This window comes from Bos grunniens, chromosome 24, assembly GCF_055505025.1.
Source record: "Bos grunniens cultivar Pamir isolate PY7600 chromosome 24, Bosgru_T2T1.0, whole genome shotgun sequence".
In the NCBI taxonomy this organism is placed as follows: Eukaryota; Metazoa; Chordata; class Mammalia; order Artiodactyla; family Bovidae; genus Bos; species Bos grunniens.
In genome coordinates this window covers 3,795,408-4,066,205 of record NC_141188.1, presented here as the reverse complement: position 1 = coordinate 4,066,205, position 270,798 = coordinate 3,795,408, and the positions used below count along the sequence as shown (strand labels likewise).

At 49.5% G+C, this 270,798-nt stretch overlaps 2 protein-coding genes, 4 long non-coding RNA genes and 1 other non-coding gene across 30 annotated transcripts; 3 read left to right on the top strand and 4 right to left on the bottom strand.

The window, feature by feature from the left end:
- Positions 1–20,320: 20,320 nt before the first annotated feature.
- LOC147345841 (small nucleolar RNA SNORA70) lies at positions 20,321–20,455 on the bottom strand. The gene has a single exon (XR_015154190.1). It is a non-coding gene; the product is annotated as a small nucleolar RNA SNORA70 (small nucleolar RNA).
- An 11,490-nt stretch (positions 20,456–31,945) lies between these two features.
- Positions 31,946–32,984, bottom strand: LOC147345840 (uncharacterized). The gene is made up of 2 exons (XR_015153683.1): positions 32,758–32,984; positions 31,946–32,437 (listed from the first exon to the last, which is right to left on the bottom strand). It is a non-coding gene; the product is annotated as an uncharacterized LOC147345840 (long non-coding RNA).
- Positions 32,985–62,973: 29,989 nt separating this feature from the next.
- LOC147345839 (uncharacterized) lies at positions 62,974–64,273 on the top strand. Of its 2 annotated transcripts, none has more exons than XR_015153681.1 (2): positions 62,974–63,736; positions 64,049–64,273. It is a non-coding gene; the product is annotated as an uncharacterized LOC147345839 (long non-coding RNA). The 2 variants fall into 2 exon arrangements; XR_015153682.1 differs by having other exon boundaries at positions 63,160–63,503.
- A 13,984-nt stretch (positions 64,274–78,257) lies between these two features.
- Positions 78,258–83,188, bottom strand: LOC147345838 (uncharacterized). 6 transcript variants are annotated; one of them, XR_015153672.1, is made up of 6 exons: positions 83,061–83,188; positions 82,778–82,925; positions 82,534–82,696; positions 80,018–80,124; positions 79,463–79,516; positions 78,258–78,470 (listed from the first exon to the last, which is right to left on the bottom strand). It is a non-coding gene; the product is annotated as an uncharacterized LOC147345838 (long non-coding RNA). The 6 variants fall into 6 exon arrangements; XR_015153669.1 differs by having other exon boundaries at positions 82,807–82,925; XR_015153675.1 differs by having other exon boundaries at positions 82,810–82,925.
- Positions 83,189–83,351: 163 nt separating this feature from the next.
- Positions 83,352–152,289, top strand: ZNF236 (zinc finger protein 236). 11 transcript variants are annotated; one of them, XR_015153667.1, is made up of 34 exons: positions 83,352–83,574; positions 93,060–93,202; positions 94,368–94,532; positions 99,515–99,693; positions 100,373–100,497; positions 100,797–100,969; positions 103,094–103,237; positions 104,827–105,030; positions 105,977–106,205; positions 112,008–112,280; positions 112,950–113,153; positions 115,892–116,033; positions 118,758–119,018; positions 120,210–120,463; positions 121,127–121,228; positions 121,887–122,038; positions 123,432–123,535; positions 125,676–125,827; positions 126,588–126,800; positions 128,414–128,696; positions 130,105–130,208; positions 130,780–131,145; positions 132,113–132,258; positions 132,348–132,588; positions 132,977–133,156; positions 133,545–133,586; positions 136,210–136,365; positions 140,433–140,499; positions 141,395–141,582; positions 143,337–143,465; positions 145,295–145,492; positions 146,808–146,937; positions 148,899–149,075; positions 149,812–150,153. XR_015153667.1 is itself a non-coding variant. In XM_086372537.1 (34 exons), exons 1-34 carry the CDS (start codon positions 83,520–83,522, stop codon positions 150,567–150,569), a joined length of 5,817 nt encoding a protein of 1,938 aa, XP_086228663.1. In that variant the 5' UTR covers positions 83,352–83,519; the 3' UTR covers positions 150,570–152,289. The 11 variants fall into 11 exon arrangements, 9 of the variants coding, with proteins under 9 accessions (XP_086228663.1, XP_086228665.1, XP_086228662.1 ...); XM_086372537.1 differs by lacking the exon at positions 140,433–140,499 and adding an exon at positions 150,442–152,289 and having other exon boundaries at positions 123,450–123,535; positions 149,812–149,904; XM_086372539.1 differs by lacking the exon at positions 140,433–140,499 and adding an exon at positions 150,442–152,289 and having other exon boundaries at positions 132,435–132,588; positions 149,812–149,904.
- A 5,582-nt stretch (positions 152,290–157,871) lies between these two features.
- Positions 157,872–263,883, bottom strand: MBP (myelin basic protein). 4 transcript variants are annotated; one of them, XM_086372545.1, is made up of 10 exons: positions 261,699–263,883; positions 238,130–238,203; positions 218,466–218,553; positions 190,104–190,534; positions 183,648–183,725; positions 168,965–169,072; positions 167,986–168,021; positions 167,579–167,611; positions 163,774–163,893; positions 157,872–159,229 (listed from the first exon to the last, which is right to left on the bottom strand). In XM_086372545.1, the coding sequence occupies exons 1-10, from the start codon at positions 262,177–262,179 to the stop codon at positions 159,185–159,187; spliced, it is 1,494 nt and encodes a 497-aa protein (XP_086228671.1). In that variant the 5' UTR covers positions 262,180–263,883; the 3' UTR covers positions 157,872–159,184. The 4 variants fall into 4 exon arrangements, with proteins under 4 accessions (XP_086228671.1, XP_086228673.1, XP_086228672.1 ...); XM_086372547.1 differs by lacking the exon at positions 183,648–183,725; XM_086372546.1 differs by lacking the exons at positions 167,579–167,611; positions 218,466–218,553; positions 238,130–238,203; positions 261,699–263,883 and having other exon boundaries at positions 190,104–190,321.
- Positions 227,511–240,254, top strand: LOC147345836 (uncharacterized). 5 transcript variants are annotated; one of them, XR_015153676.1, is made up of 5 exons: positions 227,511–227,920; positions 228,332–228,599; positions 231,512–231,686; positions 235,187–235,325; positions 239,149–239,612. It is a non-coding gene; the product is annotated as an uncharacterized LOC147345836 (long non-coding RNA). The 5 variants fall into 5 exon arrangements; XR_015153679.1 differs by lacking the exons at positions 227,511–227,920; positions 231,512–231,686 and having other exon boundaries at positions 228,387–228,599; XR_015153677.1 differs by lacking the exons at positions 227,511–227,920; positions 228,332–228,599; positions 231,512–231,686 and adding an exon at positions 240,030–240,254 and having other exon boundaries at positions 234,929–235,325; positions 239,149–239,319.
- Positions 263,884–270,798: the final 6,915 nt, after the last annotated feature.

Here is a 270,798-nt window from a genome sequence, read left to right as displayed (position 1 = left end):
ATTAAAAACAAGCAGAAGTAGGAAGTGGTATGTGGGCTTGGGTTGGTAGGGGTGGGACTCAAGACTTTTGCCTTTTAAGATCCTTTTATACTGCTTGGTTTAAAAAAACACACACAGATACTGCTTTCATAAAAAGTAAACTGTTTTTTAAAATGCACCTTCCTGGACCCTGCTGAACAGTTCTAACTTAGGAAATCTAAAGAGTATCCCAGGAATGTGCACTTTGACAAATGCCCCGGTTGTTTTCTTTTTTTTTTTTTCCCCCTCTTTGCATGTGTAAAAAGGTCGTGCTTTGAGAGCTATTGCTAAATACATTGATACTGCTTTTGTTGATGCTGTTCAGTCGCTAACTCGTGTCTGACTCTTTGTGATCCCATCGATGGTAGCCCACCAGTTTCCTCAGTCCATGGGATTTTCCAGGCAAGAATACTAGAGTGGGTTGCCATTTCCGTCTCCAGGGAATCTTCCTGACCCAGGGATTGAACCCGCATTTCTTGCATATCCTGCATTCCCAGGCGGGTTCTTTACCACTAAGCCACCAGGGAAGCCTTTAACACCACTTACTTAATTCTATCTTCAATGGAAATTTCCTTTCCATCTGCAGAGTACCACTGATCCATCAAGTCTGGGTTTTATTCCTCTTCTAACCTGTTCCTGTGCATCCATCCATCCATCCACATTTTAAACATTCAGTTCAATTCAGTTGCTCAGTTGTGTCCAACTCTTTGTGACCCCATGGACTGCAGCACGCCAGCTTCCCTGTCCATCACCAACTCCCAGAGCTTGCTCAAACTCATGTCCATCTAGTCGGTGATACCAACCAATGATCTCATCCTCTATCATCCCCTTCTCCTCCCGCCTTCAATCTTTCCCAGCATCAGGGTCTTTTCCAATGAGTCAGTTCTTTGCATGAGGTGGCCAGAGTATTGGAGTTTCAGCTTCAGCATCAGTCCTTCCAATGAATATTCAGGACTGATTTCCTTTAGCATTGACTGGTTTGATCTCCTGGCAGGTCAAAGGACTCTCAAGAATCTTCCCCAACACCACAGTTCAAAAGTATCAGTTCTTTGGCATTCAACTTTCTTTATGGTCCCTCTCACATCCATACATGACTACTGGAGAAACCATAGCTTTGACTATATGGACCTTTGTCAGCAAAGTAATGTCTCTGCTTTTTAATATGCTGTCTAGGTTGGTCATAGCTTTTCTTCCAAGGAGCAAGCGTCTTTTAATGTCACAGCTGCAGTCGCCGTCTGCAGTGATTTTGAAGCCAAGAAAATAAAGTCTGTCATTCTTTCCATTGTTTCCCCGTCTATCTGCCTTGAAGAGATGGGACCGGATGCCATGATCTTAGTTTTTTGAATGTTGAGTTTTAAGCCAGATTTTTCACTCTGTTCTTTCGCTTTCATCAAGAGACTCTCCGGTTCCTCTTCACTTTCTGCCATAAGGGGTTATTCTGTGTATCTGAGGTTATTGAGATTTCTCCAGGGCAATCATGATTCCAGCCTGTGCTTCATCCAGCCCAGCATTTCGCATGATGTACTCTGCATATTAGTTAAATAAGCAAGGTGACAATATACAGCCTTGACGTACTCCTTTCCCAAGTTGGAACCAGTCCATCCAAACATTTAAACATTGGTGAAGGGTTAATATGAATCTTAAGATTTAGTATAAAGGAAAGCCACAAGACTTGTCTTGAAGGGGCTCATGGACTTAAAAATAATTCATAGTTACCCATCTAGTTTTCTCTTTTGATCTGTTACTAAACTGTAAATCACGCTCTGGTTTAAACAAACAACAAAAAAGCAAAGCAAAACTGTCTTCAACTTTATTTTCATTATTTACTATTACTTCTGCCCAGGGTGGCATTAGTGATTACAGTTAAGGAGTTACATTGAATCGTAATGAATCTAAGGCCTTATGGAAAAAGTAGCCAAGTCTGCCCTCTCTCTCTCTCACACATACACACACGCACACACACGCACACAGAGGTATAGTGAAGTGAAGTCGTTCAGTCGTGTCCAACTCTTTGTGACCCCATGGACAGTAGCCAACCAAGCTCCTCCGTCCATGGGATTTTCCAGGCAAGAATATTGGAGTGGGTTGCCATTTCCTTCTCCAGGGGATCTTCCCGACCCAGGGATTGAACCCGGGTCTCCCACATCATTGTAAGCAGACGCTTTACCATCTGAGCCACCAGGGAAGGACAAATCCAGTCTAGTGGAAATCACCAGATTTGGAATCAAAAGGTTAGTGTTTTGAGGGATCCTAAGGACCCGATCCGTCCTTTCATTAAGACGGTTGAGAGGCTTGTGCAAACCACTTTCTCAGTCCAGTGACTGCTCTGATAACCACAACTTCTCACCTCAATCACCTTCTTTGCTTTCTCATCCTGGGATAGATAATTTAGTTTGTGCAAGAAATTTGTACAAAATAGCTTACATAGTGTATCAATTTTAATGTTAAATTCAAGTATATGCATCCTTTTTTTTGCATGTGAATTAACAAGAATATATCTTTTAATTAGAAAAGACAAAGCCTAAAATCTATTTTTAACAAGAATAATAAGCCTATCCATTAACACTTTGAAAAGCTTCTACATGAGGATTCATCTGTGTCTAATAGAATTTTACTTCTATCATTTACATAACGACCTTTGTCTTCAAAGTAAGGTCTCATATATTAAATTGCTATAAATGTATCTGAAGTCTTAAGATATATTCAGTTATATAGGTAATTTCTAAAGAGACCTAAAATCTGCTGCTGCTGCTAAGTCACTTCAGTTGTGTCTGACTCTGTGTGACCCCATAGATGGCAGCCCACCAGGCTCCTCCGTCCCTGGGATTCTCCAGGCAAGAACACTGGAATGGGTTGCCATTTCCTTCTCCAATGCAGGAAAGTGAAAAGTGAAAGTGAAGTTGCTCAGTCGTGTCCGACCCTCAGTGACCCCATGGACTGCAGCCCACCAGGCTCCTCCGTCCATGGGATTTTCCAGGCAAGAGTACTGGAGTGGGATGCCATTGCCTTCACATTTCCCCCCAAATCAGGAATTTAAGTGAAGTTGACCACAAAAGTAGACTTTAGTTGTAATTTTGGAAAAGATTTCTACTTTCTTAAAACATTGCTTTTTAGCAAGTTCTCCCAGCTCACAAAATGCAGCAGGAAATGTGTGGTCTGAATGCCTCTCCACTGGCTCCAATGTGGTATATATGTATTTTTTTTCCATTGTTATTAATACTGATTAAATTGTTATGAACTTTTTAAAAGAAGAAAAGATGGCCTGTTTTGAAAACTACAAGTGAAATTCATTATGTCTGTGAAAAAAACTCAATATCTAATCTACCAAGCTTTCCCAGTGCATCCATCCATCCATCCATCTGTATTTTCAGCATTTGTAACAATTCATAATAACAAGACAAATGGCCATACACCATGAAACACACTGTCCTGATCTAGGTTCGTGTCAGCGTTGAGTTGCCATTTGAAAGCCAAAGGCTGGTCTTACTTTTTTAACCATCAAGTGAAATTGCTACACTCATTGGGCCGTGTGCAGCCTCATACAGCAAGGCGTTACATGGGTGGATCTTGTTCTCCAAGCAAATTCTATGGTTTTAAAAATCCTCACACTCAATGGAAAGAAGAATTGGTCACCCTTCAGCCTTTTCAGTAATGTCCACACACACAAACAGTCACATTCACAAGGGGCATCTTTAAGATAAACTCATAGAAAGAGCCTCTGTGAACACCCAGGAACGTGAAGGGGAGAATTATAATCAGCACAATCTCTCTTCTGTTGGGATGTTCATCTTCACTGTCTTTACTAGTGATGGACGCTGTGCCAGTCTCCATGGAGAGTGTCATGGTATCTAGTTGAACATTCAAATTATGTCAGCTTGACCATCTAACCACACATAGCAAATGCTTTCTCTGCTTCTTTTTGGAAGAGAGACGGTGGAAAGAGTGAAAGTAGATCTCTGATACTCCACCCAGATGTCAGAGAGACACCAGCCTAGGTACAAACCACGTGTCGGATTTCCCCGGACTCGTGGACAGCAAGGCTGCCCCGTATGCCCACCTCCCCCTTCTGCCTCTTAGGATCCTCTAAGAGTACGGACCAGGTTCAGGTGAAGCTGGCCTCCACTAAGGGCAGCTCTGGGTACCTTGGATGGCATCCTTCAGAGACGACTGCATTAGACGCCCAGGTGATGGGGCAACTGGACCAAACACCTGATACCTTACCCATCCCCGCCCCCGGGCCCCTCGGTGATACAGCCTCCCAGACCTTAAACCACACCAGAAAGAGAAACTCGTGGGGCAAACACTGCCTTCTGTTGTTTGTTTCCAACCAGGGCGCTCAAAGGGTAACTTGGGTTTGTTTGTTTAAGTAAATTGATTCATTTTATTCTTAATAATTGTTTAGGGGAAAAAAGTGGTCACTGTCACCTGTATTTAAGAAAATACGTGATAACTAACAATGCAATCCTGTTTTTCTTTTCTGTTTCTATTTTTTAATGAAAACACATACATATATGATGTGTAGATGTGTGTGTGTATGTTAGATTTCTGGGTAGCCACTTAAATTTATTTTCCTGTGGTGGCAAGACACATAAATGTAAAAGGTGCCGTTTTTCCGTTTTTAAATGCACAGTCAGTGACATTACATTCACAGTGTCAGGCAGCCGTCACCACTACTCTTTTCTAAACATTTCCATCACTTCAAAGGGAAAATTTGAACTCCATAAATACATAGTCCTGGACTCAATCAAGCAGATAGAAGAGTAAGAAGCAAGCTGTAAGGGGTGATCAAGGCAATACATTTATTATAAACATAAAACTCTGGGGGTTTTGAACAAAGTGATGACGCTTGCAGCTCAAAGCAAAACCCAGAACTGGACCTTGGGGTCCACATTCACCTGGACCACCAGCTTCTGAACTTACCCGTTCTTCTGAATTTGCCCCTGTTCTTTGGAAAGCTTCCTGTTCATTTGACCACACCTTCTTGGAGGCCTTTGCTCTTCCCTGCGTATGTAACTCCAGTGGCTCTTAACTTGTGTTTGGTGTTTTGTTTTGCTCTGAAATGCCTTTTTATCTCAGAGAATATGATACATAGAACACAGAACAAGATTCAGTCCAGTGTTACAGCCACAGTGATGCATCATCTCAGGTCTTAAAATCCACGGCTGTCTCTGCTTTTGGAGGGGAGCAGCAGGCTTCTGCCGGGTAAGTGAGGGCTTGCGGGTTTGGGGGAGCCAAGAGTGGGGGGGCACCCTAGTTTGAGTTGGGGCCAGTTCCTCTGAGCCTGTCGCTTTTGCCAACCTTGTATGAGTCCACATTTGTGAGTCCCCTGACATCCAGCTGTCACTCACTGGCAACAGAGAAGCTAGAGTGGGGGTTTCACTGTAGCCCCTGAATTTCCTGCTTCCACACACCCTCCGGTCGACCTGGGGCTGGTGGCGTGGACGGATCTCTGAGAAGGACTCTGCCGCCCTCCGTGGCTCTGTATCTATGGTAACAGGAGGACGTTATGGTGAATAACTGGGGAAAAGAAAGGTGTTCATATCTCCCTTCGTAAACTGTCAATGCATCAGGCTTCAAAACCTTATTTTAAATGACGACATACTTTAACCGTGTAAGCAGTAGCGCATCTCTCTTTAGGAGCTGTGTGCTCCCAGGGTGTGCAATGGGAGGCATCTGGTTTCAGTTACACACTAGGGAAAAATGCTGTGAGTCAGAGGAAAGGGTATGTGTGCGTGTACATGTGTGTCTGTGTGTGTGTGCATGTGTCTGTGTGTCTGTGCGTGTGTGTGTCTGTCCGTGTGTGCATGTGTGTGCATGTGTCTGTGCATGTGTGTGCACTTGTGTGTGGGTGTGTGCGTGTGTGTGCATGTGTGTGCACAAGTGTCTGTGCAGGTGTGCGTGTGTGTGTGCGTGTGTGCCTGTGTGCACGTGTGTGCATGTGTATGAACGTGTGTGCCTGTGCATGTGTGCCTGCGTGTGTGCACGTGTGTGCATGTGTGTGTCTGTGTGGGTGTGTGCGTGTCTGTGTGTGCACTGTGTGTGCAAGTGTGTGTTCATGTATGTGTTTGCACGTGTGCGCGCCCTCTTTGGGTGGGTGGCGGGCACTCTTGTGCAGTTACCGCTGTCAGGGTTTGTGTTTTACCGCACGAGGGCACGTCTGACCCATGCTGGTGCTTAGGGCCAGCATGTCTTAATCTCACCCATCGGGTCGTGGCCGGTGCTCCCTGAAGCCGCGGTCCTTGCGTCCTCCCCGCTCCCAGGCTGGTTACCCCATTCTTTCCACCCTCTAGGATGGGAGGCCTCCCAGTGTCTGTGTGTTTGGACTGGGGTCTGAGACCACTGGCATTTACTTGGGTGGAGCAGAGAGGACGCTGGCAGAGAAGAGGAAGATGGAGGCATCAGGGGACCCCGGCCGTGCACCCCGGGCATGCGGTGAGACCTCTGGGCTTCGCCCGGCCCCCTTCCCTCCCATTCTGGCTGCCTGAACAGCTCTCCCACCTGGGGACCAAGAGACCCAATCCCTTTGAATGAGGCAGGGTCTAAACACAGACATTTTCTTTCACGCGTAGATACATACCTGATAGAGAAGCGGGACTTTTGGCCTCAGGGTGAAAGGTGAGTTACATGGAGAGGAAGGGGTGCCACCCAGTCCTGCCCAAATCTGCACAGACTCCTGGGTGCACTGCTCAGCCCATCCCAGGAGAGCCCCAGAGCCCAGGGTCACCACAGAAGGAAGGTCAGCCAGGCTGGGGGATCCAGAAGCCTTCCCCTCTCCATGCAAAAGCAATTTTGAGGACTTCCATTCCTACATCACCTCAACTCCTGTTTCTTCGTTTTTAATTTAGAAAAAAAGATATAATAAGCAATTCACCACCACTGAGTTGGCTCACATTTTTCTGAGCAGAGAGAGCCTGCATGCTTTTAGGTTAAAGAAAAGGTATCACCTAAATTCTCAGTGATGGGCAAACGCAATCTTGAAAAGGAGGGTGTGGAAAACCAGCAACCCACTCTGATAGGGTTCAGGGACCCAAATATTCCCTTGAATGTTTTCTCTTGATTTCCCTTAACTGTGAAGATAAAGAAGTAAGATAACCAAAGCAAACTGAAATAAATTTGATAATACTTAAACTTCAGTTATATATTCTGGTTTCTCTTCTGTCTGCATTAAAACAATAGGGAAAATTCTATGCCTCTTAGAAACGAATTTGTCTGAGGTGATCGCTACCCTTGAATTGATACAAAACTTCTGAAAACATACAAGATCGGTTAGCCCTTCTGGGATCTTTCTGGTTGGAAGACAAATAAGCAAAAACATTTTGTTTCACTGACTTTACATTTTGCTCGGAGTCCGTTTTTCTCTGTTTCCTTGAGTACATTTTCTGCTGAGATTCTGCAAACAGGCATCAGGATGATTCAGAATCCACTGAAGTGTATGAGCCTCACAGTTTCTGAGATTTAATTACGTGCCGCGTGGCGTTCATAAAGGGCACACGGCCTGTCCGCGCATCAGATAGCCCCAAGCAGTGGTCGCTTCCTCTCTCGGGTTGTTCAGTGAGACATCAGGCCAGCTCCTGGGCACGACAGGATTACGAATGCAAGCACCTTTATATACTTGGTGTGTGTGTGCTCAGTCACTTCAGTCGTGTCCGACTCTCTGTGACCCCGTGGACTGTAGCCTGCCAGGCTCCTCTGTCCATGAGATTCTCCAGGCAAGAACACTGGAGTGCGTTGCCATGCCCTCCTCCAGGGGATCTTCCTGACTCAGGGATCGAACCTGAAGCTCCTGCAGCTCCTGCATCTCAGGCGGATTCTTTACTGTTGAGTCACCAGGCAAGCCCCATGTACTTGGTGTAGGAATGTGGAACTAAGGTTGGAATTTGGTGATTCCAGGGAGTGTCTTAGTGCTCCAGTAGTTCCTACACTAAGGGCTCAGTGAACGATGGGAAAGTGTAATGGGGGATGCCCACTACCCACAGGTCCGAGCCTTGGTCCAGGGCTTTTGCTGGAGCCGGGTCCAGGGATGGGACCCAGAGATGTGCATGCAGTTGGTCCTTGGCCGAACCCAAGATGTGGGCTGGTGGGAAGTGTTGAGCCCTGAACTGGAGAGCTCAGGCCTGGGGGTTTGTGGCTGCCATCAGGAAGAACCCAGACTCCAGAGGCAGACTCAGCCAAGATGGAAAAGGCCACTCACCACACGCCTCACGGTCTGACCAAGGATACCCTGGGCTCCCGACAGCCCTCCATCCTGAAGACTGGATTGTTGTCAGCGGGTTTAGGACTAAACTTGCAAAGGAAGATGACAACCTCAAAGATCCGAGGGGCCTGCGGAGTGAGACAGAAGAAGGGGGTCCTCCTGACCGCTCTCACACGGTAACAGAGAAGCGCTAGGCTCTGGGCTGAGTTGGGGAATTCCTCCCCCGCCTGCTGCTCTGAGTCTATGGACCATTCCTTGCTTCCCTGCGCTCAGTGCTTAGAGAACCCGAGGTGCGGCCACTAGGAGGATCAGAGATGTCCATGGACACACGGCGTCTAAGGATGTCAGCGGTGGCCTCAGTAACAATCACTGATGTGACCGCCGGTAATGAAAGGGATGATGGCAGTTGGTGGAGAGAAATCCCGAGTCAGTCAAGTGCCTGGCAAACAAAATGCACGATGTGAGCCCCTGTGGATGGAAATGGGAGGCAGTCTCCAGGGGTTTTCAAAGTCTGAAAGATGGGGAGAGGTCCAAGGGGTGGGAGGGATGACCACTGCCCCTCCACAGGCTGTCCCTTTAGGTGACCTGCCCGTCAAAGCCAGTGTGGACACTGGGAACTAGCAGTTGAGGTCTTTCTCGTTCTACCTAACAACACTGATTGTCCAGGTGACCCATCTCATTCTGGAATTAGATAGCAGAGACAGGAGTGTACCCTTGCAAGTGAACTAAAAACCATTGAATTGAACACTTTAAGATGAAGAATGTCATGGTATATGAACTGTACTTCACTAAAAGAAGGTGAATCATCACAGGGCGGTTGAAAGTGATCTTAAAAAATACTAAATGGTATGAAGTTAGAAATGGAAGTCTTTTGAGAACTCCGTGGCAGTCCATCGATAGGACTTCAATGCCACTGCAGGGGGCACGGGTTGGATCTCTGAGTCAGGGAACTAAGATCCCACATGCCCCAAGGTGCAACCAGAAAACAAAACAGAAATCTCTAGATTCTCCCGCTGACCTACATGCTACTTGTTCTCTCCCCACAAAGGGAGACCATAGTACCATCTTCCAAAAAGTCTCCCTGATCATGGAGTCTACATGTGTACATATAAAGGGTCAAACTATGCATAGTATCCTGCAGCTTCTTTTTTTTTTAATGTAACAATAGATCTCTCCAGGTCAGTATATATAAAAGTTCCTAATTTTTTAATAGGCACATAGCATTCTGCTGTACTATCATTTATGCAAGCGGCCCACTATAAGTGGGCATTTAAGTGTTTCTAAAATTTTGTCTTGTACCTACATGTCTACGCACCTATGAAAGTTGCAAGTGCACGCGGATGAAAGTAGAAGTAATGGGCAGAGGACAGGTGCCCTTAAATTTTAATGACTGTGCCACACTGCTTTCCAAAAGCTGTTCCCACTGCCCAGAGCCCCATCCCTCACGCTCTCTAGGTAGGATTCTTTGTCCTCCAGAGAAGCTTCAAGGACCACTTGACTGGGGGGCAGGGGAAGATGATGAAGGGCTTGGGAGGGAAACCAGCAACTCCTGTGGCTTGAACTAGGGCAGCCCTATTTTTATTTGTACATAAACTGTGATTCTGATATAAGCATTTAAAAAATTTATTAAAATTACAGCTGATTTACAATTTGCGTTGGCTTTAATTTTTATTGAAATACAGTTGTGATATATGGGGGTTTTGATAAAAGGGTTTCACTTAAAAAAGATGAGATAAAGAAAGGTTTGAAAATAGGTAGTCCTACAGAGTCATGTTCCCTCCCAGTTCCAGAGTTATTTCACCCGCTGGGGCCCCTAGGCCTCCATGCCCCCGGTGATCCGCCCCACTGACTAACCAGCATCACGATGCAGACACTGTGCTGGGAGATGTCCCAGGTGTATCTGAAGACACTGAGGCTTCTGTCTTTACCCCTCTGATCACTCATTCTGGAAGGAGGTGTCAGTCTTGTGGCTGGATGCACAATCCTGTGAAGGCCTCCCACCAGGAGGGACCAGCTTGCCCACCGTGTGAGCCAGCGACCTGGACGTGGCCTCCAGATGACCGCAGTCCCAGCCAACACCTGAGGCAGTCTCTGGAGCGGCTTTGAACCAGAACCACTGGCTTAGCCGGGCCTGAATTCTAATCCATAGAACCCATGTGAGATAATAAATGTTTGTGTGAAAGCGAAAGTGTGAGTTGCTCAGTCATGTCCGACTCTTTGCGACTCCATGGACTGCAGCCCTCCAGGCTCCTCTGTCCATGGGGTTCTCCAGGCAAGAATACTGGAGTGGGTAGCCATTCCCTTCTCCAGGGGATCCTTCCCAACCAGGGATCAAAACCAGGTCTCCCACATTGCAGGCAGATTCTTTACCGTTTGAGCCACTGGGGAAGCCCAATAAATGTTTATTGTTACTCAAAGCCTCTGAGTTTGGGGACATGTTATTACACAGCAGTAGATAACTAATGTACCTGGGATTGTGAGCTTTGGTGTCTCAGAGTCCATACTTTTGGTTTGATGGCTGGATTTAAACCTCACCTCTGCTCCTGTCCCCTTGGAAACTCTTGGTATTTCCTGCTAATTCAGGACACACCATCCCTTCCACAAGGAGGCTGCAGTCAGATGAGTGTCCTGGAGATGACGAGTATCCATCCTGGTTAAGGACAGACACAGTGACTTGGCCACTGAACACTAAATCCAAATTAAAACTAAGCATAGGCTATTCATTCAGTCACTGTGATCTTTGAGACAAGCAATTTTTTGTTTGTTTGTTTTGGTTGTGCCCTGTGGCTACAGGGATCTTAGTTCACTGACCAAGGATTGAACTCGGGCCTTCAGCAGTGAAAACGAAGAATTCTAACCATGGGATGACCAAGGAATTCCCCGAGACACCAATTTTTGTACAAGGACAGAAGGACTCAGTTAGAAGCCAGATTCAATGGGTCTAAGTCAGCAGGGCTGGAGCAGATTGAAGACTGTTCCCTTCAGGATGTTGGGAAGAAAAAGGTTCTTCTTTGTTCAAGGCTTGGAGATGGTAGTCCCTTTGTAAGAGAAAGAGGAACGAGGGCCTGGGATGAAATGAAAACCGTGATCTCTGGCAGATAACTGTTGGAGAGAGGGGTGAAACAGAGCAGGAAGTCCAAGCCAGGCTTTAATCATTTTCTGGAACCAATAGGCAGAAAACTCTGCCTCCTTCGCCCAGGACTGGAGATTCCAGAAACCTGAAAATATGGGGGTTCAGGAGCCCCCACCCCCAGTCACGTGGCTCTGGAACTCGAGCTGAGGATGAACTAGAAAAACGGTGATGCCTCCAAGACGGCAGTGAGCCTGGTGCTGAGCTGCACGTGGAGCTCAGTCCATACGTGGGGATGGAACAAACGCTCCAGTGGGGTCCCTTCAAGGTGGCAACAGCCAAAGTAAGAATGGAGGAAGGTCAAGGCTGGGGTTTTACAGGTGCCCGCAAGAATCTCCCGGGAATCCAGGAGGTAAACCCAGTCCTGCAGGGCTTTGTGGCAGTGCTGCAATGCTTGCACCTGGACAAAGGTGTCCTCAAGCAACAAGATATAAAGGGACTAAAATTAACTGTATGTGTGTACAGTTGGGGCAAGTTACCAACAATAAGATACAAGTCAAGATAGAAAAAACCCAACTGCCACTTCTGAAGACCCGGGAGCAAAAGCAGGGTCCTGCCTGTGCCTCCTGCATTCCACACCAGCAAAGGATGGACAAACCATCTAAGCCACCCCTCCAGCCAGCCCCCTGGACACACCCCTGCCCTCACCCCATGTAAGGAACCAGCTCGCCCCCCTCGGGAACGAGCAAGGGGACTGTTACCTACTTTTGCTCCCTCTGGCTGCAGCGGTGGCCCCAATAAAGCCTGGCCTGAATTTCTTGTCTGGCCTCTAATCAATTTCTATTGATTAAAGAGGACAAGAGCCCTGGTGGGGATGACGAATGGGGGCAGGAGTGGGCTGAGGCCTGGGGGTGACTTAGCAAAGGTAAGGGGGCTGACAGAGAAAGGCCAGGTCTGCCCCACAAGGAGCTCTGCAGTGGGAGGCCAGGGTCCGGAGGTGGGGGAGGACGGCGGCCCAGAGGCTGGGCCCACCAGTGACTTTCCTTAATCAAGAGCCAACGCCTTTTGTTCCCATCTGGAAGGTCCTCCAGCCCCCAGGAGGCCCCGGCTTGTTCACGACAGTGGCGGCTTTGTGCTTGTTTCTGAAATAAAACTTTTATCTTAAAAAAGAAAATGTGTCCAATGCAGTCTGTTATAATCACAGTATTCAGATCTTCCCCACTCTGGCGGGGAGGGCGAGATGGGAGGGCGAGGGGGCCATGGGTTCACTGGGGCACAGGAGAAAAGTTCGTTCCCAATGCCTTTTCCCTTCTGAATTTCTGTTCTAATGTATTGAAGATACACAGGAAATTTAATCTCAAAACTTGGCTTTGATTCCTCTCCCCCCCCCCCCACCCCCCCGCCCAGCTAACGCCTTCAGTGTCGGGAAAGACCTGGCCATGTAGCCAGGGAAACTAAAGTTTTGGATTGGGTTCCCAAGGGTTTGGGCAGCGTGACAAAGGGCGCAGGAATCCCGAGCCCCCAGGTGTGGCCCGCGTGGGTGAAGAAGCTTCCGTGTGTCCCCCACTCATTGGGGAGGAGCCTATGCGCCGGCGGGGAGGAGCCTGACTCACAGGCCCTTTGTGTTCTCCCAGGGCCCCGCGCAGACTCTCCCGAGGCCCCGGCCTCGCTCGGCAGGTCCTGTCAGGCCGCCTTGACCCGACTTGCACTAGAGCCTGGCAGCAGCCCGAGCCTCGCAGGTCCCGGTTGGGATGGCCGTGCAGACGGTGTGCGCCCAGCTCCGCGCTCACCTGGTGCGGAGCGGGAAGCCGGCCCCGAGGCCCACGTGACGCCGTGCCAAAGTGACTCTGCTCGGTGGCGGGGGGGAGGGGGGGCGGGAAGCGGGGGTGACCGGTACCAGAAATAAAGGCGGCGACTCCTCTAAGGACGAGGCCGCCCGCGCCGCGTGTGCAAACGCAAAAGCCTGCAAGGTCCCGGGCGCGGAAGGCAGGCTGCTCGGCGCGACCCCGGAATGAGGTCACCGCAGGGAGTGGCCGGGGGGCGGGCGGCGCGGGCGGGAGGACCTGCCCCCCGGGATGGCGCAGGCCTCGGCTGCTGTGCCCACGCGGGCCTGGGGTCCCCGCCTCGCAGCACCCCCGGGCGGCCACGCTGCGCCGCGGGGAAGCCCGTCGGTGACCCGGGGACAGATGCCCGCGACCGCGCGGCCCGTGGGAACCATCTTGGGAAAGACACCAGGTCACCCCCGCCCGTCCCCTCCCAGGGGGCCGGGCTGCCCTGGGTCAGCCCCCGGGCCGCGGGCGGGCTTGGGCTGCGGAGGGCGGGGGGTGGAGACCCCCCCCCCGCCCCACCGGCCCCCGGTGCCGCCCCCCACTTCCCGGCTCCCGGCCGCGAGCCTTTGTTTCGACAGGGCCCGCGGCGTCCCCTGCTGGCGGGTCTGGGCCGCGCCTCCTTGACCTGCTCCGGTTTCTTGGGAGGCCGCGGCCACGCGGACGGAGGTGGTTCCGCTTCCATCCGGATGCTACAAGCGAGTGTCCACCGCCCCGCAGCACCCGCAGGCCTGGAGAACCGAACGTAGGGCGCACAGACGGGGCGGGGTGGGCGGGCTGGGAGAACCCTGCTTAAACCCCCGCGCCTTTTCTGCAGGACAGAGGCCTGTGCTTGGGTCCACAAAGGCATTCTAGAAAACGGACTCATGTAACCTTTGCAAAGATGGGATCCAAGCTGTGCAGTCTTGGCCACTTGAAAACCTTTTAAGTCACTATACCAAAGAGCTTTAGCCTGGATTAAATGCAAAATGCCACTGCCTCACTTTTAAAAGCAAGCACAAGAGCTAAGAGCAATCCCAGACGGTTTGTAAACCGTGCGAAACAGGCACTCCGAGAGCCCTCCCTCCCCCTCCCCCTCCCCCATCCTCCCCTCCCCTCCCCCATCCTCCCCCCCCCCTCCCCCATCCTCCCTCCCCCTTCACGCCCCCATTTTGTGCAAACGCGGTTTGCCCGGAGCTTCTGGAACCTTTGGGAGCTCGCTTGTTCTGGGCGGCCAAGGGGAAGGCTGGGCTCACAGAAGGGATTTTTAAATCTCTGAAGATTGGTCAGTGCATGTCGTGGAAAAGCCGACTCCCTCCTAGCTCAGGGCGGCCCAAAGAGGTGGGCCGGGGACTCGACCGCGGGTCCCCAGGCGGCGTCCCCTCTTCCCCGCAGCCCTCCTCTGCAGCCCCTGCCCACAGCCTGCACGCTGTGGGTGCCCCACCATGAAACAGGGTTCCCCCGGAGAGATGGACTGCCATGCACCTGGCTTTCTAGAGGCAACAAATGAAAGTGTCTTAGGAAAAAAAAAAAAAGGTAAAGTCGTGAGGGAGAGGCAGAGAGCAGAGTCCGCGTCTCCTGGAGACTTCTTCAAAAACTAACCTTCTGGGACTTGCTGCAGTAGCCAGCAAGTGGAGATTTCCACACTGAAGAAAACGTCCTTCCAAATGTAGCTCGTCCACCAAGAGAGAGGCATCGCAAGGTCCCCGGTTTTAGTGGCAAAGGGCATTATGATTTATTTGTTCCAGTTTGAAAATGGTGTGCCCTTCCATTAGGACTCGTGGATGTAAACACCGATTCCCACGTGAATTGAATTAGTCCACACCCCCCCCACCAACCCCGCATGCTTCAGGGAACAATGGAGGGAGCTTGCTGACAAATTATGCCTGCATTTAATGCTCTGATTATTTGGTGAGTTAAACACAGTGGTATCAAAAGCCTGGACCTGCCTCATATTTAATCTGCACTTGTTACTCTGCTTTCTCCTCCTTTTCTGTTTCTTCCCCAAAGATTAAAAGAAAAAAAAAAATTCTGACTTGTGTTGCTTGTGCCCTGAGACTGAAACCAGCTCATGGCCAGGTGGAACGTGGAATGTGTGGGTGGCAGAAGCTTGTCACTGGATATCATCATTGGTGATTTTTTCCCCTTTAATAAAAGTATTCTGAGGAGTGACTATGAGTTAGTTGGGGCTTCCTCCTGCCTTGGCCCAGGCCGGAAAAGCCCCTAGGCAGCTGGGCAGCTCAGGGAACTTCCCTGCTCTCAGCCGGGCTTCCGTTGACTGGAATGAAAAGGATTTATGCCAGGCGTGGACGAGTCATGTTTAATTCAAGCGAAATTCATTCACTCATTTGTTCTATAAATACTTATTGAGGGCCTGTTTTGCGGCCCCTCCTGAGGAGCCAGGGTTCCTTGGGTGGTGGAGACCCCCACGTGGCTGCCCTGTGTGCTCAGCCTGGCTCCAGGGTGTTTGCTCCCAGAGTTCTAGGGTGCTATGTTGGTTTTGGTTTTTGGTTTTGAAAATCAGACTCTGCTTGTTTAATCTAAATTCTAACACTAAACCTAATCTATCTAAAATATGTTGGTGGCATTTAACAATAATGATCAATACAGCATATTGGTTGGATGGAAGGACTAGAAGATATGAGTGGCCGCTTTCCTTTCGGGGGCCCACAGTTTCCAAGTAACCCCTGTCCCCGGCTCATTAGTGAGCAAGGTTCCCTCCCCTCCCCCCTTTGTGCCCTCATTCCTATAATGTAAACAGCTGCTAATAGCTCCTATTTCTCTTTGTTCAAACAAACAATAGCCTTTATAACTAAGAAGAAAATTAGTATTAGGTGGAAGCCTCATTTTCGGGTTCTTAAAGCGCTCCCCTTTTTTTCCCAGAAGAATGAAATCCAGCAGTTAGAAGAAAAATTCACATTTAAAGTTTTGAAAGTGACAAGAAAAAGGTCCATCCTTAATGATGCACAGACACACTTATGATTGCATTTTAAATATTTTTCTTTTCTTTAATTTCCTAACTGAAAAGTTGTAATTTGGGGAACGAGGGTGGGCAAAGGTTTGGGGAGTCACGGCCCCTCCTGGATCTGGGGCAGTCTTGCCCTCTTTGTTCAAGCCCAGGCAAAGGCCTGATATCGAGGGGGCTGGGTTTCTTTGCCAAATTAGGGGATTACACTTATTAATGTCTAAGGAGTGCTTGGAAATGAAAGATGAGCTAAAATATGCCCAAACCCCTTGATTCCTTTCCAACATAAAAGAAATCTCTTCCTGCTTGACCTCAGGGCTTAAAAACAGCATGGTGTGAGTTGAAATTTAAGTCCCTGGGAGATGTAGGAGGACTTTGTAAACATTTTATGTTTTTCTATGAAATAGATTCAGTGGGGGGCTAAGTTTCCAGAGTAATCCACTTAGTACATGTCGGTGGGGAAAACCTTAACCTGTGTGTTGTTGCATTTTTATATACATTTTACTCTTTGTGTTTTTAACTATTATTATTCTGGAAGGCCTTGGAACAAGACCAACAACCTGATCCTTTGTGAATAAGTGCTTTCAGAATGGAAAAATCTTTACCCTTTATTATCACACATTATCTTTGATATAACCTTTCTTCAGGTTTGTGGTAGAATTCGATGTCCTCATTTTGCATTCTAATATACCCGTAGAAGGAGCTTCCCGCAGGGCTCAGTGGTAAAAAAATCTGCCTGCAGTGCAGGAGACCCAGGAGACTTGGGTTCATTCCCTGGGTCAGGAGGATGCCCTGAGAAGGAAATGGCGACCTGCTGCAGTATTCTTGCCTGGAGAATCCCATGGACAGAGGAGTCATGGGTTACAATCCACCGGGTTGCAAGAGCCGTACAGGACTTAGCAACTAAACAATAATAACAACAACAAAGCCACAGAGAAAAATTACACTTTCCTTTTAGTTGATTTGAAGATGGGAAGGCGTCATTAAGTTCAATATTTAAGGAGATAAGAGAAAAAGTGTTCAAGAGTCTCAGGATTGTTTCTGAATCCACATTTGGTGATAAATGTTAATAGGTAAAGGCAGTGTGCTGGGCCCTAGCTGGTCGGGCCAGCTAGGGCCCCCTTTCTTCCTGTCCAAGCTGAATCACAAGTGCCCTGAGGTTGCAGCTTCCCCTCCTAGTGAATGAGCAGAGAATCACCAGGGATGCTGTTTCAAAGTGAGGGTCCTCTGTGCTCCACCCTGAATGCTTGTCTTCAGTAGGTCTGGGTAAGGGTCTTGGAAACTACTTCTGGCAAACGTGGGGCTGATTCTGATGCAGAAAAAGTTCAAGACACTTGCCGTGCGAACTAGCGGAAGAATCAAATTGGGTCACTTTACAAATAAGAAACGAAAGGGATTTAGACTCTGTCTCGAAAAGCTGGAATTACCCCCACTTGAGTGTCATGAACTTCGATTTGGGAAATGTCTTCACAATACATTCAGGAATTGAGCAGACTTTGGAAGCTGCGCTGTTTGCCTGACTGTGCCAAGCCAGAGAAGTGGGGACGAGCTTCAGCCGTCCCTCCCGCCACCCGCCCCACCCCCCGCCCTTTTAACTGTCGACTTAAATACACCCACGAGTCTGGGTCCACAGGGAGAGTTCTGCACACTCCAACCAGCACGTGATTTATCCTCCTTTCCACACTCCTCACACAAATGGTTCTTTCTGGTTTGTAGCTGAAGCTGTTAACTGTGGGCTCAGCCTTCACCTCCTGGTGACAGAAAGCCTTTACCAAACCTGTGGTCCCGTCCCTGAATGCCACCTCTTCTGATATTAGACAGTGCTACTTGTTTAGAGCCTCCTGTGAGTTAGACTTTCACACATGTGGAGTGACTGCGTAATTTATTGTTCAAACGGGACAATGTTAAAGGGATGTCAGGGCAGCGGGGACCGTCTGGGGCAAACCAGGATGTACTGTCCCCTGAGCCAGACATCACAACTGCCATGGGAGTGAGGATTGTGAGGTCACAAAGCCAGGGAGGGGCCAAGACCCTTAGTCCAGATCTGGGAGACTCTGAACTGGGTTGAATAGTGTCCCCACAAATTCCTGTCCATCCAGAACTTCAAAATGTAATCTAACTCAGAAATAAGGTCTTTGAAGATGCACTAGGTAAGATCAGGTCATCCTGGTTTTGCATGGGCCCTGTTTACAGTGACCAGTATCCTTATAAGAATGTCCAATACTTTGGCCACCTGATACTATGAGCCAACTCACTGGAACAGACCCTGATGCTGGGAAGGAGTGAAGGCAGGAGGAGAAGGGGGCAGCAGAGGATGAGATGGTTGGATGGCATCACCGACTCGATGGATATGAGTTTGAGCAAACTCTGGGAGATAGTGGAGGACAGAGGAGCCTGGTGTGCTGCAGTCCATGGGGTCGCAAAGGGTCGGACACGTCTTAGTGACTGAACAATGAACAACAACATCCTATGAGAAGAGAGGAGGGGAACTGGAGGCCAAGGAGGGGCCCGTGTGATGATGACAGGGGCTCAGATGGGGGCGTGGGTCCACAAGCCAAGGAGCTCCAAGGATCTGCCTGGCACAGGTTCTCCCCCGGGGCGAAGCGGAGCTGGCTCTGCCGACACCTGCGTCCTGGCCTCCTGGCCTCCAGGCCTGTGAGAGCATACATCTTGGTGTACTGACGCCGCCAGCGTGGTATCGCCCAGGCTGTGAACCAGCTCCAGGAAACTGGTCCAGACCCTAAAGGCCAGTGACCAGGTCCACCACAATCAGTGCTCAGGACTTCCTGGAAACCTGCGTTTACGCCCGATTATTCACTTACTTTTTATGTGAACTTTAGTAAATGACTTACTCTTGAAGACTCACTTTTCCCGTTTGTACTGTGGGAATGAGGATAATTGTACCTGCCTTATAGGCTATAGTATTGTTATTCTCTTTTTCCTTCGACACATTTATTTTATGTGGGACTTTCCCAGAAATAAAAGACACAGTCTCTTATGGAAAACCGCACCTTACAAACAACCACAGGTTAAGTGTTGAACAAAGCACGATCTGTGCTTTTAGGGAGATTTCAGACAAGGAAACAACTATCCCAATTTGGCTGTGGGTTTCCCGGTGGCTCAGTGGGTAAAGAATCCTCCTGCCAACGTAGGAGACATGGGAGACTCGGGTTTTGTTCCTGGGTCGGGAAGATCCCCTGGAGGAGGGCATGGCAACCCACTCCAGTATGCTTGCCTGGAGAATCCCATGGACAGAGGAGCCTGGAGGCCTGTAGTCTATGAGGTTTTAGTGAAAACCCATCACCTGATACGGAGTCCTAGTTCCTGATACCAAAGTCGAAAGGAAAAGTGACCTTGTTTTCCTTCTCCCAAATGGCAAGAGCTCAGGCCGAACCCCCGGCAGGACCTGCTGGACGCTCCCACGCAGGATCCCATTGACTCATTGACGGGAAGTGGTGCTTAGGATCTGTTCACAGTTGTTGTATTGTTATCCGCTGTATTGTTGGCCAGACTTTTCATGCAAAGAGAGAGCCTGCTGCTTCCTGTGCCTTGACCCCCTAGAATTCCGGATTCTTGGCAGCTTCTGAGTCCTCAGACAGGCCTGTGGCCCTCCCTGTATTTGATCCCCCACTAGTGAACTTCTTGTACTTTAGATAGCTGCAAAGAATTGTCCCAGTTGTGATCAGAATACTGACTAGCAGATGGGTTTGCACTGGAGGCTGGGCCCCAGGAGGAAAGCACCAGGAGAACAGGATCTGATCATGAGAGAAGGCTGCCCAGCAAAGGTAGGCTTGCTTCCTGGAAGTGATCGGGCTACTCTGCTTCTTAGTGTTGCTGACAAAGATGGGGCTTGAGATGTTTCCCAGCCTTCTTTTTTTGGACAGGAAAGTAGGGTTTATTGCTGGGCTTGAGTAAGGAAGGGACAGCGACCAGGCTTTCTTGAGGGCAGGCCCCATTTGTCCAGAAGGCACAGTTAGGGACCTATTTTGATTCCACAGCTACCGGGATGGCTTCTCTTCCACCGTGTTTTCACATTCATCCGCATGAAACTTAGTAGATCCCCACTTGGAGATGAGATCTTCTGGCGGCCAGGGAACTTGAACTTGGCCCCGTAGAGGCCAAGAACACATGCTGCTTGTTCTGTAGCTTGGTGCGGATGGACATTATGACTTGGCTGATGTGCCCCTGGGCTTTCCAAAGGCACCACACACACCTGTCTGGAGCCTAGACTGGGGCCAGCATGCCAGTCATGAAGGCCCACTGGAAAGAGTTGTCTCCAAGGTCCCTTAGGGCAACCTGTATGGGTAACAAGCTGCATACGCTACCAAGAAGGCTGTTGTTTGCAGCCACTGCACACTGGGTCCCCATGGGGAAAAGAGCACAATCAGCTTAATTGGCTGCCAACAGCCTTCTTCTTTTTAAAGATTCGGGGTCACCATAACCCTTACCATCTTGGTTTTTTCTTTACTGTCTACTGCTGCCCCAGGCACCTACTGAAAGCCCCTCACAGGCAAAAGCCACAAGGCGTTCACAGGAGGATTAGCACCCTGTGTGGCTCACAGCAAACTGGAAAATTCTTCAAGAGATGGGCATACCAGACCACCCGACCTGCCTCTTGAGAAACCTATATGCAGGTCAGGAAGCAACAGTTGGAACTGGACATGGAACAACAGACTGGTTCCAAATAGGACAAGGAGTACATCAAGGCTGTATATTGTCACCCTGTTTATTTAACTTATATGCAGAGTACATCATGAGAAACGCTGGGCTGGAAGAAGCACAAGCTGGAATCAAGATTGCCGGGAGAAATATCAATCACCTCAGATATACAGATGACACCACCCTTATGGCAGAAAGTGAAGAGGAACTCAAAAGCCTCTTGATGAAAGTGAAAGTGGAGAGCGAAAAAGTTGGCTTAAAGCTCAACATTCAGAAAACGAAGATCATGGCATCTGGTCCCATCACTTCATGGGAAATAGATGGGGAAACAGTGGAAACAGTGTCAGACTTTATTTTTCTGGGCTCCAAAATCACTGCAGATGGTGACTGCAGCCATGAAATTAAAAGACGCTTATTCCTTGGAAGAAAAGTATGACCAACCTAGATAGCATATTGAAAAGCAGAGACATTACTTTGCCAACAAAGGTCCGTCTAGTCAAGGCTATGGTTTTTTCAGTGGTCATGTATGGATGTGAGAGTTGGACTACAAAGAAAGCTGAGCGCTAAAGAATTGATGCTTTTGAACTGTGGTGTTGGAGAAGACTCTTGAGAGTCCCTTGGACTGCACGGAGATCCAACCAGTCCATTCTAAAGGAGATCAGCCCTGGGTGTTCTTTGGAAGGAATGATGCTAAAGCTGAAACTCCAGTACTTTGGCCACCACATGTGAAGAGTTGACTCATTGGAAAAGATTCTGATGCTGAGAGAGATTGGGGTAAGGAGGAAAAGGGGACGACAGAGGATGAGATGGCTGGATGGCATCGCCGACTCAATGGATGTGCGTTTGAGTGAACTCCGGGAGATGGTGATGGACAGGGAGGCCTGGCGTGCTGCAATTCGTGGGGTTGCAAAGAGTCGGACATGACTGAGAGACTGAACTGAACTGAGCACTTAATGGGTGCCTGCCCCCAAATGCTGGAAGAACTAAAAGATTGTGGTATTGAAAGGGGCACCTTTGGAGAAAAAGCCAAGCAAGCAACTGCCATTGCTGATTGGGCTACAATTAGATCACCTCAGATTCTGCACGTAAACCTTTGTGGATGAATCTAGTTGGGAATTCCGCCTGCTCACCAAGGTATTAAAATATACCATCCCACAAAGAGAGATGGTTCTTCCATAGCAGGTGGCTGAGATTGTAGATTATAAATTCAACGCTTAAACCCAGATCAATCGCCTCCCAAGTCAGTGCTCTTTGTGCTAGAACCATTGCCAGACTCCACCTGGTTCTCCCTCTCATAGTGATGTATCAGAGGGGAGAGCAGAGGCTGGGGATGGGTTGGGCTGGCCCATTATTTGGAGACTGAGTCCCTGGGTACACTCAGTGTTTTATGACCTTAAATAAGTTTCTTTATGTACCTCTGCCTCTTAAAGAGATGGGAATACCAGACTACCTTACCTGCCTCCTGAGAAATCTGCATTCAGGTCAAGAAGCAACAGTTAGAACCGGACATGGAGCAATGGACTGGTTCCAAATCGGGAAATGAGTACGTCAAGGCTGTGTATTGTCACCTTGCTTATTTAACTTATACTCAGAGTACACCATATGAAATGTGAGGCTGGATGAAGCACGAGCTGGAATCAAGATTGCCAGGAGAAATAGCAATAATCTCAAATACACAGATGACACCACCCTTATGGCAGAAAGCGAAGAGGAACTGAAGAGCCTCTTGATGAAAGTGAAAGAGGAGAGTGAAAAAGCTGGCTTAAAGCTCAACATTCAAAAAACGAAGGTCGTGGCATCCGGTCCCATCACTTCATGACAAATAGATGGGGAGACAGTGGAAACAGTGACAGACTGTATTTTCTTGGGCTCCAAAATCACTGCAGATAGTGACGGCAGCCATAACTTTAAAAGACACTTGCTCCTTGGAAGAAAAGCTATGACCAACCTAGATAGCATACTTAAAAGCAAAGATATTACTTTGCTGAAAAAGCTCTGTCTAGTCAAAGCTATTTTTCCAGTGGTCGTGTATGGATGTGAGAGCTGGACCATAAAGAAAGCTGAGCGCTGAAGAATTGATGCTTTTGAACTGTGGTGTTGGAGAAGACTCTTGAGAGTCCCTTGGACTTTAAGGAGATCAAACCAGTCCATCCTAAAGGAAATTAGTCCTGAATATTCACTGGAAGGACGGATGCTTAAGCTGAAACTCCAATATTTTGGCCACCTGATTCAAAGAACTGACTCATTGGAAAAGACCCTGAAGCTGGGAAAGACTGAAGGCAGGAGGAGAAGGGGACAACAGAGGATGAGATGGTTGGATGACATCACCAACTTGATGGACATGAGTTTGAGCAAGCTCCCAGAGATGGTGAAGGACAGGGAAGCCTGGCGTGTTGCAGTCTGTGGGGTCGCAAAGAGTCAGACACGACTGAGTGACTGAACTTAACTGAACTGAACCGCCTCAGTTCCACATCAGACAGGAAGGAAACCTGTACAGTAACTCTCTAATATGATCTTGTCGTATTCCAGAAAAATCATATAAAGGAAGACAGTCAGTAAAGATCCTCTAATTTGTATGACTTTGCCAATATCTTCTGTTGAAAAATTTATAAATCATTATCATTCTGGTTCACGGTTGCATTTTTTTTTAAGACAGAAACTCATATATTTGTGAATTCAGCCACTTAGTTACTCTCATTATTACTGAATGGTAATCATGGGTGTTGGGAATCATTTATAATTCTCTTGTGCAGAGCATATCCTCTGAGCCAAGGGAGTCATCTTCTGTGAAGATGGGAGGCAAGTGCTGGGACAGCCCAGGCTGGACAAGGGGAAAATCAAGGATTGCAGGTAGAGAAAGAAAGCAAGTCGATGGCCAATACTGTGGTTCACAAACCCAAAGGAGGTATCAAAAGCAGACGAGATACAAAGAATAATCTTACGAGCATCTCAGTCCAACCACTTAGCTTAAGTGTTAGAATTGGACCAATATTGTTGAAGGTCATAGTTGATTTGTTCATATATGTGTGTGTGTTTGTTCCTTATTCACTTAATTTTGTGATTCTTATTCACTTAGTTTTCTTTGTAATTCTTATACATAGCAATGCGCCCTCAAACCTTATACTGCTTAGTCTTGCATAGTTTTGAAGTCTCCATAAGTAGTGCAATATTGTAAGCGCTTTGTTCTTTCTTTCCTGTTTGATTGGGATGCTGTCTGCGGGTGTTGATGCACATAACTCTTACTCATTTCCACTGTGATATAGAATTCGATGGGCTTCCCAGGTAGCACTAGTGGTAAAGGATATGCCTGTCAATGCAGAAGACACAAGAGACACAGGTTTGATCCCTGGGTTGGGAACATATCTTGGAGGAGGCCATGGCAACCCACTCCAGTATTCTTGCCTGGAGAATCCCATGGGCAGAGGAGCCTGGTGGGCTACCATCCATGGAGTTGCCAAGAGTCAGACACGACTGAAGCAACGTAGTACACACAGGCATGTAGAATCCTGTTGCATGAATACACAGTAATTTGTTTACCAATAGGAAGTTTCATTTTTTTCCCTTTTTTATTGCTCACACTATTATGGTATTTTAATACTATTTATACATACATAATTATTCCTAACTTGTAAACATTCTCTGAACATAGGCTCTGGTACATAAAAGACTGCACTGTGAATCGGTTCGTTTTCTCCACAGTTTCTTTGGAGACCAGAGGCCTAAGAGCCGAGGTTGTTGGCAATGTCCTACTTTAGCCTCACTGTGCCTCCATTTAAAATAAGTCACCTGTTCTTCAAACAATGTTTCCTCTCAACTGTGCCCCCAACGAGATGTCAAAACCTCAATGCTATCAAATGGTGTCTTTTGACATCAAAACATCAATTTATGTCAACTGTAATTTAACCTAAAGCTGAGTTTCCATTATTAGAATGATAATGGCCTTTGTCATATGTCTTTTCTTTCACTTTCCCTGATTTTCGTTATTGAAACAACACCTGCTTCCTGCGCGTTGAGAGATGGTGCTGATGCTAATGGGGGTCTGTTACCAGAGCACCCTGTGAAGACAGGGTCAGAGCCCACGGTGATGAGCAGAGAGTTCTGTAAATGAGTGTTGAGAATAATCAAGACATCCATGGAGCCAAACCGGCCACAGAAATACCATAGCAACAGATGAACCACAATTGTGGCATTTCGGGCTACTTCCTCAGCTACACTCTCACAGAACCGATGTTTACACCGCATCCTCGGGAGAAGCCCAGGTCAGGTCTGGCTACCCCTGTCCGTGAGGGCTCGGCTCCTGGGCCAGGAAAAAAGCGGGGTGTGCTCCCCTTCCCAGCCCCTCTGCTTCCTGCCCACTTATGCCTAAAGTGTTCACGGCAGCAACAGAGATGTGGAGGTTCTGGGCACCCCACACCCCAAGTCAGTCAGCCCAAGTCACCTAATAAGATTTTGCTCTCAAGAAACAGAACTACTGAGACTTCCCAGGTGGTCCAGTGGTTAAGAATCTGCCTTCAGTGCAGGTTTGATTCCTGGCCTGGGAAAATCCCACACGCCATGGGGCAACCAAGAGCCTGTGCACTCTGCCACAGAGACCCAGAGCAGCCAAAAATAATTTTTTAAAACATGGTACTGAGCCTTTAACAAAATCAAATTTAAATAAACAAACCAAATATCATAAGGTAAATAAGTGTTTTTCAAGTTCTATTCCCGTAGTGATGTACAAGCTTCTACAGGACCAACGCTCTTGGATGAAACATATATACTAAAAAAAGAAAACTCCCCGTCAGCTGGGGGTTCTTATCTTGGTGGACAAGCAAGAAAACCAGAGCAGCATGTGGGGTTGTGAAGTGACAACACGGTCCATCTCTCTCAAGAGCGCGGGGTCAGGGCTGGGCTCCCTCGGCCTTGGGGGGTCTGTAGACTCTAAACAGCTGTTTCTGCAAATGGACCCTGGTAGCTCGTGGTAAAGAATCCGTCTGCAATGTAGGAGGCGTACAGACACAGGATCGATCCCTGGGTTGTCCAGATTCCCTGGAGGAGGAAATGGAAACCCATTCCAGAATTCTTGCCTGGAGAATCCCATGGACGAGGAGCCTGGTGGGCTACAGTCCATAGTGTCACATGAGTCAGACATGACTGAAGCTCCTAAGCCCAGGACAGCACAGCAGATGTGGCCCCTGCTTCTCTAAGGCACGGAGACTGGACAGGACCCTTGGGACCCATCGGATCTGACCATGACCCTCAATCCTAATCCTGAGAACACCCAGGAAGGGGCCATTGGAAGAAAGGATTGCCTCTCGAGGGACGTCCCTTGGCCTGATGCATCTTGCCGAGGTGTCTACTGAGAGAGGCGGGCAGGTTGGTGGGGACAGTTTTCTCGTGGTGAGGTCTGTGGGGGACTGAGCTGCTGGAGAGGGCAGAGTCTTTCCCATGGAGTTCCTGAATGGCGCACCTTTCTGGAAAGACAGACAGAGTGAGCCCAAGACCCTTGATATGAAGTCAGAGGATGGGAGAAGGCTTCCTGGCTGATCTTGCCTCCCTTTAAGGCTGCAGGCTCACTTATCAGACACTTCTGCAGATCATGTCTCTCCCTGTTTCTCAAGACAGCCAGAATAATTGATTTCATTAAACTCTAGATATTCTAGAACTAGTTCCTGTATGTTAAGTGGTGTAGAGCTTTCCCCCTCTCTGCCATCTTTAAAGGGTAATCTGAATTCTGGAGGTTTGCTTTCAGCCTTCTCAAACTCATTTTGTTTCCATGGTTACGAAACACTGCTCTCCCTGACCCACAATGCATCAGGAGGGGCACACTGGCTGCCTAGTAATGGCTATATTGTTTTCCAGATTTGCAGACCTCCTCAACACTATCCAGATATTAGAAAGGTGGCTGCCCTCCTGTTGTGTGCGCCAGCTGGCAGTCCTCATTTAAGTGTTTTGCACAGAGCAAGGTAAAGGATATTTGCACTATAAATTACAAATATTGAAGCATTCCCCCAATAAATAGAATATCAAGGACAAAGGTTGGAATGCAAGAAAGCATCAGCAATTGCCACGGCATCCCAGGGGAGTTTCCTCTGGCCTAGGCTAAGTCCATCAGTCTAGCTCTGCACTTGGAGGCAGGAAGCCCTGTCCGGGAGGCCGATGCTGTGATGGGCAAGGGCCGGCAGCTGATCTGAAAGATCCGAACGTGAATCTGTTTCTTGCTAGCTGTGGGTAATTCATTCTCTCCTAACTGCAGTTCCCTAATCTTTGAAAGAAGCAACTCTCGCAGGCTTGTTGAGAGGATTAAATGAGATAAGTAAAGGCTTTTGTATGGTACATATTACGCACTCAGTAAATGCTAATAGCTAGTTTTGGCGCTATGACTTCAAAAGTCATCAATTCCTGTGATATAAAATAGTGCACAGTATGTTAGCGCAAAGTGTATAGAAAGTGTTTGGTGGGGATTTGGGATTATGATCACCATCACCATGATGATGGTGATAATGGTGGTTATGGTGCTGACAATGATCAAGTTATTGAGGTATAGAAATTACAGAGACTTCAGCGTAACTGGTTGCATTTGCTCCACTAAATGAAAGATGTAGTATACATAATGATTAACAGTGTGTGTTAGTCACTCAGTCATGTCTGACTCTTTGTGACTGCATGGACTGTAGCCCGCCAGGCTCCTCTGTCCATGGGATTCTCCAGACAAGAATACTGGAGCTGCCTTTCCCTTCTCTAGGGGATCTTCCTGACCCAGGGATCCAACCCCGGTCTCCTGCACTGCCGGCAAACTCCTTACCATCTGAGTCACCAAGGAAGCCCATAATGTTTAATGCATGATTTACATTTTGACCTTGCCTAGAGTGAAAAAGTTGGCTTAAAGCTCAACATTCAGAAAACCAAGATCATGACATCTGGTCCCATCACTTCATGGCAGATAGATGGGGAAACAGTGGAAACAGTGTCAGACTTTATTTTTCTGGGCTCCAAAATCACTGCAGATGGTGATTGTAGCCATGAAATTAAAAGACGCTTACTCCTTGGAAAGAAAGTTATGACCAACCTAGATAGCATATTCAAAAGCAGAGACATTACTTTGCCAACAAAGGTCCATCTAGTCAAGGCTATGGTTTTTCCAGTGGTCATGTGAGAGTTGGACTGTGAAGAAAGCTGAGCACTGAAGAATTGATGCTTTTGAACTGTGGTGTTGGAGAAAACTCTTGAGAGTCCTTTGGACTGCAAGGAGATCCAACCAGTCCATCCTAAAGGAGATCAGTCCTGGGTGTTCATTGAAAGGACTGATGTTGAAGCTGAAACTCCAATACTTTGGCCACCTGGTGCAAAGAGCTGACTCATTTGAAAAGACCCTCATGCTGGGAAAGATTGAAGGCAGGAGGAGAAGGGGACGACAGAGGATGAGATGGTTGGATGGCATCACTAACTCGATGGACATGGGTTTGGGTAGACTCCGGGAGTTGGTGATGGACGGGGAGGCCTGGCATGCTGCAGTTCATGGGGTCGCAAAGAGTCGGACACGACTGAGCGACTGAACTGAACATGTGTAGATGTGACTTACTCGAAGTTAATGTGTCTGAGTTTCCTTCTCAGGAAAGTGGAGAGGACGATAATATCCCCATGTACCTCACTGAATGCACTGATAGTTTTGGGGGCCTCGGACAGAACGCAGGGCTGAGATCTTGGGAACATGCATCAAGGCATGGAAGAGGAGGACACCCATGAGGCAAGCAGGAAGCAACCATGCTCTTCTCATCCCTCACATGCCTCTTAATCTGCTTTGCCAGCTACTTCTTTCCTGCGTGAAATCTCAGGCTGGTCCTCAGAACTTTTCCGACCATTGGAATTATATAGTCTTCTCATCACTTCTCAAAATAATAACAGTCTTATTTGAGAAATTACAGTGCCCAGTCCTACATGGTAAAGTGCCAAACTTCATTTAGAAGGACAGTGTCTCTCTTTCCCCACTTTATCCTGGCTTCAAAGTGAATTTGTAACTTCTGCTAAGAAGGTTGATGAGGGGCAAGAATCGTGAAACTGACTTTCACCACCTCCTTTGAAGGACACACTGTCCTCACCGGGGCCACTGTGACTGTGTGACATTAAGCAGGCTGTCCCCTCCCGGGCCTCGTGCTTCTCATCAGTGGACCGAAGGAGGATGACTGCACATGGGAGAGTGAGGTGTGAGAGACATCCCTGCGGGCCCCGGCGTAGACAGAGCGCCCAGTGAATCACCATTGCTGTTTCCCCGTTACTTTTTTTTTTAGACTGACAGTCTTGTTGCAATTGTGTAAGAACAGGCTGCAATGCATTTGGCAGATTGAGAGTCACCTGTAGCCAAAGCTCGGGTTGTGCAGGCCGCCGAGGGCTCAGGGCCCTGCCCTGCATGGTGAAGAGAAAACTGAGAGGTCAAGTTCTAACCCAGGTGGGAAGGCTGGTCCCTCGGGCAGTCTGACTCCCTTGCCTTGCTCTCAGGAAGGCAAAGGGCATCATTTCCCCGTGTTGCCGCAGTCTCCTTGGTGAGAGGCTGGGGAAGGTTTACGAAATTCCCAGGGAAGGACAGGACCTCCCTGATGAGCACCCCCTACCTCCCACCCCGCTGATTGTTGTTCTCTTTCAGCCACTTCCCAGCCCTGGCCACCCTGACCGCCTACGAATCAGGCTGTGTGTTCCCATAACCTGCCAGCAGTACATCAAAATTACACGCTGTAACTGTTACCCTATACATATAATGTGATTATGCATATTAACTATGTTTAATATGAACTGGAAAAGACCCTGATGCTGGGGAAGATTGAGGGCAGGAGAAGAAGGGGACCACAGAGGACGAGATGGTTGGATGGCATCATCGACTCAATGGACATGGGTTTGAGCAAACTCCAGGAGATGGTGAAGGACAGGGAAGCCTGGCATGCTGCAGTCCATGGGGTCACAGAGAGTCAGACACGATTGAGCGAATGAACAACAATCTGAGTCGTCTAAAGAAAAGTGAAGATTTGGAGTCTGGCTGGATACCCTTTCCATGGGCTCTTCCCGTGGACAACTCTGTCTCATGAATCATATTCCATCCAGAACCTATCTCCTCCCCTGTATCCTCTCTCAAGTTGTTGTCTGCAAGGAGGCATGGATCTTAGCTATTTGAAACTACCCAATTAATGAAGAATGTTGGACTCTACTCAACACTAAATCTACTTTATAACTTTTTGATGTTTTTTATCTGGTGTCTCAAACTTCTTTAAAAGGAAAAGAATTTCAACCTTGAAAATGGCATCAGTAACTACTGAGGACTTTTCTTGAGAACACAAAGCCACCTCTTATTCATAATTAGTTTTTCCCAGACCCCTGCCCATACCACCTATGCAAAATCACTTGAAGACAAATGGTATTATTCATTATCTGCTTGTCAGATAATGAAGTAGATGTTCAGACACTGCTATGCCTGCTTGAGTCCCAAATTATAGAATAAATGTCTTTACTTTTGGAAGCAGAAAGGAGTTTCAACTGTCTGGCCATTTCCAACAGGAAAGACTCAACCATCATTTTTATCTGGGCAAGTCCATGTTTTCCTTTATGTAGGAATTCCAACCAATTTCTGTGCTAAGAGACTGTGCACACACTCGATGCACACAACAACCCCCTGGGGAGGACTAAGTGTATCTCTATTTCACACTAAGCTTTGAGATTAGAGTCTATACAACCAGGAGATGGCAGGCCATGGCTTGAAGTTTGACATCTGCCATTCTGCCTCCTACTCAAATAAAGACCCTGGGTTCCTTCCCATACTGGCTCAGAAAAGTCTCAATACAAAATGTGTGGGATCATCTTGAGTGAAGTTTGGAATAATTTTAATATTCATATACCTTAAACTTATACAGTACTGTATGTCTATTATGTCTCCATAGAAAAACTGGAAGAAAAAATATTAAATATTCCCTTATCTACACCCAGAAAAAATGGATGATCTCATTCAAAAAGGTATATGCACCCCAGTGTTTATAGCAGCACTATTTACAGTAGTCAAGACATGGAAGCAACCTGTGTCCATCGACAGAGGAAATGGATAAAGAAGATGTGGTACATACGCACAAGGGAATGTTACTCAGCCATGAAAATGAATGATATCATGCCATTGGTAGCAACCTGGATAGACCTAGAGATTGTCATAATGAGTGAAGAGTCAGAGAAAGACACTTACACATGGTATCACTTAGCATGTGGAATCTAAAAAACAGAACAAATGAACTTATTTACAAAACACAAACAGATTCACAGCCATAGAAATAAACTTATGGTTGCCAAAGGGACAGGGGGAAGGATAAACTGGGAGTATGATTAACAGATGCACACTACCATATATAAAATAGATAAACAACAACGATTTACTGTATGGCACAGAGAACTATACTCAACAAACTGTAATATAATGAAAAAGAATCGGAAAAAAGTGTGTGTGTATATATATATATATATATACATGTATGTATGTATAACTGAAATATTTTGCTGTACACCCCAAACTAACACAATATTGTAAATCAACTATACTTCAATAAAAAAAACTCCAATGGCTCAGTTTAAAAAATATTCCCTTATCAGAAAAATACTTATTTTCAATGAATTTGCCAATACAAAAAATTCAAAAAAAGACACCAAGAAAGACACTACTTTATTTACCAAGAAAGACACACTATATTTCTCTTTCTAAATACAACTGGTCCTTTAACATCCCATTTAGGAAAATACACTTTCTCCCTTTGAAGCACCTGATGATACATGGGGCATAAAAGTGAAATATTTACTAAAAATGTGACTGTGAACCACTCCGAAAACATCTCTCCAGGGGACATCTGTTGGTGATTGAATTGTTTTGAGACTGCAGTTTAATGAGCATGTCGAACTTCAATTGTATGTCCTGCAGTCAGGAAACGCAAAAAAGCAGAAGCCTGTAACTCCCCGGGTTCGCTCCGGCCCCACCACCGGAGGAACAGAGCCCACGCCAGGCCCGCAGTGACATGGGAGAGCAGCGTACGGGCCCGCCGACTCTTCTCACCTCTTTTCACTTCTCCCCTCACTTGTTTGAAAAACACTGCATTCTTACTCTTCAGATTACGCAAGTGATCTTCTAACAATGTTATGACCAAACAGAGCACAAAATAAATATAACACGATGATACAGATCAACGAATGTGTCTAAATCGGACAATTGCTTTCTCAGACGTGTTCCAAATATATTAGTGGAAGGAATATTTAAATTTTTTTTTATTTTGAAAGATTAAAAGTCTTTCTCTTACTGCACCTTTCTTTCAACATCTCTAGGTTTCTTTTCTTTTTTTTTTTTTTGGCCAGTGATTAGCCCCAGTGTCAGGCAGAACGCTCTGTTCTGGCCAGGCACTTATCTGGGTCTGCACTGTGGGCTTTATTGGTGCTTGAAGGGTGAGGCTGGGCCCTCCCGGCTCCAAGAAAACACAGAGAGTGAAGTACAGTTGCCAGAGAGGATGAGGAGCCTGGCTCAAACAGGAAGTGATAATAATCTCTGCTTCAGCTTTTGAGAGTTTAAAGTACTTGAAGAAAGTTTGAATCGAGGCCTGGGATATTTAACCCTTTCAGTGCCAGGACAGAAAAGATGATGACAGTGAGGGCAGAAGGGGTGCTGAAGTCCAGGAGAAGCCGGGGCAGGGCAGCTACTGACATTCAAAGTGCTGTGGGCTTTATCAGTGTCCTCCCTGAAAAAAAGAAGTTGCTTTAAAAACCTGCACAAAAGACACCACTTTTTTTTTTTTTTCAATTTTATTATTATTTTTTTAATTTTATTTTATTTTTAAACTTTACATAATTGTATTAGTTTTGCCAAATATCAAAATGAATCCATCACAGGTATACATGTGCTCCCCATCCTGAACCCTCCTCCCTCCTCCCTCCCCATACCATCCCTCTGGGTCGTCCCAGTGCACTAGCCCCAAGCACCACTTTTAAGTAGAGAAATCGTCATTTCTTTCCTTCCTCCCCATCTCCTGTCTCTGGTAGCTTTCTGAAAAGACCAGACCTGAACAATTTGACCATCATAAACATTTCTTCAAGTGAATGAGAAATTCAGTTGTTTCGCTGCTGGGGAGAAAACCCTGCACATTCTCACAGTCTGCCATCATGGCAGGAAGGCTCTGCGTCGGTGGGGGTAAACGCCGTGATCCACTCCGTAAATTCTCTCAGGAAACCCGAGGCCATGAACCAGACAGTGCTAAGGCCAAAGAGATTAAGATTGAGGACCACAGCTCGGTGGAATCTATTTATAGGCATCCACACGGAGAAGAGGTTGAGGAAACCTTTTTTGGTCAACTCGCTGAAGCGTTCAGTTACGTCTAGTTATGATGGGATGTTTAATTCCATTACATTCTGGAAAAACAATTCAGCTGACCACAGACCACCAAATAGCTTTTTGGACAGCACTGGAGAGAATTTTCTCTTTCAGGATGCTAGAGGAATCGGACAGGACAGAGGCTGTAACCGATCCTTAACAGGGGAGAAGTGGTGGGAGACTTAAAGATAAAGCAGGTAGATGGTTTAGAGGAATCAGTCACAAACAACAGAGCAATATTTCGGGAGAAGGAAAAAAGTGAAATCAGAAATTAAGAAGAACTTTAGGAAGCAAACAAATGTTCTGTTTAACATGGTGGATTGCACAGGGGGATTATCATCTCTGTACCCAACCCCCTGCAAAAGTGTGTTAAAGGTTTTATTCACCGTGACAGAGAACAGCAGCAGAAGAGGTGTTTGAACAGGAGAATGGAACTTGGGGAGCAGCAGGGAGACAGTAAAGGCTTTGGGGAGAAGAGGATGTGTCTGTAGATGGAGACACTGATGGAGAAGGGATTGTTTATCTCAAAGGATCCACCGGAGGGTCCCCTCCAGCATTCTGAGTGGCAGGTGAGGACCACTACCCCTTGCTTCTCTGTATTGTAGGGAACTGAAGGTTATTCAGTGGGGAAAGTGAATAGCAAATGCTCTGAATTTGGGGATACAGGCCCTGCCAAAGGTCAGCATGTGGTGTCCAGGTAGAAGATACTAGAAATACCCCTTTGCTATGAACCTCCTCCCCACCTACTCCCAGACATTCAGAAGCCAGGTGAGGGCAACCCTTACCCATCCACAAGCCCCACCATGCACTTGACCAACCTGGGTTTTAGTACCTTAGTCATCAGGCAACACCGGTTCGATTCCTGGGTGGGGAAGATCCCCTGGAGAAGGGAAAGGCTACCCACTCCAGTAGTCTGGCCTGGAGAATTCCATGGATTCCAGTTCATGGGGTTGCAAAGAGTCGGACATGACTGAGTCACTTTCACTTTTCATCAATATGAGAGGATAGTCAAGCATTACTAGAAATTTGATAGGGAAAAGAATAAAACAGAACAAATAAACCTAGAGGAGTCAGTCAATGAAAATGAAGGGAACATAAATAAACTTAAAAAAAAATCAATGTCAGATAGATATTAGATCAGCAAATACATTCATGAAAAAAAATGAATAAAAGCATCCATACACCCACACACATATGTGTGGACAAGGAATAAATAAAAGGCCTTGGAGTTCATATGTATGGTAGCTAAAATAAAAAACAATTTCTATGAACAGTTTGAAGAATAGAGTGGAGGAAAATTTCTCAGCACTGAAAGACATACAATGTAAAAATCCTACTGGGTGCCAGCAAAATGGGGAAAAAAGGACCACATTTGGGTCCAGCATGAAATGTGGGGACACCATCACCAAATAGAAGATCTTAAGGGCTTCATTATTTTTGTTGAAGAACGTTTCTGTGAACAGTCTTGCACCATCCCTGCACAGATGGATGGATAGGAAAGAAGGTCAGCAGAGGAAGAGGGACAATGGACCATGGCTCATCAAAGGACAGTCCCTTCTGGGGACTCTGGGCCACTTTAGGTGTTGGCAGGGTCACTGAAGGACATAAACTGTCATAGGAGGGGCCCCAGAGGACAGAGAAGATCCCCTGAGTTTCTTCTTATGGAATGATGTCACCACCTTTTAGAAGAGATAGCCTGGGACCTAGTTACGGACTGTTAATCTTGAAATCAACATCTGGGAAGATATTGGAACAAGTCATTGAGTAATCCACTGACCGCCCAGGAGGGCAGAAGACACTGGGAAGAACCAACAAATGCTTCTGGAAGAGCAAATGTAATCGGCAAAATTCAAGGTCCTCCCCCAAGTCTTCAGGGTGCAAAGGGGCCCCAGGAGATGGGCCTAGGGGTCCAGCACGGGGATTACCCAGTAATCTGCTAACATAAAAAACATCGCAGAGTATTGTGATACACACACGCTAGAGTCAGCACAAACAGTGCATTTGGACACCATGCCAGCTTCAGCAAATCCCTCCAAATATGAAAGATAAATGAATATGTACATAATAGGGTATGAAATTTTAAGAGTAAAACCCGGGCAAGGGTGCCGGTGGACAGTGGGGTCTGAGAGGCATTAGGGACAAGTTGGGGGCTCCAGTCTCCAGTTGTAAAGCTACTTGTTTTCTACCCAAGTCCAGACACGCCTGCGAATCAAAATTCAACCATAGCAACCAAGACTGGGAAGGCAAGTGAGTGCTGGGGAAGAATGGCCTGGGGCACTTTGTTCTCCTAGATCACAGTGGGAACCGGCTGGAGTTCTCTGCCAGATACTGTTCCAAGGACCTTCGTCTTCCACCCTGTGTAATCCAGACAGCACGCCTCTGATCGTGGGACTCTTACTATCTGCATTTTACAAACGGGGAAACTGAGGCTTTGAGAAGTAAAGCAACACGTCCTAGCTTATACAGTTAAAAGCTGCCAGCAGGAAGACTGTTAGAAAACTCAAAAACACAGTGGAAGTTTCTGTTTCCTAATGTTTCTCAGAGTTGTTCATGGGATCTATGAACCTACCCAACGAAATCCCGTTAAATGTAACTTTCTGTGCTAGATCAAATAGTACAAATGCTTTTACTCAACAGGTATCAGAAAAGTAAAAGGCATGTGTGTTGGAGAAAGACACAAAAATGAAGACATTCAAACCATGACCTTTGTGTTCTACACGTGGGGATGTCCACCAGCTCCAATTTCAGTGGGAGGGCAGAGTCTGGCTTTGTACTGTGGAAGCAGAGCCCGAAAGCCAGCCTTTGACCATCCGAGGACAGAGATGACCACGGCTCTGGGACTCACACGCTCTCGTGGTGAAGAAGTCATGGGTCCGTGCGGCCGCTGGTCAGCAGGACCCGCAGAGGCAGATGCAAGAAGCACAGGGAGAGAGGCCAGGCCAGCCCAGGGTCCCCCGCGTCCCCCAAGTCACCAACCTGGCCATCCGGCCAGGGCTCCCAGGTCGTGGCCAGTGCTGTCCAGTCTCTAGGTCAGAGCCCCTGGACGTGTCCCTCTGGCCAGGAAGGGCGGGGACGTCACACCCGCAGGCGATGTTCTGAGGTCCATGGCGGAGACCACGGTGGGACAAGATGTGGGATCCTTTGGTTTGCCACATTTTACAAGAAAACTGGACATGAAACATACAAGATGGTCACTGTGGTCAGGGTCACGCTTCCACGGGGCTCTGGTCGCAGAGGGAAGCTTCTGGGACACGCGGAGCAGTTAGTGCTAGATGGAGGCGATGCCCGCCAGCAGCCATGCTAAAATCCCCGCTCCGCCTGCCTTCTACGCTGGGACCGGAGGCAGCGCATGAGCGGGCCCACTGGTACGGGGCGCGGGGGTGGGGGGGGGGGGCGCTGCTGAACTCTACTACAGACGCCTGATCACAAGCACTGGTCCTTGGAACGTAATATTTTGCTTTCTTTTTGCAGACCTGATGTTAACCTGTGAGATCTGACGTCCACACGGGGGAAAGCGTTGGTTTGTTCGCCGCAATCCTGAGGAGCGCGGATTCCAGGCGCAGTGCATTGTGGGAGCGCCGCTCACCTCACGAGCCAGGAGCATCGTAAGCGGTCACACGGGAAGCAGGCCAGCAGAAGGCCGGCGGTTTACCAGGATCTCCCAAGTCACAGGGCTGGGGTGGAACGTGAATCTGACTCCAAAAAGCACGTGTCTTCTGGTCCACTCTGCTGTAGAAGGTCTCAAACAGAATTTGCTAACCTCTGGAAAATGGGCATAAACAGAGGAACGTGGATCAAAAGTTCCCAAATGTAGCAAAAGACATAAACCTACAAATCCAAGAAGCAGAGTGAACCCCCAACAGGATAAACCCTAAAATTTCATGCCAGGGACATCATACTCCAACTCCAGCCTCCTTGTACGGCTTCCTGTTGCTAATGGTAAAAACATTTTATTTTTTATATCAAAGAATTTAGTGAAGATATAACCAGCTTCCTAATTTTCTACTGTATATCTAAAAGCATATTAACTAAATGCATGTGACAGTAGACATACACAAATATAAATATCACAGAAACAAATCAATTGCTCTTAAATAACAAAATGCAAGAATTCCAAACAGACCATGACTATGCTTCTTGTCTGTTTTTGATATTATGACATGAAGGTAAATGACCATCTACATTTTAGTATATGTAATGAGCCAAAACCAAACAGGGTATAATATCTCATTTGAAAATGCATTTGTCAACAAATCATGCATTTACCATGTAATTATCTTAAAATAAATTATGTAGAGGAGCATCACTATTTCCCCGTGGACAGTTGAAATGTGTCTTTATGTATAATCAAAATGATCAACGTTTGTGTTAAAATGAATGTTTTAATGAAATCTGCAGTGACATACCAATCAAAAACAACACTGCTTCTTCATTATGTATCATGCAAAAATAATCATGTGATTAAAAAAAGAAAACTCTCCCAGGTCTCTTGAGATTACGTATTACCATATAAGAAGCTGGCAAGACCAGAAGATGTTAAGAAAGTGTGCACATCTGTTTAATCGTGGGCGCCTTCATTTTTCCCAACCACAAATGTGCCTTCATTTCTTTATCTCCTCAATGCGAGGTGTTGCTCAATTGACCAGGAGCCCTAATTAAATTAAGATGTTTACCTGAGGTTTCAAGCCAGCTTCCCCGACAGCCCATTTGTCTTACCAACCTGAGAACAGGGTACTGTGACCCGGCCCTGCCCACATTGCAAGACTGGGAAAGAGCAAGTGAGGAACTGGGGCCTCTGACGGGACCAGCTCTGTCTGAAGACATCAAAGTTGGTTCAGTTCAGAGAAATGTGAACTCATCAAGGTAGATAATACAGCATCCCCACAAGCATTGGGGCTTCCCAGGTGGCGCGTAGTACTGAACCAGAACCCGCCTGCCAGTGCAGGTAGATGAAAGAGATGCAGGTTCAATCCCTGGGTCGAGAAGATCCCTTGGAGGAGGGCATGGCAACCCACTCCAGTATTCTTGCCTGGAGAATCCCAGGGACAGAGGAGCCTGGTGGGCTGTAGTCCATGGGGTCGCAAAGAGTCAGACACGACTGAAGCAACTTAGCATGCATGCACGCACCACAAGCAATGCTGGGGTTTGATTTAGGCTCAGTTGGGAAGAATTCACAGCACGTCCTTGTTTACTGCACAGATGTACAAGACCACTCATACCCAGGCAGGGGGTTCGTTTTCTTACATTTATGCAGACAGATCTAATGACACTTTATACAACAGCAGCAGAGCGGGTCGGTTGGCCATCCATCTTTCCTGCCTCTCAGCTGTGCAGTCCGGGTGAGCCACTTTTCCAGGCTGAACCCCATTTGTTCATCTGCAAAGTAGGGTTGGTAATGGCACCCGCCTTTATCAAAAGAGCAGAAAATAAGCAAATATCTACAAAGCCCTGAGGATGGTCCTCTCACATGATGAACATTGCAGAGAGTCTATTTTATCAACTAAAAATAACTGACACAGAAGCAGGCATCTACGGAAACGCTGAAAACAAGAGGGTGTCAGGGATCTGAGTGAGGTCGTCCAGTGAGGTCGTCCAAAGGGTTTTCTGTAGATTTAGGTCTTCCCTGGAGTCTCATCTTTGATGTTCTATTCTCCTATTTTTTCCTATTTCCTGTCGTGTTCCGCAGACTGAAGTAGCAGCGTGAGTTGAGCATGTCACAGTGAAGACAGAAAGGCCTGGAGGAGACGCAGCGCCCAAACAGAGGATGAACCTCGGGGCACCGTCTTGGTTCCAGGTGCCCGTGGAGCACCGGGTGACCTCCTCTGTCCAGGAGGGAGCTGCCCTGAGGGGGAGCCGCCTTCCCCCCAGTGGGCACTCCCGGAGGATTCTGCAGACAGACGAGATGAGGAGGTCCTGAGGACCAGGGGTGCAGAACCCCCCCAATTCACTGCTCTCCACGGGGCCCAGTATGATCACCTCTTCATGTTCTGGAAAGGAGCTGTCATCTCCACCTCTCTCCTCTCCAGACAAAACAACCTTCTTGGATGTTTTCTCAGCTGCCCTCTTCTTGAAACATTAAGCACAGTTAGGAACACGGTGGGCATTATTATTTACCAGCACAAGACTTTAAGATTTCAACTTCTTTAGCCTTTGAACGTCGCGATGGACTTTGTTCCCTGTCAGAGTTTCCGATTATGAAAAGGTGAAAGCTAAAAGCAGGGTTGGGTGGGAACAGGGCGGGGACCGCCTCTGCAGGAACGCTGTGTCTTCAAAGGATCGTTTCCCACTGGTTTTGCCAAAATTCCCTCGGATGTGGTGGCCTCTCCCTGTTACTTGGGTGGTTCTGGAACCAAAACGGGGTTTCCACAGTTCCCTACTCACTCCCTCTCCTGGGAAGGAACAAGGGCATCTCCCTGAGCTTCCAGGGAGCTGAAACTGAACTTCCTATTGCTGGACTCTCAACTGCAATGTAAAAATCTTTTTATTAACTTTAAAAAACATATGCCACTTAAGTTTTTTGAAAAATACCCAAGGAGTTCAATTTGAAAGAAAAGACTTCATCCTGCTATTGGCTGCATTCAGACCAGGTCTACTAGAGGGCTGATTCTTTCGAAAAGGAAACCCCATCTTCAAGTTCTTGATTTATATTTCAATTTACAATTTAGTGCTGGCCCCAGGGAAGATGCAACCATGTATAGGATATACCCATGCTTGGAGAGTCTGTAGGTTTTAAACAGAACAGACTCATTTAGGATCAAAGAACATAGTAAAGATGTGTTGATTTGCTTGCTCATGGAAAATGAATTCTTAAAAGCACTCTTTTGTTTTTACTGCTTTAAAATAAGTGTCAGTCCATGTGAGAGTTGGACTATAAAGAAGACTGAGCACTGAAGAATTTGATGCTTTCAAACTGGGGTGTTGAATACTCTTGAGAGTCCCTTGGACAGCAAGGAGATCAAACCAGTCAATCCTAAAGGAAATCAACCCTAAATATTCACTGGAAGGACTGATGCTGATGCTGAAGCTCCAATACTTTGGCCACCTGATGCGAAGAGTCAACTCATTAGAAAAGACCCTACTCATTGGAAAAGACCCTCATGCTAGGGAAGATTGAGGCCAGGAGGAGAAGAGGACGACAGAGGATGAGATGGTTGGATGGCATCACCGACTCAATGAAACAGAGTTTGAGCAAACTTCGGAAGATAGTGAAGGGCAAGGAAGCCTGGTGTGCTACAGTCCATGGGGTCACAAAGAGTTGGACACGACTTAGTGACTGAACAACGACCCTGCTATTACTGACATGTGAATTTTGAGTTGTCTCCTCAAGTCTCCAAAGACCCTCCCCATTCCCTTTCATGTCCCCATCCTGACGCTCCTGGGAGGATGGAGAGCAGCCATCCATCTTCCAACCGCCCAGACGAAGACCCTGCTGCCCAGGTCCATGTGTGAGGGCCCAGAGCCCAGGCCTCCTGCGAGCGAGCTCTCTAGAGTGCTCCGCCTGGGTCCAAATTCTCATATGGCGGCTCTTTTCCTATTAAGCAACTTACCAGGTCAGATTCTGTGCCACTTTATCCAGAGATGTAGCCTGCTCATCCAGAAGTGGGGCCACTTCCCACCTGGGGGCAGGCCCACCTCAAGGATAGACATAAACCCAAGCAATCCAGGGACGGTCAGGAACTCAGGTCCAGGACCCTTATAAGAACTATTTGGTGAACGAGTATAATAAGTAATACTAACAGTAATAACAATAACTAACAGTATTAAGTGCTTTTTGTATCCTAGACACTGTCCTGAGCAGCTCATGTAAAGTAGCTCGTTTAATTCTGGTTGGCCCCACGAGGCCAGCCAGTGTTTCCCTGGGATGCTGGTGCTGATGCTGATGGATGCAAGAGGGTTGCTTTGAAGCAGGCCTGATATTTCCGTACCCTGTAGTTTCGTGGTTGGAACTGGGGCTTCTCCAATTTGTCTATCTCAGAGTCAAATGCCATGAAATGTTCTTTCTACCATATGTAGTTCAAAGGAGCAATTGCTGTGATATGTTCATGTGACTTTCAACATAATATAGATACTTCCCTCCCACGCTTTTTACACATAATGTCCAAATTGTTCAGTTAAGGCAGATTTTGCAGTCATGAAGCTTAAAAGCAACTGATCCTGCGACCTGACTTCTGAAAGGGTCACAATTACTGCATCCACCTCCCCATCAATATTGACTTACCAATGTCAACATCACACCCCCAGTATCACAAATGATGTTTCCTAATTTAGGAGAATTTTCTAAAGACTTGTCAGTATAGTAGCAGGATTTTTATCACTGTGGGTATGGATGAGATGAAGGAAATAAAAGTGGAAACAGCTGTCAGTTAAGGTTCTTGTCTCAGGAAGACTCTTATTGAAAAGCGAAATACTTTTTCATTTTAACTCTAGCAGAAGCTGTCTGAATTTGTAAAAAAAAAAAAGAGAGAGAGAGAGAGAAAGCATTCTCAATTGTCAAGAGTCCCAGACCTCATTGTTTGGATAATTATTGGGGAAAAAATGGAAATATCTTAAAGGAAAAGATGCTTGAATGCAAGAATTCTGAGCTGTTGGTGCTTAACTTCATGGAGATACCTCAAGGCATTCACACACCATTGAGTTCACCCACTTGAAGTTTTTTTCAATTTTTAAAAAATATATTCACAGGGTCATATCACCATCAGCACTCTCCAAGTTTAGAACATTCTGTCCCTCCTATAAGAAATTCTGGGCCTTTAGCAGGAACACTGCCTTCTCTCACCCCAAACCCAGTTCGCACCAATGTGCCTTCTGTCTCCATGGGTTTGTCTGAGTACCCCCAGGTCTGTTGTCCTTCTCTCTCATCCATCCTTCCCCCAGGAGAGAGGTATGCGGACCCCACCTCCAAATCTCTCAAGTGGGCTTTCCAGGAATGCTGTTCATTCCCTTGGGTTGGTGGATTCCAATGGTCTTGAATTTCTGGAACCCACTGTTGAAATGAAACCTGAGGACGGAGCATCAGCGGCGAGGGGAGAGTCTGGGATGCAGGCCCCAGAGGCACTGGCTGAGGACAGGACGATGCTGCCCAAGGTTGGCTCCGGCGGTGCCCGAGGACCCTGGAGCTCAGCCCAGACTCTGCGAGACGCCGGCCAGGTGGCAAAGCGTGTCCTCTAAGGTGCTTCATGCCACTGCCCAGGTGATTTTTCTCTTGACCCTGGGTCTCTGCACACCTGTAATAAATTAGTTTTTCAAGGAGATTCCAAAGCCCAAATCAATAGACAATAGCTCTGGTGCGTGGGGGTTTTTTTGTCATAAAACACACAACACAATGTTCACATTCGGCTCATCATTTCCCACATGTTTTCATCTTGTAAAACTGAAACTGCACCCATCAGACACTTAACTCCCCACTCCCTGCCCCAGGCCCTGACACCCAGCAGGCTACTTTCTGTCTCCATGCATCTGACGACTCTGGGTACCTCTTATAAGTGGATTACACAATATTTGCCTGGCTTATTTCATGAGCATAATGACCTCAAGATCCATCCAGGTTGTAGCCTGTGTCAGAGTTTCCTTCTTTCCAAAGAAGGACAATATTCTGTTGTCCAGTGATTCTCGGACACCTGCGCCTGCAAACCGCTAGTGCAAGGGGGGTGCAATCCACGCAGCTCTGAGAGGCTAGACGGGCCGTGCCCTCGCCCACTGCGCCCGCCCCTGCCAAGCCCTCCTCCTCGCTTGGAAGGCTCCCAGTACTGCCTGCAGGGAAGGACACCCAGCAGTTTTGTCCCTATAGACAAAGCAGGAGGCACATTGGAAAGTTCCCAAAGTGGAAGGCGGCACGGGGTGGGGGTGGGGGTGGGGCCAGTGTCTTTCTGAGGGCCTGGTGTACAGTGAGAGCCTGGATGGCAGTCACAGCTCTCTGTCCTGGCCCTAGTCCAAGCTCTGGGCCCCACCCTCAGCCGGGCACCTGGGGAGATTGCCCAGGAGTATGAAGGTGGAACATGGGCTTTGGGGCCACTCAGATCGGGGTGGGATCCTTCTCATTAGGGTCACCTGCCCTGGCATCTATATTAGGACCAACAGCCCCTGTTGGATCCTGGTTTCTTCATCCTGAATAGTGGAAAAACAGCCATATTCACACCATGCACTGATCTGAGAATTAAGAGCAGATAATCCAGAGACCCAGAATCAGTGTGGCTCAGACGGTGAAGAAGCTGCCTGCAAGGCAGGAGGCCCAGGTTCCATCCATGGATCCGGAAGATCCTCCAGAGAAGGGAAAGGCTACCCACTCCTGTATTTTTGCCTGGGAAATCCCATGGACAGAGGGGTTTGGCAGGCTACAGTCCACGGGATTGCAAAGAGTCGGACATGACTGAGTGGCTAATGCTTTCACTTTCAATCTATAGATGGACCTGAAGGGTGTCTACAAATAGTGAGGGCTCAGTGAGTGGGAGGCAAGATTAATGTGATTAAAACCATAATTTAAGAGGGAAGAACATTTAAAGTGTGGCCCATCCATGTATTTCAGCTTTATGCAACCGTTAAAAATTTTGTTTACATTTTGTGTTTACAAAATTGTTTAATGCATGAGGAAACTTTTATGCCGTGTTAAATTTTTTAAAGTTTCCAGAATTATAGATATGGGACGATTTCAATTATGCTTAAAAAAAAAACAAACAGTAATAAAGACTCCAGAGGAGAAATGGCAAAATATGAACAGTGGGTATATCTGGGTAATGAGATTGTGCATAACTATTTTTCCTTTTTTTTCTACTTTAGTATACTTCCCATAAAGCAGATTTCTATAATTATACATCATTATACATGGGGGCTTCCTCGATGGCTCAGATGGTAAAGAATCTGCCTGTAATGCAGGAGACCCAGGTTCGATCCCTGGGTCTGGAAGATCCCATGGAGAAGGAAATGGCAACCCACTCCAGTATTCTTACCTGGAGAATCCCAAGGACAGAGGAGCCTGGTGGACTATAGTCCGTAGGGTCATAAAGAGTCAGACATGACTGAGCAACTAACATTTTCACTTTTCATAATTATATATACAGTAAACCAAAAATTCAAGGAAATGCAAATATACGCTCCTTAAGCTTTAGTTTTCCATCTCACAGGGGTCCCGGCCTGGTCCTGGGAGCTTATCATAGCAGAGGTCCAGGCCACATGCTGACCACCAGCATCAGAGCTGGGGAACCCAGAGCACGGGCTCTGTTCCGACGATAAATACAACTGGCAAATTTTTTTTATCAGGATCTTAAAGTGGCTCACTCATGTTATCTGCAGACAAATACTGTCCTTCCCACGTTAGAGTCCCAGAAAGAGATTAAGCCCAGCTCCAGCATTAGAGCTGACTGGTTACACATTTTGCGGATATGAATCACCGCTGGTCAGTGACCCCCATAACCCAGGGTTACTGTTTCACTCCGTCTCTTCTCTGCCATGTCCCGGCTCTTCCTAAGAAGCAGGGAAGGAAAAGGAGAGCCTGGAGAGCCTTGTGGAGGCTGCCAGGCCTCGTCTGCCGCGGAGACAGCCGCGGAGGACGGCCTCGGGTCCTAAGCGGCAGGACAGCCGAGCCGGGAGCCTCTGCCCCACCGGCCAGGGAGAGAGCCACCGGGTTTCAGACTCTCTTGCTCCCGACCTGTGTGGCCCTGCCTTGTCTGCGCCTGCTGTCCACGGCCACCCTCGGGATTCCTCTTGCGCCCACTGCCAGCCGGCAGCTGTGCCTCCCAGAGTGCCAGGCACCCAGCCACCCCCGCCACCGCCTGCCAGTGTTCACCTCTGAGATCTGGTTGTCAACTTCTGTTTTGTTCTTGTGGTGGCAAAAAAAAAAAAAAGGGTTAAAGGTTATTTTTAGTGCCTGAGGGATCCCCAGGATGGTTTAAAAAGGATATGCTGATCCCTGCTCCAATGTGAGGCCACTGTTTAAAGTCACACAAGCTTACAAGTCAGCTACACTCCAATGTAAAATAAACCATAACCAACAAGGACCTGCTGTGCAGCACAGGGAACTCTGCTCAGGGTGTGTGGCAGCCTGGACGGGAGGGGGGTTTGAGGGAGAATGCATTCATGTTTATGTGCGGCTGAGTCCCTTCACTGGGCACCCGAAACCATCTCAGCATTGTTAATCAGCTACCCCATGGACTGTAGCCCGACAGCCTTTTCTGTCCATGGGATTCTCTAGACAAGAATACTGGAGTGGCTTGCCATTTCCTTCTCCAGGGGATCTTCCTGACCCAGGGATCGAACCTGGGTCTCCTGCACTGCAGGCAGATTCTTTACTGTCTGAACCACCAAGGAAGTACCCAATATAAAATAAAAAGTTTAAATACATAAAATCTGAAAAAAAAGAAAATAAAATCACGCACTGTGTTCCAGCTGAACCTTATACTGTGTTACAAGACAAGCCTGTCTCCTTAGGATGACTGTCATTCCTGCCCTGGGGGTGGGTGGGTGGGGGGCTGGGGGTCAGCCTGTCTTTAGGACAAGAGCGAGTTTAACCAAAGCACTTCAAACTTCCTACTTTCCAGAGGAGATATCCAGAGTCTGCCTGTTGTCCCTTCCATGTGCCTTGTGGGAGGGAAACAGGAATGTCTTAAAGATTATTGTCCAAAAAGCAGACACCATCTCTGGAGCCTGGAGACTGTGGACCAGGAGCCAAGCAGGCCCTTAATACTGGTGTGTTCCATTCCTTCCTCTTTAGAGTTACAGGTAATTCCAGGGCAACCTATCAACCTGTAGGTCAGACTGACCCAGATCCCACACTTGGAAAACAATAGCACAGAGTATGTCTCTCCTTGTGCCAACAAGTAAGTTATAAAAGGAATTGATGTCAGCAGATCTTCGCCATGATAAGTTTTCCTATTGCCAGGGAGCAAGCTTCACGGGCTACAGATTGTGTCAAAGTTGCTTATAAACTCAAAATTTGGGGTTGCATCTGTGGTCACCTTGTGCTAGAAACATGGAAACACCAAGAAATCCAGGGAAAGATCCTTCTGGAAACTTAATGTAGGTCAAATCCATTAGCATCCAGCTTTTTTTGTGTGTGTGTGCAGGTCCCTGTGTGCGTGGGGGCTCGAGGTACCAGATGCTTGGTTCTCTCATTAACCCCTGATCCCTTCTTCTTCCAAATACCGTTGAGCTTGTGCTGGAAAGGGAGACACAGCAAGTAGGAGTGATTCATTTATCATTTGACTAGACCCTTCATAAACATGAGTCATTTTCCCAAGAATAAGTCCTTGAGATGAAATTGTACAATCCATTGTCTTTCTAAATCTCTCAGGCTTCAAGGTAACAAGAAGACCTCCATGTGGGGCTTGGAACAGGTGACCAGAAAGAGCAAAGTGGGGAGGGGACCATGGACTCACTCTGGAGCTCCAGAGAATGAAACGCGGTGTTTAATAAGTCATTTTTAATTAGCTTTCATCTGCTATGGAGCCTCACTGGTGGTTATTTGTGCTGCTCTCCTGGGTTTTCCACAAGAGGTTCTGTTTTATGGCCACTGGTACCACGTCTGCTCAGAGCTATTATCAGAAAATATGGTAACTCACACACACACACAGAGACACACACAGTAAGCGACAGCAATGGCACCACAAGAGCAGCCCCTTGGGGTGACACCGGGGCAGCCCGCTTCGGATCACAGCCCCTGTGATTCATCAAAAGCAGGGCCGGTCACGTCCAAGGGCAGCACGCGTCCTTTTCTGGGGGCCAAGCTCCAGGGACTGTTTGGTTCCGACTTTCTGATTGTTAGAAAGATGCCAGGAGCAAACTTCCTGAAAAGGGTTCTCTGGGAAACATCCACTCTCAGGAGGAGGGTTCTGAGTGGCTCTACCTGGAACTGGGGTTGGCAGGCGAGCAGGGAAGGTCCCAGTGGGAACCAGGGGTGACAGCTGGACTCTGGTTCTGGAGTGCTTTCTCAGACTAAAGGAGCTCCACACAGGCCGAGCCATCAAGGGTCCAAGAGGATGGCCAAGGGGTGTTGCTCAGTCGCTTGGTCATGTTTGACTCTGCAGCCCCGTGGACTGCAGCACGCCAGGCTTCCCTGTCCTTCACCATCTCCAGAGCTTGCTCAAACTCATATCTACCGAGTTGATGATGCCATCCAACCATGTCATCCTCTGTCAGACCCTTCTCCTCCTGCCCTCAATCTTTCCCAGCATCAGGGTCTTTTCCAATGAGTCAGCTCTTTGCATCAGGTGGCCAAAGTATCGGAGCTTCAGCTTTAGCATCAGTCCTTCCAATGAATATTCAGGGTTGATTTCCTTTAGGATTGACGGGTTTGATCTCCTTGCAGTCCAAGGGACTCTCAGGAGTCTTCTCCAGCACTACAATTCGAAGGCATCTATTCTTCAGTACTCAGCCTTCTTAATCAGAAGGCTAAAGTGGATGGAAACACAGGTGGGAGGAAGTTAAAGATGAAGGGAAGATGCTGGAGCTCTGTTTCTGGGCCAGCGTGAACGCCTTCAGGAGTACTCAGACATCCGCAGTTAGGCAGCGCTCACCACGCCGTGACTCCGCAGGGAGGCCTCAGTGGGTGCCTCTGTCTACAAATGCATGCCTGTGCAGAGCAAGTCAACCCAGCCTGGAGGAGTCTGCTCTCCGCGCCAGTCATGACGTCCATACAGCCTGGCGACACATGAAAACCGCAAATGGGACATCTCATCCCTCATTTCTGTCTTTAATCATTAGCTGCCTGCTCTTGAGGTATACTTGGGCAGGTACTCTGGCATACAGGTGTTACTCCACAGGAAACTGTTCGATGACAGCCATCAAACAGGCCCCATGTCAACCAGGAAGGATGTGCAGACTGAACACAGTTGAGTGGGCGAAGGGTTCCCCACTGGCATGTCGAGTCTTGGCTCACGTGTCACTGACAGGGGGCCTCCCGGCGACCCTGCCCCCGTGGGACTCAGGCCCACCTCTCACACTCTTTCACAGCATCCTTTGCTTCTTCTCGGCGTCCAGCACAAGTTCCAGTGAGCCTGGTTTTTGCGGCCCTCTGCGTGGGGAGATGCCTGCCTCCTCCACCAGTTGCCAAAGTCCTGAGCTGGGGACTTTCTGTCCTTTCTTCACCGCCATCTACACAACACTCGAGCACGTGGAGGGCCTGCAGGGACAGTTTCCAGACGAAGGGCCCAGGGATGCCTTGCACCAACCATACAATCAGGAAACACTGTCTTGCCAGTCCAGCTGCTCGCCCTGAGTGACGGGATTCTGTTTTTCAAATTGAAACATTTGGTCAGCAAGTTCCTTTCAGTAGTTTATCCTCAAAATAGACTCTGTGTCATTCGCGTCTCCCCTGACCCTGGGCTCTGTGTGTCTGACTCATACCTGGGTCAACCACAGCCGCTCAGGCAGCTGCACTCAATCAGTTGTCACAGCCTCTGGGCACAGAGGTTCCAGTGAGTGATGTCGACAGCAATCCTGTCATTTACACTCAGAGTTTGACTTCTTAAAAAGTGTGATTTACTCATGTTGCTAATATCAAAACACACACAGCCTGTTTCATAGGGGTGATTTTAAATCCGATACCTGCTCTATACAGGCTCTAACCCTGAAGGCTCCCAGACCTGCCCGTTCTCAGACTCGCCTGCTGGCAGGAAGATGCGCCTTCTAACAATAGACGTCCTCTCCCGATGAAATCCAGGACCAACTTTTCCACTGACCCAGATCTTTCACATGCAGAGAAAGGGAGCGTTCACAGTCGCCGGACTGTGAGTACAGACTTGACGTTGAATAAAGGCCACACTTCTCAGCCCTGGGATTGTTTTCATTGTTTTCGAAATGTAATTTCTGGGGAAAAAAATTCTAATCCTGGCTGCAAACCATCTCCCAAACAATAACTGCTTTTAAGTACAGTTTTAAAGACTGATTTCTGAGGCTTTGTTCTCATGACAGCAATTCATTCCTATGGCAATAGTCATGGTGCCCGACCGCTCACGTTGATAAAATATGTGTATAAAATATTAAAACGAGGCAACCAGGATTGAGGCTTGAATGAGCAACAGCGATGTGATTGAAGGGCAAGTTTCAATGTTAGGGGGAAAGAAAAAGCAACCTTAGACGTCTGCCTTTTACTCCAAGGAAATTACACACTGGTGACTCTTGAGGAAGGAATACATACGAGAATGCACACCCACAGACACAGTGACAGACCCGGCTACCACTCAGCCATCCAGAGAGTGAGGGAGGAAACGAGCATCCAGACTTGACCCAATGGCTTCATGCCCTAAAATGACAAGTTTTGGTTTTTTTTCTAACTCTGTATTTTATATCGGAGTATAGCCTGGCGTGGTGTAGTCCATGGGGTCGCAAAGATTCAGACATGACTGAGTGACTGAACTGAACTGAAAGAAAGTGTTAGTTGCTTAGTTGTGCCCGACTCTTTGCGACCCCATGGACTGCAGCCCACCAGACTCCTCTGCCCATGGGATTTTCCAGGCAAGGATACTGGAATGGGTAGCCATTCTGTTTTCCAGGGGATCTTCCTGACCCAGAGATCGAACCTGGGTCTCCTATTGTGTAGTTTCAGGCAGACAGCAAAGGAACCCAGCCACACATATACATGTATCCATTCACCCTCAAACTCCCCTCCCATCCAGGCTGCCACATAACATTCAGCAGAGTTCCCTGTGCTATACAATAGGTCCTTGTTGGTTATCCATTTTAAATATAGCCGTATGTACCTGTCTATCCCAAATTCTGTAACTATCCTTTCTCCCCCTCTTTCCCCACAGCAACAATAAGTTTGAAATGACGACTTTGTAGTTGGAATGTTTTCAATGTGTTAAGACTTGCAATTGGGCTTCCCAGGTGGCTCAGTGGTAAACAATTCACCTACCAATGCAGGAGACTCAGGTTTGATCCCTGGGTTAGGAAGATCCCCTGGAGAAGTGAATGGCAACCCAGTATTCTTGCCTGGGAAATCCCATAGACAGAGGAGCCTGGAGGTCTACAGTTTGTGGGGTCGCAAAAGAGTCGGACATGACTGAGCGACTGAGCATGCACACACACAAGACTTGCAATGAGTCTAAGTAGAAGAAAAAATTATTCTCCCCCCACCAAGAGTAAAACAAAACTGATAGTAATGTACTAAGTTGGACTGTAGGATGATTATGGTTCATGCACAAGCCTTTATAGCATTTGGGAAAGACTAAGGAACAGGACTGGCAACTTCAGTAATAAAATAGCCACTTATCTTTCTCAGTTAAAGTGAGTTTCTTTGGGAATAGCCAGAGGAATTGCAATTCAGGATATGGCAGACCACAGGAAAATTCAGGAAACAAGGAAGGGAAACTTGCTTTTATAGGGAAAGGGGGGGCCCTTGGGAAGAGCTGGGATGACCAAAGAGTTCACTGGAGGACCTGGGAGTCCAAAGCACAGAGCTTCCCATTGGCTGGGCTGCCGCAACGTCTGATTGACTGGGCCGTAGTCCAGTGGAGAGATGGTGTCTTCTTCCTGCTGGATGGAAAGTGGAGGCGCCTTCCTGTCGGAGATACAGGCCTGTTTCTTCCTGTTTGGAGTAATTGATGGTGATGACAGGCCTGAGAGCTCCCCCTACAGGCCTGTTCTGATCCAGCTTTTTAGCGGAGGTTCCCTTGTTAATTCCAAGGCCAGATGCAGAAAGGGAATGGTGCCTTTCAGCAGAGGGCCAGGCACTCCCAGAAATGTTCCCTTTCATTATGACTTGTCCTGTGGTTGTTGTAGCTGGAATATCAGGGAGTTTCCTGTCCGGGTACTTAATCTCCAGGCTCTGGGGAGAGTTACCTGGTGGCCAGCTCATAGACACAAGAGGGCTGAAGCTGCAGAAGCAGCTCAGTCTCCTTCAGTGCTCACCCTGCACACCTGATCTGCATTACCTTCACTCTCAATCTGTGCTACATCATTCTCTTAATTATAAACTCCTCTTGCCTGGTGGCTCAGCTGGTAAAGAATCTGCCTGAGATGCAGGGGACCCAGGTTCGATCCCTGGGTCTGGAAGATACCCAGGAGAAGGGAATGGCAACCCACTCCAGTAGTCTTGCCTGGAGAATGCCATGGACAGAGGAGCCTGGCAGGTACAGTCCACGGGTCGCAAAGAGTCAGTACGACTGAGGAACTAACCCACACGTTGTGTTCTGGGTCTTTTATACTTGGCTGAAAAAGAGTTAATCAAGGCTGATATTTTCATGAAAAGCATCTATTCAAACACAGGTGTACTCTCAGAAGGTAAAAACAGTCTCTTGTTTTCATTTACAAAATCTAGAGTAAGAAGAAATATCTTTCTCAGATCCAGGTTTTCTTGCCTGGGAAAAAAACAAAGACCATACTTACTAACTAGGAAATAATCAGATGATCTTAAAGGGTGGGATCAGAAAGTGTTTGTGTGTGCCCATCTGAGTTGAGAAGGATGGTATTATCATACAGCAGCATTTCCTGCAGGATGTTAAGGCACTTTATAAATATTAATTATCTCATTTGTCCTCATCACTGTGTATGAGCCAGAGATATTATAGACGTCCGGTCACCCAACTCACTAAATATCTGAAGCCGCTATTTCCAATTCAAAATAGTGTCACCTCCCTATTATTCAGAGATGTCATTGAGCTTATGAAAGATCCCGTCCCCTCTGGTTCTTTCCATCTGTTTTACTCAACTCTATTGAATCACTAAACATCTCTATTCTGGCCTATTTCTTCCCCCTTTAACTTATATTAGTTTAGCAAAACTAGAAAATATAGATGCATAAAAATAAGGGTAAGCCACTCATAAGCTCATGATCATTAAAAAGTTCACTATCGCTAAGTTGCTTCAGTCGTGTCCGACTCTGTACGACCCCATAGACGGCAGCCCACCAGGCTCCCCTGTCCCTGGGATTCTCCAGGCAAGAACACTGGAGTGGGTTGCCATTTCCTTCTCCAATGCATGAAAGTGAAAAGTGAAAGTGAAGTAGCTCAGTCGTGCCCGACACTTAGCGACCCCATGGACTGCAGCCTACCAGGATCCTCCGTGCATGGGATTTTCCAGGCAAGAGTACTGGAGTGGGGTGCCATTGCCTTCTCCGACAGTGTTACTTGTGGCTAATTGGTTATATCAGTTCTGAAGAGATATGTGTGAGATCATGAATTTGTATTCCCTTTAATACTGCTTCCTGTTTATTAATATCATTATTTTTACTATATTGTATATACTTATTTTCACGTGTTATGTACCATGAACAGCTGAATATTATTTCACTACAGGCAGACCTTGTTTTATTGCGCTTTCATGAGTATGCTTTACAGACACTGTGTTTTTATGAAATTGGAGGTTTGGGGTAACCCTGCCCTGCACAAGTCCACCGGCGCCGTGTTCCAACTGTGTTTTCTCACTCCCCATCTCTGTGTCATGCTTTACTAGTTCTCATGCTGTTGCAAACATTTCCATTACTATCATATTTGTTATGGGAATTTGGGGTGAACGAGGGAACTTTGATGCTACTGTTGTGAAAGGATTGCAGTTCACTGAAGGCTGAGATGATGTTCAGAATTTTTTAGCAAATCTTTAGTAACAAAGTATTTTTAAATTAAGGTTTCTAGACATAATGTGATCCCACACCTCATGGACTACAGTGTAATGTAAACTTGAGTTTTATAGGCACTGGGAAACCAGAAAATCTGTGTGGCCCGCTCCATTGTGATATTTGGTTTATTGGGGTGTCGAGAACTTACCCGCAGCATCTGCCAGGTCTGCCTCTGTATGAACCTGCCATAATTAAACTAAACTCTTAAATCTAAGCGCTGAGGTTGTTTCAGCATTTTTGCTGATATAAACTGCTGCCTCCAAACCAGGCAATCAGCTTGGTCTGTATACTTCTGAACCATTCTTCATGGCCAAACAGGTATATAAAAACTGCAACCTCATATAAAGGTTTTTTTTGGTTTTGTTTCTTGTATGCAAATGGCATTATACCATGAAATTCACTTTGCTCACTTAAAAAAAATACATCATGAAAGTTCTTATAGAGAATTCTTGAAATAGCTGCAGAAAATGTTATATATGAATATACCACTATTTGTCCAACCATTTTCCTTGATGGGCATTCAGATTATTTCCTGATTTTTGCCATACAAATCCTCCTGCACTAGACACCCTTGAACGTAAACACTAGTATATTCATGTGTTTAGTTCCATAGCACAAGAGCAAAAAGATGGGATTTCTGAGTCAAGTGGGGGATTTGTCATATGACTAGATTTGTTAGACGTGCCTCCTAAAGGCATTCACACCAATATGTGTAAGAATTTAAGCTGCTTTGTCAGTTTCTTTTGTAAAGATGCTCCAGTTAGAAGCATCTTGTATGTTGTCATGTAGACAAGGAAACTGATACTCAGAAAAGTAATATCTGAGTGTCAGGACTAAGATCTGGGTCTCTGGTTTCTTTGACCAGGACTTTTTGCAAAGCATCAAGCCTTTACTGGGGGATGGGAGAGCTATTAAATGAGACAGAAGAGGTGTACCAGATAGTTACTGCTGTGTAACAAAGAGGCCCGACTTAGTAGCTTAAAATGAGAGCCAAGTACACAGTTATGCTTCCGTGGGTCAGCCCGAGGCTGGACTCTGCTAGGACTCTCTTCTGAGTTAGGGTTCCTCACGTCTCTGTGGTCAGCTGCGGGTCAGCTGGGATGCCTTGATCTCCTGAGCTCCCTCTCACCCTGCAGTCACCGTCCCAGGTGTGTCTTCACAGCAGGAGCTCTACGAGAGTAAAATCGTGTGCGTCTTTGTGAGGCTTTAGGCTGGGAGCCAGCAGATCATCACTTGTGCCATATTTGGAGGCCCAAGAGAGTCCCAAGGCTGGCCCAGATTTGAAAAGCGATGAAACTGCCTCTGCCCCTTAGTGGGAGGAGCTGCAGAGCCCCGCTGCAAAGGGCCAGGACAAGGGCAGATGTGGAGAAGGGGGCCATGTTTGCAAACACGCACCATGTTTTCAGGTTACTTTTTTCCCACTTTCCAAACAATCGCTCTGGTATCAACTTGATGTGGTTGTTTGGATATCATGGCTCTGTTAGAGATTACAAACATTACAAAGAAAGCAATGTTTGAAGTGAAACCACAAGAAGTTCTCCCAGGATACCAAGGCCATGTAGGTCAGAACTTTTCCCATGGGGGGAAAAAAAATTGTCAGATAAGAAAAGTGAATCACTGTGACCACTTTGCTCTCATTATTCATAATACATTACACAGAGGGCTGGTGATTTATCTCATTTCTTTATTGCCCTCTTGGAGAGCACTGTTTGGGGTGTGTATCTTTTATGTCTTTTTAAAAAAAAAAAAAAACATTTCTATACGTGTGTCTCCCACCCCCCCACTTTTATTATGTAATTTTCCATCTCACACAATAAACAAGTGAAGAGGAGGGATTTACAGGTCATAAAACTAACAGGCCATCAATAAAGTTAAACAGGGTGTACTTCCTTCTGATACCTCAGCAAGAGTGTGTCCTTGGGGGCGCGGGGCGGGATACGGTTCCGGCCAACGAGCCGGGCTCTGCCGGTGTCCCGGCTCGGCGTGCGTGGCGTGCGCCTGCACGATAGCCCCGCAGGGGCCCTCGTTACTGCGGAGAGGGAACAGCGTCTATATTTAGAAACTTCTGGCTTCAGCCAAATGTAAAATGGATTTAGGATGTGGGCTGAGGACAAGGAAAGGAACACACACATGTTAATAGTTCGTTTGTTCTTCCCTGAATCAGCAGCTTAGTGTGGAAAATGACCTTCTGTGACATTCCTGTTTGTCTGTAATTAAACATCTGCGTGGCAAGAAAAGACACTCAAGGGGAGCTCTGCTGACTTACTGCACCCGGCATCTCCTGACGTCTGCACCCCTGCATCAGTAGGTCTCCGCCTCTGAGCCAGGCCCAGGGAGCCCCCGCCCAGAGCCCCCAGGATTCTGAAGGAGGGAGCTGAGCGTCCTGGGCGCCTTGCATGGCAGAAATCCACAAAGAGGCTGAGAATAACAGCCTAATAACGACTAAAATGAGCATGGGGGGAAAAACTATAGGTTTCAACAAAAAGTGCTTTAGGGACATTCTGTACCAGAAATTCCGTCCAAAGGGAACAGGAGACACAGGAAAGTGGAGACCCTATTGTTTACTTGGAGGTTTGAAAAGAAATAGGTCAGTGATTTGTTTCCATAGTGACTATTACTGAAATAAGATGCACGGACACCAATATGGATTTATCCTCCTATTCAAGCCCTTTTACAAGATCACTTTAATCGGCGTGGGTTCTTGAATATAAACAAGAGACCAAGTTATCTTTCACAATAATTATCTGTTTGTCACCTGCAAATGAGACTTTCTAAAAAGTAATAAAGTAATCCAAATTCATGCCATTCCAGCTTATGGGTTTAGATAAAGCATGGGTTTTACATATACGAATCGTGTCCTGAGGATTTGTAATTAAATTTTAGGTCTTAAAGTGTCAATATAATATGATTTCTGTGTTACTCCCAAACTGCAGGATGTTTATTTGCCGTTGGCAACCCCACATGACAGGAGGCTGGGCTGTAAACATGGGCACTCATGCTGGCTCCTATGACCAGTTTGAATCTGACCTTTAATCCAAGAGCAGGGTCAGGCCGGCAGTGTGGAATGCAGCCTGACCAGGAGAGCCATCGTTTTGGCCATTTTAGCCACCAGGTTGAACCGTGCCTGATGATGCCTTCTGAAGTGATCAATATCAATTTGCAAGGCAGCCAAGATGTCCTGACCAGCCCCATCCGGGTGAGATGGAGAAAGAAACCCGTGCTCGGCCCACACCCTCCATGGAGGCGCTGTCAGGAATCTGGGTCGGGAGGATCTTGTTCCCTATGGTCGGTTTTCTACGTCTGGATCATTTCCTTGGCTTAGCTCATAACCTTTGTAAACACAGCTGAAGTGGGTCAGTTCTCAACCCACTGTGGAAATCAAGTTCACCATTTTTTCCAGACTCATGGGGGACTGTGTGTACAAGTGTGACAGCCTGCTTACTTGTGTAAGGGTGAGGGTGCACGAGTGTGTACTTGCATGTGAGTGCATGTGAGCATGAGGCTGCATATATGAATGTGAGTGTGTGAACGTGGGACTGTGTGCGTGGGTGTGTCTGCGCGTGTATGAGTGTGTGAGTGTGCCCGGGAAGGAGTGCTGTGTGGAAGTGGGCCTTCAGCAGGCAGGGCACCCCGCTCATTCTGGGGGTGATCCTTCACCCACCTGCACCCACCTCCAGGTAGCAGATGACTGGGGTCATGCTTCCTTGTCTCCATTTGCCTTTCAGCAAGTTTCTTCTGTTTGATCCCTTCACAGCTATGTCGAGAGGAGAAATGATTTGTTGAGTAAGATGGGGTGGCTGGAGCGGAGGCTGAGCCTTTTGGCTAAAATTAGGTGAGAAGATTATCAGTGGATGGACATAAGTGTAAGGAGCTTAAGTGCTGTGCTTCACTCCTGCACCGGGTCAGGCTCCCATCTTCCCTGTTTCCCTGGCACCAGTGTTTGTCAAATAAATGTGTTTTCTGTGCTTCAGTTGTGTCCTACTCTTTGTGACCCCATGGACTGTAGCCCACCAGGCTCCTCTGTCCATGGGATTCTCTAGGCCAGAATACTGGAGTGGGCTGCTGTTTCCTCCTCTAGGGGATCTTCTTGACTCAGGGATCAAACCAACATCCCTTATGTCGCCTGCATTGCCAGGCAGGTTTTTTTTTTATCAGTCCACCTGGGAAGCCCTTCTCTGTACTTAAGCAATTGTTACTTTCTCCTAACACAGGAGACGTTAGACCTGCACGAGCTGAGGTGACAGGCTTCATGGGAAGGCGCTTGGCAAAGAGAATGGACACCGCTGGGTCCCCTGCAAGCAGCCCCTCCTTCAGCTGATGCTGCAGGGGGAGGCCCGCCCCATGCTCCCGGGAGAGTTCCCAGGGTGGCGCCACCCACCGAGGATGTCCCCTGCCCTCCTAATGGGAGGGACCAGCAGACCCTGTTCAGGGTGGTAGGAAGTCATAAGCAGTTCATCTGCATGTGTATGTTATGTGTTTCAAATATTTATAGAATTCATTTTATATATTGACTTTATTTTATAAATGGTATATATTGTCACCTCAACCCTGTCCTACACACTCTATCCATGTGAATATGTGTGTCTCCCTTTCATTCACGTCTCTGTTGAATGTGGTCCACTGCGTAGAAATATCACAATCTACTACCGGCTCTCCTGATCAGGATTCTCTTTGGACAAGTATTTTAAATGTTATTTTATTGAAATCTCTTGTTTTTAAACCTAGTTTTGTTTTCTTATTCCTCACAGGTACTTTTTCCAGTAACTCAGCCCTAAATTTTCTAAGTCAGCTTAAAAAGAAAACAAAAAACCTATTTTTTCCTGACTATAAAATGAATTCATGCCCATTTTAAAGTAAACACACAAAAGTTTAGTTCTCCACTCCAGGAAAAACCACTGTGGACATTTTGATGTATTTCTTTCCAGCAATTTTCTTGTATCTTTATATTACTTTTGATTTGTACAAACCTACTGCCATCAAAAGAAGCAATTTCCCTCGCCCTCTTTGAAAATAAACTTTTAATGATTTAAATGCACTCCTTCCTGTGCTCCAATTGTTAGGCATTTAGGTGCTACCAGTATTTCACTCTATCCCATGTAACAAATGTTCAGGAGCACCTGCTCTGTGCTCATATTAGGTGTAGAAAGTTCCCAAAAAGGAAAATGCTGCAGTAACAAAGACGAGATTGTATCCTTCACGGACCATTAATCAAAAAACAAAGACTATACAAATAGCCATATGATATCATTGTGATTTGTACTATAAAGAATAAGCCAAAAATAAAACAGCTATCACAGGGAGGCAGAAAAGCAGTCACATGGCGTAGCTAGGACTCCACCAGGAAAAGAGAGATTCCAGCTGGAGTTGTGGATGCACAGAGGTGGCTGATTGAAGGTGTGTGTGTGTGTGCGTGAGAGAGGGGGAGAGACCTGTGGGAGGACACATCTGTGCTGGCATCAGGCGTGTCCACTGGCATCGAGAACATGACCTCAGCTGGGCAGGAGAGAATACAGATCATCACCCCTCTATGAAAACCTACACACTTAACTCTGCGTTCACATTTCTGGTTCTCTCCTAAAGTGTTCATCCTGAACACTGAATGACTAGACCACAGTGCTTTGAAGGAATCACGCCTGCAAGATTTTGATATATTAAAAATAAAGTATTGCCCAAGGTTCTGTATTTTGGATGCCAGTACCAATTATTCATTCTTTGCAACTGGTGCCAGTGACCTTGAGCATTGTTCTGACAAGGTGGTGGCCAGGAAACAAAGTCAGCCTCAGCTGCATTATCACCATTGTTTACTGTACATCGGCTAAGATGGGTGGCTATGAAACAAAAAAGTAGAGGAAACAAAGTTATTCTTAATGATTAAGAGCACTTCAAGAAACATATTATTAAAATAGCAAAGGTGTATATATGTGTATGTGTGCATATGTATGTATGTACGTGTATGTATGTATCTTTGCTATTTGAATAATGCACACACACAATACTTAGGGTTACACTGAAAAAGAATTATCAGAGAGGATCTGGATGAGATAGGGGGATTCCACAGGTTCACCAATGGGCAGGAAAGGTTTTAGTATATGGGAAGACTCTCAGGAAAGAAAGCATCAGTATTATAAATAAGTGATCTCAAATTTAATTTATTAAGTTTCAACAAAATTTTTTATGGAATTTTTAAAGGAATTTTTTGGTCAAAATAATTCCAAAGTTTATCTAGAGAAATAATAAGAACAGCCAAGAAAATTTTAGCAGGAAAAAAAAATCCAGTAAAATCATTTAAAATATTTCTTCTGACAGATAAGAACAAGGTAGGTTAAGGGTGAAATGGAGGCTGCTATTTTTCATATAAGCCTCAAACTTTTATTTAACTCTATGCCTGCACTCCTATGATTAAAAACATAAAAAGATGTATTAATACTTTAAGATATAGAAAAGAATGTTTGCTTCATTGAGTAGTACAGCAATAGGCAGGGGTATTAGTGGACAGAGGAGAACCCCAGAGTTTTTATAAGAATTAAAGATAAAAATAACTTTTTAAAACAGTGGCACAATTGTTAATACTTTGTAAATAAAGTCAAATTTAGAGTGCTTTCATAAAAGAAGCTCAAGAATACTTAGAGATGAAAGAATGAAAAAAAGGAAGAGTGGTAAAAGACAAGGAAGTAAATATATAGGTGAATAAATATCTTTGGTATAATAGTAAAATAAAAATATACAGTAAAAGGTAAAGATACTTGACTCCTAAAAATTTTAAACTTCTATATGCCAGAAAAATAAGTAAAACATAAAAGCCAATGACCAAATAGGATAACTATGTACTACAATTATGTCAATATTAGATTTAGAAATTTTTCTTAGTTGGAGTATAGCTCCCTTACACTGACTGCTGTGTCAGTTTCTACTGTACAGCTAAGTGAATCAGCCAGATGTATACATATATCCCCGGATTTTTGGATTTCCCTCCCATTTAGGTGCCCACAGAGCACCGAGTAGAGTTCCCTGTGCTGTACAGCAGGTGCTCACTAGTTATCTATTTTATACATGGCGTGTACATATGTCAATGCCAACCTCCCAATTCACCCACCCCCAACGTTAAATTTTAAGGATTCCTTACAAATCAGGAGTGATACACATCCTCATAGAAAAACATACGAATAACATAAGAAAGAATAGGTAGAGGAAGAAGGAAAGAAAGTCGATAAATAAATGAGCAACTTTGAATTCTCTGGTCAAGAAAGTGTATATTAAAATAATAACCAGACTCTGGTAACAATGAATGAGCACACCCAGTGTCCATGTCTCAGTGTCCAAGGCCAGTCTCCAATGAAGGGAACCAATGAAAGACATGACATATTTTAGTGGGAAAAAAAAATCTACATGGTCTCAAATAAGGGGAAAAAAAAAGAAGTGTAATGTATGTTTAAAAATAATATCTGGCAGAATACATACCCGAATGTAACATGAATGAGATTTATCTGTACTGCTAAAGTTAAGTTAGATTACCAGATTCCAAAAAAGAAAGTCACACTTAAGTACATACAACACTGTTGGAACAGACGACTGGGACTTGAGCCATATTTTAAAGCTGTAAGTGTTTGTTTCAAAAGAAGATGAGTCAGCTCTGGAGGGTGGAAAGGCGGAGGGGCCTTGAGCACCAGCCAGATGTGGAGGTGAGATTCTACTGCTGGGTTCAGCAAGTCCCTAGGGCAGCTGGCGTTCTCTACAAGCAGCAACTTCTCATTCCTCTTCTTTCATTCTTCCCAGCTTTCATTTTCGGTGGTGCCTGACTGCTAGCAGACAAGGAAGTGACTGGAATCTTTCATACTAAGATGTGAATGGTCCATTGCTGACTCAGCTTGTGATCCGTCTCCCAGGCAACTCTGCATTCTAAGAGTGGCTGGTGAATCCAAGTGGACTCTAAGGGTCACAGTTACACTCATTATTTAAGCACATCTATGGATACTTTTTCTGCCCTAGTTCTGTTTCTTCTGCATGGAGATGGTATTGTTGGTACAATCGTTTAAATCTATAATTTCTAAACTTAAAAAAAAAAATTATGGTGATGCATGTACAAGTCTAGGAATATACTAAAAGCCCTCAAGTTGTACACTTTATTTCTGGCCACTATGTTGTTGTCAGGATATAGTTCCTAACCAGGGAAACTGTGCCCCTGCAGTGGAAACATGGAGTCTTAACCACTGCATTGCCAGGCAAGTCCCTTCCAAACTTTTGATGATGCATCTCTGTCATATTTTTAAAAATAAACACCTGCCCAAATAACTCATTGATTTAACATAAATGTGTACAACAACTGCACTAATATGCTTTATTTACCATAAACATACACACAATTAAGGGCTTCCCTGGTGGCTTAGACAGTAAGGAATCTGCCTGCAATATGGGAGACCCGGGTTCGATCATTGTCAGGAAGATTCCCTGGAGAAGGAAATGTCTATCCACTCCAGTACTCTTGCCTGGGAAACCCCATGGACAGAGGAGCCTGGCAGGCTACAGTCCACCAGATAGAAAAGATTCGGACCCAACTGAGTGGCTAACACTACACTACTACGTATGTTAAAGGGTCAGATAAACAATATTTTAAAACTATTTTATCTTAGCCTTAAAAACGTAGTTTTGTTCTCATTCCAATGTGTTTTGACTGCAAGTAGTGAGAATGAATATGCTTCTCACATGTAAACTACGTGTATACTCCAAATGTTGAGAGAAAACAGCCAGTGAGAGCCTCCTGCTCCACCCTTCCCTCTGGGTGTTTACTCTATCTTCAGTGGTGATTATGCCTGCCAGACCTGCACGTGTGTGTGCAGGGGGAGAGGAAGGGATCAGTTTGACCAGTGTTAGTAAAGTTTGATCTTATTTGATTAAAATAAGAGAAAGATAAAGAAGGTATAATGGTTTCTTCCTGTTTCCCAGTTACTTATCCTGGGGGTGCATCCACTGATCCATATGTATTATCTAAAACAAGAACAAGCTCAGACCCAGATTTTGTGGAACTTGGAAGTGTTACAATTTGTGCTAAGAAGAAACTCTAATGTAAAAGAACACACAAAACAAAATCGAACACAAATCTTACTTTTCCAACTTTTACAAACTCTGTGACCTTAGGAGCACATGGCAAGGGCTCTGGCAGGGTGGTGGGTGAGGACTCCGCCTGGGACCCAGCACCTCCAGCAAGGATGTGGGGGACAAGCAGGCTGGGGGAGGTTGCTCCTGGAAACGAGCTGGCTTGGGAAAGAGGGCTTCTTTGCAAAACGTTGCTTAGCGGACTGGAATTTAAATTTCCTTCCCTGCTTGGGTCCTTTTCAATGGGCGTTCACTTTTTAAAATTCCAGATTTCTGTGCTAAAGTATTTAAAGAGCAATCTCAGCAGCACAGTGAGCTTGGAGGTCTGGAGCTGATAAGGACCGGGGCTGAAATATTTAGATAACATCATAGCCATTCACCCTGGCTGCCTTCTTTCCTCTTCCCTCACGCTGTGGTCTCAGAATAGCTGTGCTCTGGCCATGAGGAGGAGGATGTACAGCTTTTCAGTAAAGAACAGCCTGGACTAAAGTCACACTGTCAGCTTCTGCCTGAGAAGCGGGGTGGGGGTGGGGGGTGTGTGTGGCTCATATGCCCTGTTCCTTGCCAGTGAGAAATCTGATATGAAACTGGTCTTATAGAAATCACAGCTGTCTCCCTTTTACGGCACTGTTTTCACTGGTCTAACAGAGTACATTTAGGGGGGGTGTGTGTGTGTGTATTTAGTCGCTCAGTCGTGTCCGACTCTTTGCGACCCCAGGGGCCTGGTCTAACAGAGGACATTTATGGGGGGGGGGTGTGTGTGTGTGTGTGTATTTAGTCGCTCAGTCGTGTCCGACTCTTTGCGACTCCATAGGCTGTAGTCCATCAGGCCCCTCTGTCCATGGGATTCTCCAGGCAAGAATACTGGAGTGGGTATCCATGCCCTCCTCCAGGGGCTCTTCCTGATCCCAGAGATCAATCCTGGGTCTCCAGCACCTCAGGCTGATTCTTTACCCCCTGGGTCAACAGGGAAGCCCCGAGAACACTGAAATACCCAAAGTGAGTGGTGGGGGACGGACTTGAAGAGTTAAAAGGTTGCATGTCGATCTTAAGTTCAAAGCGGGAATTCCCAAAAGTGATTTTTATTCTTTAAAAGTGACAAGTCCACTCCTTATTGCCATCGCCTCCCTCCACCTGTGCATCGGCCAGGAGGGCCAGCCTCCACGTCCTTCTCTTCTTATGTGTCCGTCTGCCGGTCCTGCCACTTCTCTCTCCTGCAGTGACGTGCTTTATCCATCATACTACATTGATACACTCCTCCGTTCACCCGAACACTCTGGGCAGCATCCCCCTGTTCACCCCGACTCCATTCAGGACCGCCTGGGGGGTGAAACTGGCGGCGAAATGCTTTGAAACAAAACCAAACAGAAAACTCACAACACAGCGTGGCAGGGTGTATGAGATACGCGCCATGTTTACCAATAGTGCTCAGGGCAGCCACGTGACTGACTGACGCTGACGTACAGCCACGTGACTGGCTGGCATGGGTCACGTGAGAGTTCATATCCTCCAATCAGCAGGCTGCGCGGGAGTTCACGGCGGAGGCGCGAGGCCACGGGCTCGCTCCACTGCGTCCAGGAACACAGAAACGATAATGTGGGAACAATCTGCCGCTGTGGTTGCTGCGGAGGCTGCAGCCCTGGTCTCACGAGAGGCTGTGTGCTCACCATTGCCCCATCCCAGAAGTGTAGGGGCGCACCTGGGTGTACAGGAGTAACGCGGTTATTTCTAGTAGGATTGCTCCGCTTGGACCCAGGTGCCCGGTGGAGCGGGAGCGGCTGGGAGGAAGCCTCTGCTGGACTGTGTGTGTGCCATGAGCTCTGGTAACATTAGTAACTAGTGTCTCTAGTACGAGTGTAACGCTAACGCTTCGTTTGGATAATAGGAGAGAGTGCCCCTCCACCTCCGCCCTTTCTCGTCACTGCAGTCACCGGCTGTCTGCTGACTGAACTGGAAGGGCAGGACGCCCGCTCCTGGGGACAGTTTCGAGGTGCCCTAGGCATGTGGCGACCCAGCCCAACCCAGCCTAGGCGCCAGGTGAGAACCTGGCGTCTGGGGCCGCGGTCATGCGGGAAAGGGATAGGTTGGACTTCGGCGGCCTGGGCCTCCGCAGGCGCGGCCGCAGCCCGACCAGCGGGACTCAGCACCAATGGCTCACAGCCCAGGGTCTCAGCTTCCTCGGAAATGTACCGTCAAGTCTGTGCATAGAGGTGTAAACTCCAGGCAGGGCCTTGCCCACTGTCTGGTTTAGCCAAGGGGCCGAAGCCGGTGAATTAGGCGCCGCTGCCACCTGGTGGAGACACACCCGTGTTCTAACTTATTTTTCTGGTTCTTTTTTTTTTTTTGAAGGATGAAGGAAATGCCTTCTGAAGTTGAAGATGGGAGCCTTCAGGTCAGACGCATCAGAGCCCCAAGGCAGTGGGCGGAAGCTGTGAGTGTCATGTCAGGACGCTGGACCGTCTCCAGGGCTTCCTGAGGGTGGGCTTCAGAGGCTGGCAGTCACTTCTGTGAAGTGTTTGGACTTCCCACAGTATCAGATGTACTCACAATGAAAGAACCACAGGATACGCCAAAGTCAAGCTGTAAATTACTTGTATTTTATACATTTGGGGTTGTCTGTTTTACTCTTTCTCTCCATTCAGATGTCAGGTTTGCTGTCAGTGAGCCCATTTATTCAGTCTGAAGCGTGGATTAGGGACTTCCTGTGTGGTCAGTCCAGTCGTTAAGACTGCATTCCCAATGCAGGGGGCATAGGTTCAGTCCCTGGTCAGAGAACTAAGATCCTGCAAGCCATACCATGTGGTCAAAATAAAAAAATAAAGTGCAGATGACAATGACCTGATTCCACATGGCCACCCGTGAACACAGAAAAAGTCTGGAGGGAGCCCGACTGAGGAGAAATAACCTAGCAAAGAATGTTATATTTCCTCTGACTCCAGAAAATAACAGTTGTCCACATCAGTGTCATCTGTGCTTCAGAAAATCAGGTTAGACAATGATTAATGAAGCTGAATAGCCAATGGTGTCTAAATAGATGTCCTTTTGCTCTTCAGAGCCTTGTACTCCCCCGTTTGTACTTTATTGCTTCAGATTTTCTAAGGCCTTTGGCCTTACCCTTTGCTAAGCCATGTTAGGGGACGATAAGGACAAATGGTGAAAAAAGAAAGAACTGCATCCACTGCAGCTTGGGCCTCATGCTCTTTGATTTACAAAAGTTCCTCCATCAGATGCTCTGAAGTAAAAAACCAAGATGGAGAGAATTCAGTACATGGCCTGAGTTAGCCAGCCAGTACATGGCAAGGGCAGAGCGTGAGCCTAGAGCTCTCTGAATTAAGAGAGCGGGCTCTTGCAAAGCATGGACATGGCCTGCTGAGGTGCTGGGCTGCCGTCCAGACACCTGACTTCTCCCCTGTGGCCCAGCTCCCCTCTCGTGGCTTCCTGATGGACTTCCTGGGAAACTGGAAGAGCCTACTTCAGCTCAGGAACTAAGTGTGAGGAAGGTTTCCAGATAGGATTGTGTTAAAGTCATCCTGATCTTTTTTCCCTGTGTCGTGTAAGAATAAGTGTGGTGCAGGAGGAGGAGAGCTAAGCCAGACGGCCGGATTTGAGGATTTTCAGCCCGGAGATTCAGGAAGCAGAGATCTTAATTTTTAGAGCCGTTCTGTCAGGCACTTTACAGCTTCCTCTCCTGACTACTCAGTGCTGTAAATTTCCAGGCTGCTGGTCTCCAAACTGACAAGTAAACGGTCCTGCCCACCAGTGGCGAGTTGGTGCCAGAACAAAGCCAGGGAGCAGGTGACCCTTAAATAAGGTGCCTGTTTAAACCTCAGCTGTTCAGGTTCTCCATCCATCCAGAGGCAGGAACGGCTTGGGTGTGTGAGGCAGAGGGCTGCATGTGCTGGTCATGGAGACCTTGGTGGAGAGGGATGCTTGGGGGGTACAGAACTGCCTGGCGCTGGGGTCCTGCTCTTGGTCTCAATGCTTCTGCAGTGCAGGTGGCCAGGACAGCAGGTCCTCTGAGCGTGGCTGTGATGAGGCTGCGGTCGCTGGTGGCGACCTTGGAAAGTGGACAGTGGCCACGTGTGGGCACTTGTACATTAGTGATGGTGACCAAACATGGGAAGAAGGACTGTTTCTGCCAACTCTGGGGCTGCAAGAGCCTCTGTCTTAGCACACATGGCAGGTGTTTCTAGGCTTCCTGTGGGATGAGCACGGCGCGGGGCGGATGGAGGAGAAGCTCAGACGTAAGAGTAGGTCTCACTGTGGAGGGTACAGGCCTGCAATTTTTTTTTCTCCTGAAAGGGGCCAGAGAGTAAATGTCTCAGGCTTTGGGGGCTACACAGTCTGTTTCAACTGCTCAGCTGGCCCGTGTTACGGACGCCTCACACACATGACTTGATGAGTAGGCCTGCTAATGTTCCAGTAAAACCTTAATTACAGAAAGCAATGGGGGGAGGCCAGGCTTGCACTTCAGTCCTTCCTTGTTTGCTGGCCCCTGGGGTAGGGGAAGGAGGAGAGATGTTTCCCTAAGACCCCAAACCTAATCCCTGTTCTCCCATGCTCAGGCCCATGACCCTAGACAAACTATATCTGAGCCTGTTTCCTTATTAGTAAGAAGGTTTGTATTCAGTTGCTAAGGCGTGCCCAACTCTACAACCCCATGGACTGCAGCATGCCAGACTTCCCTGGTCTTCACTGTCTCCCGGAGTTTGCTCAAACTCATGTCCATTGAGTCGGTGATGCCATCCAACCATCTCATCCTCTGTCGTCTCCTTCTCCTGCCCTCAATCTTTCCCAGCATCAGGCTCTTTTCCAGTGAGTCAGCTCTTTGCATCAGGTGGCCAAAGCATTGGAGCTTCAGTTTCAGCATCAGTTCTTCTGTAAGGTTTACCTTACCTTATCTCCCTCCTAGAGTTGTGATAATGTGTGCAGAGCTCCCAGCACACCACGTGGCACAGAGTGGGCGTTCCATAACCATAAGGCTTCCCATTGTAATACTGACAGTTCTTGGGGTGGACCAGCTGCAAGTGTGCTAATGTTCTGGTGTCCTCGGTCTTTGATGGTCATCTTTTGCCTCATTTGTTGGACTCGACTCAGGGTGAATGAAGTGTCCTTCACTCCATCTGTATTCTAAAAGTAGGTCTTTCTGAACTCACTGACATGTTATTTCAAATGGTCTGGCAGCCTTCAGGGCTGTGTGGAGTCCCCTGGCAATTTCACTGCATCAGAACATTGCCTACTCTAACATTTTAAAATTATAATGGAATCCAAAACAGATGTACCAAATCTGGGGAGGGCTAGAGCAACATTAATTTGTTCCTTGGGAATGCCCTTCATAAGCACGTTTTGGGCAGACTTTTGTGATAAGAGCCAGGCAATAAAAGATCCCAGTGTGTTCTAAACACTGCAATTTTGGCAATTTGTGTCAAAGAAAATTTGGAAGGCATGGATAATTGAAACAGAACTGACTAAATTTATGGCTCAACTTTTCATTAAAATATCTGTGTTTGTAAGATGTCACTGATCTGAAAAATGAGAACTTGGATGGAAGATAATTAGATAGAATTCACATGGGTGGAACTCTTAGCTATGACACTGATCAGTACTTAGTTATTTAGAATATGAACTGGGGCCAACTAGCTGCCTTGTCTCTGTTGGGGTAAGCCCATAAATGCAATGAGCAGGAGCCATATGAGCAATGCTCAGGAAATAGAGATGGGACAATTATGAACATTGTTGATAAACATTTATAAAATGGAATAAGAAGAAGACAGTGCTATTTTAAAATCAAAACCTGTGTCCTTGATGATTAAAGCTGTGTGGATCTGGTTTCAAAGCTCTCATGAATCCTGTACATAATTGGGAAAAATGAAATTGTTTTTTTTTTTAATAGCTAAAAAGACTGAAAGCTTTGTCCCTAAGATAAGGAACAAGTCAAGGATGCCAGCTTTCACCTCTGCTATTCAGCATTGTATTGCAAGTTCTAGCCAGAGCAATTAGACAAGAGAAAAAAAAAAGATACCCAAATCGGAAAGAAAGGAGTAAAACTATCTCTACTTCAGATTACATGATCCTATACATAAAATCCTAAAGAACACACACACACATCCTACTACAGATAATAAATTCAGCAAAGTTTCAAAGTACGAGACCACACACAGAAACCAGTTGTTTCTATATACACGACCAATGAGTAATTCAAAAAGGAACTTGAGAAAACAATTCCTTTTACATTTGCATCAAAAAGAATACAAGACAGCAATGAATTTAATCAAGTAGGTGACAGACTTGTACACTGAAAACTGTAAAACTTTGCTGAAAGAAATTTAGGAAGACCTAAATAAAATGAAATAGGTTTCATATCATGAGTTGAAAGACTCAGTGTTGTTAAGATGACAAAGCTATCTACAAATTCAAGTGCAGTCCCTAATAAAATTCAAATAGCATTGCAGGAGACCCTGAGGAGCCAAAGCAATCTTAAAAAAGAAGAACAAAGTTGGAGGACTCACATTTTATGATTTCAAAACCTGCTACAAAGCTGCAGTAATCAAAACAGTGTGGTACTGGCATGAGGATAGGCACAGGGATCAACAGAATGGGCTTTGGGGTCCAGAAATAAGCACGTATCTGTGACCAGGTGCTTTTTGACAAGAGGACCGAGATTATTCAACAGAGAAAGAATGGTCTCTTCAACAAATGGATATCCACATGCAAAGGAGTGAATTTGGACCCTACTTTCCACTATATTCAAAAATTAAACCACAGTGAATCGGTGACCTGAATGTGAACCTCTTAGAAGAAAATACAGGATGAATATTCACAGCCTTATTTTGTGGTTGATTCTTAGATGTGGCACAAAAACATGAGCAATAAAAGAAAAACTAGATAAATTAGATGATTAGAATTAAAAACTTGTACAACAAAAGGACATTATTAAGAAAGTGAAATGAAAACCTAAAGAATGAGAGAAAAAATATTTGCAAATCATATACCTGATAAGGAATTAATATCCAGAATACATTAAAAAAAATTTCTGCCTCTAAAACACAGGGATCTTAGAAAGGGAGGAAGAAACAGGCATGTGCCCCGGCCCCTTCGGGAGACGTGCAGACCAGCGAGTGGATAGCTGATATGGGATCCTCTCTGCTCTTGTTTACTCTTGCTTGGGAAGTAAGAGAAAATGTTCAAATATACAAATGCATCCAGAGTCAGGAAGATGCTGAAGCACATGGGTGCCAGCCCGACTTGACTTCTGCAGTGACCTAAGAGAGCTGAGCACTCCTCGAGGTGGAGGGTCAGCAGTCTCTGTATGTCTGTGGGAGGGGGTGGGTCACTTAGAATCTTGGGTCCCCCTTGGCTGTATGCCTGGGTGAGCACAGGCATGTGCTCACTCATCATCATGCCCTTGCCAGTTACGCCTTTGTGCTCCAGTCATGACAGGGCACTGGGAGCTCTGGGTGGGGTGGGGGGAGAATGCTGCCCTGCCACCCCCCGCCCCCCAGGTCCTGCACCCACACCTGGAGCTCCCCCCACCACCACACCAATGTCTCCTTCCACAGCATCCTCAGTCCCACCCACCCCTCAGGTGTCTTCTCTGGAGACCCTTTCACCCAAGGCTGGATTAGTGTAACTGGAGAAAACTATGTTCTTTCCTGTTTGGCTCAGTGAAGTGGTCAAAACAAGAAGGAGTAAAATGCCAAGGACGCTTTGACACGGGAGAAGGAACCACCTGCAGAAGGGGGTACACCCCTGAGCAGACACGTGTCCACGTGAAGAGTGTTCTAAGGATGCAGCCATATCCTTAAGACCTTGAAAGATAACAAGTGTTTCTGCCAAATAGCTCTTCATCAAGATGTGATAAAAATGACTTGGGTGGAAATGAACATTTATGGCTTTGTCTTTTGAGGGGGTCCTATATCGGCCTCCGGGGGGTGGGGGTGCGGCATGTTCTCGGGCCTCCACCCTTCCCTTTCTCTTCCTGCTTGGCTCCGCACTCTGTCTGCCCACCAGTGCTCTCACATGGGTGGGGAAAGACGCCTTTGAGGAATCTTTCTTCAGGCTCTAAAGAGGATGTAGGAGGTTAGTGATTCAGTGAGTTGATTCCTGGGCATACATTGCTCTTTTCTGGGCGTATAACTGGAACATTGTCCTCAAACTCCCAGAGGACAGCGCTTGTCCTGTCAGGATGGAGAAGCAGGCGTCTAACTAGGACCCCATGAGGGTCATGGCGCATGTGAGTCCGGACACAATGAGGGCCTTTCACACTTCAGGGCAGTCAAAATGTCAAATAATTCTGGAAGCATAATGTGTGGCTTGTTAACCCTGAAGACGTCTTCGTGCTCTTTGTGTGCTGGGGAAGATGAGTGGGAGCTGGGGGCAGTGAGGGGCGTCTGTCTGGAGCGCCCCCAGCCTCGTGTTGGCCCTGCAGCCCCCGGAGCTCGCAGGTACATGGGCCCCGCACAGTGGCTCCCAGAGCGAGGGTGCCGGGCCGAGCATCCTCCAGGGGCTAGACGTGTCCTACCAAGTGCGCAGGCACAGACCATGGAGTGTGTGGAAGAAGTTACTGATTAACCACCCTAGCAGTGTTCTCAGGATAAATATATAAAATACCCTTCAGATCAACTAGAAGAAGGAAGCCCTGTGACTCCGCCCCCACAGAAAATGGCCAGAGATCCAAGCAAGTGTTCACAAGAGACAAACTGGAAAGGACAGTGAGTAAATAGAAGTCCAGCCTCTGCTGCTGCTGCTGCTAAGTCTCTTCAGTCCGACTCTGTACGACCCCATAGATGGCAGCTCACCAGGCTCCCCCGTCCCTGGGATTCTCCAGGCAAGAACACTGGAGTGGGTTGCCATTTCCTTCTCCAATGCAGGAAAGTGAAAAGTGAAAGTGAAGTCGCTCAGTCATACTAGTTGCCAAAGAAATGTGGAATGAAAACATGGTGACCTGCGCCTCGTGGGCTGTACCGGTGGTGAGGACAGCTCTCCCCGAGGTGGTGGTGCGGCTATTCCTGAAGCTTCGGGAAGCACGCTTGCAGCTGCACTGGGGTGGGAGTGCAAGTGGGCCACACTTTGTGGGGTGTGATTTGCGCTCTGGAGGCTGTGCTCCCAGATCACCCTTGGGTTGTTGCTGTTACTGATCTGAAGTGATGGCACTTGTCTCACTCTAGACTGAAGTTTTCCTTGATGTTTTTCATCGTGTTTTACTCATTCACTTCTTATTAAATGTGTTCAGCCAGACACCAGCACACATGTTCCTTACCCGGTTGTCACAATCTCCTTGGGTGGGTTTATGATTTTCTACCTACAACTTTGCTGTTTCAGATCTTAGCTGAGAATAAAGCGAAAGCTTCAATTTCCTTCCTTTTGTGGCAAAATGTCAGATATATCCTGTGACTTTTGCAGACTTTTTAATGTAGCAATTTCCTGTGACCTAAAGGTAAGCCTCTGGGAAATAGATGGGGAAACAGTGGAAGCAGTGTCAGACTTTATTTTTTGGGGCTCCAAAATCACTGCAGATGGTGACTGCAGCCATGAAGTTAAAAGACGCTTACTCCTTGGAAGGAAAGTTATGACCGACCTAGATAGCATATTCAAAAGCAGAGACATTACTTTGCCAACAAAGGTCTGTCTAGTCAAGGCTATGGTTTTTCCAGTAGTCATGTATGGATGTGAGAGTTGGACTATGAAGAAGGCTGAGCACCAAAGAATTGATGCTTTTGAACTGTGGTGTTGGAGAAGACTCTTGAGAGTCCCTTGGACTGCAAGGAGGTCCAATCAGTCCATTCTAAAGGGGATCAGCCCTGGGTGTTCTTTGGAAGGAATGATGCTAAAGCTGAAACTCCAATACTTTCGCCACCTCATGCAAAGAGTTGACTCTGATGCTGGGAGGGATTGGGGGCAGGAGGAGAAAGGGATGACAGAGGATGAGATGGCTGGATGGCATCAGTGACTCGATGAACGTGAGTTTGAGTGAACTCCAGGAGTTGGTGATGGGCAGGGAGGCCTGGTGTGCTGCGATTCATGGGGTCACAAAGAGTCGGACACGACTGAGCGGCTGAATTGAACTGAAAGGTAAGCCTCAAGAATTTTGAATCATAAGTGTTAAAACTAGAGAGAACACTAGCGATCACTTGCTTTATATTAAAATAAGATGTAGTAAATATATATGCAATGGAATATTAGTCATAAAAAAGAGTGAAAATGCCATTTGCAGCAACATGGGTGGGCCTGGTGGCTCAGTGGTAAAGAATCCATCTGCCAATGTGGGAAACGTGAGATTCGGGTTTGATCCCCGGGTCGGGAAGATCCCCTGGAGGAAGAAATGGCAACCTACTTCAGTATTCTTGCCTGGACAGAGGATACAACCCATGGGGTCGCAAATAGTCAGACACGACTAAAGTGACTTAGTACATGGGCTGAACAGGTGTGTCCCTCCCCCACGTTCATGTGATGGTGTTAGGAGGTGAGGCTTTTTGGAGGTGATTCGGTCATGAAGGTGGAGCCCTTGTGGTGGGATTAGTGCCCTTGTTAACGTGGCCCTACAGTACTCCTCTGCCCTTTCTCTTGCGTGAGGACTCAGCAGGAAGGCGGCCATCTACAACTCAGACGAGAGCCTCCCCAGAGCCCAGCCACGCTAGCACCTGACTTCAGGCTGCCAGCCTCGAGCCATGAGAGACAGATGTCTGCTGTTCATGAGACATGCAGCCTGTGGTACTCTGTTATAGCAGCCTGAATGGACTAAGGTATTTAAAAACTAAGAAATCAATATAATTTAAACCTGCACGTGAGTGGGTTTCCAGGCAGACAGTGCTAAACAAATGTTAGTGTGTGTTAAGTCCCCTGCACCATGGGTCGCAATCGCCTATCTCTTTGAAAGGAGATGCCTAACTGAGGCTGCAGTCTATGAGAAGTGAACTTCCATGGATGCTGTGAGGGTTGTTTTAATCATATGTCCACAGAAATGATTCTATGTTACTATTTATTTATCTTTGAGAGATTTAAATAATATAAACGAAAATGTTGTATAGATACAACAGTTAGTATAGCAAATTATTTTAAGTGACACAGCAAGTGTTTTATTTAAATGTCTCTAATTAAATATCAGTCAGTAAGTTGTATCTGACTCTTTGTGACCCCATGGACTGTAGCTTGCCAGGCTTCTCTGTCCGTAGGATTTTCCAGACAAGAATACTGGAGTGGGTTGCCATTTCCTTCTCTGAGGGGTCTTCCCAACCCAGGGATCAAACTGGTGTCTCCTTCATTGCAAGCAGATTCTTTACCATCTGAGCCACTAGGGAAGCCCATATATATTAAAATACATTGCAAAACACATATTGGTTAAAAAACTGGTACCCAAAACAAAGTTAAAACTCAACAAGAAGACAAGCAACCCAATTTAAAAATTGGGCAGAGAAGATATGCAGATGACAAATAAGTATAGGAAAAGATGCTCTGAATCATACGTTGCTGGAGAATTGCAAATCACAACAACAGCGAGGAACCAGGACACACCTATTAGTGACCAGCATCCAGACGCTGGGAGGAAGCAAGGCAACAGGAGCTCCGTTCATCACTGGTGGGGATGCACAATGGTGCAGCACTTTGGAAGCCGGTTTGGCGGCTTCTCACCAAACTAAATATAGCCTTATCATGTGATCCAGCAAGCAGGCCCCTTGGTATTTACCCAAGGGGATGAAAACGTATGTCCCCAAAGAAATGTGCATGGATGTTTAAAAGCAGCTTTATTCACAGTCGTGAAAACTTGGAAACAAACAAGATGCACTTCAGTAGGTGAATGGATAAATAAACTGTGGTTCATCCAGACTTTGGAATGTTTTTCAGCTCAGCAATAAAAAGAAATGAGGTAGCAAGAAAAAAGACATGGAGAAATCTTAAATGCACATTGCTAACAGAAGCCAGAGACCTAACTAGAGACCTCTTCAAGAAAATTAGAGATACCAAGGGAACATTTCATGCAAAGATGGGCTCGATAAAGGACAGAAATGGTATGGACCTAACAGAAGCAGAAGATATTAAGAGATGGCAAGAATACACAGAAGAACTGTACATAAAAGATCTTCACGACCCAGATAATCACGATGGTGTGATCACTGACCTAGGGCCAGACATCCTGGAATGTGAAGTCAAGTGGGCCTTAGAAAGCATCACTATGAACAAAGCTAGTGGAGGTGATGGAATTCCACTTGAGCTACTTCAAATCCTGAAAGATGATGCTGTGAAAGTGCTGCACTCAATATGCCAACAAATTTGGAAAACTCAGCAGTGGCCACAGGACTGGAAAAGGTCAGTTTTCATTCCAATCCCAAAGAAAGGCAATGCCAAAGAATGCTCAAACTACCTCACAATTGCACTCATCTCACACGCTAGCAAAGTACTGCTCAAAATTCTCCAAGCCAGGCTTCAGCAATACGTGAACCGTGAATGTCCTGATGTTCAAGCTGGTTTTAGAAAAGGCAGAGGAACCAGAGATCAAATTGCCAACATCCACTGGATCATGGAAAAAGCAAGCGAGTTCCAGAAAAACATCTATTTCTGCTTTATTGACTATGCCAAAGCCTTTGTGTGGATCGCAGTAAACTGGAAAATTCTGAAAGAGATCGGAATACCAGACCACCTGACCTGCCTCTTGAGAAACCTAAATGCAGGTCAGGAGGCAACAGTTAGAACTGAACATGGAACAACAGACTGGTTCCAAATAGGAAAAGGAGTATATCAAGGCTGTATGTTGTCACCCTGCTTATTTAACTTCTATGCAGAGTACATCATGAGAAATGCTGGGCTGGAAGAAGCACAAGCTGGAATCAAGATTGCTGGGAGAAATATCCATAACCTCAGATATGCAGATGACACCGCCCTTATGGCAGAAAGTGAAGAGGAACTCAAAAGCCTCTTGATGAAAGTGAAAGTGGAGAGCGAAAAAGTTGGCTTAAAGCTCAACATTCAGAAAATGAAGATCATGGCATCCGGTCCCACCACTTCATGGGAAATAGATGGGGAAACAGTGGAAACAGTGTCAGACTTTATTTTTCTGGGCTCCAAAATCACTGCAGATGGTGACTGCAGCCATGAAATTAAAAGGCGCTTACTCCTTGGAAGGAAGGTTATGACCAACCTAGATAGCATATTGAAAAGCAGAGACATTACTTGGCCAACAAAGGTCCATCTAGTCAGGGCTATGGTATTTCCAGTGGTCATGTATGGATGTGAGAGTTGGACTGTGAAGAAGGCTGAGTGCTGAAGAATTGATGCTTTTGAACTGTGGTGTTAGAGAAGACTCTTGAGAGTCCCTTGGACTGCATGGAGATCCAACCAGTCCATCCTAAAGGAGATCAGCCCTGGGTGTTCATTGGAAGGACTGATGCTGAAGCTGAAACTCCAGTACTTTGGCCACCTCATGCGAAGAGCTGACTCATTGGAAAAGACCCTGATGCTGGGAGGGATTGGGGGCAGGAGGAGAAGGGGACGACAGAGGATGAGATGGCTGGATGGCATCACCGACTCGATGGACATGAGTTTGGGCAAACTCCGGGAGTTGGTGATGGACGGGGAGGCCTGGCGTGCTGCGATTCATGGGGTTGCAGAGTCGGACATGACTGAGTGACTGAACTGAACAGAAGCCAATCCGAAACAGGACACATACTGTATGGTTCTATGTGACATTTTGGAAAAGGTGACAGACAGTAAAAGATCAGTGACTGCCAGAGATTCGGGGGTAGGGAGAGAAGGGTGATCATGGAGAACACCAAGAGATTCAAAAGCAGTGAAACTGTCCTCTGATATTATAATGGTGGATTCATTACAAGCATTTGTCAAAACCCACAGAACTGTACAAAAATGGGCCTTAAAGTATGAAATTTGGCTAATAGTACTGTGTCAGTATCAGTTCATTAATTCCAACAGGTAACACTAATGGAAAGTGTTAATAGGAAAAACTGTGTATATTGGGGCAAGGGCACGGGAGCTCCCTGTATCAGCTGCTCTATTTTTCTGAAAATGAAAAACTGTAAAAAAAAAAAAAACCTACTAATTAAAAGAAACCCTCAGACTCGTTGCTTAATGAGTACTGGTATCGTCAAGCGGCCTGTATGTGCCAATGTGCTCCACGCTGGAGGTCGGGCCTGGATCCTAGATGGCCGGGTTGTCGCGGCTCCGCGTGCAGTGCAGGCAGCCTGATAGGCCACCAGGTGGCGCGCCTCCTCCTCAACTCTGTCTCCTGCATTTTCTCCATTTGGTTCTCTTCCTTCTCTCCTCTCCAAGTGCACACAGTTCTCCTGGATGTACTGACCTGGGGACAGAGCCGGGCACGGGAGCTCAGGCGCCCGGGGCAGCGCTTGGCAGCCTTGGGATGCTGAAGGTGACCCGCCCCTCCCTCCCTGCAGCTCCTGTGTGATCAGTCTCTAGACCCTGCAGGTCACCGCTGAGACCCTGCCTCGCCACAGCCCTGCAGCCCGAGTGGTGCGCTCACACCCGGCCCACCCCGGTGCTGGTCCCGTCTCAGAGGCCCTGCCTCCCCTTCAAATCTCCCACCTGGATGGAGAACGGATTCAAACATCTAAAATCTAGTGGGGGAGAAGCCCAGACAGTATTGAGGTGATCGGTGCAGGCAGGGCTGGGGGACAGGCTGAATCCGGCAGAGGGAAGGCAACTGGAGGGCCCAGAACACGGATGGACGCCCAGGTCCCCTCACCACGAGGTGTGGATCCAGGCTTGGGCTGGGGGAGGTCTTTAAGAGAATTAGAATCGCGATGGACAGCGTGCATTCTCCTTGGGAAAGAGGAAAAGGCTGGTCCACATAATTATGTTAAAATGAACACTTGAATTTCTCAAAAGACAAACCAAATAGGCCACAGAATGAACATTTATCCATATAATATTAGTGTTCAGGATACAGTTACTATAGATTTCATAGTAAAAAATATAAACCTAATGTTTAAAATTGGCAAAAATATGAATAGGCAAATCAGTGAAGAGGAAAAACAAATGAAAAGTTCAACCTCACTAGAAATTAAAAAACTCAAATAAGACCCCACAGGTTGACAAAAATTAAGAAGTCTGGTGATAAGGGTATTTTCACCCACTGCTGGTAAGAATGTAAATTAATGCCATCACGTTGGAAAATCATTTTAAATCTCAGTAACTCCACTCCTACAACCCAGCATATTAATATATACACATGTATAAGGGTGTTCAGAGCCATATTATTTGTAATAACAACAAAAATATATGCAGAGATAGCCTACATTTTACCAACTGCAGAAGAGATAAGAAAATTGTAATATGGTCACATAGCAGAACTGTTTACAGCGTGAAAATGAACAAGGTATGTATCTTGCCACAATACAGAAGAGAAAAAAGCTGTGGAAAGATCACACACACAGAGGCACAGGCCGGGGGCTGGCTGTCTAGGCCTCGGCAAATGGGGTAGGGTGCTCCTGGTCTCCCCAGAGAGGGGCGGGTCACTGAATGTGCTAGTGAATCACCAGCCCATTTTCATTTTGCTTACAGCCCAGAGTAACGCTCACACCTGTGGTCACTGGCCACCCTGCCCCCTGGCCCCTGGAGGTGTTTTCTGCAATCATGCTCAGGCACCTCTCCCTGAAAAAACAGTCTGATGGTTTATGGCTGAAGCACAGTGCAGTCACAGAGTTAATACTGCTCGGGACCTCAGACAGTTCGGCCTTCTCCTTGTTTGGTCTGAGCGCCAGAAAGGCAAGGCAATCTTCCTGGGCTCACGTGGCCTGATACTTCTTGTTTCCGTCAGCACTCTGAGGACTCGGAGGAAAGCGCCGGAAGTTCTTAGGCAATTATTTGGCCTTCTGCAGTGACGCCACTCCACTCCATCCCAGCTGCCGCTCACCCACCCACGTCCCCAGCGAGCCACGCTTCCCGTATTATCCAAGACACCAGCCCGCCACGCACCACTTGCTTCCCTACTTGAGCGGTGCTTGAATACTGTCACTCCTTCACATCAGCTGCTTGTGTTTTCTGCAATCATGCTCTTGGCAGCAGTTTGGTTTACCAAACCCCCATCCCCTCACCTCACAAGCTGCAGCACGCCAGTCCTGAAAGTGACCCTGGGAGTTGGTGAAGGACAGGGAAGCCTGGCGTGCTGCAGTTCACAGGGTCACAAAGAGGTGGACATGACTTAGCGACTGAACAACAACATCCACTCACCCCAGTCAGCTTCCTGCTTGTCCTCACACTGTCTCATCTGTGTGGGCCTGTGCTCATTTTCTTGGGTTATTGAGTGTTTCTTGAGAAATTCATGAGATGAGGCGGATAGGTGTTACTGCAGTTCTAGCTTATAGCTAGTAACCATTTATTTACTTATTATAAGCTATTATATGGGCTTCCCCAGTGGCTCAGCAGTGAAAAATTTGCCTGCAATGCAGGGGAAGCAGGAGATGCAGCTTTGATCCCTGGGTCAGGAAAATCTCCTAGAAGATATGCAACCCACTCCAGTAATCTTGCCTGGAGAATCCCATGGACACGTCTGGTGGGCTACTGGTCTGTGCGGTTGCAAAGAGTCGAACACAACTTAGCAACTGAACAAATTATTATTTCTGTTATCATATTATTTCAATTTTCTTAGATGCCAAACCATGTACCCAGTAACCATTTATCTACTTATCATGTTATTATTACTACTTCAAATTTCTTAGGTGCCAAACTAAGTCCATTTGCTTCTCAAAGTACTCCAGGCAGTTTGTTTCAGGTGGATTTCAGAGTCAAGTTCAATTTGTTGGGTAGTCTGAAAGAAAGAAAAAAAAAATGGATAAAACAAATACGGCACGATATTGACTCTTAAATCTAGGTGTCAGTGTATGTGCTCATTTGGCTATTCTTTCAGCTTTTTTGGTATTCCCTAGAATTATTCCGGAGAAGGCGATGGCACCCACTCCAGTACTCTTGCCTGGAAAATCCCATGGACGGAGGAGCCTGGTGGGCTGCAGTCCATGGGGTCGAGAAGAGTCGTACACGACTGCGCGACTTCACTTCCACTTTTCACTTTCATGCATTGGAGAAGGAAATGGCAACCCACTCCAGTGTTCTTGCCTGGAGAATCCCAGGGACGGGGGAGCCTGGTGGGCTGCCGTCTATGGGGTCGAACAGAGTCGGACACAACTGAAGCGACTTAGCAGCAGTAGCAGCAGAATTGTTTAATTGCTAAGTCATGTCTTATTCTTTTGTGACCTCATGGACTGTAGTCCGCCAGGCTCCTCTGTCCTTGGGATTTCCCAGGCAAGAATACTAAGGTGGGTTGCATTTCCTTTTCCAGGGGATCTTCCTGACCCAGGGATCAAAGCCACATCTCCTGCATTGACAGGTGGATTCTTTATCACTGAGCCACCTGGGAAACCCCAGGTGTCTGTTGGGGGAGGCCATTCTCAGGATCTTCCATGGTGCTGGTCTTGTTTTCTAGCTGTGCCTGTGTGGTGATTCTGGGGAGCTTATGTTTTACACTCTTGTTTTAATACTTGATACAGTTATCGACTTAAAAATGAAAAGACCAGTTCTCCATTGAACTGAGACATCCAAGTGGATGAGTCTATAAAACCAATCTATATACAGCCTACCAAGGCTGAATCATGAATAAACAGGAAATTTGGAGAAAATGACAAGTAACAAAATTCAAACAGTAATCAAAAATCTTCCATCAAAAAAAGGCCAGCACTAGATGGTTTCACTGGTGAATTCTACCAAACATTTAAAGAAGAATTAACGCCAATCCTTCAAACTTACTGAAAAAACTGAAGAGCCGAACACTCCAGTTCATTTTACGAGGCCAGGATTATCCTGAAAGTGAAGCCAGATAAGAACATTAAAGAAAACTATCAGCCAATACCCCTGATGAACACAGATACAAGCATTTTCAACAAAATACTAGCAAACTGGGACTTCCCTGGTGGTCTGGTGGCTAAGACTCTGTGCTCCCAATGCAGGGGGCTGGGTTTACTCCCTGGTGAGGGAACTAGATCCCACAGGCTGCAACTAAGAATCTTGAGTGCCACAACTAAGGCCCAGCACAGCCACATAAATGTTTAAAAAAAAAACTAGCAAACTGATTCCAACAGCACAGTAAAAGGATCACGTAACCATGATCATGCAGAATTTATCCCTGGAAAGCAATGAAAAGCAAGAAATGGGATCTACCACGTTAACAGAATGAAAGGCAGAAATTGTATGTTCAGTAGATGTAGAAAAAGCATTTGACAAAATTCAACATCTTTCATGATAAAAGTTCTCAACAAATTGAGTACAGAAAGAATGTGACAAAAAGAAAGTTAAACATCATACTTATGGTGAGATGTTCAAAGCTTTCCCACTGCGACCAGGAATAAGACAGGGTGCCCACTCTCACTGCTTCCATTCAGCACTGTGCTAGAAAGACCTGGCCAGTGCAACTAGACAAGAAAAAGAAATAACAGGCATCTGAATGAGAAGGGAAGAAGTAAAGATTGTCTCTGCAGATGATAAGATCTCAAATATGGTATGTACAGATATGCATGTGTGGTGAGAGCAGCATCAACAAGGGGCACAGTGACAGGGACACTGCTCTTTTATGAATAAGTAACTATTTGTAAGTAATCATCTCTACTTGTCTATGTAGGCTAAGAATCTGGTTTGATTTTCTATTTACCTTTTATAACTACACAAGATTTTATTAGTTCAGGTGTTTTACTTTGATTTTCTAATTTTTTTTTCCATTATCCTAATTTCCTCATCTATTTGTCTTGGTATAAATATAAAGTGCTTCAAATCCTTTTTGGAACAAGAGAGTATACATTCACAAACACATCATTACCCAAATTGATTTACAAAAGACCAAGGATTCTTATCACCTACCTCCAACCTATTTTCTCACCCTTCCATCGAACTCCAGTCATAATATTCATATGGAAGAACTGTTATATTTTGGCTAACCTTGTGTACATTTTTGCTTGGATGCAGCTAGGAGCACAGGATTAACAGATAAGCAGATTTGGTTTGGGTCTTGGATTTGCCTAAGACTAAATGGCAACCCACTCCAGTGTTCTTGCCTGGAAAATCCCAAGGACAGCAGAGCCTGGTGCGCTGCTGTCTGTGGGGTCACACAGAGTCGGACACGACCGCAGCTACTTAGCAGCAGCAGCATGTGGCCCCATAGATGGGGAAACAGTGGAAACAGTGTCAGGCTTTATTTTTTGGGGCTCCAAAATCACTGCAGATGGTGACTGCAGCCATGAAGTTAAAAGACGCTTACTCCTTGGAAGAAAAGTTATGACCAACCTAGGCAGCATATTAAAAAGCAGAGACATTACTTTGCCAACAAAGGTGTCTAGTGAAGGCTATGGTTTTTCTAGTGGTCATGTATGGATGTGAGAGTTGGACTGTTAAGAAAGCTGAGTGCCGAAGAATTGATGCTTTTGAACTGTGGTGTTGGAGAAGACTCTTGAGAGTGCCTTGGACTGCAAGGAGATCCAACCAGTCCATTCTGAAGATTAGCCCTGGGATTTCTTTGGAAGGAATGATGCTAAAGCTGAAACTTCAGTACTTTGGCCACCTCATGCAAAGAGTTGACTCATTGGAAAGAGTCTGATGCTGGGAGGGATTGGGGGCAGGAGGAGAAGGGGACGACAGAGGACGAAATGGCTGGATGGCATCACTGACTCGATGGACGTGAGTCTGAGGGAACTCCGGGAGTTGGTGATGGACAGGGAGGCCTGGCATGCTGCGATTCATGGGGTCGCAAAGAGTTGGACACGACTGAGCGACTGAACTGAATGGTAAAGAATCTGCCTGCCAATGCAGGAGACACAAGAGATGCTGGTTTGATCCTTGGGTTGGGAAGATCCCCTGGAGGAGGAAATGGCAATCCATTCTAGTATTCTTGCCTGAAAAATTCCATAGACAGAGGCGACTAGAGTCCATGGGGTTACAAAGAGTTGGACATGACTGAATACACACACACAAGTTAGCTAAAAAAGTTTATGTGGCCTTAGGCAAATTACTTAACTCCTCTGAATCTCATCTGTAAAATACCTTGAAGGCATGTTACAAAGATTAGAAGTATTTTACTTACGGCAGTAAAACATACTTTTGTTTAGTTGCTAAGTCTTCTCTTTCTTGACCCTATGGACTGTAGCCCACCAGGCTCCTCTGTTCTTGGGATTTCAAAAGAAAGACTACTGGAGCAGGTTGCCATTTCCTCCTCCAGAAGATATTACTGACCCAGGGATAGACCGTACAAAGAAGTTGAAAAACAGGAAATGTTAATAATTGCTAAATTCCATTTGGTGTTCACTTGCTAGCTGATGTTGGGAGGTTGAATAGCCTGAGCTTTTTTCAGGAGTGGGATGTATAACAAAGCACCTAACAGATACAATTCATTTGTTTGTTCTTTACCCTGTTGACTCCACATAGAAAACCCTTTTTTATCCTTTAGTACCCAACCATTTACTGTTTTAATTAAGAGGGTCTTTCCTATTTTTGAAATTAATTGTTCTGTCCTTTTGAAGGTACTATGGATTTTTTTTTTTTTTACTAGGCCTGTGTCCTTCTTGTCTTAAGGTTCCAAGTATTCTGGGAGACAGACTGTTTTTGGAAGTGTGGTATTCCCTCAAAAGGCCCTGCATGTAGTTGGTGGTCATTAGTTATGGCTTTGAATTAATTTTTCTGAGGATACTAAGATAATGTTAAGACTACTTTCTTTCGGCTTACTTGGCCTCACGTAACACTTAGCTGTCACCTTCCTGATAGGGTTTTGTGAAAATGTGGGCAACAACAAAAATAAAAGATCGACATATTTGGAACTGTACATTTTAGTGGCTTACACCAAAGGAATATCAATGACTTCTGGGTATGTCTTCCTGGACCCAAGATGGATGTTTTGGGTAAATTCAGGCTCCCAGGCTTTTTGCCCCTGTGGTTTGCATGTGGATGCTTTCAAGAGCCTTCCTGAAACAACCTGGGAGATGAAGCGCTGCTTTCCTGGAACTAGAAAATGCAAATAAACACACAGGTCGGAGATCAAGCAAGAGGCACAGGCAGAAACCATGGCTGGCTGATTTCTTCTACCTGCCTCCCCCTGAAAAGCTCCTTCTCACCACCTCTGCCCTTTAGAAGGCCACCTTTCCTACTTTGGCTTTCCGTGGTGGCTCAGACGATAAAGAATCCGCCAGCGATGCGGGAGACCTGGGTTCGATCCCTGGATCAGGAAGATCCCCTGGAGGAGAGCATGACAACTCTAGTATCCTTGCCTGGAGAATCCCATGGACAGAGAAGCCTGCCGGGCTACAGTCCAGGGAGCCGCAGAGAGTCGGACGCGACAAAGCGACCAACACACATTTTCCCCACTTACTTTACCGACGGCCGTACCAGCCAGGTGAACACGGCTGCCCAGAACCTCGGGAGACCCGCCCGTCAGGCCCTCGGTCCGCCCGCGCCGACGCCTGGGGCCCGCTGCCCTCCGTCCTCCCAGGCCCGAGCGGCGGAGCGCGCATGCGCAGGGCGCCGCTCCCCGCCCCCACCGCGCGCCCGCGCCCAACGCCCCTAGCGCGGCCCACCGAGCCATGGAACCCGCCGAAGTTGGCGCGGGTCGAACTCTCCCGTCCGCTCGCTCGGGCGTCTTTCCGCCGTGAGGCCCGCGGGCGCTCGCCCGGGGCTCGGCGGCCGCCCGGGCCGCCCCACCCGCCGCCCTCGCCCGGCCGGGCGCGCGCCGCGCCTCCGCGGCCGGTCCCCGCGCGTGCGCGCTCCGCCGGGTGTATGTGTGTGAGTGTGTGTGCGGCCGAGGGGTGGGCCGCCGCCGCCGCCGCCGACGATGCCGCGGGGCCGCCCCCCGAAGCCCAAGGAGAGCAAGGCGCGCGGCGACACCGGTAAGCGGCCCCGGCCCGGCCGGCCGCGCTGTGCCGCTCCGCGCGAATATAGTCCCCGGATGCGGCGCGGGGGGCGCCGGGAGCGGACCGGGCCGGGGGCGGTGGGGCGGGCCGGGGTCGGGGCCCAGGGCCTGGGGGGGACGCCCCTCGGCGTCAGGCTCCAGCCGCCGCCACCGCCGCCGCCGCCCGACTGCCGGGCCGAAGGGCGCGGGCGGAATGATACCGGCGCGGCGCGGCCGGCCCCTCCGCCGGGCTGGGCCTACTTTCCTGGGCCGCGCGGGCGGGCGGCGGGGCCGGGGGCGAGGCGCGCGCCGCCGCCCTCCCCTCCCCCTCCCCCGTCCTCCTCGCGCGCCCCCGCCCGCCCGGCCGGGCTCCCGCGGGTCGTGGGAGGCCTTTCTGAGGAGAAGGCGCCGGCCCCGGGGCGCCAGGCGGCCCCGGCGGCAGGGGGCCCGGTGCGGGGGCCCCCGCTGACACGTGGGGCCGAGGTGGCGGGGCCGGCGCCCGGGGGTGCCGCCTTCCGGGCCCGCGCTGCCCGGGGACCCGGGCTTGAGGAGGGGGAGGACGGGGTTTTGGAAGCGCGGCCGAGCCGTGGGTCCCGCTGTGACCGCCGCAGCCTCAGAGGCTGAGGGCAGGCCGGGCGCACCCTCGGCCGGCGGCGGGCGCTCCCCCGGGCCGAGACCCGCGGGGCCGGCCCCCGCACAGGTGCGGGGCGGGTCCTGACCGGCCGGAGCTCGCGCGCGTGCCGGATGCAGTCAGGAAGGAGGTCTTCAGGACTTATTCTGTGCAGTTTATTGATTCTTGTTGTTGATAACGACTAATGCAGAAAATAAAGTGCAGTGTCTTTGAACTACATGGAAGGTTTAGGGTGGAGAAAAAAGACACAGAGTGCCTTGGGATAAGGCTGGGACCTCCTGTTCAACAGTCCTTTCCGTCAAACTAGTGACATCACGCCCTGTTCACCTGGTATTTCAAGTCCCAAACGAAAAAAAGTAATTATCCTATTCTCCGAGACAGCCCGTGGTTTTGTAGCTTCTCCTCAGAAACGCGCTTTCAGTTGGCCTTCCTCTTCCCCCCCTCCAGGGTGACTCCTTGGCCCACTAGTTATCGCCTTGGCTTCTGTGGGAGCCTTGACTGGTCTCTGCTTGTCCTATCCTGTCCTGTAAATCCATCCCCTGTCAGCCTGAGGCAGCTCTTGAAAACGTAAATGAGATGGCCACATCCGGATTCAAACTATCCGAAGGGTCTCTCAACCCTTTAACTTAAGATCCCCGCTGGGCAGGACCCTCATTGACTCGGCCTTTGTCCGACTCTTCTTTCTCTGTCCTTGCACTCAGCCCTTTGTTCGTTGACGGTGCTGGTGTGTCTCCGCACCCCTATTCTGAGCACCCAACCCTGGCTCAGTCTTCGGGTCCTATGCTGAAATTCAGCTTCCTAGGAGTAGCCTTCTCAGACCTTTCTGAAAGTTAATGGCGCCCCCGTCAGCCATTCTGTACCACAGTGGTTCTGGGACTGTGGTTCACCGACCCCTGGGAGTTCCTGGAGACACTTTTAGGGGTCTGCAAGGTAGATGTTTTCTTAGTAGTACTAAGACTGTTGGGCTTCTTCACTCGGTTATTATTTGCACTAATCATACACAGGCTGTTAGGGGCAAAACTGCTGACTCAGCAGTAGTCAGGGTGGCAGAGGCCTCATATTCTGAATTTCACTCAGAAACAACAGAGAATGCGGAGGCAGATGTGAGGAGCCTCCTGTCTTCTATTAAACCAGACATTGAAAAGCATTTACAAAAGTGAAAATTCTTTCCTATTGTTTTTGAAGAGTATGTTTTTCATAAAAATATTTTTGTTAACGTAATTATTTTTCAGTGAATAAGTGTTTTAAAAGTTGTTGGTTTTAATTTCTAGTAGGGCAGCTGTCGATAGGTATAGCCCATATAAAGTTAGGATTTGATATTTAAGAATGTCCTGAAACGAAAAGATCTGGGGACCGTTGCACTAACAATTTACGATTTTAATGTTTTTCATGATCTGAAATTATTTTGTTTGTTTTGGTGTCACACATTATGAATTTTATTCTAAGAAAAACCTGGAAGGTAGGTGGGGATTTTTACAGATAGAAGAAATGAGGCTCAGAGAGGTTAAGTGATGTGGAAGGTGCACCCAGCTGGTAAGTGTCAGAGTTGAGTTTGAATGTACATTTGAGTCCAAAGTGTGCAGTACATTGTTCTGCCGTGATCAGTATAAAGCCCTGAATGTGCGTTAACTCATTTCTTCAATAAGTATTTTAAAAGCACTTCTTGTCATAGGTGGGCACTGTGCTGAGGACTAGGGGTGCAAGGGTTAACAACAGAGACAAGGTCTCTGCCTTGGCTCCCAGGACAGAGTGTATTCTCCGATGGCAGGAACACTTCATGGCAGCAGATGACAGCCACTGGAAGTCAGGCTTCCCAGGGAAAGCGATGTCAGAGCTGAAACCTCCAAAAATGACCAGGAGGAGGCCTGCTCAAAAATGTTTTCTTTTTGTTAAAATGCAATTTGATAAGCTTTTAAATATTGAACTATAGCTAATTTATGATGATGTGTTAGGTTCGTGTGTACAGCAAAGTGATTATCATACACATTATTTTTCAAATTCCTTTCCATTGTAGTTTATTACAGGATACTGGGTAGAGTTCTTTGTGTTATACTGTAGGTCTTTGTGGTTTACTTTATATATAGTAGTGTGTATATGTTAATCCCAGATTCCTAGTTTGTTTTCTATATGAGTCTATTTCTGTTTTATAAATGAGTTCATTTATATCTTTTTTTTAGATTCCACATATAAGTGATATGTGATATTTGTCTTTTTCCAACTTACTTCACTTAGTATAATAATCTCTTGGTCCATCCATGTTGCTGCAGATGGCATTCTTTCATTCTTTTTTATGACTCAGTAATATTCCATTATATATGTATGTGTGTGTATATATATATGTATATGTACCACATTTTCTTTATCCATTCCCCTGTTGATGGCCATCTGGCTATTGTAAATAGTGCTGCAGTGAAAACTGGGGTGCATAAATCTTTTCAAATGGAGTTTTCTCTGGATAAACATCCAGGAGTGGGATTGCAAGATCATATTGCAGCTCTGTTTTTAGTTATACTTTCTCCATAGTTTATATTCCCACCAAGTGTAAGAGGGTTCCCTTTTCTCTACACCCTCTCCAGCAATTGTAGAATTTTTGACGATGGTCATTCTGACTGGTATGAGGTGATAGCTCATTGTAGTTTTGATTTTCATTTCTCTGATCATTAACAATATTGAACATCTCTACATGTGCCTGTTGGCCATCTGTATGTCTTTGGAGAAATTTCTGTTTATGTCTTCTGCCCATTTTTTGATTGAGTTTTTTGGGTTTTTTGTTTTGTGTTTTTCCTGTGTTAAACTGTATGAGCTGTTTGCATGCTTTGGAGATTAATTCCTTCTTGGTAGCATAAAAATGTTTCTTAAAGTAATAATTAGCTTTAGGCCATAAGTGGGCTTCCCTGGTGGCTCAGACAGTAAAGAATCGGCCTGCAGTGTGGGAGACCTGGGTTTGATCCCTGGGTTGGGATGATCCCCTGGAGGAGGACATGGCAACCCACTACAGTATTCTTGCCTGGGGAATCCCATGGACAGAATCCCATGGACAGAGGAGCCTGGCTGGCTACAGTCCATGGGGTCACAGAGAGTTGGACTCAGCTGAGCGACTAAACACTGCATAGGCCATAAGTAAAGAAGTAAGCCTCATCATCACTACATAGTCATTAAATTTTTCCCTCTTATCTCCTCCTGAGAGTTTTATAGCTTTAGTTCCTTAAATTGAAGTCTCTGATCTATGTTAAGTTATTTTGTGTGTGGTGTGGAGTGAGGGTCCACATACATTCTTTTACATGTGGATGTCCATTTGTCCCCATAACATTTGTTGAAGAGACTGTTCTTTCAGTGAATGGTCTTGGCTCCCATTTTGAAAATCAGTTGGTGATGGGTGGTGTGGGTTTATTTCTGGACTTTTTAATTCTGTTCCATTGGTCCTTATGTCTGTCTATGTGCTAGTACTTCATCTAAATTTCAAGTATACTATAAGACTTTGTAAAGTAAATACCTAGCCAGGAAGATTGTGAGTTCTTGTTATGCTGCCTCAAATCGCCTTACAAACTGCTGGTGGTATGCTTGTCATACGAAAACAGTATCTCTGCACACTTTTAGGAAATATGTGATTGCTAATCATTATTATTTCCTAATGCTCATTGTTGCCTTGATTGAAAATGCTTGGCAGAGAACATTTAGGAGGTGGGGTAAAAAGGCATGAAGTACATACGTAGGTATCAGGTAGAATGGTGAAATGCAGAGATAACTGCTTTTAATTGTGATAATTTTCTGAAAATTATTCTTTAGGGGAACATCAAGTCTTTCTATGCAGTGACTAAGATAGAGGTCTTAGTTTTAAAGAGATTATGCCTAAGTAAATATGAAGGCTACTTATTGTAGAAGGTAAGGGGTAGTGTATACCAGCCCTGAATGCCTTTATCACTCTGGAACATCACTGTGGTACTTCAGAGCTCAGAAGGTCACAGCCATTCCAGGGATTGCAATAGTAATGGCTGGCGGGTGTGGAGTCCTGGTTTTCTGGCCAGGGCAAGGGCTGGCAGACCTTTTCTGTAGGGCCATATGGTAAATGTTTTAGGCCTTGTGGGCGTTAAGGTCTCTATTGTAACTCAGAATTGCTGTTGCAGCCGGAAAGCTGCCACGGTCATACGTAAACCCACGAGTGTGGCTGTGTTCTGTGAAGCTGAGTTTACCCGAAAGGCTAGATGCTGGTTAGTTGACCCCAGTCTGGAAGGAAAGACAGGAACGCAAAGGAAAGTTGCATATTCTATCACTTTTCTTTGAGTAAACTTCATGTTGGTATATAACATACAGAGAAGAATGAAAATTATGTTCAACAAATTTTCACAACATGAGCTTTCTCATATAATCAGCACCCAGATTATATAGGTTATAATAATAATTCATATGATTATACATGTAATTTCTTAGATTAAGAAATGGGACTTTACAGCACTCTAGAAATCTGCATCTGATCAGTATCCCTGTAAGACTGACCACTGTCCTGGTATCGCACAACCTAGATTAATCTTGCCCATTTGTCGAACTTTATTAGGTGAAGTCATTGGTAATATCTTCTCAGGTCTGACTTCTTTTGGTCAGTTTTCCAATGTCAGTCTTTGTCGCAGTATACGAAACTTTGAGCTGCTCCATATCCTCATCAGTCCTTGGTTTTGTCTGACTTTAATTTTAACCATCCTTTTGGACATGCATTTCACCTTTTTGAAAGCTGTTCTTTGTTTCTCATGTTTTGTAACTTGGATCTTACAGCAGCCCTGGGAGTGGGCCGCATGCAACCACGTGGTAGTTTGCAGAGACCCTCACTGGTGGTCAGCTGCCTCGAGACCGCTCTCATGACCCCCAGTCCGGCATTCTTTGCTGTTCCTGGCCCATGCCCTGTGACCCATGCCTTCTGTGGATGCCTCTGTTGTCAGATCCTTACAGTAAAGAAGGTGTGCCCCGGGCAGGCACCACTCACTGGAAATCGGGACTCGTCCCGGGCTGAGCTCTCGCAGTCCTGCACAGCGCTCTGTGGCCCTGCTTAGCGCTGCTGCAGCGCTGCCATCAGCTGTCCATTTGCGGAGATGAAAAACAGAACAGCTGTGTATGTCCAGAAACTAACTTTTTCCATTGTCATAGGGGCCGTTACACTCAGCAGGGCTGAATCCTCAGAAAAGCTCACTTGTGTTCAGACCCTGAGCCTAGAATTCGGTGTGTTAGCCGGAAGGTGAGGCCATAGATAACTAGAGCTTTATTTTGCTATCATTTTAATGTTCTGTGGTTTTGTTAAATTTGGATAATGTACATGTATATCTAAATGTACATCTACATGAATTTAAATCCTTTCTTTAGAAACAAAGTTTACAGGTGGGTCTGAGCTCCTGGGTCCACTTATACATGGATTGTTTTCAGTAGTAAATACTCCAGTATCATATATTCGTGGTTAGTGAATCCATGGATTCAGAGGAACCGTGGATATAGACGGCCACCTGTAAGTTACCTGGGTTTTCGCCTGTTGGAGGATCTGCACCCCTGACCCCTGAGGTATTCAAGGGTCAACAGTATACATACAGAAGAAGAGCAGTTGGTGGATACCTGATAAGGTGGAAGGGTGTTAAAGCTAAGTTAGGTACGAGTGGAGGGCGTGAATCAATGAGGCTAAAAGTGGAAATAGACATACTGGTACTGGAAGCCTCAAACTAATGTGAAGAGACCAAAAAGTCATTAGCTTTGGTCTCATCTCCACGTGTTTAGCAAGTATTTATAAGGCACACATTATACAGCAGGGCCCGTGCAAAGATTTGGAGAGGCAGTGATGAAGCAGAAAGGGTCTGTGGGTGCACACTTCAGAGTTTTACCTGAAAAAGCCCAAAGGAATGGTGACATAGATTGGCGGAGCCATAGAAAATTGGAGAAAAGAAAGTAGAATTTTTTGTTTTTTTAAAGGAAACAAGAGGGAAAGAATGGTAGAGAGTAGCCAAGGTGGTAGCGGTTTGAAGTAGGGGTGATGACTGTCAGACTTCCCAGAGGCCTGTTGATGACTTCACAGAGCATTGTGGTGTCAGAGGCTGACACGGTGAGGGCGGCAGTTGATGGCTAGAGGGCTAGTTCTTAGAGGAATGTGGAGAAAGATGGAAAAAGGGAAGTAGGGCAGGTGCCTGTTGAGAGCAGAAGATAGGGAGCTCAGCTCTATTTTGGGAAAATTCTTATTCAAAACAAAATAAAATCAGGTTAAAAGTTTGGGGTGAAGTTACTTTAGAAACTGAAAATGCCTCATCAGAATTTATGGGTAGCTGAGATCTTAAATGCACAGTACCCAATAGTTTTAGTCAGGGGATGCAAATTTGAGTTAGATCCCGGGAACGCTATGAATGCAGTAGGCCTTGCTGGAACCTGGTGTCCCATCATAGGCATTTTGTGTAGAAGAGATGGACCTTGGTCCTTCAGATTGGGGATGTGGACCACCTTTGCCGGAAAGGTGAGCGGACCAGCCTCATGTACGGGCCTGTTCCAGGGAAGAGCAGCGTGTAAGCCAGCTCTCTGTCCCCTTTGTCACAAGCCAGGCCTGACTCTGGATAGTTATGGCATGATTATGGGGTGACGGGTAGGGTGTTGAGGAGCACAGATGCGTGTTAGACGGCCATGCTTCTGGATGGTTTTACGCGTCTGTTGCTGCAGCCGCAGGAAGCAGCGTCTTGTTTAATGTGCAGGACTCTGTGACCCTCTGTTATTTGGGGTGGTGGAGGACAGCTCTTTTCATGTGCTCTTTATGGTCCCTGTTTACATAGAGTTACACTGATCTTCAAACTCGTCTCCAGGTTTTTCTCAAGGAAGTGAAGTGCTCAGTTTCTGATCTTCCTTGATCAGTTTTTGTTTCCTTTTGCTAGCGCCTTGGAGGAGGCAGGTGAGCAGTTGAAGAGTGGTGGGCGCGTCTGTGTGAGGGGAGCATCTGGGTACACTGCTTGGAGTTTTAGAAAAGTCTTAATCCGTAAGCAAAGTGACACCATGTTTCAGTTTTAAGTACACCTTTTTTTTCTTTTGGTCCCTTAGGGTTTTATCTGTCAATCGCAACCAATTTGATTCTCAATTTTAGATAGCATCTTAAGTATAGTTTGAACATAGAGGCTATGAAAACTGTTTTATTTTGTGTCCTGAAAGAGCATTTTAATTTTGCATTTTATAAATTAAGTTGAGGGGCTTTTTTAATACCGTTTTCAGCCTTTAGGTTAAAAGACTTGGCTCCTGAGTTCTTACGACACGTTTGTCAACACGTATTTCACTCATGCCTTCAGTGTTTCTTCCCATAACAGACTTGTCCAAAGGAAGCAGCGTATTAATTAATGTGGTCCCAGCAATCATTTTATTTGGACCTGAGGAGTCATAGAACATTTTGCTATTAGTTTAGTGTAGAGATTTTGAGTGTATGGGCTTTGGATAGGATGAGGATAGAGTTAAGAATAAATAGAAGTTATGAATATCTTTCCCTTACTCAATCCATTTTGCTTATGAATGAAGATACAGTCTCTCGAATTAACGTTAGTATTTCTCGAAGCTAGAATTTGCTTTACTTGAGGATCTGCCAGAATTTTTGAAGCTGTTGTCCACCTTCTCCATCCCCTTCTGCTCTGCCTCCAGCATTGATTCACCCCACCTCCCGCCTGTGGGAGTTTCACGGTTCTTGCTTTCAGGCAGATTTTGCTGTTTCCCTGGGGGACTCACGGTGGGAGCTCCAGGCTGTCTGCCCAGGAGAGGGACGCAAAAGTCTAGAGAAAATACTCGAGTGCTGTGTTCACCACATAGGAGACTTTCCTGAGCTTCGTTGAGTCTTAAAATTAACCCGTTACCCTACCTCCAAATTTCTAAATTCTACTGTTGGGGTCAAGTTGGATATAGAGAGTTATATATAACATATTTCTGTCTCTGTATAGTTAATATGTATTATGTATTTGTACCCAAATTATAAGACTTAGAGTACTTACTCTCAAGATTTGAAGAGCTTTAGGACATCTTTATTTCATGACATTCTTGGTAAATTTTTGTGATTGTTGCATGTTTATTCTTATTTGGCCTGCAATGCAGGAGACCCGGGTTTGATCCCTTGGTTGGAAAGTTCCCCTGGAGAAGGGCATGGCTACCCATTCCATTATTCTTGCCTGGGAAATTGCATGGACAGAGGAGCCTAACGGACTATAATCCACAGGGTCGCAAAGGGTTGGACACGACTAAGGGACTAAACACTTGAAATGTATAGCTAGTAACCTGAATGAGTTTATAGAAAGCATACAGTGGAGCCTGAGGGTTGTCCGTTGCACTGCAATCCTTTACAACCTCGTGAACAGCTGTGAGAGAAAACAGAAGTTCTTGCCTCTTGACTTCATCTTGCTTTGTAGCAGCTTTCAGAGATAGATTGAATTAGTGAGTTAGCTTTTATATTTCTACTAGCATTTTGTTTACTGAGTGATTTAAGAAACTGGATTATTGATGAACTCTCCCAGTGACTAAGAGAAGTGCCTTCTGATTTGTTGTGACTTAGAAACAGTATTGAGCTGGCAGGCAAAGTTAAGAAATAGGATGGCTTTCGTGTGTTGCTGAGTGGGCATCGAACCTCAGGAGTTGAGTTTCAGGTTTCTAAAAACCCTGGGCATAGTCAGCTCTGTCTCAGTCATCACAGTGTGTCTCATTTCTAACGTAAAAACACGTCCTTTTAAGAAATTTAAGGTATCATTAATTTCATCCGAAATTTCTCATAAATCTGACATAATGTGGTTTTGAAACAGTAACAGGATAATTTAGTTTCATTTATGTGCTGAGAATAACAACTGGTATTTATTGTTTATACTTATGCAATTTTGTAGATGGAGTTTTAACATTGAATGCGGAGAACACTAATTATGACTATCAAGTTCCAAACTTCCATAAATGTGAAATCTGTCTGCTATCTTTTCCAAAAGAGTCCCAGTTTCAACGCCACATGCGGGATCACGAGCGAAATGACAAGGTATGTATTTATAAAAAGGATGTCGGAAATGTGAGCGTTGAAACTGGAGGAACTGTCAAATCAGCATTCTTTCTTATTTCTACATTTTGTATTGTGTAAATGAAGATTTTGATGTTTTGTTTTTAAGCCGTATTTCTAGCCATGGTTAGGTGATGAGAGAAAGTGAGAGCTTGTCTAGTGAATCTAATGAAATTATCTGTGAGTGGACAGAGAAATGATCTTAAAATATGACTTTCCTCAGTAGTTTCAATTTCCCACGTCTCGATGTGTTTTTCTCTGGCAGGCAGTGTTACCCTCAAGTGGTCTTGCATCTTAAAGAATCTGATGTTTTAGATCGTATTTCCGCAGGCAGCAACCCTCTGGTACACAGGGGTTGAACTCAAGTGCCTCTGGTGGGATGTGTCAGGGTGGTTGGAACGTGGCAGCTGAGCCCCCGTGAAGAGAGTGAGCGCCGAGCCCTCTGGGCTAGCGCCGCCTAAGCCCGTGAGTCTTCTGAGATGGGACTGGCGCCAGGGCGCTCTTTTCTGGAGGGCGGGGTGTGAGCAGCTCCAGCCTCCCTCTGGGCACGAGTGATGATGTTGTAGCTGTGACCATTGTTGCTAACACCAGAACCCACTGGGTGTTAACCTCCCAGGTGGAAAATCTGAAAATCCCGACCCATTAGGGTCTGTTTATTTCCAAGAGAAATACCAGTGATTTTCTTTCTACAAGTAAGTGGTAGAACACCTTCCATTTGGGGGAAATTTTAAGTGGGGCTAAGCAGCCATGTGACAATCCAGTGAGAGTTTTTATGATTACTTACTTTGTTTGAAGTGATTTTGTTTACAGCAATGGAGTTGTCATAAAATGAAGGGGGAAAGTCCCACCCAATAAGTTGAAGTCTCACTTTTGCTTTCATAGAGGTTACTTTCTGGTACATTTATATGCAGCATTTCTCATTAGAAATAATTTTCTACGCAAATGTGATGTTTCTGTATACTGCTTTGAGAAATTCTGTAAGGAGCTTTCCCGTGTCCATTTTGGGTTTATTGACTTCAGGTCCAGAAGGACTTCAGAAATTGCTTCTAAAGCTTATCTGTGGATTATGGTGCTTGCTAATGTTTGAATGACATTTATTGTGGAAAGATTGTGTTTCAGTAGCTTTTCGACTTTTCTCTCCACCTAGCCACATCGATGCGACCAGTGCCCCCAAACCTTTAATGTTGAGTTCAACCTGACCCTTCACAAATGTACCCACAATGGGGAGGATCCTACTTGTCCCGTGTGTAACAAGAAATTCTCCAGAGTGGCTAGTCTCAAAGCACATGTTATGCTGCATGAAAAGGAAGAGGTAATTATTTCGGCCTATACTTTGTTCACTGATTTTTAAAATGCATCTCATCTCGGGTCAGGAGGTTTTTAGGTTTAAACTAGTTTGAAGAAGTCTTGTGTGTAGGTGTCACGGCGTCCATTATCAAGAAACTCACCTTGGCCAGTCTCCAGGTCCCTGGTAAAGCGTTTGTTTTCCGGTCATGTCAGAAGCTTAGGGCAAGACTTTTTAATGTGTGGTATACTTGGAGGATCAAAGTTCATCCACAGTGACTGGCAGAGGAGACCCTCGTTTTCTCCTTAACAGAAGTTAACTTCTGTAGGATTTTGGGTGGCCAAAGGTAAACTTTCTGCCTCTGAAGATGGTAGAGTCTCCTTGCCTGGCTCCTGCATCCCCTGACACGTGGGCATTTGGGAGACGAGAGGAAACTCATGAAGATCCAAGGCAGTTTATGCCCCCAGTAGTAGTCCGAAAGCGGACGGTCTTGAGATGGAGTGAAGAATGGTGGGGGTGCGCGGCCCAGGTGCACAGAGAGGCCCGCCTGCTGCTGGCGTGGGTGGGCTCACGTGAAGTGTAAAACATCAGCCCCGCATTGTTACCACAGACAGTCAGGAACATGTGAATGTAGAAAAGAGAAGATAGCAGTCACCTCTAGTTCAGCCACCCAGGGCTAATTACAGGTAACTATTTGGTATGGTTTTCTCCTGAGACAGAAAAACATAAAATATTTATTTACACGTGTAAAATCTGCATCCTGAAAACTGAGTTTGTACATCATGTATAGGTTTGCGTCCTCTTTTTACGTCTTTAATTTTTTATATGAAATAATTTCTTTTTATCTTTTAAAATCTTATTGTATAAGTAATACATGTTCATTTTGGAAAAAGTTGGAAACTGAAGATTAACAAAAGTAAAGGAACCGGTAGTCACACTAGTGGGAGAGATGCGTGTGCAGTTGGCCCTTGAAGCAGCGCGGGTCTGAACTGTGCAGGTCCGCGTGCGCGTGGGCTTTTCAGTAAACACGTCCGACAGGACTGGGTGGTCCCGAGACCGAGGGCGGGGAACCGTGGACGTGGAGGGCCTGCTGTAAAGTTATGCTCGGATTTTCACCTGTGGGGTCGATGCCCCAGACTTCCATGCTTTTCAAGGCTCAGTTGTGTGTTTCTGGCTTTTTGGGGGGTGTGCATACACTTCCATGATGGTTTGGTTAGAAACAGTGTTTTTAGTGCAGTTATATCCTATTATGTCATCTGCTCTGTCCCTTTCATATCTGTGAATGCATCTTTCCCTCACTCGCTTCGTGATTCATGAGTGTTTCCCCCACATTGCTATTCTAAATTGCTTTATTAAAGTATTTAGCATCTGGATAGAGTGTCATGATATTTCTACCATTTCCTTTATTTTTAACATTTAAGTTCATCCTTTTTCAGAACTATAAATAATGCAAATAATGTGTGTATCTTTGTTTCATTAAGATAGATTCATGCAATTGGATTTACTGAATTAACAAGGCTTTTTCAGGCTCTTTGTAGAATGCCACCGTGTATTCTAGAAAGCGTGTGCCCTTCTGCACCTTCTGCAGACTGTAGGCCCGCCTGTCTCACTCAGCTGTAGCACTGTCCAGAAATGGCCAATGTGTTCCTTTCAAAAGGCAGAAAGTGTTTAATATGGTATTTTAAAATACCTGGGAGTCAGTTCAAATAGTAAGACTCATACAGTAGAGAAAACGGTAGAGAGTTAAGTCCCCTTCAGCCCCTGATCTCAGTTCTCCCAGGAGCAGCTTGTCTGGGGGCGGTCAGTGCACGCACAGACCTCTGCGTCCCACGAACGCAACCGAGTGCTGGGGTTCTGTGCTGTCCTCTTCAGGCGACTTGAGTCTCGGGTGTTGTTTCGGCCCCCGCGGTGCTACGTGGCATCCGCTGTCCTGGCCCGTGGGGTCGCCCTTGGGCTGGGCGTGGGTGGTGTGGCCTCGTGTTGCTCTGTGAGGGGCTGGGGGGCTGCGGGCGCGGGAAGCCTGCCCTCGGGACCCGGAGCTGAGCTGACCCGGGGCGCGAGCACAGACACATACGAGGATCGTGTGCATGGAATGCTGGGATCACTGCTGCGAACTGGTGTGCATGTGCTGGGTGGGAGGGGAGTGTGGGCTGTGCCCACAGCACCCGTCAGCTGGGTGGCCGTGGGCATCGACGTTCAGATGGGACCCGTGTGTGATGGTGGGGGGGAGTCGGGTGTTGGCAGAGAGCTGCAGTGCTGTGACGTGCTCGAGGCTGGCCAGCCGTGCGGGAAGCCTGGCCGCGGAGGCCCTGTGAGGTGGGTCTCCCTTCCCCTGGTTCTATGTGCATCCGCAAGGGGCGCCTGCTGGCCCTGCCGTGAGCCCGGGGAACCATGCCGGGGGGTGCCTGCTGCTGGGGTCAGGAGGGGTCTGTGGGGTGGCCAGGGTGTCTGCCGAGCACTGAGCAGCACCTTGAGGCAGATTCCTGTGGGCAGGGCAGAGGGCTCCTGAGAGCCTGGGAGGGTCGAGGGTAGTGCTGGGCACCGGTGCCCGGGGGCGCGAGAGAAGGGCCAGGGTGGCTCCTGGGAGGGGGCAGAAAGGGCGCGTGTTACAGATGAGGAGCCTGAAGGTGGTTGCTGTTTATTGTGTCTACTCTGACTTAAAAAATTTCATCTTTAGCCAGATGGGGGCTGATAAGAACACCACAGCACCCTGACGGTCTGCTGGCCACTCGGGGTCACTGACATCACCCAGGACCGCCTGCCTCTGCAGGAGGCACGAGCAGGAGCTCTGACCACAGGAAATGCAGTGCAGTGGACAGGCTGCCTGCTGCCCTCCAGGCCTCACGCTCCCACTGGGACAAGCCCGGGAGCCAGGCTGCTCGGACCCAGAGGGATGGGAGGCCCATCCAGGCCCCTTGGGGTTGGGTGTGACGTGGCGGCAGCTACAGAACCTCCCGTCCATAGCCCATGTCAGTTGTGATTCAGCATGTACTCAATCCTGCTTTCACCACATGAACTAATTGTACACAAGCCAGGGTTTACTCAGAAAGTTCGGAAAAGTTTCAGAGGAATATCCATGTAGATAACTCCTGAAATGTACTCACCTGCTCATTTGGTTAAAAAAAAAAGTACATTAAAAAAGAGGGTTGATCTGAGACAGAGCAAATAAAGAACAGGGCTGGGAATGGGGGATAAAAAGTCATGGTTTGCATTGTGACTTAGTCGTCCGTGCAGGGCAGATGTTTTGCCTGCAGATTCAGGGTACACGTGGCCCCACTGCTGCATTCGAGGTGGGCAAAACAAGTTTTGTTGTTAGATGGTTTTTAAAAATTTTTGACTATTCACAAGAAAGAAATTTCTTTATTATCAGCAAGATACTAACAAAATAGCAGTTCGTTATTTCCTTACATTATTAAATATTCAGTTCAGTTCAGTTCAGTTGCTCAGTCATGTCCGACTCTGCGACCCCATGAATTGCAGCACGCCAGGCCCCCCTGTCCATCACCAGCTCCCCAAGTTCACTCAGACTCGTGTCCATTGAGTCAGTGATGCCATCCAGCCATTTCGTCCTCTGTAGTCCCCTTCTCCTCCTGCCGCCAATCCCTCCCAGCATCAGGGTCTTTTCCAATGAGTCAACTCTTCACATGAGGTGGCCAAAGTACTGAAGTTTCAGCTTTAGCATCATTCCTTCCAAAGAAATCCCAGGGCTGATCTTCAGAATGGACTGGTTGGATCTCCTTGCAGTCCAAGGGACTCTCAAGAGTCTTCTCCAACACCACAGTTCAAAAGCATCAGTTCTTCGGTGCTCAGCCTTCTTCACAGTCCAACTCTCACTTCCATACATGACCACAGGAAAAACCATAGCCTTGACTAGACGGACCTTTGTTAGCAAAGTAATCTCTCTGCATTTGAATATGCTATCTAGGTTGGTCATAACTTTCCTATTAACACTAACTTAAAGTCATTTAAGTTGAAGTCATTGGATTGCTCCAAGTATCCCATTCAGCTTCATTCCTTCCGCAAAGGACGCACTGAGTAGCGTCAGTGAACAGCCTCATTCAGTGAGGTTTCTGTGCATTCACGAGGCCATCAGGTGCAGTAATTAGAAGAAAGTCTGGTGGGAAGAGAGAGCTTTGTATTCTGTTGTGTAGAAACAGCAGTTTATGCACACTGACAGGTTACATGCGTCTTTTCCCGTGAGGGCAGGTGTTGCTGTCACCACTGTTTCATACCCCTTGGGCGGTCAGCACACTCAGGTGCACGTGGCTGGTGATTAGGAGCCTTAACATGAACCGAGGCCCAGCTTCGGAACACCTGGACCTGCGCTGTTCTAACTGAGACACGAGTAATTTAAAATTTACCCTGGCTGTATTTTCAGAAGTCAAAACAAAACAATGAAATAAATTTTAATGTATTTACGAAAATACATCCAAAGTATTGTAAGTCGCACATTAAAAGTTACTGTGCTGTTTTACACCTCACCTTCTTTTCAGTAAGCCTTTGAAATCCTGTGTGTTTCTTATGCTAGCTCCACAGGTGCTCAGCCGGGCACGTCTACATGGAGTCCCTGACTGTTCTGTGATCAACCTTCTATATAAACCAGACGGAAAGAATGATAGGTGTTTCCATTTAAGAACTTACCAGCTGTCAGCTTGTTTTAAGGAAGTCTATTAAACTATCATCTTAATTTAAATTCCTTCCTGACCTTTTTGTGGTGTCCAAGTCCTACTTCAGAGTTTTCACAGTGTAGGTGAACAAAGCGCCATTACCCAGCAGTCAGTTTGAAGCAGCTCACTTTGCTCAAAAGCTGTAGTGGTCTCTCATCCTTTCGCCTGTGTTTCTGTCAACAAAGAAGTGATTTCTTGTATCCTCGTACTTGGACCCCGCGGTGTATCTTTTGAGAGGCAAGGCGGTGTTTGTTTGCCAGGAGGGTGCACTCCGTGTGTCAGTGGTTTAAGCAGCAAGGCTCCGGCGCGTCCGCGTGCTTATAGGTGGCCTCTCCCCATTAGAACCTCATCTGCTCCGAGTGCGGGGATGAGTTCACCCTGCAGAGCCAGCTGGCCATCCACATGGAGGAGCACCGCCAAGAGCTGGCCGGGAGCCGCACTCACACCTGCAAGGCCTGCAGGAAGGAGTTCGAGACGTCCTCACAGCTCAAGGAGCACATGAAGACACACTACAAGATCAGGTGGGAAGCCTTTCCCGGCTAAAGAAAATTACACCTTGTATGAAAAATTGGCACGCTGCTTTAGGAGCAGGAGCAGGGCGACTTGGGAGTGTGGTGCTGGGATGGCTTTCATAACCTGTGGTCCGTGTCATGTCTGCCGTAGGACAGATAAGGTCAAAAATGAAACATCAGACTGAGGGTAGAAGTTTTTAGCTGTATTACAATGAGAACAGCTGTAGAATGAGGCATCGGCAGTACACTTTTAATGGGCAGGTAAGGAGGTGTGTAGAGTGGACTCACAGGGCCAGGTTAGCACCCTTTTTAGTGAGTTGGCTTATTTGTACTACCTGGAGCTTGCACATGTCCAACATGTGCTTCATGTGTCTGCAAACAGACAAGTAAAACTTCATTTAATCGTTAACATACCGCCCTTCAGGCCAGGATACTGCCATGGTCCCCGTTTTGCAGATTAGAAAGCCTAGGCTGGAGGTTTCTGCCCAGCCTTCAGAATGCCGCAAGGCTGCTTATGGGGGCTGGAGCAGGGAGAGCCAGGGCGCAGGGCGGCGGCTGCGGGCCGGGGACGCGGGAGCCTTCTCGCTCCCGAGTGTGCGGTTGATCTCTCCTTAAAGCTCGCTCTGGTTCTGAAGCGGTGGAGTCACAGGGACCCCACTTACCGCATGCTTTCCCTCCGGGATCCCAGGGTGGCCGGCACCAGGTCGTACAACAGGAACATCGACAGGAGCAGCTTCACATACTCCTGCCCGCACTGCGGGAAGACGTTCCAGAAACCGAGCCAGCTGACGCGGCATGTCCGGATACACACAGGTGTGAGGCGCGCTGGCTTCTGGAGGACCCCGACGGGGGCTGGGGGCCAGACTGTGGCCTGGAGCCGGCCCGGCCTGGACTGGGGCCTCGGCTTTCCCCTGCTTGCAGAGGCCCGCGGTGCTCCTTTGCGATGCTGGGGAGGCGGCGGGAGTGTGGGTCTGCGGCCTCAGGGAGACGTTCTGCCTGGAGGGGGCAGGTGTGCGGTCTTGAATTTGGGTAACTTAAGAAGTATTTCTCTTAACCCATCACATGCTCATACAGTGCGGAATCACATTGTGATCATCTTTCTCCCTCTCCAGGTGAAAGGCCATTTAAGTGTAGCGAATGTGGAAAAGCTTTTAACCAGAAGGGTGCGCTGCAGACTCACATGATCAAGCATACGGGTGAGAAGCCCCACGCCTGTGCCTTCTGTCCCGCCGCCTTCTCTCAGAAAGGGAACCTCCAGTCCCATGTGCAGAGGGTTCACTCCGAGGTGAGCGTGCCCCTGGGGTGTAGGCATGTGGTGGGCGGGCTGGGGTGGAGCGGGGAGGTCCTTACAAGAGTGCAGACGTCACAGGCTGCACAGGTGCCCCCAGAGTGAAGAGTGAGCCCGAGGAACTCTACTTGTTAAATGTAGATAAAGGGTTTGTCGGGAGCAAACCCTGTTTAAAAAAGTACGTGCGTGCGGGCTCAGTCATGTCTGACTCTTTGCGACCCCATGGACTGTGGCCCGCCAGGCTCCTCACATGGGATTCTCCAGGCCAGAGTACGGAGTGGGTTGCCATGCCCTCCTCCAGGGGATCTTCCCTATCCAAGGATTGAACCCACTTCTCCTGCATTGCAGGTGGATTCTTTACCACTGAGCCACCTAAGCAGCTCCCCAAAATACATATATATGTATACACACAAGTACATACATACACATGAATATATATATATATATATATATAAAAACATGTGAACCTTTTTGGCTTATATGGAAATATACTGTTTTTTGTCGTTTTACCGACAATATTATAGCTTTGATGAATAAACGTTTGAAAATAATCCTAATACCATTGTTAGTCACAGTTTATCAATCTGAATGTGAACGTTATGTGATGCCTTTAGTGAACCCGAAACACAGACGCTTCCAAGTGTGAGGAACTGAAAGACGCGGTGAACTTGAGGAGGAAGTGTTTTTCTGTGCTGGTGCAGCTGACCTGTGTACAGCCCCACTCACATTTTCTGTCAGCATAGTCCTGCCCAGTGTATTTCCCTCCATGCTGCACATTAACTGATCATTTCAGCCAAACTGATGCTCCTCAGTTGTCTCCAGATAATACTGATTTGTCAGCCTCTGGAAGTAGCTCTCTTCATCCGGTTCGTTTTTGCTCTTAACTGTCGTGATTTGGTGTCTTATTTAGTCTAGTTGGAGATAATGAAGATGTATTTAAGCAACACAAACACTCTTATTATGGATCATTTATTTTATGTAATTACTTTGGAGGATGAAAAATATCACAGTCCTAAAAGCAAGTGTATATCTTTTAATTTTTCCTTTGGTAAATCCTTAGGTAACAGTAAATCCTTAAGTAACAGTAAAATGAAGAAAAGCTTACGTAGTTCTGATAGTTTACAAGCAGACTGAGGACTCATATGCAGTGAAGCTACTTTTAAAGACTGTTTACTGTCGAAGGCCCAGGCCCTGGGAAGAGTATATGCGGACTCGCGAGGGTGCCTTTTGGTCTGCGTTAGTGCCTCTTGGAGCTGCCTCCGTGTGAAGGGGGTTGCCGAGGAGTAACCGTGTATCTGCACACACAGCACCAGGAAGAGGAGGCTGAGAACCGCCCGGCTTAGGAGAGCCTTGCGGGGATGCCAGGGTCGCCTGCCTCCGGCCGGAGACCGCCGGGGCCTGTAGTGGGACCGACTCTGGTGTTCTGGGAACAACCCCTAAAGATTGCTTGGAGTGCTATGTAATCCTGTGGTGAGGCTAAAGCTGTGGGTTTGCTCTTCTCGAGGTGTCGGGAAGATGGAGTCTCCCCCTAGCTCAGAGCCGGCCGGCACAGCTGGCAGGACCAGCGCTGGCCCTGAGGGTGGGGCGAGGACTGCTGGGCGCTGCCTCCATGCCGGCGGCCCTGCTCCCTCACTGCTCTGTGCGCCACTTTCTGCTCCGCCAGAGGCTTAGAAGGTGGCCACTGATGTGACGTGACTATTGGAACTGGCGGCCGCCCTCCTGACTCGTATGTTTAAGACTCAGAGTAAAAGTCTTAACTGTCTGGCCTTGGTTGTTGAACACTTAAACCATTTTATTGAACACTTAGCCATTTAAGAAATCGAGAACAGGTCAGACCTTTTTTTTTTTAACTAGAGCACAGTAACTGAAAACTGTGGGTTTTCACTCCCGCACCAGTTCTGATTTATAGAAAAGACTGAAATTTCAATTAATCTCAGACTGAAAATATTGATTACAGAGTCAGGTCATTGATTCTAGACCTCTCTAACTTAAAAGGTATAATAAAGGGTTACATTATATCTGTCATTTTAATTGAATGGTTAGTTATAATTTGCCATCATTTAAATATTTTAATCTAACAATTAATTGTAAAACATTGTTTTTTCTTTTTTGTTCTTTAAGGTCAAGAATGGCCCTACCTATAATTGTACAGAATGTAGTTGTGTATTTAAAAGTTTAGGTAGCTTGAACACTCACATCAGCAAGATGCATATGGGTGGACCACAGAATTCAGCAGGCGCTACAGAGACTGCTCACGTCTTAACGGTAAGCTTGGCCAGCTGGTTGACAGAAGGTATTCTGTTACCAAAATCTGTCATCTGAAGTATGACCTTTTTTTAAAATGGAATGGAATCGTCAGTAGTACCATAAAGGTGCTATGAAAGTTTCCTCTATGGAAGTACGGGTCCTACTTTTATTTGTTCGCTTAATTAATGAAAGAAAATCAAATTTTTGGAAACTTTAAAATAATTTTACGTGATTCTGATTTATAGAGTGTCATCTGAACCAGTTAGAAATAAGGCCAAACGTCATCATTGTTATGAAGTTGTAATTCCTACAGTCAGTGTTAACTGATGATGATTATTGAATATTCTTTATGCTTGTGTTCTCATTGAAGAATCACCTTTCTTTTTAAAGTGATATTTCCCCACATCTGATGTGATGGTGATTCTTTTTCCTGAAACCTTGCACCTTTGGGAAACTAAGTTGTATTTTCCAGTACACGCAGTAAGGGTTGTGACTCAGAGCATGCCCACTTGACTCCTTCCTGTAGACTGGTAGCTCAGCCTCCGTCTGCGGCTCTCCTGTCGTCTCAGCTGAGCTGCCTGGCAACATCTAAGTGTCGAGCGTGGTGTCCTGACCACCGCAGACAAGTCTCCCGAGTGCAGAGGTGCCTCGTGAGTGCAGCCAGCCAGTAGCTGGTGTCAAGTCGGCAGCTGCCTCTTACCACGGAGAGGACAGGCCCAGTTTGTATTTTGTCCCCAAGCATGGGGCTCACGTTTAGTGTTGGCTTTTTCCTTTCTCACAATATTTGTGGCTTGGGATGAGTCCTCAGCTTACTCTTGATCCAGAGAGTGTTGTAAAGATGTTCTAAAGCTGGAGAGTAATCAGTCTTGTAATTAGGTCTTAAATTTTATTTTGGACTGAGTAGTTTTAAATAAAATTTTCAATATATAAATCAAGCAAATGTTGAGTTTTTTTTTCCTTTTCCTTTGGCAGTATGCAAATCAAGCATGTAGGTGGAGTGAATTACCTAGAATGATAATCCAAGTCATTTAAAAAATCTACATTCTCCATAAAACACTGAGAGTGTCGTGCAGGGGTTTGTCCTGATACCCGCCATGATGAGGTCTTGCGGGTTCTCTGACCCCACTGTCTTACGTGTGTGTTTTTCAGATTTCTGGGTTTCTGAGGAATCAGATCAGCTCTCCCCTTACATACTCTTGGCTGTGGCTTTACAGAGCTATTATTCCTCCAATGCCCCTATTTTTCAGCAATCAGAAAAAATTTTAGACCACAGTGATTTCTTTCTTATTTTGTCTATTTGGTAACTTTTTTACTCCTTTGTTTTAGTGACCAGCGGGAATGAGGTTTGTGTGCTTAATCCCTCATCTTGAAGTGATAATCTCTACTACCACGTAAAAGACTTTAAAAGAGTTACAGAAAAATTCATTGAATACGTTTTTTTTAATAGCCAGTTTTGGTCTAACTTAAAAAGTCAGTGAGGCATATTTGCGATATTGTTAGATTTTCATGCTCAGAACAAAGATAATGCTGGTTTCTTTTTTTTTAAAAATTGCTGTACGAATTAGCATACTTGTTTACCATTTTTAATGAACGTCGGTGTGTTTCAGGCCACGCTGTTTCAGACTTTACCTCTCCAGCAGACGGACACCCAGGTCCCGTCGGCTCCCGGTCAGCAAAGCTCGCAGGTGGTGACCGACGTCATCCAGCAGTTGCTGGAGCTGTCGGAGCCGGGGCCGGTGGAGGCCAGCCAGCCGCCCCAGGCCGCCCAGCAGCTGAGCATCACCGTGGGCATCAACCAGGACATCCTGCAGGTGAGCCGCGCTGCCCCCGCCGTTGTGTCCGTCAGGGCCGGGGCCACCGCTGGGAAGTCAGTATTCAGGGCTTGTTGGAGTAAAGGCATCTTCACGAAAATTGTGTCCTAACTGAAACGATTATATTGAAACAAAGCATGCTTATTTGATTACTTATGGACAGTGCAGATTTCGAAATGATTTATTAATCTATAAACAAAAAGTTTTAAAAACCTAACTTTTTTCTCTGTAAGTGAGTTTTCTGGAAAAGAACAGGGTTTTCAGGGCTTTCTTATATCTGTCCCTGGTGACGGAGGGTGAGGACTATTTAATTCTTGGCCGAGCTCCTTGGAGACAGCACCGCGTGTCCTGACTGTGTGTGAGCATCTCTGCTCTCACGGGGCTGGCGAACGGGGGCGCACAGATGCCTGTCTCATTCTCCCCCCAGGCCTGCTCCATGGCCGCGGCCTTTACCCTCCCCGCTCCCTGTGTTTACTTGCTGATGGTAAACGCTGACCTCTGTGCTCCACCTTTGTGGTGACAAGTTGGCTGGGGAGTGAAGAGTCAGGCTGTCAGGACCCTGTGACAGCTGGTGTCCTGAGGGCGAAGCCCCTCTCATCTCTAACCGTGATTCCCCAATGTGCTGTAGACAACCAGGGTTGTCTGATACAACAGTTCTACCAGGCCGTGTAATTAATTTTAATTCCCTTTAATTTTGAAACGCAAATGCTTGCCATGCCAGATTTTGGGTAGAGCTGAGATGTCAGATTTCCAAAGGGACATTTCCACCTCCAGAGCTGGACGTTTCGCTTATGTTAATAGAGGACTGCTTGGCGATGGAGGCTTTCCTCCTGGTGGGGTCGAGTCAGAATTCCGCAGGTCAGGCTTGCTAGTGTCTTTGTGATTAACTTTGGTGGGCAGGTGCGGGCGTCACCCCTCCTAACCTCCTAGTTCTGTTCTGTCTCAGCAAGCCTTAGAAAACAGTGGGCTGTCTTCAATTCCAGTTGCAGCGCATCCGAGCGACCCCAGCCACACCAAGGCCGCAGCAGCTCAGGGCCAGACCCCAGACGCTACGAGCGTTTCAAGTGAGCCAGCTGACCCTACAGACACAGAGCAAGAGAAAGAGCAGGAAAGCCCAGAGAAGCTGGATAAAAAGGAGAAAAAGATCATAAAGAAGAAATCACCGTTTCTACCAGGTAATTTTAGCACGCGTTAAGGTTCCGACATTGGGGTGGTCAGTTGCTATTTGAGTCGTGCCCTCCTTTTTCCTTCTGAAGGGGATGTGTTGTTGAAGGCTCCAATCGTCTCTACCCAATAGCGTTTGTTTGTGGTGAGCCCTGTTGAACTTGCCCCTTTGCCGCGGGCTGCTGACGTCCCGTGATTGAGCCCTCCTTCCTGCCAGCCCTTCCCACCAGTCTCTGCTCCATCGTCCCCCAGAGCCCCCACCTGATGCTCCTGAAGCCCCCCTGCCCCACCCTTGGCCCTTTCCCAGCGGCGCCGTCTGCTCCCCGGCTCCCAGCCTTTGGAAGCCCGCCCCACCTGCGTCTCTGCCTCCCCTCTGGGCGTCTGGATGCAAGCTCATGCTGTGGTGAAGCTGGGTTCCTGCTGTCCCCTCAGCATCCTCGCGTCTGCTGAGCGGTGTGCGTTCCCACAGACGGGGCTGCGTCACGCATGTCTCCTTCCTCGCCCTCCTCTCTCATTCTCTGGGGGACTCGGGTGGTTGTTGGAGGCCAGCTCGCGTCACCGCCTCATAGGAGCAGGGGGTCTTCCTCCCTCAGTCCCGAAGACAAGCAGGACCCCTGGTCCCCTGGGTCAGTCGTGTGCAGCTGGAATGCGTTCTGTGCGTTTCCGCAATCCCTCAGGGCTCGGTTTGGCTCACCAGGCAGGAGCAGGCCTTATTGTGTCTCTCATGGATAAGATAGATCCCTGCCTTTTGGGAGAAGTGTTGCTGTAAAAATGTTTGCTTAATGCATTAACTGTTCTTGGGAGGCGTGGACTAACCCTGTCATCTGTGTTAACACTTCTTTCTGAGAACGCATTTTCTCATTGCCAACGTGTGGTTGTGAAATCTTTGATTCTCAGCCTACAAAACATCTTGGCCCTACTCTCATTCTTCTCCCTCTTCTTTTGATCTGACCCTTCCTCCCCAAGTGAAAACCAGGATGATGGAACCCAAGCAGTTTATTGTCTGGGTTTTCCTGGGATCTGGAGAGGCAAGAAGGAAATAAGGGCCATTTCCACACATTTTTGTCAGTTGTGTGGTGGCCTTGGAGGTCCCACGTTAGCCGTGCGTTCTTGAACATCTCCTTCTCGTACACCTGATAAACTGATGAATACCCACAGTCCCTGTGAAACGTTCATACCAGTTACAGCATTTGCCGTGTTGAACATACGGAGGTGCTCGGACGTGGCTGAGGGCAGGCCAGACTGGCCTCCGGAAGGTGCTGAAGGGGAAACTTCATCCCGTGTTGTCCTCCGTCTTTAGGGTTAGAAACAGCTTTCTCTTCTGCACTGAGCATCAGATGGAGATTTCAAAATGGAACTGCAGTTAACCCTATTGTACATTATTTTAACACAGGGTGTTGTACTTATAGAGTTTATAAAGATATGGAGATTCCAGAATGGAACTGCAATTAACCGTATTGTACATTATTTTAATATGCAGTGTTGTACTTACAGAGTCTATAAAGATTATGCAAATTTTAATTTTTGAAATACTTGAATAAATTAAATATTTAGAGTACTGAGCAAGTTTATGTAGTTCTAGTAAATTTTAGATTAAACGTGATCCTTAGTATAGGTTGGAGCAAGCTTTTTTTGTTTTAATCACCTCTGATGTGTGATGAGAATATTACTGGGGGCATGTTTCTATATAAAGACGCTCCTTAAAAAGAGTCCTTCCTTTTATAGGAACCAGTATACTTTTAATGTAATGATCATTTCCGAAAACAAAAACACTTCTTCAGGGGTAGTTGATACCATCTGGTGTACCCTAAGAAGACCCTAAGCAAACTATTCTTGTCTCATAAGTCATAACATTTTCTTAACGGCTAATAATTAACCTTAATTACATTTCCAAGTTGAACATATACAGGCATCTAAAGCCATCACTCTGATTTACTCAGTTTTGCAAGAATGAATATTTTTAGTAGAATTTGCTTTGTTGTTTAAGAAGTATTTTATGTATGAGTTAAATATTTAACAAATACTTTTATATTTATCATAAAACTTGTGATGTGTAAATCATCGCTTCTCGTTGTTCAGACACTAAGTTGTGTTCGACTCTTTGCGACCCCATGGCCTGCAGCCCGCCAGGCTTGCTTGTCCTTCATCATCTCCCACAGTTCGCTCAATTGCTCGTGTCCATTGAGTCGGTGATGCCATCCAACCATCTTCATTATGAAGTTTTAATAAAGTCAGTTAACTTTTCAACTTTCTCATCTGTAAAAGGGACAGTGATGGGATAAATAAAAGAGAATCGACTAGTGCCTGACACATAGTAAGTGTGTAATAAATACACGTGTTTTTAAGTCTTTCTGAGAGTAGGCAGAACTGGTCGTCGCGCACGGCTCAGAAGGCACACTGGTGGGCGGTGGGCGGTGGGCGCACCTTCTGCTCCTGCTGGGCCCCCGGCCGCTGCCTCACGGGGTCTTGTGTCTCCCAGCAAGCACAGGCATAGTAGTATGTATTCTGTGTTACTGTTTTTAGTGAGATGTGTGCCATGCTGCGTGTGTGGTTTTTACTCTCTTGCCACCTGGTGTCTTATGTGCAAGATGCCTCAACAGTGTTCTCTGTAGCATGTGTTCTTCTCTGATTTGCTTGACTTTTGAGTTAAAAGGGAGAAGTATTTTTTGTTTTCATATAGCAGAAGGGAGAGATAGGTTTTATTTTTATATAGCCAAATTTGTCAGTGTTTTATGACCCTTGGACTTGTGTTAACACTTAGACTTCAACACTGACATTATGGAAAAAGTGCCTTTTACCTAACACTTTTACTCTTTGATTTTCTTCTTTTTTTTACATTATAAAATGATCACCACCATATGTCCATTTACCATCTGTATACTTCTGTATTTTAAACCAAATCTTTGACTCAGTTTTATTTTTTGTTGCCGATGGGCACCCAGCTACCCAAACACCATTTATTAAGTCGTGTTTTCCCTGCTGAAATTCAGTGCCACCATCATTATATATTACACTCTCAAACCCGTGTGAGTCTTTTCTGGACTTTATTCTAGTAATCTGTCTTTTTATTCATGTGTTGTAATACCAAATGGTTTTAGCTTTATTGTGTGTTTTATAACTAGGACATCTGGTCCTTTCTCACTTCACTTGTTTTAAAGTTGTTGTTGTTTTTTTTTTTTTTTTTTTTACTATTTTCCCATATTTATTTTTTCATATGCACTTTAAAAACATCTACTAAACTTCCAAAACTAGTTCTGAAAAACTCCTGTTGGTATTTGTATGTGCTGTGCTAAGTCGTGTTAGTTGTGTCTGACTCTTTGGGACCCTGTGGACCATAGCCCACCAGGCCCCTCTGTCCCTGGGATTCTCCAAGCAGGAACACTGGAGTGTGGGTCGCATGCCCTCCTCTGGGCGGGCTTCCCAACCCAGGGATGGAGCCCACTTCTCTTGCGTCTCCTCATCAGCAGGCAGGTTCTTTACCTCTAGCACCACCTGGGAAGCCCCGGTATTTGTATGTAAGTGACTTAATTAGAGAGAACTGATGCCTTTGTAACTTTTTGTCTTTATACCAAAGAATAGGGTTAGTATGGGATTATATGAAATCATGTATGTGAAACTTCTGAAAATTGTAAAGCACTATATAATTTAAAGAATCATTCAGTACTGAATAGGGTATGCATTTCCACTTACTTAGATCTTTTCTTTTCTTCCGTATTTTAGTAGTAGTTTAAAATTTTCTTCTGGATTTTGACTGTAGATAGGAAGAATGTTGATTTCCATAGATTAAAATGTGGGCCTTTTTATGAGTCTTAGTTTTTAGGTGTATGGCCACGTCATTTGTAAACAGGAATCTCACCTTTTCCTGTACACTGTGTGCTTTTGTATCTTAGCTAGTTACATCGGCTAGCGTCTGTCCAACACGAGAAATTAATGGCAGTGTGGTAGTGAACTCTTTCCTGACCTTAATAGTAGGGCTGCTTTTAGTATTTTCCCAGTAAGTCAAACAGTTTATTGATAGATTTTATTCACCTCCTCCTGTTTTTTTAGGCAGTTTTTTAAAAACTTAAAACTAGATGTTGAGTTTTAGTAAATCCCTTTTCATCTTGAGGATGACTATATGTTTTTTTCTTTTAAAATTTATTGATGTGTTTGAAGAGAAAAGCTATTGCCCAACTCCAGGAAGGATTGCCATGTGGAAATGAAGAACTGGTTTTCCGGATCTTACATTTTGTCACAGGGTCAGAAATCTGGATTCAGTTTTCTCTTCTAACACTGCCTGGGCCAAGGAAATACTTGCGGGGCGCATGTGGAGAGTGTCAGGCTCCAGCTCCAGCTGCCAGTCTGTGTCTCTGTTCCACTTTATTCCCAGAAATAACTAGAACCTGGTGACAGTTGTGTGTCACCTTATGTGATTAAAGATGTATTTTCATTTTTGCTTGAAAAAAAATCTGGTTGAGGGAGGTGATTTCCAGACTTTAGCTAACAGAGACTTTCTTTTTCTTCCTTGCTTTTCTGATTTGTCATGGTAAGACATTTAGGTAATTATTGCACTTTTCTAAATTAGTTTTTGTCTATTAGTTTAAGCAGTCTTAAGTTTTAGACTTTCTCAATATGAGAAATATCACCATAAAATAAATATCTTTCTCTCATTAAAAAAAAAACATTTCCCTTGTTTCCTGCTCTTCCCCCTCCCCCCCCCAACCCCCATGGTTTGTGTATGTTGTTCTTTGTTCTTGTTTTCAGAAAAAATATTATTTTGGATTCTTTTACTTAACCTCCTTTCCTATGTTACTTATTCCTGCAAAGAGCATTATCTTCAGGAATATACATTTTCTCTCCTTGCAAATTCCCTTGCGCATAAAGAAAATTCCTTGTATTTACTGTTATCAAAGAGAAGGAAACAACTTTTTCTCTTCCCCTAATAAAATAATGTCTGTACAGACACAGTTCAATAAACAGTGAAAATTTTCTGATGAATTTCCTCAACATGGCCCAAACCTTTTTGATTTCAAGTGGATTCTTATCGTAGGCATCTGTTTAATTTCTGATGAATAAATCTAATTAAAATTTTAAAAGGTGATTCTGTCAAATTAGAAGTTTGCCAGTTTAGATATTATTTTACGTATTATATTTCCACAAATTCTACTTTGATTTTTCTTCTGATGGAAATAGTTTTAAGCCTGGTTCAAGGTTGAATAAAACTTTTTAGAGTTTTTTTATATTTGAAGAATTTTCTATATTTGTTCATGAATCATGAACTCATTTAAATATAGTATTTCTTTGTTTTAACTGTCTAGTTCCTTTCTATCGCATGAGAACTTACCATTTCCTAATCATTTTATTTGTATTTTTATTAGTATTTTTATTTTTTTATTTGTATTTTTTATTAGTGATAACAGATTGGCTCAGACAAGAGTTACTATAACTTTGCTCCTTCTCTTCTTGTTCCTTGAGTTAATTTCGTAGTAGTTGGATGAGATCTGCTGTTCTTTGCATTTCCAGCAGATGAGTCTATACTGCTTATTCTTGATTTATGCCCTCGTACCTGTCTTGTTAGAATTCTTCTCTCTCAGCCAATGATTTGTGTCTTCCTGAAGCTCTTAGGATTGTCTGCAGGATTCAGTCATAGTCGTCTTTCATTTCAGTTATTACGGAGGTTTCAGCCATCCCCACAGTTGATGACACACGCCCTCTGCCGTGGCAGAAAGCACACAGGTGTGGCGTGTGGTCTGAGTGCCCCAGGCCCCGCAGGGTGTCTGCGCCTGCCTCCGCTCGCTGCTGAGCCGGGCTGGGCCCATCTGCTGCCCCCCCAGGGTCGATTCGCGAGGAGAATGGCGTGCGCTGGCACGTGTGCCCCTGCTGTGCCAAGGAGTTCCGCAAGCCCAGCGATCTGGTGCGCCACATCCGCATCCACACCCACGAGAAGCCCTTCAAGTGCCCCCAGTGCTTCCGGGCCTTCGCCGTGAAGAGCACGCTGACCGCCCACATCAAGACACACACGGGCATCAAGGCCTTCAAGTGCCAGTACTGCATGAAGAGCTTCTCCACCTCGGGGAGCCTCAAGGTGCACATTCGCCTGCACACAGGTGCGCAGGGATGGCAGGCCATGGGGGACTCGTGCTCGTGAGTGTCACGAGGCCGCGTGACCTTCCGTAGGCTGAACCGCACCCGTACGAGCGGGTCCTCGTGGAGCCCACGGCCCAAAGAGGGAGTACTTCATGCCCTCTTAGGAGTGAGGGCACCAGCACGGGGTGGTGAGGAGGGAGCTGCCGCGGGCAGCAGGTTCAGACGCAGACCAGGAGCACGATCCTCTAACACCAGCATTTGCTGCCGGTTTACTCAGCGCTGGCCTGGCTGAGTGCTGTTGAGACCCAAGCATGTGGATGCTGGCCACAGGCCTGGGGCCATGCTCTTCCTCCAGTTACAGGTTGTGGACGGCGTGAGAGGAGCCCTTAACGCAGCCTAGTGTCTCAAGGGCGCCTGGTTGCTGGAGCACCCACTTTACCATTTTAGGCTTTCTCCTGAAAATAGTAAATGCTCTTTTTTACGTAAAATGCTCTTTTTATGTGCCTTCACATCTATAAAGTGCACTGTATGCAGACAAGGGAAATAACTGATAATATCCATGAAATAATACATACATATAACATGAAACGGCAGATTGAGTATTCCAATCAATATTGCAATACTAGAATTTTATGCTGACCTTAACTGAAATGTATGTCTCTGGAATAATTCCATTGTCATTTGTTTAGGAGTCAGACCTTTTGCTTGTCCTCACTGTGACAAGAAGTTCCGAACCTCAGGCCACAGGAAGACTCATGTCGCCTCTCACTTTAAACACACGGAGTTGAGAAAGATGAGGCACCAGCGTAAACCTGCCAAGGTTCGCGTGGGCAAGGCAAATGTCCCAGTCCCCGACATTCCTTTGCAGGAACCGATTCTCATAACAGACGTAGGTAAGAGTCCCCTCCTTGGGTACCTTGCAAGGTGGGGGAGTGTTGTGGTCTGCACAGTTAGATAGCTGTACGCGTGGAGCAGGGGGAGTTATTCTAAAGTGTTTTGCTTTGTGGGCCAGTATGTCCCACAGAGAAATTAAAATCCTAGTTCTGTCTGTACCTTAATCTGCTGCTCAGATTATGTTCCTGGCGAGAAGAAGTGTGTGAGTGAGGGTGTTGGCATCCGAGTCCTCGCCGAGGAGACTGTTCCTCGGGGACCTGTCGTGTGCGGCACCCAGAGTGCCGTATCGTCTGCATCACAGATCATCCTCTGGGCGGCTCTCACCTTCTGATTAAAACAAAAGTCTGCCAGTTTTTAAATTCTTTTTAGGCTTGATGTTATAATGAAGGGAAATTATGATTTTGTTAACTAAAAAGAAAACACTGCTTATGAGAATGTTTGGGAAAATGTAGGTCTTAGAGCAAAATTAAATTTATTAAATTCTGTGTAAGAATTTACATTTTTATGCAGTTCCTGTATTTCATCGTCTTAGGCAAGATAATCTAGTCTGTGAACAAAATTAGTATCAAACAAAATATGATTTGGTATAAATAAAGCTTAAATGATATAAAGAGAGATACTGTGGATTAATGTCAGTGGTAGTCCACTGATAAGATGATCAACAGTCATGAGCTTTTACGTATTTAGGTGCATAACATCAAAATATATAAACCAAAAACAGAAGAAAGGAGAAATATTCAAATTCTACACCATAGTGAGAGGTCTTCAATTAGATCAGTTTAGACACAGTGAGACTGAAGAGGATTTGAAGCACACATATAAAAAGGGTGATTTAATACCTTTAAAACTGTTTACTCCAAAGTACGTGCTCTTTTAAATATGCATGAAGTAGAAGTTGATCACATTCTGGGGTATAAAGAAATTTCAGGTTTTCAAAAATAGAAACTGTAAAAGAAACAATCCTTTATTATAGTTCAGTGAAAACATAATAGAAAATAGCTATCTAAATTTTCGTTATATGGAAAAGAAAGACTCAAAACTGCAATTACAGACAAGAAATGGCACATTTTATAAGCAGGTTGAATGGGCCAAAGCTGCTATCAGAGAAATTAAGACTTTTAAGAACTGTTTATTATTAAAGAAGAATGAAAATAAATATATAACTCAAAAAAGTAGAAAAATGAAAAACAAGTAACAAAAAGGAATTAATAAGTATAAAAATTTAAGACAAGATGAAATTCTAGTGAACATAATTTTACAACTTGTAGAAAATAAACAGATAACTTGACATGTCTCTGGTAAACTGAAGACTGAGAAAATGCCTATAGTATTAGGAGTGAGACTCAGTCTATAAGCACAGGTACAGATGAGTTAAACACTGCAGATACTCTGCAACTTTTTGCTAATACATTTGAAAATATAGATGAAATGTATTTTTTCTAGAGTGGTATACTTATCAGAATTGACTCTAGAAGAAATGGAAAGCCCCGAAAGACAAGTTTAAGAGCATTCACCCCCAGATATCAGTCTACAGTGACTTTATGTATGATTTCTACCAAGCTTCCTAGGGACTGTCATTCCTGGGGTGTTTAGTTGTTTAGCGTACAGACACTAATCTGTGGTAGGTTAGAATACTTTGATGCTGTTACGCAGTTTTGGCAGCTCATAAAACCAAACAGCACAACAGAACAGTTTCACATAGTATTATTTAATCTTCACAAACGTGATCTCCAGGACTGGCAAATGGCAAAACCTAACACGCGGCTCAGAGATGCTCAACTCCTGGCCCCTGCGTGACTAGGAGGATGGGCTACGCACACTAGGAGAGCCGCGAGGAAGGAGGAGGTTTTAGGGCACAGGGCTGCTCTGTAGCCTGCACCGTCAGGGGCCGTCCAGAGAGCAGTGTGCTGGAGGAGCCTGCTGGGGACCCTGGCGTGGAAGTGCACGGCAGCTGAGGGGCAGGGAGTGTGGTGGGGCCTGTTCTTGGACGGAGGAGGCACAGCCCAGCTAGTGCTGGCTATGTGTGTCTTCCTCTTGTCGTTTCAGGTAGATATTAAATAATTCAGAGGGTTCAGTGAATTATTGAATTCGTCCTGAATTGCATAAATTATTGCTTATGCTGAACTGCATAAATTATCGCTTGATGAAGACATACTTATCACACGGTCAGCCTAAGGGAATTCTTTATTCCTTGAAAGTATGTAAAACCTGAAATATTTAAGATTGTCATTTTGCTGTTTGCAGATATTCCTTTAATAGAATTCCTATGAAAACCCTGACTCTTTTAGAACACAAAAATGATGGTGAAATTATTTCTGTCTTGAGTTTGTTGTAGTACCTAGGGTACAGTCTTCATACTGAACAAACAAGAGTCCAAGAACTCGGACTGTCCTACATGTTGATGTAGTTTTAGAAATTTGACTCCAGCAGATGCTTACATAGAAAGTAAAAGTAGAAATCCGTGAAAAACTGGCTCTAGAACAAAGAGAAATAACTGTGATAATATAAATATTCCTTTATGTTGGAAAAAAAAATCTGTCTTACATTAACTTTGTGTTTCCTGATAGGTGTTCTTTCAATATCCAGTTCCTAACACAATGAAAATAGCATTTAGTTGTTACATTGGAATCTAGCTTCTCAGGATTCTTATCTTCTGGGTAAAGCAGGCACCTTTTGACATTTAACTTTTTTTGGTACATTGACAGTGAATTATTCCTGATTTTCCTTTGCTTTGTAGGTCTTATCCAGCCCATTCCAAGGAACCAGTTATTTCAAAGTTATTTTAATAACAATTTTGTAAATGAAGCAGATAGACCATACAAGTGTTTTTACTGTCATCGTGCCTATAAAAAGTCTTGTCATCTTAAACAACACATCAGGTAAGGTGACAGATTCAGAGATAGAAAGTGATTTAGTTACCTGGTGACTTGTATAAATACTAAGAGTGGTAGTGTTCAGTTCAGTTCAGTCAGTTCAGTCGCTCAGTCGTGTCCGACTCTTTGCGACCCCATGAATCGCAGCCCGCCAGGCCTCCCTGTCCGTCACCAACTCCCGGAGTTCATTCAGACTCACGTCCATCGAGTCAGTGATGTCATCCAGCCATCTCATCCTCTGTCGTCCCTTTCTCCTCCTGCCCCTAATCCCTCCCAGCATCAGAGTCTTTTCCAATGAGTCAACCCTTCACATGAGGTGGCCAAAGTACTGGAGTTTCAGCTTTAGCATCATTCCTTCCAAAGAAATCCCAGGGCTGATCTCCTTCAGAATGGACTGGTTGGATCTCCTTGCAGTCCAAGGGACTCTCAAGAGTCTTCTCCAACACCACAGTTCAGAAGCATCAATTCTTTGGTGCTCAGCTTTCTTCACAGTCCAACTCTCACTTCCATACATGACCACAGGAAAAACCATAGCCTTGACGAGACAAACTTTTGTTGGCAAAGTAATGTCTCTGCTTTTGAATATGCTATCTAGGTTGGTCATAACTTTCCTTCCAAGGAGTAAGCGTCTTTGAATTTCATGGCTGCAGTCACCATCTGCAGTGATTTTGGAGCCCCAAAAAATAAAGCCTGACACTGTTTCCACTGTTTCCCCACCTATTTCCCATGAAGTGGTGGGACCGGATGCCATGATCTTTGTTTTCTGAATGTTGAGCTTTAAGCCAACTTTTTCACTCTCCTCTTTCACTTTCATCAAGAGGCTTTTGAGTTCCTCTTCACTTTCTGCCATAAGGGTGGTATCATCTGCATATCTGAGGGTATTGATATTTCTCCTGGCAATCTTGATTCCAGCTTGTGTTTCTTCCAGTCCAGTGTTTCTCATGATGCACTCTGCATAGAATAAATAAGCAGGGTGACAGTATACAGCCTTGACATACTCCTTTTCCTATTTGGAACCAGTCTGTTGTTCCATGTCCAGTTCTAACTGTTGCTTCCTGACCTGCATTTAGGTTTCTCAAGAGGCAGGTCAGGTGGTCTGGTATTCCGATCTCTTTCAGAATTTTCCACAGTTTATTGTGATCCACACAGTCAAAGGCTTTGGCATAGTCGATAAAGCAGAAATAGATGTTTTTCTGGAACTCTCTTTGCTTTTTCCATGATCCAGCGGATGTTGGCAATTTGATCTCTGGTTCCTCTGCCTTTTCTAAAACCAGCTTGAACATCAGGAAGTTCACGGTTCACATATTGTTGAAGCCTGGCTTGGAGAATTTTGAGCATTACTTTACTAGCGTGTGAGATGAGTGCAATTGTGAGGTAGTTTGAGCATTCTTTGGCATTGCCTTTCTTTGGGATTGGAATGAAAACTGACCTTTTCCAGTCCTGTGGCCACTGCTGAGTTTTCCAAATTTGCTGGCATATTGAGTGCAGCACTTTCATAGCATCATCCTTCAGGATTTGAAATAGCTCAACTGGAATTCCATCACCTCCACTAGCTTTGTTCGTAGTGATGCTTTCTAAGGCCCACTTGACTTCACATTCCAGGATGTCTGGCTCTAGGTCAGTGATCACACCATCATGATTATCTGGGTCGTGAAGATCTTTTTTGTACAGTTCTTCTGTGTATTCTTGCCATCTCTTCTTAATATCTTCTGCTTCTGTTAGGTGCATGCCATTTTTGTCCTTTATCGAGCCCATCTTTGCATGAAATGTTCCCTTGGTATCGCTGATTTTCTTGAAGAGATCTCTAGTCTTTCCCATTCTGTTGTTTTTCTCTATTTCTTTGCATTGATCGCTGAAGAAGGCTTTCTTATCTCTTCTTGCTGTTCTTTGGAACTCTGCATTCAGATGATTATATATCTTTCCTTTTCTCCTTTGCTTTTCGCTTCTCTTCTTTTCACAGCTATTTCTAAGGCCTCCCCAGACAGCCATTTTGCTTTTTTGCATTTCTTTTCCATGGGGATGGTCTTGATCCCTGTCTCCTGTACAATGTCACAAACCTCATTCCATAGTTCATCAGGCACTCTATCAGATCTAGGCTCTTGTTATTTAAAATGTCACTTTTGACCCCCAAATGTTTATTGATCATTGGTATTCTACCCACTCCAGTACTCTTGCCTGGAGAATTGCATGGACAGAGGAGCCTGGTGGGCTACATACAGTCCATAGAGTTGCAAAGAGTTGGATGTGACTGTGCAACTAAGACACACACACACATTTTCATCCTTTAGTGTCTTGACCAAAATATTTTACCCACAAATTGCTCCTGATTTTTATTTACACTGTTATTTTTAAGTTTTTGCAATTTCTAGGACTTGTCAGGGAAGTATTGGTTTGTTTCATTAGGGTTAATGTTCTTTCACAGTTTTTCAGATGTGTTCATCAGAGTTTAGATTAATTATTGTCACTAGCAACAGTGAGAAGGAAGTAGAAACCTGGTCACAGGAGAGACAGTGAGGGGTCACGAGGAGAGGATGGAACGTGGACGAGGACGTGGGGTCTGGTTTTGTGTCAGGACTTTAGATGGGTCACCTGGGCGTAGAGTCTCAGGGGTGCCATTGGAAGCAGGAAAGTGGGGGCGGTCAAGTGCGATAGTTATGAGAGTGCGTTCTAAAGTATAAGGCGCTGTGAAATCGTAAGGTGCTCCTTCATTGCTGTTTTTTTTCTTCTCAGGTCCCATACAGGTGAAAAGCCCTTTAAGTGTTCTCAGTGTGGAAGAGGCTTTGTTTCCGCAGGAGTGCTCAAAGCGCACGTGCGAACGCACACAGGCCTAAAGTCTTTCAAGTGTCTGATCTGTAACGGCGCTTTCACGACCGGGGGCAGCCTGCGGCGACACATGGGCATCCACAACGACCTCCGCCCCTACATGTGCCCCTACTGCCAGAAGACGTTTAAGACCTCGCTCAACTGCAAGAAGCACATGAAAACCCACAGGTAGGTGCGGCCCTGCAGGGCACCTTCTAATCATCTGCGTAGTTACACGACTTTGGTGAGAGTGTTTTTAGGAAATAGTTGTCTTTGTTTTACTGTATTATTACTTCTAGCTTGATCTAAGGAAGCTTCTATATCCGCGTTTAAGGATCTATTAAGAACCATAGACTAAAGCATAACATTTTTATTTTTAATATGATATTGAAGTAGTCTGTGTTGCACTAAATGCTTTGTAAACTGTCTTAAAACTGACCATCAGTAGTAGATAAAATGCCTGATAGACCATGCCTACTGTAATTATGAAGTGAAGATTGCAAAGAAGAAAGTCTTGGTTGACTCCGTGGCTTCCAGGCATATCATCAGTGTTACCTGCACGGTAATTATTCTAGGTTGTCGATGAAGTGAACATATATTTCAGCTATCACACCTCAGTCATTGCTGCTGACTTGGATTTTTGCTTGAGCCGAGGACTGTCTCGTCTCTAGATGGAGCCCTTGCAGAAATGCATTTCTGATCACATCAGATCTGTATTTGAGCTGGGTTTTGATTTGGCTTTTTTTTTTTCCTTCAGTTTTTTGATTCACTCACTGAATTCATTGTTCATTTTTCTCTTTGAAAGAAAAGTTGTTGGCCTTGCTGAAAATACGCTGGGTATATTTTGTACATGGAAAAGTGATATTAACAGGAATAAGGCTCCTACAGAAAATGAACTTGGCCACATGCCTCGCCGACCAGATGCTGTAGCCTGTGGACCTGGTCACTGGGCCGAGCATGGCCTGGCAGGTCCCAGGACTTCCCATGTCTCCCACGTGTGTGTATAGTGCTGAACGCAGTCTGACAGGGCTCCGCCTCATTTCATGCGGGTCTTCTTCCCAGCACTTGGGCTCATTGCACCATTTGGGTTGGGAGGGTTTTACTTTGAAACATGTGGCCTCTCTTGAATTTTTTTAAGCTTTAAAAAATTTCTTGTTTCCTTCAAGTCCATATAATCTGTGAAAGTGTTTAAGAATAAGGGGACCTGATTTTTCTTTCAGAATTATTAATAGTATTTAACTTTCAACTGGATTGCCATCATGACTTCAAAACGAGATAAAGTAAATTTACTGAGTAAATTATAGCTTGGGCAGTAGTAGCCCATGCCCCTGGTTTTTGACCGCACCTGACACCGTGGACTGTTGTTGGTTCCTTTTGAAGATACGAGCTCGCCCAGCAGCTCCAGCAGCATCAGCAGGCCTCCTCCATGGATGACAGCACTGTGGACCAGCAGGGCATGCACGTGTCTACCCCGATGCAGGTGGAGATCGAGAGCGAGGCGCTGCAGCCCAGCACCGAGGCCGTGGCCGCCAACCCTGGGGCCATGCTGGAGCTGGGGCCGCCGCACGGCGTGAGCGCCGAAGAGGCGGGGCTGGGCCCGCAGATGGCAGGGCAGCCTTTGGAGGCAGAGGAAGGTGAGCTTTACCTCCTAAGGGTTTGCAGCCTGCATCCCCCAGTCCTTCTTGGTGCTCTCATCTCTGACTGTTGCAGTCACGGCCTGTGCTGTGTGGTACGTGTGAGCGTTTGCGAGGCATTTGGAGCTGTAGACATAGGACCTTCCAATATGTACTCTTTGTAGCCCACTGTTAACCGAGGACACCAAGAAGCCTTTGGTTTTCATGCGTGTTCATCTGTGTGATTGTGTGTGCTCTGTTCCAGCGACTCCCAGACTCCACAGGGTGAGGCTGCCAGCCTTCTGTCCCTGGAGCCTCGGCTCCTTGTCCAGTGCACTGCCTCTTGCAGGACGGTCTCACTCAGAAAGACACCTGCTTCCCTGGGAACACCAAGCTTAGTGACAGAGTCCGGCCCAGGGTCTCCTACAGGTCTAACAGACGATTGGCCGGCCGGCTGACTGTTTTGTTATGGTCCCAAAATGTATTTGGTCTATGATCAAGACTTTGTAGTTTTTACCCCCAAATATATAAATTTATATACACTATGTTTGCATTGTCTTCCTACTGTCTTTTCAAAATAAGGAAGCTAAGTTGTGGGAAAAAAAAGAAACCTATCCTTTTGGACAGACTGGTAGGCCTGCGGTAACTTCCAGGTCTGTGAGCCCCTCTTACTTCTGTCTTCAGACAGGTTCGTGGCCCCACAGCAGGCCCTGCAGGGGCACGTGGACCAGCTTCACGAGCAGGCACCCCCTCAGCAGTCCTTCGAACCGGCTGGCTTGTCTCAGGGTCAGTGGTGGGTTTCACCTGGGGCTTAATAATGAGCGGTGCCTGGCTGGGCTTAACTTTACAGTAACCTCGAGAGCTTCCTTTAATGCTCTTCTGGAATGTATGATTTCAATCCACAAGCTTTCTTGCATGGATTGTGTGTATGGATGTCTGTGTGTGTGTGTCAATGCTCTTCTGGAATGTATGATTTCAAACCGCATGCTTTCTTGCATGGATATGTGTGTGTGTGTGTGTGTGTGTGAATGTTCTTCTGGAATGTATGATTTCAAACTGCATGCTTTCTTACATGGATATTGTGTGTGTGTGTACATGTGTATGCACACATTATTTTGTAGTCTGTTCAGGTTTTCCAGTAAGTGATTTTAATAACCACGCTACATGTGGTTTCTAGCCAAGGAAAGGAAATTGAGTAGCAATTGGGACTTAGAGGTAAGTGTGTCCTTGTGGCTGGTCTGTCTGCTGGCCCTGCGAGGATGCAAGCCTGTGCACAGGTCACTTCAGAGCCTGCTGATAAGACTGACGACCCTGGTTCTAGCTCAGAAAGCACACATGTGACTTGAATTAGCTTTATTTGTAAAACCAGCTTTTTTTGTTTTTCTTGTGTGTGTGTGTAGCTTTAGTATTTTTGGTGAAACTCACATTTTCTCACTTGTTTCAGGTTTTACAGTGACTGATACATACAGTCAGCAGACCCCGTTCCCCCCTGTCCAGCAGTTACAAGATTCTAGCACACTGGAGTCCCAGGCCCTCTCCACGAGCTTCCACCAGCAGAACCTCCTTCCCGTGCCTGGCACCGACACCATTAATGTAGTGAGTGTTACAGAAGTGTCCTCGTGAGCAGATTCTAGCTTATTCTTCACTGTAATTTTTTAGGTGCCTGGCACCGACACCATTAATGTAGTTAAACAAGAATAAGTTAATTCTAGCTTATTCTTCACTGTAATTTTTTCACTGTAAAATTCACTTACTTAAGAGCATATGCATGCTTGTTACAACTTTAACACTGTTGCATCACCTGTAAAAACTGGAATGTTTGTCATATAGGGCTTTTTTTCCCTTAAAACATTTTTGTATAACTTTAAGATTTCATTCCCATCACGTGGCTTGACATTTTCGGTTAAAAGTCAGGGAAGTCAGGATAGTGGAACAGACTTTGGTAACATCTGAAGGATGTCATGGTGCTTTAGCAATCAAACCTGAACATTTTAATCTGTGGGATCTTGAAAGAAACATGTTAGAATGCATGCTAACGGACCAAATATAAATATTGAGACGCATCATTTGAGGTTTTATTTCTTAGTCAAATCGGGCTTCCCTGATAGCTCAGTTGGTAAAGAATCCACCTGTAATGCAGGAGACCCTGGTTTGATTCTTAAGCCAGGAAGATCTGGAGAAGGGATAGGCTACCCATTCCAGTATTCTTGGGCTTCCCTGTGGCTCAGCTGGTAAAGAATCCACCTGCAATGCAGGAGACCTGGATTTGATCCCTGGGTTGGGAAGATCCCCTGGAGAAGGGAAAGGCTGCCCACTCCAGTATTCTGGCCTGGAGAATTCCATGGACTGTATAGTCCATGGGGTTGCAAAGAGTTGGACACGACTGAGTGACTTTCACCACTCACCAAGTTGGAGGCGTGTAAATTTTTGTTCTGGTGTTGATTTTGCCGTTCTGGGAAATCTTTCAGTAGTAGTGGTGGGATGATGGGCCCATCAGGTGTTACCCTCTTTAAAAGCCCTGTGGGAAGCTTTTGCCAAGTGGAAGACCTGGATCCTCCAGTGAAACTTTCAGGGCCTATTTTCCTAGCTGCTACTCCTGGACTGGGAATGTGCTTCCCCCAACCCTGTGATTTTGTAGCAAGCGAGGAGACTGAATATTTTAAGAAAGTGGGGCTTTTTGTTCACTCTCAGTAAGAGCAGAGCAAGTGCAAGTGTGATCTCTTAATATACATGGAAAATATGGTAAGATCAGTTTCATGCTTGGATAAACTTTGTATTAAACAAGTTAATGGAAGATAAATATTTCTTTAATAAAATTGGTGTAGATGATTTTTGTTGTTTTATTTGGCCCAAATGATTGCAGTGGCCTAATTGGGCTTTCTCCATCATTAAATCCACATTTATGATTACGCTTATCCTTGGTTGTTAGGTGTTTATGTTCATTCATAGATATTCAAGTAGTCCACTCTGTGCTTCCGTTACATTTTAGACAACTCGTTTGATTCAGGAGTCCCCCCAGGAGGAGATGGACCTGCCACCTCCACGCCCCCCGTTCCTGGAGGAGACCGAAGAGCAGAGCCGGCGCTCCTACAGGTACGTGGGCCTCTCGAGGCTCCTGCTGCTGCGCTTGCGGCCCTCCCACTGTGCCTCATGCCCACTGCACCATGCCTGCAGCGTCACAAAGCTCTGCGAAGAGACCGGCTTGCCAAAGCTTGTGCAGCTAATCAGCGATGTGGCTGGAGTCAGGACGCAGCAGGCTGTCCCTGTAAAGCGTCTGCTGCGGCTTCCTGTCCCCACTGCGGGCGGCTGCTGCCTTGTTTTCAGAAATGGCTTAAATTTCTAACGTGCCTTTTTGTCCGAGGCTCTTTGTGTACTTTATATAGAACATTTTATTCACACTCTGATTTATCTATTAACAAGTATTTGTTAATGTTTAATTTGGGATTTTGCATTGACATCTTTAGGTGAGACTAGGAAGTGGTTTCTTGTGATTCCTCTGTGACATCTCCCTAGGCTTTCCTGACATTCAACACTTTCCAAGAACTTGCTGTGTGCCAAGCTGTGTGCTTTGTGTTCCTTTCTATTATAGATGAAAGCCTGGAAATAGAAAAAACACGGAAATAAAATAATTTTTCTGAAATTTTGTTTTTAATAATATATGAATGGAAATGTTGAAATTTATAATTATTTCATCCATAATATGTTTCATAACACCCAAGAGGAGAGTAACAGTGGATATTTATATATTATTCAGAATAGCTCTGTTTTGTGAAAATATTTTACCAACCAACATGTATTAATTGACATTTCCAGGTGTCTAGACTCAGGTGATTCTGATCCTAACGCAGCAGAAGGGTTTGCAGTGTTTTATGACTTCATAAAGAAAACAGCACATAATAAGTTTCCTGTTACGTTTAAAGGAATAGTTTCTAATTAATCAACTATTTTGCTGAAGGATTGCTATAGGTTTTACTGACTTTGAAATAAAATCATTGCGGGTATAAGCAGAATCTGATCTAACACATTTTTATTGCTACCATCTTACAGTTTTGTTTAAACTTTGGTGCACACACTTCCTTTCTGTGACAGCTCTGCCTGACTGTGTATAACTGTAGGTGCGCACACCTCTCTGTGACAGCTCTGCCTGACTGTGTGTAACTGTTGGTGTGCACACCTCTCTGTGACAGCTCTGCCTGACTGTGTATAATTGTAGGTGCGCACACCTCCTCTCTGTGACAGCTCTACCTGTGTATAACTGTAGGTGCGCACACCTCCTCTCTGTGACAGCTCTGCCTGACTGTGTGTAACTGTTGGTGTGCACACCTCTCTGTGACAGCTCTGCCTGACTGTGTATAATTGTAGGTGCGCACACCTCCTCTCTGTGACAGCTCTACCTGTGTATAACTGTAGGTGCGCACACCTCCTCTCTGTGACAGCTCTGCCTGACTGTGTATAATTGTAGGTGTGCACACCTCTCTGTGACAGCTCTGCGTGACTGTAACTGTTGGTGTGTACACCTCCTCTCTGTGACAGCTCTGCCTGACTGTATAACTGTAGGTGCGCACACCTCCTCTCTGTGACAGCTCTGCCTGACTGTGTATAACTGTAGGTGCGCACACCTCCTCTCTTTGACAGCTCTACCTGTGTATAACTGTAGCTGTGCACATCTCTCTGACAGCTCTGCCTGACTGTGTATAACTAGGTGTGCACACCTCCTCTCTCTGACAGCTCTGCCTGACTGTGTGTAACTGTTGGTGTACACACCTCCTCTCTGACAGCTCTGCCTGACAGTGTATAACTGTAGGTGCGCACACCTCTCTGTGACAGCTCTACCTGTGTATAACTGTAGGTGCGCACACCTCCTGACAGTTCTGCCTGACTATGTATAACTGTTGGTGCGCACACCTCCTCTCTGTGACAGTTCTGCTTGACTGTATAACTGTTGGTGTGCCTACCTCCTCTCTGTGACAGTTCTGCCTGACTGTATAACTATTGGTGTGCACAACTCCTCTCTATGACAGTTCTGCCTGACTATATTACTGTTGGTATGCACACCTCCTCTCTGTTACAGATCTGCCTGGCTGTATATAATTGTTGGTGTGCATACCTCCTCTCTGTGACCGTTCTGCCTGACTGTGTATAACTGTTGGTGGAGAATGCTTGCTCTTCCTCCAGCCTGGGGTGTCTCACTGGTGATCCCGCTGTGCACTGACATTGTCTGCCTTGTGCCCAGGTGTGACTACTGCAGCAAAGGCTTTAAGAAGTCCAGCCACCTGAAGCAGCACGTGCGCTCACACACAGGGGAGAAGCCCTACAAGTGCAAGCTCTGCGGACGTGGCTTCGTCTCCTCTGGGGTCCTCAAGTCCCATGAGAAGACGCACACCGGTCAGTCTGCCTCGCACTGAACGCAGTGAGGTTCCGTGTGTTCACAGGTTGTGTTGCCATCTCACAGCCCTATTCTAGAGCATTCTCATCACGCCCTAAAGGAACCCCCCACTTGCCTCCGTGCCCAGCCCCCAGCAGCCACCGCCAATGTCCTGCCTGTGGACTCGCCTCCTCTGGGTGTTTCCTGTCAGAGGAGTCAGGTGACCTGCTGCCTCTTGTTGCTGGCTTCCCCTTCTCAGCAGGCGCTCAGGGCTTGTGTGTTGTAACTTGTGTCCCCCTCCAGTCACTTTATGGCCAAGTCCGAGTTCAGTGTGTGGGCAGAGCACATCGTGCTCGTCCACTCATCAATGTTGGACAGCCGAGCTGTTGCCATTGTTTGGCTATCAGACTTGTAGACACAAGTTTTCACTTCTCTTTGTTTCAGCTTTAAACAAAGCTCAGGCTTTGTTTAAAGCCTGGGCTTGATCAAAACCACTTTCTAGAGGGACTGGGCCATTTTCCTTGTCCACCAGCACTGATTTCACATCTTGTCAGTGCGTCCTGTAGTCTGTCTGCTTCATCATGACCATCCTTACAACACCTGACGTCAGCTTCCATCTTCTTAAAGTAACCTCCTCCTAAGACACCCTCGGTTCCTAAGAGATAGGAGGCCACAGCAAGCAAACGGTCTTTAGTTTTGTGCTGACTGAGTGCATTCTCGTTTGCTCTGACGTGTGGCTTCAGGTGGTGAGGTGTGTCTGCACGTCATTTGTCGCCACAGGAGTCAAGGCCTTCAGCTGCAGCGTGTGCAGCACCGCCTTCACCACCAACGGCAGCCTCACCAGGCACATGGCCACGCACGTGAGCGCGAAGCCCTACAGGTGTCCGTTCTGCGAGCAGGGCTTCCGGACCACAATGCACTGTAAGAAGCACATGAAGACGCACCAGACAGCCGCCTCGGGCGGGTCAGCACCAGGAGACGCGGATGGAGGAGGTGAGGCCCCTTGGCTGATTCAGGTTTATTAACTGGTGCTTTAGTGGCTCATTCACTTCAAAGGTGATTGGTACATCAGCATTTCCCTTTCCGATTATGGAAGCGGTACATGCTCTTTGAAAGAAGGTTCAGGAAGGCACGAACAGGAAATTGTTCATCTCACTAGTCACCTCGCACCAAAATGCCAGCATCCTGCACGGCACAGTCTCCCGCCTATGCACGCACACACATGTAGGTGGGTCTCAATTCCTTAACCCAGAGGGAATCACATCTCATGCAATGTTGTAGTCCACTTCATCTTTCCTCCACGGATGTTCACTGCAGACACAGTGGTCATTGGTGAGCACAGGTCTGCAACAGTTCACACAACTGCACGGATTCCATTTGGTTCATGACATGAGCACCTGTTACGGACACGCATCAGGTGCCCAGGGTTTCCGTGTGGCAGGGAGCGCACTCCCCCATGACACTGTGCCCACCACGTGTGTGCTCTCAACCTGAGAGGCACCAGATGCCGTGTGGAGCTCACTCAGTGTTAGGCGAGGATTTACCCCATTCCCATGCCGAGTGTAGTAATCCTGAGGGTGTTATTTCATTTTACACTTTTTGTTCTTACCAGATGATTTCTTTTGAGCAAGTTCCATGAGTAAAATTACAGTGAGAAGAATGTGTATGTTGCACAGTGTGCAGCGTGCATGCATTTTGACACGTTGACCTGTGACGCCGGTACAGTGTTCTGACTTTTGTAACTGGCGTCCCACACGCACTGTGAGCTGTGCTGTTTCACACGGTGTCCTGGGCCTGGGCTCTGGTCTGTGCTGTGCGTTCACACCTCTGGCGCCTGATGTCTCTGGGGTGGACGTGCTGCATAGGGGGCACGGCAGGGAGGACCATGAGCGGGTTGGTAGCTCACTCCTCTGGCTCTGCCCACTGTCCACTTTGCTATTTAGTGTTTCTCTTGTTTTTTTTAAACATTTTTTAGCCATCTGTGCAGTAATGATGTCCCTTCTCTCCCCCAGCCAAAGCTTTTTTCCTTCTCAGTGACATTTTAACAGCAGCTTATTCCTGTTTTTAATGAATGTAAATATATCCTTACATTTCCCTGAGAGAATACTTAAACACATATTTTAAAGTGTGTGTGTTTTTTTTTTCCTTTCAGTAAGTCTCTTTAATTGAGAGCTGTTGGCTGATTATCAGTTCGGTCTCTCCGTTTGGGCTGCATGTTTTCTCAGGCAAACTCCCTTTGTGCTATACTGGTGAACGCATATCTGTGAGTGTGAACGTGTGGACTCGTGTGGATGCTGAGCGTCTCAGAGCTCACTGCTGGCCTGGCTGCAGTGGCCGCAGGGGTGGGGGGACCGTGGCCGCAGTGTCCTCCCCATCAGCAATCCCTGCGCTGGTGTGCCGGCTTCCCCCTGCCGCTCCTTTACCGGGGACCGCGGCCCCCTTCTCCATAGGCAGTGGTGGGAAGAAACCCTTTTCCATTCCCACAGATAGCTTCACTCAGCTGCAGACTCTAACCTTCTACATTTAAGGTACATGTTCATTTTTGGTGGTTCTGCCGTGACTCAGTGTCCCTTAGGAGCTGGTCCTTTGTCCCGTGTGTCGTTTAGAGATGGGTCTGGAGGAGGAGGAGGACGGCTCCGAAAGAAGCACATCCCGGAAGGCGCGTCCCGAGGTCATCACCTTCACTGAGGAGGAGACGGCGCAGCTGGCCAAGATCCCGCCGCAGGAGAGCGCCACGGTCTCGGAGCAGGTGCTGGTGCAGTCGGCCGCCGAGAAGGACCGCATCAGTGAGATGAAGGACCGGCAGGCCGAGCTGGAGGCCGAGCCCAAGCATGCCAATTGCTGCTCCTACTGCCCCAAGAGCTTCAAGAAGCCCAGTGACCTGGTCAGGTGCGGCGGGCAGTGGCTCTGGGGGGTGGGGGGCTGTGCCGGGCCTCCTTGCTCCCCGGGCTGTGCCGTCTGAACCCAGTGCCCCGAGGGGCGCCCTGCTTTCTCCGTCTGCGTTCCGGGCTGGGGCATGTTAGAGGCTCCCCTCAAGCTTCTCCAGTGCATTAGTCCGAAGTCTGCTTGCTCTGTAGGTTCTTCCCTACGATTTTTTCTGTGTGACTGTGGTGGCAGTGAAATAAGAGTTACCGAGGACATCAGGCCCTGAGTTGGCGGCCCCAGGTGCTACCTGCCCACAGGCCAGGGGAGGGCCCCGTGGTGGGGCGGTGACTGAGGTCTGGTGGCTCAGGGGAGATGGCTGGGGCGGGGGCTCCCAGAAGGAAGGCCACTGTGTAGCGCTCCCAACCTTGGAAAGCGCCTCACAGACAGCATGGTGGACACTCGCCTCTGCTTAAGGAGGTGGAGCTAACAGGGAGGGCAGAGGGTGATGGGAGGGAGCGCCATCGGGGTTGAACGTGGGGGAGATGGAGCTGGCTGCTCCGGGAGCCCCAGTAGGTGTCCTGTCCTTTTCACACAGGACCTTGTGCGGGGCGGGAGGGCTGGGGGTCCTGAGGCGCTGCTGGGTTGGCAGTGCCCTCTGAGCGCGGCCAGCAACCGCCAGAGCCCGGCTGGTGAACGTCTAGTTCTCGGCGCTGAGCCCCACTGCCCTCTTCTCTGCGGGCACCTGTGTGGGTGCGGGGTCAGGGCTGATGCCCGCCGTCACAGGCCTGAGGCCAGTGCTGTTTCAGGCCCCCAGTCCCTGAATGCCTGCCCCCCGGCCACCTGCCAACAGTGGGTTATCAGGCAGGCGGGACAGCGGTATCTTGTCTTCGTAACTGGCTCCCTTTGACTCTTAGTCTGGGGAAATACCTTTTCATGTGGCCTTTGGATGCATCTGTTTCTTTTCTAAGCTGCCTATCCATTGCCTGCGTTTCTCCTGTGATATTTGTTGTCTTACTGCTGATCTGTAAGAGCTCTTTGGTTTTTAAGAAAATCAGGCCTGTTATCATTGGTCTCGCAGTTACTTTTTTGTTGGTGGTATTTTTTGTATAGAGTAAAGCTGAAAATTTTTGTTTCGCTGAATTTATTTAGTACACTGTTGGTGTTGATCAGTTGTGTCCCACTCTTTGCGACCCACTCTTTGGACTGTAGCCCGCCAGGCTCCTCTGTCCATGGAATTCTTCAGGCAAGAATACTGGACTGGGTTGCCATTCCCTTCTCCAGGGTATCCTCCCAACCCAGGGATTGAACCCTCGTCTCTTGCATTGCCAGCAGATTCTTTATCACTGAGCCACCAGGGAAGCCATATTGATAGCTATAAATTTAAAAGCATTAGGTTATTTGTAACATCTAATTGCAAATGCTTCCCGGCTAGGCATGTTCGAATCCACACTGGAGAAAAGCCATATAGATGTGAGGAATGTGGGAAGAGCTTCACAGTGAAGTCCACCCTAGACTGCCACGTGAAGACTCACACAGGTAGGAGCAGACACCTGCACGGTACTGCGTGCCTGCCAACAGCATCTTACACTTGTTCCTGTGCATTTTGAACACAGCCTTGTCAAGATTATAGAAAGCTTAAAAATCAGGAATGAATGAATGAAGAAATGAATGTAAAAGAATTGAGATTCCTGATCTAACACTGAAGGAAAGATCTGGGTCTCCAGTGTGGAGTTAGGGGCCATCACTCAGACTTAAATACCTGTGTTAGTTAGAAAGATTACCTCGTGGTCTGGTTCAGGCTGAGAAGACCATGGTGATAGGCAAACTCACCCTTCCTAAAATCGGGGAGCAGAGACCCTAATGCACGGTGCAGTGTGCCTCTGTATTGTGAAAGATGGAACTCCAAACTCAGGTCCTAAACAGTGACCTTGACTCGCTTTTAAGTTTTCCAGCCACATGTCCTGGGGTCCTGTTAGCACGGGGGTGAGGGGGTGGGGAAGGTGGACGCAGCACATGGGTCCAAGGCTGGAGGGGGAGGGGGGGCAGGGGACGGGGGAGGAGGCCGGGGCGAGTCCTCTGCCCGGCTGACTCTGGGCTCCTCCCCCAGGCCAGAAGCTCTTCAGCTGCCACGTGTGCAGCAACGCCTTCTCCACCAAGGGCAGCCTGAAGGTGCACATGCGCCTGCACACCGGCGCGAAGCCCTTCAAGTGCCCGCATTGCGAGCTGCGCTTCCGCACGTCAGGGCGGAGGAAGACACACATGCAGTTCCATTACAAGCCAGACCCCAAGAAGGCCCGGAAGCCCGCGCCCCGGGCGGCGGCCGAGGGCCCACAGCCCGTGAGCGCAGCCCCCGCACCCTCCGCCGACCCCGGCGTGTTCATCATGAACAGCCCGGTGCTGACCGGGCAGCTGGACCAGAGTCTGCTGCAGCCGGGCCTGCTGGGCCAGGCCGTCCTGCCGGCTTCCGTGTCAGGTGGGCCGCGTGTGCTGGGGGCGCGGGGAGAGGCTGCAGGGCGACTGATGCGCTGTGTCCACCCAGCCAGCTCCGTCGCTGCCCTCCCTGAGGTTTTCCCAGGAGGCAGTGGGAAGATGGAATTCCATCCTTCAGACATGCTGTCTTTCCGTGTCCCATTCTCTCTACCATCCTTTCTGCATTTTACCCTTCAGCTCTTTGGTCTGTTGGGCTTAAACCTGTTTGTTTCTTAGTATTCTTCAAACTTAACAGACATAATTTATTACTCCCCTTAAGCCTTATTTTTAATACACTGCAAATGTTGAATTGCTCTTGGGTCACAATAGTGTTTGAAAAGCATTACATTTTAGTCAGGTAATATTTACTAATAATATGAAATAAACATTATCTTTTGTGTACTTACAAAGAGTGAAGCAAATGTTCATATTTATTAGACGTCTTAAGTGGCTGTTTTTCTGTCTAATGACCCATGGCACAATTAAAGCCCAGTAAAATAATAGCATTGTTTTCTATCCTGGGCTTAATCAGGGTGATCTCTCTGAGCCTAGTTTCCTGATGTGTTAAAAATGGATGTTACCTATTTCACAGGGTTTGTTTTGTTACAATTAAGTCGGACACATGGTGGTGGTGGTGTTCAGTCGTTCAGTCGTGTCTGACTCTTTGGGACCCCACGTACTGCAGTACTCCAGGCTTCCCCGTCCTTCGCTATCTCCCAGAGTTTACTCAAACTCATGTCCATTGAGTGATGCTATCCAACCATCTCATCCTCTGTCACCCCCTTCTCCTCCTGCCCTCCATCTTTGCCATCATGTATTTATATATGTATGATATAAAGTAAACACTAGTATTTGTTAACTGGATCATACTGATACGTGTGTAAAACATATTTGGAAATCCTTGTATAGCATTGAGTTTTTTCTCTTTAGGAAGGTTTCTGGCACCCAGTCATCCCTGTTGTCTCTTGCAGCTGGTGGTGACTGGACAGTGTCTTTGACGGACGGGAGCTTGGCCACCCTGGAAGGCATACAACTACAGCTGGCAGCTAACTTGGTGGGGTCCAATGTCCAGATCTCCGGGATCGATGCCTCCACTGTCAATAACATCACTCTGCAGGTAAGACGCCTGCTTGGCGTCTCTGCACTTCCAGAGTATGAGTCACACTCCACGTGACTTTTCCATTACAAGGCCTTCTGTGCTTTCAGATTGACCCGAGTGTCCTGCAGCAGACCCTACAGCAGGGCAACCTGCTTGCTCAGCAGCTGACAGCGGAGCCTGGCCTGGCCCCGCAGGGCAGCTCCCTGCAGACGCCGGAGAGCACGGTCCCGGCCAGTGTGGTCATCCAGCCCATCCCAGGCCTGTCCCTGCAGCCCACGGTGACATCTGCCAACCTGACCATAGGCCCACTTTCGGAGCAGGACTCGGTGCTGGCCACCAGCAGCAGCGGTGAGAGCTGATGCACAGCGGTCATGGCAGCTGGGCTCCAGCTTGCTGCTCACAGTCATGCACTTGATCCTAAGATGTTGTTTTCTTCTCTGTGTGAAGCTTAACAAATGCATCACGTGTCCTAAGAATGCAGTAAGCTTTTTTTTTTTAAGGATAAATGATGTTTAACCAATACACGCACAGAGATTGCATTCATAGAACTGGCTACCTGTTTCAACATAAGAGTTTTCTCTCTTTTTTTTTTTATCATTTTAGATGAAGGACCTAGAGATGACTGATACTGTGTTTTGAATCTTAAAGTCTTAGTTTTCCTAAAGTTTTAATAGGAGAAAGGAGAGGATTATTATTTTTTAAGCCCAGCTTTGTTCTGTTTTATAACGGTGACCAGGGACGCAAGACCTCTCTCAGGTGATGACCTCACAAGGCCTGGTCTCCACCTCCGGCGGCCCCCACGAGATCACCCTGACCATCAACAACTCGAGCCTGAGCCAGGTGTTGGCCCAGGCTGCCGGGCCTGCTGCTGCCACATCCTCGGGGCCGCCACAGGAGATCACCCTGACCATCTCTGGTGAGTCTTCAGGTTTTTAAAATCCGTTCATCTGCAGTTTAAGTAAATCTTATCTGTTTTTTTTTGTTTTTGTTTTTTTCCTGTGAGACTGAGCTTTGCATAAATCCAGTGCTTCAGGAAGTGTTTGTAATTTATCTGGGAAACTCCATTTAGTGAAAATGTTCTTGCAGTTCATATCTGATGGCAGGAATTAAACGTGGTGGTTCCCCACGACACTTCTAGTTTGAGCCAGTTAGTTTGGTCACGTATTTTTTGTTTAGTCAAGAGCAGAAAACCGTACTTCAGAAATGCTTATCATGCTCCTTTGAGCTGAAGGAGTGTAATTGGTTTAAGTGTATACTTTTGGTACCCCAGAGCATTACAGATACCCACTCTCCTTACCTTTCAGAATTCTTCTCGGATCATGTAGAAAATAACGATAGAAAAATAGGTAAGTGGGTAGAAAACACCCTTTGGCAGCGCAGGCCCCTGGGCCGGCCCACTGAGCCTCCGTGTCGGTCACCAGGCCTGTGATGCTCGCCGTCAGACCGCCCCCTCGTCTCGTCTGAGTTAGCTTGGAGCGCAGTTTACAGGTGTGCTTTGTCCACGTACTTCTTAGCCATGATTCTGTGTTAACTGAGCAGGTCTTAAGTTTAGCAACAACTTTTTGGACCCTTACTGTGCACCAGGTCCTATTATAGTAACTTCCACAAATATTAACTCATTTAAGTCTCATAGAAACAACCTTGTGACCTTTTAAAAAAAGTATTAAAAAAAAAAAAAAAATCTTGCTGGGACTCATAATAGCCTCCCTGGAGATCCAGTGTGATGGCAGGAAGCACCGTGTTTTCCCTGACAGTGCTGGGGGTGTGGCGGCCGGACCCTGGGCACAGCCCCAAGAGAGGTCTGCAGAGTGTCCCCTCTGTTCCACGAGGCTTCTGCAGAAACCATTATTGGCATAGCGCAGTTACTGAGAAGGAAACCAAAAGCTTTCTCTTTTAAGAGGTGTCTATTCCTTTCAATTTGTGAGAGAAATTGGAGGAACTGTTCCTAGATGGGGCTCTTTAGTGACAAGCACTGATTTTTAGGTTCTAACATGCAGCAAAAATTAACTTTGAATTTTATCTAATCCAGCAACCTTCTGTGTGTATATATATATATGTGTGTGTGTGTGTGTGTGTTTGTGTGTGTATATGTATATTTGAATTTTACTGTTGGAAACAGAAGAGTTACTTTAAGAAAGCTATTTTGTTGATCAGATAAACTTTTTTGAGTAATCTCAGTTTTAGAGGTGTTTTGCTAGTCCTATACAAAAAGCACAAAATGTGGGATTCTTGCTTATGGTTCAGAAAATGTGTTTTTTTTGTTTGTGGATTGTGCATCTGTTTCTCCTGTGTTTTCCTATATTGATCATTCAGTTATTTAATTGCTTTTTAATGTATTAGATGAATATAATTGTAATTTTTTCTTAATTAGCTTAAAAGGTTTATTATAGGAGAAATCTTTATTAGTTGATGAAACTGGTAAAGTTTGCCCAAACTTTAAAGGCCTAAGATTTATTTCCTGTCTCCTCATTATTGTATGTGTTGAGCACGGGCTCTGAGGGCTCCCAAGCCAGCAGTTTCTTAGCCCATTCTGAGAAATCTGGAAGAGCTTTTAATTTGTGGCCACTTACAGAGATTTTCAGTTATTTTGTAGAATGTTCTTTTTTTCCATGAGTACATGGAATTATACATGCTTGTGAATGCTAGAATACAAATATTACTTCAGTTAAGTTGTGTAGACCTTTCAGCAATTCATAAGAAGAGAAGTAGACACTGGGTGAAGGTGAGGACTGTGGTCGGTCTCCCCAACTGTGTTACGCAGTAAGAGCGCTCCTACCTGGCGGCTCTAGTCCCGATATTCACAGAGAGCCTTGCCGAGCGGAGAGAAGAGCGGTGCCACGTGGTTTGAGCCTTTCCCCACAGTCTCTGAGCTCGGTGTGCTCTGCTGGTGGAGCTGCGTTTTCCGCCTCGCCCCCAGCTCCACCGTTGCTCAGCCGCACCTGCAGGCGTGCGCCCCAGGGTGGCACGGGGCTGCGGGCGCTGCTAGAGCCAGGTGCGGCACCCGTTTGTCTTTTTGTCCTCCGGTTTCGTATATTTGGAGAAGGCGATGGCACCCACTCCAGTGCTCTTGCCTGGAAAATCCCATGGACGGAGGAGCCTGGTGGGCTGTAGTCCATGGGGTTGCTAAGTGTCGGGCACGACTGAGCGACTTCACTTTCACTTTTCACTGTCATGCATTGGAGAAGGAAATGTCAACCCACTCCAGTGTTCTTGCCTGGAGAATCCCAGGGACAGGGGAGCCTGGTGGGCTGCCGTCTACGGGGTCGCACAGAGTCGGACACTACTGAAGCGACTTAGCAGCAGCAGTAGCAGCAATTCGTATATTTGTCTTGCTTCCCCCTGGCTCGACAATAGCTTTTTTTAAAGCAGCTTCTCTTTGCCAAGTCTTTGCAAAGCATTCAGCCTGGTTTTCACTGAGAAGGCAACAGGTTTTGATGTTCCTGTTTCTCTGTTTGCACACTGCTTGATCATGTTATGAGATTGTGAAACTAAGGAGGCTGGTGGAAGCCGGAGTCTCCTGGTGGGAGGATGTCATGGTGTGTGCGAGCCGCCGTACATGTCCAGGGCGCTGCAGGGCAGAGAGCCTCCCACAGCAGAGCCGCCGTGGCCACGCTGCCCTCCTATCCCTCCATCAGGCCCCCGAGGCTGCAGCTGGTCGTCTGGCATGGTGGGAAATAGTTCCAATTCGGTTTAAGTTGTGTTCAACAAAGCATGTAGCCAAAAGTGGCTAAACATGGAGGAGTTAAAGTAGAGCTCTTAAGAGTTACTTAGAAACTTCACAGATTAAAGCATGTGGAGAGATACTTGCATTTAGGGCAATGCCTTTCACAGTCTTGTTTTCATTTTTTTGTATAAATGTTAAAAATGAGATAGCTTACGTTTTTAGAGGGGTGTTGTATGTTTAGCACACTTAGCAGTGTGTAAGTTAACATGTTACTTTCAGATATCACAATGTTAATTTCTGTTTAGGTCAAGATCTTATTCAACACAGTTCTAATGGAAGTAGTGAACTAAACGGAAGCATAAGACTGTCAGCACCTACAATCAATAATCAATCCACAGGTGCCACCCTGACAATAAGCAATGATCAGCTGCTCTCGCAGAGCGCAACGTTAAACTCTTCAGGTATGCAGTGAACGACCGAAAGGCTTCCTAATGTGTCAGTTGAAGGGCTGTGTGTGTCGTCAGTGGAAAGGGCCACCTGTCTTTCCAGGTGACAGCTGTGTCAGCTGCCTGTTCTCATGCGTTTGGTGTAATTCCTGACGATTAGAGGCTCCTGTGTAGTTCTGGGACCCAGAACTCTCTCGAGTATTACTGACCTTTCAGGATTGTTCTGCCTTCTGCAGAGTAAAGGTAAATGGTCCTGGGCAAGCGTGCAAGGCGTTGTGTGTGTGCAAGCTGGCCCTGATGGCCCCATCACACCCAGGCTCTGAAAGGCTCTCGGGCTCCCTGCTCTGTGCTCTGCAGGGTGAGCCCTGTGCCACATTTTCCTGAGTGTAGGATGGAGCGTAGAATTATTCATAAAAGGAAGCATCTTTCTGAGGTTTTGAAGTGTCGACTTTAATAAAAAGTAAAGGTAAATGAGCGCCATCAAAATAAAAGTGCCAGAGCTTCAGTGCCCCCAGGCCCCGCCTCACAGGTGACGCCCCGTTTTCTGGACCTGACAGAGCTTCCATTCCTGCCTCAGCCCTCTTGTTTGACAACCCTGTATTTTTTATTTCTTTTTGAGGGTAAGGCTTCATCTTTAGATATGTGTGGCTCTTCTCAGTACCCAGAGCCAGACTTGTTTACCTGCTCGCTTGGAGTGCCTTTTTACCCAGTGGCGGTCCGTCCCCACAGAGCGCGATGTGTGCCACGTGCTGAAGGCCCCTCTGAGTGGGGACGCCGGGCGAGGTGGCCACGGGCCCCTGCGTTTTGGATCCTAGAAACTGGCAGAGCACCGGTATTTACCACAGAGTCCACGTGGTGGTGCAGGGTGACAGCCGTAGTGCCACGCGGGAGAGAAGGCCGCCCTGAGCGCAGGTCACGGGGTCACTGGGCCAACCCGATCTGGGTGGCGTCCCGAGGGGAGGCGCGTCCCAGGCCAGGGAGGTTGTGGGAGCCGTGTGTGCTGCTGGCTGGCCTTGTGTGCTGGGGCGGGCGGTGAGCCGAGGGCTGCGTGTGGTCAGGGTCCACTCAGGACCCCAGGGGGCCTCCCACCCGTGCTCCCCTCAGCTGAAGAGGTGCCTGACAGCCTCATCAGCATCTCATGTCGCTGGACTGGGGTGGGTCCACAACCCGGGCTTCTGACGGTCGTTTCCACCTCTGCCCTCTGTTTTCCTGTCTCGACTCTGTCCCTCCTTCATCAGTTTGTTGTTTAATTTTGGGGAGCTAAGAGAGTTGTGTCATAGAACTGCATTCTTTCACCTATTAATTTTGAAATAAGAAACTTTTTTGTTTTCAGTTAAGGGGAGTTTTCAGTTCTGATTTTGTCTGTGATGGGTAAGATGTCTGCAGTATGTCACGTGCTGCTTAAGGTACATGGCGTGCTTGTTTCTGTGGATGCTCCCTGACGGTCGTGATTTGTGTCTGGCTGTGAAGGACCAGCTCTCACCACCTCCTGGGCTCTGACATCTGTCCCACCCCGTGGAGCGCGGCACATGAAGCGACAGGCGGCTCTCTATCTCCTGTTCGCCCGAGTGCCTGCTGTCACGTCCTGGCGGTGGTCTCTGTCCCAGAACATTCAGGGTCGGGCCGTCTCCGCCTCTTGCTTCCCTGAGAAGTAGCCTGCTGTAGCTGGTGGGGCTGTTCGTCCCCTTGGGGGCTCTGGTGGGACCGTCCTTCTCCTTGGGGGCTCTGCTTGGTGTCTTTAATGAGTCTTGGGCCAGTCAGTGGAAAGACAAGGAGAGTCTTGGATGCTTCCATTTAAAGGGAGTGGCGTCTTGCTTGGCTTGGTGATCCCAGCATTCGCTGAGAGAGTAGTTCCTTCAAGCTGGTGATGTTCCGATCAGCATGGAGCAGGGGGTCGGGGAAGCCTTTGCTGAGGGCTCTGCCCTGGCACCGGCGCCTCTTCAGGCCTCTGTGCTGTTGGTCAGCCCTCAGGCGTCTCGAATTGAGCGCAGCCTGTGTGGGACTGGGCGAAGCTCTGCATGCCAGGACAGCGGCCTGCGGTGTGCGGGCCCAGGACGCACACTCGGATGTTTCTGTAGAAACGGCGAGCATGCCCCTTTCTTCTGATTTAGTTTTTCTTTTGTTTAGACTAACTGTTGTGGAGCCACCTCAGAGGTTTTCTCTCTCCTTCTTTTCGATGCCCCTTTAGCTTAATTTGGTACCTTATTTAAAGAAAAATTTTTTCCAGGAGTCTAATGATATTATAAAATAAAAGATGTGTTCATAATTAAACATTTGTATCAGTTATTATAATACAGGATTAATTTCACATAAGCACTCAATTGCACTATTAACTTAAACACTTTTGGCATCTTTGAAGAATCCTGACTGTAGGCAGAGATTCCTCAGACGTTGAACCATTCAATCCGTGGTGCCAAGCAGATGTTTTTAGCGAGATTTGCACATTCCAGTAGAGCTTGTTAAGTAAGCCGATCTTGTCTGTACCTTATTGTCAAGAGACTGTGTTCTAATGGGCAACATTTACCTTCAGTTGTTCACGCCCAGACCAAGCTTCAGGCCACACGAATAAGAGCTGAAATGGAAATGACTTGGAGATTAAACATGCCTCTTGCAGGATGAGCACCAGAATGCAGACCCTCAGTGTGACCCTGTGACAGTTACGCTGCAGGCCCGTCGTCACCGCAGGAGGAAGGTGATGCGGCAGGCGTTGGTCTTCACCCTCCGTGTGAACGGGACATGGTCAGGGCTGGTCGGCTTCCGGAGCAGTGTGGGCTCTTTGCGTCTCAGTGGGGAGATGGCTGCCACTGCCATTTAATGGTTTACACATGGTCTGAAGTGCGACCGTGAGTCAGTTTCACATCCAGAGTGAAGCTCGTGTGCTGGTTCCGCTGTGTGCCAGGCTTTGGAGGCTGTTTGTGAGTCAGTTCCAGGTTACACCCCTGGCGAATGGTTTTCCTACAGAACAGTCAGAGTATGTTGTCAGCACCCTTTGGGAGGCAGGAAGTCGTTCCTGACAGGGGCCTGAATGTAGCGCGGCGTTTTGAGGGGTTATCTTAAGCGGGTGTTACCTTTTTGTTCCTCCATCAGTCCACTTTGAAGACAATTTTGGTAAAGAAATTGAGTTCTTCTTTCAGTGATAGAAGAGATCGGCTTTTGTTTACTAGTTGTTTGTGAGATTATTTTAGTTTTAGCCCCTGTTTCTGCTAGACTTAAGTACAGTCTGACTTAAGTACATGTCTGACTCTTTGTGACCCCATGGACCGTAGCCCACCAGGCTCGTCTGTCCATGGAATTTTCCAGGCCAGCGTACTGGAGTGGGTTGCCATTTCCTCCTCCAGGGGATCTTCCCCACCCAGGGATGGACCCCGGGTCTCCTGCATTGCAGGTGGATTCTTTACCCCTGAGCCGGGCTCTCTTCAGCCATATGGAGGCTCGCTGTGCTTGAGCCAGGATCATGCTTCTTGTGGGAAATCTCTCGAGTGTTACTCAGGGTTCACTCGCCGCACTGTCTGGTTGACGTGTGGACTCCAGCCCTCCTTGCAGTTGTTCGGTGTCCTCTCTGGGCCCGGGGTCAGGGTGCCCTGAGGTTAGTGACGCTGCTTCCGCTGTCTGTGCTCTCCTGGGCTGCACGTCCTGGGTCCTTCGCCTGCTCTGACAGTCAGCAGAAGGGCGGGCGTATCTTGTGGTTTTGGCTTCGTCTCGGGAGTCATGGTGATGTTCGGTATCCCGGCCGTCTGCCCCGGGGTGAGCCCTGCTGTGAGCGGTTTGCTCTTGCTTCTCTCACCCGGGGGTCTCTCCTGAGTGATGCCAATGGAGCCCCCGCTCCGCTGGCTGGGCCTGGCCAGGGGCTGCGGTCCCTGTCCACCTCGCCCTCCCATTAGACTCGCCTCTGCACGCCGTGTGTGAGCATCCAGGCATGTGGAGGGCACCGCGGCTGCAGGGTGCCGCCCCTCCGCAGATCCACACTCGCATCCGTCCTGGCGGGGGCTGCGCGCGGGGGGGGGAAGGTGAGGTTTTCGGGAGCCGCGTGGTGCTTCAGAGCGGACGCACGCAGCCTCCTAATGGTTGTACTGCTTTTGAAGGTTCCAGGTCTGCGCGGCACAGTGTGCGAGTCCGGGAGTGTGGATCTGTGGAGGACGCCGGCCACAAGTAAGTAGCCTGGCCCCTGCTGTGCCTCGGAGCAGGCCCGGGGTCAGCCAGGCCCCACGGCCACATGGTGTCCGTGCTCAGGCATTCCCAGGCAGCGGCGTGTGGCGCTCTGTGGGAGGGCCAGTCCAGGGCCCTGGCACCGTGGCTGCAGCCAGTGGGCGCCGAGTCACTGTCAGACCAGTGGAAGGATGGCCTGTGTGTGTGTACACGCGCATGTGCATGTGTGTCATGCTCACACGTGTCTTGATTGGAGCCCCCAGGATCTGGGCGCTGACCCTACGCCGAGCCGTCTCGTTTGCCAGCAGGTGCATGAGTCTCTGTTGTGTGGAGAGAAGGCCCGTCTCTGCCCCGCCTGTCCCAGTGTCCTCCTTTCTCGTTTCGTTGGCTGCAGAGGGAGCTGGAGTGCCGCACAGGATGACAGTGCTCAGGGGGTGCTGCGAGGGCTGTTTGGAGCGTCCGTGTCTCAGGCTAGGCAGGCGTGCAGGACGGTGGGGTTGTGAACGTGAGCAGAGTCGCCAGACGTCTGCTCCGGAGCAGGTCATCGCTCAGGGTCCTGGTGAGGATGGAGCCCTGGAAGTTCTTGTCTGAGTTCCCTTCTGCGTTGGCCACAGGGGTGGGACCGTGGGGTCACCTTTCCGCTCTTCTTTTCCCTGCTTGTTCCTTTGTGTGACGCTGGAGGGGCAGAGTCTGTTCAGAGATACCTAGGTATTCACGAAGGCCTTGCGGTAGCATCGGAATCTGAGAGGTGGTGGTCTTGGTGGTGCAATCTCGCGAGCCTAGGGCTGTAGATGCTGACCGTGACCGACTCCTTCCTGCGTGAGAGCTGTCTTCCCGCGCCGACACCCGTGCACTCACCGGCTTCTCCACTCATCTGCTCGCTTTGCCTCTCTTGTAGAACTTAACGCCACAGCTGGAAGCCTGCCTCCCACGACGCCGCTGTCGCCGTCTGCTGTCTCTGCGCAGAGCCTGGTCATGTCTTCGTCCGCGGTGGGGGCTGAGGCCAGCGTCACGCTGACCCTGGCAGACACCCAGGGCTTGCTGTCTGGGGGGCTGGACACCGTCACGCTCAACATCGCCTCTCAGGTGGGTGCCGCACCCCGCTGGCGGGGTCCTCCCAGGAGACGCCTTCTTTCCGAGGGAATCTGTGCAAAACGTAGCCAGTGGTTTTGCGATTAAATTTAAAAAGTAATTTTTTGATGCCAAATGGGAAATATAAGACAATCCAGACAGTGCAAAGAAGCATAAGTGATCCACCCGCTTCCCCTGACGGACCTGCAGTGAGCATGTGAGTGTGTACATGGTTCTGGACCTTTCTACACACACATACGGATGCACGTTTTCTGACTTTCACAGAAACAAGCTCATGTGTGTATCGTGTAGTGTAAACTCTTCCCCCCTTGTTAATTTTACTGTGACTGTGTTCGCATCCGTGATTTTAGCTGTGCAGACGTTTTCGTGCACGTGCAGCTTCTCGCCCTGTAGACGGGGGCTCCGAGGGGGCTTCCAGGCCCCTCACCCTGTAGACGGGAGCACCGAGGGGGCTTCCAGGCACCCCGGCTGATGTCAATGGTGTGGGAATTCCAGTATTCCTTGCCACTTAGGTTCTTAGATGACCCCTGCATTTAGGTGTGCTGGATTGAAGGTTAAGATGCTGACAAACCTTCCAGAGCCCCGTTGGGGAAATCCTGAGAAGCGGTGATTAGCTCTGGTGAGGCGTAGATGTGAGGCAGCCGTGTGGAGTTCCGACAGGGGCCCTGCCTCTGGCCCCCACGTGCAGACAGCCTGTTGCACGGAGGCTGCCGCGGGCGGGCAGCAGGGCAGAGGGTCACCCCGCTCCTGTCTGAGCCCCGCCTCCGCCTCCAGGCTCTGCGCTGGAGAGACGCGCTCCGGGCACCCCCCTCGGCCGCATGGGCTTTCTGACCCCGGAGGGGACTGGGTTCCTCCCCATCCAGACCAGTGATGCCACCTCGGCCTGCTCCTGGGTCTGTCCACACGGCAAGCTTGGCCTGACACACGCCCTTTGCTCTGTGAGGTCCCCGCCAGCAAGTCTGGCCCTCCCGAGGGGACTCGGGACACTGAAAGGCAAGGGGCTTCGTCCTGGCCCACAAGGTTGCTCAGCCACCCGGGCCCCCTGAGCAGTTGAGGAGACCCTGCTCCGCTTAGGCCCTTACAGAATGCATGTGCACTTGAGGAGTGAGAACTAGTGTGATTTCCACATCAGTGTAATCAAAATACAGCGAAGAAAGGAATAGTCTGCAAGTAAGAATACAAACCCAAAGTAAGTGACTTTCAGGTGATACCCTCTTAGTGGATTCAGGTCACCACTTTTGTGAGTATCATTAATTGTCAACATTTATTGCATTAGGCAGTTGACTTTTGAATCAGGGCGTTTGCATTAAGATTACTTAAATTAGCCATTGAGACACCAGTAATAAGCTAGTAAATGACATTGTATCCAGGACTTTTTATTGTTGTTCTTGTTGCTTTTTTTTTGACTGAGCTGTGCAGCATGCCGGATCTTATTTCCCTGACCAGGGATCGAACCCCAGCCCACTGTAGTGGAAGTGCAGAGTCTTAACCACTGGACCGCCAGGGAAGCCCTGGGGTTTTGTTTGTTTTTATTAAACCTTTTTTTTTTTTTTTTTTTTGAGAGATAATTGTGGATTTGCAGTCAATTAAAAGAAATAGCACAGATCCCATGGACCCTCCCTTAACCCAGTTCCCCCAGTGTCAGCATCTTATGAAACCAGCGCACAGCACCCACCAGATATCACCGTGTTTAGTGACAGCTGGGTGGGGTCACGTCACAGCTGCTAAAGCAGTAATCCTCTCCACAGGGTCAGCAGTTCCCAGCCTTACTCACGGACCCTTCTCTCTCGGGCCCGGGGGGCGCGGGCTCACCCCAGGTCATCCTGGTGAGCCCCCCTGCACAGCCGTCGTCCGCCTGTGAGGAGATCACCTACCAGGTACAGCACACGTGTCGTCTGAAGTCTCTCAAGGTTTTCAAAGCACCTCGCTTCAGAAGGGGCGGCCTTGGAGGGTCCTGGGGAGAGCTGCCGGCCGGGGCTCGGTGCGCCTGGGGCCACGTGTCTGCTGTGGATGGGGAGAGCCGCCAGCCAGGGCTCCGTGCGCCTGGGGCCACGTGTCTGCTGAGGATGGGGAGAGCCGCTGGCCAGGGCTCGGTGCGCCTGGGGCCACGTGTCTGCTGTGGATGGGGAGAGCCGCTGGCCGGGGCTCCGTGTGCCTGGGGACACGTGTCTGCCGAGGATGAGCAGGCGCCAAGCGCAGGGACCCAGGGTGGATGCAGGGTCTCCTTCGCGCCATGATTCCGGGTCAGAAGGAGATGTAACCAAAGCTGTGAGACCTGGTTTTCAGTTTACCAGTGTCTCCTTGATTTGCCTGCCCAGTGATCAGATTGCATGTGGAGAAGGCAGTGGCACCCCACTCCAGTACTCTTGCCTGGAAAATCCCATGGACAGACGAGCCTGGTAGGCTGCAGTCCATGAGGTCGCTAAGAGTCGGACACTACTGAGCAACTTCACTTTGACTTTTCACATTCATGCATTGGAGAAGGAAATGACAACCCACTCCAATATTCTTGTCTGGAGAATCCCAGGGACAGGGGAGCCTGGTGGGCTGCCGTCTATGGGGTCGCACAGAGTCGGCCACGACTGAAGCGACTTAGCAGCAGCAGGAGCAGATTACTTGTGGTCATTCCCTTGCATTTAGTTCTTTTTGTTGGATTTCCTGTGATACCTTTGCTGTTTCTTTCACGTCTTGTTATGCCTTTTCATAGGCATTTTCACGTGTGTGTACGAGACCTGTTTGTCATCTGACTAGTCTCTTTTCTTAAAATGCGTTTTTTGGAGGGGGTGGACAAAACTCTTAGTAAATGATAGTTCTAAATATAGAGAGTCTAAAAACCCCTAAAACTTTTCAGAAAAGTAAAATACCAATAATAAAGCTTTGAAATTTTTTATTTCTGAAGAATTAAATTTTATGCTTAAGCAGTTTTAGCAAATGGATTTTAAGGAAATTAGTTTTTGGTCTTTCAGTGAGACTAGGACTTCTTTCAAATAGAAATTAGATGTAATCAGCGATGGGAATTTCTCCCCATCTGGCCTCAGTAACCCGCGCCCATTTGGCTGGATTTTGGTTTGTGTCGCTGTTAACACAAGAGCACTCTCAAGTTCGGGGATGCACTCGCAGGTCTCAGGACTCGGAAGCTCTGTTGTCCTTGTGGTTACAGTAAAGGCGACAGGTACCGAGTGCTCCCATCCCGTGAGAGGAATGTTTGAGTCAGAAACACGTCCTGTGCGTTTTAGTTACTGTGTTGATAAACGAGTGTCCATGGGCCTCCAGGGCTTTTAATGGGTGTCCATCCTTAAATGTCATTTGTTTAATCAGGTAGGTTGTTTCCTGCAGTAACAGAATAGCCTTGAGTGTCATTTATTCCCAGTGCTTTTCAACCTTTTGAAAAAGACTCACGAGAGATGCATTTTGTGCGGGGATCTGAGCACAGGTGTGTCTGTCGTTTTTTTTCTTCGCTCAGACGCACGCTCCTGTGTAGACGCATGCCCACCTGACACAGGAGTCACAGGCCAGTCGCTTTCCCACGGCATGTGACGTCCTTGCATCGTCAGAACTATTTGATTGATTTTTTCATCCTTTTTTTTTAAAAAAAAAAACCACAGCCCAGATTAGTGAGAGCAGTTGGCAGAAGCCTGCAGCGGCCGTCAGGTGTTGTCTGGGAGTCGGGTCTCAGCGGTTCGGTTGGGATTCTGCCCCGTTGCAGGTGACGGACGTCTCTGCCAGCCTGGCCCCGGGCGGAGCGCCTGAGAAGGAGGCCCGGCTGCACGCGTGCCTGGAGTGTGGCTGCAGCTTCGCCTCGGCCGGCCTGCTGCTGCAGCACAGCAAGGCAGCCCACGGGCGTGAGCGCATCCACGTCTGCCCCGTGTGCAGGAAGGCCTTCAAGCGCGCCACGCACCTCAAGGTACAGCCCCGCCGGGAGAGCACAGAGGCGTCCATGCTGCGCTTAGGGTGGGGTAGGGTGTGTGCACCTGCCGGCCATGGGAGCCCCGCCAGTGCCCTCCCGCCTTCAGGGAAGGGTGGATCCACTGTGGGCATGCACACAGTAGAGGAGAGTGGGAGACGGGATGGGTACTGGGGCGTGGCTTCAAGGACACCTGGAGGGGCACAGCCCAGGGCACGTGTGTCTGGCCGCCCGTGACATCGGGCCGGGGCCCCTCCTCTGTGCCCAGTCACCGGAGCATCGGGCCCTGCAGACGCTGAGGTGCACACAGGGCCCAGGCCTCCTTTCTCAGGGCCTGCTGAGGAGTCACTCTGGCAGCACACCAGCTTCTGTTCTCCAGGCCTGAAGCTGGTTACACTTCTCACCTCTGTTTCTACTATGTTTTCTGAGATGGGAAATCCCAGTATTAATATGCTTTGAAAAAGAGAACTCCACGTTCGTTTTTAAAAATGAAACACTGACCATCAAAGCAGCTCTCCTTGCAGAGGCCACGGCCAGGAGGTTGGTGAGGTTGGGGTACTGCCCATGACTCTCTGACTCTGTCACTCAGAATGTCTGTGCTCTTGGTCAGGTCATGTGACACCTGCAGTTCCGCTTTCCTAATAAAATACTCATGTCTGTCAGAGGAATATAAAGTGCTTAGCTTTATACCCATAGTAGAGAGTACAGAAATTATAGTCTGATACATACTTTTAAAGAAGCAAAAGAATAAAAATGGTTAAAGAAAATTTAAGGTACTTGAAATCATACACATTGATATTTCTGAGGCGTAGCTCTCTCCCATGACCATTCTGGGGTGGTGTGTTACAGACAGACCGCCTTTCCCTGAGAAGCCTGGCGAACACTGACCGCTCCGTCAGAGTCGGTGCAGCAGTGGACGCATGGTGGTGTTATGGGATGGCAGTGGCACTGCCCCCTGTGCCCCCAGCCCACAGCCCTGGTCTAACTGTGAGGAAAACGTCAGACACATGTCAGTTGAGGAACATCCTGTGAAGTACCCAGCTAGCCCTCTAAAACCTGTCACAGTGGCTGACAGGGAGGGAAGCCAGGATGAGGCCCCGAGCTCGGGGGGCTTGGGTCTCCCTGGCAGGCCACGGCCCAGCACCCACCACCCCCGACTCTGCTCTGTGGGGTCTTGACCGGAGGTGAACCTGGGGTCCTGCTCCCGCCGACTGGCCTTTCCGCGCTGATTTTCCTGTCCCATTTCAGGTCTGTAAGGCTCTGTTAAGATCGTCAGTGTCCTTCGTGTGTGTGTGTGTGTGTGTGTCTTCCCCAGGAGCACATGCAGACGCATCAGGCCGGTCCTTCCTTAAGCTCTCAGAAGCCGCGGGTGTTCAAGTGTGACACGTGTGAGAAGGCCTTTGCCAAGCCCAGCCAGCTGGAGCGCCATAGCCGCATCCACACAGGTAACCCGGGGAGGGCCCCGGGTGAGAAGTCCTGCTGCCCGCTGCTCTTGGCGGAAAGGTCACAGGCAACATGAGAATGTTCGTTTGTGACACAGCCCCCAGTTCATGCAGCACGGCCCACTCGCTCAGGTCTTCTCCTGATTTTTCATCAGTTTACCGTGCAGCTGACTTCCCCAGATAGAGGCTGTTGCTGTTTGCACGTGCAGGTCTCGGGTCCTCCTGCCCACCTCTGTCTGGCGCCCAGCCTTCTCATGGTTCTCCCAGCCCTGGTGCCCCTTCAGCGGCTACCTCTGACTCACCCTCAGAGGGCTTCTCCTCCCTGGTGCCCCTGGCTGGCACCCGAGCCTCCTGTGTCGTCAGGACTGGCAGCCTCTACGGGCTGCATGTCCTCGGAGATGCCCTTGCTTGTCAGCACAGAACCTGGAGCCCACTGGTGCCAGCCACGAGCTCGAGCGACAGACCACCGTTGCTGCATATAGTGCATCTTTTTAAAACCTTGACTCGGGGCTGCAAACAACTGCCTTGTATAAGAGCATGCACGCACGGGCAGGGTTTGCACACCTTCGCGGGCACCTCGTGACTGTCGCTGGGGCCGCTCCCCTGCCTGTCCTCAGTCCAGGGCCTCTCGTCAGCTCTGCCTCTGTCTGCAGGGAGCACCCTGCTTCTGCCAGTGCTGCGAGGAGAGCCGCCCACAGGGTCGTCTCCCTTTCCATCACCCCGCTCATCTGACAGGGCCCTCAGTTCACCCATGGCTCTTCTTTTCCTTGGGTGTGATGTCACGGTCCCAGTCCAGGGATGAGGGCAGAGACCCTGGGGCCATTTCTAGGACTCTGCCTGCCATTGAGAGCAATCCTGCGACCTCCCTCATCATCGCTGAGGAGGGCCACCTAGAGGATAGTGACCCACTGCCTCCAGAGCAGCCTTGGGGTGCTGGCACCTGACCTGGGGGGGCCTTGTGGGGATGAGAGGCAGCCACGCAGGGCATGTGGGAAAGAACTTTCTAGGCCAGGGGAAGGCTTGTGCACACCCTGGACAAGCAAGGACTCGGTCCTGGGGCTGGGAAGTGTGTGAGTGACAACAGAGGAGGCGGAGCAGCCAGGACCACAGTGGCTGGGCAGCAGGTGCTCCCCAGGGTGATGCTCCCCAGGGTGGTGCTCCCCTGGGCTGTGGTGCCCTCCTGGGCAGGTGCTCCCCTAGATGATGCTCCCCAGGGGGTGCTCACCTGGGCAGTGCTCCCCAGGGTGGTGCTCTCCTGGGCAGGTGCTCACCTGGACAGTGCTCACCAGACCGGCGCTCACTGGGACAGTGCTCTCCTGGGCAGGTGCTCACCTGGACGGTGCTCACCAGGGTGGTGCTCCCTTGGGCAGTGCTCACCTGGGCGGTGCTCACCTAGAGAGTGCTCCCCAGAGTGGTGCTCACCTGGGCCGTGCTCACCGGGACAGTGCTCTCCTGGGCGGGTCCTTACCTGGATAGATTCTCACCTGGACACATGCTCACCTGGGGTAGGCTCCCTGCAGAGGTCATTCTTGGCAGCTTTTTCTTCCGTCACGTTTAAAAGATACTGTATAAACCATACTTTAATCAAGTGGATTTGGTATTCCCATGTCCTTGACGTTCAGCTTTTCTTTCGGAAGCGTGCTGTTTGAACCATGTTTGTTCATTTCTGGATACTCCGGGACTTTGCATAGCTTTGTTTTCTGTGTCTCCCTGCAGAGCAGCCTTGCTAGACCCTGGGTTAGCCACCTGAGTAACGCAGCAGGGGGACGTCACTAGGATCCTGTAGAACTTGCATCCCTTCCTGGGAGCTCGTGTGTGTGTGTGTGTGTCCCTGGGAGCTCATGTGTGTGTGTGTATGTGTGTGTCCCTGGGAGCTTGTGTGTGTGTCCCTGGGAGCTCGTGTGTGTGTGTGTACACTCCTTGCAGCCGGCCCTCGGGGTGCTGACCGAATCGTCTGTCTGCAGGGGAGCGGCCATTCCACTGCACACTCTGCGAGAAGGCCTTCAACCAGAAGAGCGCACTGCAGGTACATATGAAGAAGCACACGGGGGAGCGGCCGTACAAGTGTGACTACTGCGTCATGGGCTTCACGCAGAAGAGCAACATGAAGCTGCACATGAAGCGGGCCCACAGCTACGCAGGTGAGGCGGCCTGCAGCCACCGCAGGCGGCGGGAGGCCCCTTCCTCATGGCGGCGACCTGGACACTGTGTCCCAAAGGCTGGGGAGCCGCTGTGGGGTCAGGGTCAGCCAAGTCTGTGCCCCGTGGTCCCGCAAACGGGCAACCTTGTTCCCATGGTGACTCGCCGATGTCGGTGCTGGCAGAGAGGGGGCATCTCAGTGGGGCCCTGCTGTGTCCCCCCATCCGCCTCGTCCCACATCATCTTGGAGTGCCTGGAAGCTCCGGGAGACGGGTGTGGTGGCCAGTCGCCTGGTGGGGGCTGTGCCGGGAGGGGCTGGACTGCAGCCTGTGTCTCAGGTTCAGGCGCTGTGGCCAGGCATGCAGTCAGACCTGAGTGCAGGGGTGAGTACCCCAGGGTCTCCGGGAGCCACAGGGCAGGACCCTTCGTGCTGGGCCCCTTTGGAGGAGGAGAAAATCCATTCTGATGCCCGCACGCTAGTGCTTCCTGCGTTACTGTTAGAAAAGTCTTGTCAGTGGTATTAGTAATGACTCAGCAATGTCATATCAGCATCACCTTTACGATACATAGAGTGTGAGAGTGTAGCGAACAAGGGTTGTGTGCTCACGTTCAAGTAACAGTAACTGTCAGAGCCATGAAACCTGCAGCTCAAACGATTCTTTCTGTGTTGTCCTTGTTCATATGCGCGTCATCTCATGTTGCTGCATGTCTGAGGCTCTCTCTTTGTCCCCACGGCAGGGGCGGTGCCGGAGCCCGTGGGCCAGCAGGACCATGGAGCGGAGGCGCTGAGCCACGCGCTGCACCTGGACGAGGTGGTCCCAGAGCCTGCGAGTGAGTGGCAGGCCCTGGCCAACGTGTTCTGACGGGCGCCGCCCCGAGGACGTCCTGGAGTCAAGTGTGGAGGAGAACAGAGCACTTGGGATTTCTGTTTTGAAGCCTCAAGTGTTACAAATGTCATCACAATAGTTTTTTTAGCTACAGAATGGTCTAAAGATCACTGACTTTCAGCGACTTCCAGGAAGGAGCTGGGCGAGGTGGAAGGCACGGCGTTCTCATGTCTCTGCAGACCACTAAACTCAGGTCCATGTCAGCAGTCTCACCCTCCCTGTGGCCAGTGCAGCCAGCTAGCCATCCGCCGGATCTTACTGTCATCGTGGTGTGATCAGTAAGACAGGTGTCAGTGTGGGGGAAGGCAGAGGGTTCTCTTTTCCTTCATGCTTCCCATGACAAAAAACATAGCTCATGAAACCAACATAAGCTAGGTGCATGAAGTTCAGAGGAAATGCTATGACACACAGGGAAGTTTTTTCCATTTTTTTCTGTGTGTGTTTTGAGATGAGTAGAAATGGACTCTTTTTTTTTTTTTAGCCTACCGTATGTTAGTATACTGGGACCGTGAGAGATGGCTGGACCACTTCTCTCCAGGACAGAGAGCTACCCGTCAGTCAGGAGAAGGCAGCACCTGGGGCGTGAACGTGAGGACAGAGTCAGCCTGACCCACGAGCGAGGACTCGGCCGTCCCCGCTGGAGGCGGTCGCACGCGCCTGAGTCCCCGCCGGGCCCACGGCCGGGTCAGCAGAAAGCACAAGCTGCACCGCAGACTGCAGACCGCGGCGCCGGCTCCTGGGAGCGGAGACGCTGCCGCCCCGTGCGCCCCAGCGACACAGAGGATAGGAACGTGTCCGAGCCCCGCGGTGTTCTCTTCGTCCATAAGCAGGTGTGCTTTTTATTTCAGGGAATCCTTTAGTATCATCAATGGTGCCACGTTGAACATGCCCCAAACCAACCAAATCCCGCCCCTGCTGGGGCAGAGCGCGCGTCGATCCCACGGCATTCCAAAGACAGAAACTTCTTACTCCACGTGACTCTCTCCTTGGAAATTATTTATATGTTCTATATATAAATACATATGTACATATGCAGATATATGGGCCTCTGTGTGGCTGAACAGTATATTTTGTAAATAAGCACTATCCCTGTTACAGAGAGAGCGGCAGCATTTTTACCTCCGACGAGCACTTCAGATCAGTATTGCATTCATTTTGTTAATAAAGAAACGGACATCCTCGTCATTGTGACATAAAGCTGGGGTTGCTTTTTTTGTGTTTGTTTTTCCTAAGAATAATTGCCTTTATTTTTTCTCATTGCCTCACTGGTTTCAGAAGAGAGCAATTTTATTATAAATATTGTATGGACTTTGTATATTAAGAGAGGAGCTCATTTCGGATTCCTGAAGAAAGAGACATTTCACTGTTATTTTTTGAAGGGGCATCTTTTGACGTTTTGTTGTCCACACTTTTGGCGTGTGTATATAAGTAGTATTGATGGTGATATAAAACTTTTGTTATGTGAAAATATTTAAGTCTGAAAACTTAAATAATATTACTTTTTTTTTTCAAACTGCTTTGTGTATTGTATATTTTTTTAAAGAAAAAAAAAGCCTTATTTGACTTGTGATACTGGACTTCTGTATCCTGAGGTTTTTCTTGAATGTCAGTGTGTGTACCTGGCTGGAGTCCGTATATTCAGAATAACTGTAATTGTGCCAGAGTTTTAAAGGTTCTGCTTTTAATGCACTTTTCTTTTATAATTTTGTATTAAAATATTTTAGAAATGTTGATTAATTTTGGTGAACAAATATCTCCAAAGTTGAAATTATTGAAATTTTAAAAATTTTGTTCTTGCTAGGTTATTTATTTTGGTTTTAGCATTAAATGTCATCTCAGGTCAGTCTCTGCAAGGGGTTTGTTTAATTCCTAATTGTATAGAAAGCATAGTTCAGTGAATTGTATTGGTGCACAGCCTGTTTAAGTAAGGCCTTACCAGGTGAATCTAAAGCCTACTTTTATTTTGGTTAAAGAAAAAAAAAAATCTATCAGTAATCCATTTTGTGAGTCTTCTCAGTTTATTATCAGGCAAACACAAGACATTGATGTATTATTTTTATTTACTTCCTAATTATAAAAGCTGCTTCTTTGCAAAACATTCCTTGAAAAATAAGGTTTTGTAAAGACATAATTTCACTTGAACTTTTGGTGGAGTGGAGTACAAGTTGATCTTTATACTTTACTGGTTGATAAAAAGTCTTCTGACAAGAGATTTCTAGTCTCCTGCATAACCAGGGTTTTGAGGATAGATAATTGTATTTTTTAAAAATATCTATCATAGCATATCTGCTTTGGAATAACAATAAATAAAAAAAATGAAGTTAGGAAATGTGATTAATTTTTTTCTTTTAAAATATTTACTGTAAGATAGTTTGGCACATGCATTCAGATACATTCTCACAGAAAAGAACTTCAGTGATGTTTCCCTGCGCCTCTGTGCGGCACACACGAGCGCCTCCGTGCGGCACACCCTCGTGAGGGCCACATGAAGAGATTCCAACTTAAAAAGCAGGCTGTGCCTTGAGGCCGGCCCGCCGTCTGTGCTCGCCGCAAGTGCCTCCGTTGCTGCCACCGTTGACCATAACAAACGCCACCCTGGTCACTTAGGTGCCTGTAGAGAGGCCACGACCGCCTGTAGCTGTGTCCCGTGGTAAAGGAGCTGGGCAGCTCTGGGCCACTGCAGGATGAGTCCCCTTCCCTCGGAAGCTGCCCTGGGAGCTGGGTGTAGTTCCCGGGTGCTGGGGTCGGGAAGCTGGAGGGTGTAGAGAGGGGAAGGGTTAGTGCTCAGTGGTGTCCAACCCTTTGTGACCCGATGGACTGTTGCCTCTGTCCGTGGAGTTCTCTAGCAGGCATGCTGCAGGGGGCTGCTGTGCCCTCCTCCAGGGGGGTCTTCCCGACCCAGGGCTTGGGCCGGAGCCGGGTTTCCTGCGTGGGGGGCAGACTCCTTCTCATCAGGGTATGTGGCGGGCATGTCTGCACAAAGGGCAGCAGGTGAAAACAGAGCATCTTTTCCAGCGCCCCTCCCCACAAGCTTCCCTCGGCCCCTCAAGGACTTGGCAGCTCGGATAGGCCTGTGGTCAGAGGATTGGGCGTGGAGGGAGCTTGGGCTGTCGGCCCAGCAGAAAGGAGCTCCTCGAGCTCTGACCACGAGTCACTGACAGAACGAGACAAACCCGGCCTGACACAGTTCCTGTCTTCCCTTGGATTTCCATTTCATCCAATCTCAGCGTTTAACCAGCGAGTGTCTCTTCATGACAGTCTCTTCACAACAGTGGTTTGTACGCCCGCCCGTAACCGTTTGTAAGGAAATGTGAGCCTGAGTGTTACAGTCGCACCAGTATTCGTGGGCAGGAGGGCCACACGGTAGAACAGGGTGAGATTCTAAAAAGGAGGTGGGCTTCGCTGCTTCCTGTGGATTTTCCTTTTTGCAGAAGACATTCATACCTCACAAAGAAACACATTCTGTAGAAGATCATCACTCCAATTTATGTAAATAACATGATCTTAAGAAAATGTATAAGACTTGGGGCTTCCCCCGTGGCTCAGCGATAAAGAATCCATCTGCCAAGGCAGAAGGTGCAGGAGACACGGGTTGTGTCCCTGGGTCAGGAAGCTCCCCAGAGGAGGGCATGGCAACCGCCCGTTCCAGTGTTCTTGCCTGGAGAAACCCGTGGACAGAGGAACCTGGCGGTCTGCAGTCTATGGAGTCGCAGAGAGTCAGACACAAGTGACTGCACACACATGCACATATAAGATACGTATAGAACTGCCTTCTGGTTATTTTAAACTATTTTATACCTGCTTTTTACCTAATTTTTTCAGATGATTATTTCGAAGTCAGTACTGTGCCCTCTCTTCCCTGCTCCCCGCCCTCCACCCCGCCACCACAGTTAATCCAACTGTTACTAATTTGTTCTTTTTCTAAAATCTGTTGTATACAGTAAGGCTAAGATAAAATTATGTAACTGCTACTTTTAGACCACTCTTTTTGCCACCTAATCTCTACTCATGTAATGTAGGCATTTTGGAGTTTTTAGAAAGGAATTTCAAAAGTGCCTTGGTACACATTTGGAGCCTCTATGTCTCTACCGAATACTCCTGAAAAGCAGCATTTTTAAACCATCTCACTGTTTATAACAGTGGAGGTGAACACCTTGCTGAAGGGAGAGCCCTGCCTCAGCCTCCTGAAGCCTTTCCTGGATGAGGCCCCTAAACCTGCCACATTTGTCCCATCTGAGCTCACCCTCTGTCTCAGCTGACCCCATTCCCTTCATACCCACTGCCCCTCACTTACATGGAGGGGTGCGGCAGACTTTTGTATGGAGGACTAATAAAATACTTAAAGCATGAAAAAATAAAGAGTGACAGGAACAATAGGCAGTGATCATATAATATTCTATTTAATCTTGTGCTTCACAGCATGAAGGCTTTTGTGTCAAGATTTATAATCCATTTTACAAATTTCTAAAGTGACAGTGATTCATTCTTGATTCACCACTAAAGGACATTTTTTAAATTAATTGTTTTTAATTTACAGGAGAGTCCTTCTTTTCAATCTTCAGAATTGTCCCATGGTCTATTTCTGCATTGGATGACATTTATTTAATACAATTTTGTGTTAGGAATGCATAGTTATTCCAAAAGTCACTGTGCTGGCTTTAAGAATAACAAAGTTAGTTTTGTATTATCTTAGAACTCCTATATATTTACTTATTTGGGTTTGGGGTGAGTTATAAGCATTTAAAGGTAGACGTTTTCTCTAGGTAACATTTTCAGCATGTTAACAAAATACGATGCTGAATTTGCAATGAATTCAGATCCATGGGGCTCAAACAGTCTGAGGACATCTTGTTTCCCATCCTTGAGGGTATTTTCCACTTTTTCCCTTATTTGTAAGGTATTTGAAGGTAACTTAAAATCAATCATAATATCAACTTCTCTATTCATGTAGACATGTAGGACATAGGGTTTTCCCAGAAATACCGATGGAGTTAGTTGATATTACAGCATCTGGTTCCTTTTAAAGATGCATCTCAGATAACTTTTTTCTTTGTTCACCTTACTCCTAGAACACGGTGGGCACTTCATGCAATTTTTCTGACTGAAAACTAAAGTGGTTTTTATTTTCTCCTGGGCTTTGCTCAGAGAGAATGGTAAGGAATCTGCTGTTCCTCCTTGTCTGTAGGAGGAATATTGTTCTTTTGGTGTTTAAAGTACGGCAGGTGGGGAGAGGGTGCTGTTCTCTAGAAATGACTAGATTATGGCTCATCTGCTGCCTCTACCATGGATTGCCTCAGCTACTTAAAATGGCCCAGCTGCATTTCTCCAGAATGTTTGGCTTTCTGATGATGTAAGATTGCTGATATTTAAACACAGTTAAGGGCGTGAGTTTACAACGCATCTTGTGCATGGGCAGACCTGGAAAACATGAGAGTTGGACTGTAAAGAATGAGCATCTTAGAGTTGATGCTTTAAAATTGTGGTGCTGGAGAAGAGAGTCCCTTGGACATCATCAAGGAGATCAAACCAGTCAATCTTTAAGGAAATCAACCCTGACTATTCATTGGAAGGACTGATCCTGAAGCTCCAGTACTTTGGCTACCTGATGCAAAAAGCCGAATCACTGGGAAAGACTCCGATGCTAGGAAAGATTGAGGGCAGAAGGAGAAGAGGACGACAGAGGTTGAGATCGTTGGATGGCATCACTGACTCAATGGACATGAGTTTGAGCAAACTCCAGGAGATGGTGAAGGACAGGGAAGCCTGGCGTGCTGCAGCCCATGGGGTCGCAAAGATGTGGACACGACTTAGCAGCTAAACCACCACCATATGAATAGAAGTATTTTTTACAAACGCCAATGATTAATTTATTCTGCATCATCCATGTTATTTCTATCACTGAGGAGACTTTATTGTCATGTAACTTTAAAGGAGCCTCCCAGATGGCTAAGTGGTAAAGAATCTGCCTGAAAAACAAGAGAGATGAGTTCAGTCCCTGGGCCAGGAAGATCCCCTCGAGAAGGAAATAGCAACCCACTGCAGTATTCTTGCCTGGGAATACTATGGACAGAGGAGCCTGATGGGCTGCAGTCCATGGGGTCGCAAAGAGTCAGACACGACAGAGCGACTAAAACAACAAGTACGGTGAAAGTGTTAAATCCCTTTAGTCTCTAAGGAAAAATGGAGAAACGGCAGTTTCTATGCTCACCCACGGCCCCACACTCTCCTTTCTGCTGATACACAGATATTTCCCTGATTTTTAAATCCTTACTCAAGCAAGAGAGATGGTTTTATGACACTATTTTAGCATCAGAATAAAGTAATTGTAGGTTACCCTGGTAACCAGCTTCAGGGGAAGAAATTCTTATAAATTAACACAAAATAGCTCTTCTTAGAGTGCCCTCAGCTAGCTCCTCCATCGTCCTGGAGAAGGATGGACAACAGCTGGCTGTCTTCCCCAAGATACTCCTCACCACGCACTTTTTCTAGGCTCGCTTTGAATTATCTTTCTCAAGTTTAGTAATCTGAACTCTTGATGCTTTCTGTGTAAACTCTTTGAAGCGATTTCAAACTTTTAGCAAAGTTGCAAGAGTAGAACAAAGAAGTCCTCCTAGACTCTTCCCCAGAGACGGCTTTCCAGCGTTGCCCGAAGTGTGAAGACTAAGACCTCTGTGTGGCAGACCCAGTGCAGGCTTGCGCCTGGCACCCAGGCCTCCTGCCCGGCTGCCTCTTCACCCTGGAGCGGCACCCCCTTCTCCTCAGCTCTGCAATTTAATTAAACTCTTGACAACTGAGGCGGGGGGGTGTCTAGGAAACCTTTGTCATTGCAGGAGAAACACACCCCTGCTGTGGGCTGCCTGGTGCCCCAGATCCATTTGCTGGAGTGTTAACTCCTGATGTGATGGGACTTCCAGGAGCTGAGTACAGCTTAAACGCAGTCATGAAGGTGAGACTGGAGACACCACGGTGTGTCGTGTGTCCTGGAGAGCAGGCAGTGTGTGCAGCCAAGGAGAGGGGCCTCCCCAGAAACTCTTTGCTGGCGCCTTGGCCATGAGCATCCAGCCTCTAAAGTCTAAGAACATAAAATGTGCATTGTTTCAGCCCCTCAGTCCTGGCTGTCGTATTAGCACAGCCTCAACACAGCATCCAGGGCTCGTGGAAGGCTTGGCGCTCTTGTTTTCAGAGGCTTCCCCTCCACCATCTATTTCAGTGTTTTTCTCAGGCCCATCTTCTCTCCTCACAAACCCCAAACCCAGCTCACAGCCCACACTGGTTTTATAAACCGACATCCTCGCCGCTAACCTCTGACCTGCTCCTGACCTCTGGCCTGGCCTGCTCTCCCAGGGCTTGGTGCTGGGGCCCCTGGACCATCCTCTGCCTGGGGAGGGGGGCAGACAGGAGCCCACAGACGGTTCTCGGTCTGGACCACGTGGTGCAGAGGCGGCTGGGCGGATCGACGGGGTATCTGAAAAAGCGTGATCACCGTGCTGTTCTGTGCTGGTGGGAAGAGGCTTCCTTCATCAGATAGACCCTCCTGGCACCTCTGGACTCGGTGGGACGGTCTGCAGGTGAGCACGCAGAGATGGAGGTGTGTGTGGCTGGGGGTCTAGCACACCCCCCACTCAGAGCTCCGCCTGGAAACGAACTTTCCTGCAGCTTTGGGGTGATGCAGACCTCGGGCTTCCCAGTGGCTACCTGTAAAAAACCTGCCTGCCAGTGCAGGAGACCTAAGAGACACAGGTTCAATCCCTGGGTCTGGAAGATCCCCTGAAGAAGGAAATGACAACCCACTCCAGTATTCTTGCCTGGAGAATGCCATGGACAGAGGAGCCTTGTGGTCCATAGGGTCAGCACACACACTCATGTTCTGCAGACCAGAATAAAAGTCACAGAAGACAAGCCATGCAGATATCATTAAAAGTGTATTACTTTATTTCAATACTCAAGAACAGTGCATACTTTCCTTGAGACCCGTGGTCACAGCTCTCACTGTTGGGTGTGGCCACGAATGGAGGTCACTCAGTCACAACCAGCTCAATGACGCAGTGTGTGTGTCGAGCAATTTGGAGATTTTGTTTCTGAAATTTTCTTTTTTTTTCTTATCCTCTCATCATTGAGGCTATGTATTAATAGACATTATAGTAAACCCACGCGAAATATTCAGAATTAGAAGGGGATTAAAGAGCCACGTTTGGGCGTTACGTTGACTATTCCTCATTTTCATCCTAAGGGGGGTTGTGACGCCAGTGTGGGGACTTCGTGGGGGTCTGGTGGAAGAGATGCTGAAATCAAAAGGTGGGAATCAGTAGGTTATGGGGGAAGCACGGGAGATGTCAGCTGGGGTTAGAAAAGAGTGGGATAGAGGACCCCTCCCCGTCCTCACTGGGGCCGGCACCCAGTCCGGCAGCGATTCGGGAAAAGCGAGTGTGCTGGTCAGTGGGTTTCTGGGAGGAAGCAGGTGGGGTGGTTATCTCTCCCCAAGGGTTAGTGTTCGCTGTGCGCACCGGCGTGCCGAGCACGCCACCTGTCACCTTCGCGCTCGCGATGGCCACGGCCACCGCGAGGCTCCCGGAACGTCCTGCCACCGCTCTGAGCTGCGCCGCCTCCGCCCTCCGGCCGGGCTCCGTAGAAAGTAGGTCGTCGCGGGGGCAGCTGCGGTCCCCGCGCGCCTGCGCCGTCGCGGGACCCCCCGAGGCCCGGCCGAGTCCGCCCCGCGTCCCTTCTCCGCACGCGCCGATCCGGCTCCTCCGGGGTGTGAGCCGCGGCCACCACACGGGACACTCCCAGCTGCCCGCCCGCCTGCCACGTACCAAAGCTCCCGCCGCGAAGCCGCTCCACTGTGATCGGTTAGGAAAGGAAGTGCTTTAAGAGGTGAGAGGAGGCGGGAAAGAAACCAAAGGAAGCTCAGAGCCACAGGCCGGTCTCCACACTCTGCATGGGGGCCCGGCGGCAGGGTCCCCAGGGCCGCGTCCAAGGCCGTCCCAGGGCAGAAGGTGGGCGTGGAGGGTCGCCCACCCTGGACCCTCAGGGACCTCGCTGATCTTCAAGGGTGAGCTGACAGCTGCACCGTCTTCTCCATTGAGCCGCTAGCCAGGAGCCTGCAGGACGCGCATGTGGGCAGGGGTGGGGGGATGCCTGCTGCACTTGGGAATTTAGACAATGGTTAGCGTTGAGGCGGTTGTATTAAGAAGCTGGGGACGGGGTTCTGGGAGAGGAGCTGGGCTTCAGCGTCTTGCCATCGGGGACCCAGAACGGCTGTCTCGTCCTCCCTGAGAAAAAGAAAGAGAGAGTTGGGAGAGCCAGGGCCCTGTGGTCAGTGGTCACCAGGTGCAGGGCCTCTCTCCTCGGGGTCTGTCTCTAGGAATGAAGCTGCATGGGGCTGGTCTCTAAGTCCGCGGCTCACAGCATCCTTTATCTCACTGCACATCCAAGCACCACAGGGCAAACAGGACAGGGCGTGTGGGTGCTGCTCTGGGAACCATGCGTTTCTGGGGGTGAAAAACTCAACTGATACATTGTTATGTCTCAAAGGAGGGCTTGTTTTCTCCTAACATTCCCCCCTCAAGAGATGGGAGGCCCAATTACCCTGCTGTCCCTGCTCAGCAGGAAGTAGCCAGAAAGACCTCAACCCCCCATTGCCAAAGAATTTGGCCTCCCATCTCTTGAGGGGGGAACGTTAGGTAGTTAGAATAGGAAAAAGGAGTCCAGATGGCAGTGGCTAAAAGACAAGGAAGGGAAAAGCCCGCAAAAATAGAACAAAGGAAGGTCTGAGGACCGGAGTGAGGACCTCAGGAAAAACAAACAGCACTCCTGGCTGGCCCAGTTTACAGAGCAGGCCCGGGGGGAGGAAAAGACATATAAGAAGAGGAGCCAAAGGGCCAGGGGTCTCTCTCCAGTGCACGCACGCTCTCTCTTCTCTTCGCATCTTCTGGGTCGGCATGCCCTCACACCTCGAGGATGTATTTTCCTTTACTTTCTAAATAAAACTGAGCTGTAACATGGCACTGTAACACTGTCTGAGAGCTGTGATGCTCCGAAGGCTTTAATGTCCATAGCTTAAAATTTTTGTTGTGAGGAGACAGAACCAAGGAAATTACACACTCCCCTGACATCTAGACTAGAGATTCCCAGGGACCACGGGAAGTGGTCCATGAACGATGCCCGGGATGGGCTCATCTGCGTGAGGCTGAGATGCCGAGAGCGCAGACCCACTCGGTTCACCAGGGAGCAGCCTCTGCCCCACCTGCGAGCCCTCTCCTGCATCACCAAGGAAACCAGCCTCCCAGATGAGCCGTCTACAAACTCTGACCTCAGGGTCTTCAAAAAACAAAGAGTTGACATGTTTTCTGGACAAATACAATTTGCAGAACAGCTGGCAGTGTTGGAGGCGGAGACAGTGGGTGGGGATGATGGACACGAGGGAGCTTGTCCAGGCATTGGCTCGAGAAGGCAAGTGTCACCCCAGCTGTCACTTAGATGAACTTGGAGGAAGGTGCTTTTTTTTTTTTGCATTTGAATTCTCATTCAAATTTTAGTCTCTTGTTGGTTTTTCCTTTTCTCGTAGGTTATGAATGAAAACTTGATCTCTTAAGGATCCCCTTGAGACTGTGAGCCCCCGGAAAGAAAGATGAACGTGAAATATGCTATTGATCCGATGACAGACGGGCCTCATCCACGTCTTGCGTCACCCACGTGACCCAGAGATTAGGCAATGGAAGCACAAGGCCCCAGGTCTTATAGCTAACTCGGTCCACAGAAAGATGATGGCTCTGATTTCTTGCAATTTTGCTTTCCCCCAAAACATTCCTCCATTGCTGATTCACTAGAGGCATTTTATTTTCACGTGTGGGGAAGTCTGTGGAATTCTAGCCTCTGGAGGTGTCGGGCATCATTCAGAGATAACTCCTCCTGCAGGAAAGGAGCTTTGTTCCCCAGCCTCAGGTCCAAGCCCTTCAGCAGGGACCTAGGTCTAGTCCCAGGTAAGTCTGGCTGGGCTTTGGGTACTTGGTCCTCAGAGCCGCTCCTGGAGTAGCCCTGAGCCAGGCAGCACTGGCCCCTCCTTGTCCTGAATTTCAGAGAGATTAACCTTAGGGTCTCCTGGAAAGTGGGATTTAGTCATGCACAAGAGCAGATCGCTGCTCCATCTGACCAAGCACCTCTGCCCTGAGACGGCTTAGTCCCCCTCCTACGTTGTTTGCTGAACAGCTTACATGAGACACCACTGAGGGCAACTTTTGAATGAAAGACGGCAGATTTATGGCTTTTCTTTTTGATTACTGTGCCTACAATTTATTATCTACTGTGATCTAAATCTCTGACATCTGTTTCATCTTGTGAACAAGCAAGCCAGCCTAGGGGGGTGGGTGTTCCTAGCATCCCTGCTTGCTAGTTGAAGGAGCCGAAGCTCCTCAGAGAGGTTGAGTCTTTTCCCCAAAGTCAGCCAGCAGAGGGGAGCTGGTGTTAGAAACTCTGATGAGGACGGACATCGTCCCACCTGCAGACATCTGGGTTTTGCCCTTGGTCGCTCTGGTCTGGAAGTCTTGGGGACTCAGAAATGGTCTGGACACTGCAGGTGACCTGATAGAAACACTGCAGCTCTGGATTTAGACCCAGAGCCCCGCCAGGATATGTGTCATCGCTGTCTCATTTCAGAATCAAGACACGAATATTGTAAGGCTCTCTGTTTCTTGGACATTTGAGATAGTATTTATCTCCTTATCAGATTTGCCTCAGGATCAACATTTTGAAGACTGAGTCCTACCCACATTGAATCTGACACCAGCCAGCTTAGCAATGGGTCACTCACCACTCACTTCATGTATTTAAATGTCTTCCTGAAGAGACTGAGTCTCCTCAAAGCTGAGTCCTGCTTCTCATCACCCTTCAGAGTCCAGCACCTTTCAGAGCCTAGGTCGCTGTGTCTGTCCTGGCCGTCTGTGTATCGCGACCACTGGACGTGCCACACACACACGGGACTTGATGCAGAATTACAGTGAGGTGACTAACCCACGAGTCTCTGTGTTCCTGACCAAACCATTTCACCGTAAATTGTAAAATCTCAACGTTTCAACGAGCTCAGCAGGAAGCACACTTCTGCAGGTCAGAGGTGATTGGGGTTGAGGAGCCATCACTCTTTGCTGGTGGGGAATGAGCCCTTGGACGGGGCGCATGGGGCTGTTGGTCTCCTGGTGACACAGCCTCGCCACAGACCGCAGGACCTTCTCGGGTGAAATCACACTGTGACCTGCCATAAGCCAGCAGGTGAGCCTCGGGAGACACTCCTGGTCTCATCAGAGACCACAGACACCTGGGACAGGAGTCCGTGGAAACGAAGGTCTCCCCCGGGGGGCCGCTGGCCTGGGGCACGGGCAGAAGAAGCTGCCACATGGGGTGAGAGCATGGCAGCGATGCCAGCACCGTGATGCCCGAGGCTGCAGGACGGTCCCGTGGCCCTGGGGGCACCGTGAGCGCCACGTCTTTACACGCTGCTCCTGCTGTAGCACATGGCCTCTGTCTTTCCTCACTGGTGTCTGTCTTCCTCATGACACTTCTTTCAGCTGGAAGGGGAGTTGACCGGACCCTTGTAAGAGTCAGGACTGCAGTTGTAGCTGGACAGCAGCAGGTAAGTCATGGCCTCATTTGGGTCAAGAGTCAGTGAAAGTGGCGGCTGGGCTGATGCTCTAATGAGAAAACCAGTGGGACCGAGATTTGGTGACGTTTGTTCCTTCCTGCCAGGCTGCCGTGCAAATGTTGTTCCATTATCAGGGATGAAAGGCACCCCCGCAAGCCTCGAATCTTTGTGGAAATGGTCCCAGCTGCTCAAGAGGCTTGCTGTGGCTCCACAGGCTCATCTCAGCTCCCGAGCCCCTCCAGCTCTAAGCCTGCTGCCCTTTTCCACCTTCTCGAGGCCTGTCCGGGCATCTGGGCCCTGCCCACTGGGGCAGCCGTGTCTGCTCTGTCTCAGGAGACTAGAGCCTGGACCAGCCCTTGGGCGTCCTGGCTCTAGGGCCTCTGTCTCCAGGGTGTTCCATCTCCTCACAGGTAAGCTTGGCCTCTGGACCTGGGCACCCACCCCTCTCACCCCAGGACAGCTCTGCCTGCTTGCAGCTTTGGGAGGAAGGAGTCTGAGGGGCCTGGTGTGAGGGGTTACTGCCTGGGGTCTGCCCCTCCTGAGTCCAGAACCTTCCCTTCCCTCCTCCATCCGGCTCAGGCCTGGGGGGGCTATGCCTTGTCCCCCATCAGAGCCCCTACTGAGATCTCAGGTTTCTGAGCAGGGCTGACGTGTCACTGGCGATGCCAGCTGTTTCGAGGGGGTCTGGGCAGGGAGCCGGGCAGGTGGCATGGTACCCCTCCTGTCAGAGCAGCTCCCCACACATCCCCCCGTCTCACAGAGGAGAGACGAAGCCTCAGGGAGGCCGGGGGACCTGGGCGTGTGGCTCCAGTGTGAATCAGCAAGACAGATGCCTGAGGTCCCCAGGTCCCTCTCATCGCCCTCAGGGACCAAGGTGCTGCTGCCCCAGCTGGGAGGCCACCTGACCTTCCAGACGGGTTGGTGCCCTCCAGGCCCCTGAACCTCTCGGGGTCCAGCACGACCCCTCTTGTCCTCAAGCTCCCCGAGGAACCCTGGCCTGGCACCTGGTGCAGCACCTGCTCAAGTGAGCTCTGCAGAAACGCCCGCCTCGAAGGGCTGGGACGTGCAGGAGCAACTCCTGAGAAGCAGTGGGTGGAGGGTCTGGAGACTGGCATCCCCAGACCGACCCAGACTCGTCCCCGGGCCCCTCCCAGCACCTCCCATGTGGAGAAGTTACGTTACCAGCTTGAAGATTTTGGAAAGCGTGCCCTGGGCGTCGTGCCCCTTGAGTCCCTTGTGAGCCGATTTGTAGTCAGACGCTCTGCCTCCATAGCCGAATCCTGGCTTCTGGCCCTCAGCCCCCTGCAAGAGAGGGTGAGGCTCGAGGTCTGTGCCTACGGCCCGCGGCCCTGCCCTGGTCCACATCCATCTGGCCTCAGGAGCTGCTCGGCCACACACTGGGCGCCCAGCGCCTCCGGCGGAGGGTGGGACCTTCCCTGTGGCAGTATCTGCCCTTCTCCTGGCTGAGCGGGTCCCAGGGTGAATCAGCCAGAGTCACACACACTCTCCAGAGTCTTTGTCTGCACACCTTGGGGGAAGGGGTGCCTGGACTGTGCTGGAGAAGGGTGGGTGAGGCTGCGCCCCTGACGGGAGCCCAGGAGACAACGCCCAGCCCCAGGCTGTTCTGGCCGTTGGCACAGACCCTTCACGCCAGCTCCCCCAGGGCTCAGCAGACTTCACACTTGGGGAATTGGGGGCTCATCTGTTTTTAAAGGGCAAAGACACAATTTCTAACTCTCCAGCTTGGAGAGGCCTCTTGCAGGCCAGAACCAGCTCCCCTGGCTGCGCTGTGGGTGCCCTGAGTGTGGATGGACCAGGATTCTTCCAGGGGCTCTGGGCTGTGAGTTGGTGATCATAGAGGGAGGGGGGGAAGTGGGCTGGGAAGCCGTGTCCCCCAGCTGTGCACCTGGGCACCATCCCAGGACCGGCAACCGGGGTGGGTCTCAGCAAACCCGCTCCCTGGCTGTGTGACCTTGGGCAACTGTCGGAAGCTCTCTGAGCTTCAGTTTCCTCTTCTGTAACATGGAGATGATGGACAACCTGCTCTGAGACTGGAGCTTGTTGCTCTGAACTCTGAAGCTTGCTGAGGGGGCTGCCTGAGGAGCCCCCACCTCTGCCTCCAGCTTCTCTGGGGGGACCCGTCTCACTTCAGGGAGGATGGAGAAAGCTGGCTTCCCGCAGGTAGCAATGACACACAGTTACTGAAATGTAAAGGCGTGTGTCTCTGGGGCCAGTTTGCGTTCATATAAGCTCTGGTTTCAAAGGGACCTTGCACTGTGAGCACGAGAAGGAAGGGGGACTCTGGGGCTCAGACATGATGAAAGTTAGCGCCTTGGGGTGCATGTCCCTTGCACGGATCTCATGCAACGGACAGGCTCTGGGATCTCGCTTCACATTTTGCCAACAAGAAGCAGGACTCTTTCTGCCTGGGCCTCTCCTGAGAATTCTACAAATGAAGTAAAACCGTCTCTGATCGAGCTCTAGAGCCCTTGGCCTTAGCCTGTGGTCCTTTTCGGTGTCAGGACGGTGTTGTGGGGCTGGAGGGAGCTCGGGAAGCGTGGAGTCCATCCCTCTGGTTCAGGGGTGCTGGAGGTGGGCTCCAGGAGCTTCACGGATCTTGCAGGCCAGCTCCCTCATGTTTGGACTGAAGCTGGACCAGGGACACCTGTCTAGGCCCCCACCCTCCCCCCACCCCACCCCAGCGCTACTTCTGCGGGTTCCTTCACTTTCAGCCAGAAACAGATGCTGGGAATAGATGCTGGCCACTCAGAACGAGGCATCCACTTTCACGTGAAAATCTGGTTTCAAGGGGTGTCAAGTGCGTTGAGTCTCGGGGACTACGCACGAGGGGCGCCTACTGCTGCCCTCGCATCCCACAGTTTCCACGGACACACTCCCTTGGTCACGGTCGCAGGGGCCAAGGACAGTTAAAGAGAGCTGCGCTGAAGGATAGACCAGCAAGGGAGAAAGCCGTGCTGTCCCACGCGAGCCTGTCATGCTCTGACTCTGTTGATTTTCTCCAGAATAAAATGCTTCTGAGAATAAAATTCAAGGATTGGTTTTCAGATTGATAATCTGCTGAATTTTTCTCCTTTCAAATTTTTGGTCACTTTTATCTTTGGACAACCTAGAATTTGCCAGAAAAACATACAACGTAGTTTAGAAAACTAGTGAAATTTTCAGGATCTCCAAATGAAGACAGTCATGCGGATCTCGGAAACCAACAGACCGGCTCACGGAACACAGAGCAGAATTTTGCTTTGGAAAAAAGAGAAAATTAACGGGTTAGTGGGAACAAAAACGGAGACATGGAGAGGCATGCAAAGGCATTCTATTAGCTGCTGGGTTGGAGGGGCCTTAAACGACGGGAAGAAAAAAGGTCCCCCCCCCCCATCACTCTCAGTCGTCAGCGGCTCTGCCCTGGTCCACCACACCTAGAAAGTTAAGAGGCAGGTCGAGTAGTTAATGAAGTAGGATATCTGAGTCAGAAGTGGGTTTCATTCTTCAGTGTCACCTTTTTCTCCTGCTGGCACAAGAAGTCCGTCATTAATTGGCTGTGGCCGCTGGCCCGCGTCAGTTCTCTACATCATCGGCACTCTTTGCAAATTCATCAGATCAGAAAAAGGCTCACGTGTATCTGTATGAATGTCCCAGCAACCTCTCAGTTCACTCTGCAGTAATCATGTGTCGGAGCGGTTCCAAGAAGCTTCCTCTGCCTTTTCTCTGAGGGCGGATGCCTCCCTCCCTCCTTCCTTCTTTTTTAAAAATGTACTTACTTTTTATTGAAGGATAATTGCTTTACAGTATTGTGTTGGTTTCTGCCAAACATCAATGTGAAGCAGTCCCTCCTCCTTCCTTCCCCGCCCTCCTCCCCGCTCTTCCCTTTTCTCTTTCCTTCCTTCTTTCTTCCTCCCTCTTCCCTTTCTTCTTTCTTTTTCTCTAAATTCATGCATTCATTTTATGTTGCCTACTGACTGTGCATCAGTGAGATGCAGGCTCTGCGCTAGAGAGATCTTGTGTCTCCAAGGACGTTGGAGAATGTGTTTCTGTTTCCAAGACAGACACAGTTCCTGGCCTAGAGGTTAGTGGGCCTCTATTTATTCTGGAAATTTGATCAAGACTGTATCTAATATTTACTGGTAAATACTGCTGTTTGGTTGCTTAGTCGTGTCCAACTCTCTGAGACCCCATGGATGGTAGCCCACCAGGCTCCTCTGTCCATGGGGTTCTCCAGGCAAGAATACTGGAGTGGGTTGCCACGCCCTCCCCCAGGGGATATTCCAGACCCAGGGATCCAACCTCAGTCTCCTATGGCTCCTGCACTGGCAGCCAGGTTCTTTACCACTGAGCCACCAGGGAAGCCTTTACTAGAAGGTAATTTAGTTAAAATACAGATCAGCATTAGAAGTTGGTGTAGACACCAAATTTTGCTAGAAGCTGAACAAGTCAGCCCTTTAAGATTTTCATGGACACTTAGTTCTCAGAAATTCCTAAAAAGGTTTTTCTGGATGGCTTGGTATCTAAGCTTCAGTTATTACTAAATCAAAACCCAAACCAAAATCTTTTGGATCACTTAGGTTGTTATAAACTGAGTAACTGAACTCAGCATCCTTTTGTGTTGTTAGCAGAATCACCGTTTCTCAACAGAATGTCAACATCTGGTGGGGTGGGGTTAACTCTTTGGACAGGTGCGCAGGCCGACTGCAGGGACTGGACTTCCTCCTCCGCTGTTTTGGAAGGAAGTCAGGAACTTTCTCAAAGACGGGGGTCCTCCTTTCCTGGGGAGAGTCCAGCAGAGTCTCCTAGGAGCCCCTCCGTGCGTGGGCCCCGGGGCGAGGAAACAGGAGCGCTGGAGCTAGGAGGAAGGGCCTGCTGTGGGGGAAGCAGCGGGGCACAAGCCGGGAGGATGGAAGGAACATGGACGTGCGAGCCTCCCGGCCGGAGAGGACAGGGGAGGGGAGGGGAGGGCGGGGCGCGCAGCACCTACCCAGCTAAATCTGCTGAGGGACAGTCCTCGCCCCTGCGTGAGGAAGAGAAAGAGAAAGTAACACAGGGATCAGTGCGGGCACGGCGCTCTTTCATACAGCAGGAGACACAGAACAGCACTGAGCTGAGGCAGGAAATCGGTTTTGTCAGACTCAGCGCATCCCTGCGCGTGGCCACAGCTGCCCGGAGCCGCCCCGAAGGAGGACTTCCGATCCAGGCAGGGAGGGGAGGGGAGTGCTATCTGCCTGGGACAAGCGTTTCTCAGCCCGTTCTAGTTCTACGTGGGTTCCACGTGGCAAAACATCTTGGGGGGAAATGAGGGAGCGCTGAGTCCAGCCTGCTGTCTGGCCCATTCAGGGGTCCCAGGCGGGTGAAGCGATGGCGGCTCAGTGCCTTCAGAGCCCTTACCTTTCCTTGCGATGGAGGAGGTGTGCGGGGTGTCACCTGCAAAGACACAGCAGAATGGTGAGCTGGGGTGTGGTGCCTCCTTCACAGCGGCCCTGACCGCCTCGAGAGGGCCTCCTGTGGTCACCTGTCACCCCTGTATTCACCCAGCTCGTGTCCAGTTCCCAGCTAGACGGAGCTGCTTGCTGGGAGGGTCTGGCACCAATGGTATGAGAAACCACCTACTCGATCTCTGCCCTGCGACCCTGTTCTGTCCCAGGTGAGGGAGAAACACAGGATTTGAGGATCTGAAAGCACCCAGCGGCACCCAGATCGTCCAGAACACTCTGAAAGTGTTTGGGAGGATGTGAAACACGCCCAGGGCTCTGCACTCTGCGAGGCGAGCCCTTGATGGAGAGGGCGAGTGTCACAGAGACCTCTCTGGGGTCGGCAGTCAAGGGCCCCAAATACGAGGAGCCTCAGAAGGAGAGCCCTCAGGTGTGTGGTCCCTAAAGCCCTCATCATCCTGAAAAAGGAGGTCTATAACTAGAGCCTGTGCTTTTGCTTTGTTTTTAAGACTTTATTTTTTTTTAGAGCCAGTTCTAGGTTTCTAGAAAAATTGCACAATAATTGCAGAGCATTGTCATGACCTACCATCCTCTGCACAGCCCACCCCCTGCCTTCTGTGTGGTCATTTGTTACAACTGGTGAGCCAATCTACCACCCTCCAGAGGGTTATAGCTGTGTCCCATTGGGATATTCTCAGACCCCCCCCCCATAGATTAGAGCTGTCACCTGGGGATGTGCTCAGACCCCCTTGTGGATCAGAGCTTAGAGTCACCTGGGGATATACTCAGATCTCTCCCCCCTGGATTAGAGCTGTGTCACCTGGGGACACACTTAGGCTCTCCTGGGTGGGGGCATGGCCAGGCACCCCTCACCCCTCCGCTCCCCCACCCTCGCCCTGCACCCCTCCACTCCCCACCCCCACGCCAACACTCACGATGTTCTTGAAGAAGTGCACTACGGGGTTTTCGTCTTGGGGCCGGCCGTGCTGCGCCTTCTGGGGCAGGGAGCCATAGTGGGTGGTTCTGGCCGCGTGGTGTCCATCCTGAGAGACAGGGGGAGACGTCTGGAAGGTCAGAGGAGATCTTCACGGGGACCTCCTGCAAGCCACCGGGACAGTGAGCCGCAGCCTCGCGAACGCCTCCTCCATCCCCAGCTCGGGGCGTGGTTCAGAAGGACCCTTCTTGCTCACAAGATGCTGTTGTCAGCAAGTCTAGAGTGTGCTTCTCGGGAGTTCAGTGCGTTTACTGGGCTCAGTGTTGCTGCTGGGACTCGTGCTCCTGTCTGGATTGTCATTGGCGTCACTGGCACTAGTTATAGGGGCGTGTTCCCACACGCGTCACCATCAGTGTCTATGACTCTCTGCAGATGTCCTCCCACCCCATCCACCAGGTCGGAAGCCCTGAGTCATCCTGGGCTCTCTCTCTGCCCTATTTCCCCCTTTGGGTCTGTTCACAACCCTTATAGGCTTTTCTTTAAAATAGTCCCTGCATTTGTCTCTGCCCCACATTGACAGCAAAGCCGAGACTGGGGCAGCCCTGCCGGGGCCCTGCACTTTCCCGCCCAGATTCATTTGCAAAGAGAGGATGCTCTGTGCCTCCTGTCCACTCCTCCCTCCACCCCCCGGCCAGCCCCTGCGTCTGCTCACAAACTGTACCCTTCTCTGCAGCCCGGGGAGCAGGAGGAGCAGCTGAGAGCTTACACCACACAGCACATCCAAGTTTTCTCCACTTTCTGAGAACTTGTCTTGGCTTTGAGCTGTCCAGTCCCTCTCTGTCTTTTGAACGAGGTGTCCACAGGCCCTCCAGTCCTCCTTCTGTGACTCTGCGCCCTGCTGGCCCCTCAGGTTCTAAGTCCCTCCTTCTGCGGGTCCTGCAGGGGCCCAAGCTCCCTGCTCCCCCTGCCTCTCCCCACTGTGCCCAGACCCCACCTCCCCGATGCCCCGGCCATGCGTTCTGCCGGTTGCAGTTCTCAGTTTCTCTCGGGCAGGCTCAGCAAGTGACCTGTTTCCTGTGCAGCTCAGTCACAGCCTCCCTCGGAGGATGGAGCCAGGCCTGGGGGTCAGTGCTGAGCCTCCCTCCCCGCATGGGGCTGGAACTTCATGGTATTCAGGTTCCCCGCGCAGGAAGCCCAGCGATTTGTGTTACTCCAGGTGGTGCTCGTGGTGAAGAACCTGCCTGCCAGTGCAGAAGATGTAAGGGACTCAGGTTTGATCCCTGGGTCGGGAAGTTCCCCTGGAGAAGGAAATGGCAACCCACTCCAGTATCCTTGCCTGGAGAATCCCATGGACAGAGGAGGAGCCTGACAGGCTACAGTCCATGGGGTTGCAGAGAGCTGGACATGACTGAGCAACTCAGCACTCAAGCACATGGGCATGATGGCGTGGGTGGAGGCCGATGCAGTGGACATTTGAGTTGAAGACGCTGGCCACAGGGGCGAGCTGGAGCATTTCAGGAAGTGCTGAAACACTTCGCCCTCCTGACTCTAACTCATCCTCTCTGTGGGTGCTGCCAAATAATCTGCTTCTCCCTGGGTTGTGTTGTCTGTCACCCAGGGCCAATCAGATTCCGTCACTGCAGGCCAACCCTACACATTCTTCTCCAGTGAAGGAAAATGTGAAACCAAGAAGTAAAAAAGAAAACAGATGAGTTAGGAAACTGTTTAAGTTACTTGTGCATATGTTCTGAGTCACTTCAGTCGTGTCCGACTCTCTGTGACCCCGTGGACTGTAGCCCGCCAGGGCCCTCTGTTCATGAGATTCTCCAGGCAAGAATACTGGGGTAGATTGCTGTGCCCTCCTCCAGGGGATCTTCCTCAAGTTACTCACGTCAAGAAAAGTATCTTTTGTGTTTAGACACAAAAATATCTTTGTGTCTAAATATCCAGTGTATCTGGCAAGTGAAGTTATTTGTTAAATAGCACCTTGCTGCTACTGCTAAGTCACTTCAGTCGTGTCTGACTCTGTGCGACCCCATAGACGTCAGCCCACCATGCTCACCCGTCCCTGGGATTCTCCAGGCAAGAACACTGGAGTGGGTTGCCATTTTCTTCTCCAATGCATGAAAATGAAAAGTGAAAGTGAAGTCGCTCCGTCGTGTCCGACTCTTAGCGACCCCATGGACTGCAGCCTACCAGGCTCCTCAGTCCATGGGATTTTCCAGGCAAGAGTACTGGAGTGGGGTGCCATTGCCTTCTCCGAAATAGCACCTTAATGGCCCAAAATGATGAAAACAGCTCAGATTTTTGCACAACTAATGCTTATTTTGGGGTAAGAAATGGCAGTCCACTCCAGTATTCTTGCCTGGAGAATTCCATGGACAGAGGAACCTGGTGGGCTTTAGTCCATGCTGTTGCAGAGAGTTGGACATGACTGAGCTAATGAATGCATGCTTACTTTGGTGTTTATACACCATTTTTCTGCAGGATGTGTTGGAATTTTTGTCCCAGAAACATTGTGTACTTCGATTGGCCCATTCTGTGACTAAACTAAGAAAGTTTCTTAAACTTTATGAAAAGGTTTTAAATAAATGTTCAGGAGTATCATGCAGATCTGATATTATTAAACTTATTCATGCTGTGATGTAGTTAATGAAGTGTTGTGTGGACAATAACAATGTTTCACGCCTAAACCACACACATCAGCTTCTAATGCTGAAAGAAACAGAGCGTGTATTTTGGTGATTTTTATAATGAGTACCTAGGAGAAGAAGACCTCCGTGCCATGAGGGTAGTCAGTAAGTTTACTGACCTGACACTGAAAGCGTGATCCATAAAAGAAACAAAACTGATAAATTGGACCCAATCAATATTTACAACTTTTGCAAAGGTCACTTTTAAGAGAATGGAAAGAAGCTACATACTGAGAAAACATTTGCAATCACATATATGATGTGGGACGTGAAACCACAGTATGTAAAGACCTCTAAACAATCAATGGTAAAAAAAACAATCAACCAAGTTTAAAAATTGGACAAAATAGGTGACTAAACACGTCATTGCAAACGATGAGCAGAAGGCAAGCAAGCACATGAAGAGATGCCCAGCATCATTAGCCATTAGTGAGACGTAAGTCAAAGCCACCCAGAGACACCACTTTCCCCTATTAGAATGGCTGCAGTAAAGAATACTGACAATACTAGGTGTTGGCTAGGATGTGAAGCAACTGGACCTCACACGCATTGCTGGTGGGAATGCAAAATGGTATCCTCACTCTGTAACACAGTTTGAGTCTCTAATAAAGTTAACCATGCACTTACCATATGACTCAGCAATCCCACTTCCTGCTTTGAATGATAAAAGAAAAATTACATGTTTTTGGAAGTGATTTTTATAATTAATGTATTCATCTCCGCTCTTTTGCTGCAAGTAATTTAAATCTTACAACTTACAATCACACAAAACTCGGCCATGAATGTTTATAGCAGCTCAATTCATAATCACTAGCTCTGTAAATGAGGCAAATGTCCCTCACTGAGTGAAGTGATAAACAGACTATAGTGTGTCCATGTGACGCCGCACTGCACAGCAGTAGGAAGGAGCAGACTTTCATACACTTGACAACTCAGAGGCATCTCCAAGGCACTGGGCTCGGTGAAAGAAGACGCTCCAAAAGGCTTCATACTGTGTGATCTCACACACACATGATAGTCGTCAAAAGACTGCACTACGGGGAGAGGGACGGGAGCAGGGCTTGGCAGAGGTTGGGGTGGGGAGGGAGGGTGTGGTGTGAACTGGAAGGGAGGTTTGGGGTCGATGCGTCCCTATGGTGGTGGCAGCCATGTGCGTGTGAGAATTCACAGACCTGCACACCATACACAAGCCAGTCTCACTGTGTGTGGTCCCGCCACTTCATGGAAAATAGATGGGGAAACAATGGAAACAGTGAGAGACTTTATTTTTCTGGGCTCCAAAATCACTGCAGATGGTGATTGCAGCCATGAAATTAAAAGACGCTTGCTCCTTGGAAGGAAAGTTATGACCAACCTAGATAGCATATTAAAAAGCAGAGACATTACTTTGCCAACAAAGGTCCATTTAGTCAAGGCTATGGTTTTTCCAGTAGTCATGTATGGATGTGAGAGCTGGACTATAAAGAAAGCTGAGCACCGAAGAATTGATGCTTTTGAACTGTGGTGTTGGAGAAGACTCTTGAGAGTCCCTTGGACTGCAAGGGGATCCAACCAGTCCATCCTAGAGGAGATCAGTCCTGGGTGTTCATTGGAAGGACTGATATGTTGAAGCTGAAACTCCAGTACTTTGGCCACCTGATGTGAAGAGCTGACTCATTTGAAAAGACCCTGATGCTGGGAAAGATTGAGGGCAGGAGGAGAAGGGGACGACAGAGGATGAGATGGTTGGATGGCATCACCAACTCAATGGACATGGGTTTGGGTGGACTCCAGGAGTTGGTGATGGACAGGGAGGCCTGACATGCTGCGGTTCATGGGGTCGCAAAGAGTTGGACACGACTGAGCAACTGAACTGAACTGACCTAACATGAAACCTACCATTTTGCCATTTTTAATAGCACATTTTGGTGTCATTAAGTACATTTATGATGTTGTGTGTCCATCAGAGCATCCAGCTCCAGACCTTTCCCATCTTCCCAAACCAACACTGTACCCAGCAGATACTGGGTCCCATCACTGGTCCTGGCCTCCTGGAAAGCCCCACCCTATGCCCCCTGTGATTGGCCACGTCAGGGACCCCTGACCAGTGGGATCACGCAGTGCTTGTTTTTTGGGGACTGGCTCCTTTCTGCCATGCACAGCTTGCATCCGAACTTCCTTCCTGCTCAAATGCCATCCCTGGGGCCCATGTAAACCGCGTTCTGTTCACTCATCGCCCCCCTGACGGACACACGGTTATTCCCACCCTGGCTGGGCTCAGGCCCTGCAGTGCCGGCGGCTCTGAGGGTGCAGCCCAGCCTGCTTCCCCCGCGTCCTGAAGTGCACCCCTGACTCTGCGTGAGCTGGACAGCCGAGACCCCGCGGCTGCACTGAGGGCCCAACGGTACTGGGGAAAGGGGCTCACATCCAGCCCGGGGGCGCCGGGCGGGGAGGTTCCGGCCAGGCCACCGGTGGTCTGTGCCATCGGCGGCGGTCAGTGCGCGGTCAGAGCAGTGCCAGCCCTTGTCACCCAGGCAGGGCAGGAGCCCCTGGCGGTCCTGGAGGCGTGCTTTAAAGGCAGCGTGGTTTGGCTTGTTACATTTCACAATTTGCGGGGAGCAGATACTGCTTTCCTCATGCCTCGCTGTAAACAAGGGGGTCTGTTCTGTCCTGCAGGGGGATGGGAGGCCGGGGAGGAGGAGAGGGGAAGCCGGGGAGGAGGGTAGATGGCAGGGCCGTCAGGGTGCCCAGGGGGCCCCGCAGCCTCACAGCCGCTCAGGGATGTGGGGGTGCGGCCTGGCTGCTGACGCCCCCACATCCTCAGGCGGTCCCCTGACCCCATCTCTGCCCCCACCCTGGGGACCCCAGCCTCTGCCTCCAAGCTTGTGACGCACACGTTTCCCCCTCAGGAGAGCCCCGGACTTGGCTCCTGACTCAGGACTGGTTAGTCACTCCCCGAGGGGTGAACGCTCCTCCTCTCTGCTCAGAAAGCACAGAAAAGCCAGAGCCGCTCACACTTTGAATTATTTGCCAGGACTGGCATCACTTTGTCTGCATCTATCCTGCTTCCTGATGCGAAGAGCTAACTCCTTGGAAAAGACCCCGATGCTGGGAAAGATCGAAGGTGGGAGGAGAAGGGGACGACAGAGGGTGAGATGGTTGCATGGCATCACTGACTCAATGGACATGGGTTTGAGTAAACTCTGGAAGTCGATGATAGACAGGGAGGCCTGGCCTGCTGCAGTCCATGGGCTTGAAAAGAGTCGGACACGACTGAGTGACTGAACTGAACTGATCCTGATCAGTTTGCAGGCGATGGAAAGGCAAAGAAGGAACTTGAAGGGCGGTCCTGCTGTAAAATAAGAGCCGGGCCAGGGCGGAGGAGGTGGGGAGGGGCAAGCGGCAGTCACCCCCGACCCTGAGAGATCAGAAAAGGAAAAAGGGCCGGAGGTGGGGACTCCCACCCCACACCACACTGCTCTATACGTGAGGTTAGGATGTCCACACATTCTCTCCAAAGTACATAGAGCTGAATATTTGGGAAGCGAAGTTAGAAAATTAGTCCAGTTCTTTAAAAACGAAAGCTTCAGTTCAGAAAAACAGCACTTATTACACAGGGATTTCAAATAAAGTAGAGAAGTTTGTAGAAGAAACCCTGCCCCTTGGGGCTGTGCTTTGTTCACATGCTGGTGAACCACGGGCAGACCTGGCCTTCTGTACAGGGCAAGATGTGAGTCGTGCAGGGCCTTGGCACGTGATCAAGCACGCGGAGGGTTACAGGCCCCTGACGTGTCACTCTTTCTTGACGTAACAATTAAAACAACAACTTCCTGGTGGCAAATAAAATAACGTTATGCTAAAAATCTAAATACTGTGGAAGGAAAGCCATGGGGTAAAGGACAACCGGTCATTAATGTTTGACATAAATTGCTTTTTCCCTGAGCCTGTTTGAAAAATTATGATTAATTTCCCCCCCACTTGTGATAACGTGTGCTTCACCAGCAGGGGGAGCTCGTGCACTTGGCGTGCCAGTCCCATCTCCAGACACCATGAAGGATTTTTAACTATTTTCCAATTTGCTCAAACTTGGAAGTAATAACAGGAGATTAGTTTTCGCCCGACGCAGTGAAGATCAATGGTCATCCGATTGGGTAAAGATTCATTCCCTCGACTCTGACGGCTATTTTATGAAAATAGGGTCGAGGCATTTGTCTGCGTCATCATTTGCATTTGGATTTGATTAGAGACGAAGGGATGGAATTGTTCCCTCAGAAGAAAATGCTGCAGCTTGGAAAAATGAACACCCACTGTGTCTGGGGTTTGTGCTCAGGGGAAAATAGAGTCCTAGAGCTTGATTTAGTTCTTGTCTGCAAGAAGAATTTAAAATCTTCCCTGAGGAATTGATTCTTTCAAATTGTGGTGCTGAAGAAGACTCTTGAGAGTCCCTTGGACGTCAAGGAGACCAAACCAGTCAATTCTAAAAGAAATCAACCCTGAATACTCATTGGAAGGACTGATGCTAAAGCTGAAGCTCCAGTATTTTGGCCACCTGATGCAAAGAGCTGACTCACTGGAAAAGACCCTGATGCTGGGAAAGATTGAGGGCAGGAGGAGAAGGGGACGACAGAGAATGAGATGGTTGGATGGCATCATCAACTCAGTGTATATGAGTTTGAACAAATTCCAGGAGACGGTGAAGGACAGGGAAGCCTGGCGTGCTGCAGTCCATGGGGTCACAAAGAATTGGACACGACTGAGTGACTGAACAGCAAGAACAACAACCTGGATCCACCATTAGAATGCCAGTGGCGGAAATTTGAGTGAATCCTGGGTCTGGGACATGTCTCCCCTCTGCATCCACCCTGCTTGAGCTCTGCACCCTAGATGCAGTCACACCAGTCAATCCTGAGGACAGTTGGACCCTAGAGCCTGGCTCCCTCCCCTCTCTCTGCCCAGGCTTCAGTTTGCTGGCCTTTTCTCCAGATGGATGACACTCACTGGGTGGGTGCCGAGGAGGGGCCTGGAGAGTAGTGGTAAACGCCAGGCAGACAGGCATCTGAGGACTGCCCAGATGCAGACTCACGGCTTGGAGATGTCACACAGGAGAGACGGGCCTCTAGAGGACCCGCGCTCTACCTGGTACTTCGGAGCGCAAGGCTCTGCCCTGCGGTGTGTTACGGGGAGCACGTTTCTGGCCCTCACAGAGCCCCGGCTTCCCTCAGGTCACAGGAGGTAGCGAGAGGCACTCGGGCTCCTGCTCTTGCACTCTGTGTCACTGTGCGCTGGCGGTGGGGAACTCGGTCCTTCAGTCACAACGTGCGTGGGTGACGAGCGTCGCTGACACCTGCTCCATCTTTTCCGCGTTGTGGGGAGGGACGTGAGCTCTTTGTGGAGCTGCTGTTTGGAAACGGTTGCCCTTTTTAAAACTTGAAATCGAGCATTTTCATGGAGGTCACGAGTGTGGGTGCCCTCATGCCAGGGTGCCTCACCCACCACCTGCCGGTCTGTTGTGATGGGTGCCTCAGAGCTACCCCGGGTCTGGCCCGTCAGCAAGCAGCTAACCCTGTGATGGGGACCTTGAGGTGACCGAGGCCCGCGTCCTGCAGCCCGCCTCGCTCAGGGAAGGTGGAAGCGCTGTGTCAGAAGGACGCAGCCCAACGTGACCTCTCTGTGGATCAGCCTCGGCCGCGTCCAGATGGTCGTCCAGAGGCTAAAAGCAGGACCCTTTTCTTTCTGGCACTTTCTTAGTCAAGTCAATCCTGTGAGTTCTAGCTGTGCATGCAGCCCTCTGTGTCCCCAGGCTGATATAAAAGAGGAGCAAGGAAAGCGGTTCCTCCGTGTTTTATGGGGTGGACGCATGGTTGTTTTCACCTTGTTTTACAAGTGTGGACGTGGCTACTTGAAGGGGTTGTGTGAAGGGGTGAAAAGCACCCAACGAAGCAGCCGTGCAACACACACACACACACCTTGGTGTTTCAGTTTACAGGTTGAACGCGGTAGAATTCCGCTTGCACTCACAGAGCGGCGGTAAGAATACACACCTTCATAGATGGTTCCACCAGTGGTCCGGAGAGTGAAGGCATTTGCCTTTTGCTGTTTTCAAGCTGCAATTTGCATTTTGATTTTTCCACAGTAAAAGCCTTTGGCTTTGTGGCACCCTAGGAAGCCCAGATCCAGCGGGTCACCTCTTTCACCTGCTCGGAGCCACGGGCTCCAACAGCGTGGGTGTCTTCCTGAACTGCCGACGATAAGGCAGAACAACAGAGTGAGACTTGGGAGCAGTGAGAGACTTGCGTCTTGGGAAAGTGTTAAGAAAGCCAAAAGTGCTTCCTCCACATTGTCGTCTTTATATTTGAGAACCAGGAAATGTAGTCACGATGGAATGGCTCTTCTTTTCCTGCCCTTTTCCTCTTGCCTTACGCTTCTTTGGACGGTTTACGGAACTCCCCCAGAAATCTCGTTTTGGTGACCACAGGGAGTCGAGGACTTAAGGAAGTCCTCCTCAAGGACTTTCCGAAAAAGCAGTGTTGTGAACATCTTGTGCTGAAAGACTCTAACCCATGGCCGTCCCGTCTCTCGGCCCGTCCTTGGAAGGCAGGGTCATGGCAGTTATGTGCTCCTGTGGCATCTGGCTCTGAGCTAGCTGCTGGTAAAATATTATCTCCTAGAGCATGTGAACTGAAGATCACAGGCCTGCAGAAGAGATAACACATCTGCTGGAAACTGTCGGAGCTGCAGTGCGCCCCCTTTCAGAGCTGGCCCCAATGACCACGGCGTGTTTTTGCTCCAACACCCTGACCCTGCGATGCTCTGGCCATTCCCAGAAACCACTGGACAATGAGGCCGATCTTGTTTATGTAAGTTTTTCAGAGGAAGCAATTGCTCCACTTCTGGTCAACCAGCCCCCCCGGTTCGCCTCAGGGGAGAGCGTTAGATACTTTCTGGCAAGGTCGCTGCATTTCGATTGTGCAATCTGGGGAGAGAATTCTTGTTAGTCTGAATGATCCTTGCAGTCCTCCCTTGAGTTTTCACCCTCAGCAAGTTTAAGAATATGTTTGCTCCTGAATCATCAACTCGACGGAGTTTAATTAAAGCAGTGGACTCTCTTTCTTTAGAGAAAGCCTTGCTGTGTCAGCAGTGGGCTTTTCTCAGTTACAGGAGGAGCACAGGCAGAGCTTTCGTTTAGGTGGAGATTTTAGGTGGCCCATGACATGTTTTTTCCTGGCCGTTAGCAAGTGGGAAGGCCAGCGGGTGGTCTGTGTTTGTGGGGAGCTGTCTCATATTCTGCCCAGAGGGACTGTCGCTTGGGCTGAGATAGGAGGGCCTGGCTTCCAAGCTGGAGTTTCTACTCTCAGCAAGTTGTGAAGCTGAAGGCAGTGGGGGGTGGGGTGGGGGAGGGCACATCAGCCTGTTTCCCTCTGCGATGTTTCGCCTGAAACGAGCGAATCAAAGCCCCCGGCCTCTTCTGGATCAATTCTTTGCCTCCATCGATGGCCATGCAAGGACTGGATTAGAGGCCTCCGGGCAAGGAGGGAACCAAATCTCCAGGCTGTGGGTGTGAGGTCACCCTGGAGGGAAGTTGGTGTCACACGTCACAGCCTATATGTCCGCTGGTTCTGTGAACACGCAGTGGCTGCCTGGCTCTGGTAGGGGCTTAGCCTCAGGTGGAGGCCTTCAAGGCTGGCCTCAGCTCTCACCCCGGGGAGTGGACCAGCAGGGGGAGGAGGAGGCCGTGTAGGGGGTCCCGGCCAGAGCTGGGAGCTGCTGTCAGGTCCACGAGGACGTTGCCCACGGTTGTGATTTCTACCCGTAGCTCCACCGTCTCATACCGCCTGATGTGCAGCTGCCCGGGGCCCTCCTGCCCAGGAGCCTCCAGGAGGGTCCCTCTGCCATACCCGGGCCACCCTCACTGTCCTGGGAGCCAGACCTCATTCCCGTCTCGGGCAGCGCTGGGGAGCTCATGGCCAGACGCCCGGGCTCACGGTCTCCAGAGGAGGGGCTCAGCGCTGCTTCTCAAACAGGGCGGCGGGCTGGTGCTGAAAGCGCTTCTGAACGTGGGCATGCAAGCTTCCTTGTCTCCTGTCTGCAGGAGGCAGGGCTGGAAGTTGGCATTAACTGCTCCGACTTTTCTTTGCTCCCATTTTGGAAGACCTCAGTGTGTCTATAGTATGCACATGACTTCCCAGCGTAAACATCCAGCTAACGCCTTGGTAGCTGCACAAACCAGTCTCCCAGGGCACCTTTCCTTGGCTTAGAACTCAGTTGTCTCCTTACGCAGAGTGGCAGCGGGCGGTGTGAGGGATGCAGAGTCTGGAAGGCTTATATTTGGGAGGAAAAGCCAAGTTGCAATGGGCTTTCCTGCAACTGAAGGCCACGGGCCCCTGGGCGGCTGTGCTGTGAGGTAGCCCCTCTGGGTGGGGAGGGCAGACTAGACCCCAGGCACGACCCCGGCCCGACCCCTTGAGAGGCCAGTCCCCGGAGACCCAGACGGCCTGCCCCACATCAGCGTGGCCCCCAGGGAGCCTGATCTGCTCTGGGTCCCCACAGCCAGACCGTCAGGGCCTGTCAAGACTACCCAACTCTGGTCCGAGCCATTTCCTTGGAAATGAGGAAGAAATCAATTCAGAAAACCTGGAGACAGAGTACGAGGGAAGTGTCTGGAAGGCTTTCCGTGTGAGCCCAATGCCTGGGGCTGGGGGCTGACAGACGGAGGTCTGTCCCCGGAGCAGAATAAGGTTGTATATGCCTCAGGCATGTGGAGTAGCTCCCGAGCATCTGCCTTGGGGCTGGAGGGGGCTGTGCTGTTCACTGGTTGCGAAAGGGCCCTGAGACAGGAGGAAATGGCCATGGGTCCGTCCCCACAGAGACGCTCGCTGTCCCCGACTCTGACTCTCCGGTTGAGATGCTGAGGCCTGAGGGCAGGAGCGCAGGGGCTGCAGCCAGAGCTGGGCTGTGGGGCCCCAGGGGCGGGGTGGGGGTGTCTGCTGCACCCATGATGCCCGGTTTACCGGCACAGGGTGGTGCTCCCGTTTCCCTCCATCAGCCCGGGGTCCCGGGGCGTTGGCAGGACAGACGGTTGTTTCTGACGCTGCTGCCAGTGGTTGGGGAAGGAGGCTCAGCGCAGACACCGCAGGTGGAGGGAGAGAGCAGACCCTCAGCATGTGCTTCCACGCACGCACACTCCGTGCTTCTCCAGGCGCCAGGAGCCCAACGCGGCGAGCCCCAGCCCCTGGGACGGTTGGTGCAGGTTCAGAGCGGGGAGGGCGGCTCTGGACAGACCTCTGGGTGCTCCTCTACCCCTCAGGCGGGTGGCCCCACAGTGGCCTCTGCGGGCTCATGAGGACCGGGTCCCCAGGGGCTGCGAGGGGCAGGCAGGGGCTTAAGGAAGGCGGTAAGAGCAGCTGCCAGGCATGGGAGCAGGGCGTCCCTGGCTCTGCCTGCATCTCCAGGTGCAGGTGGGACGGGGCCCGGCCAGGCACGGCTCCCTGCTGCCCGCTCCGGGCACCTTTCCGCCTCCTTAGTCCACATGACCTCTGGATGATGCAGCTTTCGGAGGCCCGGCTGTGCGGGCCCGGGAGACCCGATGGGGAGCCGGGAGGAGGAGGCCCCGTATCCCCCACGGAGCCGTCTTCCCCGCTGTATGTGCATCTGCTCCTTGTTCCTCCCTTGGAGCCTCTGCTTTTCCGATTCATCCTGGGTCCTCCAACGTCATCTCCTGCGTGGACGGGGGCTCCCTGCCACCTTCAGGTCAGCCCTCGAGTCAGGCTGGGGTGGAACTAAGTAGTGATGCGTCTCCTGGAATCGAAGGGCTCCTCGTGGGAGCCCCATTCTGGAAGGGCCTCCAAGGCGCTGAGCCTGCTTGTTTCTTGACAAACAGCCAGTGGGGCTTTCTCACCCTTCCTGCAGAGTTTGTGCAGAGAGACAGACAGAAGATGGAATGTTCCGGAAGGTCTGGGTGTAGGATGTCAGCCTGACATCGCTCACCAGCTGAGTTTCTGAGCCTCGGGAGGAGGATGGGGGAGGTTTCGGTGCTGAGCTGTTGGGCCTGGCACCACGGTTCCCAGCGTGGCTCCAGCGGGCAGCTCTGTCTCCTCCAAGCTTCTTTCACGGCCCTTTCTTGTATCTGAAAACCATTTAGTGCCACCAGGCGTTTCAGCCCTTTCCCATGGCTGGTGCCTTTTCCTCTCCAATAAACATAACCTCTTTTTTTTTTTTTTTTAGTCCAGAAAGTAGTTGCTATATTGTTTTTTAAGGGAATAAAGAAAAGTCAATAAACCTTTGGGTTTTTTAAAATTTGATCTAATCTCTTTCCTGAAATAATGAAGAATTTGACGTGCCAGGGGGAGACATAGTGAAGAGATCGCAAAGACAGAGGCCTGTCACTGGAGGCCCTGGCACCCGGCCCCAGGGCTGTGTCTGCAGAGCCCGGGGATGACACCCCTGCAGGTGTGAGAGCATGCATGTCCGTCCCACTTGTACACGTGGGCAGAGCACATCTATCATGAAGATGTGGAGGGCAGGCCTGCTGCCTTTGTTCCAGCAAAAGAGAAAAACCAAACACTCTGTTGAAGGTTTCTATTTATCCCCTGAACACCGAAGCGCTGGCCTCTCACCCCCCACATTCTGTGCTGAGTCTGGGATTTCTGGCAAAGTCTCTGCCTGTCGGAGGTGGAGTGTGTCTGCTTTCTTATGGTGATGTGACCCACGGAGGCAAGGGCGGGGCTCCAGACGGCTTCAGGGCTTAGGGCGCAAGGGGGTCCTTGTCTGACCCCCACATCCCTGCCACAGGGTGACTGTGTACCTCAGCCCCCACACCCTTGCCCCAGGAAGGCATTTAGGGCCAGCCCCGGCTTCCTCCTGGCTGAGTCTGAACCACCTGAGGCCCAAGGGCTGCAGAGAACATGTGCCTCCAGGGGGTTGGGCCCACACCGCCTTCCTGGGGATGGGGGTGTTGCTTTGAGGAGCCACCGAGGCGAGGGGGTTCTCTGTGCAGTGCGCATGGTGACCACGCCTGAAACACGGTTCCCCTCTCTCTGGGGGCGGCACCCCTCCGACCCCCTGCAGCCTGGAGTGGAGGTTCCATTAACCCCCGGGGGCTTGACAACAGTGCCTCCCACATAGCCTGCAGCCCGGTGTCTGCCCAGGGCCCAGCGCCTCTGAGCCCCCTGTCCCTGGCCTCCGCGGCCACCCTGCCCACCTTCCTGGACCGGCTTTCCGGAGCCGCCTGTCAGGCACGCCTGCTCCTTCTCTGGGGCTTGCCAGGTCTGGGGTCTGTGGCCCCACCATCACACAGGGTGACAACCTGTCTTCCTGGCTCTGGCGTCTCAGCAGATGTGGGCGCCCCTCCCACCCGCCTCCTTCCCGCTCCTGCTCCTCCCCCGTGCGTCTGTGGAGGAAGATGCACAGTGAGGGTCCCTGAGCCCCCACCCGGGGCCCTCCCACGCCCTGTTCCAGCACCAGGTGTCCTCCTCCTGTGTCGTCCCAGGGTGGAGAGCCCGGCACCGGGACACGGTGCCCGCTGGGACCCACGGGCCTGAGAGCGGAGTCTCAGCCGGACGGCACCCTGCACCTCCCCGGGGTCACCCCAAGGTCCCTGTGCCCCCCATCCTGCGCTCTGAGAGTCAGCTGAGACTCTGGAGGACTGACCACAGGCTCCTCCTCCTAAGGATGCTCACTGGGCTCGCGCCTGGAAGGGCTCATCCACCTGGCATTTGGCGGGCACGCAGAGTCTGTTAGGTGCTGGTTCTTAAAGGCCGCCTCAGGGTGGGCCAGGCCTGCCGCGGGCATCTCCCTGCCCTCACCCCGCCCGCGGCCCTGCAGGGCCCCCCAACCCAGAATCGAGGCCCTGTTTCCCTCTTGAGGCCCCTCCTCTCGGTCTCTGCATTTTCCTTTGGCGCACCTCCCCAGGAGCTGCCCTGCAGGGGAGACAAGCTGCCTCTCCAAGGCTCCTGGGGCGGGAGCGAGACAGCCCCGACGCCGTGTGGCCGCGGCCGCGAGGAGGAGCCGTCTTACCTGGTACATGTTGCACAGCCCGGGCGGGCTGCGGGCATGGGGGCCCAGGGGGCTCTTGCTCTGCTTGAGCCACGGGACCTGCCAGAGGGACAGAGTGGCGCCTGAGTCCGCGCGGGCACCCGGGCTGGCCCCACGTCCTCCGGCGGACCCCGGGTGGGGAGGAGGGCTGGCGGGGTGAGGATGGGAGGATGTGGCCTGGCAAGAGGGTGGGCAGTGGACCAGCTGGGGCCTGGGTGTCAGGGGACACACGGAGCGAGAAGACAGAAGGGGGCAGCCCCCGAGAGGACCACAGAGAGATGGGACGAGAGGGAGGCTCGGGGGAGCGTCCTGCCCTAGCACCTGCGCCGGGGCCGTAGCTGGCTTTGTGGCCACCTTCTCTTAAACACGCCGCCGGCACCAGACATGTGGGTCCAAGACAGCTCCACGTGAAGAGCTGAAAGGGCCTTTCCAAGTCTGTAGTGGAGTGGATTTGACACGCCGAGGCAGTTTATTTTATTATTCTTTTCCTTTCAGAGTTGAGTGTGTTAGCTTCTGCACGGGACAGACACGTCTTTCCCACTCTGTGGGGGTCACCGTGACATCTGTTATGCTGGACTCTCTCGGTTTGCCCTGGAGTAAACGGAGGTCATTGTAAGGGCAACGGAGTGTCCCTCCGGCAGACCACTTGCATATTCTTCTCTGCTGTTGGTGACATTTAGGAGTCTAATATTAATAGGGACTTAATAGTCCTTCGTGAGTTATGAATGAATGTAAACTTCATTATAAATCTTCCTCAATAGTATTTGCTCTGAGTGCATTTTTCCTGTTCTATTACCTATGAGACAGTTGCCAAATCGAGCAACTTTGAGGGATGTGGTAGAGAATGTTATTACAGGACTAAGGACAGGGGCCTGCAGGAAGGGCCTCTGATGGCGATGACAAATGGTGAGAGAGAGAAACAGAGACAGCGGACGCCTTACAGAGGTCAAGAGATGAAGGCAGTGTAGTAGATGTCAAGAGAGGTCTTAAACTGACGACAGATGAAATGGATTTTTAAAATGACGTGAATAGCTGGTTATGCATGGAAATAGGCAGTAGTTGTGATATGGGGAAGCATTATGGTGTTCCAGAAATATTATTGCAAAGTGAACAGAATTCCCGGAGGCAAGTCTGTGGTGAGCCTGTGCTTGGCTGGGTAGCTCATGTTCAGTTTTCTGCACACGTGAGAGGCATGCTCTGTGCCAGCAAGACGCACTGGGCGTTGGGTACTTAAACGAGTAAGACACGGAGTATTTATTTAGCAGCATGTCTCGGTGGACAAGCTTGAGGATTCTCTGCCTCTAAGAGGCCTGGCTGCTCCCACCGAGGGTGAAAACCCTCAAAAACGGCCTGTGGGCCAGTCCACGCTGGCACCTGGTCCACAGACAAAGAAAACTTTCTGGTCCTCTATTTCACACTGCGTCCCTTCTCCATGACGATGTCGTCTCTGCAGCACTTTCAGGCAGCTCTGGGGGCTGGCGGTAAGCGCCCACCACTGCCATCCCTGGCCTCCTGAGTGTTGGTCACAGAGCCTGGGACGCTGGCCCGAGGCGCTGAGATGGGGCGGCCCCCTGGGCGACCCCCCAGTGACCGGCCCCTCCCGCAGCAGCAGGAGGGACGATGTAGTTGAGGCGGGTTCTCTGCCTCCCGTCCAGATACGCTCAGGGTCAAGGGGAGGTTATCTCTGGCAGAAGAAGTGGGGGAGCCAGCCCAGGTGGGAGGAGAAGAGGCAGGAAGGCGTCACGTGTCACCCCTGCCCGCCTTTTACTGCTTCCAATGAAGCAGGATGATTTCTGGGCACATAAGAGTGTTGTGATGTCTGTGACGGAAAAACTCGAAGATAACCTATTAACCAGAGTGTGACAAGAGGCTTCTCCAGTTCTGGGATGCTGACTCCGCACCTTAGTGATTTGCACGAGAGACTGAGGGTGTGTTTTTTTCCCTCATGATGAGATAGTCTCTCAGATATCAAGCGGAGCTCTCTGTCAACCAGTAAGAATCGGCCATTCCTTTTGCCAAAAGGAAAGTCAATGATGATGGAAATCAACACCAGAAAGTGGAAGCGAGTTTAACAGGAGATGAATTAAGAAGAGGGTCTGGTGGCAGGGTATGGGTACAGATGAATGGAAGATAAATCAAAATTAATTCCATATCTTTATGCTTATTTCTGGGGCTTTCCTGTGGCTCATTCAGCAAAGAATCTGCCTGCAATGCAGGAGACTCAGGTTTGATCCCTGGGTCAGGAGGATCCCCTGGAGGAGGAAATGGCAACCCACTCCAGTATTCGTGCCTGGAGAATTCTACAGACAGAGGAGCCTGGCGGGCTACAGTCCATGGGGTCGTAAAACGAGTCGGACATGACTAAAGCGCCCTAGCACAGCACACGTGTTTATTTCCGGCTTACCAAGGCTCCCAGCTTGCACTCCACCTCGCATAGTCACTGTCTGCCTCACACTCCAACCTCAGATTCTCCAGTGTTGATCTGACCGCCTGGTCTGCACCCTCCGGGGAGTCCAGCTGGGGGCAGTCTTTCTGTGCTCAATCACTCAATAAGTGCTGTTGTGGGTTCCGTGTCCCAGACACACAGGAGGGTAGAGACACTCCCCCGAAGTGTGCAGGACGGCATTTTCAAGAAATACTAACAATCAGGCAGAGTGAGAACTGTCCTCACAGAAGGATCAGAGAACAGAAAGCTCTGTGTGTAAAGCTGATGCTTGAAAGCGGAGCACAGAGCGGGTGCGCAGGCGCCAGACTCACCTGTTGTTCAGCTGCTGTCAGGAAGCCAGTCACACATGTGTTTAGTAAGGGAGGGACGTCAAAAAAGACAACTTAAAAAACTCACGTGCAATGAATTAGTGTGTTAAAATGTTTAATAAATGCATTAAAAAGGGAGAGATATATAAAAAGTAAAAGGTCATCACAAAATCAAATTGGAATACAGACAGCAGAAGGCAATCAGCATTAAATACATCAACACAATTTACAAACGTTTCGCTCGGAGGACCAGAACATCGCCGCCCACACAGGGGCGTCACGTTCTGACCGACCTCTCGCCCGGAGCGCTGAGGGTGTGGAGGCCGCAGGAGGACACGGCGAAGTACTGGGAGCCAATCAATAGCTGATCCATAATCGATCAGAAGAATGACATTAATACTTCAGAAGGGATTCCTGTAGTAAATCTCAGCAAGTGTTTCTTTGGGTGTGGAAACAAGTACACCCAGCATAAAGAGATTTTTCTCTAGAAAGGTCTCTGGCCAAATCTCTTGGCAAACCATGTGCTGCGTGGCTGGGTGGGTGACACTGAGATTCCTGGGTTGTGTGTTGTGAGCGGACTCACTCCCAGCAGAGGTGAGTGAGTGCAGCTCTACCGGCCCCAAGCCCGGGGCCAGACTCCATGGAGGGGGCACCTTACCCAGACCCTTCCTGCCGTGTCCTTCACATCACCCTCCAATGTCACCCTCCCCGGGGGTTACAGAACACATCTCCAGCATTAGGGTACCCTGTTAACAATGAGGAGTTAGCAGTTACTGTACAACTAGAATGTGAGTGAAGTTAAAATGCAGTGGGGAAAAGGCAGGGAACAGAACACTATGACTAATTTCCAAGACTGCTTGTCCCCAGGGCGCTAATCGGCAGCAAAGGTTCTCACCCCCCACAGTCAAGACCAGGGGCGGGTAGGGGAGGCTGGACACGGACGGCCATGGGCGCTGAGACCAGCGGTCCACAGACGCGGCTCTGACCACAAAGTCAGCAGGCATAACAGGAAACAGGCATAATGGCCAGGACCTAAGCCTGCAGGAGGGCGGGCTCTCGTGGAGGAAGGCGACACAGGCCTTCTCCTCGAGTCCCTCTAGGGGGCTGCCCAGGTCACTGTGGCCACCTTGGTTACTCTCCAAGCTAAGGGGTCAAGATTCTGGGGTGAAGCCTGAGGATACAGTGCTGGCCCTCACAGGGCCCCACTGTCCAGGGACTTGGAAACCTGCTCCTTAAACGCAACAACTCCGTCTTTCTTTCCTCCCAAAACAAAGGCGAGTGGTCTCCATGAATGCACTTTTCATTTAAGGCTCTCAAAAGAATATGCCTCCTCAAGGAATTTGTGTGTGCTTTCCCTGAATGCCAACTCCTGGCCGCACAAAGGGTGGGTGTGTTGGTGCACTCCCAGGACTGGGGGCGCTGCTCACCCCGGGGCCCCCAACGTGTCCTCGGAGGAGGGGGGCAGGTGACAAACAGCCCCTTTTCCAGGAGCCAAGGGCTCCATTCAGCTTCACATGCTTCAGTCCAAAAGACCTTTCTAGCATCTAATAAGATGAGGGCTCTCCTGGTTTATCAACAGAGCAAAGCAAAAATAAAATCAGAACCAAGAAACAAACCCACACCAATAAAAAACTGCAGACTTCTAGCCATTGCAAGTGTGTCATTGGGTATAGAGTGTATTATGCTCATACCTCCAGTGTTTAAAAGTGAACAAAACATCCACAGGAAAACAGGTGAGCTGAAAAGTATTTCCAGGAAGCCCCACTGCATATTTTCAGCAAAGACAGGAATGTACCCTGGCCAGTGTTTGTAATAAGCAATCACAGATATGATTTCACATTAAAATTCTAATGGATTTCATTGGCATCAAAGGGCAAAGCTGTTCATTTAAAAATCTTCTTTATTCAAGACCCAGGCGTGAACAGAATTGATACTTTTAAAAGTACTAAATCAACTATTTCAACATTGTTTTTATTTTTTAAATCCTGTGAAAATGTTTTAATCTAGATTCTTGATAATCTAGCAAGGCTAGTTTGCAACATGGATGTCTACTTCTGAGGCATCTTTTCTTTGAAAATGTTGAGGAATATGAGACTTTATGCAATCAATGTTGAACTTTTACACAAAGGCAGAAAAACCTGTATGTATAATACAGTCATTTTGAGATAAGGTCACAACAACTGACATAAATGCTTTCACAGTCTGATTTTAGCTTAACCTGTCACCACTGAAACGAAGCTTGTTTTATAACAGATGCTCTCCAGCTGTTTAGTCTCCGCACCTGTATTTTTGCTTTGGGTTAAGCAGCATATTTAAGGTTTCGAAACTGGTGACACTACAGGCATGTGAGGTGCTTTGCAAGACTGGGTTAGGCAGCCAGGGTCCGGTGTGGCTTGATAGCATCTCGGATTGAAACTAGCATTAGAAATGGGTCAGCTGACCCACTTTTAAGGGGTGGGGTACGACTGCCCCAAAGTACAGGACGCAGAAGGAAACCGTCAGGAAACAAACTCTAGAAGCCCGGAAGGTACACTTGAGTTATTCACTAGAAGGCCACACGACAGACCTCAGCTCCAAGCAGGTGCCCGAAAACCTCAGCGCACCTTGACACCACACAGGCGCAGCTGACATCTGTTTTATCTTTAACAACATCAGGATCGTCAGTCATTTTAAGAACTGTAGCTAGAGACTAAAGCAAATCTGAGAAATTCCCGTGCTCCCAGGGCCCCAGCACTGAGGATGAGACCAGGACATCAAGGGCCTCTGCCCACACTCGGCTCAGAAGCCTCGTGCCTCCCTGGGCCTTTCAGGATAAGCACAGGACACAGCCAGAAGCAAAGGGCATCTTAGGAGTTTTGTGAGCACCCCCAATAAACCAGGGGCTTTTATGGAAAGCCTCACTCTTTCCAAAATCCCCCAGCTGTCCAACGCTCTAAAAATCAGGTGCCACGCAGGCTGTGTATTTGCTATCTGATTGTCACTTGGGGATTAGCTTTTCAATGAAACGTCAACCATGAAAGATCTATTCACCATCAAGTCCAGTAGCCACTGCTGCAACCTGGACCACAATAGGAGCAGTTTTCTCTTGTGATACATTTTTCTCTACAGAACATTTAAATAATTAAAGCGCAAATTCTATATTCAAACGAACAGATTAACAAAATCATACAGTTCTGACTCACAGACACACTTCATTTATTCCCCTCTGCGACTCAGACAAAAGACAACGTCTGCTCAAGGCGAATTTAAATTTGTCCCAAAGTCCTCAATCGCAGTATTGTTACAAGGCAACTCGAGGCTAGCGGCACTGAGTCCAAGAACAAATGGGCTTAGCCCAGTGTTGACCCCGGAGCGCGGGAGCAGAAGCGGAACCAGCACTCAAGCCCCCAAGCACGAGACACAGGAGGCCCCAGCACAGGGCTCCCTTTCTGCGGCGCCCACACCCACGCCACCCGAGATGCGAACTCAGAATGTTCTCCACCCTGAACCGCGTTCCGACTGCATCCCTGGTCAGCGGGGGGAGGAGGGTGGGAACTTCAAAAGCCGAGACCCAGGGGCTCCTAAGCATCTCCAGCAAGACGCTGCGCCTCCTCTCGGGGCTGAGTCCACCCGCGGGTCCCCTTCCCGCCCCACTCACTCCCCCGGGGACGCCCGTGTCGTGCGCCTCTACTCCTCGGAGCTCACCTTGCCTGAGCCCCGCTTGGGCGCACCCCTGTCCGAGCCAAAGAAGCGGCCGAGGGAGTCGAGGATGCCCGTGTCTCTGTGTCTGGGGAGGAAGCCGTGCCTGGCGTGGTCCATGGTGCTCGCCGAGGCCAGGTACTTGGATCTCTGGGAGGGTCTCTTCTGGGCCGCCATTGCGTCCACCGCCCCGGGAGCGGCCGCACTGTCTTCCTGGATGGTCTGGAGCTCGTCTGATTCCGAGGGCCGGTCTTTGAAGGTGTTGTCCTCCCGGCCCGGGGCATCTCGGGAAAAGAGGCGGACCAGGTGGGGGCGGCCCCCCGGGTCAGCTGGGCTGGCCTCGGGCCAGGCATTCTTCGGGTCCGCTGTGCGCTTGGAGTCTGTCACCGCCGTGTCCTGCGAGGGGGCCCCATTGTTCGGGACCACATCTGCCGCTCCTGCAAACAACAGCGAGATGTGAACGGGGCTGTGCAGAGCGGGCCACGGACAATGCCGCTTTCTTCCCGGTTGGCGAACTGGCCGTCTCCTACAGAATCCACGGAGGGTGTGGGCGCCATGCAGCCCTGTGTGGCCCCTGACTGCCCTGGGGAGGACCCGCCCGGCCCGAGCCTCTCTCTTGGTGGCGGCTCTGTATCTCAGGGGCCCTGGGGATCGTCTCAGGGGCTCCGGACTGGGCACCAGGCCTCCCAGAGCAAACACAGCCATGCACAACATCGCCCCTGGGTGCTGCCACTCCTTCCCTGGGAGGCTCCAGGGTTCTGGGCACCTTGATGGCACATTTATCACCTAAAAGGCCACTGGTGCCCAAGCCAAGCGTGTCGGAAGCATGTATTTGACAAAAGGTATTTTTAGTGTTCTCAGTAAAAATGGAACCTCCCACGTCTTTTGCAATTCATGCCTTAAAGAAACGGGGTGTTTAGAATTCTTTACTTCCCAGAGTCCACAAGAGGCCTCTTGCAGGACAGAACTGCTTATTCAGGACATTTTGGTTGGGCTTCTCCTCTGCAAGCAGTGACAATCAGAAAACTTGAGTGGGAAGGGGGTGTCTCATGTTGCACACCACTCTCCCTTAGCTTTTCACAAAAATACACAGCATTTCTCTTAAGAATGGCAGGACCTCATCTTGCCCTCAATTACAAAGATGGGTATAATTGAGCATTCCTCTCCAAAGTTTATTACGCATCGACAAAAATTGTGGGTATACTCACACTTTCCTGTAACAGCATCCATCCATCTAACTGCCCAGCAATCTATTCACTGACATTTACCAACAGCATCCACCCACCCACTCATCCACTTATCCATCCATCCATCCACTTATCTACCCACCCATCCACTTATCTACACATCCATCCACTTATCTACACATCCATCCATCTACCCACCCATCCACTTATCTACACATCCATCCATCCACCCAGCCTTACCGAGTACCTGGCAAACGTAATGTCCTGCATTAGTTCAACAAAAATGTGGTCCTTGTCTCATGAACAGAGATGAAAACGAGCAATATGAGTTGAATGGTGTCCTCTAGATGGTGTGTCCACATCCTAACCCCCAGCACCCATGCATGTGAACTTCTCTGGACCTCTGGTCTTGGCAGATGTCATCAGGTCAAGACGGGGTCACACTAGTGTAGGGTGGGCCCTGACCCAGTGACTGGTGTCCCTGTGAGCAGAGGGCATCTGGATGCAGACACACAGAGGAGAGGCCATGTGGTGTGGAAGCAGACCGTGGCCTGGTGTGTCCACAACTCAGGGTCTCCAGGACGCAGGGATGTGGGAGGCTCAGGGCAGCCCCTCCCCAGAGATACCAGGGAGAGCGCCGCCCCGCCCACACCTGGTGCAGGTTTCTGGCCTCCAGAGCCGGGAGAGGAGAGTTCCCCGCTGTTTCAAGTCCTGTTTGCGGTCATTTGCTGTGGCTGCCATAGGACACAGACTGTGTGAAGTCACGTCGAGTGACGACACGAAAGGAAGCGGGACACGGGCGTCAGGACAACCTACTGAGGGGACAGTGTGAGAGTGTGGGCCGCTCGGGGACAGGGGGGTGGGGGCAACATGCTTCTGCAGGGAAGGATGCCTGGGAGACAGTCCTAGGGAAGGAGCTTGGTGTGTTTACTTGGGAGCAGGGAGGCTTGGAGCCCCAGGGGGCAGGTGTGAGGCCTGAGGGAGACGGGGAGCCAGTGAGGGCGGGAAGGGGTGATGGCGGGGCAGGATGCGGTGGGGGGGTGGGGAGGGGGCCGGCGGGGGAGGTAAAGGGGGATGGTGGGGGGAGGGGCTGAAGGGAGGATGCACTTCAAGAGAGAGGCCGGCCAGCCTGTGCAGGCTTCAGGGGTTGAGGTGAAGGGATTTTTTTTTTTTTTTTTTCTTTTTTTCCAGAAAGTGCCCAGAGACAGTCAAGGAACAGGGTGTGGGCAGGACCAGACCTCAAGGGAGAAGAAGACTCAGCCTGAGCACAGGTGCGGGTGAACACAGGTAGGAGGGGCTAAGTCAAGGCAGGGCCAAGGTCGTGTCCGGGGGTGTCAGGAAGGGTCGGCCAGTCTGGGTGATGGGCTTATGGAGGGCCTCTCCTTTCATCACACGTGTTCAGGGGAGGCTTTACATCTACAGCACCTACTTCCACAATATAAATTACAAAAACTGAAGGGTGCACACTCCTTTAACAAAATCAGAGAGCTCAAGAGACTGTCCCTGGGTGACATTCATTGTGCAGTCAATATATTGACCTATGCTCCCAAAGCGGAGTACAGACATCATAAATGTCTGTTGGACACCAACTACCAGGCAAACAGCCAGGCCGCGGGGTCCTGGGGTCTCTCTCCTGCTCCTAAGAGGGTGCACGCAGGTGTCAACTGTGCCTTATGCCAGCCACGCTATAAGCCTTACAAACCCATCACTTAGAGTGTGGCACATCGTTTCTGACACTGATTAAATGAACCACACGAAACCACTCATATTTATCACATATCAGGCCCTCACCACCTCGCACCGTCCTGAGACAGCACCCTGAAGAATGCTGTGGCCGGCACCAGGCTGTAGATTTTTACAGGGACGCAGAGCTAATTTATAGGTTGCAACAGAAAGGGTCTGCTTTTCTCGCTGTGCTTTAGATTCTGTGGCTAATATAAATTAATGCAAATGTGAATGGGAAACAATCGCTATATTGTACGTGGTTAAATGCATTAACGAAACACAAGCGCATCTGAATACTAATATTTTTACAACAGTCAGCCTTTGTGTCCCTGAATATGGTTATTTGTGAGGCACAGAGAAGGGCGTTTGTGTCCTGGAAGTTGCTTCTCCCGGGATGCAAGGAGCCCAAGGAGAAGCTAAAATCTGTGGATCTGCAGCATTTTCGGTAAGGACAAGTGCAGTGTTAATTTGTCAATTCATAACAGCTTTCATCAAAGAGGCAGAGTTCTTATTTAGATGGTAATTCTGGAGCAGAACTCTGGTGCACAACGTGAGTGGCTCAGATCTGGCAGGACCCCAACAGACATTTATAATCCTCTCTCAGTTACTGTTTAGATTCTACAGGAAATTGGAAGAAAATGTCTTAAAAAAGTCACACCTCCGTCTAATGGGTAAACCCACCCCAGGAAACTTAGGGAAGTGTACTTTTGAGGGTGGCGGTGTTAAAATCACAAGTGTCTCTGAGAAGCTGAGGACCTAGTAAGTTGGAAGGTGGTTTCTGGGGCACAGAGACCCCCTGCCCTGCAGACCAGGATGGTGACATCGGGGCAGTGATGACTGTTTGGAGCAACTCACCAGTGTCACACGCCCCGGGGAGGCTCCAGCCCAGGGTCTCGCTGTGACCACCTGGCCTGTGGGTCCTTGGCATCCTGCCCCTCCCCTCCCCCACCCCCCGCCACCAGCAGGCCGGGGTCGGAGTCTGCAGTTTCTCCCGGGTTACTCCAGACGCCCCTGACCACATCACCTCTTCCTTTACTTACCCCTGAGCTGAGTTTGCTCACGGCCCTGCTGGGCCCTGCAGCTCATGGAACGGGAGCTCCTGGGCGCTCAGCTCTGGCGTGACCGTGACCTTGACCGTGACCTTGATGGTTCCCAGGACCGACCCTGCCTCGGCCCTCGGGAGCATCCTCCCCTGCCCTCCAGGATGGGCTGCTCCGGCCTCTTAGTTCTCCCCCAGGCCCTGCGGTGTGCCCGGCTCCGTGTGCTTGGCCTCCGCCCCCTGTACCCCCTGACCTTGACACCTACCCCCCAGCCCCCACCCACTGGGAGGTCTGCTCCAGGCAGTTGGACCGAGCTTCTCTCGATGCAGCTTCTACGTGGTCAGCCTCACAGAGGGACTGCCTCAGGTCCACCTAAATTGTTCCCAGCTGGCAGTGCCGTCCCTAAAGGCGGGGACCCTGCCAGACTTGTCCCCTCAGGTCACTGGGGTGGCACGAGGTACTGAACCTGGAAGTGCTGTCTCCCAGGCCAGACTCCACCAGCAAGCAACAGAACCCAGACTCTGCTCTCTCTTCTCGGCTGGAAGGACTTAGTTCCCAGCTGTTCCACCATTTTTAACAGAGAATTTCCTTCCATCCCAAAAGGCTGGATGCCAGGGTCTAGAGAGCTCTGGCTTAGAAATGAATTCACCTGCACAACTGAATTCTTTCTGGCAATTTGTGGAGGTTCAGAGAAACCCCTCAGCACGGCTCCGAGGTTCCAGATAAAGCCCTTAGCATCCCTGCCTTGCCTTTCTCCAAGTGCAAAGCCGAGCGCAGGTGCTGGGTGAGTCACTCACATGGAACGTGGCTGTCAAGCAGGGCTCATCCCCCAGGTCGTTTCATCCACCTGTGCTCTGCACTGTCTGCAGCAAACCAGACCATGTGGACGGCACAGGAAGCACAGGCTGCCCCGTGTGCAGGGGCCGGTGCAGGAAGCACAGGCTGCCCCGTGTGCAGGGGATGGTGCAGGAAGCACAGGCTGCCCCGTGTGCAGGGGACGGCGCAGGAAGCACAGGCTGCCCCGTGTGCACGGGCCGGCGCAGGAAGCACAGGCTGCCCCGTGTGCAGGGGATGGTGCAGAAAGCACAGGCTGCCCCGTGTACAGGGTCAGGACCTGCAATGTCGCCAGGAGGGTCTCCAGAGGCTGACCTTGACCCCCTGCCCACCAGATGAGGGCCCCAAGCCTCCGGCGGTGTCTGTGGTCATGAATAGGGAGGTGGGGCCGCACGCTTGTCTCTGGCACCTAGAGACTCCTGTAGTGGCACACGTGGGACTGGGCATGCTGGGGGTCTGCCTGGGCCACCCCTTCCATAGATGCAGCGCCTGGTGATGGTCCAGGAGGGAAAGGTGAGCTCTCGCTGGAAGTTTTATAAGTGTGACCAGCAGCCATACGGAGCAGGTCATTTACAAGTCCACTTGCTCAGGTGAGCAAACCGAGGCAGAGCAAGTGAAGCAGGGCTCCACGTAGGAGGTGATGCTTACTCTGAGGCCCCAGCTGCAGGCCACCCCCAGTTCTGGGTACTCCACGCGGGCCCCCACTGCCTTTACCTGACCCTAGGTTTTGCCTCTCAGGGTGACATTAACTGCAGATGACCGATGGCTGAGACATTTGTGTGTAACAGAGGCACTGACTGGGAGAGATGGGAGGGCTTCCCAGAGCCCAGCCAGGGCCTCCTCTGCGAGCAACAGGGCCCTGGGTCCCCCAGAGCTCTGCAGGGTGGGAGCGGCTGCCTTGCCTCCCCCTACACCCCGTCCTGCCCACCCCACAGGCACGCATAACCATCTGCTCACAATTTACTACACCAGCTGTCCTTGGCAGAATGTGCTAATGCCTGTTGAACATTCAGAAAGGCTGAGTTGAGGGATCCTGAAAATCACATTGCAGCTCTGGCTGCGGACACGTCACCCTGCGACCACGCGGAAGCTCTGAGCCCTGCTTGTTTATAAACTGCTACTTATACCCATTGTCTCACTGTAACCAGAAAACGACAAACATCACACATTCATACATGATGGTCTCAAACAAACCGTGATGATTCAGTGAGTGCTGTTCTGTATTTAAATGACTGTTTTTACCTAGATTGTATACCTTATGCTGTTTTCTACCACATTCTTGGAAATTATACTCCATCACCGACTTGCATCAAAACCATATATGTGAGAGTGTGTGTGTGAACATACAAGAAGCAATACAGATGCCAAGCCACACCCCAGACCCAGAGGCAGAATGCGCAGCTGCTGCTGCTGCTGCTAAGTCGCTTCAGTCGTGTCCGACTCTGTGCGACCCCCCAGACGGCAGCCCACCAGGCTCCCCCGTCCCTGGGATTCTCCAGGCAAGAATACTGGAGTGGGTTGCCATTTCCCTCACCAATGCATGAAAGTGAAAAGTCAAAGTGAAGTTGCTCAGTCGTGTCTGACTCTTAGTGACCTCATGGACTGCAGCCTACGAGGCTCCTCCGTCCGTGGGATTTTCCAGGCAAGAGTACTGGAGTGGGGTGCCACTGCCTTCTCCAGAATGCACAGGGTGGCCCCCAATTCTGCTCTTTTTTTGACTGGCTGGGGAGGAGTGGCCAGTGAGCTATTCCTTCTCCAAATAACCAGGCTGACCCTTTAACCTGCACTACACACATCCAGTGACATCGCTGTTCACCCGCGCCCCCGTGCCCAGTCACTGCCAGGGAAGGGCAGCGTAGGACATGCTGCCGACCTTGAGACCCAGCGCCCTTGACGCGCCGTTGTTTCCCACCCTCTGGGCTCTTAGGGAAGGCTGCACCTTCCTCCTCTGTGGGGAGAGCGCTGGTCTGGCTGGGACTCACGGCTTTTCCCTGCTTTGGGCCGACGTGGTGGCCGCTCTGTTCCACGCCCCCGGGAGCCGCTTACAGCCTCCTGAGTCCAGGAGAGGCCAGCGTGAGGATGGCTGCAGCTTCACCCCTGAGTTTTCCTGTATCTTCAAATGCCACAGAGGGTGAGATGGTTGGAGGGTATCACCGACCCAATGGACGTGAGTGTGAGGAAGCTTCGGGAGACAGTGACGGATAGGGAACCCTGGAGTGCTGCAGTCCACGGGGTTGCAAGGAGTCGGGCACGACTTAGTGACTGCACAACATCAACAGCTCAGGTTCACACAGTAGAAAGTACATGCTGTTTGTCAGAGCAGGACTGTATCCCTCCTCCCACCAGAATAACACACATATAGAACCCCCCTCTGTGAAGGTGAGTCCATCTATTAAATTTAACAACAAAATGAAAACCTTCTATTGACAAGATATAAGTCATGGTGGGCTTCTTCTCACTATAATTAATTTAACTTTTTAAAATTCCTGTGATTAGATAGCTTGAAACATAAGGCCTAAGGGATCATGCAACTATAATTTCATCAGGGAAGTTTAATAAAATTTCATATTCACAGCTGACCAGATCTTTAATGAAGCTAGAGACAATAAAAATGATCATCACTCAGCTAATTAGAGGTTTTGCCAAGAATACACTTTAAAACTGCATGGTAGAGGCTTAGCCCACCACACATCATCATTGCTGGCTCATTCATGCGCATCACCCTCATTTAAAGGGAGGTTCCCAGGCTTCATGGAGCAGTCAAATAGTAAAAATGAGGAGTGAGGTCTTTAGACTGGCATTTCCAGAAGTCTGGGAAGCTTTCATCTTTGCTAAGACACAAAGATCCGTCTAGTCAAATCTATGGTCTTTCCAGTAGTCATGCATGGCTCTGAGAGTTGGATCATAAAGAAGGCTGAGCATCAAGAAATTGATGCTTTCAAACTGTGCTGCCAGAGAAGACTCTTGAGAGTCCCTTGGACAGCAAGGAGATCCAACCAGTCCATCCTAAAGGAAATCAACTCTGAGTATTCATCGGAAGGACTATTGCTGAAGCTGGAGCTACAATACTTTGGTTACCTGATGCGAAGAACTGAGTCATTGGAAAAGACCCTGATGCTGGGAAAGATCGAAGGTAGGAAGAGAAGGGGACGACAGAGGATGAGATGGTTGGATGGCATCACTGACTCCATGGACGTGAGTTTGAGCAAGCTCCAGGAGATAGACAGAGAAGCCTGGCATGGTGCAGTCCACAGGGTCTCAAAGAGTCAGACGTAACTTAGTGACTGAACAAGACATTAAGAGAAAACAAGAAATTACCATGTACTAGCCTACACAAAAGGAAGAAAGGGAATTTGGGAAAGTACAAGAAAAGAACAAGAAGGCGTCATCTCAGAATAAAAGGGATGCACTCAGGTCACTTTCTGACCCTCCTGCCGAGAGCCTGCGTCTGTCCACACGTCCCTTCACCGAGGGGAGCAGCCTTGCTGCTGGTCTTCTGGGCAGGGCCCGGACACGCCGGGAAGCCCCAGAGTCCCAACAACCCTCCCTCCTGCCGGGCAGGAGGCCCAAGCCCTGAACGCCACTCTGAACCCACAGTCCTCATTTTGCCACTGACCTCCAGCAGCTTCCCAGAGGAGCTTCTGGTACATATAATATACATGTGCTTGCTCCCCATATGACATCCCTCAGAAAATAAAATTTGTTCCTTCATTTTGAGGGCTCAGACTCACTGGTTGTACCTACATTTTTACCTTGGTTTTCAAAATAGTAGCTTTGGGTGGCATATCTAATTAAGTTTATAGCCCAAACTGTAATCTGTAATTTTACTTTCTTATTCTAGGGCTTCCCTGATGGCTCAGATAGTGAAAAAAAAAAGAAAGAAAGAAAGAAAAAGAAGGGAAAAAAAGTCTGCCTGTATTGCAGAAGACCAAGGTTTGATCCCTGAGTCAGGAAGATCCCCTGGAGGAGGGCATGGCAACCCACTCCAGTATTCTTGTCTGGAGAATCCCATGGACAGAGGAGCCTGGCCGGCTACAGTCCATGGGGTCACCTGTTAAATTACAGGAAAAAAAAATCCCCAAACCAAAGTCACAACTGAATTGCCTTGCTCGGCGTGTGCCCCAGCACAGGTCTCTCTGGCTCAGAACCGTGGGTCTCCACCGTCTGCCCTTTCTCCCTGGGGGGTCTGCCTCCCCAGTGGCTCCCTGGTGTCTCTCATGGGGCCTGAATGCAGGCGAGTGCAGACCATGTCTCAGGAGCTGTTGAGGTCCACACAGTTCACATTCGAGCTGCTGGCACCAGGGTTCCCAGGAGCTCAGGCAATGCTTAGGAGGCCCATTGAGGTCACGGGGACCCCGCCCTCCCATCCCCACCCTGCTGTAATGTCCATGGTACCCAAGGCAGAAACCACCTGGAGACGGATCACACAGTGACCCTGCGTGGAACGGGGCCCTCCCCTTCTGGGCCGGGGTGGGCACGGGGCTCTGGGGCACTTTCCTCTAAATGCACGAAGGAGGGCTTCAGAGCGGCTGGAGGCCCCTGGCCTGGCGCGCAGCGGTTTTCTCCTGTACTGATTCGCCACCTGGTCTCCTAGCTCACAGTCGTGTTAGGAAGTGTTCTCCAGAAATAAGTCCACGGGCCCCAGTGAACCACAAGGTGCTGCTGTCATAACTGTTTATACGAATCCTTTGTTTCTCTCTAAGAGGACCAGCGTGGAGCAGATGACAGCAGCCGTCATTGCAGAATCCACAAAAGCGCAGGGAATCTTTAGGGACCTGGTCTTCCACTTGCTGTTTTTACACTCATGCTTTACAACTTACACTTTTCCTCCATATTTCCTCCATTAAATATTCTCTTAAAGATTATTGACACCATTGACACCCCTGTACAATGCAGGTTAGCACAAAGATCGCAGTTCCAGGTCGTCTCACACTGGGACAGTGACCTGCCGAACGTGTGACCCCTAGGCCAGGTCCTTCAGGGTGGGCAACCTGGATCAGAAGGCGGGGGTGGGGCGGGCGGGCCACCTGAGGTCATAGGCTGTTCTTGAGAGCCAAGAAAACCTTAAGGGAGACAGAGACGGTGAGGAACCCAACAAGTTATCCAACACTCCAGCCCATTGCAGAAGATAGTCAGTCAGTCAGTTCAGTTGCTCAGTCGTGTCCGACTCTTTGCGACTCCATGAATCGCTGCACGCCAGGCCTCCCTGTCCATCACCAACTCCCGGAGTTCATTCAGACTCATGTCCATCGAGTTAGTGATGTCATCCAGCCATCTCATCCTCTGTCGTCCCCTTCTCCTCCTGCCCCCAATCCCTCCCAGCATCAGAGTCTTTTCCAATGAGTCAACCCTTCACACGAGGTGGCCAAAGTACTGGAGTTTCAGCTTTAGCATCATTCCTTCCAAAGAAATCCCAGGGCTGATCTCCTTCAGAATGGACTGGTTGGATCTCCTTGCAGTCCAAGGGACTCTCAAGAGTCTTCTCCAACACCACAGTTCAGAAGCATCAATTCTTCGGCACTCAGCTTTCTTCACAGTCCAACTCTCACATCCATACATGACCACTGGAAAAACCATAGCCTTGACTAGATGGACCTTTGTTGGCAAAGTAATGTCTCTGCTTTTGAATATGCTATCTAGGTTGGTCATAACTTTCCTTCCAAGGAGTAAGCGTGTTTTAATTTCATGGCTGCAATCACCATCTGCAGTGATTTTGGAGCCCCCCCAAAATAAAGTCTGACACTGTTTCCCCATCTATTTCCCATGAAGTGATGGGACCAGATGCCATGATCTTCATTTTCTGAATTGTTGAGCTTTAACCCAACTTTTTCACTCTCCTCTTTAACTTTCATCAAGAGGCTCTTTAGTTCTGCTTCACTTTCTGCCATAAGGGTGGTGTCATCTGCATATCTGAGGTTATGGATATTTCTCCCGGCAATCTTGATTCCAGCTTGTGCTTCTTCCAGTCCAGCGTTTCTCATGATGTACTCTGCATAGAAGTTAAGTAAGCAGGGTGACAATATACAGCCTTGACGTACTCCTTTTCCTATTTGGAACCAGTCTGTTGTTCCATGTCCAGTTCTAACTGTTGCTTCCTGACCTGCATATAGGTTTCTCAAGAGGCAGGTCAGGTGGTCTGATATTCGCATCTCTTTCAGAATTTTCCACAGTTTATTGTGATCCACACAGTCAAAGGATTTGGCATAGTCAATAAAGCAGAAATAGATGTTTTTCTGGAACTCTGTTGCTTTTTCGATGACCCAGCAGATGTTGGCAATTTGATTTCTGGTTCCTCTGCCTTTTCTAAAACCAGCTTGAACATCTGGAAGTTCACGGTTCATGTATTGCTGAAGCCTGGCTTGCAGAATTTTGAGCATTACTTTACTAGTGTGTGAGATGAGTGCAATTGTGCAGTAGTTTGAGCATTCTTTGGCATTGCCTATCTTTGGCATTGGAATGAAAACTGTCCTTTTCCAGTCCTGTGGCCACTGCTGAGTTTTCCAAATTTGCTGGCATATTGAGTGCAGCACTTTCACAGCATCATCTTTCAGAATGATGATTTCAACTGGAATTCCATCACCTCCACTAGCTTAGATATTAGATCTAAGCTAGAAGAGATATTAGATCCTCAAAAACCAAGAGAAGGTGATTAGGTTTCCCACAGCCCATAAAAAAGCAAGCAGAAGCTCAGAAATCGAAACTGATGGACAACATGACTTCTTCAAGTGATCTTTATAAATTTTGATTCTCCACTGGCTTCTGTGGTGGGAGGATGGGTTGGACATGCTGTTGCAGGAGTCTCACTGCAGAGCTTTGTGGATAAGCAGTCCCACCTCCCGACCCACCCCTCTCCCGGCTCAGCAGGGACCACTCAGAACCCCAGCCTCCTTCCGCAGGCGTCTGTCCCCCCACAACAGAGTCCAGGGAAGCGACTGTAAGGGAGGCAGACGTGGTTTCATCTGGTGGACCTGGGCCCTGGCCAGATGATGGTTGATGGTGTGAAACTGCTCAAATGTCCAGGTCTCCTTGCTCTGAGTGGGGCTAACATCGGGCCTGCTGATACACGTGATCCAACAGAACATCTCGTCTCATCTCACGGGATCGTCCACACAAGAAAGCATCCTGCCCACCCCGCCTGTGGGTTGCCAGCCCCTCTCCATCCTGGTGGGAGTGGAGGCACCGCCCTGGCCACCAGGCGTGGGGCCTGCTGGGCTTGGGTTAAACACAGATGTCGCCCTTCCTCCCTGAGACGGGCCCCCAGGTGCTGGCCTCACAGAGCAGCCCGTGGGCTCTGCCCGAGAGACTGCCGGGGTGGACTGGAGCTCAGCCCAGGCGCTCAATTCCTGTCCTGCCAGGGGCTTCCTTAAACCGATGGCCACAAACCAGGCTATGAGCACGAGGCCTTGGACAGAACCTCAGGTGAAAATGATGGGGACAAGTGCGTAGTCCAGAGGGATGAAGGGCAGGAGGGAGCCGCTCCTCACAGGCAGCGGCCAAGTGTGGCCGGCTGCCCACGCGAGCAGGAGGGCCCGAGCACCTGCGTGTTTCTGATGGGACCAGGCCATTCCTGCAGTGGGGCTGGCGGGGCCTGAGGAGCCTGGAATTTGCTAGTGTGGGCCAGGGCGAAGAGGACTCTCCTTGTTTGTGGAATACTTCTGTCCCTGGCACTCGGCGCTCGGGGTCACCAGGGAGGGCGGAGGAACAAGAAGGCCCATGGTTACGGCCGTGGCCGTGCAGGGGCAGACTCTGCTTCTATGAGAGGCACGCGGCCGCCCGCAGAGGTTTCTTGACAACTCTGCCACAAACGCATCTTATCAGCCCACCCACGTCACACGAATGCCTCCTTTGTGGACACAGAACATACAGTTTTTATTTACTCTAAATAGCTGGCCCCTGGAACCCTCCCACGGCGGGGATAGGGTCACAGGCGAGAGAGCCCCACGCAGAGCCGGAGAAGAAGGGGGTGGGCAGGCTCCTCCCCAAGCCTCTATCGCATTCCCTGCTCCCCAAACCCAGCTGCTGTCAAGACAGTGAGATTCCGAAGGGCCCGATGTTCACAGGGTTCCATTCCTTGTGCAGCCTCTGGGGGTCTCACGGTGACCCTGCACAGGCGCTAGAGGCTACAGGACCCCTCAGAAGGTGACACCACGGGCACCACTACCCTGTCAGCAGGGAGCAACACTGAACAAATATGTGGTGTCCCCTCATGTCATTGTTCTGACAACATGCAAGGAGCATAAAACAACATGTTGTTAATGCCAGGGCATTTTGTTACTGTTATTATTATTTTTATGTTGCAAAACTAGCTTGGGAATACTTTGTGTAAAAACCCATAGTTTTCCATCCACCCATCCATCCACCTACCCAACCACCCATCCACACATCCAACCATCCATACATCCACTCATCCATCCATCCACACATCCATCCATCTATCCATCCATCCATCCATCCATCCACTCATCCACACATCCATCCATCTATCCATCCATCAATCCATCCATCCACTCATCCACACATCCATCCATCCATCCATCCATCCATCCACTCATCCACACATCCATCCATCTATCCATCTATCTATCCATCCATCCACTCATCCACCCACCCATCCATCTATCCATCTATCTATCCATCCATCCACTCATCCACCCACCCATCCATCCACACATCCATCCATCTATCTATCCATCCATACATCCACACATCCATCCATCCATCTATCCATCAATCCATCCATCCACTCATCCACCCACCCATCCATCCAGACATCCACCCCTCCATCCATCTATCTATCCATCCACTCATCCACCCATCCATCCATCCATCATCCATCCATCCATCCACTCATCATCCATCCATCCATCCACACATCCATCCGTCCGTCCATCCATCCACACATCCACACATCTATCAACCCACCCATCCAATATTCATTTCATGCCTGTGTGGGCAGAATGCTAAGAATGGGTCCCAATCTTCACCCCTTGTATAATCCCTCCTCTCCGAGTGTGTGGAACCCATGAACATGACAAGGTGTATCTATGGCAAAGCAGAGGTTCTCTGGGACTATTTCACTAACCACAGGAGCCTTTGGAAGGCAGAGTCTTCTTCATCTGGGGACAGAGACTGAGGCCAGGGAGAGAGATCCAGGTACAGGAAGGATGGGGAGCATGTTGCTGGCTTTAGAAACGGAAGGACCACCCGCAGGGTCCAGTGACTGGCCTCTAGGAGCCTAGGGGGCCGGCATCGTCCACAGCTCACTCTGCAAAAAACAATCGATAGGTTTGCTCTCGGGCGTTTCAGTAACTGAGAGCACGATGCCGAGGTCTCCTCTTGGGCACAGATCTGTCCCACTGCCCTGTCGGTCCCTGGGAGCCGAGGGAACAATGGTGTCAAACGTCTAGCGGCAGAGATGGCAGTGCCTCGCACAACGTCTGCCTTTCACAGGCGCCTCCCAGCACCTCCCAGTGCCAGTCTGGTGCCAGCCAGTGTCAGCCACTGCTCTTTTTAAGGATAAAAATAACTTGAACACGCTGCAAGGGAAGAAATGGTCAGCGAAATACTTTAAAAAACCCCTCAGGAAATAAGACATGATGTTTCAGATGAAGAAAAGTGATGTAACAGATAAATGGAAATAAAGGAAACATTCCAAGATACCAGTTATAAAAATGGTCTCAGGTAAACTGTCTTTATCTGCTGCTTTAACTGTTCCCAGATGCATATTGTTTTAGTTAAGGGTGTGCTAACAGTTTCAGGTTTTTTTTGCTTTGTTTAGCTCCTTTTTCAGAAATTGTTTTTAAACAGTTTATCATGATCAGACACCATGTACATTTTATCAAGTATCTGACTGAAGAAATAGAAAATATTCCCTGTCTACTCATGCAGTAAAGGTAGACACTTGAAAACACTTATTCTGAAAATTCTGAAATTAAGCAAAACAGCTGCTTATGATAATCTATATTGTGTGGTATAACTTTGAATAATTTGATAATTCCATAAGGAGATTACCATATGCAGAAAGTCAACATTTCCATATCATGAAAATAAATTCATACACATACACCTGGGTGTATTACCAAGTTCTGCAAAATTGAAGAAAAATTGATCTCCCCAAATCTCACTGTGACATTTAACATTTTCATCTCAGATACAATTTGGCATCATTTGTTACAAGTCCTGGATTACTTTTGAGGGACCCTGGTTTCTGAGGAATTGGAAGAACAATGAACAGTGCAACCTGCCAGGTGGGGGAGCGGGTCCCTCGGAGTGAGGTCCTGTCATTACCTTGCTCACCTGTGATCACCCAGGCCAGCACCCACACTCACCTGTGGTCACCCACACCAGCACCTGTGCTCACCTGTGGTCACCCAGGCCAGCACCCTCGCTCACCTGTGATCACCCAGGCCAGCACCCACGCTCACCTGTGATCATCCAGGCCAGCACCCGTGCTCACCTGTGGTCACCCAGGCCAGCACTCGAGATCACCTGTGATCACACAGGCCAGCACCCGTGCTCACCTGTGGTCACCCACGCCAGCACTCGAGATCACCTGTGATCACCCAGGCCAGCACCCGCGCTCACCTATGATCACCCAGTGTCCTCATCACCTGTGATCATCCAGGCCAGTACCTGTGATCACCTGTGATCACCCAAGGCCAGCACCCGTGCTCACCTGTGGTCACTCAGGCCAGCACCCACACTCACCTGTGGTCGCCCAGGCCAGCACTCATGCTCACCTGTGGTCACCCAGGCCAGCACCTGTGCTCACCTGTGGTCACCCAGGCCAGCACCCTCGCTCACCTGTGATCACCCAGGCCAGCACCCACGCTCACCTGTGATCACCCAGACCAGCACCCGTGCTCACCTGTGATCACCCAGGCCAGCACCCTCGCTCACCTGTGATCACCCAGGCCAGCACCCACGCTCACCTGTGATCACCCAGGCCAGCACCCATGCTCACCTGTGATCACCCAGGCCAGCACCCACGCTCACCTGTGATCACCCAGGCCAGCACCCATGCTCACCTGTGATCACCCGGCCAGCACCCACGCTCACCTGTGGTCACCCATGCCAGCACCTGTGCTCATCACCTGAGATCACCCAGGCCAACACTGCTCAAGCAGGTCTGGAGCAGGTGGCAATGTCCCTTCTGGCCTGAATCTCTACATATGTCTAAATGCAGTGCATGAAATGTCATCCTTAGAAAGTGGCTGCTAGGGACAAAGCTTTTAATCCCTGTGAATGCTCTGTACATGGTGAAGCAGTGAGCTGTTGCCCTGTGTTGTGGTGTGAGGGGTGTTAGCTCATCTGAGGGCTTTCCAGGGGGACCCTGAGCAGAGGGAGGAGGGACTCAGATCCCCTGGGGGCTGATCCATCCACATCTGTCTAGACCCTGTGTTAATGTGTGTTACTCTCACGCCCAGACCTTTGGGCCAAGGATCCCGCAGGTCAACCAGCGCCATTCCTGTGGGCTCTCGGGTCCGGACCCTGCCTAGTCACCACCCTGGACATTCCCTGACCCTGACTCCTGCTACCGCCTGGCACCACTGGTGAATCCCCGGCTCTGCTGCTCCTCATGCCACCCTTGTGGCCCTGCAAGCCCCACCCTGCCAGGGTGTGAGGCCCCTCCCTGTGCAAACCCCACCCCGCCAGGGTGTGAGGCCCCTCCCCGTGCAAGCCCCACCCCACCAGGGTGTGAGGCCCCTCCCTGGACACCAGCAGACACCAACCACACCTGCTATGCTGCCCAGTTTTAAGTCGAGGTGACAGAGGTGTTTCAGGCTCTTAACCTTGATGAGCTTCCCTGACTCCTCAGGACAAGTTGCCTGCCCCTTGGCCCTGTGGATGCCACAGGGCCAGCACCTTGCTGACCTGGGGCAATGCCTAGGGAACCGACAGAGAGGGCAACTGGAGGATGCAGAGAGGGAGGCAAGATCCTGGGACTGTGGTTCTGTGTGGCCCAGAGCGAGAGGCTGTGACCCAGGAAACATCTGGAAACGCAAGTGCAAGGAGCCGGGCCGGCCCTGCCCTCATGGCTGCTCCTGCCTGTGGCTGGCAGCTCTGCAGCCTCGTTGCGGACCTGTGGCATCCCCCAGGGCCGGCCTCTCTGATCCTCAAGGACAGAGGACTTGGCGCCCACCCACTGCTGATGAGCCAAAGGCCAAAGGAAAACTGCGTGCAGACTCGCCTTTGCTCCAAGTGTCGGCCCCCCGCTCCCGACGGCTCTGCGCACAGCATCCAGCCCCCAGCCCCTGCTGTGCATGGCCTCCTGGCCACAGGCTGCTTGGAGGGGACACCCGGTAATGGCCACACTGGTCTCACCCTGCAGGGATGGCTCAGGGAGACCCCAGGACTCATGGAGCCCCTCATAGAGGCCAGCCCTCTGCTCGGGACCCTTCCTGGAGTTGGGGGCGGCCTCCCTACTGCTGTGCTATGCTCACCTCCCCCCGCAGCCTGCAGCACCCCCACTGAGGGGGTTCTTGCTCATTCACACCTTAGGAAACCCAGGGATTATGTGCTGTGTCAATAGACAAGATCAGATCTGAAAAGCTAAAATCAAGTTAAACTAAAAGAAGAGAAGAAAACATTCATTAAAGAGAGTTGTAATTTTTTTCAAGTAAATATGCTTTGAAGAAATGGAAATGTCTGTTTCCTTAACAACAGTGGTTATAATGGTTGTATTTTTGTTGTTGTTGTTGTCCTCTTCTGTGTGTGTGTGTGTGTGTGTGTGTATGTAGGTGTGTAGGTGTTCATGCGCACTCCCAAGGTTAAAGGATGCCCTTTGTAACAAGATACCTCTGGATACATTGATCAGTGGATGAACAGGCTCTTGATAATTACAATCGTGGTTTGCTTTCTAAGTAATCAGCTCACGTGTCAGAAATTAATCTGCTTATTCTTTCTCATTAGAGAAGGAACTCGGCGATGGCTGGAGGAAACAGGTGAGAGCTGGGGACAAAGCAGCCTCTGAGAGTAGCAGGCAGACAGAGGGCCCTGGCCTGGCCTCCCCAACCTCCACACAAACAGCAGAGACCACGGACAAGGCAACACTGATCACGGGATTAACTGATCAGTATTGGCAGTATCTGACTACAGCAAGCTAGCAGCATGGCTTGAGGACAGTCGCCCTGTGGAGACATTTAAATGACAGGTTTCCTAACAGGAAGCACCTGCACCATGACCACTGACCTCCGACCTCTGGGGTCACTTCTGCCAACCTCTGCAGGTTAGAGTGTTCCCACAAGGACTAGGATCACTGGGATAAACAATCACCAAATCCCACACTTTTCAATATGTTCCTTCTTCTGTAGCAAGGCCATCTTCAGTTTAAAAAATTACTCTCATGAATTTAATCTCTTTTTCTATTAGAAAAATTACAAAGAGTGAAATTGCTCGAGTGATGGCAAGTGGGTGGAAACAGGAGACCCACGTTCCCCAACAACTGCAAGGACTGAAAACAATCACACATTTGTTCCGAGGGAGCAACAGAAAACGTTACTAAAAGTGTGTGGGGCAGGAAGGTACCGCTTGAAAAATCCAGCAGCAAAGTTGAAGCAGGAGTCGGTGGCCAGCTTGTGCACGGATCTAACATTCGTGTCAGGGACATACGGCACTTCATTGATACACACAGTTAACAAAATGTGAAAACACTTAATGATCTGCACATTCAAGTTGCTGGGCCAGATTGCAAGTTAACTACAGATGATAACATGTGTGTATCTCCTAAATATCACATTTCACTTATATGAAATAAAAGTCCAGGGTCCCTTGGTGTCTAGGAGCCTAGGAGCTGTCTGCCAGTGAGGCTGATGCTCCTCCTGAACGTTTGCAGAGATGGAAATGTGCTTGTGCACGAGCCAAACAGCCAGTCCTGCGAGAGCGCGTGAGATCACCCACCACCCTTCTCCCCAGTGCAGGAGACATGAGAGATGCAGGTTCCATCCCTGGCTCAGGAAGATCCCCTAGAGAAGGGCATGGCTACCCAGTATTCTTGCATGGAGGATCCCATGGACAGAGGAGCCTGGGGGCCATAGTCCATGGGGTCACAAAGAGTCCAACAGGACTGAGCAACTGAACTGAACGTAACAGCCTTTGTGGAAACGAGGGAAGGCAGACCCACCTGTCAAGGATCCTGGAGGACATGGCCCCCCTCCCCCAAAGGAATAAGAACAGACAAGGCCACGGCCACCTCCTGAACTGGCGGGAGGAGGACAGCTGGCCTAGAGAGGCGAACTGGCCCTGTCCCGCTAGTAACTCGGCCTTGAGGAGAAGGGTCTCCAGCTAACCTGTGAATCGGAGGTGACAGCACTCCAGCTGCACGCCAGCACCCGAGGCCATGTTCGGAGTTCTGGTCGGGTTGAGGTGGAGATTGGACATGGTCCCTTTTCCTGATGGAAACTAAATGTGGGTGCTTTCAAGGTGGGGACCCTAGACCCACCAGGCTCACCAGTCACAAGAGTGGTGTGGAGGAGGGGAAGGGGCCACGAGGGGGCCACGGGGCTTCTGAGGCCCCGGACCTCGGCTGGACATGGGGCCGTCCGTCCGCCAGGCCCTCACAGCTGCTATTTGTGTCGGCGCGGCCTGTGTCCCTTTTTGTTCTGGAAATGGTCCCGTTGTCCTTTTGTGAGTCTGATGGCCTCAAGTGACTCTGAGCAGCACAAGCTATTCCACAAGCCAGGGCCAGCGGGGGAGCGCCCAGGCAGCCGACCGCGGGCCTCTGCCCGTCTGACCACCAGTGCGAGTCGAGGCCCGGAAAGCTCGCCGCGCGGAACGGGGGCCTCACTTCTGCCTGGACCACAGTCCTCACGGGGTCTTGGCACTGCAGGTCCCCAGCGGGCGTGCTCAGACATCCCAGCAAACAGGCAGTCACCTGCCCCCCGGCCCCTCCCACGTGCAGGACCCACGGCCCCGCCCACATCCAGGTCCCCCGGCCCCGCCACGTCCAGGCCCCGCGGCCCCTCCCACGTCTAGGCCCCTGGCTCCTCCCACATCCAGGCCCCTGGCTCCTCCCACGTCCAGGTCCCCCGGCCCCGCCCACGTCCAGGTCCCCTGGCCCCGCCCACGTCCAGGCCCACCTCCCGAGCTGCTTGCTCAGCCGCTGCCCAGGGGCAGAACGCCTCAGGAGTAAAGGGCTCAGGTGGGCGGTCACACTGGCCGCGGCATCCTTGGTGAAAAGCCGCAGTTTGCAATGGTGTCTTAGAGAGAGGAGGGGCGGGGGGCGGGGTCCCAGGTCCTACCACCCTTCCGTTATCCACCGGGTGACCGAGCTCCTCTGAGGGCCGCGGGTCGGGCTGTGGGAGGCAGACGACACACGATATGCCGACCCCCACTGGAGGGCTGCAGCCAGAGCGGGCCCACGGACCCTCAGTGCACGCGAAGGACACTGTCCCCTAAGGGACGTGTCCCCACGTCACAGCCTTTGGGTAGAAGCCGTCCACCGCCCCAGAGTCCCTGAGGACAGGGAGCCTACCCTCGGTGGGGTGTCACACAGCTCAAGTCGTGACACTGAGCTCTGAAGGCTGAGGGCTTGTTTCAGGGCTGGCATAGCCCCCCGTCCCTGCGCCGCTCTCTTCTGAGGGGGCTGGTCACCTGGGTGTGGAGGCCTGGGGAAGGGCTGCCCGGGCAAAGGCCCTGAGCTCCAGGAGCCAGGAGCAGGTTGGGGCGGGGCAGGGAGTGCCGGCCTGCAGGGCTCCAGGGGTGTGGGGAGGCTGGGGGACCTGCGAGCAGGGGTGATGAGGGCAGAGGGGAACGCTGAGGATGGAGGCTGGGTTCTTGGAGGCATCCAGGTGAGCCGTGCTGGTAGCCTGGACCATGTGCCCTGACAGGTCCCAAGCCAGCCAGTAAGTGCTTCCCAGGTGGCGCTAGTGGTAAAGAACCTGCCGTCAATGCAGGAGACACAAGAGACTCAGCTTCGATCTCTGGGTACGGAAGATCCCCTGGAGGAGGGCATGGAAATCCACTCCAGTATTCTTGCCTGGAGAATCCCATGGAGGAGGAGCCTGGTGGGTTACAGTCCATAGGGTTGCAAAGAGTCAGACACGACCGAGTGACTTAGCACCCAGCACAGTGAGTAAGTAAGGCGAGCTTAGGCAGATGCTGGAGGCTGGAGACCAGCGCTCTCGGCAGAGAACACACCAGCAACGCTGCCCACCCTGTCCCCGCAGGAAAGGGACAAAGGAGCGAGCCGGTGCTCAGACTCCTGGAGACGTTGGTGAGTTATCGCTGCTGCTTCAGTCGTGTCCGACTCTGTGCGACCCCATAGACGGCAGCCCACCAGGCTCCCCCGTCTCTGGGATTCTCCAGGCAAGAACACTGGAGTGGGTTGCCATTTCCTTCTCCAATGTATGAAAGTGAAAAGTGAAAGTGAAGTCTCTCAGTCGTGTCCGACTCTTAGCGACCCCATGGACTCAGCCCACCAGGCTCCTCCGTCCATGCCTGGAGTTATCGCTAGACGCCCCTTTCTCTTCTGCTGTTTTCCTCTGATGATCTACTTCATCTTTAGGAAAATGAGGCTCAGAGCAGAAAACCCAGAAGAGGGGGCCGACTCACAGCCACGCCCATTTAATTTAAATACTGTACATGTGATTGAATACCACATTTGTATATGGACTAGTTAAAGGTCATGGGGGCTTCAGGCAGGCCGCTTGGATGGATGAGCTGAGGGCCACCGCCTGCCTGGCTCAGCACCTGCCCTGGGGACCAGCCTGGCCTCTTATGGACTGTTTAACTCCGATGACCCCCCACGACAGCCTGGAGCTCTGCGGTGCTGGGAGCCCCTTCCACACAGGAACCGGAGCCCACAGAGGCTGAGCCTCCCACCCAGAGGTCTGCTCCACACTCCCAGCTGCTAGGTGATACAGCCTCACTCAAGAAATAAGATGATCCCAGAGGCCAGGACATCGGTCCAGCAGCTCATGGTGGAGGTGGTGGAGCACACCTGACACCTCACAGGCACAAAACAAACCTACGCTCACCCTGAGGGCGTCACCCGAGCACCTCTGGGAGCTGTGGGCCTCAGCTCAGTTCAGTTCAGTCACTCAGTCACTCTGACTTGTTGCGACCCCAAGGACCGCAGCACGCCAGGCCTCCCTGTCCATCACCAACTCCCAGAGTTTACTCAAACTCATGTCCATCGCATCAGTGATGCCACACAACCATCTTATCCTCTGTTGTCCCCTTCTCCTCCCGCCTTCAATCTTTCCCAGCATCAAGGTCTTTTCCAATGGGGGGCTTCAGCAAGAAATAAATACAACTGAGAATGGGGAGAGTGCCCCCAGAGGACTGTCTGGGAACTACAAGGAGAAACTAGTACTTTAAAGACCAGGCTTCACAGGTGGCTCAGTGGTAGAGAATCCACCTGGCAATGCAGGAGACCCTGATTTGATCCCTGGGTTAGGAAGATTCCTTGAAGGAGGGCATGGCAACCCACTCCAGTATTCTTGCCTGGAGAATCCCATGGCCAGAGGAGCCTGGCAGGCAACAGTCCGTGGGGTTGCAAAGAGTTGAACACAACTGAGTACTTTAAAGACACAAGGTATCATCTTATTCAGTCAAATACACAGAAAAGTGAAACCCTATGATGTTTCACTGCTCTAACAAATCTGTCAAATGAGCGCTGCCTCTTTCCCTAAGGACCATCCTGGACAAGCCCCTGTTCTCCTGGTGGGGCTCAGACCAGGGCGGGTCCCAGGGCTGCCATCCTGTGTCTCCCTCCACCTCTGTCTTCCCTGTCCTGGCAGTCAAGACTCTCATGGACACAGTGAGCGGATGGACAGGATGATTTCTAACATCCCTTCAAGTTCTCCACTTGTGACTTTTACTCCATGGTTTTTATCCACCCAGGAGCTGCACTCATAGGATACTGATTCTATCGCTTGTCTGCTTCAGGCAGCAGCTGGTTCATAATCAGCAGCTCATTAAGGCTGCCCTCAAATATTCCGGGGAAGAGGTTGTGCAGTGATCGTTTCTGAAGGACTTGGATTCTATCTGGGATGCCCTGAGCTGCGTCTGCCAGGCAGGACAGAGTGGCTCCCTCATCTTCGGCTGTTACTGAACTGAGATAGAATTTTAGATCAGTAATGACTGCTGCTTATGGATTTTGTAACTCAATCTGATCATCATAGCATATTAAATATCACTTAAATAGCATCTCAAAAAGATTTCCTTGTGGAAGGTTCTTGGAAATTAAAAAAAAAAAAGCAACTTTTTTTTTCTTTTTAATGCTACATGAAGATTCTCAGGGCAATATCTGTCTGTGGCAGAGTACCTTCCAAACTTGGCCGGGCGTTATCTCAGGCCACACAGAGCTCACAGGTCCTCCCCATCCAGTTGGGAGTCTGTTTCCACTTGCCGTGGGCTCTGGCACCAAGGGCACCTCGAGCCTCAAGGAAACTCATTATCCAGTTGATCACTATTTGCATATGAAACAAATCACCAACACGCCGTAAAAATACCTTGAGGTCACTGACTGCCACGTGATCGCCTGTGATAACAATTTAAACAGGAAAACACCCGCGCAGTGTGCTAACTACAGCTCTGCTTCCTTCGAGGAGCACACGCAGACGTCTGTCTGAAAACAGCAGCTGTCACTGCGGCAGACGGGGGTGGGGCGCCTGCAAGCCCCCAGGTGTCCGCTCGATAGTCACTCACGGTGGTTCTGTTGTCACCTCCACGTGCTGGCGAGGAGGCCGACACACAGACAGATGAGGACGGACATTGCCCCAGACCACACGCTAAAAGGTGGGGAGGGGGAGTCGATGCCACCTGCCCTGTTCATGGAAAAGCTGATAAGGTCTCACTTCCATCAGGCAGCTGGGAAGCTCCAGGTTAAATGTCAAATTCAACTGCAGCAACTGCTGCACAGTCAGCAAATGTACATGGGGTCTTACTTCATCTGCACCTGGTTTTTTTTTTAATGTTTCATTTCTTTGTGTGTTTTCTCAGAGTAAATTAACTCTGGCCTTGTAAAATAAAAACACATATATATGCATATATATATATATACACACATATGTATGTATATATTCTTCTACCCACTTAAAATAGTGATAAAGAACCCGCCTGCCAGTGCAGGAGACGTGAGAGATGTGGGTTCAATCCCTGGGTCAGGAAGATCCCCTGGAGGAGGACAATCCACTTCAGTATTCTTGCCTGGAGAATCCCATGGACAGAGGAGGCTGGTGGGCTATAGTTCATGGGGTCACAGAGAGCTGGACACAACTGAAGCAACTTAGTATGCATGCATGCCACTTAAAAAATATATTTATTAGTAATACATACTTTATATGCTTTATAACTTTATACTTATATGTGCTGTGCTGTGCTTAGTCGCTTAGTCATGACCGACTCTTTGTGACCCCATGGACTGTAGCCCGCCAGGTTCCTCTGTCCATGGGATTCTCCAGGCAAGAGTACTGGAGTGGGTTGTCATGTCCCCCTCCAGAAGATCTTCCTGACCCAGGGAACAAACCTCTGTCTCCTGCATTGCAGGTGATTCTTTGCCAGCTGAGCTACCAGGGAAGTCCCTATACTTATATACATATACTCAAATGTTTCTAATGTGAGTACTTTCCCCCTGGACATTGAACCTGGACAATTCTACGTCCATTATCTGACCTAACGTGGTGCGGCCACGTTCTCAGGATCCCGTGACCCTGTGAGCTGCACTAGCGTCCATCCAGGGTGACAGGACTCCGTCTGCTCTGACTTCGGAGATGAGCGGCATGTCTGGAAGGGACCACGGTAGCTCTGGAAAGAGCAGGGCTGCCCTCTCTTGGAGACTTCTGTCCTCTGGGCATTGTCAGGGAGACCTGAGTCTTCTGCCCGCATTGGCTGAACCACCTGCCCTGCTTTAGTCCCCTGACTAGTGAGCTCTGGGGGAGGGGTTGGGGTGAGTGTCTACCTTCCTTCCTGCCTGGATTTCCAACCACAAGGCTAGTTTGTGCCGAGTGTGTGGGTGTGAGGTTCAAAAAAAGCCCAGTAACTGTCCCACCACAGAACACCCTGGTTCCCCAAAACCCAGGCAGCTCATGGTTCTCATAGGGTGTGACTGAGTCCTAAACTGTTTCTTCCTCTTTGAGTGACCAGGCAAAACAGTCCCAAGTGTTTCCACCTGTGGCCCAAAGACAAATTACAGAAAGATTTCCAAGAGCGTGCCAATGAGTTACTAACTTAGATCTAAATCATTCAGTAAAAATTTCCCAGGAAATGAAAAAGTAAATATAACTGCTAAGTAAGTCTGGGGCTTCCCAGGTGGCACAGTGGTAAATGCAGGAGACCCAGGTTCGATCCCTGGGTCGGGAAGATCCCCTGGAGAGGGCGTGGCAACCCCTCCAGTATTTTTGCCTGGAGAATCCCATGGACAGAGGAGCCTGGCGGGCTACAGTCCATGGGGTTGCAGAGTCCGACATGCCTGAGCCCAATAAAGTCTGCAGGTGCTCCCCAGAGATGGAGGAAGTCCCTCTGGTTTGAGTTGTGCAACTCATGGCTTCAGGCATGTGAGCCTGGCACTCAGCACATGTGCGGGGTCAGTGCCGGTCAGAGCCTCTAAACTGTCCGTCGGGCCTCTAAGTAGGACTCTCACAGAGCTGTCTTGACCTCCGCTGGGACCCTGAGGACAGGCATTCCGCAGACTTGGGTTAGGAAAAAGCTGATGGCCTCCCCGCACCTCTCACCCATCCCTGAGTTCTCTGACACGTGGACAAAATGATGTCCAGGAGCCTGAGGAGCATGGTTAAGTGGCTGCTGGTGACTCGTGGCTCATGGACCATCATGGGAGCAGAGTTTCTTCTTGTGTTTAGGGAGTTTCTGTCTGGTCAGGGAAAGACCCAGTTGCTGATTTCGTTGGAGTGACATTTGTATACACTTCAGAATTTGACAAGAATTCATATATACATCCCTCAAGAGTAGATAGTCAAGACTGATAGCCAAGATTATTTCAGCCTCTTTCCCCGTCTTCACTTTAGACTGGGTGTCTTTGGCCCCCAGGAAGGCATTAGGCTCGGGAGATTATATGAAGTTCAAAAGCAGACATCTGACAGCCCCACAGGGCCCACATCTGCGTGACTCAGGAGAGCAGAGCACCAGGCAGGGGGGCCTGGGAGGGGCCCCGTCCCGGGCCACCCCATCTGCGGCCACACTTCCCCCCTGCTGTGACTCAGCGGTGACAGCAGCTCTTGCCCTGAGGCTGACAAGCAGGGCACTGCTCCCCAGTCACCCCGATGGGCTGAAAGCCTGGCTGTGAACAGAACCTCAGACCAGCAGGTATTTGAGCTGGTCTTACTGTTCAAGGCACCGGGAGCGCACAGTCGACAAGACAGGCAGAAGCTGGCTGATGGCACGACTCTTCCCAGTAAAAAGCAAATCTAGCTTTGGACTGGGATGTTTGCACTTTCATTGGTTTTCACATTCAACTCTAGATAATAAAAAACTCTCCAAATTGCAGATGGATCTGAGAAGGTTAAAGAGGGCTTCCTTTCAAAGTACTTCAGGAATTATACCACATTTGTAACTTAAGGAAAAGGCTCATAATAGATTTTTTTCATGTCATACAGATATTATACACATGTATATATCAATAAAACTGTGTGTGGGCATGCTGATAGCAAAAGAGAAGGCTGATGTTGTTAGGAATAATCCTAAAAGCAATTAACCTGCAGAATAATGATAAAGATGATGCTTACTTTAAAAATAAGTGAGCTTAGCCAAAACAACTCTAAAAGCCTGCTCTTCTTTGTATGTAGAACCTAAAATTGGACATTTTTGTTTTGTCACCTTCTTTTATGTGTTTATACACATATGCAGTTGGAATAGAAGACTAAAGACACCTTTTAATCTAGAGGATTACAGGCAGCTTTAGTGTTTAAGTCACTGACACTCAGAGGCTCTGTACAGACTCACAGACTGTGCCCCCGCTCTAGACCCTAAGGCACGCAGGCTGCTCTCCAGGCAGGCTGCCCTCTCTCCCCTTTCCTCTGCCTCCATGGAGTGTAAACCCCACCACCAAGAGGCGCCGGGCTGTTCAGGCCCCAAGAAAACCTGCAAGGAAATCAGCACACAGCAATGGCTCCTATCCCGCCTGCCTATCTTGACTCCACTACACTAATCCTCAGGGCTTCATCTCTGGGCCTTTGGGTTGATTTTTATGGAGGCTTAAGATACTGAGAAAGTGGGCAGTGGTAGTCTGTCTAGTTCCATCCTTCTTGTGTACCGCTCAACAAGGATGAGATTATAGAAAAGGAAAGGATTTTTTAAAAACAGTATTTAGAAAGATGGTAACAATAACCCTGTGTACGAGACAGCAAAAGAGACACTGATGTATAGAACAGTCTTTTGGACTCTGTGGAAGAGGGAGAGGGTGGGATGATTTGGGAGAATGGCATTGAAATATGTATAATATCATATATGAAACGAGTCGCCAGTCCAGGTTCGATGCACGACACTGGATGCTTGGGGCTGGTGCACTGGGACGACCCAGAGGGATGGTATGGGGAGGGAGGAGGGAGAAGGGTTCAGGACGGGGAACATGTGTATACCTGTGGCAGATTCATGTTGATATATGGCAAAACCAATACAATATTGTAAAGTTAAAAAATAAAATAAAATACATTAAAAAAATAAAAACAGCAGATAAATTGGGAACAAAATTAAAAAAAAACAAAAACAAAAAATTGGGGTGGATTTTCCTGCCTGATAAGTGAAGTGTGAAGAGACTCTTTTTTGGAAATAAGCAGAGACCCAGCCAGACCCTGTGGGGAGGCCTCGTTCTGTGACCGTCAGACCTGCAGGCAGGGCTGACAGAGGCTAAGGTGTGTCTTAGCAGCCAGAGAACAGCCCTCCGTTTTGATAAGCGAGCTACCAGGAGCCGGCCTCTAGGAATACAAACACGTGGAGCAAGGAGCGACACTTAGGGCAGGTCTGCTCAAGTCCCAGCTAGGCCTGTGGCCCTGGGCGAGCCACCAGGGCCACCATCAAGTGGCGGAGGGGACCCAAGAGTGAACGTACAGAAATCGGTGGGAACACGCCCGTTCACTCCTGGGGTGAGAGGCAACCTCCGTCTCTAGGGCGACGAGTAAGTAAACTTTTACAGAAAACATATTTCCCAACACCTCCTGAGTCACTGTCGGTAGTTAAATAAACACCAGCGTGTCCAGGCCCTGGGACCACTGCCCTTCCTCATTAGATATTTCTTATGTGCACTGTTACCACTTCTAATGTCCACACCCAACTGATCAAATAAATGATCGGAGAAACACCGTGTAGCAAGGGGAACCCTGGGAGATTTCTGGTGTCTGTGGGCACAAAACAGCACGAGAAACCCAACCAAGAGCACAAGCAAGATGGAGACGGGTACTGCAGGTGGCCAGGGCAGTCTCATATGGGGGCGGAGGATGCAAGGGTGTTCTCAGGAGGCGGGTGGAGGGAACTTAGCCTCTAGGTTTCTGCACAGCCTGCTCTTCTAACAATGAGAACGGACTCACAGTTCACTCATGTAATTAAAAAGTTACACCTTCTCCCAATGAGAATGTGTTTTCCCAGGATCACCATAGGAAATCACATCTTCTCATTTTCACGTTACGTACCAAACACATCACTGTCTTCTGAGATCTCCCGGGAAAGGTCACGAGTGTTTCTCTTCTTTTCATGTTCTCCTCTGTTAGTTTCACTGTCCTGGGGGGTGGAAAAAAAAAACACAACATAAACTCTTAAAATAGTCTAATATGTTTTCCTCCTGACACATTTTGGAGCTGATTAACAAATTCTCACATCCATCCTCAAGGTCTGAGGTGGAATTTCAGTTCAGGGTGTGGATTTCTGTACAGGATGTGGAATTCTGCTTTGTTTTCTCTGCCTGAGCAAGCAAGCATCCGGAGGATGTATTTCCATACAGAAGACACTGAAATGATTACATTAAACATGCTAGACATCATCCCATGTATCTCAGGAATGTGGCTACTTGGTCCCTGTTTTGGACTGTGAGCTGAAAGCATGGGATGGAATTGATACCAAAACTGATTCCCTTGGGTTCTAACTTTCTCCCAGTGGTAGCCCTGGGAGAGAACAGGACGTGGAGCTACTGACTGGTTCAAAACTGGGAAAGGAGTACATCAAGGTTTAACTTACATGCAGAGCACATCATGAGAAAGGCTGGGCTGGATGAGTCACAAGCTGGAATCAAGATTGCTGGGAGAGATATCGAGAACCTTAAATATGCACATGATACCACTCTAACGGAAGAAAGTGAAGAGGAACTAAAGCACCTCTTGATGAAAGTGAAAGAGGAGAGTGAATAGGCTGGCTTAAAACTCAACATTCAGAAAACGAGGATCATGGCATCTGGTCCCATCACTTCATGGCAAATATATGGGGAAACAATGGAAACAGTGACAGACTTTATTTTTGGGGGCTCCAAAATCACTGCAGATGATGACTGCAGCCATGAAATTAAAAGACGCTTACTCCTTGGAAGAACAGTTATGACCAACCTAGGCAGCATATTAAAAAGCAGAGACATTACTTTGCCAACAAAGGTCTGTCTAGTCAAAGCTGTGATTTTTCCAATAGACATGTATGGATGTGAGAGTTGGACTATAAAGAAAGCTGAGTGCCAAAGAATTGATGCTTTTGAACTGTGATGTTGGAGAAGACTCTTGAGATTTCCTTGGACTGCAAGGAGATCCAACCAGTCTGTCCTAAAGGAGATCAGTCCTGAATATTCATTGGAAGGACTGATGCTGAAGCTAAAGCTCCAATACTTTGGCCAACTGATGTGAAGAACTGACTCATTAGAAAAGACCCTGATGCTGGGAAAGATTGAAGGCAGGAGGAGAAGGGAACAACATAGGATGAGATGGTTGGATGGCATCACTGACTCAATGGACATGGGTTTGGGTAAACTCCGGGAGTTGGTGATGGACAGGGAGACCTAGCGTGCTGAAGTCCATGGGGTTGCAAAGAGTTAGACATGACTGAACGACTGGATAACAGCAGCAGCCCTGGGGGAGAGCCCCTTCTAGGGTGCATGACTGATACTAATGTCCTCGACCCACCTGGACCTCTGAGGGGAGGGGCTGGACTGGCTGGGTCTCCATCCTGTCTCCTCTGGGAACCTGCACCCTCAGAGTTGGAGTTTCTTCCCTCCCTTCCCCCACTCCCTCTGCTCTTTTATGGAGACCATTGTGCTCTTTTTTGGATGTGGGGGGATCCCTTGTCTTTTTTCTTGTTTATGTCAATTTTTTTTTCCAGGGTGCTTTTTGAATTTAAAAATTTAAGTGCACAAAATAGATGTGGTTCAGTTCCTATTTTAAATCAATGTTATGGTATTTAATTATTTTCCTATGAAATGCCTGTGCTTGACATCAAATTCAAAAGGCACTGAAAAGGTCACGGGGAGATGGGTAGGCTCCCTGGGCACCACCCAGCTGCCACCCTGCCTGCGGGTGAGCTTCTAGCCTCTGTCTTCCTCAAAACAGCCTGGGCTCATTGCAGCCATTGCCCAAGTTCACTCCCTTCCTCCTCCTTTTTGTGTTTATGTAAATGCTGCCACACTCTGGATATGGCTCTGCTTCTTGCTCTGTCACTGAACCGGGAGTCCTGGAGAGGGCGTCCCTGAGGACACGCTGTCCTGGTCAGCGGGGACCCAGCCCCGCATCACAGCGTCACTCTCCCCAGGTGACCAGGCTCCTGCCCGTGACCCTGTGACCTGTTATGACTGACGCTGCCTTAATCCTTGCTTGCTTGCTCAACGTTGCACAAGACACATTTCTGGAGGCTGAATGAGTCAAACTGTAATCTTTTAAAGACAGTGCCTAACTTGGCTTCTGGCCAGACCATGGGCAGCCGGCCTCGCTGAGCTCCCCTCCCTGCTGCTTCACTCTCTGGGCTCCATGCACACTTCACATTGCTATCTTTCAGATCATCCCTTCCGCCTGACCTGGGGGTTCAGGCCCTCACGGAGCTCCACCCAACGTCAGTGGCTTCCCTGCCTCCAGTCCCATTCTTGTGTCCCCCCTCCCCCCATCCTGTAGAGCTGAGCTGGTCTCTACTGTAGACCAATATGCCCCATCCCTGTCTCCCCACCAACACTGTAAACTGTTTGAGGATGGGGCCTTGCCTGATAAATCTTTCTAGCCCCAAACCCAGCACAGTGCCTGGTCCCCCACAAGTGCTGGAGAGAAAACTTCAATTTTATGCTTTTTAAGAGTAGCTTGAGGGCAGGAGGACAAGGGGACAACGACAGAGGATGAGATGGTTGGATGACATCACTGACTCGATGGACATGAGTTTGAGCAAGCTCTGGGAGTTGGTGATGGACAGGGAAGCCTAGCGTGCAGCAATCCATGGGGTCACAAAGAGTTGGACACGACTGAGTGACTGAACTGAACTGAAGACTAGCTTTAAATGGCTAAGTTCTGTTTTAGCAGAGGGAGCCAAAGGTAACGTAGTATGCATTTTTTCATATCTACCTATTTATTTTTAGAAGAGAGTAAAACCTGGAACAGAAAGAATTTTGTGATAGATTCTTTCATCAGCTATAAATTCTTGTTACCTGTGCTGGTTTCACGTGTCCCTTCTATGCTGGTACCAATACCAGGTGTGTGCTGTGCTAAGTCATCTCAGTCATGGCCACCCCTTTGTGACCCTATGGACGGTAGCCCGCCAGGCTCCTCTGTCCATGGGATCCTCTGGGCAAGAATACTGGGGTGGGTTGCCATTTCTCCTCCAGGATATCTTCCCCACCCAGGGTTGGAACTCGAATCTCTCCTGCATTGGCTGGTGGGTTCTTTACCACTAGCGCCATCTGGGAAACCCAGCAATATCATATCCTTCACTAACTACAAAATAATAAGCTTTATTGGAGAAGTGGTTAATTCAATACAATTTAGCTGTTACTATAAATCGTTGTGGATATTTTTCCCCACGTTTTAAAATCAGGATGCTCCTGCAAAATCAATGATGTCTTCTAACTAGAATGGACAGTGTTTTCCTTCTCGGTAAAACTCAGTAAAACAGTGCTGAGGGTCAGGGAGGATGGTTCAGAGGAAAAGCTTGATATTTCAGGCAAATTACTGTGCTTTCAGTGAATAGAGGCTTATGATATGGTCACACAGCTTCCTCACATCCATGGGTGAGGCTGGAGTGGCATCGTGCTGAAGAGATGCTTCGTGTCTCACACCATGCCTCACGAAGCCTCTGGGCTGTGGTAACAGGGCGCCCTTCCATCAGAGCGCCCACAGGTGCAGCCCCCGGTGCCGGCGGTGATACAGGCAGGACCAGGGAGGCACCTCCCCCTCCGCCCCCACCTTCTCCCTTCTCCTACCAACCCTCTACTTGAGTAAACATCTCTCCCCCACACCATGGAGCACGAGGGTGTGTGGAAAGTACATGCTGCCCTGGGAAATTTACTGACTAATTTCTGTCCAAAGAAAAGAACTTGTTTCTGAGACCTGATACTGCTGCTATTCGTGAGTATAAAAAACATCCCTATAAAGAACACATTTTCAATAAGTGAAATGTCCATGCATGACACAAAGAAAATAAAGGCGATGTGCCTCAAATGGGATGAAATTTTCATGATAAAGAAGAGCTTCCTGTAAGTTATAAAATGTGATAAAGGGCTCAACCTATAAGAGGGTCAGGCCCAGGACACGGAGACCCCAAGTGTCCTTGTCCCAGTGCGTCCTGATTCCTAAATTGTGTCCATGACTGTAAATCTCTGAGTGTGTGTCAAGCTGTTAGGACTCCTTGTAATATTTGTGGCGGTTTTCCCTTCCATCAGTCTAACAGTGTAAGAATGCACTTACTTTCCCCTGTGAATTTTAGGGGAAAATACAAGCAAAACTCCCATAATCATCAAGGAGATTCATTATTCAGCAGTCTTGGCACAATGTTCGTCGTAACGGAAGCAGTTTGCTGTGCCTGCCAACATCGTGTCCAATTCCCTGGCAGCAGACCCCATCCTTTCAGTGCATCGCTGTCATTTTTAGAGATTTTCTTCTACTTGGTACAGCTACTGACACACACATGCAATTATGGAGGAAAAGCTGCCTTTTGTCAGTCCAGCCTTTTTATAAGACTGATAGTCTCAGGGTGGCAATTTTAGGAGGAATGACCCAGAGGATAAGTTGCTGATCATTATAGAAACTTCTGACAAATAACAAGAAAGCTCTGGGGGAGGGGTAAAAAAACCCCACTACAGGCACATTTTTTAAAAGTTAAAAAGTTTACAAAAGTTCTGATTCAAACTAGAAAACACATATCAGGAGAGGAAAGGTGTTGAGACATTTAAAAAGTGACATTCTAAACTGCAAAACCAGGTAAATGTTAGACTTGGAGACATGGTCCAGTATAGATTGCTTAAAAAAAAAAAAAAGAAGTGAGAACTGGTTTTGAGAAGTGTGAAGTACCTTAAAAAAAGACATTTCCTGAACTGCCATGACACTTGAGTGGGCATCATGGGTTTAGATTCAGGGGAAGTCTTATCTGGTTTTATTTCCTCAATTCTCTTCTCATTCACTCATCAATTCCCATGAGGATCTCGTCGCAGGAGCTGAGAATGTGAGGAATGTGAAGTCATGGGCCTCCGTGGGGAGCTCCCATGTTGTAGACAAAACTCAAAAAGAAAACCAGAGAACCATCCAGCCAGTCCCTATCAGATCAGCCCCATTTAAACTGGTCCTGGGTGGGGTGAGCCAGCTTGCTGAGTGAGCATCACGCTTACTTTTTCTGAGATACCCTAGGAAAAACGTATGGCGTGATCCACCACACTCAGTTCCTCGGATGTTGAGCAAGGTAAGTTTCACTGGTCACTCCCCCGCCCCCATGATGCTGCCTCCGTATCTTAGGCTTGACTGATGTCACCATCTTAAACAGAAAGAAGAAAGCCGGCAGAGATTTCATTACAGGTTCAGCAGCAGCACATTCACCACACTCCACGTCCACGTTTCAGCCTCTCAGGCTTGCCTGACAGAACACAGCCTGGTTGGACCCACAGAGCTCTGGGTACCAGTCACCATCCAGCATTATAACCCTCATCAGAGAAATATCAGGGTGCCACACACATCTTTGACCTTAGTCATCATGGAAGGGGTGTTGTTTTTATTGTTTGGTCACTAAGTCGTGTCTGACTCCTTCTGACCTCATAGACTGCAGCACGCCCGGCTCCTCTGTCCTCCACTATCTCCCAGAGCTTGCTCAAATTCATGACCATTGAGTCAGTGATGCCATCCAACCATCTCGCCCTCCACCACCCCCTTCTCCTATTACCTTGTCTTTCCCAGCATCAGGGTCTTTTCCAATGAGTCGGGTCTTGATTGTACCAAATCATGATTTGCACAAAAGCTAAGAACCGGGTCTCTGAGGACCATTTCTTGTACCTGAATCCAGCCCCCTCACCCCCAAGATGGGTAACTTTGGAAAACAATTGAAGTTCTCTCTACTTCATTTGCTCAAGTGTGGAAGGAACATCATAATGCAGAGGTTTCTAGCTGTGTGATTAGGAAATTCCTGTGAACTGAGGACTTTTTAAAATATTCTTGTTCCATCAGAGGAAAGGTAGAGAAGACTTCCTATAACATTGGGGTGATAATTCCCAGAGACAGAAAGAGTGATGGCAACAAGGGAGCATCTTTGCACACTGTCTTCCGCTGGGGTCACTGATCTCACACGCGCTTTCTGACATGAGCCTTCTTCCCACTCTTTCTCCCTGGATATCGAGCCAGGGCCTCAAGCAGAGGGTGGACGCAGCTCCAGGGTCAAAGAAGGCAGAGCGTCCCTGGTGGGAATCCTGAGGGGCTGACTCACATCCCCGGAGCTGGAATGTCACCCCTCTCCAGGGTGGTCACCCTCTGACACCCCTGAGCTGCCCGTGACTCCCAGGAGTCAGTGTGGGCTTGGCTACTGGGCCAGGATCACCTGGCCAGGATCACCCAAGATACCCAGGCCCAGGATCACCTTTGGGTGACCCTGGGGGTCACCCAGGACACCCCCAGCCTAGGATCCTCCCAGGAAGGTGCTCTGCTGGTAGAGAGAGGAGCCTGTGGAGCTGCGACCTGCGGAGAGGGTTGGGCGGGCACCTGGGGCGGAGGCCAGGGCGCTAGCCAGGCAGGCCCAGGCTCCAGAAACACTGTGTTTTCAAGGAAAATTGAAGACTCTCTAAGGGAAACTCTCTCTCTCTCTGTTTCAAGAAGCAAATCATTCCTTTCACACTCAGAATAAATTGAGGCCCTGTAGGGCTGGCTGTGTAAGTGTTTAGCTTCAGTTCCCATTGTCTGCTCTCAGTCACTTCGCAGAGACCTCAGCTGCCAGCAGAGAGGGCAAGGGAAGCGAGGAAACCATCCGGCCGACGACCAGTCAGCCAGGGTGGTGTGGGCGCTTCAGGGACCGAGTGTGGTGGGGTGGGGGATCGCATCTACAGGTGTTTTCTGTGGGTGAGAAAGTCTGTGTGTTCCTTCTGGCTTCCCTGGGGGCTCAGTCAGTAAAGGATCCACCTGCAATGCAGGAGACTGGGGTTTGATCCCTGGGTTGGGAAGATCCCTTGCAGAAGGAAATGGCCACCCACTCCAGCGTTCTTGCCTGGAGAATCCCATGAACAGAGGAGCCTGGCGGGCTACAGTCCATGAGGTGCAAAGAGTTAGACTTGGCGACTAAACCACCACCATATATATGTTCCTGTTACTTAAGTCTGGTGATAAACGTTGTTTGAAACCATTAAAGTACTAAAGTACAAGCACCAGAAAAAATAATGTGTGTGTTTGTATACATGTGTGTGTCTGAGTGTGTGTGTGCCTGTGAGTATGGATGTGTAAGTGTATATTGTTTGTAAACTATTAAGACGTATATAAAATACTTCTGATTACTCTGCACTTATTACTCAGCATTTTTGGTTTATTTCTTAAAATAAACAAGGATCATAGTCTTATTCTTGCTCTTGGCTGGATTTGGACAAGTAACAGAAGATACCAGCAAAACACTGAAAGCTTACGGGATCAAAGTAAAGAATGGGAAGAAAAATGAAAACTGCTTACTTGGGTAATAAAATGGTGCAGCTGCTGTGGGAGAGTCGGCTGGCCCCTCAGAAGCAGAGTTACTTATTTGACTCAGCACGTGCGTCCTCTGTATACACCCAGGACAAATGAAAACATATATCCAGGCAAACACACACACACACACGTTCACAGCATCACGATTCACAATCCCAACAGGTGGGAACAACCCAAATGTCCACCAACCAATGAATGGATAAGTAAAACATGCCATTTTCCTACAGTGGAATATTATTCAGTAATAAAAAGGGATGACGTACTGACACGTGCTACAACACGGATGAGCCTTGAAAACATTGTCAGTGAAAGACGTGAGACACACACACACACACGTGTTGTATGATTACATACATAAGACATGTCCAGAATAGACAAATCCATAGGGACTGAAAGCACATTATGGTGGCCTGGGGCTGGGGGGTGGGGGTGGGGGATGGCTAGAGTGATTAACTGGAATAGATTTATGACTAAAGGCACAAAAATGCTTCCTACTCAATACTGTGGACTCCAGAGGAAAAGAATTACGACTCTCAATGGGATGAGACTTCAAATCCAAGGCCCCTTTTCTAGATTTGTCTGGAAAACATAAGAAGAATTTTTGATAATATGAGTATATGAAAAATCTAGGATTTTTAAAAGTTAAGACGCTATATGAGAAAAAAGAAAACCTATGTCCACACTAAAACTTGTCTGTGAGTTTTTGTTTTTAGTGGTTGTTATTTATAGTAGCCAAAAACGTGGAAACAACCCAACTGTCCATCAATGGATGAATGGGTACACAAAATGTGAAATATCCATACAAAAGATATTATTTGACCTTAAAAACAATGACACAGGCTCCAATATGGACGACCATTGAAAATGTCATACTACCTGAAAGGAGCCAGAGAGAAAAGACCACGTATTAAATGGTTACATTCAGACAGAGTGTCCAGAGTACAGAAATCTAGAAGCAGCGATCACTTTACGGCTAGAGGCCAGGAGGCTGAGGGGATGTGACATCTGAAGAGTACAATTCTTTTCTGAGGTGATGAACAGGTTCTAAAATCAACTGCTGTGAGAGTCCCATGCATCTACGACTAAACTAAAAAAATCACTGAATTGTACAGATTATACAGGTGAATTGTACGGCATGTGCATCACATCTCAATAGAGATATTTTAGAAAGCGTAAATGCTTAGTTTGCAGGCAGTTTAAATGAAACACCAGCATCACTGAAAGGAATTCAGCACTGCACGTCTGAGGCGCTTGTGGGCCCTATTATCTTGGATTAGGAAATGATCCTTGTACTACTTACTTTTAAAGCCACCGTCTCTGGAAGACCATTTAGTAGCATAATTACGATTGCAGTGTTCTGTAAATAAGCCACGCGAAGAAAGGAGCTCAGGACTTTATTTCATCACTGACTTTCAGAAGTCAGAGCAACATAAATCTTCACGAGTGTCACAGTAAAACTGTCTATCGAGGCCTGTTATGTAACTGGACATTCTAACATCTATTTTCGGAATGCAAATATCCTGCTGTTTATTTCTGTAAGTCACTGCTCTATCAGCAGGTTAAGTAGAATAAGAAGGATGCCGACACAGGAAGGGCATGGGGTGGGGGGAGAGGGAAGTGGGTCTTAGTGGAGCTCTTTTACTGAAAGAGTTTGATGGTTGGGTGACTCGAAAGTTTAATTAAAATGCACTTAAAGCTAATTCACAGAAGGACATTCATTTAGCTCAAACGGATATTCTACATTACTGGAAACAGAATAAGGTAATGGAAAATTCTGACTTTCTTCATCTGAAGGTGAATTCACGTCCTTTAGTTTTGTAGAACGAAAACCTCTCCTACCTACTGTCCTGGAACTTGTTGCTCTGAGCCTGCACGTGGGTATTCAACTGCTTCCTTGATGCAGACAGGACGACAAGCAGAAGGCTAGTCCTGGAAGATGCGTCTTCGCTCAAAGGACAAACACGCTGATGTACCAGGTTCCAACTATTTTTCTGAATGTAAGCCTCACCTCTCCCTCCTCTGTTTCCTCCTTCCACACAAAATGGGCATAATGACACCACGTAGTTCCTGGATTATCCTGAACACGAAATAGTCCATATGTGTCGTGACTGTAACAGAATCTGACCCTCAGCTAGTACGGTCACTGCATGACTTCATCACTACTGATTTTACTATATGCATTTTCTGTTTTTTTCCCCCACATTTTAGTAAAGGTGGAAATAAAATCTTTGTAAGTAAAAATCAGGCTTTAATGTACCTGTTAATGCAATAAGATTGAGAAACAAAAGGAAGAGAGATTTCACAGACAACTCGGATTGCGCCTGTGTTCTGGTTCCCTTGCTCAAAAGGAACGCACTTGTTTTGCAAAATGGAATTGCCACTTGCCTCTGCGGTGCTTTTCTTCCTAGCTGAGTTCCGTATGCACGATCACCCAGGCGGATCCCCAAAACAGAGAACCTGCTCAGACTCGCTCCAGGAATCAGAGGAACAGTCAGGCCGAAGCTGGTTTCCACCCGATCAAGAGCAAGATGAGTCACCTGAACTTGGTTAAGAAACCAAGTGCTCTCAAGAACTTGATGCACACAGATGGCGGATGCCGATCACCAAGACCACCGGGATCAGTTCCTCGCTCCATCTAGGGCGTGTGCTTGACAGTCTCTGCAAATGCACATTCAGGTATTTCCAGCAAAAGTAAGGGCCCCTGCAGGGTCTGAAGTTCACTACCAAGGTCAGCTTGGATGCCTCCCCCTGACCAGACTGCACCCAAGCCGACCCTGGGGTGAAGCGCCACTGACTTGCTGGCTGTGCCAGTGCCCGGGGGCCCGGGAGGTGCGGGCACAGGCGGGCTGGTCTTCATTCCCACAAGGTGTGCATTGCAGGGTGGAGGGGAGCCAGCCAGGGAAAGAGAATGAACCCAGGGGTGTGGGTGCACACCAGTTCGAGGGGCACACGATGAGTAGCTGGAAGAGGGGGTCCGCAGCAAGGGCGGAGGGTGGGGGGAGTGGCAGGTGCAGGTTGGGGGGACAGGGGCTGGGGGCCAGGCCCCGGGTGTGCTGGCAAGGACACTCTGCAGACTGAGTCTGAAAGAGGCATTATCTCACCAACACACTCAAAAACATTTTATTTTTAAATTCTGAGATGCTGTTTTTTTGTGATTTAGTGCAGCTAGGAGAAGGTCAAGAGTGAACACACACATCTGTGAATAGCCCGGGCTGCAGCCACCCTCACTCTCCAAGGGGAATTAGAGTAATTAACAACTTGCCTTATTTATTCACTCACGACTTACATTTGGTTACATATGATGTGTGCAACAGCATAATTTAGGATGCAGTAAATAAGAGACTTTGTTTTTCAAGTATCAAAAGTCACGGAAACAATAATGAAGTTTATCTACACTTCTGTGTAACCACATGAAAATTAAATTAACGTGCATATCAAATCTCAATTAGGACTATCGTGTGTTAGACTTGTCTGAGTGCAGAGCTCGGGCTGAGCCTGAGAAGATGTTCACACAGCTGCCGATGGGTATTTTGCAGTTTGGAGGCTGGTGGACGAAAAAATGTCCCCCACCCTCACACACACACACACACACACACACACACACACACACAAAGATAAATTTTCATTAATGTATTCCGGTCTCTAAAATCTCTCAAATTTAAGCTTTAAAGTCACATTGCTTTAGTCATGAGTGAAAAGGACAGGAAGCATCACTTTGAAATCTGGATTTTTAGGTTTTGTTTCATTTAAAACATTGTAAGAGTGTTTGATTAATTTTTTAAAAAGCTTTTCCTTAATAACAAAGCAAGTGCAGAGTTTTTCATATGACACACTTTTCACTGTCAGAGTTGGAAATAAACTTGTCCTCAAAGATAAAATAACACGGTGGCCTTTCTGAAATTACCTGGCAGGTCGTCAGAAACAGCAGCTCGGGAGCTGCCTGTGGGCAACCCAAGTGGCGAGCCCTAAAGAGACTGGGGATTAAAACCATGTACCACCCAGGCCCGCTCTCCAGCCGGTCCACCCGGACCCCCTAAAGGAGGTGCTCAGTACACTCCCCATTCCTGGGAAATCTAACTCTTCCACCCTCTTCATGCTTGAATTCAAGTCACTAACAATTCATGAAATCTTATCTGCAGTGCCATGCTTGCAACTACGTTCTCAATCCAATGCAAACCCCAAACCAAACCCGAACACGATTTTCAGGTCAAGTGTATCCATCTTGAGCTCAAATACTTCCCCAACTTAAAAGAAAACAAACGATTCACTGATGTCAGCATTGCCTCAGCTTGTTCTGCGCTGCGTGTCTGATGACGGGCCAATGTCTCTGGCCTCCTCGCCCCCTCCCGTCAGTTCTCAGAAATGATTCAGTGTCACAGACGCAGGAACACAGGAGTCAGGGGCCAGGACAGGGAGGGAAGGAACGCGGAAGGAATGCCTGTGAGACCAGCTGTAAACAAGACGGTCAACAGGTGCGTCATAGGTCACTGGGCTCCAGACCCTGTGTGATCAGCTGCTGGGGGCCCAAGAACTTGACTGAGAAGAGAAGGCTCATGGCAGGCTGGGGGGTTGGGGCTGAACGGCGGGCTGCTCTGCTGTAGTTTCATCCAGAGGACAGGTTTATTGTCACGTTGTTTATAGTTAATGACGGGTGTTCAATGTGTCACTTTTCTTAATAGTTTTCCAGTTTCTTTTCCATTTAGGCGTGTGTGTGTCTGTGTGTGTGTGTGTGTGTGTTGAGGGCAGGGCAAGGTGGAGGAGGTGCAATACAGAATCTATGATCCATCTCAGAAATGTCTGACAAAGTGTCACTTCTACTGAACGACTCTTGTGGCCCAAAGTCAGCTCTTTGCAAATTTGTTCGTGGTTTCTGATAAAAACTAAGTTTGCTCAACCCTAATAAGCCCTATGGTAGGGTGACAGGACACAAAAGATGTGCACTGCAGGGGACTCCACGCCCCTGGTGTTTCAAGCCCTAAACCCTCAGCTGGGGGCCTCAGGTCCCCTCAGGGCCCTTGCTTAGCAGGTGAGCAGAGAAGGTCCGTCTAGTCAAGGCTATGGTTTTTCCAGTGGTCATGTATGGATGTGAGAGTTGGGCTATAAACAAAGCTGAGCGCAGAAGAATTGATGCTTTTGAACTGTGGTGTTGGAGAAGACTCTTGAGAGTCCCTTGGACTGCAAGGAGATCCAACCAGTTTATCCTAAAAGAGATCAGTCCTAGGTGTTCATTGGAAGGACTGACGCTGAAGCTGAAACTCCAATCCTTTGGCCACCTCATGCGAAGAGCTGACTCATTAGAAAAGCCCTTGATTCTGGGAAAGATTGAGGGCAGGAGGAGAAGGGGACGACAGAGGATGAGAGGGGCCCCGGGCAGGGGTCCCCGAGGCCATCCTGGGAGGCGGAGCTGGCCTGGGGCCGAGCGAGGGTGGAGTGCAGCCAGGTGGGGTCATGAATCAGGGCTGCTAAGCTGCCTCCTTCGGGTTTATGCTCCCCGGGGCACCACCTCGTCACTGCCTCATTATTTTTATGAGGGCTGTTGAGGGGGCGGTTTGCTTGCTAATGACACCCGTGTCTCACTCCTCACTCAGGTCTGTTTGTGAGGCCCATGGCTGCTCGACTGACAAAGGTGTACATGTTCTGAGCTTTTCAGAGGCAACAAAATGCTCCCTCACAGTCCTTACAAATCAGAATCAAGCATAGGCTTGTGCTCGGCACCCAAGCAGATTGTGACAACAGACTGTCTTCAATCCCCTTGGAGAGCAGGTGGGTGCTGACCCCGCACGTCTGGGGCCCGGCTGTTAAGTGAGAGCTCAGGAAGTCTCGGCAAGGCTGTGCTCTCCTGCTGCTGAGAAGGGCTGCCTCTCAAACGTGACGCTCACCACCCTCCTCGGGGACACCGCTGTCCCTCGGGGCCCAGAGGACAGCTGGGAGCCTACACCCCCTTCAGAGGCGGCCCTGGGTCCTTCAGTGCTGATTTCACAAGCTTAGCCTGGACCAGGTCTTTCATTTTACACTCCTGTGGTCCCTCCTCAAGTCAGATACAGATCCCATGCTCATTTCTCCACGACTTGAATCAGAGACTATTGATCACTTACAGATTTTGGAAGGCCTCCTTGAAAGGGCGCGTTTTCTACATGATTTTATTTCTCTTTTCAAGAGCTCACTGAAGTTCTAGCACCAAGCAAGTCAGGCGGTCAGGCTTCTACAGGAAGTGCAGGAAACGCAGAAGCAGTTAGACTCATGGATGCTGTTTGCCATGTGTGACTCCCAGTCCTGCAGCAGGCGGCCCCCTTGGGCGGGAACGGGGAACCCTCACGGCCGAGGTCCGCGGCTGGAGCTCACGGCGCTGACCTCTGCAGCTGTTGGTACTTATGAGGGTGTGTTTTCAGAGGACTTTACCTTCTGAACTCCATATTCACTGCTGTACGAAATCGTATGACTTTGAGAGAGGCCCTGGTGTTTGTCATTGACAAGAAGGAGCTGATGTGAGTCTGCCAGGTTCTGGGGACGCTGGAACTAAGGGTAGGTGTGTCAAGCACAGTGGGACCACACTGCCCCTTGAGACATGCGGATCTTAAAATCTAAGTCCTTTCAACATCAGTAACATTAAAGATTTGGTTCTTGGGTTGTACCAACCACATTTCATGTGCTTCTCAGCCTGCGTGTCACGTGACTGCCCGCCGGGTGGCTGGGGTGCAGGGCAGCAGCTCCTGCAGGTCTGCACAGCGAGGAACCAACGCGAGCAGCTACTGGACAGCGCGCTGTCTGCCCACCGGGAGGTGGTTTGTGAAGTGAAGTGTTGGTCGCTCAGTCATGTCTGACTCTTTGCAACCCCATGGACTGTAGCCCGCCAGGCTCCTCTCTCCATGGGATTCTCCAGGCAGGAATACTGGAGTGGGTAGCCACTCTCTTCTCCAGGGGATCCTTCCAATCCAGAGATTGAACCTGGGTCTCCCGCATTGCTGGCAGACTCTTAACCATGTGAGCCACCAGGAAAGCCTGGAAGGTGGTTTAATGCTCCACCGTTGAGGTGAAGGGGGATTCTTGATGGGTGCAAGTGTGTGTGTGACACAGATGGGCATACCAATGGAGACAGAGGGAGACAGACAGACAGACGAAGGACTCTGGGACTGTTGAAGACAGATTCGAGTGCAACTGTGCCCGCATCTCACAGTCTAAGGCTTTACTAGACGCTGACCAGGTGTTTCCACATATCTGAGTATCAGACTAGACTGGTGAATGTCTTCAGGGAAATACTTTCTATTTTTCTGCCCTCTAAATTTTAAAACATCTCTTATTTAGCTTAGTAACTACTTGAGATTTCCAAAAATAATTATTCAATTCTCACCTAAGACAATAGAATTACCCGAATACGGGTCTGACAGTCGCCAACACAGAGCAATGACTCCCTGCTCAAAGGCACGGCAGCCCTGTCATGTGGGTCTGGGCGACCCGACCAGATAGAAGACAGTCTTAGCAAACCCGCTTCCTGTGCTGTGCAGTAGTCATGGCGACGGTGGTCGGTTCAGGAGGAACCACAGGAGGAAGCCTGACGTGGGGATAAAGCACCCTGGCTTTGGGGTTTAAAGGCCCCACTTGTGCTGTCTTCGGGGCAGGCGGCGGGGAGGATATCCTGCCCTGGGGATGGGACCCTCAGGTGAACAGTGTCGGTCTGGAGCTGGCAGTGTGTGCGGGAGGAGCACTGGATCCCCCCAAGAGCAGCACCGGGAGGGGCAAGGACACACACATCCTCGAGCGGAGCCTCAGGGCTCTTAGTTTCCGTGTGGGTGGAGAAAGGACGGCAGGGACCCAGCAGCAAGTGACAGCTTCAAGTAGAAAGCTTCTTCCTCTGGAGGCCGGGGTGGCAAGTACGGGGCCTCCTGCATCAGAGAGACCACTGACGGCACCCCACACTTGGGGCAAGATGATGCTGGATCACGGTTCTGTAGAGGAATACACTGAGGCACAAACCCCCGGGGGCAGAAGCCCGTCCCACAGCGCGGATGTCAGCCGGTTTGCAGGAAAGGTATTTTCCTGGCAAATCTACATTTTCATCTCCGCGGTGGGGAGGGCTGAGCTGCTTGGTGCTCCTGAATGTATTTGCAAACTCCACCTCTCACTTCTCAGAGTGGTGCTGGCACAGCATCCCAGGGGCTCATCAGACAGTGGGGTTTGGTGATTAAATACCGAATGGCTTCCCCAGGGCTATGATTATCCCTGGAGGGGCGGCCAGCATGCTCTGGGCTTGGAGGAACAGCTCAAAGAGCTAATCAGTTTAACTGGAAACACAAAACAGACTAACCAGTTACTCCCTGCTGTAAAATTCCGACAGGCATCTGAATTCCGCAATTGCTCTCGACCTTGTTTCTCAGCATGGTATCTTTTTTCTTAAGTTGATTAAATGGAAAAATCCAGAAACATGGCTGGGCACCTTTGGGGAACTTTTGTGTGCCAGATACCACTGCCAGGAATAGTAAGAAGGTCCCACAGGTGAAGAGCAGGCTTTCAAAATTATTATTGTTAGATTTTCCAGAGTTGGAATGGATCAACAATTGATTTCATCATTTTGGAAAATGTGTGGGAATGCCAGATAAAGTGCTCTTTATTTCTCACATTTCCTGGTTATAATGCTTCTAACTGGGCCTCCCTGGTGGCTCAGGGGTAAAGAATCCACCTGCCAACTCAGGAGACTCAGGTTTGATCCCTGGGTTGGGAAGATCCCCTGGAGGAGGAAATGGCAACCCACTGCAGTATTCTTGCCTGGGAAATCCCATGAACAGAGGAACCTGGCAGGCTGCATTCCATGGGGTCACAAGAGCTGGACACGACTTAGCAACTGAAGAACAACAATGCTTGTAAACTAGAGAACAGCCTCACTAGCTTCATATGAGAAAAAGACCTAATGAGATCTTAGAGCTCCTTCTTCAAGTTGATCCCCACGTGCACTGGGGTTAATTCCAAAAAGAAAGTTAAACAAAGCTTAAGACCCACGGGGGAGAGACTGCCTGCGGTCAGAGCAACCCTGGATGGGATGGCAGAGCAGCCTCAGGGACTAGCCCGGACCTGAGCACCAGTGGGCTCTGCAGAGGGTCAAGCGGGCTGGCTCTGATTGCGCCCGTTCCCCAGGGCCCAGAGGGGCCCCGGGCTGCCCGGCCCAGCCTTCCCAAGGGGTAGACGGTGCTATTTTTAGCTTGAGGAACTGGTTTTTCCTCCTGGAGTCTCTGCAGGCAGGGCCGCTGAGAACTGTGTGTCCCCGGGGACAGGTCACCGGCTGAGTACTTCCCCAGTTCTGCCAAACGACCTTGTAAATACGCTCCGCCCGAGAAAGAGCCGATGAGTTAGCGAAGGGGGCTTTCTGGAAACCAAGTCCCGCAGGACATGCAGGAAAACAAGGACCCCAAGGTGAGTAGGTGGCCTTCCTGCCTGAAGGCCTCTGGTCCCCCTGGAGGACGGGTCTCCCCCCGCCAGCCTCACTCTGCTCCTGATGGGCCAGGAGGGTGCTCACAGCCACCTCGCTGCTGGAGGGGAGCCTGCCACACGCGGACACGTGAGGCTGGAACAGGGAGAGAAAGGCCGGAGCCCCTTCCCTCATGAGCTCCTCCCTGCATCCTGGTGCAGCTTCATCAGGAGAGAGGAGCCAGTGAGCCAAGAGTGGGGTGCCACGGGGAGGAGCCTGGGGGCAGAGGTTGCGTGCTCCTGGCAGGGAGCCCCCGGGGGTGGCGGTGGGTGCCTGGTATGGGACGGGGTCGCCACACGGAGCCCCTGCCTCCCGTGCCCAGCACAGGCCTGCAGGCCACGAAGGCAGCCTGCGGGGGCCTGTGGACGTGGGGCCGATGGTGGAGGCGACGCGGTGGGGAGAGGGGGCGGCAAAGAAGCCAGAGCTGGGAGGATGCATGGGCTGACTCTCCTTGCAGCCCCCTGCCTGCTAACGGGTCAACAACTGCTCCCAGGACAAGCTCTCATCGGTCCATTGTCTTGTAAGTGAAAAGAAAGCCTCCCAGAATGACTGCAGAAACATGCAGGATGGTAAACAGCAGGGCATGAGCACGTGTAATCTTTTCTGTTCTAAGCTGAAATGCTAAGTAACAGCACAGACCACTCCCTAAAAGGCTTCAGACATTTTCTATCAAGTTACAAAAAATTAAAAGAAGAGTCATGTACAGATGTGAGAGCTGGACCATAAAGAAAGCTGAGCACCAAAGAATTGATGTTTTCGAACTGTGGTGTCGGAGAAGACTCTTAGAGTCCCTTGGACAGCAAGGAGATCCAACCAGTCCATTCTAAAGGAAATCAGTCCTGAATACTCACTGGAAGGAATGATGTTAAAGCTCCCAACATTTTGGCCACCTGATGCAAAGAGCCAACTCGTTGGAAAAGACCCCGATGCTGGGAAAGAGTGAAGGCAGGAGGAGAAGGGGACGACAGAGGATGAAATGGTTGGATGGCATCACCGACTCAATGGGCATGAGTTTGAGTAAGCTCTGGGAGATGGTGAAGGACAGGGAAGACTGGTGTGCTGCAGTCTGTGGGGTCGCAAAGAGTCCAACCTGACTTAGCGACTGAACAACAGCAAAGAAGAGGACTGTTCCATGTAACAGCGTCCCATAGAAGCCATTGGTCTAAAACGACTGAATTTTTTTTTTTTTAATTATCAGAATGTTAAAATTTAGCTTTCAGATAACAAAAGCCTAAGTATGGGCTCTCCTGTTGGTCAGAAATCTGACTTTGGTAAAAATTAAACCAATGAGAAGGATGTTTTGGTGTTTTACAATGTCCAACAACAGGAAAGAAACTGCAAGCCACAGAGGCTTTTAGAAGCAGACTTGCAAATCAGTTGCTCTGAGCCTCAAAATACCAGGTGTTAACAGGATGGGGCTCTCTTGAGAAGAGCTGCTTTTCCACTTTCACTCTCAGCGGGGCCTCTGTGCTCCTGGGGCAGACACCGCCCAGACCCATCTTCACAGTAACTGAACATTCAGAGTCACCACATCTTCACAGGGAGAGCATCAGTAAGGCAGTTCTCGCGCGAGTTACACGAAATACCAGGAGTCCCCAGTCGGTATCCACTCCGACCGTTTACACACTGAGAACACGGGTCCTGCTTTCAGCAGGGAGGGGAGAATCCCAAACCAACAACACTGTAGAAACATAAACCCCTTCTAGTTGCCTTGGGCCTGAAATCATTAGAAAGAAACACCATGACATTGTTTTAGATAAAGCAATGTTTTCTCTCAAGTGTTTGAAACACTTTATAAAATATGAACAAAAATAGTTATGTAATCACATATTTACATGCATGCTGCTGCTACTGCTGCTAAGTCGCTTCAGTCGTGTCCGACTCTGTGCGACCCCAGAGACGGCATGGCATGGAAGCAAATTATGGAAAATTACCCACTCGGCTGATACAGAAATGTTTGAGTCCAAATATAGATCTGAGAAGCAACCATGGCAGAAAGTTCATTATTCTTAAGTGAAACCTGACTACACACCCTTGGCAAAGAGGGGTGGGGGTTGCAGCATGACGTAACTTAATCCAGTGGACGTTTATGAAGCGCTTCTGTGCGCATGCGGGTCCATCCTCAGCATCATGACGTTCTGTGAACTGTCCCTAGTCTTGAGTTAAAGGACCAAAGACATGGGAGAATTAACCTTTCCCTCCTACAAAGGAGGGGGAAGCACACACACATCAGGACTATTTCCTTATAATCTGAAATGGTTCCTCGGTGGATAGAGGTGCCCTGGTAATGGGTCATCGGTTTGAGGGGCTCAGTCACTCTGGGGACCCAGAGGTCATCCCTAGAGGCTCCTCACCACACAGGGAAACCAATGCCTGTGGAATGAGGTGGAGAATGGGAAATCTGAGCCTAAAAATCCACAGAGGATTCATTCTGAGTCGCTGGAGGGATTCCAACGGTTTTTACTTGCATTTTTTCCTGTTTGTTCTCCTGCATCTTCCAAACACCCTAAACAACAGTGTGGAAAGGGACGTGGGGGCAGGTGCCCCCGGACGACCAGCCACAGTGAGACCGCAGCGGGCCTGGCGTCCTGGCCCAGGAATTCGGGTCCTGGTCTGTGTGCAGGACTAGCATTCTCAGACCTAGAAGTTTCCAGGGAAGGAAGGTAACAAGCCAGTGGCTTTAGGGGAAAACCCTGGCGGCCACAGGGCGTATGAGCACCTGAAGGATTGGGAGTGGCTCACTCCTTACCTTATTGCCCTTCTCGGCACCGAAGTCCCGCTTCCCTGCATGGTTCCCCATCCTGAGCCTCGAGTCTTCAGATGCTGAAAGAAAAGAGAGGCCGTTAGCCTTGGAACTGGTACTTTCAGAGTTTCCAACATGGTTTTTCAATCAGAACAACAATCCCGTTCCGAATGCGACATCTGTTTCTGAAGAGAGAAAACGAAAGCCCCCAAACTCAAGGGGCACCTGAAGTCTCCGAGGGAGCATCGCTGTCTTCCAATCCCTGGCAAAAATCCAGACCCAGATTCTGTGCAGGGACAACGCACGGTTCAGCGAGTTTCCTTGTCCAGGAAGATCTCTAGCGCGCTCACAGACCGTGCACAAGTCCAGACCAACAGAATCACACTTCACGCCCGGTGACGTAAGGAGACGGACAGACGTGGGGAGGAGCTGCGGACGCTCCACAGACACCCATAGGACGCTTGCGGCTTTGAGAATCCCGCGAGCCCGGAAACAGCAGACCCGACCAAGGGCCACTTATCAGACAAGCACCCCAAGGATCTGCAGAATTTGCAGGAAGATACTGCTGCTGCTGTCGCTTCAGTCGTGTCCGACTCTGTGAGACCCCATAGACGGCAGCCCACCAAGCTCCGCTGTCCCTGGGATTCTCCAGGCAAGAACACTGGAGTGGGTTGCCATTTCCTTCTCCAATGCATGAAAGTGAAAAGTGAAAGTGAAGTCGCTCAGTCATGTCCGACTCTTCGCGACCCCATGGACTGCAGCCCACCAGGCTCCTCCGTCCATGGGATTTTCCAGGCAAGAGTACTGGAGTGGGGTGCCATTGACAAAACTGGAACGGCTTCAGTGCAGAAACCAAGGGGTTTCCAATGCCCATGGATAAAGATTTGCCCAAGCAAATTCTAGAGGACATGTACATAATTTCAAGAAGCAAGCTGCAAATGCAAGAGTTTGGGTCCCGTTAATGTGCACCTTAAAAACAGAAGTTTCATAAACATTCTTGAAAAACATCTGCTTTTCTTTTCCAGGTACTTGCAACCTCAAATGAAGCAGCACAAAAATACAGCACAGGAAGAGCTGGCAGGCAGCTGAGTTTTCTCTGAAAGGATACCTGGACCAGAAAGTCTTGGCTCTATCTGACAGGGGTCTCTGCAAACCTGTGTACAGGGGCTCTGTGAGAGGGCTGCCAGGACACGCAGGTGAGCAAGGAAGGCCGATGGAGACAGTCATGAAGCCTAGCAGCAAAACCTGGGTCATCCTTTCCTTGATTTCCTGTGCTTGTTTGGTACCCAGACAGGGGCATCTCCACTAGCCCCTGATCCAAGCCTTGCAAAGCCCCCTTTGTTCAGGACCCCCACAGCTGTCTGCCCCCCATGTACTTCTCTTCACCACTACAGACCACCTAAAATGGAGCCACCACAGATTCCAAACCAAAAGCACCTAACACATATATTGTAAAAATTTCAGATAAAATAAATCATATCTTCTCCAAGTCTGGTGGGTTTCTGCTTATTGTTCCTGAGAATGCTTTATAAGCAGCAAGAGACTTGAAAGGTTGTTAGCTGCTATGGTTGGTTTTGCTTCTAAGGTCCTGAGTTAACCAAAAACCAAAATGAAATAAGTATACAAAAAACCCTGGAGAGTGTAGCTTTCCTATATCCCCCTAGCTGGCCAGTGGTAAAATTAGGACTCAAATTAGATACCTGAATGAGCTTCGATGCTCGCTCAGGCAGTTCTTGGTATCAAACTCCAATGATATTTCTTTGTCTGGTTCTTGAATTTTCCTTTAGAAAATGTGGAGGTTAAAATACATCAAAGTACAGAAAGGAGAGGGAATCTTAGGTTTTCTACAAATAATGACTTCTTCATTTAGAAATCTGATTGATGGGGGCTTGGTTGAATCATCTAGGATCTCAAAGACATTGAGTTTCAACCTTGAAACCCAACAGTCCACATTCAGAGGCGACACGATTCATCAAATCAACATCAACCAGAAACAACATGAAATGAAGGTCACAGCTTTGGAACATGAAAAGAACGCACACAGACCTCACCCACCAATCCCTGTGCTGCAAAAGCAAACACTTGCCTTGAAACTTGGAAGATAAAGTTGTATTAAAAAAAAAAAAAAGCGCATGTGCCTCATTTGTATTTTCTTGCCCAGACTTTTGCAGCAAATGTACTGTTTTTCTCCCCCAGAAAGGTACTCAACTGAAGAATTCAGCAAAACTCATTCCACACAGGTCCCTCATCCTGCTCGCATCCCTGGACCTGCAGGAACCACGAGGACCACTTGGTCCTGGCTCAGGTGACCAGTGTTGACCATTGCAAAGTTCAATCATCATGTTGCTTTGTTCAGTCGCTAAGTTGTGTCTGACTCTTTGGGACCCCATGGACTGCAGCCCACCAGGCTTCCCTGTCCCTCACCATCTCAAACTTTTGAGCAGGCGTTTGCTCAAACTCATGTCCATTGTGTCAGTGATGCCATCCAACCATCCCATCCTCTGTCACCCTCATTGTGTGATGATTCAAAGAACACGTGAGGACTAGCTTCCAGCTGAACAAGGAACAGTGCTCCTTGAAAAGCAACAAAATGAACTGTCCTCTAAACATGGGGAGGGTTTCTAAAATATTTCATACACCCAATGAAAGGCAAGTTTCGTTCCTGCAAAGACACTCTTTAGAGAAGCGTGTCAGTGTCAGTATCTGAACTTCCCCAAAGCCTCCCGCATCACTGGGTGTCTCCTTGGTGACTGTGAAGGCTGTTGGATGCTTTTCCCCAGGTTGACTGGTGAGAAAGGGGGCAGCAGCGTCTGACAGTGTCGCCTCCTGTGTATGGGGAGCAGTCGGTGGTCGCCGGGGTCAGCACAGACAGCCAAGTCCCTGCAGAGTGGAAACCCTTCCTGTCTTCATATTTTTTAGGTGGAACCCAGGGCAGATCTTTCAAGATCTGAATTTCAGATTAAGTGCTGAACTTCAAATGACGTAGATCCAAGTGGGGACAGCCTGCTCTGGTAAATCAAAGCCAGGGCTCTAGTGGCGATAAAAACACTGCTGACTTAGAGGAACCACACGAATGCGTCACGTATAAAGACATACGCGTGGAAATGTGCTTTAAATGTGTGTGTTTACCTGGTGGCTACAGTTAAGAGCACTGTAATGGAGACAGGCGGACCTCGCTTTATTGAGCTTTGCTTTATTGCTCTTTGTGGCTGCTGCATTTTTTATAAATTGAAGGTTTGTGGAAACTCTGCATTGTCAGATGATGGTTGGCATTTTTTTAGCAATGAAGTATTTTTAAATTTAAAAAATGATGCTTTTAAAAAATAAATAAAATGGATGTTTTTAAAAATGCAAGTTGACCTTTGCAGATAATTTCAGTATTCTATTGTCCACCTTCCCAATTCACTTACATGGATCACCCCCAAAAAGCCACTATGGGGGTCGTCTCACTGGGGAAATGGGGTCTGAGGCACACACGGTAGTTTGCTTGCTGAGATGGGCACAAGCAGGAAGGAGGGGACTCGCCTTTGCCTCCTTGGGGCCCGAACTGCAGTTGGAGCGCAGGACTGTGTGTTCTGTGTGCAGGATGACGGTCTGAACCCCAGGAGTAGAGCTGGGGTCATTCTGAACTTCCAGCTCTTCGTGCTGCCACGCAGGGTCGTGAGTATCGATAACCAGCATGGTACATGTAATACACAAAATACCATGCATCGAACATCTGCGCATCCATTTCTCTGTTTAACAAATAACAGCTGGTGTATTTGATGGGAGATGGATAAGTTAGGAGGCTGACATTAACAGATACTCACTGCCACATACAAAGTAGACAGAGGGCAAGGGCCTGTTGTATAGCACGGATAACTTTATTCAATACATATCTTTTGGCTACATCATGCAGCTTGTGGGATCTTTGTTCCCCGACCAGGTGTGGCGCCTGGGCCTCAATAGTGAAAGTGCAGAGGCTGCCAGGGAGTGCCCTCAAAATTCTGTAATAACCTACAAGAAAAAAGAATCTGAAAAGGAATCTGTCTATATCTATATATCTGAATCATTGTGCTGTATACCTGAAACTAAAACATTGTAAACAACTATACTTCAATTATATCTAACTATATCTAAATTGTTATATATTTGCAACTATTCAATTTCTACAAATATAAAAGTGATAAAATATAAATATAAAAACTTTTTCAATTACATACAAATAGTTATTTCCAAAATAAAGAAAGAACAGAGTTGTATTTGAAACTAATCACAGGCAAAATAGTTAACTTCTTCTCCAGTTGGCAGCCTGGACTTTGGGGTTCCCCGCCCTGGCGCAGAGAACCGCCCACTGGCATCCATGTTCTCCCCTGGCAGCACCTCCTCCGGCCTCTGTCTTTCCCTCGCCTCCTCAGTCACCTCCCCTGCAGCTTTAGGCAAATCCTGACTCCCTGTCCCCTCCTTCCAGAACACAAACCTCAGGATTTAACCTAACAGGATACTGAGCGACGTGTCAGTATCGGGGGGCGGGGGGAAGCATTGCCTGTGGACACAGAGGAGCTGTTTTTGGACCAAACGCTCTGAAGCACAGCTGATCCAAGCATGAGACGCCCGCACTGCCCCTTGCTGACGGGAAGCTTCCTCCAGGCCGTGTGTTCTGACCAGAGCTTCATCACCCCTTGGAGCATAACTTTAGGTTGTCCTTGGGAGGACTGTCTGCGAAATACATTAATCAGTACTTTTAAAACTCAAGACTACTGGGCACAGAATAGAAAGAAACAAACATTCCAGGTCAGACTTCTGAGTGTGTACAGACTTCTCCCTCAGTCTCAGATGAACAGAAAGAGCATTTATGCATCATTTCCAATAGGCAGATTCTAGCCTTAAATGCACAATTCACACTGACAGGAAAAGCCATGTGACCATTCTTAGCTCAGGGTCCCTTATCAGCGGGGCCATCGGGACGTGAGGCGTGCGGCGCAGCCCTGACGGCGGCTTGTGGACCTGACTCCAGGTGACTGGGCCCCACCTGCTGGGGACAGAAGGAGGCGGGCTTACGGAGGCACCCCACAGGTGGTCTCCGTAACGCGCTGCAAAGAGCCATCTGCAGGCGGAAGAGCTGGACGTGTGAGGTCATCTCTATTCCATTCCATTTCTGCAATTAATCAAACAGAGAGAAAGAGGAAAATTCATGCAGAATGCCCTTGGAACTGAGGCCGGAAGCATCACTGGGTTATTAGGAAGCTTTTTGTGAAATAATATGAAAGGAACACGGTGGGAGGGGAAGAGGAGGGTCAGTGCTGGGAGCAGGGCGGACTCCAGGTGACAGCGGCTGCCCGTACTCCTTAGGTGCAAATTCAGGCCCACGTGAGATTTCTAAGCAGCCACTGGGATGACTGAGAATTTCCATAATGTTTTCATGACCATGAATGCTTGTGTCGTTGTGGTGGGAGTGGTGGCATGACTCCCCAGGGTGGGTGTTGACCGGTTGAGAAAACATCTTCCAGCCATCTAGCTGTCTACGATCACATACCTTCTGCAGAGCACTTGACATGGGCTCTCGCACGTGTGGATATCCACGCTGAAACTCTGAGGTCAGGGGAGAGAAAGGGGTGAGAAGCTCAGGAACCCAGAAGCGACGCTCCTGCTCGGTCCTAACCCTGACCTTCTCCATCACAGGCAGCCCCGCACGGGACACGGTCCAGACCAGACTGGGGGGTGATGGGGCGGGGTGGCAAGAAGAGAGAAGCAGGGGAGACTGAAACTCGGGGGAGGCTGCAGAACACCCAAAGGCTGAGCTGGTTGTTTCTAAAGTAACTCTGAGTGCATTTTCACAGGTGATGGGATTGTCATGAGATCATCGTCTCCATAGTTTCACTGAGGGAGAGACGAGGCCTCAGTCCAAAGTGTTCATCCATTTCTAGACTGCTCATCAACATGATAAAGAGAAGCCTTTGCCCTAATAAGTCACCTTGAGAAAACGGCTGAATTACACACCAGTTCGCGGTCCTCATGAACGCCTGTACGTGGATCCTCAAGCTTAATGAGGAAAATGACAGCATCTTTCTAATTTCCTGCCTAATATCTTGCAACAACAGCTGGTGAAAAGTATGTGCGAAGAATTATTTGGGTTTTAATTCCACGCCCGCCAATTCCTATTTACTGCAGAACTTAGAAATTTGGTTCTCTGAGCTCCCGATTTCTCATCTGTCAAAGCAGATCATAATACCTGCAGTGCATCCGTAGAGGATTCAATAAGGTAACAGACTCCAATTCCCTGGGCCCCTGACAGTCCATTGACAACATAACCACCCCTCCCCCTCCCTTAGAGAATGGCTTGTATGTTACATAAGATGGCGACAGCAGAATGAGACAAATAAGGAGTTAATTATGACCCCGAAGGGCCAATCATCCGCAGATATTTTAACTGCCAAAGTTCAACTTCCTTGTAATAAAGATGTTCAATGAATACATTGCCTCATAATCAGGAGACAGCCAAAGGCCATTTGTCTTTCTCAGCTGACTTGGGTGCAATTTTTCACGTACACTAGCTCAGAGTATTCACAGCTTTTCTCTGTCCTGTTTGCACTCGCATACGTGTGAATACTGACGGTATAAGCAACAGTAGGATGTCGTCTGCAGGGAGGGGCTGCAAAGGACCCAGAGGCTGAGGTCGCCTGGGATCACAGACGTGGGTCAGGTGTGAAACCGCAGAAGCACTGAATCCACAGTCAGGGTTTTAACATCTACCCACTGGAATCCGCATACAGCCGTCCCAGCCGGGAGAGGATTAACATGGGCTTTGGCAGCAGGATTAAAACCCCACCAGGGGGCTAACTTCTGCTCTCTCTGCTTTTCAACATCATTAAAGCAACGTTTTCAAAATTCCACATACTTTGGTATTAACCCTTAATGGAGTCCTAGCATTTTTGCTGTTGCTATTCGGTTGCTCAGTTGTGTCTGACTCTCTGTGACCACGTGGACTGTAGCACGCCAGGCTTCTCTGTCCTCCACTATCTCCCGGAGTTTGCTCAAATTCATGTCCACTGAGTCAATGATGCCATCCAACCATCTCATCCTGTGTCGCCCCCTTCTCCTCCTTACTTTCAATCTTTCCCAGCATCAGGGTCTTTCCCAGTGAGTTGGCTCTTCGCATCAGATGGCCAAAGTATCAGAGCCTCAGCTCCTTATTAGGCTTTCAGGCTTATGTAAAGTGATAACTTTACTGCTCTCACTACTGTCACACTGTGTGCCTAACCTCTGAGCTGATCCAGATGACTTGCAGCCCCTAGTTCCTGTGAACTACACGCTGAAGGGGCTTCGAGGTGCCCAAGGGGCACTGCATTTCCTTTCTGGGAGCCGCTGATGCGAGGCGGGGTGAACGCGCTGCAGAGCTGAAGGTGGGCCTTCTGCCTCCCACACCCCCTGCACCCGCCTGGCACCCCACAGGCGGCAGCTGCTGGCTTGCTCCCAGCCGCCCTTCTGTGCTGGGCACAGCCTGTCTTGGGGTGTGGACCTTGACAGACCACACAGATCCCAACCCCCTAAGAGGTGGGCGGAGGCTGCAAAGAGTCTGAACAACAGACAGTAGGCCTGCTCCTTTGACCTTTAAAGGAAAACCCAGAGAGCAAGTGTGAAAGAGCACGGAGCTCACATAGAAAATCAAAGGGCCTAACAGAGAAGAGTGAGATGAACTGAGGACTTCTACCCCGCTGGGGTCTGTCCTCCTCCTGCCCTCCCACCCGCATCCCTCTGCTTCCTCCCTCCACCAGGACTCCAGGGCTCATGCCTGCTTTCTGCAGACAATCATTTTTATTTCCCAGGTCAAAAACATTCCTGTAATACCTTGTGCTCAGAACACAGTAAACAGTTACCACCATCACCAGAACAACCATCCCAAGTAAACCCCCACACACTCCTGTGAACGAGACAAAACGAAAACCCATTTTAGGATGGGAACCGGGGCGGGATGCCCAGGAACGCATGATGCTGAACTCTGAGACCCTCGGGCTCCCCCCAAACTCCCTCACACCCTCAAGCTTCCAGCATGAGACCACCTGTGGTCTCGCATAGGAAGTGTCAGAAGAAACCAGCTTCTAGATTTGACGGGATGGGACACTTTGTGCTGGGTTATCACATAATATCCACAACTACTGATCACAGTCCCAGAGATGGTAAAGAATCTGCCTGCAATGCAGAAGACCCAGGTTCAATCCCTGGGTCGGGAAGATCCCCTGGAGAAGGAAGTGGCAAACCACTCCAGCATTCTTGCCTGGGAAATCCCATGGACAGAGGAGCCTGGTGGGCTACAGTCTATGGTGTTGCAAGGAGTTGGCCATGACTGAGCAACTAACTCTCTATCTTCTCCAGGCTTATGAGATTTACACCAGGGACGAACAATGCCTGAAAGTTCTCAAAAACCATTAAAAAAAAAAGGAATCACAGAACCACAAAAGGGCAGAGCTGTGGAGTCTGACTGTGGTTCCTTTTGCCTGGTCCCGGGTTATCAGTTGACTCTGCAGGAAAGTCATCACCAGAACAGGACGCAGGTGATGTCCTGGAGTCCCCGGCTCCAGGTGCTACCATAACATCACCTTTCTCAGTGACAACAAAGCATTTCCCTGAAGGAAAAAAGCAGCAAACCAAACAGTAATTCATTAATGCTTAAGTTAGGATGACTTTTAGAAAGCCTTGTAAATATATTCACACGTATATGATTAGCCAACATGTTTAGCTTTTCATAGTTCTCACAGGGAGACAATACTTTGGCCACATGATGTGAAGAGCCAACTTGTTGGAAAAGACCCTGATGCTGGGAAAGACTGAGGGCAGAAGAAGGGGGCGACCGAAGATGACATGGTTGGATGGCATCATTGACTCAATGGACATGAGTCTGAGCAAGCTCCAGGAGTTGGTGAAGGACAGGGAAGCCTGGCGTGCTGTAGTCCATGGGGTCACAAAGAGTCGGACACGACTTGGTGACTGAACAACAACAATGGGAAGACAGGAAATTCTGTGTGAAAACAGCCCCGCCCAGGAAGCTGGGCTGCTGGGTCCCCGGCCCGCCAGGCTCACAGTCACAGGCTCTCTGATGGGTGGGAAGTGGACTCAGACACATCAGGACACACACCTCCCGCAGCAGGTGGGGCGTCCACAAACAGCCCCGTCCTGTGGCATGCAGGCCGGGCCCCGCTGACCCCCCTGCCCATGCTGTGCTCAGGCGGCCCACCTGGAGGCCAGCAGGTGGGGCTTCCAGAGAAACAGTCCCAGAGCTCAAGTCCCTGGGGTACCCCTTCTCGTAGGCTCTCTGCCACTTGCTCTGAGGCTTTGGTCCTGGAGTGCACATGTTTACTCCAGGAGGGTTGTGAAATGACCAGTTAATATTTTACTAGCCAAGTGCAGTGGGGGTCACATGTGTGCTGCTCTCCCAGGTACCGGTGTGCCCATAACCAGGACATGGGCACTGGAGACAGAGGAAACATGGACTTCATGGGCCTCACACAAGGTCAGAGCCAGCGGTCAAAGGGCAGGAGGCGTGTCGAACTCGTGTATTTAATCTACCTCCAGAACAACTCACATGTTCCCTGGCGTCAAACGTGACGGCTCCTAATAACTGCATGGGGAAGGAACTTGTGTATTTAATCCACCTCCAGAACAACTCATGTTCTCTGGCGTCAGACGTGATGGCTCCTGATAACTGTGCGTGGGGAAGGAACATGTTGCTCAGGCCCAGGTTGGCGTGAGGTCTGCAGTCAAGAGACCTACAGCCCGAGTCCTCATCTTCCTGAAAACAGAGGACACGTGAATCCTGACTGCCGATCTCACCGCTCCAGCTTCAGACCAGCAGCCCCACGGTGCTTCCAGGGAGAGGGTCAGTCTCCCACCTGGCACCTTCTTCCCAGGTGAGCTTCCAGATGCTGAGTGGGGAAAAGAAGGCAGGTGTGATCATCACCCCATCACAGCCCCACAGGCACAGGGCTCAGAGCTGATGTCAGGGCTCCGTGTGGTCACTGGGGCGTGCGGGACTGCAGAGGGTGAGGGACATGAGCCGGCGGCTGGTACAGATAAAGCAAAGGGAGGAAGTCATCCCAGGAGATCAGGACTCAGCAGACAGGGCTCGACCAAGGCAGGAGGCCCAGAGGGTGGCCAGTGTGATGGTGCTGCCCGCATGCCGGGTGGAAGGGACCTCTCCAGACGTCCATCCTCCCAACCTGCTCCCATCCAGGCGGAGGTGGGTGCTGTTTCAACACTCCTCCTTTCACAGACGATGAGACTCACGAGGTTTGGAAAGTCCTGGTGACACAGGTTCACAGTCACAGGTTCAAGGCTGACCCGGTGACTAGGGCAGGGCGCTGAATTTCTGCAGGAAAAGGACCCTCGATGCGCGCAGTCTCGGGTTTATTATGGATCAGAGCTGCCCGGGGGTTAGAGGCGCAGCTTTTTTTTCATTTCATGTTTTAATGTACGTTCTGACAGCTCAAAACTCATTAACAGCAACCTGGGTGGAGCCTTGACCATTGTTCCCCACGACGTCACTCCCCGCTGCAGAGAGCAGTGAACGGTGGAGCATTAGAGGAATATATCCTACAAGTGAATCTTTTTTTAAAATTATTTATTTTCGGTTGCACTGGGCCTTTGTCGCTGAGTGTGGGCTTGCTCTAGTTTTGGTGAGGGGGGCCTGCTCTTCACTGCAGAGCTCGGGCTTCTCGGTGCAGCGGCCTCTCTGGCTGCAGAGCATGTGCTCAGGGCTCGAGAGCTTGGCTCAGCAGCTGTGGCGCCGGGCATGGTTGCCCCGCTGCATGTGGGATCTTCCCGGACGAGGGAAGATGTGTCTCCCGCACTGGCAGGCAGATTCTCAGTCACTGAGCTACCAGGGAAGCCCACAAGTGAATCTTTTTTTAAAAATTCTGTTATTGGAAAATTGTATTGACTTATGTAAATGAATAAATAACAAGTATCTACAGAGCACAACAGACGTGACGAATATGAGGCTGCCAATAAGCTTGTCGTTTGAACCTGAAATTTTCAACTGGCTCTGCCTGCTTTTTAGTTTCCAAGTGTCATCTTTAAGGCCTAAAAGGATCAGTATCCTTTCAGAGTGTGTGTGTGTGTGTGTGTGTGCTCAGTCGTGTCCGACTCTTTACGGTCCTATGGACTGTGGCCCACCAGGCTCCTCTGTCCATGGGATTTTCCAGGCAAGAACACTGGAGTGGGTTGCCATTTCTTTTAAGAAGGATGTTTTATCACCACAAGGTGGAGGCCTTATGGTTTTATTTCTCCATCACGATTACGATTATTCAGAAGCCTTTTATAGAAAATAAATGAAAACTGAAAACATCTTGGCAGAGAGCACTTACAATACTGTGTTTATCCGACCAACTGTGGCCACGCCGACACTGTGCTAGAGGGTCTTAATCACTCACACTCCCCACAAAGCATGGGTTTTGATGCCGAGAGGGGGTAAAAAGGGGGTAACGTCCAAAGACAGTTCAGGACCCACCTAAAGGCTCAGGAGGGTGACTGAAGTGGGGTGTGCGGGGCAGGCAGCCCGAGTCCAGTCCCCTCCGCCACCAGCAGCGGGCAGCCCTGGACAGGTCACCTGCTCTGCTGTCCTGGGGAAGCGAGGGGGCGGGGTGGGGGGCGGGGGTTGCACTGACTTCCGCTGGGGTGGCACCACACGTCTGGCCGGTAACCCCGGGAGCTTTGAAAACTGAGCCTTTCCAGACACGGTTTGAGCGAAGCTGCTGCACCATGTCGGTCACGCAGACCCGAAGCTGGGGGCCGGGTCCAAACGAGACAAGACAAGCTCTGTCACCTGAGTGTCTCCTGGCCGCCAGTCACCTTTCCAAAGGGCTAACTGTGAACCGCACTCTAATGGGAGTGGCGACTTAAGGCTGGACTAGAAACCGCTGAACCCAGGGCAGTCCACACTGCATCTGGTGCAGTGCCTGACCTTTCAGTTACTGGTTTCCAGCCTGGTTACCAGCCCGGTTACCTGGTTACCAGCCTGGTTAGCTGTGCAGACAGGCTACACACATGGGGTCTCAACAGGCAACCAGGCCTACGCAGTGCAGAGACCTCAGCCTGGTGGTCTCTCTCTCACGGAGCCCACGGCACCCATTTGGGTCCGGGTTCACCTGCTGTGAGGGGTGAATGACACCCCCCCGTCTCCTTCCTCTCTGTGTTTTCACACCTGTCTCCCAGGTTCTGCATCACGCACCCCGGAACGTCTGTAATTAGTCATGAAACCCACATGAGCTGCCTGCAGAAAACTCCATAATAGGCAGGCTAAGCTGAGAAACGGATGGTGAAGCAGCGGGGTTTGGGACCGTCACCCGTCAGAGCTCCGACAGATCACAGACCTCACAGTCACCGAGGGCGGCTCCAGGCAGAAAAAGCCAGGAACACACGTGGCATTGAGTCCAGGGTACATTTGTCAAAGTCTTCTTCAACACACGTTGTGTGTGCGTGTGTATGTATGCTAGTGAAGTGAAAGGCGCTCAGTCGTGTCTGACTCTTTGCAACCCCATGAACTATACAGTCCATGGAATTCTCCAGGCCAGAATACTGGAGTGGGCAGCCTTTCCCTTCTCCAAGGGCTCTTCCAACCCAGGGATCAAACCCAGGTCTCCAGCATTGCAGGCGGATTCTTTACCAGCTGAGCCACCAGGGAAGCCCGTATGTATGCTAACCCGTGTCCAGCTCTTTGCAACCCCATAGACTGTAGCCCTCCATGCTCCCCTGTCTATGGGATTCTCCAGGCAAGAATACTGGAGTGGGCTACCACTCCCTTCTCCAGGGGATCTTCCTGACCCAAGGATCAAACCTGCATCTCCTTCGTCTCCTGCATTGGCAGCGGATGCTCTACCACTGAGTCACCTGGGAAGCCCAGATGTTGTGAAAGCAATGAAGTTAAGTCTCAGAGATTCCAGGCTCTGAAGTGATTCTGCCACATAAGCCCACAAAAATGGCACCTGGGGCCTTTCCTGTCTTCATGAACGAATGAGGTTTTACTAAAAACGAGTATAAATATTTGTACGGGTTTTCATCTACCTTCACATTAAAATCTGCTTGAAGTTCCCATCACACACTTTATTTTGGTGTTGCTAATCCTATGTAAAAATTTCCATATAAATACACGTATTTTACTGCTAGGACTGTTACTTAATGTGGCTTTAACATGACACTTCACTGCCCTTTCAGAAAGGCCGTCTTCCAAGTCAGTACTGCTATGTCCTTTTTCTTTTCACATAACAATTTCCAAACACCGTCTGAAATCAACAAGGCTAGCTTCTAATACCTGGTTCAAATCCTTCTCTCTTCAAAAATGAGTCTTGACATACAGAGATAATGACAGAATAAAGTAATCATCATCTGCCTCTTAAAACAGACAGCATCTTCCCTACAGCCGTATAAATGATCCTTCAAAACCAGTGATGCTTTGGGCTCGAGTCTGAAATATAATTTATCCTCTGCTTCCAGGAAGACGGTGCCAGATGGGACCCACCTTGTAAACCCCTGGTCTTAGCTCGTCAGCCCAGGGTTATTTTGTTTTCAGATATCCATAAGGATCCGAATAAAAACACCGGAAGCACACCCTGACCCCCACCACACTCAGAGAAACCTAGCCGCTAAAACACGAGAATCATTTGTGTCTAAGTTCCTGCTTGATGTGGTCTTTTAAGGCAACACAGTGAGCTGAATAAACCATGCCCCGCATCCTGGCTGGTAAAGAATAGACTTGGACAGTGGTTGTTGCTGCTGTTGTTCAGTCGTTAAATTGTGTCCAACTCCCTGCGACCCTGTAGACTGCAGCACGCCAGGCTTCCTGCCCTTCACTGTCTCCGGGAGTTTGCTCAAGCTCATGTCTATCGAGTTGGTGATGCCATCGAACCATCTCATCCTCTCTCGCCCCCTTCTCCTCCTGCCCTCAATCTTTCCCAGCATCAGGGCCTTTTCCAGTGAGTCAGCTCTTTGCATCAGGTGGCCAAAGGACTGCAGGTGACTTGTGCAGAATTCAGACTCTCCTGGGTGTCAGCTGGATGGTGATGATCAGGGTTAGTGGAACCAGCCAATCGGAGATGCAGCAGACACTACCCTGACCTCCATGAGGACGACGGGAGATGAGAAAAACTTCTTCTAATTTTCCCAGAAAGTAAGTGCGGGGTGGAGTGCTGAGCCCTTTATAAACTAAGTGTGGTCAGAACCAGGGGACGGAGCTGCTGCTGTGAACAGCTGTCCAGGGCAGGTGGGCATCCTGGAAAGAGCCCTGAAGAAGCCGCAGATCCTCACCCCAGCCCTCACCCTAACTCACCCCCAGCCAGGCTGCAGGCAGAGGGGTGCAGGGCTGCTAGGAGGGTCAGAAGTGGCCGTTGAGTCCCTGCCCTCTGCTGGCACAGCCCCCCGTCAGGAATCTTGCGAGGTGCTCAGCAAACGTAGTGCCTTGGGGAACCTATCTGAGGACCCCAAGCTCCCTGACGACACACTACAATTCAGTCTTCAGGGCCAGAGCCACGTCTCTTTCATGCAGGGCCTCTGGAAAGGCATGGTGTGGCCTCTGAGTGTCCTGGAGAATAAGGGAATTTAAACTGTGCAGCTGCCTCATCTGGGTGCCTGCAATGCAGCTCTGGAGCTTTTGTCTCAGAGCAATTTAGCAAAAATGTTAGGTTCCAACTCTCCAAGAAACCGGATGGAGAGGATGAATATCCATAAATATTCCTTGTCAGATACGCCAGCGCTCAGAGGCACGGAAGAGAAAGTCACCCCCTAAATGGAGAGAGTATCAAAAATAAACGATACGCACAAGAACACACTGCCAGTATAGGATGTGATTTTCCATGAATCATTCTTTGAACAGAAAGTCATTTACCAGGAAATAGAATTTCTCGATCGGGCCGAAGTAGATGAGCGGGGGCTCGTGCAGGTGTGTTCAGGCGAACCTGTGTCACCGAGACGCACCTGGGGCCCTCCTCACCCGTTTCTGCCTCTCACTGAGCAGTGGGCCTCATGACCACTAGAAACACACGTTCCTGGGCCGAGACCCCAAGACTCGAGGTGGTGTCCAGGCACCAGGGCCTAGGACTCTGCATTTAATGAACACTCTGGCCGACATGCAGGCAGGTGGCTGCCAGGTCAGGGGTGGTCGTTGGGCATCATCCTTATCCACAGCCCCCGAGGAGACTCGGGGTCCCACTCCAGCCGCTGCAGGTGCTCTGCTGGGGCGCTTATATCCTGTTCCCGGCCAATCTCGGCCCCCGCCCGCCATCTCCGCGGGCTCTGGCAGGTTTCTGATCAGACTCCGGGGGGAGGTCCTCCGTCTCTGGGGAGGCTGGCGGCTGCTGGGGGGAGGCTGTGGTTCTGGCTTCTTTGCTGGAGGAGCTGTCTCTGCCCCTGGCTCTTTGCTCCTGCCGGGTGGGGCTGCAAACTGCAGCAGAGGGTGCCGGATGTGTCTGGGGGAGACCCTCTGCCACTGACACACCCCAAAGGCAGGGCCCACACTTGTGGGCGCAGTTGTTAGTGGCGAGGGGGGCCAGCGGGAGCCCGTTCTTGACTGAAAACCTCGAGGATGGGGCCACCAGGCTCCTCACACTCTGACAACTCAAACCCTTGACAGCTTCCACCTCCCAACCCCCTCGTCCCATGAAACAAGAGGAAATTGACTGCAGGAGTCATGCTCTGAAATAAACATTTCAGAAAACCCCATGACAGCGGGGCATGTCACCTAGCGGCTCTGCCTGCCTTTTTGACCGCCACACACAAGAACTCTCATTCCAGCTGGGGGGCTGCTGGCTGAGGGGCTCCCAGCAGCTGGGACCTCGGCGCTCAGCCATCATCTGCAGGGCCTGGGGCGGGACCTGGCATCCCAGAGTGTCCCTCAGAGCTGCCTGCGGGGTGGTCCGCAATGAATGTCGGCCACCGATCAAAGCAAAACCTGATGCAATAAGCCACCACATCAACTCAACTTTCAGAAGAAGCATCACCACCACTCACTGTTTTCTAGATTTTTAACACCTTGGAGGTATAAACCAAACCCAAGCCTAGTTACCACGTAGTTAGCATCAGCACAGCTAAAATCCAGCGTGTGCACTAGAACACGCTGAACGGCTCCTGTGTCCTGGGTCTTGAAATTCACAGCACCCCGGAGAAGCGTCATTCCCCAAGAACAACGGCTGGGGCTCTGAGCAGAAGCTCGTTTCCTGTGAAAGGCTGTGGCTTCGGGCCTCAGAGACGCCGCCTCGCACCCTGGAGGGTGGCACCCCCTTGTCGCCAGCTCTCAGCCACTGATCCCTTTTCAAAACCGGCAGCAGTTCTGATGTGGGCGTCATGTCCCCGCTGAGAGAGACGCTGCTCTTGCATGTTTTCATACCGACTCTTTCCTTCAAAAGTGGGGCCCTTTTAAAACAGCAGCCCCTGGTTTCTGGTTGGTCCCAGCTCTCATAAGCAGCATGGAGCCAGGGCCTGGGGCTGGCAGGGGCCAGGAGGTGACCTACCATCCCTCCCACCCTGGGGACAGTGACTGGGGTCTACATGGTCAGACGCGGGTGTAGGGACGCCTGGGTTTGGGAACGTGCTCCCGAGCCCTCAGGAGCACAGCGCAGTGTCGCTGGCTGTCACACGGTCACCAGACAAAGCAGAGGACGCCCTGGGCGTCACAGGACCTCCCGGGTCTGCTGACCCCCGAGAATTCGCGTCTCCTCGCCTGTGATGAGAGGAGGACCCCACTCATTCAGAGCATCGCTGAGGGACAGCGATAATCCACAGACTACACCCAGCTCCCCATCGGGGGCCTAGGGGGCAGGAGGGCCCCCACCTGCTGGGGGATGGTCTGACCCCAGGATGCTGACGGAGCCTGTCTGGACACCATCACTTCATTTTCCTGTGTCCTTTCAGAAAATAAGTCTGTCTAGGAACAGACTCACAGACACAGAAAACAAACTCACGGTTCCCAAGGGGGAAGGGAGTGGGGAAATAAACTAGGAGCCTGGGATTAGCAGATACAAACTGCTGTATATAAAACAGATAAAAGAGGTCCTACTGTGTAGCACCAGGAACGACATTCAATATTCTGTGATAGACTATAATGGAAAAGAACATGGAACAGAATATAGGTAAATTGCTTTGCAGTACGCCTGAAATGAACAGAACACTGTAAACCAACTATACTTCAATTAAAACAAAAAAACAAGACTGAAAACTATAAAAAGAGAAAGAAAAATAGTAAGTCTGTCTGGGTGGCGGGGAAGATTAGTTAGGCTTCTTAGTGGTTTTTGGGCTTCCCTGGTGGCTCAGACGGTAAAGAATCTGTCCGCCATGCAGGAGACCCAGGTTCAACCTCTGGGTGGGGAAGATCCCCTGGAGAAGGGCGTGGCAACCCACTGCAGTATTCTTGCCTGGAGAATCTCAGGGACAGAGAAGACTGCAGAATTACAGTTCATGGGGTCGCAAAGAGTCGGACACGACTGAGCAATTAACACTCAGTGGTTTTTAGATACGTCATAAAAGTATATATATACGCACACACACACACATATATACACACACACACATATGAAACAGCAGGGGCTTCCCTGATGGCTCAGATAGTAAAGAATCTACCGGTCAATGCAGAAGATGTGGGTTCGATCCCTGGGTTGGGAGGATCCCCTGGAGAAGGAAGTGGCAACCCACTCCAGTATCCTTGCCTGGGAAATGCCATGAACAGAGGAGTCTGGCGGGCTACAGTCCATAGGGTAACAAAGAGTTTGATACGACTAGGCACACACACACACACACACTAAATATTCCAGTAGGAGTTTTGTAGACACGATAAAGCTTACTCTAAAATGTGCAGAATGGTACAGGAGCCAGCCCAGCTAACAGGATTCTGATAAATAAGAAGGAAGTGAGAGGGCTCAGGCTACCTGATGGTCAGGGTCACCCTTCAGCCCTGGTAAGCAATACAGTGTGATCCGGGTGGCCGGACAGACATCTCGATCACGGGAACAGAGCAGGGAGCCCAGAGATAGACCCACACAAAAATGTGGACACAATTTATGACGAAGATGGAAAACCAAGTCGGTGGAGGAAGGATCATCTTTTCAACAAATAGTATTGGGGAAGGTGGCATTCCTATGTAGGAACAAAAACCAACCAAAACCAAAACCCTCCACCTAAACCTCACTCATCAGACAAAACTAACTGGAAATGGACAACTGACTTCAGTGCAAACTGTAAGTATAAAACTTGCAGGCCAAAAAGAAGCCAGGAGAAAATCTAGGCAAAAGGTTCACCCAAATCACAATCCATAAAAGAAAAAAAATTAGACTTCCCTGGTGGTCCTGTGGTTAAGAATCTGCCTGCCAAAGCAAGGGACATGTGTTTGATCCCTGGTCCAAGAAGATTCCACATGCGGAGCGACTAAGCCTGAGTTGTGTAACTTAGGCTTACACTAAGCTGTGTAACACAGCTACTGAGCCTGTGCTCTAGAGCCGGTGCTCCACAACAAGAGAAACCCTCAAAGTGAGAAGCCTGCACCCTGCGTTTAAGAGAGTAGGCCCCGCTCACTATAGCTAGAGGAAGATCTTGCAGCAACAAAGAACCATCACAGCCAAAACTAAATAAATAAGCAATGCAGATTTCAATTCAGTGGGTCTCAGTAGCCTGAGATTCTGCACAAGACACAAAGAAAAAAAATCAACAAATGGATCTCATCAAAATGAAAAAGTTTCTCCTTGCAAAAGCACCCGCGGTTAGGGCTGAAGACAAGCTACGCTGACCGAGGAACTGCAAACCACCAGCCCCGTCTCCAGAGCGTATCTACAAGGAACTAGCGAGACCAAACAAGCCAATCAGAAGGCGGGCAAAGGCAAGACCAGGCTGCTCCCTGGGAGGATGTGCAGATGGCAGACACGCTCGTGGAAAGACGGGCATCGCTGTCTGTGATGGAGACGCAGACTGCAGTCACGGTGAAGTGGCAGCACACACCTGTCAGAGCAGCTCAGACACCACGCAATGGCAGTGCCACATGCTGTCACAGAGACCCAGGACCACGCACACCTGGCCGGTGGGATGTAAACACTGCAGACTTTCTGGGAAAAGAGAGCGCAGGGTCTTGTGAACTGGAACATGCGTTCGCTGTATGACTCAGCAATGGCATTTATCCCAGAGAAGCAAAAACCAAAAACCGTGTTCTCACAAAAACCTGTACGTCATAGCAGGTGCCCTCAAATAGTCACAAGCTGGAAACCCTCGAAGGGTGGACGGTTAAAACCAAAAAACTAGAGGAGCAGGGGGTGGGGGGCATCCATTCCACAGAATGCTACTCAGTGATAAAAAAAGAATGAGCTGTCTAGACACTGAACGACTTGGAGACATCTCAAGAGAACTGCGCTTAGTGAAAAAAGCCAGTGAAAAAGAAGGGGGCATATTGTATGATTCTGCCTAAACAGCATTGTCAAAATGACGAATTACAGAAAATGGGGAACAAAGCAGAGGTTGCAAAGGACACGGGCTGCAGGAGGGGGAAGTTGGCTGTGGCCACAGCGGGCAGCCTGCAGACCTCGTGATGGAGAGGTCCCACCTGCGTGGGTGGCCACGCGATGATCCACGTGTGATAGAATTACACAGAACCACACAGAGATGCATGGGAACATGTCACCTGGTGAAATCCGACATCTCAACCCCTCTGATCAGTCGTACCGATGTTAATTTCCTGGTTACAATATCTTCTACAGTTTTGCAAGATGTTATAAGCATATGTGGAGCTCTATTATTTCTCACAGTTGCATGTGAATCTACAACGATCTCAAAATACAAAGTTTTTAAAAGTGCTTCCAGGGGACTTTGCTGGCAGTCCAGTGGCTGAGACTCTGCACTTTCAACGCAGGAGGCTCAGGTTCGATTCCTGATCAGGGAACTAGACCCCACATGCCACGGCTAAAAGTCCCACCGGCCACAACTAAGACAGCACAGCCAAATAAATAAAAGTAAATAAATATATATTTTAAAAAATTGCTTCTGGGAATAACCTTTGTGTGTGCCCTGTGGCTGAGCCCAGGTTCTCCCTAGAGGATGCACTTAGAACTAAAAGCACCGGGTCACAGGAACGTCTGTCTTCAGCTTTTCTGGGCTCTTGTCTAAAGTGTCTGCTTTTGTTTATACTCCTCCTCACCACCATGGGAGTTCTCAGTTCTCCTTGTCTTCCTCAATACTTGGCATAGATGGTAAGATCTTTACAGATGGGTATGAAAAGTTATCCCATTGTTGTGATTTCTGCTTCTGAGAACTGGTGGGTTAAACATCCCTTCCCATTTTCCTAGCCTCCCTGGGCTTTCTCTTCTGGGCCAGCCTGCTCAGTTACTTCTCCTCTTGGGTGGTTTGTTTTATGTTGCTGAGTCTTAGAATGTTTGGTACATTCCAGATACTTCACCTGAGTCTGTCTATCCTCACTCTCCAGGCATCCATCTTTTTTGTTATTATTATAATAGAGCCTCACACTTACTCAGTGATGCTCACAGAGTTCCGATCCATATTTATGAATTTTTAACAGTTATTGACTCTCAGACACTGCTAAAAGCTTCATAGTATGCATTGCTGGTTATCTCTTCCCGGCTGTAAAGTGAGGGTGGCTCTTTCTCTGGAGGCAGCCTCAGCTCGCGCCCGAGAGCTCCAGCCTGCAGCCTGCAGGCCTCTCTGGCCCCGGTTCTTCATGTTAAGTCACATGTGTGTGTCTCTGCTGGTTCCGTTTCTCTGGTTGAAGCCTGAGGCCACACGTTTAGGAGGACATTTGAACTGCGCTCACTGCGCATCTCTGTGGCGTGAGACCAGCAGGGTCTCCCCGTGTATAATTGCTCAGTTGTGTCCAACTCTTCACGACCCCATGGACTGCAGCACGCCAGGCTTCCCTGTCCTTCACCATCTCCTGGAGCTTACTCAAACTCCTGTCCATTAAGTCAATGATTCCATCCAGCCATCTCATCCTCTGTTGTCCCCCTCTCCTCCTACCCTCAGTCTTTCCCAGCATCAGGGTCTTTTCCAGTGAGTCGCCTCTTCTCATCAGATGACCAAAATACTGGAGCTTCAGCATCATTATAATTACTATTGGTTAAATTACTGTACACTTACTGTTGATTAAACCCACCTCCTGGGGCCCCCAAGCTCAGGCTGACATAAGCTTCCTTCGGTGGCTCTAAAGGGCCAGTGGAAGCGATTCACTGCTTAGTGACGACTTACTAAAAACTGTGCTGAGGCATTAGAGAACTGTCTTTCCCTCTTTATTGACAACTTTACTGAGGAAGTTAGGGAGAAGATGACTAACAGGGATGTGACAGCAGCCTTCCAGTCCCACCACCCTGAAGAGGAAGCACGTTTTGCTGGGTGTAGCCACCCTTTAGCGGTGGAACTTTAAAGACAGAGAAGTAAAGTGAAGTGAAGTCACTCAGTCGTGTCTGACTCTTTGCGACCCTGTGGACTGTAGCCCACCAGGCTCCTCCATCCATGGGATTCTCCAGGCAAGAATACTGGAGTGGGTTGCCATTTCCTTCTCCAGGGGAATCTTCCCGACCCAGGGATCGAACCCAGGTCTCCTGCATTGCAGGCAGATGCTTTAACCTCTGAGCCACCAGGGAAGCCAGAAAAGAGGAAGGCAGCTCGGTGGGTGTTGCAAGTTGCCCTCTTCACCCTGCAGGGCAGCAACAGGGGCTGGTGGCAGATTTCTGGAACTGAGCCCTGGGCACCCCCGGGTGTCTCTGTGCCTTGGTTTCCTACTCAGTGAAAATGAGGGTTCTAATAGGGTAGTTACATCAAATGAGGGCATCCCAGCGTATCACACCTGTTAATGCAATGATATGCGGCTCTCAGAAGACAGCCTGGCCACTGGGAAGTGGTCAGAAACGCTACCTGGATACCTGGGGAGAAAAGGCCCAGGGACAGCTGTGATCCAGTGTAAGATTTTTAAAGACTCGAGAGAGAAACTGAAAGTCAAACAACATAACCTCCCATTAATGTTCAAAAATTCAGGAGGAAAAAGAAGAATTGCCAGAAAGCTTGGTCTCTGCCCTTTTCCACATTCACAGATGCCTTTGCTCAGGGCAAGTGGCCAGAGCCATTCCCGACCCAAACCAGGCTGGAGCGGTTCAACACCAAATCACAGCACAAGTGACTCAAAGTGTTCTTGTCTTTGGGCAGAAATGGGATACTTTGGAAAGTTTTTAAAGTGAATTTGAACCAAAGAGCTTTTGTTTAACCCTGAGTTAGTAAAGGTAGTCATTTCGGAACAGTTAAACCATTGGGAGCTACTATCAGCCATCATTTTACATAATATTTAACTGGATTCCCTCCTTTCAGGTTTTGGTTTATCCCATTTGGAAAAAAAAAAAAATAGGACTGACGGCTCCTCCCCTGAACTGGGAGAAACAGCTGTGAGGCTGCGTCCCAGTGCTGACCATCCCTTCCTGAAGGGCTGCTCCGGCCTGGCTCCGGCTGGGTCTGCACCCCACTCAGCTCCCCATGTCCATGAAGGCCCCCAGCACTCCGGTGTGACTCTGCCAGGGAGCCGGGGGCAGGACGGAGCCCGACACGGGGTGTCCCAGACCCCTGGGCCACACTCTGCAAACCGTTTCCCTGAGCTGGGGGTCTTGTCCAAAAGCCACAGGTCTTAAATAGGACACACCCTAAAGCGCCCTCTGAGAATCTCTCCAGGCCAGGTGTGGAGTCCCTGTCAGAACAGCCAGCGCCCCCAACCGGGTCTGCGACTGCCCACACTCCAGCCGCGCCGCAGAGGTTAAGTGAAGTCACGGTATGGGTTCCCTCACCTTGTCGCGACTGGAAAACAGAGAACCAGGAACCCAAAGGCGCTTGTTTTCTGCCAGAGTCCTACTGAGATCCCCAGAGAAACTCTAAGGCTTCTCCAAACCCACCTCTGCCTTCCGAAAGGAGAGGAGAAAGGAGACCCTGGGAGAAACGAGACAGTGCCCCCAGCAGTCCAGAGGAGCCAGAGCCACCGGGTGCCCGGGAATCGTGCAGAGCACGCGGTACCCTCGGGACGCCGGCCAGTCCCCGGGCCCAGAGGGGCTTCACACCCGGGCGCCAGGCGCGCAGGTGGGAGCAGGTGGACGCTGCGGCGCGGCGGAGCCAGGCCAGGCCTCCGGAAGGCGGAAGCCCGGAGCGTTGCCTGTCGCCGCCCTCGGCGCTCAAAGGGAAACTGGTTTTCGCCCGGGCTGGGGGAGGGGACAGGCAGGAGTCGGGGGTAAGCTCCAGACGTATCCTTACGGAGCTCGTTAAGCGGCGGGGACCCCGGCCTGCCCTAAAGCTTGCCCAGGCAGCGGTCCCGCACCGCCCAGGGTGGCCTCCTTGACCTTTGCCACCTCCCACCCAAAACTCCACCCCGAGCGCCTCCTACGCTCTGCCCGCGACCCCGGCCCCCGACCCGGCCTTGCCCACACCTGGACACCCGTCGGGGACAGCCCCGCCGCTCCGGATCGGCGTCTACACCCGCGCCCACCCCTCGCAGAGTGGCCACCCGGGTGCCACCTGCCGCCACCTGCGCTGCCGCCCGATGGAGCCCTGCGCCCCGTCCCCGCGTCCCCGCTCCGAGGGCGCAGACAAAGGCACCCACCTGCCCTCGGCGAGGTCACCCACCGCGCGGCGATCGTCTCTCCAGGCTGAGGGCACCGCGGGGTCCGGGCCGCCTCCCGCCGCCCGGGCCCCAAGCGCGCGGGGTCCCGTGGCTCCGGCGCCGCCTTCGGGGTCGGGGCCGCGGTCTCCGGGGCCGCAGACTCGTCCTTGCTGGCGCGGCGGCGCAGTCTGGCTGCTGCTCCGAGGGCCGGGCGCGCCCGCCGCTCCTCCCCCGCCTCCCGGGCTTCCTGCGAGCCAGGTAAACACTGCCGACGGGAGCCGGGCCTCCCACCTGCCGCCCGCGCGCCGACCACCTCCCCGCGGCTCCGCCTCGCGGGCTCCGGGCGCACGCGGGCCCCGCGTGGGGCTGCCCTGTGCGGCGCGGACTCCGGCCCGGGCTGAACTGCGGCTCTAGAGCCTCCGCTCGCGGCTGAGCCGCCGAACCACCCCGCCCGAGCGCGGGGAGGGACCTGCGATAGCATCTGCTCCACGCCCCATTCCGCTGGCGGCGAGGGGCCAAGCGCGGCCGCCCGGCTGACTCCGCTGCATCGGCTCGGGGTTCGGGGCCGCCGCAAGACTGGCCCCTTGAGAGCTCCCGGGGGTCCTCGTGCATCCAGCGTACAGACTGGTGCTCCGCTGGAGAGCGGCGCCACAGTGGGAGGGCGCGCCCTGGGGTCTGCGGCCTGAGCATCTGTTGGCTTGTGGTCAGTGTCACGCTCTTGGTCCGAAGGAAGACTGTCCTTTGGACATCAGTCACCTGCACACAGTCAGATGGCCCTTCCCCTCACCCTCAACCCGGATTCTCAACCTCCTGATGGTGGAAAAGTAGGAGGCGTTGGGGGAGACGCTGGCGGAGATGCTGGAGTCCTCACGACTTAGATTCCGGGTCGGGGGTCTGATCTGATGCTTTGTGGGAGCCGGCGGGGACCCTCCCTGTTTACCCCAGGGAGCGGAAGTCTGACCCCTGGCGAGGCTCAGCCCGGGTCCCCTGGGCCGGCCGCGCGCCAGGAGAGCCACCTCCCAGTGTGGCTTCAGGGCCCCTTGTCCCAGCCAGCCCTCACAAGCCGGGAATCTGGGAACCACGTCCCAGTGCTGGTGATGCCAACAGAACTGTGTCCACCACCGCAGAAATGTTTGCTTCTTTCCTCGGAAAAGATTCGTCTGGGGGTTTCTGGAGTTGGAGAGGGGAGGTCAGGAAGACAGCTGAGCAGCAACGCTGGCCGATCAGAAGGCGAAGTTTGCCTGTTTCCCGGTTTTCCGTGGGGCCTTCCCTCCTTGCAGTAGAGGGTGGCTGGGTGCGGGTAGGGGAGCCGGAGGAATCCAAGGACGCTCAGGGCACTGACTGACCCCAGAAGCTCCCTGATTCCCAGGTCCCTGACTCCAGTCACTCTTAAACTGCCCCCCCCCCATATATACTGGGTTCCATGTGGGAGACAGTTTTAGGTGGCTCAGATAGTGAAAAATCCACCTGCAATGCAGGAGACCCCGGTTCAATCCCTGGGTCTGGAAGATCCCCTGGAGAAGGGAATGGCCACCCACTCCAGTATTCTTGCCTGGGAAATCCCACGGACAGAGGAGCCTGGCTGGGCTACAGTCGATGGGGTTGCAAAGAGTTGGACATGACTGAGTGACTTTCACTTTAGCATCATAAACCACATCTCATCTTCTTCCCCCAGATGTCTTCCTGGGGTGACCAGGAAATAGGAGGACAGCCTTCTGACCTGCAGAGGTCAGTGAAGGCTGAATACCGGGGAGCCCAGGCCACAGGGAGACAGCAATGTTTGCCCTGCTTCCTGCTTGTAGAAACTTCACAGGTGCCAACAGCCATCTCTGCAAATGGCAGACCTGCCAAGTTCCAGTTAAAACTGTCCTTATAGTGTTTATAAAATCCCACCATGCATGTATTTGGGGATGTAATGCCCCCTGATTCATGGGAACTTCAAGGACAGTGTACGTGAGGGAGCAAGGAACACCATAAAGTGATGAATGGGTGTTTGGAGGGCCCCTCGTGCTGGTGGGAGGAACCAGCGTGAAGGAGGCAGAGGGGGGCGCTCCCCCTTGGGGCTGTGGGGCACACTTCACATGAAGATGGTCTTGCGTCTGTGAGCACAGTGACAGGGGTTTATGTTATTCGTTTCAATAAAATTGAAATGGGTCTTTTGACAGGTAAAAGATAAACTATCCAAACCTCACTGTCTCGGATATTTCTGAGCAAGTTATACGACCGCTCCCCTTATCTCCCACTGCTCTTCATATGATGAGAGGAAGGAGCCTTCCGCACTTCATGTTGGAGCAGGGAGCACAAAGTTTCCTGCATGGTACACACAGTACATTTTTATTCAGTCCAGTTAAATCTCCAAATTACCCAAACTGAAGGAAGTCAGGAAATTAAATACTGTCCGGCAGACCAGACTGCATGAGTTTTAAAAAAAAAAATCCCTTCATCAACAGATACATCTTTGGAATTATATTTTTGCTTAGACCTAGAATCACTTTCATCTCTGGTTTGTAATGAATAGTTGCTGACGATACCCACAAAGTAGATAATCTACTTGTACACTGTTGAGGCTTGATGGTTCTGCCGTAAGTTCCAGTTAATAACTGAACAGACTCCACTGTAGCTGTGAGTGCCAGAAAATTAGGTGCATGAATTCCACAATGTGTAACATAAAAAGTTATGTAAACAAGGAAAACATTCGAGAGAGATCTCTTGACTACATGCACACACACAACACAAACACATACAAGCCACCTGTCACTTCACTTCTTTTTATCCAAGAAAAAAAAGGCAAGGAGATTTGTACAACTTTGGTTGTGTGGGAAAAAAACAACAAAAAAATTTTTTTCATGCCTTTTTCTACCATCAGTTTGTTGATTTTGTATTTATACAAAAAGTGTGTGTATATATATATACACACATATGTATCTAGCATTTTTCTTTAAGTATAGCTCCTTAATTTTATTAATAAAAATAAAAGCAAACTGCTTTCCGTAAGACCCAGTCACTCTTGAACTACAGAAGGATATTCTGGATTCAGCGTATTTTTGAAGGAAATGTGTACACACACAATAAGTATCATCCTCCCACTCTAATTGCTTCTAGAGTTTCTGTTCTCCGGTGAGATCTCAACCTTGAATGGCGTGTTTTCAACACCATGGTGAGCTCTTGGGCGCATGCGCACTGACAGGGAGATGCTTCATCCTGTGTGTCGGTGTGGCAAGTGTATTTTCCACAGATGGCCCCCAGCCATTGCAAACCCACAAAACCCATGTTATCCTTCCATTGTGACTTTGTTGCCAGTGCCATGGAGAAGAAGGGATGCCTGTCCCTGCCCTTGACCCTGGTGCGCCCCTGTGATGTCCTGCCCTAGGCGTCAGGCTCTGCACCTCTGGGATGAGGTCCCAGCAATGCTGAGCCCGTGTGCATCCCTCTCCCGGGCCAGCGTTCTCGGAACCCAGCCCCTGCCCTGCAAGCGCGGCCCAGGGACACGCCAGCGCCTTCAGCAGGGAACCAGCCTGGGTCCCCTTGGCCTCTGGGTCCCCCTAGCCGAGCTCCCAGGCCTCATGAAGCAGGAAACAGCCATCCTCCCCGTGTGTTCCCCAAACTCCTGACCCCGAATCGGGGAGCACAGAGACACTGTGGCCTTGCTCCCCTGGGTCGGGAAGTCGGGTGCCTCGGTGGTGCCTGGAAGGCTGGTCAGAATGACAGAAGGCGGGGCTGGGGGTGATGAGGGGTGAGGGGGGGGGGCACCGGGCAGCCTGCAGCTTACTTCGCCCCTAGGAGATGAGCACGGGCTCCTTCTCCAGGAAGGCCAGCGTCTCACTGAGCAACAGTTATGGATGGAGCATTTCACCCCTTCATTTGCTTTTACGTTTTCAGGACTATTTACGATGCACTTAAATCAACTGTGTCCTTAAAGCCAGACAAAGGAGGAGATCAGAGGGGCTGAGCGCCGGAGGAGGGCAGCCACCCCAGAGGAGGCGGGCGGTGGGGGTCAGGGGGCTTTCTGAAGGGAGCGGCCTGGTGGCTGTAGGGCTTGGCCTGACAGAGGGGGTGAAGACGGAGGAGCCAGGATGGGGCAGCGTGTGCCGAGCACGCACGTGTGCCACATGTGGCAGGGACAGAGCCGCCCAGAGCCCGAGGGGACAATGCAGACTGCCCCCGGAGCCGAGGCGGGTCCAGCGGGGCCCGCGCTGGGGGGCGGGGCGGCGCTGGGGGCGGGGCGGCGAGGCCGTTGTCCTGGTGCCCGCCTCGCCTGCAGCCGAGCGACACGCAGGGAACTCCTGCCTTAGCCCCGGTCCTCATGGCAGCTCTGAGATGAGACCTCGATCCCCGCGGCCCCCAGGGTCTGGGGCGGCCCGAGGCACCAGCTGGAGTGGAGGAAGCGGGGCACCTGACCTGCACCCCTGTTATGATGAATGACTGCCTGCCGGTCAAGTACTCGGAGGGGTGCCCGGCTGGTGGGCCCCTGATTAATACTTGCTGCCTTTGTCGAAAGGGCTGGAGTCAGAATTCGGAAGTTGCAGACCCCACCTGCTTCCCTCTTTGCTGACCGCAGAGGGCAGGCAGTCCATTGGTCGGGTAAGGCAGGGAGGGGCACTGAGGAAGAGGGAGGGCTCCCGGGGTCACTCAGACCTCTGGCAGGGTGGCTTGTGGATGCTGACCAAGATGAGGGACGGCAGATGATGTGCACATCTGATGGGGACAGCAGGGAGGTCAGGCTGCACGCAGGGGTCTGGGCGGCCCAGATAACAGCCACGTTCTCCAGCTCCTGGGCACAGCCTCCGCAGGCTGCCTCCTCCCCCCTCCCCCTCCCTGCTTCAGCTGCTGGCTGTGGGGACTCAGTGAAGCTCTGGGATCCCCTGCACAGTGCCACCTCCCCCCCACCCCAATCCCCCTGCAAGGACTCGTCTCCTTGGTGCCCGTCGTCCACTGCTGTGTGCGTGACAGGATGGGTGGGGAGCCAGATAGAAAGACTGCAGGAGGGAGGTCTGCCTGGAGATAAGGCCTTGTCTCTGTGTCAGTTAATAACAGCCAGTGGGAGCAGGCACAGAAGGACACAGGAAGTGGGGATAAGGGGTGACAGGGTGGGGAGGCAGGGACCAGGGCAGCAAGTGTTGGAAGGGAAGGCGTGCAGTTCAACACAGAAGGAAAGGAGCCGCTGTGCCCATCTCGGGGGAGGGGTCGTGCCTTTCAGGACACTCAGTGGCAAGTGCAAAGGCCCTGGGGTGGCCGGACGCCTGCGTGTTCAGAGAACCATTGGAGCCACTGTGCTGGAGGGAGGAGAATAGGGGGACCGTGAGAATAGGTTAGAGATTCGAATCGGGCAGGGGGTAGGGGGCAGGCACACAAGGGCCTTTCCATCTACTGTGGCCACTCTGGGAGATGACGTCTGGAGGGAGACTGGAGTGGGGAGAAGCAGAAGCAGGAAGCCAGTTAGAAACCAGTGCAGTGGTCCAGGGTGGAGACTGGTCGGCACTGAGAGATGCTGGGTGCGGGGTGTTCCTTCAGGCAGAGCAGGGACAGGCTGAGAGGCGGTGGGATGAGGGCAAGGGAGGAGCAGGACCCGGTGGGCCTTCCGGGGTCAGACCCTCCCCCGCGGCCTCTGCTCAGCTCCTCTCCGAGGGACGATAATAGATGGGGAAACAGTGGAAACAGTGTCAGACTTGATTTTTCTGGGCTCCAAAATCACTGCAGATGGTGACTGCAGCCATGAAATTAAAAGACGCTTACTCCTTGGAAGGAAAGTTATGACCAACCTAGATGGCATATTCAAAAGCAGAGACATTACTTTGCCAACAAAAGTCTGTCTAGTCAAGGCTATGGTTTTTCCTGTGGTCATGTATGGATGTGAGAGTTGGACTGTGAAGAAGGCTGAGCGCCAAAGAATTGATGCTTTTGAACTGTGGTGTTGGAGAAGACTCTTGAGAGTCCCTTGGACTGCAAGGAGATCCAACCAGTCCATTCTGAAGGAGATCAGCCCTGGGATTTCTTTGGAAGGAATGATGCTAAAGCTGAAACTCCAGTACACTGGCCACCTCATGCGAAGAGTTGACTCATTGGAAAAGACTGTGATGCTGGGAGGGGTTGGGGGCAAGAGGAGAAGGGGACGGCAGAGGATGAGATGGCTGGATGGCATCACTGACTCAATGGACGTGAGTCTGGGTGAACTCCGGGAGTTGGTGTTGGACAGGGAGGCCTGGTGTGCTGCAATTCACGGGGTTGGAAAGAGTCGGACACGACTGAGCGACTGATCTGATCTGATCTGATGCACATCTCCTGAGTGGTTTCCCAGACGTGAAAACCCCCCACCAAACGGGAGATTGTAACTGCTCAATGACAGTGAGCACACAGCCCCAGGCCTCCAGGAGCCTGAGGACTGAGCTCAACCCCTGTGACCCCACCCTGCTCCCTCACCATCAGCCAAGCAGAGGTTTGCGCCTATCTGATCACAAACCCTGCGACCACACCACCACCACCCCCCTCCACGCACACACACTTTACTGGCTTTTAAAAATGCTTTGCTGAAAGCCTTTGGGGGAGCTGTAGGCTCTTTAGGGCTTGTGCCAGCCATGCACCCATGCATGACCCTGCAGTAAACCTCTCTCCACTCCAAACTCCAATGTTTTGGTTTGTCTGGCCTCACTGTGTGTGGGGGGCACGTGGCCTTGTGTAACAGGAGGGCCAGGATGACTGGTCTGAGCAGCTGGAAGGGTGATGTCGCCCTGACTAGGGGGAGGTCAGATACTGTCTTTTGGTCGTGCTTCTTAGGTGTCCAAGCAGATGTAGGTGCTTGTGTTTGAGTCAGTGGTCAGGGTGGGACATATGGTTTGGAGGGGTTGTCTCTTCTGTGGGTGCCTCATGAATCTAGAGACTGGCTGACTGAGGTCACTTGGGGTAGGAATAAGCTGGAGAACAAAGGATCTGAGGACTCATCCCACCAGGACGAAGACCAGGCCGAGCAGGGATCGGCCAGGGGCGGGAAGGATGTCTGGGAGGGGACTCTGCAGAAGGGGTGGCGGTGGGCTGCCCAGGGGATAGGCCTTTAGGGCAGGGAGAGGGTCGCTGCACCTTCCCCAAACCCAGTGCTGAGAGCCCCCCACAGTGGGGGCTGGCACTCCCTCTGGGAGTTTGTGTAAAGGGGAAGAAAGAAAGGGTCATATTTTAGGATGAGAGAATGGACAGCATACTTGAACACTGGTTGGAATCGTCCAGAAAGAAGGATCCCTTGTTACCTATGTTCACATTTGAAAGTGTTTCTTGGCTTCCCTGGTTATTCAATTGGTAAAGGATCCGCTTGTAATTCAGGAGACTGCCTGCAAAGCAGGAGATGCAGATTTGATCTCTGGGTTGGGAAGATCCTTTGGAGGAAGAAATGGCAACCCATTCCAATATTGCTCCCCAGGAAATCCCATAGACAGAGGAACCTGGTGGGCTACAGTTCACAGGGCCGCAGAGTCGGACACGACTGATCGACTAAACCACCACCAACCAAAGACAGTAAACTTTTAAAATTAACATCTACTCTTTAGCTTTCTTTTGTGCTTATGGGCACAAGGGTGTCCCCAAGTTTGATGGGACCCAAAGCCTATAAAATTTGGCAGTCCTTTTTAAGAAGGGCTTCCCTGTGGCTCAACTGGTAAAGAATCTGCCTGCAATGCGGGAGACCTGGGTTCGATCCCTGGGTTGGAAAGATCCCCTGGCGAAGGGAAAGGCAACCCAGTCCTGGAAATTCCATGGCTGTATAGTCCGTGGGGTCACAGAGAGTCAGACACGACTGAGCGACTTTCAGTTTTTTAGAAATAGAGCAGCGGACCAGGAACGTGCAGTGAGGCGCAGGCAGGAGTGAGGCCAGAGACAGACGCAGGCCAGGCGTTCACAGCTGACCTCCTGCTTACAGCTCCTGGGGCAAGAAAAGATGGGCTTCAGGCTTGACAGTTACAGCCAGCCTCCTGTTTGCATTTCCTGAAATGGGCTAGGTGAGCTACAGGATAGGTATTTACAACCAGCCTCCTGTCTGCTCATTGAAAAGGAAGTGACAACAGGAACGGGGTAAATAGCCACGCTTTGTCTCCTGAGGACACTTTGAAGATAACAGTGGTAGGATGCTGGGAAGGATTGGAGGCAGGAGGAGAAGGGGACGACAGAGGATGAGATGCTGGATGGCATCACCGACTCAATGGACATGAGTTTGAGCAAGCTCCGGGAGATGGTGAAGGACAGGGAAGCCTGGCGTGCTGCAGTCCACGGGATTAGAGTCAGACATGACTGAGCGACTGAACAACAACGTGGTAGGAACAGAGAGAGGCTAAACTTTGAGAAAAGGATCAGGAGGTCCTGTATCTCCCATCGTTGGGGCAGCAGAGACATTTCACATGCACAGGAAGGCTCCGTAGGAGTCAAAATGAAGGGACACCACTCCATACTTGATCCTACAGGCCTCTGGGCTAGAACCCATCTTTGAAAAAAGGTGTGCACACATGTTGGGGAGGGTTCCAGGTTAGGTCAGGTGTGGAAAAAGAAACCAAATAATTGGCAAAAGGTCAACAAAGACCTGGAAGAACTGATGAATATAAATGACATAACCGCCTCTTCTCTGCGCTCCTCCGCGCTGGGGAGGACGCCCACACCTTTCCTCTCCGAGTGTCATCTCTGCCTTGCCGCTGTCTCATCTAAACAAACTGTGTGCGCTTCTGCTTGTTGTTAGGCTGGGTCTCTAACAATAAACTGTACCTGCATTTACAGCTTTTGCCTCCATGAAATTTGCATTTGTCACTGGGGGCAAGCTAGCCTCTAGCCCTTGCTGGTCTGGAGGTCAGAATCTTGGCTTTCACCCAGGCTTCCCAGGTTCAATTCCCGGGCAGGGAATGAAGATCTCACCTCACCCACCACTCAGAGCTGCCTCTCTGCGATCAGGAGGGAGTTTGGCCCCATGACTCCCGGGCACCCGCCCCTGACAGCTCTGGGGTCCTGGCAGGTAAAGTCCTGATGAAAAACGAGGCCCCGACCCCTCCTGTTGGTCCCTCCTCCTCCGCACATTTATGAGTCTCCCTGGACCCAGGGTCTAGTGTTCCTACGACCTCAGTCTTCAGAGACCAAG

Excerpts from the sequence above, each read along its gene's own strand:
- ZNF236 (XM_086372536.1), top strand. The coding sequence starts at position 83,520 with ATGCCGCGGGGCCGCCCCCCGAAGCCCAAGGAGAGCAAGGCGCGCGGC. Across the intron at positions 83,575-93,059 it reads CAAGGCGCGCGGCGACACCG|ATGGAGTTTTAACATTGAAT; the intron begins GTAAGCGGCCCC and ends GCAATTTTGTAG. Across the intron at positions 145,493-146,807 it reads AGCGCGCCACGCACCTCAAG|GAGCACATGCAGACGCATCA; the intron begins GTACAGCCCCGC and ends TGTCTTCCCCAG.
- MBP (XM_086372545.1), bottom strand. The coding sequence starts at position 262,179 with ATGCTATCGCAGGTCCCTCCCCGCGCTCGGGCGGGGTGGTTCGGCGGC. Across the intron at positions 238,204-261,698 it reads GGTGACCTCGCCGAGGGCAG|CATCTGAAGACTCGAGGCTC; the intron begins GTGGGTGCCTTT and ends CTTTTCTTTCAG. Across the intron at positions 183,726-190,103 it reads CCAAGCGGGGCTCAGGCAAG|GTCCCGTGGCTCAAGCAGAG; the intron begins GTGAGCTCCGAG and ends TCCCTCTGGCAG.